This window comes from Dasypus novemcinctus, chromosome 21 (genome assembly GCF_030445035.2).
Source record: "Dasypus novemcinctus isolate mDasNov1 chromosome 21, mDasNov1.1.hap2, whole genome shotgun sequence".
Lineage (NCBI taxonomy): Eukaryota > Metazoa > Chordata > Mammalia > Cingulata > Dasypodidae > Dasypus > Dasypus novemcinctus.
In genome coordinates this window covers 58,247,527-58,462,564 of record NC_080693.1, presented here as the reverse complement: position 1 = coordinate 58,462,564, position 215,038 = coordinate 58,247,527, and the positions used below count along the sequence as shown (strand labels likewise).

General features: G+C 46.0%; 7 protein-coding genes, 2 long non-coding RNA genes, 6 other non-coding genes and 1 pseudogene across 15 annotated transcripts; 11 read left to right on the top strand and 5 right to left on the bottom strand.

Annotated features, from left to right (window-relative positions):
- The first annotated feature begins 2,862 nt into the window (after positions 1 to 2,862).
- On the top strand, positions 2,863 to 25,657 carry FBXO47 (F-box protein 47). Its single transcript, XM_004454939.2, has 10 exons — positions 2,863 to 3,051; positions 3,489 to 3,659; positions 6,433 to 6,509; positions 9,737 to 9,814; positions 11,608 to 11,716; positions 15,427 to 15,603; positions 16,603 to 16,749; positions 17,412 to 17,554; positions 24,457 to 24,616; positions 25,385 to 25,657. Exons 1-10 carry the CDS (start codon positions 2,871 to 2,873, stop codon positions 25,495 to 25,497), a joined length of 1,356 nt encoding a protein of 451 aa, XP_004454996.1. The 5' UTR covers positions 2,863 to 2,870; the 3' UTR covers positions 25,498 to 25,657.
- A 4,641-nt stretch (positions 25,658 to 30,298) lies between these two features.
- Positions 30,299 to 30,405, top strand: LOC111763302 (U11 spliceosomal RNA; annotated as a pseudogene).
- A 1,164-nt stretch (positions 30,406 to 31,569) lies between these two features.
- Positions 31,570 to 34,463, bottom strand: LOC139437162 (uncharacterized). Its single transcript, XR_011646868.1, has 2 exons — positions 34,148 to 34,463; positions 31,570 to 33,578 (listed from the first exon to the last, which is right to left on the bottom strand). It is a non-coding gene; the product is annotated as an uncharacterized lncRNA (long non-coding RNA).
- Positions 34,464 to 36,890: 2,427 nt separating this feature from the next.
- LASP1 (LIM and SH3 protein 1) lies at positions 36,891 to 78,611 on the bottom strand. The gene is made up of 7 exons (XM_004454971.5): positions 77,635 to 78,611; positions 70,907 to 71,001; positions 62,188 to 62,272; positions 55,058 to 55,165; positions 43,010 to 43,166; positions 42,489 to 42,589; positions 36,891 to 39,924 (listed from the first exon to the last, which is right to left on the bottom strand). Exons 1-7 carry the CDS (start codon positions 77,701 to 77,703, stop codon positions 39,751 to 39,753), a joined length of 789 nt encoding a protein of 262 aa, XP_004455028.2. The 5' UTR covers positions 77,704 to 78,611; the 3' UTR covers positions 36,891 to 39,750.
- Positions 78,584 to 78,655, top strand: TRNAC-GCA (transfer RNA cysteine (anticodon GCA)). Its single transcript has one exon. It is a non-coding gene; the product is annotated as a tRNA-Cys (tRNA).
- A 2,185-nt stretch (positions 78,656 to 80,840) lies between these two features.
- On the bottom strand, positions 80,841 to 80,912 carry TRNAC-GCA (transfer RNA cysteine (anticodon GCA)). Its single transcript has one exon. It is a non-coding gene; the product is annotated as a tRNA-Cys (tRNA).
- Positions 80,913 to 84,822: 3,910 nt separating this feature from the next.
- On the top strand, positions 84,823 to 84,894 carry TRNAC-GCA (transfer RNA cysteine (anticodon GCA)). Its single transcript has one exon. It is a non-coding gene; the product is annotated as a tRNA-Cys (tRNA).
- A 5,268-nt stretch (positions 84,895 to 90,162) lies between these two features.
- RPL23 (ribosomal protein L23) lies at positions 90,163 to 95,829 on the top strand. Its single transcript, XM_004454938.4, has 5 exons — positions 90,163 to 90,255; positions 90,717 to 90,800; positions 91,121 to 91,249; positions 95,465 to 95,578; positions 95,694 to 95,829. The coding sequence occupies exons 1-5, from the start codon at positions 90,243 to 90,245 to the stop codon at positions 95,774 to 95,776; spliced, it is 423 nt and encodes a 140-aa protein (XP_004454995.1). The 5' UTR covers positions 90,163 to 90,242; the 3' UTR covers positions 95,777 to 95,829.
- Positions 90,831 to 90,966, top strand: LOC111763301 (small nucleolar RNA SNORA21). The gene has a single exon (XR_002796193.1). It is a non-coding gene; the product is annotated as a small nucleolar RNA SNORA21 (small nucleolar RNA).
- A 4,387-nt stretch (positions 95,830 to 100,216) lies between the features above and the next one.
- Positions 100,217 to 102,906, top strand: SPMAP1 (sperm microtubule associated protein 1). Its single transcript, XM_004454936.2, has 3 exons — positions 100,217 to 100,423; positions 101,700 to 101,799; positions 102,654 to 102,906. Exons 1-3 carry the CDS (start codon positions 100,217 to 100,219, stop codon positions 102,809 to 102,811), a joined length of 465 nt encoding a protein of 154 aa, XP_004454993.1. The 3' UTR covers positions 102,812 to 102,906.
- Positions 102,907 to 103,848: 942 nt separating this feature from the next.
- Positions 103,849 to 144,425, bottom strand: LOC131275041 (uncharacterized). The gene is made up of 3 exons (XR_009182450.2): positions 144,331 to 144,425; positions 118,595 to 118,667; positions 103,849 to 103,947 (listed from the first exon to the last, which is right to left on the bottom strand). It is a non-coding gene; the product is annotated as an uncharacterized lncRNA (long non-coding RNA).
- TRNAC-GCA (transfer RNA cysteine (anticodon GCA)) lies at positions 106,022 to 106,093 on the top strand. The gene has a single exon. It is a non-coding gene; the product is annotated as a tRNA-Cys (tRNA).
- Positions 143,937 to 170,165, top strand: CWC25 (CWC25 spliceosome associated protein homolog). Its single transcript, XM_004454935.5, has 10 exons — positions 143,937 to 144,599; positions 147,553 to 147,725; positions 155,191 to 155,427; positions 156,353 to 156,422; positions 157,095 to 157,222; positions 157,902 to 157,965; positions 159,511 to 159,725; positions 160,123 to 160,221; positions 168,473 to 168,634; positions 169,140 to 170,165. Exons 1-10 carry the CDS (start codon positions 144,582 to 144,584, stop codon positions 169,252 to 169,254), a joined length of 1,281 nt encoding a protein of 426 aa, XP_004454992.1. The 5' UTR covers positions 143,937 to 144,581; the 3' UTR covers positions 169,255 to 170,165.
- Positions 170,166 to 171,737: 1,572 nt separating this feature from the next.
- PIP4K2B (phosphatidylinositol-5-phosphate 4-kinase type 2 beta) lies at positions 171,738 to 200,674 on the top strand. The gene is made up of 10 exons (XM_004454932.2): positions 171,738 to 172,082; positions 185,832 to 185,929; positions 188,024 to 188,120; positions 190,532 to 190,684; positions 192,048 to 192,194; positions 193,300 to 193,338; positions 193,828 to 193,941; positions 195,093 to 195,351; positions 195,817 to 195,920; positions 196,577 to 200,674. The coding sequence occupies exons 1-10, from the start codon at positions 171,924 to 171,926 to the stop codon at positions 196,655 to 196,657; spliced, it is 1,251 nt and encodes a 416-aa protein (XP_004454989.2). The 5' UTR covers positions 171,738 to 171,923; the 3' UTR covers positions 196,658 to 200,674.
- Positions 200,675 to 202,114: 1,440 nt separating this feature from the next.
- PSMB3 (proteasome 20S subunit beta 3) lies at positions 202,115 to 210,543 on the bottom strand. Its single transcript, XM_004454931.4, has 6 exons — positions 210,329 to 210,543; positions 209,815 to 209,999; positions 207,542 to 207,649; positions 204,909 to 205,086; positions 203,210 to 203,304; positions 202,115 to 202,229 (listed from the first exon to the last, which is right to left on the bottom strand). Exons 1-6 carry the CDS (start codon positions 210,452 to 210,454, stop codon positions 202,181 to 202,183), a joined length of 741 nt encoding a protein of 246 aa, XP_004454988.1. The 5' UTR covers positions 210,455 to 210,543; the 3' UTR covers positions 202,115 to 202,180.
- A 745-nt stretch (positions 210,544 to 211,288) lies between these two features.
- TRNAN-GUU (transfer RNA asparagine (anticodon GUU)) lies at positions 211,289 to 211,362 on the top strand. Its single transcript has one exon. It is a non-coding gene; the product is annotated as a tRNA-Asn (tRNA).
- The last annotated feature ends 3,676 nt before the right edge of the window (positions 211,363 to 215,038 follow it).

The window sequence follows — 215,038 nt, the reverse complement described above, 5'->3', positions numbered from 1 at the left end:
GCGGTGCGCCAGGTTTGCACCCTCTTCATTTTCACCGTCTCTTCGCCGTTACCGTAACGGCAACTTCCGGTCTTCAGATTGGCTCAAACTGCGGCTTCTGGTTTCGGGCTCTTAGAACCTCACACTCGTTCATTATTCACGCGGAAGGAGGGCACTACCGGAGCCACGCGCACTGGCCATTCGGGGGGCGGGGCCTCCTTCGCTGGGGCTCCTGGGAGGGTTCCGAGAAATTTGGGACGGCGGCGGGCACTACGGGAGCCGGGATCCCGGGCTCCTCTGAGGGGCGGGGCCTCCTTCCCGCTGGGGCTCCTGGGAGGGTTCTAAAACAGTCCAGAGGCCGCCGGGGCGCCTGCGGGGCTGGAACGCTGCAGGAACGCTGCCCCGGGCTGGGTCTGAGCCGCTTTCTCTTTCTTACCGAAGAGAAAGACTTGAGGAGTTTTGTTTTGTTTTGTTTTGTTTTTTTTCATTTAAAAAAATTAAGAAATTTGAGAGCAAAACTACTAACTTTCATTTTTCCTGTGAATCTTTAGCCGGAAAACTATCAAAATCTGTGGTAAAAAGATATTTTTCCCCCCCAATATTTTCTTGAGGAGATAGTTTCATCCTTTTATGGACTGGAGGGAGTTGACCAGTGCATCACAATGTAGTTTGATTCTTATATTGGCCAATTTTTCTTTTATGGTCTCCCTAATTTACCACTTGGAGATGGGGTGGGTTCCTTCAGAGGATTTTCTTTTGCTAAACCCAGAGGAATCACAGTGAATTGCTGTTTGATTATTTTCCCTGAAGGAGAAAAAAGAAAAGTTCAGAAGTTCATGCTGTAGGGCCCCAAAACCTTTCACTAGTAGTCAAAATTTAGTGGAATGGAACAGGAGCATTGAAACATCGTTTTATTATGATAAAGTTTTGGGTTGTGAGTCTCCTTCTTTAGAAGGGTGATGAGAAAACCAGAAATAATTATGGATGATTTGGAATTACGCTTTGGGATTTTCAGAAAAAAATCTGCTGTGTCCACCAAAACTTACAGTCTGAGTGAGGAAAATAAAAAAAATATAAAAGATGCTTTGGGTTTAAAGAATTTGGGCCCATTATTTTTTTTAACAATCTCATATATGTACTTATATACATAGTGGCTGAGACACTGAATTCACCGTGCACCAAGTGTCAGGAAGTCTTTGAAGAACCCAAAGGGTCTACCCAAACCCTGCTTTACAGGGTTTCTCAAAAACACAGGACAAATCCTAGGCCAGATTTATATTTTATTATAATGAAAATGCTTTTCAAGGCCTACTGTGAAAAATTGAGTACAACTTTATGAATTAAGTTAGGATTCTTTAATTTGATGGAATTATATATAGTCATTTATATGTATATATAAATATATACACATACCTCTTGTAGAAGTATATTTATTAACATGGAAAAAAATTGCAGCGTAGAACTAAGTGAAATAAAGCACTTTGCAAAGTAATATGGATAGTGTAACCCCCTTTTCTATTAAAGAGAAATATTTAAATATATATATATGTAATTCTGGAAGGACATAAAGTGTTTATAAGGGAAATTAATTTTTTTTTTAGCTGTACTGTATAAACTTTGTCACAGTGAACATACATTACTTGTGTAATTTTAATGACTACATTAAAATATCTACTAATTTAAATGTTCCTTAAATACTGAAGCAGTGTTCGTGGTATGGTTTTAAAGGAGGTTAAGAATATGCTTTCCACTAAGCACTAAATTTCTTTGTCATGTTTTCAAATATATAATTAACTTTAAATTGATATAAGTTTATGTAACCTTTTGAAGATAATAAGTAACAATGTGATTTCAGCTAGTTCCTACCCAAAGAAGAAAATGAATTTTGGTTAGATATATTTGTAACTCTTTGATGAAATGCCTTAGTTGGTACTTCAGAAACAAGGAGACTTAGATTTGTACTAATGTGTATGTACATATACATTCATATACAAAAACAATATTCTCTGAATTAGAGCAATAAAGTGACACAAAGTCACTGTGTGATGCATAATGTACTTTTAAAACAATTATTGTTTAGTGTAAGTAATCAGTGATTTTAATAAGTCCTTTAGAAAATGTTCATCCTTGAAATCAAGTTGTGCAGGCCTTTCCTAAGATTTATTGGTGACTATTATCAACAAAAAGTGGAATTAAGAGAAGAGTTAATGTTTTTCATTTATTTATTCTAGACTTATTTTACAAGGTTTCAAATTCACTGCTTATTTGTGTTTTATATAACACATTGTTGTTAATAATAATACCGGTTACTTAATCTGTTACAACCAGTAGATTTAAATAGTCCTAAACTTAAAGTCTCTATTTCTTTATTCCTTTGTTTTTATTGTTTCTAATAAAAGAACATAGCAGTAGTCAGTTTTAAAGAAATAGAAATAATATTACTAAAAATTTTTTAAGGTACATTAATTAATATGTTGAATTTTTTTAGAAGATAAATGTTGTAAAAGCAACATACTATTTGATAGGTTAGGAATGTGTTTTATAGTGTTTTGATTTTTTTAATCTCATTTTTTCTATTTTGCATATTTTGCAACATATGTCTTATCCAAATACACACATCTTATTTTGTACTAAAATTCTTACTCTATCAAAAGTATTTGGCCACGTAATAAAGGATTTTTAAATATTTGAAATAATGCTGAGATTAATAAATGCAATCTATTGGGCATGATATTACAACTTTTATAAATATTAAGAAACAGCTATGGCCCATCCCAGGTATCAACTTCTTCAGTAACAACAACAGCTCTTCAAGACTTTAACTATCTTTCTTCTTTGTCTCTTGTATTTTATTTTTCTAACCAGGAAAAATTTATGAAATAAGAAAAAAGATGGCATCCAGAATAAACAACAGCTTTACTTTGATCCCCAACCAGAAATATAGACGTAGCAACCGTCGATCCAGCTATTTTTCTAACACCCTTGACTCAGATTTTCAACCCTTATCAACACTTGGGAATTTTAAAGCCTTGCCATTGGAAATATTCCAAATAATCTTAAAATATTTGTCAGGTGAGGTGTGGGGACTATGATAGTTACAAAAGACATTAGTATATTTTAATTTTTCCCAAAATCAAGTTTGTCATCTAAGGCCCTGCTAAAATTTTAATGGAACTCACTTTAAGTTTATTTTCTAAGGTTCCAGCATTATTAGCTAAGAGTGTATAATGAGAAAGTAGGACACTCAAACTCTTTAAAGCTTGCCTCTAATTATAATGATATGGTACTTGATTGTTACATTCCAATATGTTTCTAAGTCATGAGGAACTGGATTTAAAACAATTAAAAATTTTTCCCTTTTTTCCCAACACTGGGTTTATTATTACTATTATTTTTATTAATGGTTAACTCATAGGCTAATAGACTGTACTAATAGTGACATTCTTGTATTTAGCTCATTCATACATATATACATATACATATATATATATATATATTTCTTTTGGTAGTGAAGGATATCAGCATGCTAAGCATGGTGTCTAAAACAGTCAGCCAGCACATTATCAATTATATCTCAACCTCATCAGGAACCAAAAGACTCTTACTGCAGGATTTTCATAACCTTGAGCTGTCTGGCAGGAGACAAGACTCTGCTATACTGGATCACTACAGATCTCTAGGTAATTTGTGTAATGAGAATTACAACTAGAACTATGCTTAATCAAGGGGATTTTATTATACAATGTTGTAATGGCCAGCAGGAAATGGAATATTTCCTAAAATGTGCCTATTTCTATGATGCTTTTATTCTTCAGTGTGAGGACTTTCTCTTAACAGTCCCTTGCATTTATCTTTTAAAGAGGAGAGGATGCAATTAAATGTAAAGTGTCATTTCATGTGGATACAATGCCACTATGCTTATTGTCTTAGGTAGCTTACCAGTTTAGGAAATTGATGTATTCTCTCTACTTCTCTTCCTGTGTATCTAATGAGTTTTATCTCTATTCCTCTTTTCTTTTTCAACCTTAATCTGGTCCTTAAAAATAGAAAAGAAATTTAAACATTGTTATGGAAGATCACTTATTCTCTTATCAGAAACTATGGCCTCCTTTTTTTAAAGTACTTTACATAATTTTTAATAAATTATGCTATAATTAAATTGACCTTGTCAAAGAAAGTGCTATTATAATCTTTCTTCCCTTGATTTGTAGTCATTTATGTCTTTCACCCCATTCATTGATTTCATTCTCCCTGAGAGTGCTATTATTAAATTTTAATTTTGACTTGAGTAATGGTACCAACTTAGTTATGAAACCACCTATGATCAACCCAAGCCTGGCAGTAAAACCAAATATCAAGGTGATGTTAGGATTTAAATAAAGGTATAATAGTAAGTAAGTGAATATCGCCTTTTAATAGCCCAAGGATGCCAGCATTAAGATAATAAAATAAGACTATAGAGATATATAAATACAGTGAAACATATATAACAAGTATATTTAATAATGCGATGAAAGATATAAAATCAAATTACAACATTGTTGGTGTCGTATTTATGATTAGGCTTAGTAAAGGCTGTAACAGAATATGACAATCACTTTTTGCTACTTCTTATAAATATCTTTGTTTCAAACATCATTAGTTTCAAGGGAAGTGGTATTTGGGTAATAGAGTTTATCCTTTGGTTTTGATCTGGAGGAACAAACTGGTGAATTCTTCTATGTGACCAAGACAATTGCTTAAACAAAAGAAAATATTAAAACAATTATATGGAAATATTAAAATATGGAAAATAGTAAAACAATTATATGCAATAAAAATGCAAATATGTGTTTACCTTAATAGCTAGATTTTTAAGTGGTTTATTCATATAATGACTTCAACTTTCCATTTAAGTTTTTTTGTTTGTTTTGTTTTTTGTTGTTTTCCATTTAAGTTTGATGTGGATACCTGGCTTATGACTGTCTCTTCAAGTAAATGTTTGATGTACCTACCTTTCTTATATTGCCATTCCTATCTGAACTGTTCTTATTTTCAGATAATAAAATAACATTTTCAGAATCCTGTGCTATGAAGATTATAAATTTTAATTTAGTTCTTCATACAAAACAGAGCAGATGGTCAGGGTGAAGAGAACGTTACGTCTGAATCTATTTTTGTAGGCAAAAAAATTAAAGAAGTTGGTCTCTAAAGAGTATAGCAGAGCACGTGTGTTAAAAAATAAATAAATAAATCAGCTAGTACTAGTTTTTTGTGACAAGTTGCAACCCTTAAAAATAGAAGTTTTATGTTTTTAGAAAAGGCAATCAGCAAACAATTATTCCCTGGCTATGATGTGCCATGGGACTAGATGCCAAAGTATAAAAGGAAAATAACTTAGCCTAAAAACCAAACACTGAAAATGTCTTTTTACATATAAAAACAAGGGGGATTTTATTTTTAAAACTCAATTCTGATAAAAAGAAAGATTAAAAAAAAAACACTCAAAAGCTCAATTCTGGCTGTGTGTTAACCAAACATTGCCGATTCTAAAAGTAAATTAGATTCCATAGATTCTACAGAATTATATAAAGTAGTTACGTTAAAAATAAAATGCAAAGAAAATGAAAACTGAATAAAGTCATGGTATTCAGTGATATTCAGATATATATTTTTAGTTTGAGAACATTTGCCCTTATAGGAATGTTAACCATGTATTGCCATTTTAGGAAAACAGACTGCTTACAGTCAAAAGAAACAAATCATACACTTCCTATCACTGTAGTTGAAGTTAAACATCTCACTGGGAAATTGACGCTTTGTTTTTTTTTTCTTCTTTTTAAAACATTTGAACACAAAACCCTGATTTTACTTAGCATGGAAATCCCATAAAGGGATGTCTTCGAAGGAAGAGATAGATAATCCTATCTGGATATTTCCTATGAGCAAAAATTATTTCTAACTTCTGAAATTTTAAGTGATTTTATGACTTTAAGTTTTTGTATTTGGGGAAAGGAATATAAAATCTCTTTTTTCCATTCTTGTCATGTTTTACAGAAACAACTCTTAAACTTAACATTTGCCTTTGTAGACATGATGTTAATTTCAAGCGCTATTACAATCAATTTTCTATGGAATAAAGATAAAATCAAGTTTCCCTAGAGTATTTTTAGATTTTATTATAGTATTTTTAAAAATCTAAATAATTTTCCATGTCTGTCCCATAGGTTTCACAATTTTTTGCAGGATTTATGTCAGTGCTTCTTAGATGGACGTTAGAGTCACTTTGTAAAATCATATAAGTGCTTTGCCCCCTTTCTTCAAAACTCTCTCTTAAAAACCATATCAACTCACAGTCCACTGTGATGTACCATATTTGACTTTCAGGAAAGGTGATACATTGCTTTACTGACATTCTTAAATTAGTTGCATTGTTACTGTTGTTTTATCATGTGTGTCTCTATACTTTTGCAGGTCTACTATTTAAAAGATGCACATTGCTGTTACCCACAAAAGAAAGGCTAAAGTATATTCACAAGATTCTCTCAGAAGTAAGGTCGTACCTCTGAATAAGTTCACAAACTTGATTTCCAGTTAAGATATTTTATTAATATCTTATACTATTTTTATTTATTTTTTTGTCTTTTTTTTTAATGTTACATTCAAAAAATATGAGGTCCCCATATACTCCCCACCCCCCTCCTCCCACTCCTCCCCCCCATAACAACAACCTCCAGCATCATCATGAGACATTCATTGCACTTGGTGAATACATCTCTGAGCACTGCTCTCTTATACTATTTTTAAATCTATCTTTAGTAGGATTTCAAAAATTAGTACTAAAGGTTAATTGATGATCTAATACAGGGGTTCTTAATTCTTAACCTTTTTTGTTCTGCGGACCCCTTTGCAGTCAGGCGAAAACCACGGACCCCTTCTCAGAATGTAGCAGCAGATAGTTTTCTGTCATTCGACATCGGAGGTCAGAGAAAATAAAGATAATAAGTTGATTTTGTTCAATTCAAGCTCACAGACCCCCTGAAATTGTTGGGTCTTTTTTTTTTAAGATTTATTTAATTTATTTCTCTCCCCTTCCCCCACCCGCCCCAGTTGTCTGTTCTCTGTGCCTATTTGCTGCGTATTCTTCTTTGTCCCCTTCTGTTAGTGTCAGCAGCACAGGAATCTGTGTTTCTTTTTATTGCGTCATCTTGCTGTGTCAGCTCTCCGTGCATGTGGCACCATTCTTAGGCAGGCTGCACTTTCTTTTGCACTGGGTGGTTCTCCTTACAGGGCGCACTCCTTGTGCGTGGGGCTCCCCTACATGGTAGATACCCCTGTGTTGCAGGGCACTCCTTGCGCGCATCAGCACTGCGCATGGGCCAGCTCCACATGGGTCATGGAGGCCGGGGGTTTGAACTGCAGACCTCCCACGTGGTAGACGGACACCCTAACCACTGGGCCAAGTCCGCTTCCCTCTTTGGGTCTTTGGACCCCTGGTTAAGAACCCCTGGTCTAATATTTTACCAATTACTCAGATTATAAAACACCAAAATATAATATAGTAGTTTTTTAACTTATGATACCATTTTTATATAAAAAAGTATGTAATTCAAATTTATTAGGTTTTTTTTTTTTGTCTTACATTCTTTTATTCATTATAGTATATATACGCAGATCTGTTTTATGTACAATAATTGGTTCTATCAAATAATCATACCAAGGCATCCTGGTAGCCTTTCCCAAATCAGAATTGGGTAAAATTAGATATTTATGCACTTCAAAGGCTACCGAACACTTGAGACTTCATTACTGATTTCAGTTCTGAGGCCATACACAATTCAGAATATACAATAAATGGGTTAAGGCGAGATAAGTGGGCTGAAAGAAACCACAGGATTCAGAACAATTAAACTGTGTATTTCACTTGCTAATTAGAGCCATAACGTGAACAGCGAATACTGTACTCATCTCATAGCTCTTTTTTTGTAACATGAGGGGCTACTGGACATTTAAGGTGACTGTACCACGGGTGGGGAAACAGCCGGTGTGGTCGGCTGGAGGCTTCGCCAAGGGCTCACTGCTTCTCTGTCTCTTCTTTCTTGGGTTCTTGTTTCAGTTTGTAATCAGCCAGCGCAGCCTTGATTGCATCTTCAGCCAGCATTGAGCAGTGCAGTTTCACAGGAGGAAGGCAGAGTTCCTTGGCGATATCTGTGTTTTTGATGGTCAAGGCTTCTTCAACTGTTTTCCCTTTCACCCATTCAGTGGCTAATGAGCTGGAGGCAATAGCAGAACCACAGCCAAATGTTTTAAACCTAACATCCACAATCTTCCCTTTTTCATCCACTTGAATCTGTAATTTCATTACATCACCACAAGCTGGAGCCCCCACCAATCCAGTTCCAACATTTTTAGATGTCTTGTCAAGGGACCCCACATTTCTAGGGTTTTCGTAATGATCAACAACCAGTCATTACGTAAAGGGAAGACCCTTTTCGGAAATGGATTTTTCTCATGAATGGTGCTATCGATCCTTCCCTGAGGACTTGGAGTTTTCTCTGCCTTTCGGGCTCAGTTGTTCGGGAGACTGAACCACGCGCCGGATCAGGCTAGGCAGTGGGGTTCGTTCCAAGAAATCACTTTGACCTTCTAAACATGGCTCCAAATCCTAATCATAAATTTATTAGGTTTTTCAGAGTATAAAAGTATTTTTACCCCACATGGAAATCCTGAGGATGTTTTGAAGTGGTGATTTAGATATTTTATTAAAGTGAAATAATTTCTGGATGTTAAAATCTTATTGTTTAAATGTATAAAAATATAGGAAGGTATTTTTAATATATAAAATTATTAACTGTTTATGCTAAAAGACTTGAAAATATATTATCAGTGTGTTTGGGCATAGACTCCAGATAAGGCTTTCAGTTTTACTCTACAAACTCAGACATCTGACTCTGATGGTTCAATTCTGCAAGCAATATATGCCAACTGTTTCTGATGCAGTGACTTTTTTCACATCAGTATTTGCATGAATTCAGATCTATATTATTGCAACAGTTTCCCAGCTGATCTTCCTGTCATCCATTTCTTCCCTGTCTAATCCATTCTATACACTAAATCAAGGTTACTATTCCGAAAGCATCACTTTTGTCAGGTTAACTTTCTGGCTTAAAAATCTTTTAGTGACTACTTAATTTTAGCAAAATAAGGTCCAGACTCCATAGCTGGCATTTAAGGTTCTCCCTACTAATGCATCCTTGCTCTGAGTCTAATTAAGCTGGTCGTATCTTTCTTGCCTGAATAAATCTTGTTTATTTCTACTTTGATATGATTTGTCCTTATTGTTTCCCTCACCAGTCCTTTGTATTTGTTATATATGAATACTAATACTTTAAGACGCTTATCTCACATCCTTCATAAGCTTTCCTGATCAGTCCCAAATTTATCTTTTCCCTGTTTTCATATAGTACCTGAAATCGTGTTTTAGTCTTTTTAGCATTTATACATATTCTAACCTGAATTATAATAATTTCATGTGTATATCTTATTTTCCTAAATAAATTTTTGTGTTTTTAAAAGATTTTTGTTATGTTTCCAAAATATATTTTGAGTTCCTTTGGGACAGAGACTTGTTTTATATTTCTTTTGTAATCCCCACCTGTGTAACATAATGCTAATCAGAATATCTATTGGAAAATTCCTTCTTATTTCCATTAAAGTTGAATGTCAAATCATGGAGAGTTCCACTGAAAAGGAAGAATTAACAGTTTTCTCTTTACAGGTTTCATGTTTTAAGTTCAATGGCTGTGCAGTTCCTATGCAGTGTTCAGGATTACCATGTTACGGCATGTTTTTACAGGTACTGTTTTTAATTAAAGAAGGAAAGGAATGCTTTTAGAACTGTTAATTAGTAAAGTATGTAAATCTATCTTTTCATAGGTTAGTGGAAGTTATAATATTTTTAGAGAGTAAAATAAAATTATAAAGATTTGAGAATGTATTAATCTAATACTGTGTTTGTTACCTCAGATTTTCTTCTTGAATTTCTTACTGATGAGAAATGTTTAATATTTATTTACTCTATACTAATGTCCTCAAAGTTTCCAGTCTGTTGTAAAGACTAGAAATATTATGGGTTTACATATATATACATAAAATGAGTTTAAAGACTTGAGCTAGTTATTTAAGCTGTGATTTTAGAATCAGCTGTATGATTTTTTCAATGTTCTTTTTCAACTGTATGGTTTTAAGAACATTACTAATCTGTTATTATAAACAAAGAAGGTAATAATAACTAGCATTTAATGAGCCCTTTCTCTATGCCACACACTTTTCAAAGCAGTTTACATGTATTAACTAATTTAAAACTTATGAGGCAGAAGAGGAAACCAAGACACAAAGAGGTAAAGTAATTTGCCTAAGGCTAAACAGCTAATAAGTAGGTGGTGGAACTCTGAACCAACCCTTTTAAGCACTACTTTACTGCTTCTTGAAGTAAAAACTACATAAATAAAGGGAGTGTAGTTAAGGACATATAATTTAAAAGTTGCTTCCAAATTAGAAGAAAATTATACATTTGTGAGGGCTTCCCCCTGAATTCTCAGATTCTTAGGGATGCTGTGGGACTATAGCTTTCTGTCCCTGCTGTTCTGTGAAGAAAACCCTCCACTGGCCTGCCTTCCTCTTCTTCTTGGTCTTTTGAGGACCTGGGGTGTCTTTGTATCTTTCATCTCATCAATTGTTTGGCACCTGGGAGAATGTGATTTTATATCTCAGCTTGCCAGCCACCATCTGCTAGAAGCCGAAATTCTAAAGGCTTAGGCCCTCTTTCTAGCCCTTTTTCAAGTCAAATTTTTTAAAAATTTGTTTTTGTTTCATTGGAATGTATAATAAATACACATGTACTCATGTAAAATTCACAAGGTACAAAATGGTATAAAATGAAGAGTCTCCCTCCCAGGCCTGTCCCTCATCCACTGAGTTCCTGTCACCAAAAGTAACCACTGTTAACAGTTTCTTTTATCCTTCCAGAGAGAATAAGATTAATTTTTAAACTGTTGCACTCCAGGCAACTGTTTCAGAAGTTAATTATGTTGGTATACCATTTGAATCTCCTTTCCATGTATATTTGTCCATTCTAGTAAAGATAATGCTTCAATTTTGTTCTAATCATTTCATCCAAATGTCATAAATAAATTCCATTTGTCACATTAAAATAACATTTTCACTTGTAAACAATATCATAAATGATACCTAGAGGTGATCAAAGGCATTCTACTATGATCACTGGAACTTCACTTTAAAACCGAGACACATTGTGGTTGTGAGCCAGATATCTATAGCTGTTTTCTAGAGCTTTGGCCTTACATTGTTATTTTCCTCATACTTTCAGAGCTCAGGATTCAGTTCCATTTAGAAGTCTTCTAAAAAATATACTCTCTTTCCCAACCAAAAATAAACTGAATTTTGGAGCATTTCTAGGTCTTGATTATGAAATATTTTTTACTAATTCATACAGTTCTATGTTAGATAAAAATTACACATCACCTTGATCATGTTTGACAACAATTATACTCATAAAACAATAGTGACTAACATTTTGATTTGATGTTATAAACATTTACAATGTTTCCTTTATTTTATTATCTTCAGACCTTAACAGCAGGTTGGGATGAACTCGAGTGCCATCGTGTTTATAACTTCTTATGTGAGCTAACTAATCTTTCTCGTAAGATGCAGACTGTTGTCTTCAATAAACCAGGTAACAAACTACAAGTCATAGAAAACATTGTGCAGAGTTCAAATATTAAAAATGCAGAGTTCAAACATGTATGTAAAAACAAATTATGGCAGACATAGGTAGTAAGAAGACAAAGAAATTTAAGGGGATTGATAAACACTGAATTCTATAGTAGGGCAAAAGGGGCATATAACTGGAGACAGAGAAGTACTCAGAGGGCTTCAACAGTATTGTTCAGGCTTTATTCCTTAAACTGGGTGGTGTGTACAAACATGTTCATTATAGTACTATTTAACCTCTCTATATACCTGCAGAATTTCATGTTTTTAAAATTATGGTACCCCACAATGAGTGCAAGAAGACAGGTACAAGAATGATCATTGCAGCCTTCTTGTAACCATGAAAAGGTGCAGACAACCTAAACACCCAATGTCAGGGTGATGGATAAATGAATTATGGTATATTCATGCAATTAAAACCATCAATATTTAAAATTAATTAACTAGAGCCATGTGTATTGATAGAAGTAAATCTCAAAACATAAAATTGAGAAAAAAACAATTGTTGAAGAATACTTTCAGCATGATACCATTTATATACATATTGAAATGCAAAACAAGACTATATATTCCTTATAGTTACATACATATGTTAAAAAGTATAAAAACATGGTTGGGAATATTATAAACCCAAATATGGGTTGGTGATAGCCTCTGGGGTAGGAGAGGAATGGGATCGGGGAATGATCTGGGGAAGGAGAGGAATAGGTTTGGGGAATGATATACAAAATCTGTAATTTTTAATTTCTTTTTAAAAATCTGAAGCATAGATAGCAACAAGTAAAGCTTTGACAAAGTAGGTGACTGGTACCTAGTATTTGTTATAGTATCTCTGCTATTCTGTCAGTTTGAAATATTTTGTTATTTAACAAATTGTGGCTCAAAAAGGCAGATTGAGAAACCCAATGAAACATTTATCATTCCCCTCTCTTTATGAAAATTTTTATTAGCTCCCTGCTGTCTTCAAAATAAAGTCCAAACTATTTATACTGACCTTCGCATTCTGGTCCCAGCCTACTCTTTTGAATTTATTGCCCACTACTCTCTGTAACAATAGAACATAGTTATATTGCTCTATTTGCTGTATCTCAGACACCTCTTACATTTTTCTACTCAGGACCTTTTTTATTCTATCTCTGTTTTCTTGAAATACCATCTCTCTGACCCAATTTGCTTGATAGCCTCTGTAAAGCCTTTCCTGATCTCCCCAGCCCTACAGTAATCTCTCCTCTAAACTTCTGTATCACTTGGCTTAACACACCAGGGGGTACTGATATATGGCCTTAGATCATTAGTAGGCTTTTCATTTATACTTGTCTTATCTACTTAACAAAATTGTACATTTCTAGAGGAAAAGGACTTTGATTTACACTTTTTCGAGCCTCATATTTGTTGATTAATTGAAAAGGAAATAGAAGTTTAGTAATCTATTCTTCTGAATAGTGCCTGGCACACTGCTTGTTCAAAGAAGGATTTCCTGAGATCTGCCACACATAAGGCTCTGTAAACAAGACAGACCTAGAGCCTTTCTTCTTGGAGCTTGCATTTTAGTTGGAAGAAAGACAATAAACAAAATAAGTGCAGATTGTAGAAAGTGTTATGGAAGAAACAGTGCTTGCTACATAAAAAACAGGGATATGATATGTGAATATATCTCAATAAGACTGCTTAATAAATAAATAATTGTGCAAGAATAGCCAGAAGTAGCAGCTATGTACAGCAGGGGAAACAGATTGAGAGGTGAAGAATTTTCTTGTTCATGTCTCTGTTTTTTGCTTATTACTATTATTATTGAAATAATGAAAATGGTTTAATGATGATTAAAGTGATAAATGCACAAATGTGTGATTATATCAAATACCATTAATTGAACACTTTGGATGAATAGTTTACTTTATTAATATGTATCAATAAAATTGATTTGTTTAAAAAAAGAAAAAAGCAACCAAGAAAAAAAAACAGGGAGAAGAAGTTCCAACTTTAACTAGGGTTGCTAGGGAAGATCTGTCTGAGGAGGTAAAATTTAATCTGATCCCTGAGGATTAAGAAAGAACCACCCATGGTAAGGACCCAAGTAGAAGAATCCAGGCATAAAGTACATGGAATACAAAGTTCTGAGGCACAAAAGAGTTTGATGTGCTTTAGGAACTTTCAGAAGAACAAGGTGACCAGAGTAAGGGAGGTGGACAGTGGTGAGATATGAGAGACTAGATTACCAAAGTCTTGTGACCATGGTTTAGATTTTATTCTAATTCAGAAAAGCAAGATGGATCCAAACTTACATTTTAAAAGACCATTTCAGGGGAGTGAATGTGGCTCAAGCAGTTGAACGTTTGCTTCCCAGGTTCAGTTCCTGGTGCCTCCTAAAGACAAAAAACCCACAAACAACAAGCAAACAAATGAGAAAATGAACTCAAGGGAACCGATGTGGCTCAGTGGTTGAGTGCTGGCTTCCCACTCACAAGGTCCCTGAGTTCATTCCCTGGCCCAAGTACCTCAAAAAAAAGACCACTTATTTCAGCTGTTGAGTGCTAAATGGGTAGGAGAGGCACAAGAATGGATGCATATAGACCAATGAGAAAGGCCCATAATTGTGATTAATAATCCAAAATTTTTATGGAGGAAAATGAATACAAAACTTATTGAAGATATATGTCTTTGACCTTTCTCTGCATTTATTTCTTTTGAAATCCAAAATTTTATAAGATTCTGGTAAACATAAGCATGTCTCTTTTTTTTTTTTTGAGATTTTTTTTTAAGTTATTTCTACCTCTCCCCCCATTGTCTGCTCTTTGTGTCCATTCACTTTGTGTTCTTCTGTATCCACTTGTAAGCTTATCGGCAGCACTGGGAATCTGTATCTCTTTTTGTTGCATCATCTTGCTGCATCAGCTCTCTGTGTGTGCGGCACCACTCCTGAGCAGGCTGAACTTTCTTTCACGCTGGACAGCTCTCCTTACAGGGTGCGCTCCTTGTGTGAGGGATTCCCCTACATGAGGGACACCCCTTCGTGGCACGGCTGTCCTTGCACGCATCAGCACTGCAGATAGGCCAGCTCATCACATGGGTCAGGAGGCCCTGGGTTTGAACCCGGACCTCCCATGTGGTAGGTGGACGCTCTATCCTTTGAGCCAAGTCCACTTTCCCCTAGCATGTCTTTTGTTTGTTTTTTTAAGATTTATTTATTTAATTTCCCCCCTCCCCTGGTTGTCTGTTCTCTGTGTCTATTTGCTGCGTCTTGTTTCTTTGTCCGCTTCTGTTGTCGTCAGCGGCACGGGAAGTGTGGGCTGCGCCATTCCTGGGCAGGCTGCTCTTTCTTTTCACGCTGGGTGGCTTTCCTCACGGGGCGCACTCCTTGCGCGTGGGGCTCCCCGACGCGGGGGACACCCTTGCGTGGCACGGCACTCCTTGCGCGCATCAGCACCCTAGCATGTCTTTTGATTGACTCATTATTCAAGGTATTAAATATAAAACAGGAAGGTTAGGGCCAGTAGATAGTCAAAGCCATGAAGTTAGAGCAGTTTAAGAACAGATAATCTCTTGGTTACTTTCTATTTAGAAACCCAATTTCAGGTCACTATTTAACCACAACGGTTAATTTTTTGCTTTGATTGTTCTCTAATATGCACATCAACCTTTTAGAAAGATAGGTTTACAATTCTGTCTTCATAGGCAGTGCCCGGAAACTGGAGTTAAGGATCAGGCTGTACTGTAGAAATGTCCTACTTGATCACTGGACACATCGAAGTGACTCTGCTTTTTGGTTGACTCGTATATTAAAACCATGGCCAATGGTGAATCAGGCAAGATTACTATTTATCATCTTCGGGCCAGTATCTCCTCATGATGGTGAGCACCCATTTTTTCAGGGATGTATGTAATATACCTGGTTAATTAGGAAGCATATCTCTTTATAATCTGGACAATTTCATTACTCATAATGACTAAACTGTGTTTTCATGATTGATGTATACTACTTAATTTGTGCATAACTGAAGCTTCTAGTGTATCTACACTACCTAAAATAGATGCTTTTTATTTTTAAATATCATCTTAACTCGAGATTCTATTTGTTACTGGTGGAGACTAATGGTCAAACAAAGCAGCCATCAAAATTGCTGTTTAATTTTGTATATGTAGTTTGGTTTTTGCAATTTTTTTTGCCTTTCTAGTCAAGTTTTACATTTCTTTTGTTTACATTGACTGTGTCAGTTCAGTAGTCTGCCAGCTTAAAGTATGTTGACTAGCAGCAGGAAATAAAAATGGGATTAAAAATTTGTTGTGTCTAATCAACAAAGAAAATTGGTCATAGGGGAGCGGGTATAGCTCAGTGGTTGAATGCCTCCTTCCCATGTATGAGGTCCTAGGTTCAATCCCTAGTAACTACTTCAAAAAAAAATTGGTCGTAGGTGAATAATCAAAAGTTGATTAATTCCTTTCTTCTGATATAAATGATTGAAAGAGTCTCAAATATAGCATGCTTTTTTGCGGGAAGGATATCAATACATTTTAATTTATTTTAGATAAGATTACATCAGTTATTTATTACAGTTTCTGTTATGGGGGTAACATTATCTGTGAACTAGAAGCACTATTCTGCTTGATGAAACTACCTCTTCCTTCCTTCATTTAGCTTTTGTTACTATACTTTATGACATCAGAGATATTAAAATTTATACACTGTAATCAGAATTAATCTTCCATTACAAAAGTTAAAATGAAAGTAGTGTATATAAGCAATGGGATTTCATTTTCGAATCCAATTTGATATTTAGTTAATCCATGAAGTTTTTATTACAAAGCCCACTATCCTATCATAGCCTAATTTTTGTTTCAATTATCATTCAGGACAGGTGGTTTGGCAGAAAATGATAGAAGGACCTACAGATGAATCCAGTCTGAAAGGTTTGGCTGATGCCATTAAATTACTATATGACACAGCCACTAAAGAGTGGACAGCAGATGATGTCATCAGTCTTGTAGATGAACTGTCAGGTAAAAATATATATTTATCAATATAGAATAATAGAAGTTTATTATTAGAATGCAATTATAAAATTTTAGGAGTAACTCCAAATGAATTGTCTGTTGGAAATCAATAAAGGCCCTAAAATATTTTTAGCGTTTGGCTTTGTGTTTGAAGAGAATGCTTATAATCAACTTACTTTCTTTCAATTATCAATTTTTATATGTACAAATATTATTTTTATTTGAAAGTTTCACAATTTAATTAGCTCAATTATTTCCATTTTGCAAATTCTCAGAAACATCCTTGTAGGTTATGTAAGAAGGAGTAGTTCTTTCTATTTGGTACAAGAGAAATGAAACCGTTTTTTCCATTCCTGCATAATTCTTTAGATTTTGTAGTTTTCAAAGCTTCTTTCCTTATATACGATTAAACCATCTTGCCTTCTGGTCTGTTGGAGGGAAAATTGCTTTTACTATATTGCTAGTACATGTAAGAGCCACATGACATGGCAACAATCTCTATCTCTGATTGAATACTGTAAATGAAAAACTAAAGCATTTTTCCTGAGGTTTTCCCTTAGCACTAATTGTATTTCCAATAAAGTGATACACTGTTGGATATGTTTAATGATATTTACTATGCTATTGTGTAACTTCTCATTAAGTAACTCTTCTTGCTCTACTAAAAGTGGTTCCCCGTGAGTGGCTTCTGGAGAATAATGCACGTCTCCTAATCCTAAGTGGGAATAACATCTGTTTCACTTTCATGGCTAGTAAAGCTGTGAATGGACGGGCCATTGAATTGGCAAGGCTGATAGTCTTCTTGGCTTTGGTAAGTTTTTTCTTCTAGAACATTGTTTAACATTAAAGTTAACTTATTGAGGAGCTACCCTGAAGAAACTGAAATGTGCACAAAACATTTTGAAAGAACATGTATTTAAGTATATATTTTTAATGTTCCTTTTTAAAACTATTAAAATATATGCAATAAGTAATTGTATTTGAAAACATATCTCTCCCCATATCACATCTAGATTGTCATTACACAGCTCTGCCAAGTTACATTCCTTTTTTAAAAATTCCATTTAAAAAGAAAAAGCATCCCTTTTGATTTTGGTGGGGGTAAGGAGAATGTAGAAATAAATGGGGGCACAGCTGAAACAAGATTGGTCATTGTTAGAACTAAAACTTTCACTATTTGTTGATGATATGATCATATATCTAGAAAATCCTAAAAAAAAAAACAGAACAAAGCTACAAAAACTAATAGATGAGTTCAGCAAAGTGGCAGGATACAAGATTAATACACAAAAATTAGTAGCATTTCTATACACTACTGATGAACAATCTAAGGAGGAAATCGGGGGAGGGGGGGAATCCATTTAAATAGGCACTAAAAGAATCAAATATTGGGAAACGGACTTGGCCCAGTGGTTAGGGCGTCCGTCTACCACATGGGAGGTCCACGGTTCAAACCCCAGGCCTCCTTGACCCGTGTGGAGCTGGCCCATGCGCAGTGCTGATGTGTGCAAGGAGTGCTGCCCCACGCAAGGGTGTCCCCCGCGTAGGGGAGCCCCACGCTCAAGTAGTGCACCCGTAAGGAGAGCCGCCCAGCGCGAAAGAAAGTGCAGCCTGCCCAGGAATGGTGCCGCCCACACTACCCGTGCCGCTGACGACAACAGAAGCAGAGAAAGAAACAAGATGCAGCAAATAGACACAGAGAACAGACAACGGGGGGGGGGGGGGGGGGGGATTAAATAAATAAATAAATCTTTTAAAAAAAAAGAATCAAATATTTAGGAATAAACTTAAAGACATAAAGTGCCTGTATTCGGAGAACTAGAAAACATTGCTAAAAGAAACCAAAGAAACCTTAAATTAATGGAAGGACAGGATAGTTAGAAGACTGACTATCGTTAAGATGTCAGTTCTACCCACACTTATTTACAGATTTAATGCAATTCTAATAAAAATCCCAGAAAGCCTTTTTGCAGAAATGGAAAAGCCAATTATCGAATTTGTTTAGAAAGGTAAGGGACCCTGAATAGCCAAAAATGAAGTCGGAGGACTATTACTTAGCTACAGTGGTAAAAATAACATGGTACTAGGGAAGCAGATTTGGCTCAACTGATAGAGCGTCTGCCTGCCATATGGGAGGCCAGGGTTCAAACTCAGAGCCTCCTGACCCATGTGGTGAGCTGGCCCACGCGCAGCGCTGCTGCGCGCAAGGAGTGCTGTGCCACACAGGGGTGTCCCCCCTGCGCAAGGAGTATGCCCCTCAAGGAGAGCTGCCCCACGCGAAAAATGCACAGCCTGCCCAAGAGTGGCACCGCACACACAGAGAGCTGACGCAGCAAGATGACACAACAAAAAGAAACACAGATTCCCGGTGCAGCTGACAAGAATGCAAGTGGACAAAGAAGAACACACAGTGAATGGACACAGAGAGAAGACTACAGGACGGGGGTGGGGGGGGAGGGGAGGAAGGGGAGAGAAATAAATAAATTTTTTTAAAAAATTGCAATGAGATACCACTCATACCTTATAGAATGGCCATTATTAAAAAAAAAAAAAAACAAGTGTTGGAAAGGATGTGGAGAAACAGGAACACTCCTTCACTGTTGGTGGGAATGTAGAATGGTGCAACCTCTGTAGAAGACATTTTGACAGAACCTCAAGAAGCTGATTATAGAACTGCCATATGATCCTGCAATACCATTACTAGAAATAATATTTAGGAGAACTGAAAGCAAGGACACAAACTGAAATCTGCACACCAATGTTCATAGCAGCATTATTCACAGTTGCTGAAATACGGAAACAGCCCAAGTGTCCATCAACTGATAAACAACATGTGGTATGCACATACAATGGAATACTACTGAGCTGTAAGAAGAAAGAAATCAGGGTTCATGTGACAACATGAATGAACCTAGAGGATATTATGTTGAGTGAAATCAGCCAGACACAAAAGGACAAATATTGTATGGTCTCACTAATATGAACTAAATACCATGAGTAAATTCACAGAGGTAAACTCTAGAGTGTAGGTTACTAGTAAATAGAATGTGGGTTGAGAGTGGGAGCTGATGCTTAATGTATACAATGTTAGTAAAAAGGTTAATTGTAAAAGTGTGGGGTTGAATAGAGTTGATAGTAACACATTATAGTGACTATAACTAACACTGATGATTTATAAATATGATTGTGACTGAGAGAGGTAGTTGTAGATACAAATGTCATTTGAAAGGAAACTAGATAATCTAGAGAATGTATAACAGTGATTTCGGTCATGGATGAAGATTGTGGTTAATAGTATAAATAGAATAAAAAATTTAAAAATTTAAAAAATTTTAAAAATTAAAAAGGAATGCTCTAATTTTATAAAGTGCTAAGAAATCTGGTAATACACAGGAAAATTACAACTAATGTAATTTATGGACATAATTAACAGTAATATTGTAATATTTTGCAGCAATGGCAGGAAGATATTATTTCAATATTAAGGGATAACAATGGGGTATGGGATTTTTCCTTTTGGAGTAATGAAAACATTCTAAAATTGACTGAGGTAATGACAGCACAACTCTGGGATGAAAATGAGAGCCACTGAGTATACCTTTTAATGGATTGTACAAAGAATGGGACTTTATAACATAGGGAATCCAGTGGTGGATAATGGACTGTGGTTAACAGGACAAATATGAGCATGTTCTCTCATGAACAATAACAAATATATAACACTAATATAGGGTGTTAATAATTGGGTGGGTTGGGGGGAAAATACACCAAATGTAAGATATGGGCTATAGTTGGTAGTAATATTTTGACAATGCTCTTTCATAGTTTGTAACAAGTGTTTCACAGCAATGCAAGCTATTGGTGGCAGGAAGACGTATGGAAGCATTGTATAATGTTCATGTTTGTTTTGTAAATTCACAAATTTTACTATTATTGTTTATGTTCATGTATGAAAGATATACTTCAATAAAATTTTATTTTAAAAAAAGATTGGTCATTGCTGAAGCTAGGATATGAATACTAGGGTTTCATTATATGATTCTCTACTTTTGCATATTTAAAATGCTTTAAAAAATTTTTAATTGTAAAACATATTTAATATTCAGTCACTTAATATAAATGCATTGAATGCTTACTGTGGGCCATAAATTTTATGGAATTCTAGGACTATGGAAATTAATAGGACACCACCTCTGACCCCAAGCTGCTTACCATTTTTTAGGAGATATCAAATATATATAAATAAATTGCAATTCAGTAAGTTAAGTGTAAAAATGTCTGTACAAAGGAGGATCACTAGAAGATGGTGAAGTAAGTAGGATGCTCCAAAAATCAGTTCCTCCACCAAAACAACTATTGAACTGCAAGAACCTGTCTGAATCAACTATTTTGAAACTCTGGTCTCTAGTGAAACACTGTGCAGTATCCAGGGAAGTACTGGAGGAAGAGGCAGGTAAATTGCTGTAAACATCAGTGAATTTCCACCCACTGTGCAGTGGCTGTCATTCCATATGCCCCAACCACATACCAGGTAGCAATGGGGACTGCAAACCTGGCTTCTGGTGCAACTTGCTGCTGCCAGAGTGGCTATAAGAACCTAGTCCTCCAAAGTCCAGGGATGTGTGGTCTGATCATTGATCACTGCTTTGGATCAGCTACTTCAGATTTCTGGGGGGTAGTCTCCAATTATGGCCATTGTTCCAAACTCCCTCTGGCAAATGTGATAGAGTCTTAAAGTTAGCAGTCTTTCTTTTCTCTTTCCATTCCCTGTTTGGAAACAAAAATAGTTCAGAAATGTCAAAAGTGATGGCTCCAGCCCTTAACAACAACAGCAACAAAATTGACAGAGGAGTGGGAGAACTAAATTTCCAGAGTTTTAACAACATAATACTCAGAAAGTCCAGTTCTTAACAAAGTAGTACAAAACATATAAGAAACAGGAAAATATGGCCCATCGCAGGAAAGAGACTTTGCCATTCATGGGAAGGCTCAAACCATTGGTAAGGAAGTTGAAACATTGAAACTATTAGTCAAATACTTTAAATCAACTGTCTTAAATACGTTCAATAAGCTAAAGGAATTGATATACAAAAAACTAAAGGAAATTAGGGAAATTCTGTCTAAACAAAATAAAGAGTTGGAAATTATAAGAGGGAACCAAACAAAATTTTGGAGCTACAAAGTATAGTGATTGAAGTGAAAAACTCATTAGATGGATTCAACAGCAGATTTGAACAGGCATATGAAAGGATCAGCAAACTTGAAGATGACAATTTAAATTATCCAACATGAACAGAAAGAAAAAATGAAGAAAAATGAGTAGAACCTGAGGGACCTCTGGGATACCATCAAGCATACAAGCATACATATCATATATGAAATAATTAGAATAAGCAAATTCATAGACAGAAAACATAATAGTAGTTATTAAGGGGGGGAGTGGGAAATGGGGAGTTATTGCTAAATGAGTATGGATTTTGGTTTGGGATGATGAAAATTTTCTGGAAATAGTGAAAATTACACAGTATTGTCATGGTACTTAATGTCAAAGAATTGTCCACTCAAAATCGTTAAAATGAATTTTATATTATGTATATTTCACCACAATTAAAAATTAATTATAATAGAAATATATGTACAAAAAGGCCCACATAGACATAGCAGAGAGGAGGGAATACCTGAGGTGGGAGTAGAGCATAGAAAAGTATTCCCAATCCTGATAGATATGGGTTTTAAAAAATGAATAGGAGGAATTTGTCAGGCAGATAGAGGAGAGCAAATTATTTAAGGAATCAGAAACAATATGTGCAAAAGAAAGTGGAAAAGCATAGCCATTTTCAGGGGACTCTAAGAAGTTCAGTATTATTTCTAAAGAATAAAATGCAGAAAAGAAGTAAGAGGAGATTAGGTTATATTGGAAGGGAGAAAGGGAGAGACTTGATAAGGTTTTGTGTTTTGGGACGGTCACTTTAGCAGTGCTATAGCAAATGGAGAGGAAGGGGTAGAGAAACCTCTAGAAAACCTCTAACATCTCAATTCTGATCATTAATTTTCTCTCATTTGCCTCAGAGTTATCATCTTTTTTCTTTTTTTTTTTAAAGATTTTTAATTTATTTCTCTCCCCTTCCCACCCCCCACCCCAGTTGTCTGTTCTCTGTGTCCATTTGCTGTGTGTTCTTCTTTGTCCTCATCTGTTGTTGTCAGCGGCACGAGAATCTGTGTCTCTTTTTGTTGCGTCATCTTGCTGCATCAGCTCTCCGTGTGTGCAGCACCATTCTTGGGCAGGCTGAACTTTCTTTTGCGCTGGGTGGCTCTCTTTGCACGTGGGGCTCTCCTACATGGGGGACACCCCTTTGTGGCAGGGAACTCCTTACGCGCATCAGCACTGCACATGGGCCAGCTCCACATGGGTCAAGGAGGCGCGGGGTTTGAACAGCAGACCTCCCATGTGATAGGTGGATGCCCTATCCATTGGGCCAAGTCTGCTTCCCAGAGTTATCTTCTTTTCATCTTCATTTACTAATAATGTTCTTAAATCATCATATGTATGGGGTAAGTTATCTCCCAAAACAGATTGCAAGCTCTTTGAAATCCAGGACTGTATCATTTATTTCTTTCATAGTACCTGGTACAGTGCTTTACACATAGTAGGCACTCAATAAATCTTTCCTATCAGATTGATATTATTTAATTATACTACTATATAGTATATTTTCATGCTGTACTTTCTTTTTTTTTTGGTCCCAATATACCCCCCACCCCCCTCACCCCACTCCTCCCCCCATAACAACCTCCTCCATCATCATGAGACATTCATTGCACTTGGTGAATACATCTCTGAGCACCGCTGCACCTCATGGTCAATGGTCCACATCATGGCCCACACTCTCCCACAGTCCACCCAGTGGGCCATGGGAGGACATACAATGTCTGGTAACTGTCCCCTCAGCACCACCCAGGACAACTCCAAGTCCCGAAAATGCCCCCACATCACATCTCTTCCTCCCACTCCCTACCCCGAGCAGCCACCATGGCCACTTTCTCCACACCAATGCCACATTTTCTTCAATTATTAATCATCATGCTGTACTTTCATTTCTGCAAGTTAAGATGGCCATTTAGAGTGTTAGTAAATATACCTTTTACCTTTCAGTCAGTTTTATCTATGGACATATAATCTTTACTTTAAATAGTTACCTTTTAAATAATGGAGAAACAAATATTCCCTAAAACTTTCATGATAAAAAGTTGATAATATGTAGAATTCTCTTGCTTACTGAAATTGCCTATTTGTCTATCACCCTCATTGGGTTCCTTGAGAACAGGGGCTGTGTCTTTATAGTTCAGCTCATCACTGTATTGCCAACTCCTAACAGGTGCTCAGTAAATATTTATATATGAGTAAAGGAATGTTATATTATTGCATTATTTTCAGTAATTGTTTTCAATATTAGTTCTTGCATTAATAAATAATAGTCTGTGATATTCTTGAACCAGGCTTTTATTTATGCCACATATTTTCCCTCTAAAGCTCATCACTTGAAAGCAAAGAATTATTAGATATAAGAGCTTTTCCCATGTATAGAGTCAATATAGTATATTTGTGATAGTTATTTAATCTTGTCGTAAAAATCATTGACAATACCTTATTTTCAAATTCTAGAGTTTTCTTCACATGCGGGTCTACTTTAATGCTATGTATTTCTAAATCAGGTGTGTGAGAAAGAACTATACTGCATGGACTGGGCAGTTAAAATGATGCAAAAAGTCTGTAAAGTTTTTAGCACTCCAGTGGAAAGAAATAACTTCCTTCAAAATGTGGCAAGTGCATTTGCATGTGTTATAATGGAAATGCTGCAGTCAGTTATGTCTGGTGAGTACTCATGTAGATGATGCACAGGTATGAGTAAAAATACGTTCTAGTTTCCACTTAAGACTAGTGTAGATATTTTATTGATTGATTGATTGATTGATTGATTAGGAGGCACCTAGGGTTGAGTCTGAGGCTTCGTACATGGGAAGCAGGTGCTACATCTGTTTCCTAGACATCTATTTTTGAACTAACAATAGAAGGAGTAGATATATCTTTGTTGTTTTTCCAAGGAGATATATTTATTACCTGGTTTTTGTCACTTTCAAAATCTGGTATTGGTTTTAATGAAAAATATAAAGTTGAAGAGTCTACTCTGTAGGAAGTGATTTCAGTTTTGCATGGGATAAATTTTTTTAATTATCACCATAATACCTTATATCTGGGCAGTTTTCAATACCAAAAACACTTACCTTTGCAGTTGCCTTTCTTTGACAAAAAGAAAATAATATTTACAAATATAATTTTATAATTTTATTAGTTAGCCAATATACTAATTATCCCTATTTTACAGATGAGAGAACTAAGGCTTAGAGAGATTGCCTAATTTATCCAAGGTGTTAGAATTAGAAGCAATAGATGGGCATCCTGTTCTAATTCCAGTGTTCTTATGTAATTCCATGATTTCAATGGTTAACATTGAAAAAGTCACTAGTTATTCTTCTAAAATATTTCTAGGGGAAATTGGAACACCTTATGTTTCAAATAGATCATATATTTAAAAATGTGTCATTTTCTCTTCCCTTCTCTATTCCTACATATGGCATATAGGAGACCATGATGAAGACGACAGAAGCTTTTTGAATTTGTTCCATCTTGTGCATGCACAGGCTAACTTTCATAAGGAGGTCCTGTATTTGACTATGAATACTCTCTCTACCTAAATATTCAAAAAGCCTTGCCTTTAGATAATACCTCTCTGAACTAACAATTAGAAGAGTACTGCTTTTTCACACCCAAAGAATAGCATCTATGGGACTTTTTTTTTTATCATCTAAGTAACCTAAGAATTAAAAAGATGCATAGAATTTGAGAAGCAACTGTCTATACCGTTATTAATATGAAAATAACAGGTAAACCCAAGAATGGATTGAAATTCCTGGAAAACAATCTGTGCTTCTTAGGATTTGGATAAGCCTGACACCAAACCGAAATGAAACAGTAGCTAACCAAGAATCTGGGACCAGCCCAACCTGTATGTGTGAATGGTTGAAGCAAGAGAAAATTCAGTTTTATATTTAGAGAATACCCAAAGTCACTAAATAGTATGTATCTGTTCATTTGCTTAGGTTGTGTGGACATAGCCTAGAATGTTTTCTGAAGATTTGTAATACGATGTTTTGGAATGTGTAGAATGTAAATCACATTCTTTGCCATTTTCTTGGGATACAATTACAAAGAACATTATAATTGTCTTTTGTTCATGTTTTGCATGAACTATCATAAAAAAACAGTATGTGTGCATACATATACATACATATATGTATATGTTTATGTGTATATGTATAAATATATATATATGTATATAAATTTCCTTTAAGATGAATAATATAAAAGGTCTATAAATAGAGAAAGGTATATGTTGTCTCAATACAATCAAATCATCTTTTATACTTTCCTGGGGAATAGAGTACAGCGTTGCCAATGAGGGAAAATAACAAAGTAGAAGAAAAAGTCTATTATGCTGCCAGAACAATCTTCACAAGAAATGTGTGCTTCTTTTTAAAGGTTTTCTCCTCATCTCAAGAAATGGAGCAGAGGTTTCTCTTCATTCAAGGAAATGGGTTCCAAAAAGCTTTAGGACTATTTCAGTCTGACTAGCATCTGCCACCTCCACTTTTACTATTAAAGTGAAAAACAATGACTGCTAACGAGGCTGAAATAATGCCAGAGGCCTCCTGGATCCCCCGTTTTCTTCTCCTTAGGCTTGATCACTTTGCTTCTGCTAAGGACACACTTCCCCAACTGTAAAACTCAGAGGCTGGCTTTCTTTTCCCAAACTCTTGTTTTAACTCAACTCTGGAGCTGATGAAGGGAGACACACTAGAAGACATGGAAATTACTAGTGCAAGTGGAGTGAAAATTGGGGGAAATTCTCAAGTATTTGGCAAGAGGGGCTCAATATATTAAAATGAGAGCTATAATAGGTCGAAGAGTGAAAATTGCAGAGAAAATATAAAATGTGAAAACAGGATTTTACTGTATTTCAATAACAAAACACCTCCGTTTTAGGAGGGTCAGCAATTAACATTTAAATTTTGATGAAAAGTCTGTGAAAATATCTCAAAGCATTTCAGGGAGGTAAAAAAAAGATTGTCCAACTAAAATTTCATTGATGGCAGAAAAAAAATTTTTTTCCCAGAATTTAGCATTTGCAATTTATGAAGAACCAAAGTTCTTGCTTTTATACTGGTTTCTTTTTTCTCTTCTCAATTTAAGAATTCACCCTCGACTGTTACAATGATAAAAGTTGGTGGACACCAGAATATAAAATTACACCTTTATTAGCCTTTTCTTCTCTTTCTTCCTCTATTTCTGTCATCTTTCCCTCTCTTTTCTATGCATGGTTTGGAAAGCCTAATAGATTTATTTATCAAAAACAATAGTGATTCCAAATTGAGAATATACCTATGTGATTATTTGGGGGAAAAGGAATAATTTTTAAAAAGTAAAATATTTAAATAGTGACTATTTAAAATATTTTACTAAATAGACGTAAATTTTACTCTCTTAGAGAAAGAAATTTGGTACTGTGAGATTTCCTTGAATTACCATTTAAGATTATCCAGGTCTACACAGTGGTTATTTTCAGTAAATTTACAAAAACAGCATGGTTTAATTTTAAGAGTTGTTTTTTTGCGTGCATTTGTTTTTAGGCGGTACTGGGGATCAAACCCAGGTTTGATTTTAAACAAGATCTGGCACTTGAATTTTAAATTTGAATTTTAGACATTTTTGATTTGGAATTTGAATCTCATTGCACACCTGGATTGACATAACTGCTGTTGTAAAATTTTAAACTCACATTATTTCATCATTCTCAGTGATTGTGAGGTTATTATTTCACCCTCCCAGAAATCTGGAACATAAAAAATTATATTCATTCTTTAGCTCCAGAGTAAATAAATAGTATCATTTTGCTACCAATAGAAAGTAAACTGACAAATTATTTTTTCTGTTATTAATAAATAAAAATAACATTTGAAGTCAAAATTTCAGGTTCCTCAATTCAGTATCCAGTTTTATGCTGAGTACATTTGTCATCAAGACTAGGTATGGGGAAAACGGACTTGGCCCAGTGGTTAGGGCGTCCATCTACCACATGGGAGGTCCGCGGTTCAGACCCTGGGCCTCCTTGACCCGTGTGGAGCTGGCCCATGCGCAGTGCCGATGCGCGCAAGGAGTGCCCTGCCACGCAGGGGTGTCCCCCGCGTAGGGGAGCCCCGCGCGCAACGAGTGCACCCATAAGGAGAGCCGCCCAGCGCGAAAGAAAGTGCAGCCTGCCCAGGAATGGCGCCGCCCACACTTCCCGTGCCACTGACGACAACAGAAGCAGAAACACGATGCAGCAAATAGACACAGAGAACAGACAACCGGGGGAGGGGAGGAATTAAAAATAAATAAATCTTTAAAAAAAAAAAAAACTAGGTGTGATATCGAATTTTATAGTGGAAGATTAACTTGGAAAAGCATAAATTAATATCAATAGGAGCGATATTTAAGCGATGGCCTAGGCCTTAATATACCACAAAAAAAGGAGCACTTGCAAAATAAATAGTCTGAAAACAATAGGAGAAAATTTCTAACTAACTCTAGAACAGCCATAATAATATACAATAATAAACTACGGACCAGTCAGATAATTAGATAATTTAGCCTGTACTTTTTTCCTAAATCTGAAGGTTGAAGAAAGCGGACTTAGCCCAACGGTTAGGGCATCCACCTACCACATGGGAGGTCCAAGGTTCAAACCCAGGGGCTCCTGATCCGTGTCCCACGCGCAGTGTTGATGCACTCAAGGAGTGCCCTGCCACACAGGGGTGTCCCCCGCATAGGGGGGCCCCACGTGTAAGGAGAGCTGCCCAGCGCGGAAAAAAGTGCAGCCTGCCCGGGAATGGCACTGTGCACACACGGCGCGCTGACGCAGCAAGATTACACAACAAAAAGAGAAACAGATTCCCACAGAAGAACACACAGCGAATGGACACAGAGAGCAGACAACAGGGGGCGGGGCGGGAATAAATAAGTAAAAAATAAATCTTAAAAAAAAAAAATGGTGATCTGATCTGGGTTTCCAACTCTTTTTTTTCCTTTTGATAGTGATTTTCTCAGTTTCCTTTGATTTCTGTTTATACGATGATTTTTGCTTTCACTAGAAGGCAGGCCTAACAACAATTCATTATATTTATCACTATTATTGTTTCTACACATACATAGCACACCATAATAGTACTAATAACAAACTAATGATGTGACTTTTCTTAGAAACGAATTTGAAGTTCCTATCTTGTGAGAAATACTCTGTACCTTATGAAACTGTAGAACATCTATCACTAAAAATTTTTGGGATGACTCCTCATTCTTTCTGTCCCCAAACTTTATTATATTCACAAAGCAGGCAGTAATTACTGTACTTGGGAATTAACCAAGCTAGTTTTTATCAGGCTGCTTTCGATAGCATGAACAATAGACGTCTTTCTCCCATGCTATTTTTATCTATTAATAGAATAAAGAATTTGTCAGTTTACTTTTTATTGGTAACAAATGAAACACACTTTTCCTGTTCTACGATAACTTAGTTCATGATTGCAGTTCTTCTGTTAATAACAAAGATTTTATTGCTAGGATTATTATTCACCTTTGAGACTAGAGCAATTTATGAGGTACCCAGCAGAAGGTGCAGCTGGAAGAATCATCTTAGGTGAAGAGAAAAATAAAAATTAACCTCTTCATGTGACAATTACTTGAGTTAACCTTTTTATTTGAATAGTACTTAATTGTATGATTACATATTTTTGTCAAGAAATGTTGCAAAGGATGAAAACAAAACTGCTACAAAAGCCTCATTGGTTATTGGATAGCTTACTAACAATGTGACTTCTTTAGCAATTTCACTTGCAAGTAGCTATGGAACCTGTAAGAAATCGGTATATGGATATATACTACTTGATTATTGAGAAATCACTAAGAGAGAAAAGATGACCTGAAAGATAGTTGCATTGGATATTCTTCTCCAGGTTAAAAAAAAATGTGCCAAAGGTCTAGTTAGGAACACTTTTTCTTTTCATCAAGAAAGAAATATTACTCAGGGAAATGTTTCAAGTAACTGGAGACTTTTAAAACAGTTTAGCCCTTGAAAGTCTCTTGAATTAAAAAAAATACTTGTAGATGTCCTAAAGGTGTATAAAACTGAAAAATGTGCATTGTCATTTGAAAATATCGTATTTATAGTAAAATGTGTTTGACACCTAAATATTTAATAGTTGCTATTTTACTTAATTTGTTATTTATTCATATTAATAAAATAAAATTAAAATTTGAAACATTTCCAACTTCTTCAGCTTGTCCTTATGAAAATCATTAAGTGACTTTGAAGTATGTATTTGAAGTATGTATTTGTTCAAGAATTTATGTCTACATAAGCTATAATTATAGCTCTACCATGATCAAAAATTGAAATGTAAAAAAAAGGGCTTCTGTCTTGAGTGGCAAATGTAAGGCACCTCGCTTGCTCTTCACACGGAATCGATATTAAGAGATTTCAGAAATAATTTTTGCTGCTTGGGCAGCTAAAAAAAATGTTTTAATATAAAATAATGTTGCAGATAGCTCTATATTTATATATGTATACCTATGCTTAATATTATGCTGTGAAAAATTAAAATTTACTAGCAACAACTCATAAAATGAACAGAATCTCTACTGTTATGCTATTAGTTCAGAGATCAAATCCTCAAACAATTAATATTCAGTTGCTTCTAAACTAGATATGCTACCGTCATCTTAGTTTAACACCAGTTTCAACAACCAAAATGTGTAACTAAGTATTGTGGAATACTTTCAATTTCCCATGACTACAAGATCTTGCAGTGTTTTTCTAAAAAAAAAAAAAGGTTCTTAAGTACTTCTAAATTGGTCTGCCTTAGCATGTTTGATTTTATAATAGAACTTGTGTCAATGATTTCTTCTGTTTCCCCTTTTATACATGACTTTAATCTTATTTTTATTTAAAATAGAGAGGAGCAAACCTGACTTACAAGAGGCCATTCCAGGCTTAGCAAATATTTGGAGTTTGATAAAGCTTTAATATGTAAGCTTTAACATTTTCCACTTCAACTATACTTAAGTACTTTATTAAGGAAAATTAATTCCCATTATTTTTGAGTAATTTAAAACTAAAATATTTTAAGGACTTTTGAAGTCTAAATAACTCTAAGACTTTTAAAGGGGAGTGGGTATAGCTTAGTTGGTTGAGTGCCTGCTTCCCTTGTACGAGGTCCCAGATTAAATCCCTGGTGCCTCCTAAGAAAAACAGAAAAAGACTCTTAAAATGCAAATTTTCTGAAACTCAATAAATTATATCATGCCAAGTTTCAAACTCAGAGAGTTTGAGCTGGATTCCATATACCAGAACATTGAGTCTCAGGTGGTTCTAATTTAGTAATATTTACCTTTCCATTTAACTAGTTCCCAAAATATATCCTCTTAGTAATACTTTCTCCTGAAATAAAATATATCACTTTTCCACATCAACCCCCTATTTTCATTAAGAAAGCATGTATTATTGTAACAATTCTTAGCATTATGTCACAATAATTTTTCCCTAAACAAATTACAATCATTTAGATGTTTTTACTACACCAATAAGAGGCAAGTACAATCTTCATTTCATAAGATCTGATTGCCTATGACACCAATATATAAAATTTATACAAAATTTTATATTACAGGAGTTACTTTTTGGTGTTTTATTATATTTTAGGGTGCTAATATACAGATAGTTGAAATGTGAAATTTTAAAAAAGTTAATGAAATAACACAGTAAAACCCCATTATACACTGGCATATTATAGCATCGATATAGATACAAAGCCAAACAATTTCTTCCAAAATGTAATTATTTTTTAAAGTCATGATATTTCATAATTAACTGAAAAGATGAGAAATCTTTCTGTCCTTATGTCCAATATCAGTAGTATATATAACTGGTGTATAACTGAAATTAGATGCTTTTTTCCCCACTGAATTGACTAGTTGTTTCAACTTTGTTTGGATAAGGACTAAAGAGAATTGACCTCATAAAAGACTTCAGAAAAACTTGGTTACTTAGAGACTATATCATGAAGATCTACACCACCATGATTAAATGTGTAATTTAGACCACTCCAAAATACTGTCAGTTGCCCAAATCACCTAGGTTAGGAATTTACCTTGGGAAAATTTTAAGCTGAAACACAGGGTTATGCCAAAGAGTCCGAGGATCCTTCCTAAATGTTTCTTTTCAGAGCCATGCTTCTTGAATTAGTGTATTTGTCAGATGATCTATTTTTTTGTCATATATGCCATATAGTATATGGTTAATATTCCCTAAACAGCTTGGGCAAATTATCACTGATATATATTTGGGGCAAATGTTTCCATATTTTCTTCACAATTTGTTGATGCTAGAAGTGATTTTGCTATTGAACTTTTATTATTGTGCTAGGAAGGGTGAGTAGAAAAGGGGACTACTGGTAAACCATTCAGAGTTTGTTCCATAGGAACTCTGTTTTCAAAGATATAGTTTCTAAAGACAATGCATCCTAGAATTTTGAAATGGAAAAGGACATTAACAATTTTCTAGACCAACCCTTTCATTTGACAGAATAAACTGAAGCCCTAAAGGTTAAATGACTTATTAAAGGTAATATAATCTGTTTGCTGCAGAGACAAAACATCCAGAACTACGATTTTTTTTTTTTTTTGGTCAATTTTAAAACGCAAACTTTCCATTTTATTTGTGACATATATTATAATGCCTCACCTTTATTTCTTTTTAAAACATGGAAATTGAACAAAATGTTATTGACAGTAAAAATATTAATTCAATACTTATTTTCATTTAAGCTTAAGCAAAAAGGGAAAAGCAAGGGTAGAATATTTCTGATGGACTTGTCAAAGGAACAGATACCACAGATATGGAGGCCAATTCTACTCTGGACCCCAGATCATGTTTATAGTCTTTTCAACCCCAATTGGACAGAGAAATATGTTGAAATGTTTTTTCCAGAAAAGGAACATTTGCAATATAAAAACATTCATTTTGGTGTAATACAGATTTTCCCCAAATAATAAGTGTAGCCATCTTATTTCAATAATTTATAATTTAGGCACAAAGAATGAGGACTATATAACAGTTTCTCTCTGTAAATGAGAAGCTGGGGCACATGTGGTATGAGATAGGGAAGAAAGTATAAGTCTTAAAATCTCAAATGACAAGTTCCTTTTGGCTAGAGGGTGAGACAAGAGAAACCACAGAACCCCAGATTGTGCAATCTGAAAAGACAGGGATAAAGTGACTGTTTCATAGATGGGGATAGACAATGTGCTCTTGAACTTACAAGGCTGTTGGAACAACCTCTGCATGTGAGAAGGGAAAAGGAAAGAACTTATTTTAGCATAATATGCAGACCTAAGGAAAGACTACTAAAACAAATTTTTTAGCAGTTCTCCACGGTAATTTTAATAAACCTACATTTCAACTCTCTGTTCTCAATGCCCTTTATGTACAGCTCAAACACATGCAACTTCTGCCAGTCATGTCCATGAATTCCTGATGTCCCAGCCAAGCACCTCTGCCTCTGAGCTCAAAAAACTCCTTGCTTGCCGGGGGTTAACCATATCCGCAAGGTTCTGGAAGAGATCTGCTGGGCAACACTGCTGCTGCTGTTGACAAGAGGCCTCTTGTTGGACTGGAGACCAGGAACTGTGGAAAACCCAAAAACAAAAAGGCTCAGATGGGAATAGCAGCAAAGATATCAGCTCCCGAGTACTGGTCATGAACTAGAAAAAGATTTAGGAATTCCTCCCACCTCCCTGCCAAACCCACAGTTGGGAAAGAATGGGCATTCCTCCCCCAAACCACTGCCACCCCCAAGTAAATTTCATTTGCTTTCTCATCCTCAAGTGAAAAGGAGTTACTAATAAATGGAAGCACACTTGTAAACCACTCTGCTGACACAGAAAGATATTTAACCTTTAAATATTAGGAGAAAAGAAACAACTTGTAGTGTGAGCATCTAACTTGAAGACACGAGGTCCTTCCCGGCCATACACACCTTGCCCAACCAATCCTACTTAAAACCCTTTGCATTGTGGGTTTTATTTTTAATTTTAAACATCATATTTTAAATTAGGTTCCACAAAAAAAAATTGGCATTTCTTATTCTTTTCAGGATGGTCTGAGAAATACTACATCAATGCATCTGAAAGAAAAATAAGTTCTCTTCTATTTTCTTTTTGAATCAATACCAGAAACAATGACCAGAAGCACACATTCACCGGCCGTCAGCAAGCAGGAGTCTCCGTGGTGCGGCTTCATCCTTTCGCTCTGGGCTGTTGCCCTGCAGGCTCCCAGCTGCCGGCTCCCTGCCGCAGGCTCCAGGCCACTACAGCAGGTAGATAATGTAGGACAGAATGACCAGGCCTATGATGGCAAAGAACATCAGGATGAAGATATCCAGCATTGTGGAGTCCTTGACCAACGAGGCCCCTGGATTCCGGGGAAAACGTGGGCTGTGAGCACGGAGGGCGCAGTCATGAAGAGAAATGGCTCCTGCCACTGCTCACCCCGGTTCCTTTCCCCTCCCCCTCCCGAGCCTGAGACTAAGGGATGCTGCAGCTCCATCAGCTGCTTACTTCCCTTCCATCCCCCGCTCCCCCTAATCACAGTCAACCAATCACAAAGCCCGGAGGTGGGTAGCAGGGAACTGCTAGATTTAGACCAAGCAGAACCGAAGAGGCTCAATTTCCCCCACGAACCCAATCCCACCTGTTTGTATCTAAATGGAGTTTATATGATATGGGTATAGGAGGGGATATGAGCTCTACCGGGATCCTAGGAATGAATCCTCCTGACTTGCCCCTCTTCTGCCTTCTCATACCACTCTCCCAAATTGTGACCTCAGAATAGTAATAGTTGGGAGTTGGGTGGGCCATTGGCCAATTATAAAGATCACTTTATAATTTATAATGCACAAAGGTCCCATGTGAGTCTCAGCTGGCATCTCTGGGGATGGCATTAACATTCATGGGATTCCTATGCTGCGCCAGATCTTGCTGGCACAGTGTAATTGCAACCTCCCAACAACCCTTCCACAGCTGAGCTCAGGCTTGGAAACGGCAAAGACCAAGGTTCAAACCTGGGCTCGCCTGACTGCACAGTCTGTACTCTCCCAACTCATGGGCTCATCCCATCTGACTAAAAGGCCCCTCAGCCCTACCTGCCCAGCTCGGTTTGAGATTCATTTTCCTTCCATAGGATCAGCCTGGAGGCCTACCCATCTATTTCTTCATTTCTCCATGATCATCACCCACAGTCTTGTGTGCTTTTGTATCCTTTCCAGAGAGCTCAGGACAGTGTTAGACACATTGAGGACACCGAAGAATTTCCCAGTGAGGCCTACGTCTGGGTAAAAAGAGTATCGAGAAGTGTTTCCTCTAGGGAGGAAAGGAAATGGGTTGATGATTTGCTTTTTAAGCTGAGAGCAATGGGTACTCAGTTATGTCATGTTGGTTTATGCCTTTTTATAAGCCTCAGTAATTGCCTATGAAATTTTTTAAATTCCCAGTGACATCTCTGAGGCCTTGTCTCCTTGGCCCCACCCCTAAATGATTCATTTGAAGGGCTACTTCTAGAAGGAGGTCCAGAAATTCCCCCTCGTGCCCCCCCCCCCACCCCAGAAGGCAGAGCACAGTCTTCTGTGAGCAGGGAGCAGAGATTGATGCCTGTGCGAATGAAGCCTCCTGGGGAGGGGGGGGGGCGCTGCAGCTCGCAGACGAAAGGGGGAAGGCGGACGGGGAGGCATGATTTGCCAACTAATTCCCTTTTATTGGGAAAATATTAGGCAGCCAGCGCCTGCAGAGGGGGAGCAGGTGTCAGTATTGTCTTTAATTATACCACCCAGCGAAGCCTCCGGCGCTCCCTACACTCCTCCAGCTCTAGACTCGGCCACGTCATTCTCCGGATTGCAATCGCTGTTTGGGGAAAACCCTTCTTCTCTCCACCCTGCTGCCATACTTAAGCCAGAGAACTCCCCAAGTGGGAAAAACCCTTTCTCTATAAAGCAGTGGGACAGGAGGCCAACTGCTGGCACTGGGCTTGGGGTGGAAGGGACTGGATTGCCTGCTCTACCTCTCTCCTGTTCCCAACCTCGCACAGTAAGAGGGGAGGTCACATGGCCTGGCCGGAAGTCCCTGACCTTGGCACCTGGAGTGAAGGATGGGAGGGGGCGATATGAATGAGAGCTGTGAAGGGCCTGGGTACAGCCCCCCGTGGCACAGCAGCATGGCATGAGATTAGGAGCACCATGCTGGGAGTCCCAAGATCTAAGGCTCTGCCACTAGCCATGCGACCTCCACCAAGCCAGTTCCTCACTGGCCTCAGCGGGCCCCATCTGTAAGAGGACTTTGCAGTAGTTACTTCCCTCAGAGGGTTGTTAATAAGGTCAATGTTTAAAGATCACATTCATAAGGCACTGTGAGTCCAGTTTTAGCTACAGATGGGCTCAGTCTTATCCCACTGTAACCTGTCCCTGTTGTCTCTCATTCATCACACGTGAAGAGCTCCTCGGGTGTGCCAGGCCAGGGCAGTGAGCTCTGCTCATTCATTCATTCCGTATATATTAAGCAGCCATGTGCCTGTCCCTGGGTAGGAACTAAGGATTTATAGATGAGCACACTGGCTAGTGTGGAGACCCATAACCGAGGGAATCAAAACAGTAATAGAAGATGGGAGCTCAGGGGAGCTTCTGGGATTGTCACCCAGCTGGGTACAGAGGGATAAATGGGCACTTGCCAGGAGCAGGCTGTTGGGAAGAAGAGGCTTATGGCAGGAAGTGGGTACCAAGGCCCCAGTCGGAGAGCAGGCAAGCTGCTACTCCCTCCGCCCGGGCTGGTGGCTTCCCAGCTAGCAAGTCTCTTCCCAAAAGGCAGCAGAGCTCTCGGGAGGGCTATGGCCAATGCCCCAAGGACAGGACACGGGCAGCAACACCTCAGAGCAAGAGAGGAAACCAAGTCAGCAGGTAAAAATTAGACTTTTATTTGAATCATCAGGAGAAAGATTCACTGTGGTTCAAGTCAAATGTTCAGAATCCTAACAGGCTGGAAAGATTTGATCCCGAGCACAAGCCCACCAGAGAGGGAACCAAACAGACCACAAAAGACAACAGCCCCGTATAAAAAGATGAATGGACGGCTTCACACACACAGATGAAATGTTTGGACAGAGGCAAATTTCACACGGTCATTTGTTTCTTTTTAAATACAGGTTTGTGGGGTGGTATTTTTTTTTTTCCAGCTATTAAAAAAGACCCAAAAGTGCATATGTGAGGGGAAAAAGGCAGAACTGAAGCAATACTTTTTCCTGGAGGGACATGAGGGAGAAAAGAGGAAGCAGTGTTGGGAGAATTCACTTTTCTCACCATTGGTCTCCTTGCATTTTATTGTACTATTGGTCCACTAAAGTTATATTCACATTTTAGCTTTGATGCATCTTCTTTCCAGGGACTAACCCGGCTGAAAGACCTCTGTGAACTGTAAGGAAGGACCAGGGACTCAGCCCAGCCCCCCAGGTCCTGTGGTCCTCCGAGATGGATGGTTCTGGTAAGGAGCAAGGACTAGTGTGACAGGCCCACCTCAAGGAGCAACTTCTCTCTGGGGACGTGTAAGGAAATGTCCCCTATTTTTAGGATGGGAGGAGCAGGGGGGCAGGCAGCAGGATTCCGACGGCTGGCCTGCCTTGTTTTGGAAGGAAAATTAAGCTGAGTGAAAACAGGTGACTCTTGCTCCTCCAGGACCCCTCCCCCCACTCACCACCCTGCCAACCGCAGGTCCTAGACAGGGTTTGTCCCTGATCCTTGGTCCCAGGGTCCACATTGTGCTTTGAGATCAAGAGGAAATGGAATGGACAGCACCTCCCCCATGGCCCCCAACACTGCTTCCCCACAGATTGCTCCCTCCCCGCTCTCCTCACCCCTAAATTGCCCAAAACAAGACATTCCTCCTGCCTCACCTCACATCCACATCTCACCTCAGCCGGGACTAAAAAGCAAAAGGGATTGGTTAGGCAGGGGTGCCCCCACCAGGAGTCATTTCCTCAACCCTCCCACGTGGGGAAATATTCCCAAATCAAAGAAGCGCTGACAAAACACCTGGGATGACCTGACGGTTGACTATGCCCCCAATATCTTCAGGTCCCCTCCTTCGCCAAAGGCCCCGCGGGGCATGAGCATGTAAAGGGACAAGATGCCAGCTGTGGGGCTGGGTTGGACTGAAGGTGAAAATGGGAGGTGTCCAGAGGGGTGACAGGAAAACCCAGAGATGAGTAAAGCCAGGCAAGGGGTGTCACAGCCACCAATGGGTGGAGAGAAGGAACTGGAATATAGCACCATCTTTCCTTCCTCATCCTGGAGTCTGTGCTTCCAGTTATCTAGCCCTGGGTTCCCCCCTACGCTCCCACAGGGCTAAGGAAGGGAGGGGGAGATCTGGAAGGAGTGAGCCACGTGCAGTGCCCAGCGTAGGTGGCACAGGGTCCACTGGCACCCTCCTCTACAGCCCCAGGACAGAGATGGGGGCAGAGAATATGCCTGGAGCCATGAAGCTTCTGCCCCAGCAAGCTGCATGCCCCACACCACACCCAACTCCACAGCCATCCCCTTACTGCTGCCCAGGATGATGAGAGGGGGATGGACGGGTGGGCTTCCTCTATCTGGGGATAGAAGGAAAGGAGGAATTGTTGACCCAAAGGAAACATCAAGAGTTTCACTCCCCCAGAGAGCTCCCTTCTCACTGTGGGGTTTGAGGCAAATATCAGAAGAGAGCTCCACAAACACTTACATGCACCACCTGCACAAAACCCCAGAGATACACGTGCCCTGCCCCTTTCTCGCACACTCCCGCACTTGCCCTTCACAGACAGCTACGGCTCCTTCCCCTGCACCCTAAGCCCTGGAGATTGTGCGGGCTTTGCACAGCTCCAAGTCCATTTGGCACTGGGCTGGGGAGCAGAGGCTATGGAAGGCTGGGGAGCAGGGAGAAGCAGCCCGCCTAACCCAGCTCACAGGGGGCTGGGGGCCTCCTTGCCTCACCCGTCAGGGCTGTGGGCTGCCAGCCAGGAAGCAAACGAGGGTCTCTGGAGACTGGGTGTGGGAGTGGGGAGAAAGCGCTGCAGGAGAACCCCCTCCCCCTCCCTCTTTGCAGCTGTCCCTAAAATCAAGAAAGGCAAGAGCACGACCCAAGCTGTGCTTCCCCGAGAGCTCTTTGCCCACAGCGGGCATGCGTGGGCAAGGGAGGGCAAAAATCACAGTGTGAGCGGGGACACATGTGGAGAGGGCCTGACTTATCCCACAGCAGGGACTTTCCCCGCCGCCTTGAGGCGAGAGGGAGGCGGGGTGGGAGATCTCTGGAGGGCGGGTAGCCCCAGCTCTGCAAGGCAGGGGTAAAGCCCATCGCACTGGTCCCTCGGCCTGGGGCAAGGGGGGATCCCAGTCTCCAGGACGAACCCCTCTCTGGGGGTCCTGGAGTCGGGGCTCCCCCCAGCCCTGGAATGTTTGGGTGTGTGAGAAGCAGAAAAGAAAGCAGCCCGAGGCTGGAGCTGCCCAGTCTCCGGCTCCAGACCAGCGGGGCTGCACCCCTCCCAGGAAGACTCACACCTGTGCCACCTGGAGAGAAAACCAAGAAGTCGGTCAGGGGGACCTGCCGGAGGAAGGAGCCCGGAAAGGGGCAGAACAAGGCTTCAGTTGGCAAAGGAAGCTGGGGGAGGGGGCGGGAACAAACAAGCTGTGGCAGAGTGAAGGAAACAGAGACTACTGCGGGCGGCCAGGTGCCACCTCGGGGCCACGGGATGCTGTGGAAGGCAGGGAAGATGTGGCGGCGGGCGCTCAGATGGCCTCCACGTAGTTGGCCGGCAGCATCCCCGTGTCGCCGGTGCGCTCCACGGTCCCGTACATCCAGCCGTCGTCGATCTGCTGCACGTTGACGATGGTGTCCCCATCCTGGAAGGAGACTTCGTCCTCGTCAGCGGCGCTGTAGTCGTACACGGCACGGTACCGCTTCTGCAGGGGACGCCCAGTCAGCCAGTGCCCTGGAGCCAGGCTCCCTGCGTGGGCCTGAGCCTCGCCCCCCGTCGCCTGTCTCTGTCTCTCTTTGTTTCTGTCCCTCTCTGTCTCTGCCTCTCTCCATCTCTGTCTCTCCATCTCTCTCCATCTCTGTCTCTCTCTCTCCTTCTGTCTCTCTCTCTCTCTGTCTCTCTGTCTCTCTCGGACCCCAGAGGAGAGTCCTGGGTGAGCTCTGAACCATGTGGCCTGGGCAAGTTACCTACTCTGTCTTCCCTTTCTGAGAGCGACCATGCTTTGAATGAGGCCCAGTGGGAATGCCCAGGGGGTCACTGGACACGACACAGAGAAGTGTTTAAAAAACACAACAGGGGACGGATGTGGCTCAAGCAGTTAAGTGCCTGCTTCCCACATGGGAGGTCCCGGGGTAGATCCCAGTGCCTCCTGAAAACAAAGCAAACAACAAGCAAACAAATGAAACAGCCAACTCAGGGGAACCCATGTGGCTCAGCGGTTGAGCACCACTTCCTGCATAAGAAGGCCTGGGTTCAATCCCTGGCCCCAGTGCCACAAAAAAAATTTAAAAAATTTAAAAAACCAAGCTTATCAGCAGCTGTCACTTTGATTACTATAAGCACCAGTGCTTTCTATTTGAAACTGATGAGTCTGGCTTCACTCCAAATTGAGGACAAAGACCTCTTTGGGGAAAAAACCTCCAGGTGAGACAATAGGTGTCTAACAGGTTCTACCTTCCACATCTCGCCAGAAGTCGGATGGGATAGCTCTAGGAAAGGTCCAGGAAATGCGCCTGGAATCTGCTGGTGGTCCTGGAGGTCGGTGTGATCTAACAACCCCAGACCCTCCCTGCCCTTGACAATGACTTAATGAATGAGCTCAGCTTCTCCAGGTCAGGCCCTGGGATCTAGGTGGGGCAGGGCAGGGCCCAGGGTGCTGGCCAGTCCAGAGCTGGGCAAGGAGCCGCCCTCATAGACCCCCACCTCCCCACCGCACAGCCAGGACCATTGCTTCCCACCCCCGCTCAGTCCACTCAGCTTAGGTGGAACTTTCTGTGAGTCAAACCTGATCGTGTCACTCCCCACCTTTAAATCCTTCAGATGGCCCCCTAGCCCAACCTTTTAGCACTCAACTTCAAGCTGCAGAAACCAGTTCTGACAGCCCCAGAGGTGGCTTTACCAAACCCCAGGGCCCTGGAGGATAGGCGTCCTGCCACTCAGCCTTGATCGCCTCTTCTCACCAACTCAGCCTCTGTCCTGCGTCACGGCAACAACCCCCTAACTGGTCTCCTGCTCCCACCCTGGCCCTTGTACCGCCTCTTCTCGACACAGCGCCCAGAGAAACCGGAGTCAAATCCTGTTGCTCCGCCCAGCCCGCAGACAAAGGTCCCCTGCTCTCTGACCTGCTCTGCTCTGCAGTGGCCCCAGCCTTCCTGCTGCCTCTGAACTTGAAAGGGACTCTGCCGCCCTCTATCCCCTCCCCCTGCTATCTTTTTTTAAACTTTCTGATAGCAAGTGCCATTATCTGACCTTATGTATCGAACTAGTTGTTGTTTCTTGTTTTTCTCCCTGACTTGGACTGTAAGCTCCCAGAAGGTAGGAAGTGGTCTTTTATTCAGTGCCTGGCACATGGCCGGGGCTGCCCGCGTTTGTTGAGGACGGGCTGAGCTATCAGGAACCGACCTCTCAGGCCTGCCGGGAGCCCAGAGAGCACTGACACTCCCTCCTCTCGGAGTGTAGAGCACGAGGCCACTTTTATTTCTGCATGTATCTAGCTAGTCTCTCCCACTCCTACATGAGCTCCTTTGAATTCCTAGGTACCCGGCACAGGGAGCCGGGCCTGTCTAGGAACTTGGTTAAGGGCAGCTCAGCTGTACCCATGGTGGGATGAGTAGCAGAACTTACAAGTGGGGACTTCAACTCTACCCCACCCCACTTCCTCCTTGTATGCATTCATCTACGCAGCAGAAGTGGACTGAGTGCCCACTCTGTGTCCGGTGACCCAAAGGGACACTGTTCCTGCCCACATGGAGCTTCAGGTCCAGAGGGGAACAGGCGGAGAAGCTGAAAGCAGACCACTATTCCAGCTTAGCCAACAGGGTAGGGCGTCAGGGGAGACCCATTTTACATGGGGTGGCCTGGGAGGACCCTCAGGCAGGGCCAGCTGAGAGCTGAAGGACGCAGGGGACCATCCACATGGGGAGTGGGACCCCGCGTCCCAGAGTCAGGGACCCCGGGAGGGGCGGGGCAGAGCGTGTCTGAGGCCGAAGCCCTCGTCTCACGGGCGAGAAGCAGAAGGGACTTGCCCGAGGTCTACCCAGGGCTGGAACTCAGGGCCCGCAGCCCAGGCTCTGCCCACGGCACCCCCGTGGCGCTCAAGAGGCTGGGACGCCTAGGAGGACAGACAGCAGGGGCTGGGGCCACAGGTCAGGAGGGGCCGAGTGGCCAGGGCGGGGTCCTAAGGCTGTGACCGGGTCTCTCCTGCGGTCCACCCGCCTCCCCCTCCACCGCCTCCCCCTCCACCATCTCCCCCGGGGCTGGGCTACTCACCCCGCCCCCGCCTGGGGCGCTGCGCTGTATGGACACTGGGGCTGCAGGCTCCTTGTAGCCATAGGACTGCGCCGCCGGCTGCTGCTGGGGCTGCTGGTAAACTGCGAGGTGGGAGGACAGGGCATTGCCGACCAGCCCCTCCGTCCCCGCCCAGCCCACCGCAGGCATCTCCATCCCCCTGGGGCAGCTATCCCCTGCCAGCCTCATCCCGCACCGCCCCCACTCCCTGCTCACCCCCACTTCTTGAGGCTAAGGTCCACGGGTGCACGTTCGCGTGTGGTGTGTACTCCACAGCGGGGGCCTCCCCACGAGGGGCTGGACCCCCAACCCTTGGGGGTCTGCCCTTCCGATGCCCTGGGCCCAGCACAGCTGACCCTGGCGTTCTTGCCCTTGACCAGGGGCCAGGGGATACGGGCAGCAGTGGTCTGCCTGTGTCCACACGGCTTCTCTCCGACTGCCCCCTCCCCAGCAGCTGGCCCGGCCTCAGGCCCTCTGCCCCTCTGCCCCGAGCCTGCCCTCACCCGGGGTGCTGGCTGGGATGTGGTGAGGCTGCGGCGGCAGCTGCTCCTGGGGCCGCCGGTAGCTGCTGCTGTCCTGGGAATCTCGGCGATCGGGCTCGAAGCCCTCGCCCCCGCTGGGGCCCATGCGGCTCTTCTCAAACTCCTCGTGGTATTTTATCTGCAAGGGCAGGAAGCACTGGGTGAAGGACCCCAGAATGAACCAGCATGTTGCCGCTCAGAGTCCTGGCATGGCAGAGAATCCTGAGGGCTCCAGGCAACCAGCTGTGCCCCCGCAGACAAGCTGCCCAGCCTGCTGAGCTTGGCCTCTACCTCTGGACACTGGGGTCCACCCCAGCGGTGGTGAAGGATGCTATGAGATGACAGATCTAAACGTGCTAGGCAAAAGGACAATGTCATACCAAATACCATTGATTGTGCACTTTGAGTGAACTGTATGCTTTATTAATACATATCAATAAAATTAATTGGTAAAAAAAAAAAGTGCGTTGTCATTTGTATATGCCTGAGGCAGGCCCAGGGTGCCCTGCCTCCACCCAGGATGGAAGTAACAAAAGCAGCAGCTCACTCACTCGAGCGCTGGCCCTGTGCTAGCTGTTTCACATCCTGGACTCGTTTTACCTTGTCAGCGCCTGTGAGGGGGTATAGTACAGCCCCTGCTTAACACACAAGGAGGAAACCAAGGCACCGGTTAGCAGAGTGAGTTGCCCGAGATGACTCAGATGCTGCCTCTTGTGGGCATGACGTCACAGAGGCCAGAGCGCCGAGACGCTCTGCCAAGGTCCCCAGCCTGCGGCGACAGGAAATGCCAGGCCCTCCCCGAGGGTGGATGTTGTCGTGGAGATGGGCTCCTCCTCTCACTGGGTGCCCATAGATGGGCAAAGGCAGGCCCCACTGGGTGGACACGTGGGGCCCCAACCCCTCAAGTTAGTCTCCTGTTTCCCCAGTCCACTGCTGGCTGCAGACATACCCCCCACCCAGGACTCTCAAAGGCCAAGAGCTTCAGACACCAAGGTCACGAGAGCAGGGGTGAGCCAGGGGTCCTGGTGCAAGATGGGGGGAGAGGAGGGATGCTGCCCTCTCGGCCCAGGCCCCTTGGGTGCTCTGATGGAGGCCTGGCCGACCTGGGGGGCCTACAGCCCCTGCTGCCTGGAGCACCTGCCCCACCCACTAGAGAGGGACCCCAAGATCAATGGGTCTGCATCCCCCATCCCAAGCCTCCTGGCCGCTGAGTTGTAGATAAACACTCCCTCACTGCCCTTCTTCTTGTTCTTCAAGTCTGGTCCCGCCATGGGGCCAAAGCGCAGACCTTGAGGCATCTAGTTTTCCTGGTGAGATTCAGACCCCACAGGCCCCAGACCTACTCCACTTCCTGTCCCCTGTGGCAACCTTCTCTGGGGGCCAGCGTTTTCCTCCTCACACTTCTGAAATCTGCCTGGATGGCCGCCTGGGACTGTGCCAGGCTCCTGCAGGAGGTCTGCGAAGGGCCCAGCCCGAGGGCCAAACTGGAAAACCACCCACAGCTCCCCTCCTCTAGCTGCCCACGGCGGAGCCCGGGGCCTGGGGGGCCAGCCCCCCTCAGCAGCAGCCCCTCCCCACCCCTGCCTGTCCAGGCCCAGGCTGGACCTCAGACAGGCTCAGGGCCACCCCCTGCCCAGGGTGAGGGCTGGAGGGAAGGCCAGCTGGGCACGTTCTCCTCCTCTCTGGACACCTGCCGTGCGCCCTGGGCACCACGTTCTGTGGACATGATCTCATTTCCTCCTTGCCACAGCCCTGCCAAGGAGGTCTTCTTGTCTCTAGCAGCAGAAGAAATGAGGCTCACAGCATTTAACTGAACTAGTTCACATCACCAGGCTTGAACCCAAGCCTGCATCTTCCTGAAAATGGCACTAGTCCCAGGACATTAAGCTGGCTCTTGACTAAGGCTTAAGACTTAAGCTCCTTAGATCAACCCTGGGCCCCAGCTACCTGAACCATAAACTACCACTGCCCAGCCCCTGCTTCTGCCAAGGGTGTGCTTCATTGTCCAGAAAGACCTGGAACTTGGCCGTGCTGCCGGCAAACCATGTGACCCTGGGCAAAGCATCCAGCCTCACCAAGCCTTAATTTCAGCTGTACAGGGGGATACCGCCCACTCTCACCTACCTTGCCACAAAGACTGAACACAATGACAGGTGTTTTTAAGAGGACTTTATAAAAGACCACACAAATGCTAGGTGCTTAATGGAAAAACCCCAATGAGAGGAGATAGCCAGAAGCAGGGTCTCCTTCCCATCTACCTTCAGGACTTCCTGCTGAAAATGTTCCCCTAACACCCCCACCCCACCCCCAGAGCTCTGCTGAGACCTCAGTGCACCTGGAAGGAGGAACCAGAGACCCTCCCCCGTCCCAACCCTGCCCTGTGGCTGGTTTAGGGGGCAGGTAGGTCCCAAGGCATTATGGGGCCTGTGTCCCAGGCCCAGGTACCAGGTTAACCCACGCTGCCAGCAGGATGGACAGCTGTGTAGCACAAGGTGATGCCCCGTGCCTTCCAGCCTCACCCTGCAGCCCAGCTCCTCTAGCCCTCACCCACAGCCAGCCCAGGCCGTGATCTGGGTCCCTCTGGCCCACACCCAGCACCTGGAACCCCCCTCTAAGATGGACTGGGAGACGCACACTGGGTGCACCTGTGGCACTTTGCCCCACAAGGAATGCAGGTGATAACTCGGGTCACCCACCGCGCATGGCCAGCGCAGGCCACAGCACACGGGTGTGGAGTCTCTGCTCCTGGGCCTACCACGTTAGGTCCACTCCTTCCCGCGACAGTCAGCGGCCAGGGAAAGCTGCTTCCGTCCGCCTGGCATATTCCCTGGACCACAGGCAGCCCTGCTATGTCCTCTGCCTGTCCTGCCTTCCACGTTCAGGGGACCCACTCTGTGCCAAGACCTGGCCATCTAGAGGGCTGTGAGGATGAACAAGGAGGAAAGTGGGTCCCGCCTTCAAGGTGTTCATCCTGTTGGGTAGAAGACTCTCACACAGGCCAGTGCCCCACAGAGTGCAAAGGAATGAGTGCTGAAGCCGCGCGGACGGAAGCGGGTGCTGCCCTCTGGAGAGCCCCAGGAAGGCCTCCTGGAGGAGGTGGCCTTTGAGGTAAGCGTTCGAAGGCCAAGGTGTAATTGAAGGTGCAAAGGAAAGGACAGCACAGGTTGGGCATTCCAGGTGTTCAAGTGTGTGGATGTTTGAGGGGGAGACTGGGGGGTCTTCAGGGTAGTCAGAGCTGAGGGAGGGGAGGGAGGGGAGGAGAGAGAGGTTGACACCAGAGGGTGCAGGCACAGACCTGGCCAGAGGAGCAGGCTGGGCCTAGGCAGCCTTCCAAGGAAGCACCTGGAGAACGCAGGTGCGGAGCTACCGGAGGCCTCCGCCCCAGCTCAGGGAGAAAGCCCCGTGACGAACAAAGCCCAGCGAGAGAGGCGCGTCCGGAACAAGATGCCCGGAACTTCCAGTCACAGGAGCCGAGGGGCCTCACAGGTCTGAGCACTCACTGCACACCAGCCCTGGTCTACCGCCCGCCGAGTCACTCAGTCCTCCCGGCGAGCCTTCCAGGCAGCCCCACTGTATCCCTGATTTCCAACCTGGACGAAGGCTGAGGGGGAAGAGAAGGGAAGGGAAGACCGGAGGCAGCCACGCCCCCACGCCCCACCCTCCCCGCTCCAGGGTGTCCAGCCTTCTCTCACCCTTCAAGGCCCATCCCAGCGCCTCACTCTCGGGACCCTGACTCTGGTCCCCAGGCTGAACTCAGGGCCCCCCGTGGTCCCCACAGCACACAGGACAGGGCTGTGCTGTCTGTGACCAGGTCCCCACGGGACAGGAGCCTAGAAGGTGGCAAAGCAGTGTGTCATTCTGATCCCCAGGCCCTGCACCCCACAAGCATTTGGCAAGAGCTGGCTGAATTGAACAGACCAGCGCTCCGGAGACCCTGGAGACCCTGCAGACGCCGCATTTCTCCAGCTCTGGGCTCCGGGCCAACTCCTTCCAAACCACCTGGGTTGCTTATTAGCCTCATGGGCAACTGGCTGGGATTCTGGAATATGTGATTTATTTTTTCCTTTTCTTTTCTTTTTTTTTCTTTTTGGAATATGCAATTTAAAAAAGCTTCCTGGGTAGTCTGAAGCAGGCTCAAGTTTGGAATCAGGGGTCTATCTAGTGCAGGCGTCGACCAACTATATTTCACAGGCCAAATCCAACCTACCACCTGTGCACCCACCAACCTGGGAGCTGAGAATGGCTTCTACATTTTTAAATGTTTAGGAGGGAGGCTGAGAAAAAAGAACATGACATTAAATTTCTACAAAATTCAAATGTCAGTGTCTATCAGTCAGGCTTTACTGGAATACAGCCACACCCCTTCATTTACCTATTACCTATGGCTGCTTTCGTGCCATAGCAGCAGAGTGAATAGCTGTGACAGGAACCATGTCTCAGAAAGCCTAAAATATTTACTATCTGGGCCTTTACAGAAAAAATTTGCCAATCCTCCTTTGCTTAAATACTTTGCATACTCCTCTTGGTAAACCTTTTTGAGCACAGTCCCCTACTACATATATTTTGTAAATTTTATCTTACGTATTGCATATATAGTATATATTTTATAAATTACATACCTGTATCACTTTACAAATATGGAATGTTGTAAACTTGAAAAAAAAAAAAATAGACACCAGAACCGGAGTTCTAGGGCTTTCTCCCTGCAGCCTCAGTGGGCCATGTTGCGGACGCCTCACTTAAGATCCCTAGTGGGAGCTGTTCTCCTCATTTTTCAGAGCAGAAGCTGGTGGTGAGGGCTCTGGGTGCGCTTGCTGGGCTGGCCCTGGGGGCTTGGGGAGGCCATGGGACTGAGGGTGACAGGCTGAATGGCTCCCCCTCCCACCTGCCCAGGAGAAACTCAAAAAGCAGGACACGGCAAGAAACTGAGACATCTGTGCCATCCCACGCAGGCCCAGGCTCTGAATTCCCGCAGGCCTCAGACCACCTGACTGGACGCTCAGTTCTCACATCCTGGTCACCAGGATCCTGTCCTGTGACTCTACTGATGGAAAACGGGGTGGGGGTAGGGGTGGACTCGGACGGGGGAGGGACGAAGCCTGCTCTGTTTCCTGGAGAAGAAGGAAGCAGTGGCCCTGTGCCCTGGAAGGCTCTGGCAGGGCCTGACCGGTGCCGACCTGGCTAGGGCTGGCCCCCTTGGCTGTCCACACCCACTTTTGCTCTGCCGCCTTCACCGTGCCAGGAGGGCAAGACTGAACACGGGCCAGGCAGGGCTCTGGGGTCTGGGCCAGGACCTGCCTGCTCCTTCCCTTCATGGTCAAGCAGGGACCACCCCAAGTGGTGAAAGACCTGCCGCAGCTGAGCCTGCTCCTAAGGGGAGGCAGCCAGTGTGGCCAGGCGGATAACCCCGGGGAGCCCCAGCTCCCACTCACAAGGGCACCCGGGGGTCCTGCACTCAGACCCTGAGACAAAGGCAAAGGGGAATTTCCCCAGCCCACCACGTAGCATCCCCCTGTCCACAGCAGGTGGGGGGGGAGGCCCGGGGTGGGGAAACCCCTCCTACTGGTTTCCGTGGCACCTCTCCCCAGGCTCAGAAGGCAACCTGCCCTTCCGACTTTGGTCCTGGGGGTGGCAAACGTCAACTTCCTGCATTTATTTTCTGATAATGAAAAGAGGCCTGACCCCAGGGACTTGTGACAAGGGTGAGAAGGTGGATAGAGCCTGCACGGAGCCCAAGGTTCCAGGAAGTGGGCTGGAGGCACAGGTGTCCCTGCTGCTGGGGGCCCAGCCCCTTTCCAGGGTGGGGGTCTGCATTAGTGAGGCGCTGGCAGAAGCCCTGGGATGAGGGTACATCTGGGGCCCAGCTCCTCTTCCTCCAAGGAGCAGTGTCCTAGAGTGTCCCACAGACGCAGCCCTTCGTCACGGGCAGCACCCTCCCCCACCTGTCTCATCCCCGGGGGGTCAGGAGCCCTTCGCCCCACTCGTGTGGCCTGGATGAGTCCCTTCCCCCCACGCCAGGTCTCAGGTCCCTCACCTGTAAATGAGGCAGCTGTGACCACCTGGATGGTCTCAAGGACCCCGACCTAAGCAAACTCTAGAGTTGAGAGCAAGTGTGAACAAGCATGTATTTCCACAAGTGCCTGGTGGAATCAACCAGTCATTTTTAAGTGACTTCTTAATTAGGGCCAGCTGACCCAGGTGGACCAAACTAGTGGCAGCCTGACCACAAAAGACACCCACCCCCACCGACGCACACACCACCGGCTGCTATTAATATTAATAACCCATTGCATTTGCATAGCTCTTCATGGTAAGCTCACAAAGGGCCCCCTGGGCACCGACCATAGTTACCCTGGAAAGTAAGTTGGACATGTATAATTTAATTCCCATTTCACAGAGGAGGAAAACAAGCCTCAGCAGTTAAATGACTTCCCAAGGCCAAGCCTTCGTTACCGAGTAACAGCTGAGGCCAGAAGCACAAGGACGGTCGCAGCTAGACGAGCCCGTTCCTGAGAGCTTGGGCCCTGGTCTGAGGTCTGTTGCTCCGGCATGTATATTAACAGCAGCCCTCTCCACACTCACCGGGAATGCTAACCACAAGTTCACCCTAACTTGGAGAGAGCAGGACCTCAGGCCTGAGAACCCAGAGAGGCAGCACAGAGGGGACCCGTGGACTGAGAAACACGAGTCTGCAGGGCCCATCTGCCTGGGCCCACCTGGCTCAACTTCCAGTACTCTCAACTTTCCTATCCTCTTCTTCCCAGCAAATGAGGAAACTGTGCTCTTGCTTTGCTGGTCAACCTGCTGGTCTGTTAAGCAAACAGGCACATTAGGGGGTGTTTTAGCACATCCAAAAGGTCAGGAAACATTTCCCACACTCCAAGGGCCTGGCTGATCCCTTCTCCAAGCTCAGCAAAGTGCTAATCTCCTAAGAGCCCTGAACGAGGGTCACCATCAGCCCAGAAATGTCAGCAGAGCCCTGGGCCTCTGAAGAAGGACAGCACCATCTAACTGTGCCCTTGAGGTTCCCAGGTTCGGGGGCCACAGAGGACAGGAGCAGGCCAAGGACCCTCCTCACCCAGCCAGGCGCCTGCTGCCTGGGGCTCCGCAGGATGACCTGCAGGCAGCTGTTCTGGCTTTCAGAACCCACTGCTCCCCCAGTTGTAGTGGAAATGAAAATGTGACTCTTCACAGTTCTGCCCGCATGTGATTCTGCATCACCGCTACTGGGGGGACATCGGGCTGTTACTGGAATAATCAGCTCACTAGCTAGGATCTGGTTTCATGCATTGCTCGTTGTCCAGATGCAACACAGCATTATCTCCCCCACTTGACAGACGGGGAAGCCAAGGCTTGAGGGGTAGGTAAGTGTAAGTCAGAACCCAGTCCAAATGCCAGATCCTTCATCCCCAACCACCAGGCAATACTGCTCCTCAACAACAGTTTATTTTTAAAACAAATTTAAAGCCATACTCAACTTCATTAGTAATCAGAGGAGTGCAAGTTAAAACCACACTGAGATACCACTACACATGTTCAAAACGGCTAAAATTAACCAGTCTGAGGATGTGAAGCAATGGAAACTCTCATCACTGCTGATCTGGAAAACAGTTGCGCATTAGCCGGTGAAGCTGAAGGAACGTGCACTCTAAGATCCAGCAATTCCACTCCACAGAGGCACCAGGAGAAATGTACCAGGATGTCCACAGCAGTGGGAAACAATCCAAATGTCCACTCACAGCAGAATCAACCTAATATGGTACAATGATACAATGGGCTACTACACAGCAAGAAAAAAGGATGAACTACAGCGAGGTGCAAAAATATAGACAATTCTTACCAAGGTTGTGCAAAAGAAGCCAGACACAAAAGAATTCAGATTCCATGTTCAAAATCAGGAAAAACAAAAAACTATAGTGTGTTAGGGGTATACGCTTCAATATTAAAACTATAAAGAAGTGAAAGAACACACTTTGAAAGTCGAACTAGAGGGCTGTCTACCAAGCCTCCCTCCAGGCCACTGACTCAGGCAGCACTTCCTTTGACATGACTGATTACTACTGAGGGGCCCAGTCTACAGACAAATAAAAGAGGCTGATCACATTATTTTTGACTGATAGAGATGCAAATGACTGCTGCCAGTGGAAAAGGTATCTCCAAAGCATGTGGTTTTATTGCCCTGTAGGCCAGGAACCAATTCAGTGTCTAAACGCTGGACCTTAACCAGCTCCGTATCTAACTGGACCCAGCGCTTCCTTCCTGATGAGGCATCTCCCTCAGCCTCTCAGTCTCCAGCTTTGCCTTCCACAGCTGCTGCCCTCAGGATTAAGTTAAGTAAATACACACCAGGTGCTCACTGCACAAGAGTTGTGTCTTTAACTCTTCAAAAACAATATTTTGACAGGAGTATGGCAATGTCCTACTTCTTGACCTGTGTGGTGAGTAGCCGGGAGCTTACTGCATGTGTGCTACATTCCAAAACAAAGAGAACACGTGAAACACACATACAAAATTGTGTTAAAAAAACCAACGTGGGGAAGCGGACTTGGCCCAGTGGTTAGGGCGTCTGTCTACCACATGGGAGGTCCGCGGTTCAAACCCCGGGCCTCCCTGACCCGTGTGCAGCTGGCCCATGCACAGTGCTGATGTACGCAAGGAGTGCCCTGCCACGCAGGGGTGTCCCCCGCATAGGGGAGCCCCATGCGCAAGGAGTGCGCCCCGTAAGGAGAGCCGCCCAGCGCGAAAGAAAGTGCAGCCTGCCCAGGAATGGCGCAGCACACACAGAGAGCTGACATAACAAGATGACACAACAAAAAGAAACACAGATTCCTGCGCCGCTGACAACAACAGAAGCGGACAAAGAAGAAGATGCAGCAAATAGACACAGAGAAGGGACAACTGGGGCAGGGGTGGGGTGGGGGATAAATAAATCTTAAAAAATATATACATAAGGTATACTTAAAAAAAAAAAAAACCAACGTGGGCAAAAAACAACAGAGCTGCTCTGCTTGAAGGGGGTGCTGCCCTCCCACGAGGGGATCCCTGAAAGAGGCTCTAGCAACTCTAGATGCCCACCCTTAAAGCCATCAGGGCCCACGGCCACGGACCAGGACTCTGAGTGTGCGAAATGGGCCTCCCACAGCAGGGACCCAGCCTCTCAACCCCTTAGATGCCTTTGTTGAAGACTTGATTCCTGACTCCTCAAAACTGTCCACATGTTCTCAGTACTGGACAAGCACGAGACTTTTCAGCCAATTTTTACTTCGTTAGCCATGTCCCCTCTTTAATCAGGAAGCCTTAAAGATCACTGACATTTATCACATGCCGAGCACCTGACATCTTCCTTTCAAAATAGGGCCTCTTATCCCCACTTTTACAGATGAGGAAACTGAGGCACAGAGAGGCCTGCCCAGCTGTTGAGTAACAGAAGCTGGGACTCTGCCCTCACTGGCCCTTCCCCCCTCACCTTCTCACCTCTTAGCAGGACTGACACCAGATTGCACACATCCAAAGCAAACACCACCTGGGGAGACCAGGCCCTTGTTTTTAAAATGTTCTCACTAGTAAAACTTCAAGTCTACAGTACCTTCCTCTAGGGAAGCGAACTCGTCATCATGTTGCAAGATGACCTGACCTTTGGCAATAGCGAGGAGTCATTTGGTGCCAATCTGGGAAGCAAATGGCAAGCTTTGTACGGAAACACTACTTTGGATTAAAAAAGGTGTGGTTCTAAACACCATCTTTCCAAAACTCTTCTGGAGGGCTGGGACAATTTAGCAATGGTTCCATGTGTGGTTTAAAATTCCTTAGGGATTCTGGGACATGGCGGGGTCTGGTGCTCTCTGAAGCTTTTTCAGATTTTTAGGTGATGGATCTCTAACTTCAGTGAGCATCACAGTAACCAGGGGGTGTGTTTAAAATGCTAGTTCCTGGGCCCCACTCCCAGAGGAGCTGATTCGGGCTGCCTGGGGGAGGGGCCCTGAGAGTCTTCAATGAAACTCCCAGGTGACTCTGACACAAATGTTTGGAAGCCCACATTTGGGAGACTCCACTTGGATGCACTAAAATCAGGAGTTTTCCAGCCTTGTGGGCATACCTCACAGGTCCCAGCTAAAGCTGCAAAGACAGCTCCTGGGTCAAGTTCAAGTCACCTCCAAGTGAGCAGAGGACAATAAGCTAATTGCAGCTCTGTGGCTAATGATAAGATCATTATCTTCGGTGTGGATGTCTCCACCGCTGAGTTTTGGTAGCAGGGTTCCCGGATATTAACACCTATAACAACCAGGGTGGGGGCGGGCTGGGCTTGCGGAAGCAAGAAGAGCAGGTGGAATAGGCTGAGCGCGGAGTTTTCTGGAAGGCTTCCAGAAACAGAGGCAGGGATGATTAGGCTTCCTTTGCTTATTCTTGACCCCAACCTCAAAGTGGGACGCATAAGGGAGTTCGCTGAGGGGCTGGGGGTTTGCCCTCAAGGCTTTCCTGTTACCTGCCCCCCCACACTGGGCCATTCCCCGGCCCTCAAGCCCCTTCCACTTAAGACACACCCTTCCATCTTCCTCTACCCTTCAGAAGCTCTAGGGCGGGAGGCCAGGCCCTGGCTTATCAAGAGGCAACTGTGACGGGCTTTTTGGGGGGCTGAGAGGAATTAGAGCCCTCCAAGGTATGCCCTGCTACCCAAAGGAAGTGCTCCACTTCCTCAGGCCACTTATTTCAAACTGCAGGTCAACAATTGCGTTGCGAAACCCTTTGAGTGGGTCTGCAACCAGCATCTTTAAAAGACAAGAGAACGGATAAGATTGGTACTCTTTCATGAAACTCTGGATTTGGTTTTCTCTCTCAGTGAATGCATGTCTGTTTGGAGGGCTGTGATACAAAATTATTCCTTGCAGTAAAATAAAGTTTGAATGCCATGGTCTCAGGCCTGGCCGGCGTGGCTGCGCTGTGCTTCTGAGCCCACCTGCCTCACTGCTGGATGCCCACTCTAAGCAGAGGCACAAGGACCACCCTCCCGGGGAGGCCCGGCAGAGGGATGGAAAGGACATGAGCCTGGGGGTGGACGCTGGGGGCAGCCACCTGGAGCCCAAGGCCCTCCCCAGCCTCCATTTCCAGCCCCCCAGTCCAGAGCGACACTGGGCAACTTGCCAGTTCCTTCCCCTCTAGGCACAAAGACAACCGTTTGCCTGCCCCTTCATTCTGTAAACCTCCTCACCCAGGCTGAGCACGCCCCAAGACCTGGGCAGGGGCCACTGCCCCTGTTCTGGGTTCGTGTCACCCAGCAGCACCCTGCCCCCACATGCCCAGGGCCCCAGAGGCAGCTCCCCCCACAGGCCCAGAGCCACACAGGCTGCTGGTCTGCGGCTCTGACAAGCAGGAAACTGAGGCCCACTCCTTGGCCACAGGTACCGTGGAGGGTACATGATGCCGGGGATCATGATCCGCCACCCCCACCCCCACCCACCCCTGCAGAAGCCAAGCCCTGCTGACCACCTCAGACCCAGGATGGCCCGGGCCAGGGTGTGGGGGGCCAGTGGGCCATGCAGCCTGGGGTTTTTACACAGGAAGGAAGAACAAGCCGAGGTGGGGGAGGCGGCCACGGGAGGGCGGAAATGACTGCAATGTTAGCACCCAGCGGCAGACGAGGGGGGGCTGGCCCCTCCCAGGCCCCACCACCCAGGTCTGACCTTTGTGCTCAGAGGAAACATCCAGGCTGCACCCTGACACTCACCAGACCCAGAAAAAAAGAGATCCCAGCTTCAGAGGGAGCGGGGGGATTTAGCATGTAGCCCCCTGCAAATGCCCACAAAGGTACAGTTCCTTCAAGGCAGAAATGCTGGCTGTGTGGGCACAGGCTGAGGGAGAGTCTGGGGGTACCCAGGGAAGAGGCGTCTGGGAACCCCAAGCCCTTCCCTGCTCCACCAGCCACCACCACCTGCGACGGCAGAGGCAGTGGAGAGAAGTGGGCTCGTTCCCGCCTGCCTTGCTGGCGGGAGGGCAGCTGGGAGCGTGGGCGCAGCGGGGGCCAGGGGCGCTTACGTTACTGATCTGGTCCTGGGTCTTCTTGATTCTCTGGAGCTCGGGGGTGTCTGCCACCACGCTGAAGCCTTTGCCCTTGTTCTTCTCAAACTCCTCCTTGTAGCGCACCTGGAGGACCCGGGGGGGAAGGGAGAGGGGTCAGAGCCAGGCCGGGGGAGCAGCCAGGAGAAGGGCTCTGACCAGAAACCCCTGCTGCAGTGGCCCCCAACCCCCACCTCAAAGCAGGGGGCTTTCACCAAAAAGCAGTGGATTAATCCTAATAACCCACTAATATTTACTGAGAGCATTCTGAGTGGCAGGCACAGTGCCAAGTGCCTGCCACGAATGCTTTCATTTAAGGCTTACTACATGCCCTGATCAGTCCCATTTTAGACAAGGAAACCGAGGCCCAGAGAGGCAAAGTCCCCTGCCCGACGTCGCAGAGTTAAGCAGCAAATGTCCAGAGCCACCAGGAGGCAAGGCCACCTCGGCCTGATTCCTGACCCTTCGTCACTTGTCCAACCTGCCGGAAAGCAGGAAGGCTCTCTCCCGAGCTCCCAGCACGGCCAGCGCTCGGCCAGCCCTCACCCCAGCCAGGAGGCGGCCCTGGCCACTGGGAGCTGGGGACGTTTTTAAGCAGCCAGCTGAGGGAGGGCTCTGCCAAGGGACAAAATTGGCATCCAGAAAGGAGGGCGGTGAGACAGCCACAGGGAAGGCTCAATCAATGAGCCTTTGACAGGCCTCCACGGCTTGCTGGAGGCTGCCAGGCCGCTTCCGAGGTCACGGCCACGGGAGAGAAACCTGGTGGGGGGCAGACAGCTCTCCAAACAGGATGCCCCGCTCCAGGGAAGAACCTACCAGCTCAAGTCAGACATCAGAAAGAACTTCCCTGATACTAAAGGAATTGAAACATGAAGAAGGGCTTGTGCTCCCCTGGCAGTTCAGGAGAACAGAATGGAGGCCAGGAAATGCCCCTGAGACAGGGAACTGTTTATTGGCTTCCGGAGCCTTCACTGTCCACCCCTGCAGCCAGCTGTTCCAGAGCCCACCAGCTGCCTGGGCAGGTCAGCCCAGGACATGAGGCCCAGGACCAGGGGAGTTTCCAGGATGACGAGCACGGGCGGCTCCCAGGCCTGGAGTCATCGGCCGCGGTGTCTGACCTGACGGACAGCACACGGGGACGCAGCCAGGGCCACACCTGTCACTTCCTTTGCGCCTCCCCAGGGGCCAGGGGTCCTTGCTTGTCCCCTGGAGCCCCAGCTCACCCACCTGCAGGGTTCTTCTTCCTAAAAGTTTCCAGAAGGGGTTGGGGGGAGGGCTGGGGGACCCCTCCTTCGTTTTTAAAAAGAAAGACCCGGATGTGATAGCCCCCACCAGACCTGAAGTTAACACAGTGGACACAGACACCAACCCACCTCAAGAGCCAAGAACCAGCCCAGCCAGGCCGCCCTGGGCCAGCACGGGGCGGGGGGGCGCAGTGGTAAGGGGGCATCACGGGCGGGAAGGCACTCAGCGTCAGGCAAGCAGCACTCCAGATGCAGGAGCCCTGAATCCTGGGCCTCAGCCAGAAAAAGGTTGTCAGAGCAACCAATTAAAATACGGAGCAGGTCTCCTGTCACCACGTATGAGCACGGAGCCAGGCAGAGCCGGTCCCAACCCAGGCTCAGTCTGCCCCTGGCTGAGCGATCTCGGGCAGGTGACTTAACCTCTCGAGGCTCAGTTTCCACCTCTGTCAAATGGGGCTCATGAGCCAACCATTCCAAATGCAGGTGCAGACTACAGACAGCGGCTCAGCCCATACTCAGGGTGAGTGTGCAAGGCTGAGCAAACGCCCGTCCCCGCTCCTTCCTCAAGGTCAGGCCCCTAATCCAAGAGAACAATCGCCATGGCGACGCTGCAATGATGTCAGCCAGTTCCCAGGCTCAGAACGGTCACCCCTCCCTGCTGTGGAAGGATAATTCATTTCACTCCTGGCCCAGGAGGCCTGGAGGGGTGGGGCTGGGGCCAAGTGGGGACTGAGAAAGGAGGAGGCCTGGGCTCTCAGCACCACTTTGCTGTGTGTCCCTGGGCAGGGGGGTTTCCCTCTCTGTGTCTCCTGAGGGGAGGCTGCCTAGTTGCCCTCTAAAACCCTTCCCAGCTCTCCAGTCTGTGACCATTTAAAGCACCTTCAGGCCCTGACAAGGGAGAATCAAGGTGGAGAAGATTCTGAAAGGCCTGAGTGCTGGGGGGTGGCAGGGTTAAGGAGTGGGAGGCCAGGACCCTGCCACGTGCCCCATCAGGGCTCCATGGTCGCCCAAGCCAGGAGTTTGCCCTGGTTGTCCCGCCATGGGATCCCCGCGGAGATGGACCTGCCCAAGTTCACTCGCCCAGTCACAGCTGGCCCTGCCCAACACCTGCGCTCCCGGCGCCCTGCCCGCTGCTCTCTGCTGCCCAAGAAACTGCTTTTTCACGCGCAAGCTCGTGTAGTGAGCCTCCCTATCTATCCCAGCACACCCTAGGGACGAATAAGCGATTGTCGACTGGCAGTGAAGGCAGACAATCGCCAAGCAAACAAGGCGGCGTGTTGGGAAAATAATTGCCTTGCTGACCAACATAAGAGGAAAGGTCACGACTGAAAAATATTTACTGAACAAAATGCAAGACTATCCATTTCTACTTACTAGCGCCTACTATGTGCTGGGGCCACATAATACATAACCCACCTCTTCTAACAAAAAAGAAATCTGTTTTTAAACTAGACACACACAGATGTGGAGGAGCGCTCACGAAAAAAGCCAGAGCTGGAAGCAAAAGGTCACTGCGTGCGCTCCCAGCTTCATCACACGCGAGTTCCATTTCCTCGCCTTTCCAGAAAAACAGCAACCGCAGGCATTTAGTGAGGACTGACTCTGTGCCAGAAACGGTTCTAAATGCTTAGCACAGTTTAACATCCTCACCAACACCCTTTTGAGAGAGATAATGAACCTTATTATCCCCATTTTCTGGATGAAGGCTCTGAGGCTAAGAAGTTAAATAACTTGCCCAAGGCCACACGGCTAGTGGTGGTAGATTTGAGCGCTACTATCCTGGAGATGGGGGGGGCACGGAAACTGCCAGCACGGGGCTCTCACCACACTCCCCCTCCCCTTCCCCTCTGGGCATTTCTCATACAGTGATGGGGTAGTATTTTGAAGGCAGGACAAATGAGAAACAACAGGAGACGCTCTCCTTGCACTTTTGCCTGGGCTTAGGGGACCACACAGACCCTTCCCCAGCTCCGTCCCCTCCCCCAAGCTGCCTCCTCTCCTTAGCTTGGGGGTGGGGTAGGGAGGGCAGGAGAGGATGGGGAAGGCTGGAGCTCAGCTGTCAGCTCCCTGCCACCAGGCATGAGCAGGACCACCCAGAGGGTCATTTCTGGGCAGCTCTGTGGTTACGTCCCCTGCAGAGAAGGCTCCAGGTGTCCCAGACACCCAACATGCCACTTTGCAGACCAATATAGAGACCGGAAAACAAATAAGGTTGAAATAGCACAAGCAACTTTCCAGAGACAGAGAAAGTAGGCCCAGGAAGGGGGCCCTGGAAGGAGCCCAGCAGCCGACACTGGTGGGTGGGGCAGCGGAGGCGCCCACTTCCCTTCCTGCCAGTCACAGGCAGCGACTCTAGGCAACCCTGCCCCCACAGCGGCCACAGGAACCAGGGCTTGTCACCACCCACAGCCAGGCCAGCTCGAGCATCAGGCCAGCCCCCAGGCTCTAGGAAACTGGGGCCTGCTGTCCTCATTTTACAGGTGAGGAAAATAATCTATGGCCCAGAGACAGCAGTGGCCACCCTCAGAGCACACTGCTAGGAGGCGGCGGAAGGGAGACAGCCAGACCTGCACAGAGGCCAGGGACCTCTCCCCTCCACCTTCTGCACCGCCCCCCCAGTCCCCAACCAGCCCCTGGTCCCTACCACCTGTCCCCAGCCTGTGAGAAGCAGAAGCTCAGTGCATTAGAGCCTGGGCCCAAAAGTCCTGATGAGGATCACCAGGGAGTATGTCAAGTGCAGATGATCCCTGGGCGTCTCCCGGAGCAGCCAACCAGCAGCCCTTCGGGTGGGCCCAGGACACCTGCATTCTAACAAGCTCCCATCACCCACAGGTGACAGGAGCATCCGGCGGGTTGAGAATAGGGCTCTGGATGATACAAGCAACGGCAAATCCGTCAAGAGCAAGACTGGGCATGAAATCCGCCTCTGCCACTGGACTCTGGCAAGCGGCATGGGCCCCTAAACCTCAGTTTTCCCATCTGCGCAATGGGATGATAAGAGCCCCTCCTCTACCGGGCGGCTGTGAGGATTAAATGAGGTCAGGGCGTTGCGCAGGGCCTGGTCCTCGGTGAGTACCTAACAGAGTGGCTGCCATTTCGTGATTTCCCCAGCCTGCTTGAGGGACAGAGCGCAGGAGCTGGGGGGGCGAGCAGCAGGCCGGGCCCCTGGGAGCGACGAGCACAGGGGTCTTTGGAGCCTGTGTGCGGGCCTGCTCTCCTGGCCTGCTCCCTGCTCCTCACCACTAGGCAGGGAGCATGGTAGGGGGTGCCCCCCCTACAGCCCTGCCCCTGGAGGATTGGGTTCCAGGGGGAAAAGAGCCGCAGCCGTGCTTTTGTGGCACTGACAAAGGCCAAGGGAATTAAGATCTCTGCTGCCAGCAGGTTTGAATTTCTCCTCCTGAGACTAGTACGTGTCTCTCCCTCGCCTGGGTGTGTGCACACACTCAATCACCTCTGGACCCAGCCTTTTCCGAACCTCCGCATCCCCCCGTACCTGCCCCCCAGGGCCCTCTGATGTGGCCCCTCTCAGGCTGCTCTGGCCTGCCCATCCTGCCAGCCCCCCTCTGTCTCTGGCCCCAGTGGGCCTCTCACAGGATGGGGACTGTAGGGTGGCGGACAGGGCTTGGCCAGGGTCTGGCCAGAATCGTCCCTGCGCAGACCAGGCCCCAGGCCCCTCTCCCTGCCAGCTGGGCCATCCCCCTGCAAAGACCTGGCATCCACACCTGCTCCCCCTGGTGGGGGGGGGCTGGCAGATGTGGGCTGCCTCTGCAGGAGAAGCCAACTCCCCACTTCCTCCCCACACCATGGAACACACAATGGAGACCTGAGCCTCAGGCTCCACCAGGTCTCAGCACGGTCAAGGTCACCACGCTTGGAGAGAAGACTGGAGCCCAAATCCTCAAACCAGTACTCACTGTGCATGTCAGCGGGTAAAGCCCGATGCCTCCCTCAGCCTCCATTCCCTCGTGTAAAATGGGGATAACAGGTCATCTGCCTCCCTGCAGAGCAGGGTCAAGGATAAAGGGGGGAAGTGGATTTGGCTCAACTGATAGAGCATCCACCTACCATATAGGAGGTGCAGGGTTCAAACCCAGGACCTCCTGACCTGTGTGGTGAGCTGGCCCATGTGTAATGCTGATGCGTGCCTGCCATGCAGGGGTGTTCCCTGTATAGGGGAGCCCAACGCGGACTGAGTGTGCCCCATAAGGAGAGCCGCCCCGCGTGAAAATAGCGCGGCCTGCCCAGGAGTGGCGCCACACACACAGAGAGCTGGTGCAGCAAGATGACGCAACAAAAAGAAACATGATTCCCAGGGCATAGATAAAATAAATCTTAAAAAAAAACACAAAAAACAAATTTGTACATGAATGCTCATAGCTGCATTATTAAAAAAAAAAAAAAAGGATAAAGGGAACCAAAAGCACGTGCTAAGGGAAGCAGATGTGGCTCAAGCAGCTGAGCACCTGGCTTCCCACATGGGAGGTCCCAGGTTTGGTTCCCAGTGCCTCCTTACAAACAAACAACAAGCAAACAAAAATGTCCACTCAGGGGAGCTGATCTGGCTCAGTGGGTGAGCACCCAGCTCCCACATAAGAGGTCCCAGGTTCAATCCCAGGCCCCAGTACCTCAAAAAAAAGCGTGAGCTAAACCACTAAAGTACAGAAGATCTCACCAGCATAAGGGCCTATAGTCTTATTATTAAGGTAGAGACAGATCCCCTTAAGTAGTAGAAACGGGGAAAGAGCGCAAGCCTCAGAGGAGGCTGCAGGCAAAGCCAGCTCTGCTGTGCGCCTGTTTCCTCAGCCGTAACGTGGGGATGACACTGGGCTGTCGTGAGGGATAAATGACACGTGCAGAGCAGCAGGCACGCGACGCGGTCTGGCAGCTGTTGCTATCGTTACTACTCCCTACACGATCTTCGCAAGTCCCTTAACGGCCCTGAGCCTCGGCCTCCTCATCTGTGCAGAGGGAGTAAAGCACCTTCCTGGCGCGCTGACCGTGAGGATGAAACGAGAGAATGTGCTCGAGACCCCCGGCAGCGCGGGGCCGATTCCACCAGCGCGGTCAGCTGGGAGACAGGGACCCGGGGAAGTGTGTCAAGATCAGGCAGCAGGAGCCCCAGGATCGGGAGGGACCACCCTCCTGTGGCCCAGGTGGATCCCCCGCAGCATTTTCCCACCCGGGGCCCACCCTCTCGGCTAAGTTCCCCGCCCCACCCCTCCCACCAGGCTTGCCCCAGAAGCCCCCTGACGCCAGGCAGGGCTAGGTGTGTAGTCTCAGGGCTACCTAGGCTGCTTCCTCAGTGTCCCCGAGTCCGAGTTCTCCCTGGGGCTGGAAGCCCCCCTCCCTACCTCTCCCCACGCAGCAGGCGCTCAGGAAAATCAGGCCCCCGGGAGCAAAGGCAGGTCAGCCTGTGCACGGCGCTGGCCGCCCTGCCCCCCCAGGGGGAGGACCTTGAGGACGTGGCCGAGAGGGCCGCTGCGTAACGTCAGACCGCAGGAGCTGGAGAGGGAGCCGCCTCTCTTCCCCGGGCCCGGCCTTGGCGGGTGGGTGTGAGTGGCGGGGGACTGCTTCCTGGAGGAGGCAGGCGTTAGGGGGCCCACATCAATTCTCCCAGAGCAGAGGGAATCAAAAAGACATCTGCACCTCCCAAAGTCCTCCCCCACGCCACTTGAGGGGACACGCTAGCCCCAACTCCTTTGGTAAGGTCAGGAAATGTGGCGCAACTGGGGGTGGGGAGACCAGGCCAGCGCTGGGATTTCCGCACCCCGGCCCTGCTGAGCGGCCCCGGGGGAAGGAGCCATTGCCAAACCCGGGGGTTACAACAGCTGCCCCGGCAGGCCGCAGCCCCGCCTCGCCCCTCACCTGACTCTGGAGCTCGCTCTGTTGCTTGAGGCGGAGGTTTTCCGGGGTGTCAGCCACCATGGTGAAGGACTGCTTAGGGTAGTGTCTGCAGGACAGAAAAACAGTGGAGGTCACTCGGTGGAAGGCGCAGGAACTACTGGGCTCTCACAGGCCGCCAGCTCTCTCCTGACAGCTTCCTCTCACCCTTGGGTAGCCCCTGCTCTCCACAGCAGGACCATGGCATCCACTGCCCATGGCCGGGGGTGGGGGGCAAGAGCTGCTCTGCCTCAGTTGGGCCCAGCTGAACTGGGAAGATGCCCGAGGCCTAAGGGGCTGGCCAAGGAACACTGCCCTGAGCTAATGGGAGGCCAGCACGAGACTCCCTGAGAGGTTCTGACAAGGCTTTCAGGGATAATCCACATCTTAGAGTCTATCATGAAGAGAGAGAGAGAGGAGCCACCAGGAGGGTCCAGCCAGCTTGGCGAGAAGATGGTGGCAGGACAAAGCTTTCGGCAAAGACCAGAAATAGAAACCAAGAAACAGAGGAAGGGCAAGAGAGACAGGGAGACAGAAGTCAACGGGAAAGGGACACAAATACCCAGGGGGCCTTCCTGGAGGAAGAGGTGAGTGAGAGCATCCACGCCCAAAGCACAGAGCTAACAAGGACCAACCCAACTGAAGCGTTGGTGGGAAGACCAGCTTGGAGCTAGAAAGGAGGTCACTGGTGGATGACAGATAACAAAAATGACAACGGTTCACGCATGCTCTGTGCTAAGGGCTTACTACATGCCTTCACTCATCAAATTCTCATACCTGCCCTATGTGCCCTGTACAGCCATTTGTCCCCTTTAACAGCTAGGAGAACTGAGGCCCGGAGGGGGTAAACAACGTGGCCAAGGCAAGCAGCCAGTAAGTGGTAGGATCCGGATTTGCACCCAGACAATCTGTCTAGAGCCCGCCCCCTCAACTAAACCCTTCAATTTGCAGGCACGGGACAGACCAGGGTCCTGTCCCCCAGAAAAGAGGATGGCTTGGGGGAGGGCAACAAAAGCTAGGGCAGCCAGCACCCAGAGTCAAACTGCAGGAACCTCCCGTCCACCCTCCTCATTCCACAGTGGGGGAAAGAGCACGCTGGCACCAGGCACTTACCACCGAATGGACTTCACAATTAACTCATTCAGCACATCAATTTTTGTCTTCTCTATGACTTCTCCATGAAGGGAGGGGCTTTTTGGTCTCTTTTGTTCACTGATTTATACCAAGCTCCTAGAACAGTATCTGATGCTCAGTAAATATGTGTTGAATAAACAAATGTCACAACAGGTGTTAAAGCTGCACTGGGACTAGAAAACTCAGATTTTCTATATCCCCTGGGCTGCACATCCATACAAACATGCTGGTATGTGACATGGCAGGAATCCGCATGGGCCCCCACTATCTCAGGAACTGGTGGTGGATGCTCTCTGAGCCATCCGTGGTGCAAGGGGACCATGTCCCACCACAGCTGTGCTGCCCACAGATCCCCAACTCACAGGCTACCCCAGGGAACAGAAGGATCACTTCCTGGGACATCCTTCAAGGTGTGTCCCTCCCCTTGGGTGAGTGCCCTGAGCCAGGCGGGAGCTGCCCACCCGCCCTGTGCGCTCACCCACCTTCTCCAGCCACCTGATCACCCTGAGCCAGAGCTCCCGGCTGCGCATATGACTTCCTTCTGGGCCACTGCTGGGGCAGGGCAGGACTTTGGGCTGAGGGGGTGTGGCTAGAAAGGGCACAGCCCTGGTCCAGCCTTGCCGCTGGCTTGCCGCTGACCTTGGCAAATCCTTTTCGCCTCTGGGCTAGTTTCACTGTCTAGGACCTAGGTGCTCCTAGCACTCTCACCTGAACCCCCACTGCCCTACCTTGACCCTGGTCTCCCAGGTCAGCTCAGGCAAGCTGCGCCCCCCGCAGAGGGAAGGAGGAGGAAACAGAACAACAGGTGCCTGCAGCTGGCAACAACACTGGCCTAGGGTGAAGGTGGGGCTAAGGCTTGGGTCCAGTCCCCGGGCTCAGCCCCACTCCACACTGTCAGGAGCACCCAGGACAGAGGAGAATACTTCTAGGACAACGTGGGCATAGACCTTGAAGGGTCAATTCTGAGAAAGTGGCCCTGGGTAGGAAGAGTGGAGGCAGGCTGGGGAGCAGGGGCAGGGCAGCCGGCTGGCTCGGCAGGCGAGCACGTCTGTGGCGCCAGCCAGCAAATCCCAGGGTTTCCCGTTTGCCAAAATACGTAGGGTGAGCATGGAATGCCAGCCCCGGTGGCCCAAGGACAGCCAGCCCCGCACCCGACGTGCCCCACCCACTCTGCAGTTCTGCAGCTCCTACACACATTGCATTCTTCCCTCATTCGCGATGAACATACAGATAAACCCTCTGCCGCAGGTCCAGACCCAGCAGCGTGCGTTACAGGCCACACTCAAACACTTCGCGCAGCCCCTGCTGTGTCCCTGGCTTGGGTACCCACCCCCCCACACACACCTGAAGGGTCTTTTTAAATGGGTCCCAGGAGACCCTCCAACGTGCAGTACCGGCCTCTGGATGGGGTTGATGAGTATTGTGTCCAGTAAGGAAACCACTATGACCCCCAGATCTCGACCCCAGAGTGGGATCACTAATCCCATAAGAAGTGATGGGAGGAGGGAGGGGGATAGCCCAGATGTTGTCTCAGTTTAATCCAGGGTAGGGACTTTAATCTTGCATCAGATCAACTAGATTAAAGAGGGGCTCCAGGAGAGCCTCCAAAATCCCACCTCTGCCCGCTAGGCCCTAACCCAGGCCATGAGAAGGGGGTGGGCAGAGTTCACGTACTGTGCTCCTCCTGCTGGGTCAACCCTGTCCCCCCAGCCCCCAGGCCTAGCGAGACAGCCCCGCCTCCCCCTTCCCCTTCCCCTGCTCACTGCGCTTCTGGTTCCCATGGCAACCTCATCCTCAGCTCCAGGCAGGAGAGCAGTGCAGAGCAGACAGCGAGAGAAAGAGAAAGATTCTGTCGTCGTGGGGGCAGAGCCACACACAGCAAGGCTGTCCTCGACTGTGGAGGAGCCCACGAGGGCAAAACCAGGAGGCTGTGGACAGTTTCGGCGGGGGAGACAGGTGCCGTGGAAGGTTTCGGGGAGGGAAGGCTGAAGAAGAGCGGTGCTGCGCCCCTCCCCCACCGACAGGCCTGGCTTGGGAGGAGGCTCCAACTGGTCTCACCTCCCTGCAGAAACAATGGCTGGGAACGCTATCGTCCCCTCCCTCTCCGTCCTCCGGCTGAAGCCCCCCCCAGTCCACTACCCTCAGGTCCCAGTGACCAATGTGTACACCGAGGTAGGTGCTGAGACAGGAGGGGCCACCACCCCAGCTACTGACCCCACGGAAACCCCATCCCCACAGACTGGGCCACGAGGAGGGACCCGGGGCAGGGTGGGGAGATCAGGGCGCACCAGCCCTGCCTGGAGCTGGGGCCAGAGCTCATTCCAAGAGGCAGGCATGGGAGAGAGCCCCCAGGGGCTGGAAGACTGGGGCACAGGAGAGGTCCCCAAGGGGACAAAACCAGGAAAAAGCTTCTCCAGGTGAAGAACAAAAGGGAGAACAGGGACGGGACAGGGCGACCAGGCAACTGCTAGCAGCAGCCTCGGCTTCCGGGACAACTTAAGGGCGCCCAAAGCAATGCCTTGACATGTGGTGTCCGGTGCACAATCTCCCCTGAAACCTGCCGTGAGGCTGTGGGCTAGAAGAAGTAGGCATTATCATTGTGCCCATTTTACAGGGGTAGAAACTGAGGCCCAGTGTCCAGGATCAGACTCTGCACTCTCACCTCCACCACAACTGCCCAGCAGCCAAGGGCAAGCGGACATCTCTCTACCAGGTGGACCCATGTCTACTCCAAGCCCTCAGCACTCTAACAGGGAGGGAGGAGAACAATGTACTTCATCCTTCAAACCTCTGTCTCCAAGCTTGCCCATTAGGAGAACCTCGGTCATCCCTAGTCAGAAGCCACCTACTTCTTAGGAATTTTCAAAAGCAGGTGTCCCAAGAGGCCCACCACCTGTGGGGATGCAGGAGAGGGGGTTGTCCCGGAGGCCTCTGAGACACCTTCCTGCCTGGAGGGACGACCACGGCAGGGAGGACGCTGAGCAGCTGCACGTCTCCGGCTGGTGGCTGGCGGGGACAGCTGGCAGGGTACCAGCCCCACTCCCCCGTCCTGCTCTACTCCAGGGGCAGAACCAGAACAGACCAGGGGCCCCGAGAGCCCAGCCCCCTTCCTACACGCAACCATGCCCTCCCCAGCAGCCCTGGACCTCTTCAAAAACCTCCGCTTTTTGTTCAAGGAGGAACAAAAATACATCAACGAAAGCAACAAGGAGCCTTTGGTTTTACCAAAAGGAAAAAAAAAACAAAACAGCCCCTACATCCTGCCTCTGGAAGGAGCAGCAGATTCCAAAAGCCCCTGCTGGGAACACTGCCGAGGGGCGGGGAAAGCTCCCTCCTAACCCAGTTTCTCACCCAGCCCTGGGCCTAAGGGGCTGAAGTGATGGGGATGGAAAGCAACAAGGAAGCATTGTTTGACCAGAGAGGGAAAAAAAATGAGCAGCCAAAAAACCAAGGCTAGACATGAGGAAGAACTTACCAGTCCTTAGGGTTTAGAGACAGAACGAAAATGAAAAAAGAAAAAAAAAACACAAAAACGTATACTTGCGCCTGATGGGAATACATAAGGATAAATGACTGTGCCAAATTAGTTAAGGCAATGAAGCCCTGGGCCTCAGTGTCCTTGTCTATAAAATGGGAATATTAGAGACAAAATGATCCCTGAAGCTCGAGGCCCTGACATCCCCGAGTATAAGGATTCGGGGAAGAGTGAAGGTGGGGAAAAGCGTTGCCCAGAGGTGACATTTGGCTACCCCCGCCCCCCACATACACTATACGCTGCTCCCACTCCTGGTGCTACCTCCAGCTAGAGGCAGAGAACTTCCGGATTGTCCACCACTGCACCCACTCCTAAAGCAGAGGGATGAGGCAGCTTCCTGGAGTCCAGGGACACTAGAGCACCCAGCCCCACCCAGCACGGGCCCGTCCCCCTCCACCTGAGGCTGCGAAAGGGGCAGGACCACAGTCCCTTGCTCCTCCCTCTTACCAGGAACACCTCCACCTTCCTCAGCCCTTCACCCCACAACTCAGGGGAGAACTGAAGGATGAACCCGGAAATCTGCACCAGTAAAGAAAAGACAGGTATGATGGGGGCCCCCTTTCCTTCTCCACCTGACACCCTAAAAGCTGGCTCCCCTGGCCTGCAACCCCACCTCCTGTCTGCAGCCCTCACTGATTCCAGGCCCCCGAAGAGGAACAAATTGACACATTTCTCCCCATTCCCACCCTGAACCTGGCTTCTAAAGCTCCCAGACCATTTGAAAGGAGACAAAGAAGCAGGTTTGTACCAAGCCCAGTGTGTGGACCCATCTGTCCCATGTTCAGTGAATCCCGTTTACAAAACAAATCATGAAGGGCAAAAATATTTCTCTAACAAACAGAGCTGCCTCACCCCACTCACCTAGAAGCTTCAAGAAAGACTCCTTCCACAGCTAGCTTCAGTGCAAAGCAGCATGCACAGCCCTACCTCGTCTCAGTGCTGTGCCTGGTGGCCGCAGTCCTGGGACGTGAGCACAGCCTCTTCCGCGTGCTCCTAGGCACTGCTCCCAGCAGGCCCAGCCCGGGCCGGGGAGACTAGGCACATGTGCAGGTTGGTGCACGTACAGGGGGGTCCGCCACCGCCAGGCAGGCCTGCCTCAAACTCTGGCCTGTGTTCTCTCTCCTGCTTCACCCCAAAACAAATCTGATGCAAAGAGAGAAACAGAAGAGGCCTTTTCCCAGCTTGGAGTCACTTTCCAGAACTTAAAGCCTGGTTCTGAGAAGTTAGAGGGAAAAAAATTCTTCTTTCTTGTCCTCCCACCTGCAGGACCCTGGCTCCTCCCTGGGCTCAAGGACTGGGGTAGGCAGAACGTAGGTGCCCCCTGCACATCAGGCTCACCCACCCTTGGGTGGACCCCAACTCCCTGTCCCCTGGGGTTCTGTACTGGGCTAAGCTCAGCCTGGAGCAGGTGGTGCCGCAGAGAAGGAAGCCAGGCCTGTGGTCCACAAGGCAAGGCTGGGACGGAATCGGGGGGAAGCTACCTCCTGGAGACCCCAGGATTCAGGACCCTGGATATCACTGAGGGAGGGGGCCAGCAGGCAGGAAGAAAACAAAAGGAATGAGAGTAAACACTTGGGACGGTGTCTGGAACATAGCAGGTGACCCTGGGAGGGAAGTTTTACCCCCATCTTCTACCTGGGAAAACCAAGGCTCAGGCAGGTCCCGAGGACGCCCCTTGCCGCTGGGATCCCCCTGTCTGAAATGACTGAAGCTGGCTAGAGGGTCCCCCCCTCTAGACCGAGCTCAGCCTTGTGTATGTGGACTACGGGATGGTAACCACTCCACCCTCCTGTTTAATATCCATTTGGAAAACCTGGTGACTGACCTCTGCCCAGCAATTCCCTCTCTCAGAACCTTGATCTCTGATAATGATTGTAACTTTGAACTTTCCCTGGTTTGGGGTCTACCCCCAGCTTATTCAATCCCTTAATGTTTATTCATGGAGGAACCTGTGTCCAGCTCCACCCCAATTATTCATCAGCACCCTGATGTTATAGAATATTAGAATTTCTGCAGATCAGGGAAGCAGTTTTGGGCCAGAAGGCCAGTGTGCTCCATTGCTCTTGCGACCAATAAAACTCTTCCTTTCTTTGAAACCTCAGTGTCTCAGGAATTGGCTTTAAAGACACACCAGGAAAAAAGAACCCATTTTTAATGGGCATCAACTACAGCTGGAGTGAAACAGCTGCTCACAAATCCTGCAGGCCCCTTATCCAGGGTCCCTCCCAGGTAACATCCAGCAGGGTCAAAAGACAACTGGGTACAACAGAGGCAAGCGCTGTAAGGCAGGAGAGGAAGAGGGGAGGGTAAACCTGCTTCTCTGGCAGGGGCTAGGACAGGGTGAAAGGTTCTGCCTCCCCCAGCCCCTGCAGGGGACCCGCCACCCCCAGTCCCACTCGCTGCAGTCTCCCCAGCAGAGGGTAAGAAAAGTAAGCTGGGACTCTGGCACTAGGCTGAGAAAACGCAGAGAAAACAAGGGCAAGCCTCGGGTTTCTTCCTCCAACTCCCAGTGCTCACTGAATTCTAGGCTACTAGTCTCTAGAAGAGACTTGAGAAAGCATGACTCCCTGCCACCCATCAAGCTCCGGAGCACAGCAGACTTCTTCCTGGGGACTGAGGCTCAGAGGCTGCCCCCAGAGGAGGCTCAGTCTCCAGAATCCAGCCCGAAGTAGTCCAGCAATCAAAGGGTTAACCGCCCCAGCTTCTCTGAACCGCACCCCACTCTCCCAGGCTGGGAGGAAGCAGCCTAGAATCAGAGCTGGGTGAGCCCTTAAGAATTCAAAGAATGTCCCATTTCCCTTGGGGAGTGGAAGGGGTTGGTAGGGGAAGAGGAACAGGGGAAGCTAATGGAAGAGAAAGGGTGGCTGGAGGAGGAGCTGGGACAGAGCTGACCCTTCTTTCACCAGTGACAACCTTCCCAGTGTCCCAGTCCCTTCCAGAAGGCACCACGTTCATCTTGCTTCTTAGGCTTGAGATTTTATCATAAATGTTTTCCCAGCACCTGGCACAGGTTGGACACAGAGCAGCAGATGGGCAATAAACAAATGACAAATGACCAAGGCTCCAAGGAGATGGGGCAGCGGTAAGAGCAGGAGAGTGGGGCTGGGGTAAGGGAGAGACAGCTGTTCAGAGGGTCCTGTGCCCCGAACTCCTTTTAGGCAAATCCCAAACTTCCCCTCCTGGGTGGACTCCAGCAGCAATGAGCCTCTGGACAGAGAATTTAAAAACAAACAAACAAAAACAACCCAGTCAGATCCTAAATTTGAATTCTCATCTGGCCGGCTACAAGTGACGTGAGCTTCGGAGCCTCAGCCGCAGAGCTGGAGCACAGCACCCACCTTGTGAGGCTCGGCGTGGGCCACCTACAGGCACAGTGTCTGGGCTGGCTGAGAACAAGGTCAACTGGAAGACGGAAGGGGCTGAACTCTGAAACTGGAAGGAAGGACTCTACGTGGAATGGGATGGAGGCGTCCCTCTAAGACAGGGGACCCCACGTCTCTCAGGGAGACCTGCCCCCTGCTACACCACCTGTTCCTGCCACCCCCCTTCTCAAGCAATGAACCCTAGGAGGGGCTGGAGCCAAGGTCCCAGAGTATCCTTTCACTGAAGGAGAGAGCCCCCAAAGCAAGTGCCTGTCTGCTCTGATGCGGAGAAGGCGAAGGAAGGAGACGGCCATTTGCTGTGAGGGGAAGAGAAGTGGGAGCGGGGAAAGGAGAACTGAGCCCCCACCACAAACACAACAGGCTGACAGCAGGGCGGGTCAGGTCACTCAGCCTTGAGAGACCACGCTGGAGCCCAATCCCCCTCCTGCAGCAGGCGCAGTGGCAAGAACGGGCTTGCTTTACAGCCCGGAGACTGGGTTTGTACTAGCTTCTCACCAGCGGCGTGATCCTGCGAAAGTCCCTGCCCTTCAGCGAAGATTAAATGTGATCAGGGCTCAGCATGTAGGGGGTGGAAGAGCTGGACAAGGGCACCTGGTGGTTATCAGGAGAGGAGCGCGGCGCCCGCCCAGCCCCTGCCCAGGGCAGGACTCACGCGTTGCAGTAGGGCTTCTTCTCATAGCCCTTGTAGTTCTTCATGTTGAGTGTCATCTTGCAGGTCTCACAGTGGAAGCATGCTTTATGCCAGAACTGGGGACAGAGGCAGAGGGAGGACAAGAGTCAGGCACGAGACTTCAGGACGGGGGCCTCAGAGCCAGGGCTCGGGTCCTAGGAGGGGGCACCTGCAAGGGCTCCATGCCAGGGTCTGACCCAGGCCCACAGAGGTGGGGGGGACACCTCAGGTCACATGCTCTGGCAGCTGATGACACGCCCCTCCCCTTTTTCATCCTGGCAGCAGTCAGCCATTTGGGCTGTCAGGAGAGGAGAGGGGCAGACATGGGAAAAGCCCCATGAGAGTGGCAGCAAGCAGCCCCCAAAAGGTCAGTCCACCCCCTTCCCCGGGCCACTCCTCCATCCCCAGAGCTGGAGAGGCCTAATTGCTTATGCAAAGCTGCACTGGGGTTGCTAAGACGCAGATGCTGAACACAGAGGGGCAGCCTTGGCGAGGCCGGAGAGACAAGGTGGGCCCAGCCCCACGCACACAGGCCGAGGCCCCAGGCACACCCAGCTCCCACCCCAAGCCTCACTGCACACACAAGCACCCCCAAGCCCGGGTGCTGCTCCAGCTGTGGAACCCCTGAGCAGAGGAGGGAGTGCGTACCCTAGCCCCCTCTGCCCTTCTGCCATCCTTCCCCCTCCCCTGAGCAGCCTGCCCCCCCACCCCGGGGTGGGCTGGACTTAGAAGCCTTGGGATCAGACCCGGGTGGTGGTGGACATCTAAGTTCCACTGCACCTAGCCGTGTGACCTTGGGAAGGCTCCTGCACCCCGAGCCTGTTTCAGGTCTATAGAAGGGCTATGCTGAACCTGCTGTGAGGAGTAAATGAGAAGTCAGCTGCAGAGCCCTCAGCCCGGCGCCCCGCACCTCTCATGTTAGGAAGTAGGCACGGCAGGTGCACACCTCAGCCGAGGGGACTCACTGGAGGGCCTGTGGGTGCTGGGGTGCAGTTGGGGCTCAGCAGCTACAATGAGTACATGTGAGAGTGAGAGAGGGGAAGACTCCAGCAAAGCCCAGGGACCTGGCGCCACCTAACCAGGACCAACTCAGGGTGGCCGAGGGAGGGGACGGAGCAGAAGGCGATGGGGGAGGAAAAAGGATGCAAGAGGGACCCAATCCCTGAGAAATATGGCTGCTCAGGCAATGGAGTCCACATTTGTTCATGCAAATAAGATCTAAATCTCCTGCTGGCACCCCAGGACCCGAGTTCAAGCTGCCCGGGTGACCTGGCTGGCCTGACCCCAACCCATTTCCCAGCAGTCAAGGGGATACTCCTGAGCCCCCACCCCCCAAGCCCTTCAAAGAAGCCCAGAATCCAGGGAAGGCACCTAGCCATGGGCTGGTTCCTAGCTATCTCCCAAGGAATTTCCTTCAAGGCAGTACTTTCCAAAATGTTATTTCCCAAATGAAGAGTCGCTTTTGGGACACTTTGGAGGAGGGGGCAGAAAAAAGGAAGCAGAAGTTGGGATCCTGGCCCACCTCACCCAGGTAGCTTCAACCAGCGCGCATGGGGGTAATTACTGGGTGGGTAATTGCCTTCTATCAAGGGTGCCCAAAGGAATCTCTTATTGTGGAATATTAAACATTGTGATGAGAGAACTCTCTTGGGAAGAAGGCCAGCCGGAAGTCTACAAGCAACAGGATGGCTGGAACGGGATGGCTGGTCTAGGCAGTGCAAGTGCCCTGCTGAAGTGTTCACAGTGCCCCACCCAACCCGCGCTTCCCAGGCCCCACCCAGGCCCCAGCCCCCACCCCCTCACTCGGCAAGGGACTTCTCCAGACTCCTCCTGGGACAGGTATCGATGCACACACCCTCTGGAAAATGAAAACAGGGTAGTCCCCGCCCCCACGGGCCCCTCAAATGACTGCCCCTCTCCCTCCCCCAAGAACTGAGAGGCGCTGGCAGAGTGCCCCAGCTCTGTCACCACCCAGTTTGCTGGCCCCTGCCTGCCTGGCCGCACATGCCCTGCCTGGGCCCCTGCCTCCCCCCACCCCCCGCAGGGGCCTGCCAGGAAAAACATTCTCCAGAATCCAGACCATGACCCACTTTCACACACACATATGCAGGAATACGCACTGTCCTTGGACTGGGGACCTCTGAAGGCCGCCTCCTGATTGGCTTGGGGGAGACAACAGGAGCAAGACAGACATCCCCTGCCCCAGCAGTCGGCCAAGTCCTGGGACAGAGCAGACTGACCGGCTGGGAGTCCAGGCAGACGCCCACCCAGCGGATCCCCGAGACCCGTCCGGGCTGCCCTCTGGGGGAAGGGGAGCCGCTCAGCAAAGGGATGGCACCCTCTTGAATCGGTAGCTCGGTCACTCTCGCCTAGACACACTAGAGGCCAGGGAGGGGGGCGGTCACCTGCACCCTGGCAGGCGGCTCGGGGAGGCAGAGGAAACAAAACAACTCAGCGTGAGGACCTCCAGTTGACTGAAGTTCAGGCCTCGGGCTCCTGAGGTGCTAGCTGAGCTCAGGTGCTCCTGAACCCAGTCTCACATCTGCTCAGGGGAGCACAGGGGCCGGCAGGAGCAAGGGCAGAAGGGCAGAAGGCGGCTTCATGCCTCCTAAGGCCCGGTCCTCCGCCTGCTCCGTGCCACCTCCCTTCCCTCTCTGGAAGGCCCCAGGGTTAACGAAAACCCAGCAGCTTCTGCCACTGCGTCCTCTTTAGTGTAGAAGAGCAGTGGGGACAGGAGGCAGAATATGGTGAGTCACTTAAGAGTCCCTGTGGGACCCCGTCCCCATCGCAGAGACGAGGGGGTCTGGTGAAGGACACAATCAGGAAAATAAGTCACTATGAAAACCCGGTGACCCTCAGTCTGCCTCCTTCCCCTGCCCCAGGGACCCAGTCGTGTTCCAGAGCAAGAGGCCCCAGGGAAGGAGATTTCAGAGAAGCGTTCCTGGGACTCCAGACTGCAGGAGCAAAGTACACCTTCGGGCACCCAACTCTAAGCCATCCTGCTGCCCAGGATCCCCCTCACTGGCGCCAGGCTTGGGCTAGCTCGCCTCCTTCCAGAATCATCTTTTGGGGGTGTGGAAGAGCAGCCCCTGTGTTGCTGCTTCTGCCCCCCCACCTGGCCCTCTACACCTGGCTGAGGCAGACCGCCATGACGCCGGGGGGGGGGGGTGTTAATAGGCCTTCTGGTCCCTTCTGTGGCCCAGGGTTACAGTGTCTCTCTCCTCCAGAGGCAACACCAGCCCACCCTGGCCGGGTCACCAGCCCAGTTCCAGTGGCCACCTGGGCACTGGCTTAAAGGCAGGGACCACGTCCCAGGGGGAGACCATGATTATTCCTAGCACCCTAGATCCCCGTAAGGCCCAGAGCATTCCCTAGGCCAGGGTCAGGAAGGGGTAGTCCCACACTAACGAGGGGAGTGTAAATAAAAGTACTTTCTGCAAACACACTGGTCCAAGTGCTGAGCAGAAAGAAGTCTGGATTGGAATTCCAACTCTGGCTACAAAGAAAGCCTCAGCTTAGGAAATTCACAATAACGCCTACTGTGTGCGGCTGCTGTGAAGACTGAGCCTGGTACATGGCAATGAGCACTAGCTGTTAGGAATGGACGGTCACAGGGTGACCATGCGGAACCCTAAGCTTCAGCTAGGAAAATGGGGCACCACAGAGCAAAGACTTGTCTCCTCTTGTGTTTGAACCCAGGCATCCCATTGTCCAGCCAGTCTCCTTCTACCTTGCTGCCCCCTGTTCGGGGGCTCAGACAACCAGAAGCAGAGAGCCCCACCTGGGTGGGAGATTCCAGAGGAATTATCTGCAGACTGATGCTCCACCCTTCCCAGAAACCCGGGAAAAGGAACACAACAAGATTCTTGACATCACAGGTCCCCAGATAAAGATGCTGCCCAACAGAGCCTAGGATAGAACTTTCCACCTTTCAAAATGTAAAGAACTTGGCAGACAGGAAAAAATAGTAATAATAAAGACAAAACCTCTCTCTCCCTCCCCAAATGCCCCATGGCAGCCCTTCAGAGTGCCTGGCACAAAGTAGATGCTCAATAAATATTTGTTGAATGAATGAGCAAATGAGGTCATCCTGCTTCGCCCTCAACCCTAATCCCAGAAGTCCTCTAGAGAAGCAAATCTCAATCTCCCTCCTCAAACATGGTCATCAGCAAAACATATTTATCCTGGGTGCTGAGCACACTGGGCACTGCAGGTTGGGAGCAGGGTGGCCATCTGAGGTGAACGGCCTCTACCAACCTATACCTTTGGGAGATAAATCTCAGGGAGTAGAAAAGGCTAACATTAGCTTATGCTCTGGCCACATTGTGGGTTAAGCAATTAGCTTATGCTTTAGCCACGTTGTGGGTTAAGCGCTGTAGGGAAGGAGTCTAGAATGACTGTCTCTTCTGGCACTGGCTCCCAGTCCAGGTGCCTGTCCTCACCGCCTGGAGGAGGTGGGGGGGAAGAGGTCTGATAACCTGGATATTCCCCGCCTCCTGCTCAGCACAGGGGGAGGGAGTGCCTTCCCTGGGCCACCTCATATAGGGAGTGTTCTAAAAAGAGTCAGGTGTATCACCAACTCCCCCTTCTTAGGGGGATCCCCACCTTCATGTCTTCATCTGGCTAAGGCAAGAGAACAGCTCGGGAGGGCACCTTGAAGAATCCCTGCCCCCTTCCCCACCCATGCACAGCCGGAAGGTCTTCACAAGGGGAGCCAAGGGTGGGACTTGCCAGAGGAAAGGTAGGGAGGGCAAAACCTACACCACACCCCTTCCAGGCACTCTGACAGGTACTTTCCAAGTGCCCGGTCCACCTCCAAGGAAATGATATTATCAAGCCCATCTGACAGACAATGAAAACTGAGGCACAGGGCCACCAGTAAAGCTGGTGGGTTCAGACCTGGAACTAGATCCAAATCTCCAACTCCCAGTCTAGCAATCCCTCCATCATATATTGCTTCTGCCTTATTTCGGTGAAAGGAAGTGCCCACAGCCGGTTCCCAATTCATGACTGTGGAGAAAAAGGGTGCCCAGGGAACTCGGGGGCCAGAGGCCAAAATCCCTACCACAAGGAAAGAGAAAAAAACCCAGCATGCAAGGACAGATAAATTCTGTCTTCTGCTTATCCCAGAAGTGCCTCCAAGTTCAAGTCCCGCCCTCCAGAAGCTGAAATGGCCACTGGGAAGGTCAGCACCTTCCCCTTCTGCCCGTAACATGTCCCTTCCTCTCCTCCTGCCCAGCCAGGCCTAGGAGGGACAGTGAAACAGCAACTGCTCCAAGGTCCCCTCTCCCCAGGAACAAGTTTGAACATATTTCAGAACGGTGGAACGCCACCCCCTCACCCTGACTCAGAGGCCAAAGGTCACTGAGGAAGCACCAACCCCACCCTCCAGGGGAGAGACAAAAGTATCCAATGAGCTATCCTTTCCCAAACAAAACCCCTCCTCGTCAGCAATGAACTTGGTTTCAGGACTCTGCACCCCTCTTCCATCCCCTACCCTACCCCTGCCAGTTCTGATGGAAAGGAGAGAATATATGGATTTGGAGCCAGCTTTGGGATGTCAGAAGACACGATGGGGAGAGGGGCAAAATTCCAGGGGCTCTTCTGCGGGATGCCAAGGGGGGACAGATTTTGCTTAGGATCTTAGGGACCTTCCAAGAGATCGGGATCCCACCCCCATATTGTGCTGGAAACACCCAGTTCTACTCTCCGCCCCCCCCTCCAAAAAGCATAATGGCAACCAGATGAACAAGTCCTGCTTGGAGGGGTGGGGGCGCACTTAAGGGCCCCCAGGGGACAGTGAATTTCCAGAAGGCCACTCTTCCCTCCCCCGAAACACCTCCCCCTTTCATCGGCCTTCCCTGAATTCGGCCAACCCACCCTCCATTAGGGAAACCTGCTTTGAAAAGTTAGCTCTTTGTTCTACAAGCCGGTATCCAGGCTCAGAGCATAATTTCAGGAGATCTCTGCGAAGCACCCCCCACCCACCCCACTCCAACACCAGACCCCACCCGGCTCTGACTGGGCTGCCTAGCACTCGGAATTAGCTCTAAATGTGAGGTGGAGGTTGGGAGGCGAAGACAGGTCAGCTAGACCCTTACTCATTGAACCACCAAGGGGGCTGCAGGTCGACCAAAGAGGGGGTCCCGTGGTGCGGCGCAGGCTCCGAATCCAAGCCCTCCTCACCAGATGCAACCCTTGCCTGCATGGCCCCCGCCCCTCAGTCTCCCGGCCAGGAAGCCTGGCCATCCGCCGCCTGAGGGGACGGTTTCGCAGGGGCCCCCAACCTCTGCCCCGCCCCCCCCCCGCCGCCCCCCCCCCCGCAGCGCCCGGCGCTTCCGCCTACTTGGCGCTCCGCGCGGCGGCGAGAGGGAGCGGCCGTCGCCTCTCACTCTCCCGGCCCTAGGGGGCGGGACTGCACCCCTAATCTATCCTCCTCCCCCGGCCTGGCTTCTCCGCTCCATTCCCGTCCTCCCAGCCCCGGGGCACAGAACCCACTCTTCTCCATAGTGGCTACCCGCCACGCGTGGACTCCTCGCCTCGCCCTAGATCTCCCGGATTCCAGACTGGGGTCTGCCCATGACACCGCCCTCCTTCGTACCTACGGGGATCGCAGCGATGGGAAGGCAGAGACCCGGCCCCTTTCTCCTCCCCCAACCCGTAGCACTGTTCGAGGATGCAAAGACGCAGGTCCGGGTCCCGGAGCTCACCTTATCCAGACAGTTCACCTTCTCCGTAGGGTACACGATCTTGCCGCACCGGGCGCAGTTGGGGTTCATGGCTCCGGGAAAGGCTGGGGCGGGGACGCCCGAGCTCGCGCGCGTTCCCTTTTCCCGGGACTGGCTGGCGCGAGGCTGCCGCGGCTCGGGCTAGACTGGCGGCGGCGGCGGCGGCTGAAGCTGGGGAACTGGCCTCCGCCTCCGCCCTCCTTCCCCTAATAAACACGGCGGGGAGGAGGGGCTGCACCGGGGCGGGGACGCGCCGCGGGCGCGGGCAGGGGCGCGCGCGGCGAGGCGCGCTCCCCGGGCAACGTGGGGCTGCGCTGGGGCGGGTTCCGAAGAGGGCTGGGTGGCTGGAGGTAGGCACCCAGCCGCCGCAGCAACCCGCTCCCAGGCGGACTGTGCCTTGGAGAGGCGCAACGCGGGCGGACGGCTTTGCGCAGTGCCCTTCCCGCCCCGGGGCGGCGCGGAGCGGACCTGGGCGCAAGTCTGGGACGCCCAGGCTAAAGGCGGCGGGCGGATCCCGCGCACCCGCCGCGGTGGGCTTGGAAACCTCCTGAACACCCGACTAGAGTCCCTGTGAGGGCTTTATTCGGGGACGTCACTTTCTACCCGTCGGTACCTGGAGTGAACCTGCGGACCGAGCGGGAACCCCTTCAGTTAGTCCCCATCCCCCCATTATTCCCCTACCCACATTTGTAGGGCGGAACCCGTCCCTCCCGCCGGCACTTGGCGCAGGGAAGAACCAGCGGCTGGCTCTTTCCTCCCCGCGCTCTGTCAGGCATTTTTCCTCCGGGCTGCCTGGATCGGGCACCCTCTGCTTTCCGCTTCGTTCGCTTTTCTCCTTTCCTTTCTCCTCACTCCCATTCATGGCCAGTAGAACAGCTACAATAGTCCTTTAACACTCAAAAGAGCCATTATCGAGGTTCAGAGCCGGCAAGGGGGTATAGCTCAGTGGTAGAGCATTTGACTGCAGATCAAGAGGTCCCTGGTTCAAATCCGGGTGCCCCCTCTCCGTGAGGTCTTTTCTGCAACTCTTATAGTTCCTTTTCTTGTGTATGTGAAATGCAATCAAGTTATTTAAAATTATATTGGACATAAATTATAAATCCTCACTTCGGCCACTCAGCTAGACCTTTTCCGGAATCCTTTTCTTCCTGTTTCCTACAAACAACGCGAAGCTGCTGCATTTTGAAGATTACAGCTGACAAACACCTGTTTGTTGGTCTTCCCGGCTAAGGGCTGGCCCAGGCCTGTGGACGCTAGGTCGGAAGGGTCTCTAAGAAGGGAGGTGGACGCTGGCTCCCCATGGCACCGCGAGGTTTGCGGCCCGCACCGCAGGAAGAGCGAGTCGTCAGCGCTTCCTGGGAAGTGGGCGAGCTGCGCCCACTCACAGCCGCGCGCTGAAGTTGTGCAGGGACGCGACCCAGCCCGCCAGCACCCGCGACCCCGGCCTGCCACCGGCCGCCAGGCTCCCATTTTTAATTCTTTCTTAGCTCCTGTTTAAACATAGGGTCCAACGTTAAAAGAAAACAGAAAAAAGGAAAAGAAAAAAGGCCCTTCCTCATTTCCAACCTTAGCGGACAGCTTTCGGTTTTGCTTTATGCCAGTGAGAGGAGGAGGAAGCGGCGGGTACAGGCACAAATCAAGTACAAATGCTGTGGGTCTCCAGTCCTGGCACCAGAGGTGTAGGGATTTCTGTGGCCACCATTGGCAGCCCCAGATTGTGCGGCAGATTGAGGCGCCACGTTCAAAGGACTGGATGATTCCCCTAAATGGGCATTCTGTTCCCATAGGGGTGAGGGTGGGTGGGTGCGTTAAGACGGAAATCCCCACAGAGACAGCCGTCCTCCAACTTCAACTTCCTTTTTTTAACGGGGACGTAGAAGTGCCCTGATCATCCTTCCCTATTGCTTGCGACGGTGAAAGCACTTCGAGAACGTTAAAATGGTCCATGCACATCCCTAAGACCATTTTAAATGACCAAAATGAAGTTATATCCTGATGCAACCTGATATAATCTAATATAGTGATTCACAAACTTGAGCGTGCTTCAGAATCACCTGGGGGCTTTGTAAAAAACACCGCCAATTTCTGATTCTGTAGGTCTGGATGGGGCCCCGAGAATCTGCTTTTCTAACAAGTTCCAAGTGATACCACACTTTGAGAACCACCAAAGTAATAGTAATACAAGGTCACCGAGTTTCAAAACCTGAAGATGGGGACAGATGTCTGCCGGTTCAGTGAGTGACAATATCACTTCTACAACTCCCGAGCCGGAGGAAAAGAGAAGTTTCAAGGGAGAAGCAAGAGTGTCCTGCTTGTGTGGGTTTTGCCCCAAAAAAGGAAAAATTAGGGAGAAAGGGAAAAGCATGCTGTGTGGGTCAAGGGGCAGCTGCGATATTTTAAATCTGGAATTCGGTTGTGTCATCCCTTCGGATCGTGGGGGAATACGCAGATACATTCTTTGTCCACAGTTTGCATTGCTATAAACTGCGCGATTGAGCTGGACATGGAGAGAGCAGAGCTGTCGCGTGCAAAGACCAGACCCAAGAAGTAACCAAACTTTTCAACCCTTTCCCCCAAATTCAGGCCTCAAATTTACAATTTACAAGTTTTCGAACAAAAGCCACGATTTTCAACCAACAAAAGGAAAGGAAACATACTTCACTTTTTACTGTCTTGTATCTGTCCAGCGTTTTGTTAAACTTGGTGAGTGTATAAACTTTCAGAATCTGGATCTATTCTCCTAGTCTTCTGGGTCAGGATACTACTGAGGCAAAATAACACTTTCCTACCACGCCCTGCCCGCCCACGCCTTTTTACCCGGGAACGGATTACAATTAACTTTAAACCACGTGATATCCAATTGCTCTGGAGCTGCCTCCGAGATTGGAATAGTTCGGCGCCATTAATCTTTAGAACTGAAAGCACACGTGGGCTTCTCGCGGAAAAATCTTGGCATACGGATCAGAACCATTATTAAAGTCATACTTCTGCGGCTTTTGGGTTGTTGCTCTCCACTCTCAGGTTGTCAGAATATTTCAAGGGAAAACAAAGCAAGTGAAAACCACTGTCTTGGGTGAAAGTCGTGCAATTTACAGGGAGTTTTGAAATTGGAAGCCGCAAACCAGTAGGTTATTTTTATTTTGGGCTTAGTGCCTGAACAGCAAATGAAAAACTTAGTTTTCCACACGAGGGGGCACCCGGATTTGAACCGGGGACCTCTTGATCTGCAGTCAAATGCTCTACCACTGAGCTATACCCCCTCTGGTGGCAATAGCCTGCCAAATGGCTTTTACATCAACTTCCAAGTTTTCAAACCAAAATTATTATCTTCTTGTTAAAAGATACTGAATTTATTAATGAAAAGGCACAAGTTCAGACGCCAAATTGAGGACGTGGCAGTTTGAAATCATCTGAATTTATGTACCAATCTAGCAGTCTGCTAGATTTTTATATAATCCCACTCTTTTCCCCTAACAAGTTGAAGAACAACCCCTTGCAAAACTGGATATGGAAACTTTTCCCCTGGTCTTTCCAAAAAAGAATATAAACACCAACGGAAAAGATATCTCCACTGAGAGTCCTTCCCTGGCCTTACTCTCTAGAGGTTGTCCCCCGGCCCCCCTCCCCTTTTGTTCTAGCACTTTTTTCTGCCAGTCACACTCTAAATGCAGGAGATACTTTCCATAGCAAGACCGCAAGGTTCTTGCTCTTGCTAAGTTTACAGTCTAGTGGTGGAGACAGACTAGAAACAGATGCACAAACAAACAAGGAAATTCCCAGTACTGATAAAAGAATTTTTAAACTAAAACACAAGATGTGTTAGGAAGGTGCTGGACGGCGATTTCAGGTTGGATAACCATGGAAGGATTTTCTGCGTTATGACCTGAAGGAGACTAAGGAGATGGCCATCTGGCCATCTGAGGGGGGCGCGGGCCATTCCATGGGAAGGGAACGGCTACTGCAAAGGCCCTAAGGCCAGCTGGCAAGGGAAAAGCAATTGAAGGGAGCTGGAGAAGTAGTCAGGCCTGGGGAGAGCCTTGGAGACCAAGGTAAGGCGTTTAGATTTTACTCCAAATGGATGGAAAGCTATTGGATTTAAGCAGAGGGATTTTAAATCATCACCAGAGAGTTGTCGGGATATTTATAGAAGTAAAGAGTGGACACAAACATACACATGCAAAAAGACTGAGCATAAAGAGACCAGGTAGGAGTCTATTGCAATAGCTAGGTAAGAGATGGAGTGATGTCTTAGACTATATTGGCATATTAGTTTCCTATCACTGCTGTAATAAATTACCACACAATTATTTGATTAAAACAATGCAAATTTATTATCTTTCCATTCCAGAGGTCAGAATTCTGAAATCAGTTTGTGGGTTAAAATCAAGGTGTTAGCAGGTCTGTGTTCTTCTGGAGACTAGAGAGGGAGAGAAATAGTTTCCTTGCCTTTTCCACCTTCTAGAGGCCTCCTTCATTCCTTGGCTGGTGGCCTCATCTTCCATCTTCAAAGCCAGCAGCATAGCATCTTTCCTCCCTTTAACCTCTGCTTCCATCTTTACATCTCTCATTCTTTGACTCTGATCCTCCTGCTTCCCTCTTATAAGGACTGGTGATCACATTCGGCCCACCAGGATAATCCAGGATAATCTCCCCATCTCTAGAGGCTTAATTTAATCTAATCAGCTAAATCCCTTCTACTGTGTAAGGTAACAAATTCTGGGGATTAGGCCATGGACAATCTTGGGGGGCTGTAGCAGTTTGACATAATTATGAATTCCAAAAATAGATATGGATTATGTTTGTAAACTGTTCTGTACCTGGCATGATTAAATTATGATTAGGGATTTGAAGGGGCCACATCAGTAAGGTGTTGAGTCTCTAAGGGGTGGGGACTCACTGGTAAAAGTCATGGCAAAGGAGAGAGTAGAAGGGTTTTTGATGCTGGAGTTTTGATGTTGGAGTTTGATGCTGAAGCCTTAAACTGGAGCCTTGAGAAGTAAGCTAGTTCACAGAGGAAAGAGAAGCCAGCCCAAGGAAGAGAGGAACCCTGAATCTAGAGAGAAGCAAGACATTGGAAGGGAGGAACCCAGGAAGCCTGAACCCTCACAGATGTCGGCAGCTATCTTGCTCCAACATGTAAAAATAGACTTTGGTAAAGGAAGTAACTTATGCTTTATGGCCTGGTATCTGTAAGCTTCTACCCCAAATAAATACCCTTTATAAAGGCCAGCAGATTTCTGGTATTTTGCATCAGCACCCCTTTGGCTGACTAATACAAGGGCGCTATTATTTAGCCTACCACAACTGGGAATAGCAGAGATGGAGAAAAATGGGAGCATCCAGATGTTCCATGGCAGGGAAGCCAGTACTTGCTGTAGGTTGGATGGCTTAGGGAAGAAAAGAATCAAGAATGACAAATTCTAGCAGAATGTGTATAGTTCAGTGGTTGAGTACCTACCTTGTATGGATGAGGGTCTTAATTCAATTCCTGGTATGCTCTGACAAGAAATAGGAAAAAAAAAACAAGGAGCACTCTTTTCTTCTTTTTCTTTTTTCTTCCTTCCTTTCTTCATCATCTGGATGGATGGTGGTGTGATTTCCTGAGACAGAGAACACTGAGAAAGGAGTAGGTTCAGGGGGAAAAAAATCAAGAGTTTTTGAAACTCTTATATAGAAAATAAAGTACATTCCCATATCCTCATGGACTTCACATTCTAGTATCAGGTCAATATGTTAAGTTTGAGGTGCCTACTAGACATTTAAGAGAGGTCTCGGCTGGAAATAGAATTTTAGGAGCTGTCATTGTACAGATGGTAATTGGCAAAGGTTGGTGCAGCTGGCATCCCAGGAGTGAGCTGGATTTGGCTCGTTCTAGCTGTGAAAATTGATGGTTAAATTTTTAGGAATTTTTTAAGCCAGTTGACTTCACACTGGTAGCTTGAAATCAACAGGTAGAAATATTTGCATCATGGAAAATGACAAATGCTACAAATCAGCTCCCGCCAAACTGTTAAACATTTACCAGCAGATACCATTGCAACTGTCTGATTCTATTTTCTCCAAAAAAAAAAAAAAAAGGAGAGGCAAGCTTTTTAGCTGAGAGAGCTAAAAAGAGAGATTAAGGTGTGGAAGGTTTGCTATAGAAGAAAATGTGGTATAATCATTTATGATATAACAGAAGAGTGAGAGAGAATGAACATATTCGGTAAGTGGTGGAGGAATTTGGTACAGAGAGTCTGTTTGAGATTGGTGGAGGGACACAAACTTGTGAACTTTTCTCCAACAAACCTCAGCTCCTTGGGTGCAGGCATGGTGTCATCTGATAGTTTAGTTTAATTAGGATTGTGGTTTTGCTGGCCTAAACAACCTAAGGCTTTGTGCCAAATACTGTGGGGAAATACAAAAAGGAATGCATCATGGCTCCTGCCCTCAAGGAGTTTATAGTCTAGTTGGAGAAATAAGATGTAGACTCAAAAGGAAAAAAGAATTGCTACATCAGGAACAAATGCAGAATTGCAGAGACAGGAAAGTAATGATAAGAGAAATGAAGTCACAGACTTTCATAAAATTTGTCATTGAGAAAGAAAAAGGGGGCGGTGGCAGGTAATCACAGTTTAGAGAAGGATTTTCCCATCTAAGAGAGAACTATTTATATTAGAAGGAGCCAGGTTAGAGGAAGTAACTGAAGATGCAGAAGAGAACAGAGACAATGAGGACAAGTCTACGTGGGAACAGAGAGAGAAGGTCTTGCAAAGGACAAGGGAAGCGTTGTTTCCTCTCTTGTTCAACACTGGGCTGGGGATTTAACGCAACTCAGGTGGCCGGCAAGGAGGGTAGAAATTAGACCTGAAGAATTTCCAGATGCCAGAGGTTGAAAAGACTATCATGAAGGAGGAGAGGAATCCTATCCCACGCACCCACAGGGCATTTAAGCCTAGGTCAGAGTAGACTTCTGCCTCCACTTATGCCCTTGGGTTTGGATCGCTTAGTGACATGGGTTTAACAGCCTCAGTAATTTTTCTTGTTTTTTCAGTTTCATCCACGTCATTCACTTTTTTTCTCTGACCTTGGGAAACCTGAAGGAAATTGTCACACACACTAAATTATTGTCACACCAGCGGCTAAGTAGAGAACACTACAATTACGTTGTAATCTTCTTTCCTCTAGCAGGGGGGTATAGCTCAGGGGTAGAGCATTTGACTGCAGATCAAGAGGTCCCCGGTTCAAATCCGGGTGCCCCCTAAACAATAGGCTTTTAAAACCAAACTTGCCTTCCAAGGTAGAAGGTAAAAAACAAGAAACAACAACTTATGACTTTAACACCAGACCATTAAAGAAAAAATTATACACTTCTCTGTGCTTGGGAAGATTGTCGTTCTTTACATTACAACATTTGCGTACTGAAAATTAGCCCCGCGCCCCACCACTCACCATTTAAGAAGTCCTACATGTTCAGTGGGGCCTGGCGTACTATTCCTGGGAGGAATTGCACATTTATTTAAGTAAAATAAACTGTGCAGGTATCCCATACTATATGTTCATTGCATATGCTGGGAATATCCTCATCGGACTGCATACTCGAGTACCAGGATCAACATGCAAACAAGTAAATTATAGTAAAGTGTGATGTCTGCAATATTTGAAGCATCCTCTAAGTTCTCAAAATGTGATCTGCTGACCCTGGGTTCCCTGAGACTCTTTTAGGAGATAGTGAGAAAAAGGAACTATTTTCACAATAATACTAACATAGTCTTCGCCTGTTTCACTCTTATTTTGTCATGAGTGTCCAGAAGTTACATAACTATGATATTGCAATGGATTAAATGTTGTTTTTTAAGGAGGCACCAGGGATTGAACCTGAGACCTTGTACATGGGAAGCAGCGACTCAACCACTGAGCTACACTTACTCCCCAAAAATGAAAAGAAATGCCATTCTTCTCACTTTTGTTTAGGAAGATACAGTCATTTTTCATTTAGAAATGTTACGGTAAAATGTAGTGGGTTTATTATCGGTATCTTAAATTAATATTTAAACATTTCTTGATTTTAATTTCTAATCCAGTAAATGTCACTATATATATATATAAAACCCATGTAAACAAGAACTCTTTGGGGTCCTCAATAATTCAAGAGTGTAAAGGGGTCTTAAGATGGAAATATTTGGAATTGCTGCTCTAAGGTGGGCAAGAAGGCTGGGGTTGCGAGATGGGAAGGGGTGACTTTTGAGCAGAGTTTGGAAGAACACCTAGTGAATTAAGCAGGAGACAGCATGTACAAATACAAGGAGGTGTGAAACTGAAGGATGTGTCCAGAAATCATAAGCAGCTTGGGAGTGCTAGTATGTGAACTGTGAGAGTCAGGGGTCAGGGTGACAGGAGAGGAGGCAAGGAAAGGTATCGGTAAATCCATGAAGACACTCCAATACTCTGCTAAGGAGCAGGAGCTTGGACTCTTTCCTATAAACCCAGCAAAGGGTAGATTATGGTCAGGCTTTTTTTTTTAAGGCAAGATGCCCAATTTATTATTTTTCTTATTTTCTTAATGTTATGTCTTTTTTATATACTCCCCATTTATTTGTTGTTTGTCTTTTTTTTTTAGGATTGATTTATTTACATCTAGCCTGTTTGAGCCTGCTGTCTCCTCTCTGCATCCGCTCGTTGTGTGCTCATCTTCTTTTTAGAAGACACTGGGAACCCCATCCCAGTCCTTTCATGTGGGAGGGAGGTGCCCAATGGTTTGTTTGTTTTGTCTCTCATTGTGTTTCTTCATTGTGTCATCTGGCTGTACCAGCCCATCATGTCAGATCACTGTCTTGTCTTCTTTAGGAAGCACCAGAACCAAACCTGAGACCTCCCATGTGGGAGGCAGGTGCTCAATTTCTTGAGCCACTTCCACTTCCTATGGCCAGGCCTTTTAAAGACTGTTGCGGGAAGCGGAAGTGGCTCGAGCAGTTGGGTGCCCACCTGCCACATGAGAAGTCCTGGATTAGGTTTTGGTGCCTCCTAAAGAAGACGAGCAATACAGTAAGTTGATGCGATGGGCTGGACTGTGAATTGACACAACAAGATGACACTACAAGTAGACACAGCGAGGAAACATAATGAGAGACACAACAAGTAGGGAGTGGAGGTGGCTCAAGCAATTAGGCACCTCCTGCCCACATAGGAGGTCCTGGGTTTGGTTCCTAGTGCCTCCTGAAAAAAAGATGAGCAGACACAGAGAGCACAAAACAAACTGACACAGAGAGCAGACAGAGAGTACAAACAACAAATAAATAAATATTTTAAAAAATGAATAAATAAAGGCTGCTGCAATCATTCATGTGTGGATTAAACCAAGGGTAGATCTTGGGAGATATGGACAGAAAAGTTTAAGAAGACGAGTCGAGACAACCATCTTGGTGACTACTTCTGGAGGTGTGGAGAAAGAGGAGAATCAGTAACAGCAACCAAGGAAAGTAGTAAAGGCAAAGAGCTGCTCTTTGGGGAAAATGATGATTTTTGTTTTAGATATGTTGGGTCTGAAGTGCCTATGGGATGGAAAAGTCCCAATCAATAGTTGGATACATGTGTCTAGAGCTAAGCAGAGATGTCTGAGCAGATGTAGACTGGGAGTCATCAGCATGTGGGTGGCAATTGAAGCCATTGGATGGTTGTGGCCACCCAAGAAAATGCAATGAGAAGAAATCATCGGAGAGGAAAGTAGTGCAGTATAGCCTAGTGGTCTAGAGCAGGGGTTCTTAACCTTTTTTTGTTCCACAGTCCCCTTTCCCCTCAGGTGAAAACCATGGACCCCTTACTAAGTCCACACTTAAACTGTGTATTATTTAATAAATACATCACACCCGCAGCAACACGTCCCATTTGGCAGTCTAATACACATCTAATGCAAAATGTCCAAAGTTGAACTCCTAATCTTATGCCAGAACCTGTTCTTCCATGGTGTTCCCCACCTCACTTGATGGCAATGCCACTTCCACTTGCTCAGGCCTAAGTCTTGGAGACAATTTGGCTCTGCTTTTTATTTCATACCCCAAATTTTATTGGCTCTACTTCCAAAACATGTTCAGAATCTGACCACATCCCCTTATCTCTACTGCTACCACCCTAGTTCAGATCACCATCGTTTCCCCCTTGCGTTACTGCAATAGTTTCCCACAATAGAACTCCTGGCTTATATTCGTGTATTCCCTCCTGCAGTCTAGTCTCAACAGATCAACCAGAGTGATCTTTCTGATACATTAGTCAGTTCATGTACCTCCTCTGCTTTAAAACCGAGCAATGGCTCCCAATTTCATTCAGTAAGATGACAAAGTCCATACTGTAGTAGACAAGCCCCTATATGATCTGATTCCATTACTTCTTATTTTTTTAAGATTTATTTTTATTTATTTCTCTCCCCTTCCCCCCTCCCGTCCCCCACCCCAGTTGTCTGTTCCCAGTTGTCTGTTCTCTGTGTTCATTTGCTGCATATTCTTTTGTTCACTTCTGTTGTTGTCAGCAGCACGGGAATCTGTGTTTCTTTTTGTTGCATCATCTTGTGTCAGCTTTCCGTGTGTGCGGTGCCATTCCTGGGCAGGCTGAACTTTCGCACTGGGCGGCTCTCCTTACAGGGCACACTCCTTGTGTGTGGGGCTCCCCTACGCAGAGGACACCCCTGTGTGGCATGGCACTCCTTGCGCGCATCAGCGCTGCATGTAGGCCAGCTCCACACGGGTCAAGGAGGCCCGGGGTTTGAACTGCGGACCTCCCATGTTGTAGATGGACGCCCTAACCACTGGGCCAAGTCCACTTCCCTGGTTCCATTACTTCTGGCCTCATCTCTTGCTACTCTTACCTCACACTATCCTGTCACATTTGGCGTCCTTGCTGGTTTTTATGTGATACTGACACACTTCCACCTTAAAGCCCAGATATTCATATTGATAATGTCCTTACCTGTTTGAAGTCTGCTCTAATGTCACTTTCAGAACTGACCATTCTGTTTTAAATCATAATCTGCCCCTCCACCTCTTGATCCCTTACCCTGCTCTACTTTTACTTTTACATTAGACTTATCATTTAGCATACTATATGTGGCAATTATTTATATCTATTGTTTAGTGTCTAATCCTTGCCCCCATCTCCACCCAAGCAGAATGTAAACTCCATAAGGGCAAGAATTTCATCTACCTACCCAGGTCAGCTGACAGGGAGCTGAGAATAGACAACCACCACAGTAAGGAACCGAGAGTCTACAGCTGCGGGCACGAGAGACCCAGGCACAAACCGTGTGGGAACGAAGCCCCTCTCAGTTGAGAGGTGGAGTGGGCATCACCACCCCAGGGTCCTCAGGATGAAGGATTAGAGCGGACTTACTGGTGTTCTACTATAGAATCATTGTGACTCTAGCAATGGAAGAAATTATCGTTGATGTGGAGACGTGGCCACTGGAGTTGCTAAAGGCAGGGAGAGGGAAAAGGAGGTGTGATATGGGGGCATTTTTGGGTCTTGGAGTTTTCTTGAATGATATTGCAGGGACGGATGCAGGGCATTATGTATCTTGCCATAACTCACTGAATAGACTGGGAGAGAGTGTAAACTGCAATGTAAACTATAATCCATGCTGTGTGGCAATGCTCCAAAATGTATTCATCAATTGCAATGAATGTACCACACTAATGAAAGAAGTTGTTGATGTGGGAAAAGTGGGGAGTGTGAGGAGCAGGGCATATGGGAACCTACTGTATTTTTTAATTTACCATTTTGCGTGATCTATGTTTTTTAAAAAAAAATAGACTTGGAACCTTAAAAAAGAAAAAAAAAAAAAAGAATTTTCATCTGTTTTGTCCCCTGAAGTGGTCTGAACACCTAGTACAGTATCTGGCATAAAGAAGGCACTCAATAAATATTTGAATGAATGTATGGAGGGAAGGAAAGAAGCCAGAAAGGGGGAGGGGAGGTTTGAAGCTGTAAATGTGGTAATTAGTAAAGCAAAATAGAGAAGCTACAGAGGGAATGGGGGCGAGCACACAAATGAAATGAACTGTAGCACTACCGTAAGATTTCTTAATTTCATGACATCCTAATGAAATCTGTTTAAAGTTTGCTGTCTTCCCCACCCTATGCCCTCTGTTGGGGGTGCAGGGGGAGGCGGCACACAGGACAGACCATGTTTTCATCTTAACTTTATTAGAGAAGATGTATAGGTTTACAGAAAAATCATGCAGAAAGTAGAGTTCCCACATAACCCCGCTCCTCTCACGCAGGCGCACACACAGCAGACCCTGTTCTCTGAATCTCTAGTGTTCAGAGAAGTGGCTGATACATCCTAAGCGTTCAAAAGAGGTTGTTGGGTAAATTAATTCAAAATGTTTCTGTGTCCACAACTATTTTCGAGCTCGAGCTGGGTCTCAGTAGCTTCGGCAGCCTTCGAGGCCCCTACGGCCCACGACCCGCCAGCCAGGATTTTCTAGGTACTGAGGCAGCGCCCTGGAGGAAGAGGCGGGTCTAAGAGCTCCGGTCACGTGACGAGCAGTGGGCAGGACTGGGAGCTCATATCCCACAGTGCTTTGTGCCGACTTCCTTTCTGTCCTTTTCCGGCGTTCAAGATGTCGAAGCGAGGTGAGAGTTTGGCTCTGGAGGATCGTCCGCCATCTGTCGCGCGGTGGTTGTTGACCCCGCCGCGGGCGGCGGCCCTGAGCAGCTGGGATGCCTGGTTCTGCTCAGGGCCGGAGAGGGAGAGGCAGGGCCCCCGCGAGGGCCCTGGGGAGGGCTCCGAAAGTGGCGGGGGAGGGCCGTGGGGAGGTGAGCTGGCAGGCTCCAGACAGGGCTCTGGAAGAACCCGGTGGGGCTGGAATTGGGGCTTCCTGTGCGGTCTCCCACCTCGCGTGGCGGGACGGCTGTCTGCCGTGAGAACCGGATGGCGTATGGGGAGCGGGTAAGTGGAGTCGTAGGGAGAGCTGACCTGTAGCGGACGGTCTTCCAAATACCTGCGCGTTTGGATTTACAGCTTGCGAGGGTGAGGGGAATTCCGAACCGTGTCTTCATAGAGACCTTTCTCCTGTTTTCCTTCCCATGCACAGGACGTGGTGGGTCCTCCGGTGCAAAATTCCGGATTTCCCTGGGTCTCCCGGTAGGAGCCGTGATCAACTGTGCTGACAACACAGGTGAGGCCGTGGCCCTGCTCTGCCGCACTTCCCCTTTTAAAAGCACTCAGTGGGCCTTTTCCAGATGACCCACTGAGCCGTCAAGAAAGGGCAGAATAAACACATCGCTTTTGGGTGAAGCGGCAGCATCTTGTGTTGTTTTGCTTCAATCGGTGGTGTGACAAGGTGTTCCACCTTGGGTGGGGGCAAGCATTTGCTAGGGGTTTGTGAGCATGAGAGACTTTAGACTGGGTGTTAATACTGGAAGTGTTAACGAAGGTGGGGTTATCTAATAGGTTTTCAAAAACGGATTTTGTTTACATCTTTTTGTTTTTTTGTAGGCGCCAAAAATCTGTATATTATCTCTGTAAAGGGGATCAAGGGACGGCTGAATAGACTTCCTGCAGCTGGTGTGGGTGACATGGTGATGGCCACAGTCAAGAAGGGCAAACCAGAACTCAGAAAGAAGGGTGAGTAAAGAGACCAAGTCTTTATCTCCTGATGAACATTAGAAAGGCTTCTCCCCTTTATTGGGAAAAGGAAGAGTAATTTTACAGTTTTGAGGCCTTTGAACAGCCTTTCTTTGAGAAGCAGTGTGAGATGTTTATAATTGAAGCTTTGCTTCCACTGTCTTAAATAGCCATTTTCTCTTCTATCTGGTCATATGCATCCTAACTGGATTTGCCACATTGCAGCCAGGGCCCATCTTTAATAAATGCAAATCTTGTCCTTCTCTACATATTCTTAATTGGCTTCCAGTGAAAGCTGAAGGCCCTGCATATTTACCCTGGCACTTCTGCAGCTCAGTTCATCAGATACTTACTAGATCACTTCCTATACCCATAAAAGCAAAAGCCCTCCCTCCTGGAATTTATAGTGTATCCATATCTGCTCTGTGCCTCCCTCAGCTTTCTTCTCCTTTCAGTTTTGTACACCCAGTCCACTTAAACTCCTTCAGCCTCAGGTCCTTTTGTACTTGCTGTACCTCATTTTTATCTTTAAGATCTTACATTTCCTTTATGACACCTGACACCCCCACCCCCCCATCCTTAATCCCAGTGGTAATTACTGTGGTGTGTTTTTGGTTTTGTTTTTTTGTGTGACATTTGGAGTTGTCTCTTACTTCCATGAGAGCTGGTAAGTGTCTACTTCGTTGATGATTCCTTGGCAACAAATACTGCCTAACACACGGTGGGTGTCTAGTACATTTTTATGTTTAATTGGTAGAAACCTTAGAGCCAGAACTGGTGAGAACACAGCTTGAGATTGTCACCACAGGCAAGGTTTCTTCTCTGGAATTACTAATTTGCAAGGGAATAATGCTTAAAAAATTTTTTTTTTTTTAGTTTCTCAAGCGGTTGTGAAATTCACAGCTTGCTTTTAGAGCATCTGTCCTGTTAATCTAGCAGTTCCTTTTTGTAGATCAGATTAACTCAAGATTGTAACTTGTTGAAAGTTTGGCATGGTTGGTTCTAAATCTCTTGATAGGAAATAAAACTGAGCTGCTCACCCAGTTGGTTATGGACTACCTCCAAAAAAGTTTTCCTATTGGCAATTTGAATTAAAAGGGGAGGCCTAGGAGCACACCCTATCTCTGCCCTGGTTGTAATACCTTGATTTTTTTATTTTTTTAAAATTTATTATTTATTTTTTCTCCCCTTCCTCCCCACCCCCAGTTGTCTGTTGTGCATTCACTGTGTGCTCTTCTGTGTCTGCTTGTATTCTTGTCAGCGGCACCCAGAATCTGTGTCTCTTTTTGTTGTGTCATCTTGGTGCGTCAGCACATGTGAAAGCCCTGGATATGAACCCTTTTTTTTTTTTTTCACGCAGCACGGCTCTCCTTATAGGGCGCACTACTTGCGCGTGGGGCTCCACTACGCGGGGGACAACCCTGCTTGGCAGGGCACTCCTTGCGCGCATCAGCACTGCGCATGGCCAGCTCCACACGGGTCAAGGAGGTTCGGGGTTTGAACCGCAGACCTCCCATGTGGTAGGCAGATGTCCTAACCACTGGACCAAGTCCACTTCCGGGGTATGAACCCTTGACCTCCCATTTGGTAGGCGGATGCTCTATCAGTTAAGCCAAATCCGCTTCCCAATATCTTGATTTTCTAGAGAAGTACTGTCTCTTGACAGTACAGATGTGACTAGGCATAGCTCCTATGTCTATGCATGCAACCTCCCCCCACATGGTTTTTTTTTTTAATGTGAGATAGGGAGGGGGCGCGGTATATGGGGATCCCCTATATATATATATATATATATATTTTTTTTTAAAGATTTATTATTTATTTCTCTCCCCTTCCCCCACCCCGTTGTCTGCTCTGTGTCTATTCGCTGTGTGTTCCTCTGTGATGGCTTCTATCCTTATCAGTGGCACCGGGAATCTGTGTTTCTTTTTGTTGCATCATCTTGTGTCAGCTCTCCATGTATGCAGCGCCATTCTTGGGCAGACTGCACTACTTTCACGCTGGGCAGCTCTCCTTACAGGGCGCACTCCTTGCACAAGGGGTTCCCCTACGCGGGGGACACCCCTGCGTGGTACTCCTTGGCATCAGCACTGCGAATGGGCCAGCTCCACGTGGGTCAAGGAGGCCCGGGGTTTGAACCGTGGACCTCCCGTGTGGTAGGCGAACGCCGTATCCACTGGGCCAAGTCTGCTTCCCCCACATGAGATTTTTAGCCCTTTGGCCAGAAATCTTGTGTTCACCTTTCGTATCCTGTTAGAGGCTTGGTATACAAGGAATGGTAGCATTGAAAGAAGCAATGTGTTGGTTGGGTGAGAGTGCAAATAAACAGGCTTTTTCCTCTTAGAACACTTGATAGGTCTGAAGGGTGGCCTAGGAAGCTGTCAAGGAAGGACAAAGCAAGTGGCCATCATTTTGTAGGAGAGGTGGCAGTACGATATACTGTTGGTCTCAATCAGTGATGGCACAGATGAGAGAACACATCATAGTTTTAAAAAATGGTCATGAATTTCCAGTTCTGTTTGTCTTCTTTGGTCCTTGTTTCTGCTAAATAAATCCTTCCCCCTTGGATTTACATATAATAGTTAGAGGTATGGAAAGGAAAGAAAGATATAAGTACAGAGACCTGGAGTTGTGACTTTATCTATTTGAATAGTGTTGGTTTGTAAGAATTAAATGGATTATAACTAGAGGAGTCCAAAAGAGGAGGCTTTCAATTTAGCTGTTTGTCTTGCTTGCCTCAAGGAAGTCATGATCCCTGAACTCATAAAAAATCCTGTATTTCCAGTGTCTGATCTTGAATATGAAAATGTAATTATTACCCCTATTTTTCAAGAGAAAACTTAAACCCTGTAATATTAAGCAATTTGCTCAAGGTCTCCAAGCTAATCAGAATTTGACCCCAGGTGTGTGGCTTTAAAAATGTTCTTTTCAAATGCTATATTCTACTGAGTAGTATTTGCTTCATTTAAGAAGTCTTTGTAAATCAGGGGTTCTTAACAAGGAGTCTGTGAGCTTGAATTGAAATTCAAAAAATATTCTTTTGGGGACGCATTGGTACATTTGTGATATATTTATTAAATAATACACAGTATAGTGTGGACTTAGTAAGAGGTCCATCATTTCACCTGACTGGCAAAGGGGTCTGTAGAACAAAAAAGATTAAGAACCCTTGTTGTAAATAATTTAGTGACCTATGCAAGATTTTCTTGTAAATTTTCTTTTTTTTTTTTTTCTTTTTTTAAAGATTATTTAATTCCCCCCCCTTCCCCCGGTTGTCTGTTCTCTGTGTCTTTTTGCTGTGTCTTGTTTCTTTGTCGGCTCCTTTGTCATCAGCGGCACGGGAAGTGTGGGTGGCGCCATTCCTGGGCAGGTTGCACTTTCTTTCGTGCTGGACGGCTCTCCATACGGGGTGCACTCCTTGCTCGTGGGGCTCCCCTACACAGGGGACACCCCTGCGTGGGGCGGCACTCCTTGCGTGCATCGGCGCTGCGCATGGGCCAGCTCCACACGGGTCAAGGAGGCCCGGGATTTGAACTGCAGACCTCCCATGTGGTAGACGGATGCCCTAACCACTGGGCCAAGTCCGTTTCCCATCTTGGGAATTTTCTTGTTTAATTACACAAGATATGCAAGTTGAATTTCAACTACCCAACGCTTAGATCTCTAAGAGATGATGATGGTATTTTGTTGTGTGTCCTTTCCTGACTTGCTATGCAAAAAAAAATTGCCTCTGTGTAAATGGGACCATTAACATCCTATAACCTACTCATTTCAGAATTGAAATGATTTTTCTACATATTAAAAATACATGTAATCATTTTGAATGGTTCCATAAGATTCCATTTTATACATGTGTCATGGGATTTTGCTTACAAGCTTTTCTACTGCTAAAACAACATAATTATCCTTACACATTCATCCTAGAAGCAGTAAATTTTAGATCAAGGTCTATATATACTTGGTATTTGGATACTGGGATGAAATATTATCTAACACTTTAAAGAAAATGCAGGCAGTTTTGACTTGAAGTGTAGGGTCTTAAGGAGTGGTTGGTGTTTGCACCCACTCTAGGAGATGAAAAAGCTCGTGTGTATACATTCTGTCCAAACAAAGGGATATTAGGGAGCTAGATGAGGGGTATAAACTACTTTTGTTGGTAGCACTGGCACTTGAACTTAACAGATTAATGACTGTTGGCCTTTTTTTCCCCCTTAGTCCATCCAGCAGTGGTCATTCGACAAAGAAAGTCATATCGGAGAAAAGATGGTGTGTTCCTTTATTTCGAAGATAATGCAGGGGTCATAGTAAACAATAAAGGAGAGATGAAAGGTAAGAAAGCAGTCCACCTCAATCCTTGGGCCCCTCTGAGATTGGTTAACTTTTTGGTCTATGCTTACAGGCAAAGGACCCTGTTTTACTTGCCCCCTCCCCCTCCCCCATGCAGGTTCTGCTATCACAGGACCAGTTGCAAAGGAGTGTGCAGACTTGTGGCCCAGGATTGCATCCAATGCTGGTAGCATTGCATGATTGTCCAGTATATTTGTGTAAAATAAAATAAAATTTTTAAAATTTAAAAATTATTTGCTCCCGTACTGTCCTTCTTGTTTATTTCTATATGTTTAGGTTCTTGACAACCTAAAACTATTGTAAAATGAAGCTACTTGGAGCAAGTCCTTGTGGGGAACAGATGCAGATGCTCATGGGGTTGAGTGCTTGCTTCCCACATGGGAGGTCCAGGGTTTGGTTCCTGGTGCCTCCTCAAGACAAAACAGACAATAAGCAAACAAGCTGAGCACTGGCTTCCCACATACGAGGTCCTTAGGTTCACTCCCCAGCCCTGATACCTTAAAAAAAAAAAAAAAAAAAAAGAGAGCCCTTTTCTACGCTTATAATTTTTGGGGCTTTCCAATTTCTGTAAAAGATTGAGGTGTTTGAGTATCAAATCCCTAAAATTGCACATAGAAATTCCTTGGTGACAGATTACCGCAAGTAACTCTAACTTTTAGTTGGGCATTTGAGACCCAGCAATCATTGAAAGCCAGGTCATAGCAACAACCAAAAGGTGGAAGCAACCGGAATGTCCATCAGCAAGTAAATGGATAAAGAATGTGTATACAGTGTGCAATGGGATATTACTCAGCCATGAGAAAGAATGGCTAATACATGCTACTACATGGGTGAACCTTGAAGACATGTTGAGTAATGTCAGACACAAAGAGACAGATCTTGTATGATGTCCACTTAACGTGAAATAGAATATGCAATTTCAGTGCACAGACAGTAGAGGTTAGCAGGGGAGGGAGGGGTTGTTAAATGATGATGGGTGTAGTGTTTGGGGTGATGGGAAAGTTCTGATAATAGATTGTGAAACATTACTGTAAATGTCATCCCACTGAATTGTAGGATTGGGAGTGGTTGAGAAGGGAAAGTCCATGTTTATATGTTTTCACAATTAAAAGACAACACCTAAATGCAACACGTAGTCCTCAACTGAAGTTCATGAAGAAAATGCCCGAAAGGACTTACTTGAGACTTAGGAAGAAAATAGAATGTAGACTAAGCTTTTAATATTAAAATTTGTTCACAACTACTCGAGGTGGTTTACATAAGAGATTATTCCTTGTGCCAAACTCAGCCATCCACCTCCAGAGGAGCAGCTTTACCGCGTGGTACGGGGCAGTAGCATAACTGCCTGCCACCAGGAACAATCCTAGGGTGTCGGCCTACTCCATGGTTTCAGGGGTCACCAGCATAGATGAGACAGCAAGGTCAAGTTCAAGAGTGCCTGTTAAACCAACATGGCCAGTGAGTCTCCTGGCAGATGTCCTGTGTACCCCCTCTGCTAGGAACAGATAAGCAGTGGGGTGGGCTAAGTGCCATAAAACTTGCATACTCAGGCTGGGAATGTTTATAAATGTGCTCAGGGCAAAAGGGAAAGGAGTACATGGGCATCCCACCTGCTGTGGGATATATCCAAGAATGGAGTCAGCCCATATGTATACTGTCCTTGAAACCCAGGCAACACATCTAGTCCTGAGTACAGGGCCTAATTGTGGGTTCCAGGGAAAGGCGGCAGGCCGCACCTGGCTTCCACACTTATTCTTGTGATTAGGGTCACAGAGCATGATGTGTGCAATCTCACAAATGTTTAGAAAATAGTTGAGAGGTGGGAAGATAAAAATTGGTGAATCTGGGTGGGGCTATATGGGATTTCTTTAACTGGGTTTTCTGTGATTTTTGCATGTGTCCTATAAGTTATTTAAAAAACAATTGGGGGGTGGGGGTGGTGGGGTTGAATGGGACTTCATATTTTTTGAATGTAATATTTTTTAAAAAATGAATAAATATAAAAATTACAAAAAGGTATTTGAGATAAGGTTAAGTGGTCAGATCAGGGACATAGTCATGAAATTCAAGGAGTGACGTGGGTAGGAGCTAGATGTGTATACATGCTAGCAGTTACAGGTTTTCATTGGGTAAAGTGGTGTATAAATGAGTTTAATATTTGTAAAACTTAGTACATGGGGATTGCTATGTAAATTTGCTTTCATGCAATATGATTAAATTGCCAGTAGTGGGAAATGGATGTGGCTCAGGTGACTGGGCTCCTGCCTGCTACATGGGAGGTCGCTGGTTCAGATCCTGGTGCCTCCTAAAGAAGACTGAGCTGGCAGGAGGGTCAAGCACGGCAAGGTGACTCAAGAAGAAAAGACGTAATAAGAGACAGGAAAAAGCAGGGTGCAGAGGTTCCTGGTGTCTCCTAAAGAAAGAAGTCAGTGAGCTGACCTGCGACAAGATTATACAACCAGACACAGCAAGTGACAAGGGGGTGGGGAGAAATAAAATAAATCTAAAAAAATTTTACTGTAATAGGAGCAGAGACTCAAAAGGACATAAGAACATTAAAAAAATTGGGATATATAAAGTAAGCTTTATATCATTAAGTCTCTAGAACTTCATAACCACTTAAGGTAAATGTCTTTGTTTGTCAGAAATATATGTGGAAGTATGTTCACGGGTATGATGTGTACAACCAGCTCTCAAATGATCAGAAGATGATTGATGTATGTATGTATCTGGGGTATGAGCCTATGTTGGAGTTCTCTGGGGTTTGTTTTATTCTTGCAACTATCCTGTAAGTTGGAAATTATTTCAAAATAAAAGGTTAATTTTTCATCTTGGTGTACAGGTGTGTGTGTAATGCCCATTGGGAGCTTGCCTGCCATAGTGTAGAAAGAGATTAAATATTCTGAGTAGTGAATTGCCAAGATTAGTGAGTTTGTGTATAGGTATAATGTAACCTTTCCCTAATTAAAAAGCATTGCAGGAGGGAATGGATGTAGCTCAGATTGTTGAGCATCTTCCTACATACACGGTTCCAGGTTCAATTTCCCAGTACCACCCTGAAAAATACAGTAACGTGTGTACCGCCATACCATAGCACTTCATGAGGTCTGTGTAAGGTATAAGGAGCTTCGATATATATAAAGCATCTACATAGAAGGGTTTATTATTACTTGGGAAATTTGAGGGGAATAAAAAGTATAAAGAAATAAAGATGAACTGTATGAGTGTACTGTGGGCTTCAGAGCCCTCCCACCACCGTCCCCCTAGACGCTCAGGACTGAGTGACAGATCAGCACCTCAGCACTCCCCACCTTGTCCAGACCCCCAGATGGCCTCCACTGGGCCCTGTGGTTCCCAGAGTTCCCAGCCACCAGGAAAATACCACACCAGCTCTTTTGCGGTCCTGAATTCTAGGAGGGTGCAGGAAGGGCTGGACATTTGGACCCCTGATGCAAATGTGGGGAGGCCCTGAAGTGGGGCCCAGTTGCCACAGACATGCCAGGACAAGGTAGAGCCTGGAAAGGAGGGTAGTTGAAGGGGAAGGGGTGGTGGTACCAGGGAGTGCACACTAATAAAGAATGGACTCTGGGGAAAAAACACCAACTGTGGTCATGACTAGAGACAACCGTTCACATTTTGCTGCATCCTATACATATAATTCTCCAGAAGAAAAGTGTCAACCTATTGTTTTTGTTTTAAAGATTAATTTTCAATCTTCCTCCCCCATTATCTGCTCCCTGTGTGTTCTTCTGTCTGCTTGCATTCTTGTCAGTGGCACTGGTAACCTGTCTTTTTTTGTTAGGTCAGCTCTCCCTGTGTGCACTGCAGCCCACTCCTGGGCGGGCTGCGATTTCACTCCTTGAGCGCATCAGCTCTCCGCGTGGGCCAGCGCACCACGCGGTCAGGAGGCCCTGGGTTTGAACCCTGGACCTCCCATGTGGTAGGCAGAGGCTCTGGAAGTTGAGCAAAATTCGTTTCCCTGTTTCGTTGGTTTTTACTTTTATTTTTTTTACACGAGAGGAAGAATACTAGTTGATGAAAAGAATTTAGCTGGAGCAGGTTGGGAGAAATGCGCTAAGAAAAATTACCCGACTGGAAGTCAGGAGACCTGAACTCTAGCTCTGGTTCTGCCACTGACTTGGATTTGGGGGGGTCTTGGAACTTTTCTGAACTTCAACTTTCCCCTCTGTAAAATGGAGAGGTAGATGAAGATGCTATCTGAACACTTTCTGGTTTTCAAGAATTGGGGGAAAAAAGAATACCGTGGGAGAAGAGAACACCGACCTTGCTCCTCTTGAAGGAAAACTTGCAGAGCTGGAGCCGACTGCATGCAAACTGCCCACAGGAAGTTCCTTCCTCCTCTCCCACTCAACCTGACTCCTCTGGCATAGTCATCTCACCTGGCATGGTCATAGTTCACCTCAGAGCCACGCCAGCCACTTCCCCCACCGCCCTAGGGCTTCCCACTGCCGACCCAGGGTGGAGCGGGACCCTAGGATTTGTGTCGCCAGTGGCCTTGGTACCACGTAACAATGTAACAGTGCGCGCGGGCTCGAAGGGAGGCCCCGCCCGGGGTCTCCTCCGTTCACAGTAAGGCCCTGCGCGGGCTGCGGGGTCGGGATGGCACACCTGTGCGACTGTCCTCTGCGGCTGGAGAAGGGCTTCATCCTGGATGGGGTGGCCGTGAGCACCGTGGCCCGCACCTACGCAGGCCTGAGGCCCAAGCTCTGGTCCGCGATCCCGCCCTACAACGCGCAGCAGGACTGCCACGCCCGCCGCTACTTCCAGAGTCGCGTGGTGCCGCCCGTTTTGCGAAGGACCGACCAGGTATAGGCGCGCCTGGGGAGCCCGCGGTCCCCGCCCTGCCAGCGCCGCAGCGCGCGCAGCGCCAGGGGGCGCCCGCAGCCCCACCCGCTCAGCTGCCCGAACGCACCCCGGGAGCCGAGGGGCGGGGCGACAGGTGGTGCGGCTTCCACTCCCGATTTCGAGATAAATTTCCTTTGGGTTTTTGAGAAGCTAGGCTGAAATTCCGCCTCTCCTAGACCAATCGGTCCCATGGTCCTTTGTGACGTCAGAGGCCGTCCCTCTGGCGCGACCTGCCCCCGCAGAGCTCCTAAAAACGCGAAAGTCCGTGTGACGTCTGTGAGAGAGACCAGGAAGGCTGACGGGGTCGACGGGGTCGGCGCGGCCGGCGTGCTGCGCGCGTGGCGGCGCAGGGGCCCGCGCTGCGGCTCTCCGCGGCCTCTGCGCGCCGCCGCCTGCCCCGGGCGTCCCCTCGCGGCGCCGGGCGCTCCCCCAGCCCGTATTTCCACCGGATCCGAGACTGCGGCCATTCGCTGGTGGTTCCACCCCCCCAGCGTTTGTGCCTCCATTATTTACCTGTTCATATGTGTCAGCGCTGTGGGGAGCGAGGAGGCCTTAAGTAAACTGTGGGCAGCTCCTGGGTATTTTGTGTCTGTGTGCGCGTCTGTGCGCACTAAAGGTACATGGACACACATCTGCGTGTGCCATCCTTGAGTGAGAACCTACTGACTACTCATGCAACTTTTGCGTCAGAAGAAGCCAGAATCGGGGGTCAGGGGAGGGAGGAGGGAGGAAATTGGGTATTTAAAAACTGTAAAATAATGTGGTGTACACACTTTTGGGACTTATGTTTCAATTATAAGCATTCGATTAAATGTCCCAACCACCATTTGTGATAGATATTACTTTCATTTAAGTAAAGATAATGTTTATTGAAACTTTACTATGCCAGGTCCTTTACCTGAACTATCTCATTTAAATCTCACAGCCTGCTTTATTTTATTGATGAGGAAACTGAGGTCCAGAAAATCTGTGTTATTAGCACAAGGTCATGCAGTTTGTTAGTGGCAAAGCTGAAACTGGTTCCCAGGCTGTGGGCAACAGAGACTGTATCCTTAACCGCCAAGCTACGCTGCTTTTCCCTGAGTAAGACAGGTCAAAAATATACTTAATCTGTCTCACCCAGTATCCCCTGGCCCTCCCCCCCTCCCTCCTCTCCCCAGCAAGCCTAGGGGTTTCTGTACTGCGCGCCTCTCCACACCACGCTGCCAGTCTTTTGTGTTTTCTCCCTCACCCTCAGGATCATGGCGGTACAGGAAGGGATGGCTGGATAGTAGATTACTTCCACATCTTCGGTCCAGGACAGAGATACCTCAACAGGAGAAACTGGGCAGGGGCAGGCAAGTGTCACCTGGCTTTCCAGCCTCACCCTGGTCCCCCCTAGGTGTGAGTTTCAGAGTTCAGAGAGAGAAACAGCATAGAGAGTTCTGGCTGGGGGAAGAGGCCCAGGGACAGCATCCTCCAGCTTTCTCCTTCTCACATGAGTAGACGGTGCTACAGTGCTTCCTAACAGCATGCACCTACCACAGGTCAGCTGCTTTTTACCCTCCCTTTACCCTCGTGTAGGACAGCTGGGAAAACAGAGTCAGGGAGTGAAAACAATTTGTTAAGAAGCTGAGCTGGGATTCCAGTTCCATTCCTTCTACCTCCAAAACCTGTGCTCCTTCCACCACTCCCAGAGTACGAGAGTAGGTTGTGTCCTGCTCATTTTCCAGGACTGATTTAGCAGCAATGGGAAAGGGGGAGTTGAGAGATGTTCTTTTGGCAGGAGGATCCTTCGTCCCAACCCAACCCTACCGACCTGCGGCTAGAACACTAGTCACATGCTCCTTTACCCCATTTGGCCAATTTCACCTCATCCATTTTCTCCAATGGGTCAGAGGCAAGGATGAGGTTTTCTCAATTCTCCTAGTGCCAGACAATTTCAGCCAAGCCGAGAAGATCCTGGCTCCTATCTCAGTACATAGCATTCACCCTCCTCTTGGAACTGTTTTCAGAACAAGATTTGGTTTCTAGGAAAGTCTTCTGTCTCCTCAACTTCACCAGGCTTTCGTTTTCCATTCAAGAGGCTTGGGACATTTGAGGATTGAGAGCTCAGCTCTGGACATGAAGTCGCATTCCAGCACTGTGGGAGGGTAGGGGGAGGAAGGAGGGAGCTGAGTGCAGGCTCAGGCCTCTGTCCCTGCCCCCCAAGGGCATTCTCTCCAGCAGGTGACCGGGCATGACCACTACAATGCAGATCTGAAACCCATCAACGGGTACAGCGGTCGGTTTGGCTACCGCCGGAACACCCCAGCCCTCCGTCAGCGCCCGTCTGTCTTTGGAGAAGTCACCCAATTTCCTCTCTTCTAACAACGTCTCTTCCTGTCAAGACCCTCAATCCAGATTTTCTAAGACAGAAATTTAGATGACCTCTCAATGTTATGTTTTATTAATATAATTTTTTTAAAAAAGTTGTGTCTCCCAAATGTGCTGTTTTTTCCCTGTGGTGGGGGGGATGGTGGTCAGGCTGGTTTTTCCATCCCCAGCTTCTTCACTTAATGGAGGTGATGTGAGAGAGAAAGGGCTTCTCCCGCCTCCACTGTTAATACTCCATGCCAGGGAACTCCAGGCTTGAAAGGAGAGGCCTCAGGTCTCCCCTGAGGTGATAAGAAGGAACCGCACTACATAGTAGTGCTCAACACAGCACTTACCCAGTCATCAACATGGCCCCAGGTCAGGAGCTGGCTACGGTTCCCACCAAGAAAAGTAGGCCTTCGCCACAGGGCTTCTCGTTCAGTGACCCAAGAAAGATTTTTGGATTTTCCTGATAGATTCACTAAAATAACTGGCATCTTCCTTTTTCTTTCCACCCTCAATTCATCATAAGGCAGTGGGTAAACAAGATGGCATCTGGGGGTGCTTTTTTTAGCCCAAGGATTCTGACATAGTGATACTGAGCTTGTAGACAGCTAGGGACTATGGAACGTAATTTCTCTGCTTCTGCTTATGGCAGTTTCCTTTTTTTTTTTTTTTTAAAAGGAGGTACCAGGGAATCGAACCCAGGACCTCACGCATGTGACGCAGGCACTCAACACAAAACTATATGCATTCCCTGTTTTTGTTTTTTTTTTGTTAAAGATTTATTTATTTATTTATTTATTTAATTCCCCTCCCCTCCCCTGGTTGTCTGTTTTCTGTGTCTTTTTGCTGCGTCTTGATTCTTTGTCTGCTTCTGTTGTTGTCAGCGGGACGGGAAGTGTGGGCAGCGCCATTCCTCGACAGGCTGCACTTTCTTTTGCGCTGGGCGGCTCTCCTTACGGGTGCACTCCTTGAACGTGGGGCTCCCCTACGTGGGGGACACCACTGCGTGGCAGGGCACTCCTTGCGTGCATCAGCACTGCGCATGGGCCAGCTCCACACGGGTCAAGGAGGCCCAGGGTTTGAACCGCGGACCTCCCATGTGGTAGACGGACGCCCTAACCACTGGGCCAAAGTCTGTTTCCCGCCTGTTTTTAAAAGCAATTAAAAAAAATTTTTTTTTAATTAGAAAATGTGTGTGTTTACTGACCAATCATGCATAAAATATAGAATACCCATATACCACTCCACCACCAACACCTTTCCCTAGTATGGAACATTCTTACGATTGATAGCATTTTTTTGTAATTGTACTGAATTTTTTTTCCTTCTTTATTTTCTTTTAAATGTTACATTGAAAAAATATGTTCCCACAGTCTATTTTTTATAATTGATTTTTTTAAATCTAACCAGGCCTTGTACTCTCCCTTAAAATTTGTAGTTACTTTCTATTTATTTTTCTATTTATTTTACAGTTTTACAATAAAGGACTTTTTAACAGCTAAAAAAAAGTCATTGATTAGACACTTTGATCATATGGTATGTGAATATATCTTAATAAAACTGTTTAATAAACAAATAATTGTGCAAGAATAGCCGCATATAGCAGCTATGTACAGTAGGGGAAACAGAGAGATTAAGAAGTGAGGAATTTTTTGTCTGTTTTTATTCTTTATTATGATTATTGAAATAATGAAAATGTTTTAACAATGATTGAAGTGATGAACACACAATAATGTGATTATACAAAATGACATTGCTTGTGCACTTTGGGTAAATTGTATGCTTTATAATATGTGTCAATAAAATTGATTTGTTTAAAAAAAAAAAAGAAAAAGAAAAAATATGAGGTCCCCATATACCCCCCACCCTAAAGCAATTTATTTATTTTTCTCCCCTCTCCCCCCTTGTCTGCTCTCTGTGTCCATTTGCTGTATGTTCTTCTGTGACCCCTTCTATTCTTATCAGTGGCACAGGGAATCTGTGTTTCTTTTTTGTTGTTGCATCATTTTGTGTCAGCTCTCTGTGTGTGCCGCGCCATTCTTGGGCAGCTCTCCTTATGGGGCGCATTCCTTGTGTGTGGGGCTCCCCTACGCAGGGGACACCCCTGCGTGGCATGGCACTCCTTGCACGCATCAGCACTGCGCATGGGCCAGCTCCACACGGGTCAAGGAGGCCCGGGGTTTGAACTGCGGACCTCCCATGCAGTAGGCGGATGCCCTACTGATTGGGGCGAGTCCACTTCCCTCAATGACTTTTAATCACAGTACTGTGCGTTCATCACCACAAAAAGATTTTCCAACAGTTTCATTACTCCAAAAAAGAAAAACTCCATACCCCTTAGCAGTCACCTCTCAATCCCTCCATTCTTCTCCAGCCCTACATAACCACTAATCTAATTCCATCTTTATAAATTTATATATGTTTACGTTTTATATAAATGGAATCATACAATATGTTATACTTTGTGTCTGGTTTCTTTCACTTAGCATCAAGTTTTTTTTGTTCTTGTTTTGCCTGAGAGTAGTATCTTGTAACATTCACATACATAACGTTTGTTCCATTTCAAAGAAAAGCAGACTTATATATGAAATATTATTGATATTCATATTTCACATGAGGTTTTATTATGCTATACTGTTCCATGTTACGTTTTTTAGCTTTCCTTTTAGTAATATACATGACCTTAGTCTTTCCCTTTCAACCACTGTCATACCCATATAATAGACTGCTAGTTACAAACAAGTTGTGCTTTCACCTTTTCTATTCATTGCCAAAGATTAACATCTTTTTATCAATTCTGTACAAGTTAACTCTCAGCTGTCCATTCTCTAACCTCATTATATTTTCTGGTGACCCATATTCTAGTTTTTAACTCCATGAGTTTACACAATATATTTAGTTCATGGTAGCACAATCATATGGTATTTGTTCTTTTGTGCCTGCCTTGCTTTACTCAACATAACGTCCTCCAGGTTCATTCATATTGTCATATGCTTCACGACTACAATGGCAGTTTCCTTTTCAGCTAGTTTCCAGGATGTCATTTTCCAAGTGCCCCCACCCAGTTTACTGGTGGCCAGGAGAAAAACCAAAGCAGATGATGGATACAAAAGAAGGTGGGGCTTTGGAACACAAAGCTTACTAGAGTTCTGTTGTGGGTGGAACTTGATTATATTGAGTCATCAGAAGTAGACAAGAAAGAGAGGTGAAGCAAGTTCTGGGGGTATAGCTCAGGGGTAGAGCATTTGACTGCAGATCAAGAGGTCCCCGGTTCAAATCCGGGTGCCCCCTGTGAACTTCCATTCTTTTCCCTGAAAGTTGGAATAAATCCCTCTTCAGCCCCAGTCACAGCTCCAGAGTCCCTAAAAAAGGCAAGGAATTTTCAACTCATTCTTGGCCTAAAATAATAATTCCTCCCGCATTCCAAGGGACCACTTGGGACAGGCCCCTATAGGATTTCCCTGGGCTTCAGTTAAGACAAAGCCCCTGAGGAAATTCTCAATCTAAGATTAGGTCTGAGAGTTCTGAACACAGTTTGGCAATCTGATTTGTGGCAAAGTAAAAATATATACGTTCTTTTAAAATGTATTCTTGAGAGCTTAGTACATGCAAGTTTGCCAGACATCAAAAGACAAAGAGGAGGGCCCCTCTCCTCTAGGAGCTTTCAGGGTAGTGGAATTGACATATTCACATACAGCTGTAAGAAAATCCAGAGGAAGAGCATTTATTCTTGGCCCAAAGACATATCTTTAAAAAATATTCATGATATAAAATTTCAGCTAATCCTAAAATTCAAAGGGCTGTTTCTATCTGATCTGAAGAGTGTTATGAACCTGTCGCTGGCTTTCCCATGTAATCAATCCCCTCTCTATGGGTTAAGGACACTTTTTTCTTGGTTGGTTGTTGCGCAGTTCAGAATTCTTGGAATGGAACAGATACCCACTCTGGCCATTTTAAACAGTAAAGGAATCTACTGCAAGCATAGTGGGAGCTCACAGAGTTGATGGGAAGATTGGAGGACATAACTCAGAAAGCAGGAACAATAGGTGGCCACACAGGGAAATCCCATCCAGGTCTTGTCACTGGAAGTGTCCATAGCTGGTTCTGCTAATCCGGGGCACTCATCACTGGGCCATGGATATTGTCCTACAAGCACCTGATCTTCAGGACAATTCCTCCAGTTTCAAACTGCTAACGGGAGCATTTGGTTGGCTGAGCCGTGGTATGTTGCATATGCTGTTTTCTGCCAGGGAAGGGGAAGACTGGGTGGGATGGGGGGGGGGGATGGTAGTATTGCTTCACTAAGTTTCCCAGCTCGAGGAATTCTCCCAGAATTGGAGGGGTATTTGGGTGCAAAAACAGACATATGGCCTTGTTAGTCAGGGTTCTCTAGAGATAATCAACCAGAGATATCTGTCAATAGTATACAATTCTATAAGAGTCTCTCATGCAGCTGTGGGGATGCACAAGTCCAGGTTCTGCAGGCAGGCCACAACCAGGGGCTACAGTGAAAGTCCAGTGATGAGGAGTTCCGGGAGATGATGGCTTTCCAAAGACGAGCTGGGAAGTTCTCTCTCATCTAGCATTTTGCTATAAGCTGCAAGCAGAAGCCACGCTGCATTCTCCAGGTTTACTTTGGAAATTTCTTCATCTAAATGCCCAGGCTTGCTATTTTCAAATTCTGCCTGCCATAAAACACCAGAAGTTAATCTTATTAAGTTCTCTGTAACTTTATTTTTTTTTAAAGATTTGAAGATTTATTTATTTATTTAAAGATTTATTTATTTATTTAACCCCCCCCCCCCCAGTTGTCTGCTGTGTGTTCTTCTGTGACTGCTTCTATCCTTAGCAGCACCGGGAATCTGTTTCTTTTTGTTGCATCGCCATCTTGTTGTGTCAGCTCTCCGTGTGTACGGCGCCATTCTTGGTAGGCTGCACTTTCTTTCGCGCTGGGTGGCTCTCCTTCCGGGGTGCACTCCTTGCGCACGGGGCTCCCCTACACGGGGGACAACCCTGCATGGCAGGGCACTCCTTACGCGCATCAGCACTGCACATGGGCCAGCTCCACACAGGTCAAGGAGGCCCGGGGTTTGAACCGCAGACCTCTCATATAGTAGGTGGACGCCCTATTCATTGGGCCAAGTCTGCTTCCCATTTCTCTGTAACTTTAAAACACAGCTCGCCTTTCCTCCGGTTTCAATAATACTTTCATCATTTACTTCTAAGGCATCATAAAAAGTCTCTTTAGCATCTATTTTGTTATCAATAGTCTCTTCAAAGTGATCTAGGCTTTTTCCATCAAGCATCTCACGATTCCTCCAAAAAATACCCCTTACCCATTTATAAAACCATTCCAGCATTTTGGTAATTGCAAACGCACTACCCCACTCCCAGTACCAAATTCTGTATTAGTCAGCCAAAGGTGCGCTGGTGCAAAATACCAGAAAATGGTTGGTTTTTATAAAGGGTATTTTATAAAGGGTATTTATTTGGGGTAGGAACTTACAGACACCAGGCCATAAAGCATAAGTTACTTCCCTCACCAAAGTCTATTTTCACGTATTGGAGCAAGATGGCTGCTAAAGTCTGATAGGGTTCAGGCTTCCTGAGTTCCTCTGGGCTCAGCTCCTATTTTCTTCACAAGGACAGCTGTAGACTATGAGGCTCTCTAGGCTTTGCCTCTCTCCACAAGATCACATGTTGACTATCAGGTGAACAGCTCTGTCTCGTTCCCCAGGGCTCCAGCTTAAGACTTCAGCATCTAATTTCAACATCAAAATTCCAACATTAAGAACCCTCAACTCTGTCCTTTGCCATGCCTTTTATCCCCACTAAGGGGTGGGGACTCAATGCCCAAATGACATGACCCAATCAAAGCCGTAGTCGTAATTTAATCATGCCCAGGTACAGACCAGATTACAAACATAATCCAATATCTATTTTTGGAATTCATAACCATATCAAACTGCTACATGGCCACAGCACATTTTTTCTTCCCAAGTAACCATTGTAGGAAGAAGGCATGATCATTTATCTCCTGGTTTCCAGTTCTGACAGTCAAGGATTTGTCCCTTCACCCCTTTCTCACTTCCCATTTGCTAAAACCAGAATATTTTGTTTTAAAATAATCATGTTCACTTTATCATGATTGTGTAAATACTGTTCACTGTTGAGTCAATCCGTAACCACCATAGTACCATTTCTTTCATATATGGCCTTTCTTTTTGCCCCCAAAGATAATTGCCACATTTTTCATTTCTTATTTTCCTTTGTACCTCTTGGCAATTATTTCCAAACCCTTCAACAGACTATCAGAACAATCATTAATTTGGTCCAAACCTATCAGTTTAATTTTTCAAGGCAGACTTCCTCCTGACATCCTCCGTCCCACGAGGCTGTCTGTACCTGCTGCCCAACTGGTGGCAGAGGATCTCCTCTCCCCTCTTCCCTATGTTTCCTGGACCAAGTCTTCCTTTTTCTTGGTTTACTCCTTTACATTAATGGAGAATAACTCCCAGTTGTTTTCTGAGAAAAAACATATATATAGGAGTTAAAATGTTTGAATTTTTGCTTGTCTTAAAATTTCTTTATTTTACCCACATACTTCATAGTTTGTCTGGGAATAGAATTCTTGGTGGAAAAAAAAAATTCTCTCAGAAATGTGAAAATCTCCTTTGTCTTTTAGCTTTTTTTGAGAAGTTTGAATTCATTCTTATTCTTGTATGTGAATTGTTTCTCTCCACTAGCCATTGGGAATCTTTGTTCTTGATGTTCTGAAACTTTACAATGATATATTTGATGAACGCTTTCAAATTATAAACTCAAGTCCTACCTTAAGAAGCTGCTGTTGGGAAGCAGATTTGGCCCAATGGATAGGGTGTCAGCCTACCGCACGGGAGGTCCAAGGTTCGTTAAACCCACGGTCTCCTGACCTGTGTGATGAGCTGGCCCATGCGCAGCGCTGATGCACGCAAGGAGTGCCCTGCCACGCAGGGTTGTCCCCTGTGTAGGGGAGCCCCACGCACAAGGAGTGCACCCCATAAGGAGTGGCCTGCCCAGGAAAGGTGCCGCACACACAGAGCTGACACAGCAAGATGACGCAACAAAAAGAGACACAGATTTCCACAGAAGAACGCTCAGCGAATGGACCCAGACAACTGGGGGGGGGGGCGGGGGAGAAGAGATAAATAAATAAAAATAAATAAATCTTAAAAAAAAAAAGAAGCTACTATTGGGAAATGGATGTGGCTCAAGCAAGTAGGCTCCCGTCCTCCATATAGGAGGTCCAGGGTTCGATACCCAGGGCCTCCTGGTGATGGCAAGTTGCCCCACGCAGGAGTGCTGGCCCACACAGAGAGCTGGCACAGCAAGATAATGCAACAAGAAGTGACAGAGAGGAGAGGCAATAAGAGACACAACAGACCAGGGAGCTGAGGTGGTGCAAGAAAATGATCACCTCTCTCTTGCCCTGGAAGATCCCAGGATCAGCTCCCAGAGCCATCCAGTGAGAATATAAGCAGATACAGAAGAACACACAGTGAATGGTCACATATAGTAGACAATGGAGGGATGGGGGAGAAATAAATAAATCTTTAAAAAAAGCTATTACTAAAAAGTTTTATTTTATTTTATTATTTCTTAATTTCTTTCCCATCATTTGTTCATTTAAAGACTTTTCTCGAGGACTTCCGGCAAGATGGTGGCTGAGTGAGCTTGCCTTGCCGTCTCTCCTGGGAAGAGGCAGCTGGGCACCGCTGGAGGTTCTCCAGGACCAGGCTTTTTCAGGATTTTTTCAGGGCAGGAAGTGTCTGGACATCGATTTGGTGGGAAGGTAACGGAAAGGACTGGTCTATAAGATACAATTTGGGACTCTTCAGGAGGGGGAGGCAAGATGGCGGCTGAGTGAACTTCCCGGTTACTAGCTCCTGGGGGGAATCGGCTGGGAGGCGTCGGAGACTCTTTGGGACCGGCTGTTTCGGGATTTTTCCTGGTCCGGAGGTGTCTGGACATCGATTTGGAGGGAAGGTAACAGAGAGGATCCATCTGTGAAATATACACGGAGATCCCAGCTACGTGTGGAGGACTCCCTCCTTGGGTAGGCGGAGCCTAGGCAGCTAGCACCGGGGCGGGCGGCGGGCGGTGGGCGGGGAAGCCGAGTCCGGCCGAGCCCAGCTGAGCTCGGCCGAGCCAAGCCGCGCCGCGCCGGGCGGCGAGCGGGAGAGCCGAGCTGCACTGCGCCACGCCGGGCGGCGGGCGGGAAAGCCGAGCCCAGCCGAGCCCAGCCGAGCCGCGGCAGGAGGGGAAGCCGAGCCCAGCCGAGCCGCGGCGGGCGGCAGGCGGGGGACCCGAGCCCGGCCAAGCATAGCCGAGCCCAGCCGAGCCCAGCCGAGCCGCGGCGGGCGGCGGGCGGGGGACCGGAGCCCAGCTGAGCCCAGCCGAGCCTGGCGGTGGGGTTTCTGTTCTTTGGTTTTTTTTTTATTTTTTTAATTTTCTGTTGTTGTTGTTGTTCTTGTTGTTCTTTTTTTTTTTTTTTCAATCCTCTCTTTCTTGTCCCCAATATTCTTCTTATACTATTTTACCTTAACAATACAATAGGTCCTACAGGAAATACCTCACATTTGCTGGGTTTCCTCACCCTCCACTGCCTCATTTCTCTGTGAATAGATTTAGCCTATCTACACTATCCCCTTTCCCCTACAACTTGATATCCTCCACCATCTGCTATCTCTCCTATATTCCATCTCCCTTTCTTTGATCCACAAAGTGTCTAACTCTTAATTTCTAATACCTTTGTTTAGTTTTCCATCTGGTATTCGTCCCTGAAACTATTACCTTTCTTTTCTCTTTCCCTCTCTCACGAAAACAATAGCCTCTTAGTACGTACCACATTCCTCCCATATTCAGTCGTCTACCTCATTATAGGTACTTTCCTACTACTATAACTCTACACAATTTACATGATCTAACCTCCATCCTCCCAGAACTCATATTGTTGCTTTGTAAACATATATCACCAATACTACTTCACACTTTTTCCTTCCTTACACAATTGACTTTCCCCAGCACTAATACTTTCCTTTAAAGTGAGCTTAACTAGCAATAAGAAATTGGAATAAGAAGAACAAAGTGACAAAGAGAAGATATAACACTTACGCAAAAACAACAGCTAATTAATCCCTAAGACTAGACAAAGAAGCTAAGGAACTGATTAAACCCGCCAAGAAAAAATGTTGACAAGACAGCAACAAAAATCTACAAACCAAACCAGTAATCAGGAAAACATGGCTGAATCCAATCAACAAACTGAAAATCAGGAAGGGGGGCAGGACTTCGCACAAGCAATGAAAGATCTCAGAACATTTATCACCGACAAATTTGATGAAGTAATGAAAGAGGTTAACAGCGTGAAGACAACACTTGGAGGGGAAATTGCAGACATGCGCAAAAAAATAACAGATATGATGGAAATGAACACCACAATTCAAGAAATCAAAAATACACTTGCAGCAAATATCAGCAGACTAGAAGAGGCAGAGCAGAGAATTAGTGATGTGGAAGACAGTGCATTGGAAATCAAACAGATAGTAGAAGTGGTCAATAAAAAGGTAGAAAAAATCCAGATAGGACTTAGGGACCTGAATGATAACGCAAAACGCTCAAACATACGTATTATAGGCATTCCAGAAGGAGAAGAGAAGGGAAAGGGGTCAGAAGGAGTGTTGCAGGAAATAATGAATGAAAACTTCCCAAATCTACTGAAAGAGACAGATGTACATATCCAAGAAGCACAGCGCACTCCACTGGTCATAAACCCCAACAGGCCCACCCCAAGACATATACTTGTCAAATTATCCAATGCTCAAGACAAAGAAAAAATTCTAAAAGCAGCAAGAGAAAAGAAAACCATCACATACAAGGGAAACTCCATAAGATTAAGTGCTGATTTCTCATCTGAAACCATGGAGGCAAGAAGGCAGTGGTATGATATAGTCAAGGTACTAAAGGAAAAAAATCTCCAACCAAGAATACTCTATCCAGCTAAACTAGCATTCAAAAATGATGGAGAGTTCAAAATATTCACAGATAAACAGAAACTGAAAGAGTATATCAACAAGAAACCTCCCCTTCAAGAAATTCTTAAGGGAATTCTGCAGGAAGAAAGGAAAAAAAGGACAGTCAGAGATGGAGGAGAGTGTAAAAGCAACAAGAAAGACAAAAATAGAAGGGGAAAATAAAATAATACAAACAAAACTAAATATAAGAGCCAAGACCATAAAGACCTTAGAAAGCAGTGTAGGGAAACATCTACAGGACCTTGTAATAGGAAATGGCTTCATGAATATCACACCAAAAGCATGAGCAGCAAAAGAACAAATAGATAAATGGGACTACCTCAAAATTAAAGCCTTCTGCACCTCAAAGGAGTTTGTCAAGAAAGTAAAAAGGGAACCCACACAATGGGAGAAAATATTTGGCAACCATATATCTGATAAGAGACTTATAACTTGCATATATAAAGAACTCATAGATCTCGAAAACAAAAAGATAAACAACCCATTTAAAAAATGGGAAAAAGATTTAAACAGACACTTCTCCAAAGAAGAAATACAAATGGCTAAAAAGCACATGAAAAAATGCTCCAAATCCCTAGCTATCAGGGAAATGCAAATCAAAACTACAATGAGATACCATCTTACTCCCATAAGATTGGCAGCCATGAAAAAAACAGTAGAATACAAATGCTGGAGAGGATGTGAAGAAAGGGGAACACTCATCCATTGCTGGTGGGAATGCAGAAGGATCCAACCATTCTGGAGGACAGTTTGGCAGTTTCTCAAAAAATTATCCATAGATTTGCCATATGACCCAGCAATACCACTGCTGGGTATATACCCATCAGATCTGAAAACAAGGACACAAACCGATATATGTACACCAATGTTCATAGCAGCATTGTTCACCATCGCCAAAAGTTGGAATCAATCCAAAAGTCCATCAACAGATGAGTGGATCAATAAAATGTGGTATATACACACAATGGAATACTACTCAGCTGTAAGAACCAATACACTACAATCACACGTGATAACATGGATGAACCTTGAGAATCTTATGTTGAGTGAAGCAACCCAGGCATTGAAGGACAAATACTATATGACCTCAATGATATGAAATAAGTTAACTGCCTCAGAGAGCTAGAGTCTGGAAAAGTGGCTTACTGGAAATCGGGGGGTGGAGGAAGGATGTGAGTTAATGTCTGTAGGGGTGGAATCTGTGATGAGCTGGGGGTAAGTATGAGCACAAAGAAGGGACAAAATGGGGGCAAGGGGTTACCTTCGGGTGGGGTTTTCTGGGTTTGAGGGGGGCTGGGGATGGGAAGAGGGGTAATATGGTCCAAGAAATAGGTGGGAGGGAGGGGCAACATACAAACATGGGAGAGTGCCAGAAGTTCGTTGAGAACTAAATGTTGAGTAAAACGTATCAAAGTATAAGTAGGAGGGTCACCTGGTTAGGACGCTCAGGGGGTATGGTCTGATGCGGGACGGACTCCGGAGGGAATAGCTGAAGGCTCATTTTGCCAAGGTGGGTTCTACCATTGGGTGGGGTGGACCCATATCCTGGGGAAGACTAATGCCGTCGAATAGAGAGAACTGTATCTCTCGTGAGAAAGGACGGCTCCCAGGGCATTAGATTGGCAGGCGTTGTGGGCCCTAAGGGGAGGGGAAAATGGACGTGCAATGGATAGAACAAAGGTAAATAAGGGGGCAAAAGAGGAGTTATGTGAGAGTACACGAGGATGAATATAAAACAGCTAATATTACACCAAAAACATATAGGGGACGACAGACTAATAATGAAAACCATAAGAAAAAACATAGGATAACTAAAAAATTTAGAAAACTGTACAACCTAAAGTATGGACCACATAGTAAGCACAAATGTTACCTTGTTTGAAAACTATAGTTTCGGAATCTGTACATCAGTTTCAGGAAATATGATATGAATAAGTTAAAAGATTATTGCTGTGGAAGGGAAAAGGTTTTATGGTGGATCTGGGGAAATACTGTATATTGTATATATGAATTTTGGTGATCTAAGACTTCTGAAGCTGACATTATGTTGGGATTCACTTTACGGGAAGTTTTGGATCACAGAGTGGTTCAACAATGGCAGCGGAGGAATACTGATATGGGATGTTATTGACAGGATATATATGGTTGACAGGGAGTTATACAGGGCATATGCCCAGGGTATATGGTAATGTCTATATATACCCATAGTGGAAACAATTAAAAACAACAGCTGGGGGGGTACTGGGCTCCTGGCCGGGGGGTCACTGTTGTGGGCCCTGGGAGAGCAGCGGCAATCCTCCAGGTGCAACGGCAAGAACCAGGAAGGAAGGAGGGCCCAACAGTGGGCTCTTGATACTAATGGCTACACTTTTGAGCCTATGCACCTGCAATAAGAACAAGGCCTAGAGTAGCATTGTGCCTGGGGGTTTCCTCCTGACAGCCTTCATGTTACTCAAATGTGGCCACTCTCACAGCCAAACTCAGCATGTAGATGTGATGCATTCCCCCCCAGCGTGGGACACGACACCCGGGGATGAGCCTCCCTGGCACCGAGGGATCACTACCACATACCAGCTGAAGAAGCAACTAGAAAATGACCTTGAATTAAAGATTCAATGCGGAACAGCAGAATATACCTGTCTACATATAATAACATGACTTCGGGAAGCGGTTTGACCTAATGTAAGGGGGAAATGGAAAGAAGAAATGAGATTATAAGGCTGTGAGTCTCCAAAAAAGAGTCTGGAGGTTGTCGGAAGGAATACCCCTATGTACAACTGAACAGAGTCTAAGAGACAGATAAGGTAGATACAACCCCAGGTATTGGTTCTTTTGAGGGATAAAGAGACCCACGGGTTCTATGGTCATGGCAGAAGGGGTTCACTGCCATGACAGATGGCCCTTCTTTGGAGCTGGTGTTTCTGCATGATGGAAATGGACTCAGAGGGGATCTCTTTTCACAAGACTTGCATGCTACTTTATTGAAATTGTAGTTGGTGCTGAGTTTAAGATATATGTAGGGGATTTGAATCTCTGGACTGATAATATGACACCCAGGCCCAAAGCCTCAACAGACTTCAGCTCCTACACTTTGACTTATTGGACTTACTCCACTCAGCTAACATGGAGTTGAAGAAGGTCAACCACCACAACATGGAGCCTAGAGTGTCTAAAACTAGAAGTGGGAAGAGTGCATCCAGTACCCATGTGGAATCTAAGCCCTCACTTGACATAGGTGTGCAATGGACACAACCAATCCAATGTCCACAGAGAAAATGTGGAATGGGTGTGGGAACGGTAGCCATGGGGGCTGCTGGGTGTGGGGAACGGGAGGAAGAGATGAGATGTGGAGGCGTTTTCGGGACGTGGAGTTGTCCTGGATAGTGCTTCACGGACAATTACGGGACACTGTAGATCCCCCCAGGGCCCACTGGATGGAACGTGAGAGAGTCTGGGCTATGATGTAGACCATTGACTATGGGGTGCAGTGATGCTCAGAGATGAACTTACCAGGTGCAATGGATGTATCATGATGATGGGAGAGTGTGTTGCTGTAGGGGGAGTGGGGGGCGGGGGCGGTGGGGTTGAATGGGACCTCATATATTTTTTTTAATGTAATTAAAAAATAATAATAATAAATAAATATTAAAAAAAAAAAAAGGATGAAAAAAAAAAAAAAAAGACTTTTCTCTTGGGAAACGGACTTTGGCCCAGTGGTTAGGGCGTCCGTCTACCATATGGGAGGTCCGCGGTTCAAACCCCGGGCCTCCTTGACCCGTGTGGAGCTGGCCATGCGCAGCGCTGATGCGCGCAAGGAGTGCCGTGCCACGCAAGGGTGTCCCCCGCGTGGGGGAGCCCCACGCGCAAGGAGTGCGCCCGTGAGGAAAGCCGCCCAGCGTGAAAAGAAAGAGCAGCCTGCCCAAGAATGGCACCGCCCACACTTCCAGTGCCGCTGATGACAACAGAAGCAGACAAAGAAACAAGACGCAGCAAATAGATACCAAGAACAGACAACCAGGGGAGGGGGGGGGAATTAAATAAATAAATAAATCTTAAAAAAAAATAAAATAAAATAAAGACTTTTCTCTAATTTTACCTTTTTATCTTTTAAAAAAGCAAATCAATTTTATCAATACATATTAATAAAGCATACAATTCATCCAAAGTGTACAATCAGTAGTATTTTACAATCACATAGTTGTGCATTCATCACTGTTGCTGCCTCCCTTCACCCCTCCTCCTAGCCTTTGTTATCTCCCTTTTCCAGCCGTTGCTATCCTTCACCGCCTACCTCATAGCTGCCTGCACACCACTATCCACTATCCACTACCGCCCCGTAGTTCATCCGCCCCCGTTCCTACCCCTCCCTTGACCCGACCTTATATAATCAAGTGTATTTCCGCAATAAAGTGGACTAGCTCACTCTCACAGGCTGTCTCCGTGGTTTTTACCGCGCGTCCCCCACACCTGGAGAACCTAGGCCTACGCGCTGGCCTAGGGGCTCACCGCCGAGCCGTGGAAGCCCGCCCGGTCCTCGTGGGTTGCTAACTCAAAGTAGCAAGCTCAAAATAGCAAGCCCACACATCACCTCAACCATTATTAGAGCATTTTCATTATTTTTTTGTTTTAAGATTTATTTTTTATTTATTTTTCTCCCCTTCCCTCCCCCATCCCCATTGTCTGCTCTCTGTGTCCATTCACTTTGTGTTCTTCTGTGTCCGCTTGCATTCTTGTTAGCGGCACCGGGAACCTGTGTCTCTTTTGCTGCGTTAGCTCTCCTGTGTGTGGCACCACTCCTTGGCAGGCTGTGCTTTTTTTGTGTGGGGTGACTCTCCTTGCAGGGGTGTACTCCTTGTGCGTGGGGCTCCCCTACATGGGGGACAGCCCTATGTGGCACAGCACTCTTTGCGTGCATCACCGCTGCATGTGGGCCAGCTCACCACATGGGTCAGGAGGCCCTAGGTTTGAACCCTGGACCTCCCATATGGTAGGCAAATGCTCTATCAATTGAGCCAAATCTGCTTCCCCATTATTTCAATAATAATAATAAACAAAAAAATAGACAAACAAGGAGATTGCTCATCTCTTGATCTTTCTATGCTTCCCCTGATGTACATAGCTGCTATTTCTGGCTTTTCTTGCACTATTATTCATTTATTAAGCAGTTTTCTTGAGATATATTCATGTACCATATACTCTATCCAAAGTGTATAATTAATGCTTTTAGTATAAACACAATGGTATGCATTCATCACCACAAAAAATTTTTAGAACAATTTTATTACTCCAAAAAGTTAATTTACTTTCTAGAAGACTTCCTCAACACTATCTTCTAACTTTTTTTTTGGCTGTTTAATTTCAGTTGTCATGTTTTCTGATTGTTCCTTTGTAAACACATCCTGTTCTTGTTTCATAGATATAATTTTTCTTCTCTTCTTTCTCTAAGATTATGGGTGTTTCTGATGTATTCTTCTCCCAGTACTGTCTCTGGTTCCTCAATATCTTTTCTGCTGTTATTTGCTATGCTCCTAGGCTCTTATATTGAGGACATATACCAAATTAAAAGACAGTACACAGCATAAACACCATTTGAAGCTCTGAGTGCTCTGGCAGGACTTGTAGACTGGTGGACTTTCTTGTGGACAGCCCAACAGTGAGTCAACCTTTTCATTTGGGACCTTCCAAATGTCTGTATCTTTGGGTCATGCTCTTTTCCTACCTGAGCCATTTAGTTTCTCCAAGGGAAAATCCTGAGATCTTCAGCCACGGGTATATTCCTTGGTGCTAATATTCTGTGAGTGGGAAAAGGAGGAGGAAAGGAATTGGTGATCCAGTTTGTCAATAAGAAGACTTTCATATAATCTTCATGTTGCAGTTTGATATTATTGATGAATTCCAAAAAGAAATATTTGGATTATGTTTGTAAACTGATCTTTTCCTCTAAGCATATTAGATTATATTGGATTCGTAGGTTTACTTGATTAATTATGTAAACCTTTTGTGCCAGTAGGGCACAGATAAAAGGCATGGCAAAGGACAGAGTTGGAGGGCTTTTAATGTTGGAGTTTTGATGCTGGAGTTTGATGCTGAAGCTGGCGCCACAGGGAGAGAGACAGAGCCATTTGCCTGATAGTCTACAGCTGACCTTGTGGAGAAACCAGAGGAGCTGTGCCCAGAGGAACCCAGGAAGCCTGAACCCTTGCAGACATAGGCAGCCATCTTGCTCCAACACATGGAAATAGGCTTTGGTGAGGGAAGTAACTTATGCTTTATGGCCTGGTTCCTACCCCAAATAAATACCTTTATAAAAACCAACCAATTTCTGGTATTTTGCATCAGCAACCCTTTGGCTGACTAATACACTCCACTGCAGTTCTGAGAGTCTGTGGCCATGTGGAAGTGGGGCAAGAAGTAGATTCAGTTTCTTCAACAAATAAATCTATGTTTATTTATGGGAGTTAGGTTCTTATCTGCTGCTTTTACTTTCACCAAAGTTCTCTATTTGCAGCCCAGTTCCTCAACCCTTCCTGGTAATGAGAACTTCTTAGCTTTCCCAGGGTTCCTCAGGCATTAATCCGTGGACTTCTCTGTCCCTCTCCACAGTGCTCATTCTTGGCTACATGTTAGAATCACCTGCAGAGATTTTTTTAAACTAATAATGCCTAGTAGGATCCAGGCGTCAGAATCAATTTATCTCCCCAGGTAATTCTCATGTTCACTCAAGATTGAGAACCACTGCCAGTGTGCACGTAGGTTTCAGCATCCTTTTCTTTTCTAAGTCATCACCCACACACACCACTATACATCTCCAAAGTCTTTTGACATAGCTCTTTGACAGTTGTACCCTTGGAGGATTATATACTTCTATCATTTTGGTTGAGTTTTGGGAGGGAGTGGAGATAAACACACATGTGCCATTAACCTTCTATAAATCATTCTCCATGACAATTATTTATATGTGAATTTTAAGCCTATCCCTTGGGGTTGGAATTCCTTAGGACCAACCACTTTGGTGTGCTTGCTCTCTCTTTACAGTGCCTAGGAAAGAATTTTTGTGTATTCTTGCAATCGTTCATTCACTCAGTGATTCATAGTAGTCATAATACAAAATACCTACTACATGCTAGGTACACACTGGATGTGCCCCACAGGATGGCAGTTGTTGGCTGAACAGGAGACATAACTCCACCAACACTCTCATTCAGTCAAATGAAAGCTGTCTTGATTTTCCTGCCTTGTTTCTGGCGTCCCTGTATTGACAGACACCTGCCAGGACAATATGTGAAGTTGCTTTCAACACACCTAGACACTTCCCCACTTTTACCTTGGTAATTAAAAGGCCACCCTTCTAATTAAGTGTTGCAACACTTAGTACAATCTGGATAAAATTGCAGCAGGAGTAGAACCTTTCACCACACAGCAGGAATCCAGTTCTCCCTGGTGTTGCTAAAAAAAAACCAAGGTCTTGAGAAAGGTAAGCCAGAACTCTTGCAAGTAATTTAGTACAAATTAATCAATGACGTGTAGAAGAGGAGACTTGCTGTTCCAGTTTCTGTCAATCCATTTTCTGAACACTTTGAGTGTACATTGTATAAATCATACTCCTTGAATATTTAATATGTCAAGTATATTTCCTAAGAAAAAGGATATTCACTTATATAATCATCTTTTTTTTTTAATTGACTTTGTAATAATATTACATTAAAAATATATATGTGAGGTCCCATTCAACCCCCACCCCCCCACCCCCCCTCTCCCCCCCCCAACAACACTCGTTCCCATCATCATGACACATCCATTGGATTTGGTAAGTACATCTTTGGGCACCTCTGCACCTCATAGACAATGGTTCACATCATGGCCCATATATAATCATCTTAAGTGCAGTTTTCAAGTTCAAGATATTAAACATTGATATAAAGCTTGCAGTCTATATTCCAATTTTTCAAATGTCCCAGTAATGTCCCTTTGTGCCTTTTCTCCTCTTCTGCCTTGCTAGATTCCATCCGGTCATGTACTGCATTTAATTGTCATTGTCTCTTTAGTTGCTCTTTCTTTTTTTACTTTGTAGTTACATGGGGCTTACATTTAACATCTTAAATCTATAACAATAGCATTTGCTTTGATACCAGGTAACTTGCATAGTATATGCAAACTATGTTTCTATCTCCTCTGTCTTCCTACTTTTATGTAGTTCTTATCACAAATTACATGTTTATCATTACATTGATTTATCATTATATGTATGCATTTGTCTTTTACATTCTGCAGGAAATAAAAACTGGAGCTACAAACTAAAATTACAATAGAATTTATATTTACCCATGTCATTACCCTCACCAGAGATCTTTATTTTACCCTCACCAGAGATCTTTATTTCTTCATGCAGCTTCTCATCTATTGTCTAATTGTCCTTTTTTTAAATTTGTTATTTATTTCTCTCTCCTTCCCCCACCCCCAGTTGTCTACTCTCTTGTGTCCATTTGCTGTGAGTTCTTCTGTGACCACTTCTATCCTTATCAGCGGCACCGGGAATCTCTTTCTGTTGTTTCATCTTGTTGTGTCAACTTTCCGTGTGTGCGGTGCCATTCTTGGGCAGCCTGCACTTTCTTTCACGCTGGGTGGCTCTCCTTACAGGGTGCACTCCTTGCGCGTGGGGTTCCCTTACTCGGGGGACACCCCTGTGTGGCAGGGCACTCCTTGCACGCACCAGCACTGCACATGGGCCAGCTCCACATGGGTCAGGGAGGCCCAGGGTTTGAACCGCAGACCTCCCATGTGGTAGGCGGACGCCCTATCAATTGGGCCAAGTCTGCTTCCCTAATTGTCCTTTCCTTCAACCTGAAGAACTCTCTTTAGCATCTCTTGGAAGTCTAGTGGTGACATGCTCCCTGTATTAGTCGGACAAAGGGGTGCTGATGCAAAATACCAGAAATCTGTTGGCTTTTATAAAGAGTACTTATTGGGGGTAGAAGCTTACAGTTATCAGCCATAAAGCATAAGTTACTTCCCTCACCAAAGTCTGTTGGCATGTGTTGGAGCAAGATGGCTGCTGACCTCTGCAAGGGTTCAACCTCCTTCTTCCTCTTAAGGATCCGTGGTCTCAGCATCTTCCAAAATCAGCTGTAGTCTGGAATAAGTCTTGTCTGTCTCCCAGGACTCATTCCTCTCCAGGGTCGGCTGTGCTATTCTCTCCACAAAGTCAGCTGCAGACTATCAGGCTCTCTCTCTTCCTGAGGCCTGTCATGTCTATGGAGTCGCCTCTATTTCTCTGTGTTCTTCTCCTGTATATTTTCTTCATGGTCTCCAGCTTAAAACCCCAACTGACTCCTCTGCCTTGTTGTTTTTCTCTGTGAGTCCTCTCCCCCTTGGTGGGGGGACTCAATGTCCTACTGATGTGGCCCAATCAAAGCCTTAATCATCATTATTATTATTAATCTGGTTGCATCATCATCTTTTTGTTGTGTTGCTTCACCGCACAGGGGCCTTGCACCTCTCCACACCGGTCTGGGATGACTTTTTTCTCTTTTTACCAGGAGGTCCTGGGGATTGGACCCGGGGTCCTCCATATGGTAAACAGAAGCTCAGTTGCTTGAGCCATAGCCGCTTCCCACCTTAATTATTATTTAATCAAGTAAAAGTGAAATCTCTAAATCCAATACAATCTAATATGCCCAGAGGGGCAGACCAGTTTACAAACATAATTCAATATCTATTTCTGGAATTCATAAATAATGCCAAACTGCTATACTCCCTCAGCCTTTGTTTATATGGGGTGTCTTAATTTCTCCCTAATTTTTGAAAGGCAGTTTTGGAATTTTTTTTTCCCTTTTAGACAATTAGTTTAGAGAATACTTCTAGGCCAAAGCACAGGAGTTGCCCTGGTTCTTTTTGCATATGCATCTTGTCTTGGGCATGCACATGTGGACCTAGAAATTAAGTTATGAATGTTAACTCTTCTCTAGGAAACAATTTCCTCAAGGTCCTGGGCACTGCACTGTGCATACGACAGAGAGCAGTCCCTTGCCCCAGGCAGCATGACTTGGCTGCTCTTTCTCAGAGAGTAGGAGAGCTCTATCAGCCACCTTCTACATGCACAGCAAGTTCCAGGACAGTGAGTACCTCCGGCCACCTAGATTGGACCAGACATACATGCTCCCAGTATGTACACAAAGGTTCCTCTGATCCCTCTGGGCTCTTTCCATGCCTAGATAGTGAGGGGTAGGGGAGGGGCCAGTCAGGGCACCACAAGATCCTACCACTTTTGTGTAGTTTTTTTCTTGATTTGGTGCTCGTTCTGTTCATCTTTGAGAAAGGTGCTTCTGCCAGGTCTTGCTGGCTGTTCAATGCCTCCACAGGGGAATGGAGCCCTGGAGCATTTCCCTCCACCATCTTGAATGGTGCAAGGTTTTGTGGTTTTGATTTGCATTTCCCTAAGGGCTAATGATATGGAGCACTTTTTTTTCTCCGTGTCCATTCACTGCACATTTTTTCCGTGTCTGCTTGTCTCCCTTTGTTGCCTCATCTTGTTGCTTTCCTTCACAAGGAGGCCCTGGGACACGAGAGTCCAACTAAGCCACAGCCGCTTCCCCAAAATTGAGCACTTTTTCATGTCCCTATTGACCATTGTATATCTTCTGTGGAGAAATGTCTGTTCAAGTCTTTTGCCCATTTTTAAAAATTGGGTTGTTTGTCTGCTTCTTGTTGAGTTGTGGGAGTTATTTATATATTCTGGATGTTAAACCAATCCCATCAGATATTTTATTTGCAAATATTTTTTCCCATTGTCTAGGTTGCTTTTCGCTTTCTTCATAATTATCTTTGATGGACAAAAATTTTTAATTTTTATGAAGTTCAATGTTTCCATTTCTTCTTTCATTATGCTCTTGGTGTAAAGTCCATTGCCTAGTACAAGGTCCAAGGTTCCCATCTTTGTTTTCTTCTAAGCGTTTTATTGTTTTAGCTTTTGTATTTAGGTCATTGATCCCGTTTAAGTTAATTTTGTATGTGGGACAAAGTAGGGGTCTAAATTCATTCTCTTGTATATGGATTTCCAGTTATTCCAGTACCATTTATTGTAGGAATTATTCTTTCCCTGTTGAATGGGCTTTGTAGCTTTGTTGAAAATGAATTTGCCATAGAGTGTGGGTTTATTTCTGTTCTCTCAATTCTATTCCACTGGTCTATTTATCTATCCTTAAGCCAGTACTACATTTTTAAGTATCGTAGCTTTGCAGCAAGATTTTTTTTTTTTTTTAAGATTTATTTGATTTATTTATTTCTCTCCCCTTTCCCCCCCTTCCAGTTGTCTTCTCTCTGTGTCTATTCGCTGTGTGTTCTTCTGTGACCGCTTCTATCCTTATCAGCAGCACCGGGAATCTGTGTTTCTTTTTTTTTTTTTTTTAAGATTTATTTATTTATTTAATTCCCCCCCTCCCCCGGTTGTCTGTTTTCTGTGTCTATTTGCTGCGTCTTGTTTCTTTTGTCCGCTTCTGTGGTCATCAGCGGCACGGGAAGTGTGGGCGGCGCCATTCCTGGGCAGGCTGCTCTTTCTTTCGCGCTGGGCGGCTCTCCTTACGGGTGCACTCCTTGCGCATGGGGCTCCCCTACACGAGGGACACCCCTGCGTGGTGCGGCACTCCTTGCGCGCATCAGCACTGTGCATGGGCCAGCTCCACACGGGTCAAGGAGGCCCAGGGTTTGAACCGCGGACCTCCCATGTGGTAGACGGACGCCCTAACCACTGGGCAAAGTCCGTTTCCCTGTGTTTCTTTTTGGTGCGTCATCTTGTTGCATCAGCTCTCCATGTGTGTGGCACCATCTTTGGGCGGGCTGCACTTTCGTTCGCGCTGGGCGGCTCTCCTTATGGGGCGCACTCATTGAGCGTGGGGCTCCCCAATGGGGGGACACCCCTGCATGGCAGGGCACTCCCTATGCGCATCAGCACTGCACATGGGCCAGCTCCATACAGGTCAAGGAGGCCCGGGGTTTGAACCGCGGACCTCCCGTGTGGCAGGAGGATGCCCTATCCATTGGGCCAAGTCCACTTCCCTGCAACAAGTTTTGATATCAGGAAATGTGAGTCCTCTAACTTGCTCTTCTTTTTTCAAGATTGTTTTGGCTATTTGGGGCCCCTTGCAATTCCATATGAATTTGAGGATCTGCATTTCCATTTCTGAAAAAAATAAAAAGGTTATCAGGATTTTCATAGGGATCGAGTGTAATCTGTAGACCAGTTTGGTAATATTCACATCTTAAAAAAAAATTTTTTTTTTAAAGATTTCTCTCCTCTTCCCCCTGTTGTCTGCTCTCTGTGTGGTCTTCAGCATCTGTTTGCATCATCCCACAACACTGGGAAACTGTATCTCCTTTTTTTTGTCGCCTCATCTGGCTGCATTGGTTCTCCGTGTGTGCAGTGCCACTCCGGGGGCTGCGCTCTTTTTCACATGGTATGGCTCCTTATGGGGTGCACTCCTTGCATGTGGGGCACCCCCATGCAGCACAACACGCCTTGCACAGCATGGCACTCCTTGTGTGTGCAGCACTGCATGTGAGCCAGCTTACCACATGGGTCAGGCAGCCCTGGGGACCCTGGACCCTTGTAGACAGATATGGTAGACGGATGCTCTATCAGCTGAGCCATGTCTGCTTCCCTATTTGCATCTTAACAATATAAGTCTTCCAGTTCATGAGCATAAGCTGTCTTTCTTTTTATAGTGTTTTGTAGTTTTCAATATGGTTGTCTTTCAAGCTCCTTGGTTTATATTCTGAGATGCTATTGTAAATAGACTTGTTTTCTTCATTTCCTTTTCATTATTGTTATATAGATATTTACATTTGATTTACACAAAAGCACCAGACAATCCAGTTGTGACGATTTTTTCAATAGTTGGTGCTAGAACAACTGAATATCCATATGCAAAGACATGAATCTCATACCATATGCAAAAATTAATTTGAGAAAGATCATAGACCATAAACATAGAGAAAAACAGGAGTATATCTTTCTGATGGGGTAGGCAAAGATTTCTTAGAGAGGGCACAGAAAGCAATATGCATCAAGGAAAAGCATGATTAATTAGACCTCACCAAAATTTAAAACTTCTGCTCATCAAAAGACACCATTAGGAATATGAATAGGCAAACTACAATCTAGGAGAAACTATTTGCAAAATCTATCTTAGAACTCTAACAAATCTAAAATAGAGACTGTAAATAACTCAGTTAAAATGTGGGGAAAATATTTGAAGTGATTGTTCACAAAAGAAGACATACAAATTGCCAATAAGCCCATGAAAATGTGCATCAGTGTAATACATCATCAGAGAAATGCAAATTAAAAACCACAGCAAGAATCCAAACACTCATCAGAATGACTAAAATTAAAAAGACTAGAGCACCAAATGCTGGCATGGTTGCAAAGAAACTGGAACTCTCAATCATCCTGGTGGGAATGTAAGATGATATAACCACTGTATTAGTCAGCCAAACTGGTGCTGATACAAAGTACCAGAAATATGTTAGCTTTTATAAAGGGTATTTATTTGGAGTAGAAGATTACAGTTAAAGGCCCTAAAGAGTCTAACTCATGTTGCTTTCTTACCAAAGTCAGTTGCCACGTGTTTAAGCAAGATGGCAGGTGATCTCTGCCTGGTCTCACAGGGCTTCCTCTATCAGTCTCTGGCATAGAGCTCATTTCTAATATTTTCCTTTTTTTTATTAATTTATTTCTCTCCCCTTACCCGCCTCCCCCCCCCAGTTGTCTGCTCTCTATGTCTATTCGCTGTGTGTTTTTTTAATGTGTGTCTGCTTGTAGTCTTGTCAGCAGCACCTGGAATCTATGTCTCTTTTTTGTTGCATCATCTTGCTGCATCAGCTCTCCATGTGTGCCACACAATTCCTGGGCAAGCTGCACTATTTTTCCTTATGGAGCACACTCCTTACGCATGGGGCTCCCCTATGCAGGGGACACCCCTGTCTGGCACGGCACTCCTTGTGTGCATCAGCACTGCGCATGGGCCAGCTCATCACACAGGTCAGGAAGCCCTGGGTTTGAACCTTGGACCTCCCATGTGGTAGGCAGACGCCCTATCCATTGGGCCAAATTCGCTTCCTGAGTTCTGGTACTTTGCATCAGCACTCCTCTGGCTCACTAATACACGGGCCTTCCCAGCTGCTCAGCTACGTTGTTCTCTTCAGCTGCAAACTAACATATGAATAGCTCATCTCTCTCCAGGCTTTAGCTGTTTGAGCCTTCTTCTTCTCTAGCAGATGCTCCAGATGCCTCAACGAGAACATGCTTCAACTAGCAGATTTCACAACCAGCAGGGAATGCAAGTGGCTCAAGTAGTTGGGCATGAGGTCCCGGGTTGGGTTCCCAGTGCCTCCTAAAGAAGATAAGCAGACAGAGGAAGGAGCAATGGGGGGTGGGATGGAGAGGGTAATAAAAAAAATAAACTAAAATATGCTGACCCAATTATCTAGAAATCCCACTCCTAGGATTTTACCCAAGATCAATAAAAATATATTCAGGCACAAAAAATGTGTACAAGAATGTTCATAGTGACTTTATTCATAATAGCTATATTAGACAGTCAAAGGGTGCTGATGCAAAATACCAGAAATTGGTTGGTTTCCATAAAGGGTATTTATCTGGGGTAGAAGCCCACAGTTACCAGGCCATAAAGTACAAGTTACCTCCATCACCAAAGTTTATTGTTTGAGCAAGATGGCATCTGTAAGGGTTCAGGTTTCCTAGGTTCCTCTCTTCCTAGGGCTTGCCTCTCTCTGTGCTCAGCTGCTCTGTTATCTCCACAAGGCTGGCTATAGACTATCAGACGAATGGCTTGTTTCTCTTCCCGGGGCCTTCTCTCTTTCCTCATGATCAAACTCCTCTGTGTGCTTACTTTCTGAAGCTCCAGCTCAAGAGTCCAACATCAAAACTCCAACTAACTCCTCTTGTTTGCCCGTGTAGTCCCCGCCCATGGAGGCAGGGACTCAACATCCTACTGATGTTGCCCAATCAAAGCCCTAATCATAATTTATTTTATTATAATAAAATGTTGGGAATAATTCTTAAGGATGAGTATATTTAAATAGAAGTCAGACCAAGAATGGCGCTGCACACATGGAGAGTTGATGCAGCAAGATGATGCAACAAAAAGAGACATAGATTCCTGTGCTGCTGACAAGAGAAGTGGACAAAAACAAGAACACACAGCACATGGACACAGAAAACAGACAACTGGGGCGGGGGGAAGGGAAGGGAGAGAAATTTTAAAAAAATAGAGAAGTCAGAGGTGCAGATGTAGCTCAGTTGGTTGAGTACCTGTCTCCCATGCATGGGGTCCTGGGTTCAAACCCACATACCTCCTTAAAAAAGGAGATTGTTGCCAAATGGCTATGGCAAAAGTTTTGAAAATGGTCCTTAAATGACGGAAGCTTGGGAAACAGAATTGCTTCACTTATTCCACTCTGGAAACAGAGAAGCTGGTTTTAAAGTTCACCACTCTAAGGTAGGTGAAGTAGATTCTAATAGATCATCATCTATCTTGGGGAGACTGAGACTTAGAAAGATCAACTGACTTGCAGTGGGATGTGACAAGATCCCAGCTGAGGTTTTTGTCTCTAGAGCTCACTATGCTTCACTTCTTGCACAAAAATAATTTATTTCTCTATGTTAGTAATGGTTTTGCATAGTTCTCCATTACAGTTTTGTTACACAATAGTGATGCCAGTGTCGAGGTATCTGTCCATGAGCCCCTTGAGGACAGGGACAATTTCCATCTTTGAAGCCTCCATACTTAGCACTGTGCTTGGAATGGTGCTAACTAGTACAGAATAATCTCTTCCTTAAGGTGCTGAATGGAGGAAGGGGTGGAGAGAGGAAGGGAAAGAGGAAGGGAAGAAGGCTTCCTAACTTGGATGATACTTTGGCCTTAACCTATCTCAACAGCTCTGTATCCCATCACTTTCTGCAAGGATTCATGCTAAACCAGATTATTTGCTGCCCTGTGAACAGGGCATAGCTTTGTTAATCTGTATCAGCAAGGGTCATTTAAGGCTGACTGTTATAAGTCCAAAAAGAGCATAACCTGGATAGCATCCCTCTCTGGAGTGGTTGAGGAGGATTTATGTTGGAGACACCTGACTCTACACTGGGAAGAGCATTTATCAGCTTGCTGATCATGGCTATGGTACAATTTGCACAGAGCCTGACATTTATGGAATGAATGAATGAAAGAATGAATAGCTGTGATGAAAAGGCGACATAAGTCAGCCATGGAGAATAATTCCTAGATTCACCTGTGACATCTCTCCTCTCCTCACTGGCAAAATAGTTCTTCTTATGTTGTTTGTAAACAACCTTTATGCTTTCTGGTTTCAGACAAGGGCACTTCATCTTTTTTTTTACCATGCAAGAAGTATTTTAAAGCAGTAATTTTCAAACTAGTGTGCATATGAATCACCTGAAGAACTTGTTAAAGTCTGGGGATCCTACCCCCAGAAAGTCTGATTTAGTGAGTCAGGAGTAGGACCCAGGAATCAGTAGTGTTAAGAAGCCCCTCTGGGGAAGCGGACTTGGCCCAGTGGTTAGGGAGTCCGTCTACCACATGGGAGGTCGGCGGTTCAAACCCCGGGCCTCCTTGACCCGTGTGGAGCTGGCCCATGCGCAGTGCTGATGCACGCAAGGAGTGCCCTGCCATGCAGGGGTGTTCCCTGCATAGGGGAGCCCCACATGCAAGGAGTGCGCCCCGTAAGGAGAGCCGCCCAGCGCAAAAGAAAGTGCAGCTTCCCCAGGAATGGCGCCGCACACATGGAGAGTGGACGTAGCAAGATGACGCAACAAAAAGAAACAGACTCCCATGCCACTGACAACAACAGAAACAGACAAAGAAGAACACACAGCAAAATAGACACAGAGAACAGACAACTGGCGGGGGAGGGGAAGGGGAGAGAAAAAAAAGATTCATCAAAAAAAAAAGAAGCCCCTAAGGGGAAGTAGACTTGGCCCAATGGATAGGGTGTCTGCCTACCTCTAAAAAAAAAAAAAAAAGAAGGCCCTCAGGGGATTCTGTTATAAGTAGTTCTCAGGTCACACTTTAAGAAACATTGGTGAAAAGAAATTAATTAGTGTACTTCGTACAATTTCAGTTCTCTCTACTCCTATCCTCAAAAATAGTACAGATCTGCCTTCAAATATTTTCCACCACTGACTTTTGGAACCATCCTAATGTTTGGTCTCAATCAGGAAGGAGTCCTGGAGGAGAAGTTACTGTGGATGTTAGCGATGTTGTAGGTAGAATTGTTAGCATTTATTGAGCACTTACTATCTGCCAGGCACGATGGTCAGTACTTTACAAACATTTCATCTAATTTCCACAACAACCCTGTATGGTGGCTGGTGTTGTGCTATGCTGATTTTCAGAAGAAAAAAAGTCCTCAGAGAAGTTAATACCTTTATCCAAGGTCACATAATTAATACATGACAGAATTGGGACTCAAACTCAAGTCAAACCCATTGCCTTTTGAAGTATACAATCTTCTTTATTATATATTATTATTAATAATATTAATAATTAGTGTTATTTCTAGGAGGTCATGTGCCAAGAAAACAGCTTGATCAACTTTTAACTCCAGGTGGCGGACTTGGCCCAGTGGTTAGGGCGTCCGTCTACCACATGGGAAGTCTGCAGTTCAAACCCTGGGCCTCCTTGACCCGTGTGCAGCTGGCCCACGGGCTGTGCTGATGCACGCAAGGAGTGCCCTGCCACGCAGGGGTGTCCCCTGCCCTACCCGCAAGGAGTGCGCCCTGTAAGGAGAGCCGCTGAGCGCGAAAGAAAGTGCAGCCTGCCTAAGAATGGCACCTCCCACACGGAGAAAAGACATAAGATGACCGCAGCAAAAAGAAACACAGATTCAGCAAATAGACACAGAGAACAGACAACCGGGGTGGGGGGGAAGGGGAGAGAAATAAATAAAAATAAATAAGAATAAAAAAAACAAACAAACTTTTAATTCCAGGACACATGTCCTTTAAGGACTCATTTATCCATCCATCCATTCATTTAAGAACACCTTATTTAGCAACTACTATGTGCCAGAAATTGTAGCAGGCATAGGAGACACAAAGGTGAACAAAGGTCTCTACCATTATGGAAATTACAGCATTCAGACAATTGAACAGGTAATTATCATAGAGTAGAAAGTGCTGTAACATAATTCTCCCTAATTAACCTATAAATTTAATATGTCTTTCAGTAAAAGCACAAGCAGCATTGTTTCTGGAACTAGGGAAGCTGGTTTTAAAGTTCATTTGGAAAAATAAAAGTTCAAGAAGAGCCAGGAAATTCGAGAAAAAGTAATGAGTGATAAATAGTCCTATTTAGGGAAACGGACTTTGGCCCAGTGGTTAGGGCGTCCGTCTACCATATGGGAGGTCCGCGGTTCAAACCCTGGGCCTCCTCGACCCGTGTGGAGCTGGCCATGCGCAGTGCTGATGCGCGCAAGGAGTGCCGTGCCATGCAGGGGTGTCCCCCGCGTGGGGGAGCCCCCACGCGCAAGGAAGTGCGCCCATAAGGAGAGCCGCCCAGCGTGAAAAGAAAGTGCAGCCTGCCCAGGAATGGCGCCGCCCACACTTCCTGTGCCGCTGACAACAACAGAAGCGGACAAAGAAACAAAATCAGACAAAGAAACAAGACGCAACAAATAGACACCAAGAACAGACAACCAGGGGAGGGGGGAAATTAAAATAAATAAATAAATCTTTAAAAAAAATAGTCCTATTTAATAGCAGTCATTAAAACAAAGCTATACTAACTAGGGTAGTTTGGTTCTAGCACATGAATAGATGGATTAATAGAATGGAGTAGAGAATCCAGAAATAGACCCTAATATAAGGGGGAATATAATCTATGAGAAAGGGATATTTCATACCAATGGGGAAAAAAAAAGAGTAATCTGTAAAGGTGTTGAGGCAAATGTATAGCCAAAGGAAAAGAAAATACACCAAAATAAATTGTAGATAAATCAAAGGCTTAAATATCAAGTATTTAATATAAAGTTAAAAGATACTTAAAGGAAGCATGGGATAAATGAACTCTCAGTGAAGAAGGTATAAAGATGGCAGTGAATCATTTTTACTGCATAGCCTCTTTTTTTTTTTTTTTTTTTTGAGGTACCAGGGTTGGCGATTGAAGGGAACCTTGTAAGTGGGAAGCTGGCGCTCAATCACTGAGCCCCATCAGCTTTCCTGAGTTAGTTTTTTCGTTTGTTTGTTTGTTTGTTTTTAAAGATTTATTTAATTAATTTCCCCCCCTCCCCTGGTTGTCTGTTCTTGGTGTCTATTTGCTGCGTCTTGTTTCTTTGTCCGCTTCTGTTGTCGTCAGCGGCACGGGAAGTGTGGGCGGCGCCATTCCTGGACAGGCTGCTCTTTCTTTTCACGCTGGGCGGCTCTCCTCACGGGCGCACTCCTTGCGCGTGGGGCTCCCCTACGCGGGGGACACCCTTGCGTGGCACGGCACTCCTTGCGCGCATCAGCGCTGCGCATGGCCAGCTCCACACGGGTCAAGGAGGCCCGGGGTTTGAACCGCGGACCTCCCATATGGTAGACGGATGCCCTAACCACTGGGCCAAAGTCCGTTTCCCTCGTTTGTTTGTTTTTTGTTTTCAGGAGGCACCGGAACTGAACCTGGGACCTCCCATTTGGGAAGCAGGTGTACAGCTGCTTGAGCCACATCTGTTCCCTGCATAGCCTTTTATAGCTTTTAAAAAATATTTACAATTTGTTACCTGTTTTAAGAATGTTTTTGTTAAGAGTGTTTAACCAGGAAAACTAAAGTGTGGCTCCAGCACAGAGAATGGGGGGCAGGTAGTGTTATTAAGTTGGAGAGATAAGAAGGGTCAAGTCATGAAGGGCCTTGACTGCCTCCTTAAAACACCACCTTTAGCAGAGAGGGTGTAGCTCAATGGTTGAGCACCTGCTTTGCATGTACAAGGTCCTGGATTCAAGTCCCAGTACCTCCTAACCATTAAAAAAAAGTAGGCTTTGTCGTGTGGATAAGAGGGAAAAGGGTGCTTTGAAAGGCTAGGGAGTGAGCCGATCAGATTCATATTTTAGAATGCCAGTCACTCCCAGCTATAAAGTAGTGAATAGATCAGTAAGGGATAAAACTGAAAGGGAAACGAGACTTCTACCAGGTGAGAGATTATGGTTGCCTGAACAGGCTGGTGGTGAATGGTGATGGAGAAGTGGGTAGATCAAAGAAATGTTTAGAAGTTAGAATCTTGTCGATTGATTGTTGGAGGTGACGGAGAGGTTTAGAATGATACTTAGATAAAAAAGTCGTGGAGAAAAGAGCTGGACCAAAGGAGTAGGAGTAGGGGAAGTAATGAGTTCAGGTTGAGTACCTTCCCATGGGTGTCTAATTGAAAATGCCTGATAGATCCGTGTAAAACCTTGGAGCTTCAAAGAGGGATATGGCTGGAGATGATGGACTTGAGATTTGGCAGCATATAGATGGTAACTAAAGCCCTGAGAGTAGATGAGATCACCTAGGGAGAGCATAGAGAGTGAGAAGACCTAAAATAGAACCTAAGAGACAGGATGAAGAAGGGAACCTGAAGAAAGGTCCAGAGAAGTAAAAGGAAATGCTGGAGAGTGATGCGGAGATGTCAAGAGAGAAGTGTTTCAATGAGGGAGTGGTTGCAAATATTAAAGGCTAAGGGGTGGTCAAGATTAGGATTAAATGTGTCCATTTGATTTAAATACAAGGGGATTACTAAAGGTCATGGTTAGAATAGCTGACTGGAAGGATAAGGTTAAGTGAAAGACGAAGTGGACGCAGGCCCTGATTGGAGACAACTTGTTTCTAGTTTGGTTAACAAGGAGAGGGCAGAAGCTGGTGGGAATACATGGGATTTTAAAACAAAGAATCAATTGGTCATGGTTAAAATGCTAAAATTAATAGCCAATATGGGAGGAGACTGATATAGGAGAGAAGGAATCGAGGATGAAGGTGTCCCAGACAATTTGGGTTCTATTGCCTGGAGGTGAGACCTGCACATGGGTTGCTCCCTCCTTGGGGGTGGGTGGAGCCGCGGAACCCGCACTGCGGCCGCCCTTTTTGGTGGCTCTGCGGTGTTGGGGAATTCGCAAGTCCTGGGCGGGCTGTTGGGGGGTTGACGGGATGGGACGCCTTTGCGGATCGATTTGGGGAGACAGATGGTGTTTTGTTGTGAAGCAGAGGGAATTTTTGATTGCGGACAAAAATAATAGCGCTTCCGCCTGGAGCCCTGCCCCCACAGGCCCGGCTGCCGATCTGCAACGGAATCAGAGTGTTGGCAATAAAGGGACATAATTGGGAGGTTGCTACAGGGTGCGGTGAGGGAGGGGGACACGTCTGGAAGCCGACTGGGGAATATTTTGCGAAGCTTGGGAATTCCGGTTGTGGAATCTGTTTTCGGTGTTTCCAACTGGAGCCCAACCCACGGGCCGGGCTCCGGTGCTGCGTCATTAAATTGGCTGCGGTGTAGAGGCGCCCCCAGGTGGCCGTTTTGTGGGATCATAGGGTGGGAGCGGTCCAAAAGATGAATTGACGAAATATCCACAAAAATAAACCCTAGTGAGTAAGTGAATTGCAGGGTTCAGACATAATATAGAGTTTGTGGATCTGACTTCCCCCATAGGGCTGGCACCCAGCTGCGGGGATCCCTGAGGGCTGTGGTACACTGCGGGGCTCCTAGGCTTCCTGTTGACCAGATTAGAGGTTGCCAGGTCTGAATCCCCTAAACTCTGGTGGCCCACACCCCAGAGACTCACACCTCTTGAGTCTTCAATATCTCAGACTTTCCACCCCTGAATCCATCATGCCCTGAGGTCCATCTGAGGTCCTTGAATGCCCTAGCCTTCAACGTTTGCATTTTTTCTTTACTGTTTCATTTTGTTTTGTTTTTATTTTCATTTTATCTTATTTTTTACTTTTTTTAAATGTCCTGATTGCTAATATTGTATTATCCCCTAGTCTTTTCTCCCAGCGTATCCCCCAAAGTCTTTTTTTTTTTATTCAGTTATTTAGGGTTTTTTGTTCTTGTTGTTGTAGTTGGTGTTGCAATTGTGGTTCGCGTATATCTGTTTTTTTTCTTACCCCTACCTGTTCCCCACCCTTTGCCCACCCCCCTTTTTCTTTTTTCCTTTCTTCTCTTCTTTCTTTTTTTTTTTTCATTTTTTCTTTTTTCTTTTTCTGTTTTTGCTCTCCCTCTTGTCCCTCATTTTCTACTTATTTTATTTTAACTCAATTATACAATAGGTGCTGCAGGGAACACCTCACATTTGCTGGGTTCTCTCATGCTCCACTGCCACTTTCTAAGTGAACTGATTTAGGCTACCTACACTATCCCCTTTCACCTACATCTTGATATCCGCCATCATCAACTGTCTCTCCTATATTCCACCTCCCATCTCCCTTTCTTTGATCCACAAAGTATCTAACTCTTAATTCCTAATACCCTTGTTTTGTTTTCTGTCTGTTATCCACTCTTGAAACTATTACCTTTCTTTTCTCTTTCCCTCTCTCACGAAAACAATAGCTTTTTAGCTCATACCATATTCCTCCCATATTCAGTCAGCTACCTCATAATAGGTACTCTACCTACTGCTATAACTCTACACAATTTTACATGAATCTAACCTCCATCCTCCCAGATCTCATATTCTTGCTTTGTTAACATATATCACCAATACTACCTTACACTTTATCCTTGCTTACACAATTACCTTTCCCCGGCACTAATACTTTCCTTTAAAGTGAACGTAACCAGCAACAAGAAATTAGAATAAGAAGAACAAAGTGACAAAGAGAAGATATAACACTTACGCAAAAACAACAGCTAATTAATCCCTAAGAGTAGACAAAGAAGCTAAGGAACTGATTAAACCCATCAAGATAAAATGATGACCAGACAGCAACAAAAACCTACAAACCAAACCAGTAATCAGGAAAACATGGCTGAATCCAATCAACAAACTAAAAATCAGGAAGGGGAACAGAACTTCGCTCAAGCAATGAAAGATTTCAGAACATTTATCACCGACAAATTTGATGAAGTAATGAAAGAGGTTAACAACATGAAGACAACACTAGGAGGGGAAATTGCATACATACGCAAAAAGATAACAGATATGATGGAAATGAACACCACAGTTCAAGAAATCAAAAATACACTTGCAGCAAATATCAGCAGACTAGAAGAGGCAGAGCAGAGAATTAGTGATGTGGAAGACAGTACATCAGAAATCAAACAGATAGTAGAAGGGGTTGATAAAAAGATAGAAAAAATCCAGCTAGGACTTAGGGACCTGAATGACAATGCAAAACGCTCAAACATACGTATGATAGGCATTCCAGAAGGAGAAGAGAAGGGAAAGGGGTCAGAAGGAGCACTGCAGGAAATAATGGCTGAAAACTTCCCAAATCTACTGAAAGAGACAGATGTACATAACCAAGAAGCACAGCGCACTCCACTAGTCATAAACCCCAACAGGCCCACCCAAGACACATACTTGTCAAATTATCCAATGCTCAAGACAAAGAGAAAATCCTAAAAGCAGCAAGAGAAAAGAAAACCATCACATACAAGGGAAGCTCCATAAGATTAAGTGCTGATTTCTCATCTGAAACCATGGAGGCAAGAAGGCAGTGGTATGATATAATCAAAGCACTAAAGGAAAAAAATTTCCAACCAAGAATACTCTATCCAGCTAAACTAGCATTCAAACATGATGGAGAGTTCAAAATATTCACAGATAAACAGAAACTGAAAGAGTATAACAACAAGAAACCTCCCCTTCAAGAAATTCTAAAGGGAGTTCTGCAGGAAGAAAGGAAAAAACAGGACAGGCAGAGTTGGAGGAGAATATAAGAGCAACAAAAAAAGACAAAAATAGAAGGGAAAAAAAAATACAAACAAAATAAGACAAACACAAATCCAATCAAAATATGGCTAACACAAATAATTCCTTGAAAGTAATAACACTGAATGTCAACGGATTAAACTCATTTATCAAAAGATTCAGACTGGGACATTGGATAAGGAAATATGACCCATCTGTATGCTGTCTACAAGAGACACATCTTAGACCCAGAGACGCATGGAGATTGAAAGTGAATGGCTGGAAAACAATCATACAAGCAAACAATAACCAAAAAAAGGCAGGAGTAGCTATATTAATATCAGACGAAATAGACTTTAAAGGTGAAACAATTGTGAGAGACAAAGAAGGATACTACATTTTAGTGAAAGGGAAAATCTGTCAAGAAGATCGAACAATCATAAATATATATGCTCCTAACAAGGGTGCCTCTAAATATGTGAGGCAAACGCTGGAAAAACTAAGTGAAACAATAGATGCATCTACAATTATAGTGGGGGACTTTAATACACCACTATCTACCTTGGACAGAACATCTCAAAAGAGAATCACTAAAGAAACAAAACACTTGAACAGTACATTAGAGGAGCTGGATCTAATAGACATATATAGATCATTACACCCAAACACAGCAGGATATACATTTTTCTCAAGCGCACATGGATCATTCTCCAAGATAGACCATATGCTAGGCAACAAAGAAAGGCTTAATGAATTCAGAAAGATTGAAATCATACAAAACAATATCTCTGACCACAGTGGAGTCAAGGTGGAAATTTGCAAGGGACAGAGGCCCAGGTTTCACACCACTATTTGGAAATTAAACAGCACAATCTTAGAAAAACAGTGGGTCAAAGAGGAAATATCAAAAGAAATCAATGACTACCTTGAAACAAATGATAATGATAACACAACATACCAAAATTTATGGGATGCAGCAAAAGCAGTACTGAGAGGGAAATTTATAGCCATAAATTCATATATCAAAAAAGAAGAAAGAGCAAAAATTGAAGAACTAACTGCACATTTGAAGGAATTAGAAAAACAACAACAAAGTAACCCAACAGGAAGAAGAAGGAAGGAAATAACAAAGATAAGAGCAGAACTAAATGAAATAGAAAATAAGAAAGCACTTGAAAAGATAAACAAGACCAAGAGCTGGTTTTTTAAGAAGGTCAACAAAATTGACAAACCTTTAGTGAGACTAACAAAGAAAAAAAGAGAGAAGATGCAAATACACAAAATAAGAAATGAGAAAGGCGATATCACCACTGACCCCACAGAAATAAAGACTATCATAAGAGGATACTTTGAAAAACTATATTCCAGGAAAAATGACAATTTAGAGGAAATGGACAAATTCCTAGAAACACATAAGCAGCCCATATTGACGAAAGAAGAAATTGATGATCTTAACAAACCAATCACAAGCAGAGAGATAGAATCAGTCATTAAAAATCTCCCAACTTAGAAGAGCCCAGGGCCAGACGGCTTCACAGGTGAATTCTACAAAACATTCTGGAAAGAACTAACACCAATCCTGCTGAAACTATTCCAAAAAATCAAAACAGAAGGAACATTGCCGAACTCCTTCTATGATACCAACATTACCCTAGTACCAAAGCCAAACAAAGATACCACAAGAAAGGAAAATTACAGACCAATTTCTCTAATGAACCTAGACGCAAAAATACTTAACAAAATACTTGCTAATCATATCCAACAACACATTTAATGAATTATACACCACGACCAAGTGGGATTTATTCCAGGTATGCAAGGATGGTTCAACATAAGAAAATCAATCAACGTAATACACCATATAAACAGATTGAAGGAAAAAAATCACATGATTATATCTACAGATGCAGAAAAAGCATTTGACAAAATACAGCACCCTTTCTTGATAAAAACACTCCAAAAGATTGGAATACAAGGAAATTTTTTGAACATGATAAAGAGTATATACGAAAAACCTAAAGCCAACATTGTTTACAATGGAGAAATCCTAAAATCCTTCCCTCTAAACTCAGGAACAAGACAAGGATGCCCATTGTCTCCGCTCCTATTTAACATTGTCTTAGAAGTACTTGCTCGAGCACTGAGGCAAGAACCAGATATAAAAGGCATTCAAATCGGAAAGGAAGAAGTCAAAATTTCACTATTTGCAGATGACATGATCCTATACATAGAAAACCCTGAGACATCTATAACAAAGCTTCTAGAACTCATAAATGAGTTTAGTAAAGTCGCAGGTTATAAGATCAATGCGCAAAAATCAGTAGCATTTCTGTACACCAATAATGAGCAAGATCAGGAGAAAATCAAGAAACAAATACCATTCACAATAGTAAATAAAAAAATCAAATACTTAGGAATAAATTTAACTAAAGAGGTAAAAAACTTATACACCGAGAACTATACAAGACTGTTCAAGGAAATCAAAGAAGACCTAAATAAATGGAAGAACATTCCTTGTTCATGGATAGGAAGACTGAATATTATTAAGATGTCTAGCCTACCAAAACTGATCTACACATTCAATGCAATCCCAATAAAAATCAACACAGGCTTCTTTAAGGAACTAGAAAAATTAACTACGAAATTTATTTGGAAAGGAAAGAGACCCCGAATAGCCAAAGACATACTGAAAAAGAAAAACGAAATTGGAGGAATCACACTACCTGACTTCAAAACATACTACAGGGAAACGGACTTTGGCCCAGTGGTTAGGGCGTCCGTCTACCATATGGGAGGTCCGCGGTTCAAACCCCGGGCCTCCTTGACCCGTGTGGAGCTGGCCATGCGCAGTGCTGATGCGCGCAAGGAGTGCCTTGCCACGCAAGGGTGTCCCCCGCGTAGGGGAGCCCCACGCGCAAGGAGTGCACCCATAAGGAGAGCCGCCCAGCGTGAAAAGAAAGAGCAGCCTGCCCAGGAATGGCGCCGCCCACACTTCCCGTGCCGCTGACGACAACAGAAGCGGACAAAGAAACAAGACGCAGCAAATAGACACCAAGAACAGACAACCGGGGGAGGGGGGGAAATTAAATAAATAAATAAATCTTTTAAAAAAAAAAAAACATACTACAAAGCTACAGTAGTGAAAACAACATGGTATTGGCATAAGGAGAGACACACAGACCAACGGAATCGAATTGAAAGCTCAGATATAGAACCTCACATATATAGCCATATAGTATTCGATAAAGCCATCAAACCCTCTCAACTGGGAGAGAGTGGCCTATTCAACAAATGGTGCCTGGAGAACTGGATAGCCATATGTAGAAGAATGAAAGAGTATTACCATCTCACACCTTATACAAAGATCAACTCAAGATGGATCAAAGACCTAAATATAAGAGCCAAGACCATAAAAACCTTGGAAAGCAGTGTAGGGAAACATCTACAGGACTTTGTAATAGGAAATGGATTCATGAATATCACACCAAAAGCATGAGCAGCAAAAGAACTAATAGATAAATGGGACTTCCTCAAAATTAAATCCTTCTGCACCTCAAAGGAGTTTGTCAAGAAAGTAAAAAGGGAGCCAACACAGTGGGAGAAAATATTTGGCAACCATATATCTGATAAGAAACTTATAACTTGCATATATAAAGAACTCCTATATCTTGAAAATAAAAAGATAAACAACCCATTTAAAAAATGGGAAAAAGATTTAAACAGACACTTCTCCAAAGAAGAAATACAAATGGCTAAAAAGCACATGAAAAAATGCTCCAAATCCCTAGCTATCAGGGAAATGCAAATCAAAACTACAATGAGATACCATCTTACTCCCATAAGATTGGCAGCTATAAAAAAAACAGAGGAATACAAATGATGGAGAGGATGTGAAGAAAGGGGAACACTCATCCACTGCTGGTGGGAATGCAGAAGGATCCAACCATTCTGGAGGACAGTTTGGCGGTTTCTCAAAACACTAACCATAGATTTGCCATATGACCCAGCAATACCACTGCTGGGTATATACCCAGCGGAACTGAAAACAAGGACACAAACTGATATATGTACACCAATGTTCATAGCAGCATTGTTCACTATCGCCAAAAGTTGGAATCAACCCAAATGCCCATCAACAGATGAGTGGATCAATAAAATGTGGTATATACACACAATGGAATACTACTCGCCTGTAAGAACAAATACACCACAAACACACGTGATAACATGGATGAATCTTGAGAACCTTATGTTGAGTGAAGCAACCCAGGCATTGAAGGACAAATACTACATGAACTCAATGATATGAAATAAGAAAACTGCCTCAGAGAGCTAGAGACTGAACGATAGGCTTACAGGAAATCGGGGGGTGGAGGAAGGATGTGAGCCGACGTCTGCAGGGTTGGAATTTCTGATGAGCTGGCGGTAAGTATGAACACAAAGAAGAGATAAAGTGGGGGTAAGGGGTTGCCCTTGGGTGGGGCTTGCGTGTTTGAGGGGGGCTGGGGATGGGCGGACGGGTAATATTGCCCAAAAGTGGGGGGAGGGAGGGGTAGCATACGAACATAGGAGAGTGTCAGGTATTGGTCGAGAGTAAAATGCTGAGAAAATTGTATCAAAATATAATTAAGAGGGTTGCCTGTTTAGGATGCTCGGAGGGGATGGTCGGATGTAAGACGGGCTCCTGGGGAATGTCTGAATGCTCATTTTGCCAGAGTGGGTGGTACCATTGGGTAGAGACCCAAGTAATGAGAGTGGGGGTGGACCCACATCCTGGGGAGGACTAATGCCATCAGACAGAGGGAACTGTATCTCTCGAGAGAAAGGGTGGCTCCCAGGGCATTGGGGTAGTTGTGCAAGTTAGGCCCTGAACACTGTTGCAAGTATCTCTGGACGGGGCTCCTCGGGAAATGGAGGTTGGCTGTCGCTGTGGGCACCAAGGGGATGGGAAAATGGATGTTAAATGTGTGGAACCAAAGTAAATGTGGGGTAAGGGAGGAGTTTCACGAGAGTACACCAGGATGGATATAAAACATGTAATATTACACCATAAACATATACAGGATGACAGACTAATAAAGTAAACCACAATGTAAAACATAGGATAACTAAAAATTTAGAAAACTGTATATCCTAAAGTATGGAACACAATGTAAGCATGGATGTCACCTTGTTTGAAAGCTATTGTCTCAGAGTCTGTACATCACTTTAAGTAAATATGATATGAATAAGTTATAAGAATATTGCTATGGAAGGGAAAAGGTTTAATGGTAGATGTGGGGGAGTACTGTATATTGTATATATGAATTACTGTGGACTAGGGCCCTTGTGAAGAGAAGTTCAATAATTAGGGAAAAAAGAAAAAAGAAAAAGATAGGATGTAGAATTTTTCCAAGTCAACACGTATTCTATATCTAACCTTTAAACCCATCGCTATATGCCATCTTACTAGTAAGGGATCCTGACATTATATTGGGCTTCAATTTTCAGGAAGTTTTGGATCACAGAGTGGTTCAACAATGGCAGCGGAGGAATACTGGTATAGGATACTATCGACAGGTGATATATGGCTGACAGGGAGCTGTACAGGGCATATGTCCAGGGTGCATGGTAATGTTTGGATATACTCATAGTGGCAACAATTAAAAACTCAGCTGGTGGGGTACTGAGTTCCTGGCTGGAGTTGCTCTGTCGTGGTCCCTAGGGGAACAGCGGCAATCCCCCAGGTGCAACGGTAAGGACCAGGAAGGAATGAGGATCCAACAGGGAGAGCATGATACTAATGACTATGCTTGTGAGCCTATATGCCTGAAATAAGAACAAGGCCTAGAGCAGCACTGTGTCTGGGAATTTCCTCCTGACAGCCTTCATGTTACTCAAATGTGGCCAGTCTCGAAGCCAAACTCAGCATGTAGATGCAGTGCATTCCCCCCAGTGTGGGACATGACACCCGGGGATGAGCCTCCCTGGCACCGAGGGATCACTACCAAATCCCAGCTGAAGATGGAACTAGAAAATGACCTTGAATTAAAGGTTCAATGCGGATCAGCAGAATATCTCTGTCTACATATAATAACATGACTTTAAAATGCTGTTTGACCTAATGTAAGGGGGAAATGGAAAGCAGAAATGAGTTTATATGGCTGCGAGTCTCTAAAAAAGAGTCTGGAGGCTGTCAGAAGGATTGCTCCTGTGCACAGCTGAGCAGAGTCTGGGAGAGAGTTGGAGTGGATGCAATCCCCAGGTGCTGGTTCCTTTGAGGGCTAAAGAGACCCACGGGTTCTATGGTCATGGCAGATGGGGTTCACTGCCATGTCAGATGGCCCTTCTTTGGAGCTGGTGTTTCTGCATGATGGAACTGGACTCAGATAGGATCTCCTTTCATAAGACTTTCATCCTACTTTACTGGAATTGTAGTTGGTGTTGGGGTTTAAGATATATTTAGGGGATTTGAATCTCTGGACTGACAATAGGATAGCCAGGCCCTGAGCGTCAACAGACTCCAGCTCCTACAATCTGATTTATTGGACTCACCTCACTCAGCTAAGATAGAGTTGAAGAAGGACAACCACCACACCATGGAGCCTAGAGTGCCTACAACTGAAAGCAGGAAGATTGCATCCAGTATCCATGTGGAATCTGAGCCTCCTCCTGACATAGAGGTGCAACAGACACAACCAATCCAAGGCCCACAGAGAAAAGGTGGCATTGGAATGGGAAAAGTGGACATGGTGGCTGATGGATATGGGGAATGGCAAGAAGAGATGAGATGTGGAGGCGCCTTTGGGACTTGGAGTTGCCCTGGATGGTGCTTCAGGGGCAATCACCGGACATTGTAAATCCTCACAGGGCCCACTGGATGGAATGTGGGAGAGTAAGGGCCATGATGTGGACCATTGACCATGAGGTGCAGAGATGCCCAGAGATGTACTTACCAAATGCAATGGATGTGTCATGATGAACGGAGTGAGTGTTGCTGGGGGGGGGGGGGGGGGAGTGGTGGGGTGGGGGTGGTGGGGTTGAATGGGACCTCATATATATATATATTTTTTAATGTACTATTTTTACAAAATCAATTAAAAAAAAAAAAAAAAGTGTCCCAGATGTTAGAGTGGAACTCACAGTGCAGTAAGCCGCTGGGCCTTAAGAGGCATGTCTCATTGTAACCGAAGGGAAAGATTCTGCTGGTTTGGTCCAGACAAGCTGATGGAATTTCGGTCTGATGACTTCTATTTATCTCCGTAATGCAGACCTGGAGCATGGGTTTTAGTTTGTAAAGCCGCTTTGGATAACCGCTGTGTGGAGATGTGGCAGTGTGCGCGTGGGCGCGGGGAGAAGCCTGGGTTGGTCCACACGGGGGTCCAGCCCAGGAGATGCTGGGTCGAGCTTTGACAAAGATGCCATAGTGCGCCATGGCAACAGAACCGCGGAAGAGGCTCATGACAAACCGCAGCTGAACAGAACTGTGGCATTTTAACGTCAGATCAGGCAAAGTGACACCACGCAAAGTACCGACCTGAACCGGCCAAAATAAGACTACAGAAACAACCGGATCAGGGCCTCACCTTTTGCGGAAAGAGCTCATGCTGTCACGTCACACGGCGCGACAGAGATATCGTAAGTCATCGTTCCGCGACGACGACGCGGCACTGTGACGCTTTCCCGGAAGTGGTCTCTAGATCCGGCTGTGAAAGTAGCGGCTGTAGGTTCTCCGGGACTAAACCCCGGAAGGTCGCACATGAACTATTTCTCTACGTTTTCTCTTGGTTCTTCCTGATTCTTCCTGTTCACGTTGTGAGGAAACGTCTCCGCTATCATGGGGGGCGGAGACCTGGTAAGTGAAGGAGAACGCCTGGGCGGGGGAGGATTGAGGCCAGTGATCTACTGGGGTTTGGGACGAAAATTGGCCGAGGTGGGTAACCATGGTAACGGCGACTTGCTCTCAGGCGGAGAGGGCCTCAGCCCTCGAGACGTGGACCGTGAGCTAGGGCAGCAGAAGGACCGGGTTGAAACTTGGGGAGGAGTGTGAGCTGTGTCACGATCAGTGGCTGGTGGTGTTCGTGTGTTGACGGCTGGAAATTCTGGGAGGGTCGGAGAGAGGGACGGTTAGAACCATTGCTAGGAAAGGAGGCAGATATCGAGGATGTATACGCAGGCGTGGCTTTGTATGTCTTCTGGGACACTTCTCCCTTCCTCAGCGAGGGTTTCAGAGTCGTGTCCTGGACTTAGCAGGGACATTTTGTGTCTCATTCTCCCCGCCCCGGAGTTATGCGTTGGGTTCACTTTAAGCTTGAAGGGATTGTCTTTATGTCCACTTTTCTGACTTCCACGCGTCCTTTAATGGTGCATTTTAATCTGTAGAGACAGAGCTTTCCTCTAAATTCATAGCCCTTAATACAAGTTACATGGCAATTTCACTTAAACTTTGTAGTTAATTTGTGGGTTCTAAGGCCCCCAAATAGGGTAAAGATATCTGCAAGAGAGTGGTGCAAGATCAGGAAAAAGCTAACCTCCTGAAAGTGGAGCTAATTGAATCAGCAAATAGATCAGTTTAACCACCTGTACAGTAATCTGCTCTATTAGACTTTGTCACATTATTGAGTAGCATGAGTTCCAAGACTCCATCAAGATTAGTTTAATTTAGTGTATTCTTCAAATAACTGCATTCCTGGGTTAGGAAAACTCTAACCCAGGGTTTCTCAGCCTTAGCATTATTGACGTTTTGGCTGGCTAATTCTTCGGTGTATGTATGTGTGGTGGGGGGAGGATTTCCTTAGCATTGTAGGATGTTTAGTAGAATCCCAGGCCTCTAGCCACTAAATGCCAATAGCATCTCTCCCCCTAGCTGTGACAACCAAAGCCATGGGGCCCATATTGCCCATGGTTGAGAAGCACTGCTCTAATCAAATCAACGATGACATGACCCAAGTTAAGAATGTGTTAACCTGAGCACAGAGTTGCCAGATTTAGAAATAAGTAAAGAGAGAGGGAAGAGGAGGGAGGAGAATGAAGGGAGGTATGGGGAAGGAGGGAAGGAAGGGAGGGAGGGAGAGAGGGCTGGTGGAGAAGGGGAAAGGAAAGGACAAGGCAAGGCAGGAGAGAGTAAAGAGAAATAAGGGAACTCTCATTGACTGAGTGCCTTCCACATGCCAAGAACCTTGTGTACTTTATCTCATTTAGACTTCTTAAGTGGTCTGCTGGTTTCCAGTCTTGGCCCTCTCTAATCCATTCTTCACATGATCCCTCTCATGCTACTCACCTGCATATGACTCTTTACTGTCAATAGGATAAAGCCACCCTGTTAACATGGCTTGTAAGGCCTTTAATCTGTTCCTTAGTTGGTTTCATCTTGTGCCCTCTCCCTGTCATCTTGCACTTCATATCCACACTGAATTATTTGTGCTATGTTCTTTCTCACTACTGGGCCTGCAGTGGGTTTGCTATTACTTCTGTTTGGAAGTTTACTCCCTACTCTCCCCTTTCCATTTTACCAGGCTAATTTATAACAGTCCTTTTAAAAAAATATTTATTTCCTCCTGTGCCCCCCCACCCCATTGTTTTGTGCTTGCTATCTGCTTTCTGTGTCCATTTGCTATGTGTTCTTCTGTGTCTGCTTGTCTTTTCTTTAGGTGGCACCAGGAACTGATCATGGGATCTTCTGGAGTAGGAGAGAGGCACTCAGTCTCTTGTGCCACTTCAGCTCCCTGGTCTGCTGCATCTCTTATTGTCTCTCTGTGTCTCTTTTTGTTGTGTCATCCTGCTGCGCCAGCTTTCTGCAAGGGCCAGCCCTCCACTGCAGGCCAGCACTCCACCACAGGGCCAGCACTTCTCCGTGGGTCAGCACTCTGCACGGGCCAGCTCTTCTTCTCCAGGAGGCCCCAGGAATCGAACTCTGGACCTTCTATATGGTAGATGGGAGCCCAATTACTTGAGCCACATCTGCTTTCCTATAATAGTCCTTAAATGTTATGTCCTTCGGGAATCTTTTGTTTGGGACCTGAACCAAAGCAGTGATTGAAGGGAAGAAGAGAGAGGAGAAGCATTCCTTGAGAGTGAGGGGGAGATCAGAACAAAGGGGGAGATTCCTGGGAAGGGAAGAGAGGAGAAACTGCACATCTAAGGCTGAAAGAGGTACTAGGTGGGGTTGTAAACTGTACAAGTTGAGGGCAGGTTAAGTGGACTTAAATAAAAGAAGGTTGTGTTGAGAAGAGTGAACATCCAGTGCCCAAGAGTCCTGTTGCCTTTCAGAGTATGTTCCTTCTCACCTACCTTCCCCATTCCTTCTGGATTGTCATCACCATCCCCCACTTCGAGCATGGCTAGTGGGAGGGAAACTCCTAGGCCTTTAAGGTTAAAACTTTTTAAAGGGAATCCAGGAAAGACCTGCTCTATCCTGAAGCCTTATGTACTTGAATAAAAACTTCCCATGAGCAGAGGTGGCTCAAGTGATTAGGCACTTCCCTCCCGCATCAGACGTTCTGGGTTCGGCTCCTGGTGGCTCCTAAAGAAACATGGAAGATGAACAGACACAGCAAGTGCAAACAACAAGGAGGGTGGGGAGAAATACATAAATAAAATAGATCTTTAAAAAAAATATGTTAAAAAAACCCTTCCCAAATGTGTGGAGATTATTGGGTGCGAACCTCGCCATTTTTAAAGACTTCTTGCTCTTTTCCTTGTATGCCTTGACATGAATGAGATAGAGAGGGGTGGGTGAGGTAGGCCCAGCTATACACAGCACCCACCCACTCCCCAAATTGTTTTTTTCTTCCTTTCATTTACCACAGAATCTGAAGAAGAGCTGGCACCCACAGACCCTTCGCAATGTGGAGAAAGTGTGGAAGGCCGAGCAGAAGCATGAAGCCGAGCGAAAGAAGATCGAGGAGCTCCAGCGGGAGCTGCGAGAGGAGAGGGCCCGGGAAGAGATGCAGCGCTACGCGGAGGATGTGGGGGCTGTCAAGTGAGCAAGGAGCTGAGGGTGCAGTGGGACATTTGGTCCAGGGAGGTCCCTGTGTGTAGTGAGTTGCAGGACCGGTCTGCAGGTTTATCACAATGTTTGTGGCTTTGTGGCTTAGTTGTTACAAGCATGAGTTTTGGAGTCAAGGTTCTCCCTGGCTATGTACCTATGAGCTTTGTAACTTAGAGCAAATCTGGGAGCCTTGGTTACCTCCGTAGAACCAAGGGGTTTTAATAGCCAATGCTGTAGGGTTTGTCGAGGATCCAGTGAAATGACATGTAAAGGCCTTAGGGTAGCCAAGCCAGGTAGGCGATAGAGGATGGTTTAAACCCCAGGCTTCCTCTCCTCTCCTCTCTGTATGTGTCAGCACTTTACCATCCTGCTTTGTGTTTGTTTATGTATTGCAGGCACATTTTAGGGGATCAGTGAGGGCCCTTGGAAAGAGGTGGGAGCTAGAAGTAAGATAGAGATTCGGATGGTGTGTCTGTCAGTAAATGATGTGTGGCTGTGGACAAGCCCACTCGGTTTTACCCTTTACCCTGCTTCCTCTTATGTAATACAGGCAATAATCACCTTACCCAGCTTGTGAAAGGAGGTGGAAGGAAATGCATTCTGAGCAGATACAAAGCATCAAATATGCAATGTACTCCTAAATCAGAATTAAGCAAAAGCTGCAGATAGAATAAAAGGACATAATCTGTATTTTCATTCCCCTTGGTAATGCCCTTGAGGGCAAATCTTTGCGGTGGTGTGTAGATTACTCCCCCACTGTAAATGCAAGGCTTTTCCTTAATAATTTCATGGCAGGAGGATTTGTGACATTTAAGTGTTTTGTTTTGTTTTGTGTGAGATTTAGTTTCAGTTCATGGAAATGGCATTTTGGAACTTCAGGAGGAAGGAAAAAATCATGTTCTTGCAGGGAAATGAATTGGGGAGAAGGTATAAAATTGGGAATGTTTTACAATTGGGAATGTTTAAAATTTTAAATTGAACGTGGAGCCTAAATTGGATAAACTAGTGCCTGGGCCCCATTTCCTGAGTCTGATGACTATTGGCGAGCAGCGTCTGTGCCTCCTTTCCTAAAAACCCTGCAGTGGTGACAACAGCCGGCGCCCAGGGTGTCTGTGCGTGGAGGCCAAATGTAGTACAAAATTAATAGCTGGTGAATCTCAGTCAAGTGAATTGTGATTGAGAATTCATTTTATACTCTTGGAATTTTTGTAACTTTCAAAGTGTTTCAAATTTTTTAAAATTATTTTTAATAAATCACTCAATGTGAAGGAAAAAAACAAAACACAAAGGTCAGCATGTAGGTCCTTCCCCTTGCCCCCATCTGTCTTTACTGCAGAAGTATTTGGATGATCTGCTTTAAGAAGACAGAGACTTGTCCATCTGGCTGATTTGTATAGTTCTTTGCATGATGTCATACTTTTTGAATACTTTATCAAACAAAACACCAATTAAAAGCCCTTTTTTATTTATTAGTTCTGTGGTTCAGCACATCCTTTTTATGTTTGCAGTGCTTTTCTCTTGGAACTAATACAAACCTTTAATACATACTTTAGTCCAGTTCTCCAAATTCCTCTTTGCAATAGAGTGCTGCTCTAGTAGTAAGACTTGTTAGAAAATTGTGTTTCCTAGACACTGGTCTATATAGGTGTTTATCAACCCTTGCACTTTAGAAGGTACTTGTAACTTTAAAAAAAAAAAAGAAGATAGCAGCGGTTCCCACACCAAGCCAATTCCCTCAGGGGTGTGCAGGGCAAGAACATCTGTATGTCTTAAGGCCTCCTGGGTGATTCTCATGTGTAGCCTGCACTGAGAACCTAGTTTATATCCTTAATGATAGGATAGTGGTGATAAATCTCTGTAGCTCACTTTGCTTTTACATGGCTTTCCCCCCAAATATGTTCTCACTTAAAACTAAGAGAAACAATGAGAGACAGCAGTTATTAGCTCCATTTTAGGAGATGAGGATACACAAGTGAGTAGAACTAACTTGCTGAGAGTTACCCACTTGGTTACTGGTGGAACCAGAAGCCAAGTCCTGTCGCCCTGAATCTCACCTGTACAATCTGTTCTCTTACTAGGGGCCTGAATAGGTCGAATATTAGTTGAGTTCCTTTAAGATAGATAGACCTATGCAAATACTACTCTATGGAAGTATCTGTCTTCATTTATCTCATTCTTTCTTCTCTATCTGACCCCGTTGACCTTACTCTAGAAACTTTCTCCTCCTTTGCCTGCAGGTTCCTGGACCTCCTACCTGTTCATGTTACCTCTTCTCTGTCCTTCACTTACTTAGCTTCTGTGTTATTCAGCCAAAGGGGTGCTAATGCAAAATACCAGAAATTGGTTGGTTTTTATAAAGGATATTTATTTGGGGTAGGAGCTTACAGATATCAGGCCATAAAGCATAAGTTACTTCCCTCACCAAGGTCTATTTGGAGCAAGATGGCTCCCGACATCTGCAAGGGTTCAGGCTTCCTGGGTTCCTATGTTCCTGAGGCTTGCTTTGTCTCTGGCTTCAAGGTTCCTTCGTTCCTGGGGCTGGCTTCTCTTTCCTCTGTGTGTTGACTTCCCAGGGCTCCAGTTTAAGTCTTCAGCATCAAACTTCAAAATCAAAACTCCAACAGTAAAAGCCCTCAACTCTGTTCTTTGCCATGCCTTTTATTGGACTCAACGTCCTAATCATAACTCAGTCATGCCCAGGTACAGATCACATTACAAGCATAATCCAATATTTCTTTTTGGAATTCATCAATAATATTGAACTGCTACAGCTTCCTTCCTCTAATCCCTTAATTGTGAATGCTCACTAAATTTCGTTAATCTTCTGCCTTTATTCTCTCTCGGAGTTCCTTTGTCCCGCTAGCACCACTTATTTATTTCATGCTTCTGGCTCTGTCCTCACAAATTGCAGTGTCTCGATATTCAGCTACCTACCAGACTGTTCTACTTTGGGTGTCTCAGAGTCACCTCAACTCAGTACATACTTAGCTTTCATTAGCTCCATTTTGTGATTTGTTCCCAGAGGCTTCATCTGGTAATCTACAAACAACTCAGCTGCCTGAATCTTTTTTTTCTCCTATTTTTCATTAGAGCAGTTATAGGTTTACAGAAAAATTATCCAGAAAGTAGAGTTACCATATATCCCCCCTCACACACAGAGTTTTCCCAATTAACATTTTGCATTAGCATGGTGCCTTTGCTTCAATTGATGAAACAATATAAAATATTACTATAATACACAATTAACTGTAGTCTATAGTTTACATTAGGGTTCACTCTGAGTTGTACAATTCTATGGTTTTTGTTTAATTCTGGTAACATATATACAACCAAGTCAGTATTTTTTTTTTTAAGATTTATTTATTTACTTCTCTCCCCGCCCCCCAGTTGTCTGCTCTCTGTGTCCATTTGCAGTATGTTCTTCTGTATCTGCTTCCGTTCTTGTCAGTGGCCCGGGAATCTGTGTCTCTTTTTGTTGTGTCATCTTGCTGCATCAGCTCTCCGTGTGTGCGGTGCCACTCCTGGGCAGGCTGCACTTTTTTTGTGCTGGGCGGCTCTCCTTATGGGGTGCACTGGGGACACCCCTGCATGGCAGGGCACTCCTTGCGTGCATCAGCACTGCACATGGGCCAGCTCTATATGGGTCAAGGAAGTCCTGGTTTTGAACCGCGGACCTCCCATGTGTCCCCCCTGGACACTCTATCCGGTGAGCCAAGTCCGCTTCCCTCAGTATTCTTTTAATGAATTAGAATAGTCAATGTCAAAATGTACAGCAAACAGTAAAGATAAATATTGTTTCATGAAGCTTTTATTTTCAGTTATAAAAATAATTGTGTTAAGGTCAAATAAGTTTGGAAAACTTAAAACATGTAATCATTTAAACATAAGGTGAAAGAACATAAAGGAAACTGCATGCTACAAAGAATACATTATAGGCATGCCTGCAAGTTAATGTGAACCACGTCAAAATGCATATGCAGAGTAGATGAAGAGAAAAAAAACAACAGCCTCACATTTGCATGTGATTGCACAAACATGGAAAAGACAGCGTGGAGCTGAATTGTTAGAACAGCTTTTATTCTTCCTATCCCCCACCTGTGCTATATCTTTGGTCTTGGTCTTGGCTCATGCTCTCCTTTCTGATCTGCAGAATACTGGCGTCTTCCTTCAGAGGGCTAACTGCTCCTCATCAAACTCAAGAGAGTAACTCTTTTGAGTTAGTTTCCCTGAATGGGGGCCTTCTGTCCCAATGCTCTAACCCAGCACTTAACTGTCTCCCCTCCTGGTACTTCCACGGTGGACCCATGGCTTTATTCGTAAGTCCCTGTTTAGGTATTGGGTCGGGCTCCACAGTGGACCTAGGGAAGGCAGGTAAATGACTGCAGGAGAGAGGAGGCACGAATGAAGGCAGCCAGGCCCAGTATCCTAGGCATGGAGGTGAAGAGGTGAGGCTGAATCTTTTTCAACCTTCTGGCTTTACTCATATGCTTCACTTAGAGGAAGGGTACTGATGAAATGGTTACAACTGAATAAGCAAATATTCATTTCCAACTTCGCCATGCCTTTTAGCATTAGGCACATGTAGGCCTGGCCCCTTGAGTCATCTTTGACCAGTCCTTTTAATATCACCCCCAACCCAATCACTGAGACCTGTTTTTCTTTAAAAAAAAATACTGCCCAGCTCAGGATCCATTGCCCATGAAATGTCAATAGGCATTGAACACATTTTCTTTAATCAACTATATAAGATTCATAGGTGAGTAAACTGTGACCCCAGTTGTCTAGGAGTTTAAAATCTGGTGAGAGAACACACACGTACATAAATAATAAAAAGCACAGCTAACATTTATTTAATACTTACTTTGTACCAGACTCTCTTCTGAATACCTTAAAAATCCATTACAAAAAAATTCCATTAACTTACTTAATCCTCCAACAGCCCTCTGAGGTAGATACTATTTTAGCTTTATTTTACAAGTTACTAGGCTTTATAGCCAGAATTCAGATCCATGTTGCCTGATGCCAGAACTTATGCTCTTCTTTTTAGCTTCTACAATTTTTATTAAATCATAGTCTAATTAAACAATATCTGATTTTATGGGTGTCATCCCATGGTGAACATATTTAATAAGTGAAAGCAAATCAGGCATCAAAGCCATTATTTTCTGCAGACTAAATAATAAAGTAACACCTACATGGAAGACTACACGCTTGCTGAGAGTTTTCATTACCAAACTATATCTCCTAATATTTAATGCCATAGAATTAGTGATTGTAGTTCCCATGTAACATTTTAATTACAAGTGCTTTACTAAGATAACTAACATTCTGACAGTTTGGGTGATATTTCTGAATTAGCATAATATTCAAGTAACAAGTAAAAACAGCATGAAAAGTTATTAAAGTTGACTGAAGTGAAGATAAAAGGGAAAGTAAAATATAATTGGGGTGAAAAATTCAAACAAATCTAGGCATTTGGTTGGAAGAGAAAATCAATTATGTATTCCACAAATCAAGAGTTTATAAATTCAATGCTATGCAAATCCTTCATAAGGTAAAAGCTAAGTTGAAACTAAAAGGTCTATAGCTGTAATTTTTGACCTTAGACAGTATTAATGCTTCTGATCAAAAAAGACCACAACTGTTAAGATGGTATTACTTGATTTTATTTTTACTAGGTAGCGGGCATGAAGCAATTTCCTTAATAAAGTTGACAACTTCATTCAGAACATTTTTAATAATGCATGCTTTTAAAAAAGTATTCACCTACAAATTGTTCTGCAACCCAAATATATAATAGCTTTTAGAAAACATAAACCAATGTATAAAGACAGATTAAAACAACTATAACAGCGCAGGTATTTTATGGCTCTGATTTTACAGTTGTTTTACTGCATCATCAGTGTCAGAAATCTGTTCTTTCAGCTGGCTCCATTGCTAAGGGTATAAAGAAATGCTATTTCTTCCTGGCTTCATTTCACTGTCTGGATCTATCCAATATTCTCATCAGTTAGGACTTACCCTTTAAAGTCCCCCGTTTTTCCAACCTGAAACATGTTATCCTCTCTGCTGCTACTGCTGTGCTTGGAAGATTACCAGGTTCTTGAGGTGTCACCAGTCTTTTGCTCTTTACTGGTTTTTTTGGACTTATTTGCCTTAACCTCTTTTTTTTGTTGACTTCACTATCAGAATCCCTGCCAGATGAGCTTGAAGAAGTAAGTTCCTTTGATTTAGGCATTGCTTCGCTCCTGCAGCAGAACAGCTTCAGCTCACTCACCACTGAAGAGCTTGTGCTCTTAACCATCACATTACACTCCTCTCAGGAAAATGAGCTTTCCAGAATCTTCTGGTCACCACTGATCTTCCTACACACACCTCCTTAAGATCTTATGTAGCCTGCCTTTCACAATCAGTTCTTACCTATAGACTATAATGTTTTTCAAACCAATTCTTTTAATAGGAAAATAAAATTAAGGGTCATGGGTCCTCTAATGGTGGTTTAAACTATTTTTATTAAAAATGCCCAGGGAGCAGATGTAACTCAAATGGTTGAGTGCCTGCTTTCCATGTACAAGGTCCTGGGTTTGATCCCCAGTACCTCCTAGAAACAAAAAGAAACAAATGAAAACATCTCCTCTCACTGGGGAGTAGATGTAGCTCAAGTGGTTGAGGGTCTGCTTCTACTGTCAATCCCTGATACCTCCTAAAAAAAAAAGTCCGAACACACATCTGGGAAGACATTCTTTGTGCTTGTAGTTGTTACCTACCTTAAAACAAAAGCAAACAAGGTAATATTTGAAAACATTAAATTGAATGTTATGGATAATACTGTTCTGCTGAAACTAGATTGCTGCTTACAGTGTGAGTGTGATATTGTCTGCTTCAACACATGCTCTTAGGAATTCAGTATGTCATACTGTCTGTTGTGTGAGGATTCAACTTTCTCACCACTTCTTTCTCTCAGAACCACAGGAAAATATTATTTATCATGGTTCTGTGACATGGTTTGGCCCTCCTTTTTTTGGCTCCAAAGCATCATTTACTTATAAGGTTCTCTCTTGTCCTTTCTCATTATCCCCTCCAAATGCAGCATTACCACTGGCTGCAGTGTGACAATAAAGCACCAAAACACAGTAAACACAGCTGCATATGTGGTGACAGAAATTGTTCTTGGTGATAAGATGATTCAGAATATCTGTGTCACAGGTTGGGGAATACTGTTTTTCCTAATAAATCACTTTATACGCATGAGCGTTATCTCCATGCTAAATTGTAAGCTCCATGTGGGTAAGCACCATTTCTTCATGTGTATCATGTGGAGTACGGCGGTTAATCCATAGTATGTGCCTAGAAACTAAGTCCTGCTCTGACTAGCTCTGGCTATCTATCTGCATTGTAGGTTTACAGGGACATACATTTCCTTTAATTGTATTTGGGTTTTTTTTTCTTGAACCAGGAAAAAAGAAGAAAAACTGGACTGGATGTACCAGGGTCCTGGTGGGATGGTAAACCGTGATGAGTACCTGCTAGGGCGTCCCATTGACAAGTATGTTTTTGAAAAGATGGACGAGAAGGAGGCAGGCTGTTCTTCCGAGACAGGACTTCTCCCAGGCTCTATCTTTGCCCCATCGGGTGCCAATTCCCTTCTTGACATGGCCAGCAAAATTCGAGAGGACCCTCTCTTCATTATCAGGTATGATGAGGGGCTAGGAAAAGGGTTTTGTTACAGAGATGCTTTGAGACTGCTAAGGCCATTGATTCTCTTGCATTACAATTGGTTTCCCTGGGCTTTTATCTGCCATGCAAAATAGTTTGTCCCCACTTGGGATTCCTGATGTTGGGAGGAAAGGAGGCTCTGTTAAGGGCGTCTCATCTAGGTTGTATGGGAAGATATTGGCAAAGATATCCCAGTCCAAATTTGCTCATTTACCTTTGTCCCTTTAAACAATAACAGGGAGAGCAGATGTGGCCCAAGTGGTTGAGCACCTGCCTCCCACATGGGCTTGGTTCCTAGTGCCTCCTGAAAAAAAGAAAACAAAAAACCAACAAGCAGGGAAGTGGACTTGGCCCAGTGGTTAGGGCGTCCACCTACCACATGGGAGGTCTGCAGTTCAAACCCCGGGCCTCCTTGACCCGTGTGGAGCTGGCCCATGTGCAGCGCAGATGTGCACAAGGAGTGCCCTGCCACACAGGTGTGTCCCCCGCGTAGGGGAGCCCCATGCACAAGGAGTGCACCCCGTAAGGAGAGCTGCCCAGTGCGAAAGAAAATGTATCCTGCCCAAGAATGGCACTGCACACAAGGAGAGCTGACACAAGATGACGCAACAAAGAGACACAGTGAGGAAACACAATGAGAGATACAACAAGTGGGAGCGGAGGTTGGCTCAAGCTATTGGGCACCTCCCTCCCACATGGGAGGCTTCAGTTTCTGGTGCCTCCTAAAAGGAAGATAAGCTCACAATGAATGGATACAGAGAATAGACACAGTGTAAACAATGGGGGAGGGAGAAATAAAACCTTTTTTTAAAAAAGATAGCTACTCAGATTTGTGGAGATTAGTATGCCCTAATCCGCTTTGCAAAAGAAATGGTCATGATTGTTATAATTTCCTCTCTTAGGAAAAAAGAGGAGGAGAAAAAAAGAGAGGTATTAAATAATCCTGTGAAAATGAAGAAAATCAAAGAATTGGTAAGTAGTGCATCAAATTAAGCACCAAGAATAACTGTCAGCTACTTCATCTAAAAACTTCTCTCCATTTACTCTTACCTTTCAAGAGGTAAACAGAATGGCTTTTTTGGATCTTTGTCTTTTAGAGATGATCTGGTGATTTTATGCAATCTTAATTAGGCTCGAGTCCCTCTTTTATGTCTTTTGGTTTATAAAAGTACCATTTGATAACTTTTTTCAGAAGAAGAGGTGAATGGGATATGCCTGTTTGGAAAACATGCTCATATAATATATTGAATATATTGTGACATGTCCTTGGTTGTGGTCCCCCTCACCATTCATGTGACATTTAGAGGTTGTTTCTTGGATCATTTGGTAAGGAGAATTTAAAGATTGACCCTGCAGTCCTCAATTCAACGGAATTGGTATTCTTTTGACATAGAATGGAAATTCTTTGGCAGTGGTTCATGGGATGGTTTAAATACCCAAATTCCTAGCCCCACCCTCCACAGAGTCTTTTCAGTAGTCTAGAATGGGTTTGTGCACAACCAGGGTTGAGGACTTTGGGAGTGTCTGATAATATCCTGGACCCCAGTAGACCCAGAGGCATGTAGCCAGGCAGTTTGTGCATGACCCAGTCCCCTCAGAGGGGATCTCAAGAATCTTGATGGGTATGTTCTGGGTACTTTCTAGTTGCAAATGAGTCTGGAAAAAAAGGAGAAGAAGAAAAAAAAGGAGAAGAAAAAGAAGCACAAGAAGCACAAGCACCGAAGTTCGAGCAGTGAGCGTTCCAGCAGTGAGGATGAGCGTGGCCGGGGGAGGTGAGCATGTGGAGGTGGGCCTCCCTCGTCACTGATTCACTTGCTCATTCACTCATTCACTCCACAGATGTTAACTGGAAGCTGCCCAGGCACTGGGGTTTCCGTGGTGAACACTCACAAGTGGTGCTGTGCCCACAGAGCTGACCGCCTGGCTCTAGAGTTTCTCGGAGATGTTTAAATGTGGATGGGTTTCTTGACATGCTATTGGAGACGTTCTAATGAGACCCTAATAAAGCTGACTTTGGCTGTGTAGGTCTTAGGTTAGACATCTTGGGCGTGACTCTGTTTCATCTCAGCTTATGATTCCTCCAAGACTGAAGTGGGTAAAAAAAAATGGCTTAATGGGTCCATTTGGGCCCATTCTGTGTGTCTTCACTGCGGGAGCAGTCAGCATCACTACTGACTCATTATTTGTCCCCTGAATAGCAGCAGCGTGAAGTAAGAGGAGAATGTATTTGGGAATTGGGGCTGTGAAGCTAGTCCCACGTTTTTCACAGGAAAAACATGACTGCTGGTGCATCTTCCAGCAGAGACAGTCCAAGTAGAGAAATGCATTCCCAAGTAATAGCTGGGAGGTGGGAAAGGCCGCCTTTGGAGCAGGGAGCATGTTTCAGCACAACGGATTTCAACTAAACCTTTATGCAACTTTTTTTTTAATGAGTGTGTTTTAATCTCTTAGATCTCAAAAGAGAATGGCAAATTCTTCTTCTGTTTTGTCCAAAGTCCCTGGATATGGCTTACAGGTAGGAATGTATGCTTCCCAAAGGGAGAGACCATGGGACTGTGCAGTATGCCAGCTTGACAACCTTTTTGATTTTAACCAACCAGGCATCACACAGATGGCAGGGAGTTTGGGCATGAAGATTTGAGGTTGCTGGGGAATAGGCTCATTCCTTAGCCTTCAGTGTTTTGTGTTTTGTTTTTTTTTATAAAGATTTATTTAATTTATTTCTCTTCCTCCCTCCCCTCTTTTTTCACACTTACTGTCTGCTTTCTGTGTCCGTTCTCTGTGTGTTCTTCTCTGTCTGCTTGTCTTCTCTTTAGGCGGCACCAGGAACTGATCCTGGGACCTTCTGGAGTGGGAGAGAGGTGATTACTCTCTTACACCTCCTCAGTTCCCTGGTCTGCTGCACCTCTTACTGTCATTCTTCTGTGTCTTTTTGTTGCATCATTGTGCTGTGCCAGCTCTCCGTGGGGGCCAGCTCTCCATACCGGCCAGCACTCCTGCACAGGCCAGTATGCCACATGGGCCAGTAGTCTACGGGGGCCATCTCTCCGCTTGGGCCACCTCGCCATGTGGGCCAGCTTGCCTACACCAGGAGGCCCCGGGAATCAAATCCTGGACCTCCCCTATGATAGATGGGAGCCCAGTCATTTGAGCCAAATCCACTTCCCTAGCCCTCAGTGTTTTACCATGACTGAGAGCCCTCCTGGCTGAGAAACTAAACCACCGCTGGAATATTCAGGTTCTGTGGCAGGCATTCTGCCTATCCCTCCACAAATAACTTCTATAAAATGCTCAGATAATTTCTGTAAAATGCTCACATTTTAAATGTATAGCTTTGACAAATGTATACTTTCTAATTTTTTTTTTTTTCCCACTCAATTTTTGGGCCTATTCTCCACACTTGTCTCTCTTGTTCCTCTTTAGGCTGTAGTGGAGTGTCAAGCTATGAAACCAATGTAGGTGGATGGGTGGGTACATTCTTTTAGGGGATTCTGAAGATAACATCGTTAAGTTTGTGTGATTCTCTGTGAGACTCCATGTAATGAGATTGGTGTGCCTATGTTTGGCTTCTTACAGAGCCTCAGCTTTCATTCATTTCCTTGTTTCTCTGAATTCTCTCCTGAACTGCTGGGTTTTCTTATGAATAGATCTTCTTTCTCTTCTTTTTTTTTTTTTAAAGATTTATTTTATGTTATTTATTTAATTCCCCCCTCCCCCGGTTGTCTGTTCTCTGTGTCTATTTGCTGCGTCTTGTTTCTTTGTCCACTTCTGTTGTCAGCGGCACAGGAAGTGTGGGCGGCGCCATTCCTGGGCAGGCTGCACTTTCTTTTGCGCTGGGCGGCTCTCCTTACGGGGCGCACTCCTTGCGCGTGGGCTCCTCTACGCGGGGGACACCCCTGCGTGGCACAGCACTCCTTGCATGCATCAGCACTGCGCGTGGGCCAGCTGCACATGGGTCAAGGAGGCCCGGGGTTTGAACCGCGGACCTCCCATGTGGTAGACGGACGCCCTAACCACTGGGCCAAGTCTGTTTCCCTTCTTTCTCTTCTTAATGATATAGGTCAGGGACTCGGATCATAGCAAAGGACTGCAAGGTTCTCTGATGGCTGCGCAAAAGGGAGTGCACAGGTTGAAGAACTGTTCCAGGTCCAGAAGCTCCTCCCACTCACCCCCCAGACATGCTGCAAGCAAGAAAAGCACCAGGGAAGCAGGGTCCCGGGACAGAAGATCCCGCTCCCCAGGCAGAAGGTCACGGTCCCCAAGGCCCAGCAAACCGTGAGTGTAGGAGTTCCCTGGGAAACAACCTGTGACTGTGGGGGCCTGGTCACAGCAGGCATATACTTCTGGCGATGTCCATTTATCAGCTTTTCCAAATGTCTTTGATCTGTTATTTCTTTTATATCACTTTTTTTTCCCCTCACCTCAAGGTAATGCTCAGGTCCCTAAAACCACATATTTGTAGCTGTAGATTGTGCTAATAGAATTTCTCAGGTCAGTTTTATATCAAATCTTATGGATCCCTATGCCTTTGTTTTTCTTCTACTTCTTCCTTCTACTCTTTTCACTTTGTATTAAAGTTTTAAGACTATTACCTCTTTGTAGTGTTTGAGGAACGTGATATATCTCCTGTATTGGAAAGGCTTTTCTTCCCTTTGCCCTCTGTCCGTTACAGGCACAACTCTAAGTTAAACAGGGGAGAGAAAGGACAAACTAAGAGCCCATCACCTAAAAAAGAGGTCTACCAAAGGCGACATGCTCCTGGATACACAAGGTAAGTCAAAAGCATACTAGCACAGTACTGATACATGGTGTTAGTAATAGGGGGATGTATGGGGAAAATATAACCAATGTAAGCTATGGACCATAGTTAATAGTAACTATTAACTATAGTGTTTTGATGATATTCTTTCATAATCAATAACAAATGTTCCACAACAATGCAGGGTGTTGGTGGAGGGGTGATGTATGGGAATTCTCCATGTTATGCATGATTGTTTTGTAAGCTCACAACTTTTCTAATAAAAATTATATATATATATAATAAATTTTTTTAAAAAATTAAAAAAACCCCACTAGATTAACTTCAGACTGTAGGCCTGCCTCTAGGAGTCGCTTGAAACAAGGCAAGTGGATAATCTATATCGCCTTTTTGCCAAACCAACTTTTATTCATCTTGTCAACATTTTTTTAAAAATAAATTTTATTTACACATATGCCATATCCACCAAACATACACACCCCCTTTCCCTGTCCTCCTATTCCTTGGTAACCTGTAATCTCTTTCTTTCTCTGCAATTTCCTATTTCTAGAGATCCTGTATAAGTGATAATATACAATATTTGTCCTTTCATATCTGGCTTATTTCACTGAACATGTTTTCAAAGTTCTTTCATGTTACAGCATGTCTCAGGACTTTATTCTTTCTTATGGTTTAATATTCCCTGTATGTTTACACTACATTTTGTTTTTCCATTCATTTGTTGAGGGACACTAGGGTTGTTTCCACCTTTTGGCTATTGGGAATAACATCTTGTCAACTTTTAATGGTCTGGTTCCAGCATTGTGCCAAACACATGGCAAGCACAAAATAAATAGTTTTGACTTAACAATTGATCAAATGACTGTCTCTCAACATCTGTAAACATGTTAATTCTCAGAGAGATTTCTGCAGAGAAGCTTTTCCTAAGAAAGTGTTTGTTTTTTTGACACATCATATGAACGGAAAGCAGAATTTTCTCCTCTAGGGTAAACATCCAAAGCAGACTTCGCTTGGGTTGGGTGTCGAGCAAATCATAAAGTACTGGGATATGCAGCCCTGGGCCCTGAGGAGACTTGGCTGTGCCCACGAGAGGCTGTCCTGAGGGGCTAGGTTATCCTTAGCAGAACTTTAGATGAAGTGGGCAACTTTGGTGAACTTCCTTTTACTGCCCCCTGGCATGGTATATACCAGTGTTTTCCAACAAATTGACTGCTCTAAGTAAGAGTCACCTGGGGAGCTTAAAAAAAAAAAATTCTGTTACTTAGGTATCCTGGGACAATTACATCAGCATCTTTGGGGGTGGACCCAGGCTTCAGTATTTTTTAAGCTCCGCAGCGATTCCAGTGTGCAGCCGATGTTGAAAACCATTGATTGTCTACATCAACCTCTTTTTTATTCATTATGTTGTTAGAAGTGGACCCCTAATGTCTGTTTTAACTCAGAACTGTCCTAGTCCCTAAGTTCCTGCGAACAGAAACTTTTTTAAAGGGTTTAATTGTTTTGATTGGTAACTTTCCAAAATATATTACATATTTTCCAGCCTTCCCAGACAGAGTATATTGAGCATAATTTAACCTTTTATTGGTGACTTGGAGTCAGTTCTTCAGCTGTGCTGTAATTCATGCTGCCCTTAAGAGATGTGTTTTTTTTACATTTATATGTTAAGGCTTTTTGTCAGTTTGTCACTGTGCCTTTTTGGATCCTGCTTTATGTTTGTGGTTTTTCTGTTTCTCTTGCCATTTGCTATCACTTGATTTTGTCTTCCTTTGTCAGCTTCCTTATTTCCCTTAGATTTTTTTGTTGAATTTTGTGGTTTAAAATGCCTTCCCAGAAGTTAAAGCACAGGAACTTATAATGCATAGATTTTGGGATATTTCTTTATCTGTTGAGAGGTTGATTTTGGTTTGTTGTTCCAGGTAGTTCAAGTTGTTTTATATAACTAAGATGTTGTTAAATAAAGGCAAAAAGAGAAAAATTATGTAAAACCTTTCTTAACAGTCCAGCACTATTTAATCAGCATTTCTCAGATTGAGAGTCACTGGATGTTTCCTCAAGGGACTCAGAGTTCTGGGAGAATATAAAATTTTTGTGTTTTCTTTTCATTGCTCAGCTAAAACAGTTTTCTTACCAGTTGAAAAATAAAGTTTCTTTCTTGCTGTGAGGTCTCAATTTAAAGCTTTTTCTCTCTTAAAAATTTTTTTTAAAAAGATTTATTTACTTATTTCTCCCCCAATCTTGTTATTTGTGCTCGCTGTTTGCTCGTCTTCTCTTTTAGGAGGCACTGGGAATCAAACCTGGGACCTCTCATGTGGGAGAGAGGCCTCAATCACTTGAACCACCTCCACTCTCTGCTTTGCTGGGTCTCTTACTGTTTCTCCTTGTTGTGGTATCTTGTTGCGTCAGCTCGCTGTGCCACCCTGTCATGGCATCCTGTTGTGCCAGCTTGCTATCTTGCTCGTCTTTTCTAGGAGGCACCGGGAACTGAACTCGGGACCGCCCATGTAATAGGCCGGCACCCAAATGTTTGAGCCACATCTGATCCACTTCCCTCTTAAAAGTTTTTTGATCAAATAATACATTTGCTTTTTTTTAAGAAATTTTTTTAAATTGTAAAGCTTCATTGCTTTAGATTACATAAATGTTACATTGAAAATATAGACTCCCATATACCCCTCCACACACTTTTTCCCATTACCAACATCTTTCATTAGTATAGTACATTTGTTACAACTGATGAGCACATATTGAAACATTGCTACTAACCATGGTCTATAGTTTACATTATGGTTTACACTTTGCACTGTACAATTTGATAGGTTTTGACAAAATGTATATGGGCTGTGTTCATCATTGCAGTGTCATGCAGAACAATTCCAAAGTCCCAGAAATCCCCATGTTATACCTATCCTTCCCTCTCCCTCCCCTCAGAACTTCTGGTGAACACTGCCTTTATATCAGTTACAAGTTCTTCCATTACTGGAATAATAAGAAGTCTACTTTAGTCCATAGTTGCATTCCCCCCTTATGTTTGTTCATTCCTTAATCTTGAGGATTTTGGGTTGGCGATGCCCACTTGCTTCTGACTGACAGAAGGGTTAGATCCCCTGTGGCAGATGGGTGGAACTGTCTTGCCTGCAGTTGTAGATACTGTTTTTTTTTGAGATGGGTGTTATCCATCATCATCCTTTTGTTAGTTGTCCTGGGTAAGTCTGATGAACTGGAGAGTAGGTGTTGGCTGCAACCCTGCTGAGATTCAGGGCTCCACTGGCATATGAACAGCCAGAAGATTTAAATCTCTGAGACACATATTTAATGGGTATAGTGTGAATTATAGGTTCAAATAAAAGGGGCATAAGAGCCATATGTAGGAAAATTATAAATGAGTCTAACTCCAATACATTGGGGGAATAGGTTATCATATATTCCAAGGTAAGGCCCACTGACAGGGTGCCAAATTCCTGGGATTGTCTGCCCTGCCTATAGTGTTTAGATGTCTCTAGAGCCCTCAGGAAACCCCTTCTTGAAGTACTGTTTACTGTGGCTGTCAGTGAGATCCTCCTGAGATGTTCGTAAGCATAACTTTTGAAATGACCTCTGATGCACTTTGAAATATCTTATTCTTAAAAACTCATTTGTGGGAATTGGATGTGGCTCAAGCATTTGAGCTCCCATCTACCATATAGGAGGTCCAGGGTTCAATACCCAGGGCCTCTTGGTGAAGGCAAGCTGGCCTGTGTGGTGAGCTGGCTCATGCAGAGTGCTGGCCCATGCAGGAGTGCTGCCCCACGTAGGAGTGCCGGCCCATGTGGAGAGCTGGCACGGCAAGATGATGCAACAAAAAGAGACACAGAGGAGATGACAATAAGAGACACAGCAGACCAGGGAGCTGAGGTGGCGCAAGAGAATGATCGCCTCTCTCCGCCCTGAAGGGTAAGGAGGGTCCCAGGATTGGTATCCAGAGCCGCCTAATGAGAATACAAGCAGACACAGAAGAACACACAGCAAATGGATACAGAACAGACAGGGGAGGGGGATGGTGGAGGAGGAGACATAAGTAAAGAAATTATAAAACAAACAAAACTCATTTGTATTTAATAGTTTCCCCTTTTGGTCATGGTCTTTTTCCAAATGTATCACTAGTTAGCTCTTGGTAATAATTTTTCGGTGTCAGGGCCAAAAACAGATTTTTGAGCTGCTTCTTTTGGTATCTATTTATAAAAATAAGCATATGTTGCTGTTTCTTAATTTATCAGTTTTAGATAGTAGATCTTTTCTTACTGTTATAGTGAGGTCTTCGAATAAATGAGCTCTTATATATATATATTTTTTAAGACTTATTTTTCATTTCTCTCCCCTTCCCCTACCACCCCCCAGTTGTCTGCTCTCTGTATCCATTCGCTGTGTATTCTTCTGTGACTGTTTCTATCCTTATCAGTGGCACCAGGAATCTGTGTTTCTTTTCGTTGTGTCATCTTGTTGTGTCAGCTCTCTGTGTGTGCAGCGCCATTCTTGGGCAGGCTGCGCTTTCTTTTGCGCTGGGCAGCTTTCCTTACACCCATTTCTTGCACGTGGGGCTCCCCTACGCAGGGGACACCCCTGCGTGGCACAGCACTCCTTGCGTGCATCAGCACTGTGCATGGGCCAGCTCCACAAGGGTCAAGAAGGCCCGGGGTTTGAACCGTGGACCTCCCATGTAGTAGGTAGATGTCCTATCCATTGGGCCAAGTCCACTTCCCTTATATATTTCTTGTTCCTAGCTGCTTCTCTCCCCATCTTACATTATGATTATATAACAACTTTTGGTTTAATCAGTATGTGGATTCATGTTATTATGGCTATGTAAATATTGTTCACTGATACTGTTCACTACTAAACCAAGTAAAATACTGACATTATGGTTCCTTTCTTATATAATTTAAAAAATTTTCTCTAGGGTCAGTATTTACCTCTTCCAATCAGACCCATGTCTTTAAAAAAAAATTTTTTTTTTAAAGATTTATTTAGGGAAACGGACTTGGCCCAGTGGTTAGGGCATCCGTCTACCACATGGGAGGTCCGCGGTTCAAACCCTGGGCCTCCTTGACCCGTGTGGAGCTGGCCCATGCGCAGTGCTGATGCGCACAAGGAGTGCCATGCCCCGCAGGGGTGTCCCCCGCATAGGGGAGCCCCACGTGCAAGGAGTGCGCCCGTAAGTAGAGCCGCCCAGCGTGAAAGAAAGTGCAGCCTGCCCCGGAATGGCGCTGCCCACACTTCCCGTGCCGCTGATGACAACAGAAGCGGACAAAGAAACAAGATGCAGCAAATAGACACAGAGAACAGACAACCGGGGGAGGGGGGGAATTAAAAAAAAAAAAAGATTCATTTATTTATTTATTTATTTATTTAATTTCTCTTCCCCCACCCCAGTTGTCTGTTCTCTGTATCTGTCTGCTGTGTGTTCTTCTTTGTCCGCTTCTGTTGTTGTCAGCGGCATGGGAATCTGTGTTTCTTTTTGTTGTGTCATCTTGCAGTGTCAGCTCTCCGTGTGTGGTGCCATTCCTGGGCAGGCTGCACTTTCTTTCGCGCTGGGCGGCTCTCCTTACGTGGCACACTCCTTGCACATGGGGCTCCCCCACGTAGGGACACCCCTGCGTGGCATGGCACTCCTTGCGCGCATCAGCACTGTGCGTGGGCCAGCTCCACACGTGACCTATGTCTTTTAGTTCTGGTAAATTTTCTTGTATTATTTCTTTGATAATTTCTTTGTTCTCCCCAATTTCCAAGAGCTCTTTCATAGTATCCAGTTTTTCCTTTTTAAAGCCTCCTATTCTTATTTAATTGATACAATAGATCTCATTTGTTATTTCTGAGTAAAGATTTTTAATTAAGGTTTTTTAAAAGTTTTGTCTTGTACCTTGTCTGAAAGCTTTAAGTTCCCTTTTCTGTTTATTTTAGACTATCTTTCATGTTGGGAGTTTTCTCAAAATGTCTGCTGACATTTCACTGTCTATTCATATTTAAGAGTAAGGCACTAAAAAGCTGAATGCATTGTATATAAGGTCAGGGCATTGGTAAATGGGTGGGAACTGGCTTTTTAGATGGGAGACACTCAGATGCCAATGTCTTTAGTTCTTTTGTCAGGGGCCATTCAGTTTCTCCAGAGAAAAATCCTTTGGTTGCTTGATCAAGGGCTATAAGCCTGGCTGTTGCCATTCTGGGAGGCAAGACAGATCCCAATGGGGGATTAGTCTTAGTATTTAATATGTGGACTTCTACTTCATCCTGTCTGCAGTGTGTCTCTTCTGCCGGCTCCCTTTGCTGTGCCTGATGTCTCTGCATCCTCTGATCTCCTGTCTGGTTTGGTTTCTCCAAGGGTAAACTTATGTCTTCCGTAGATGTTGGGGAGAGTAGTCAATCTGGCTTCCCCAAATTGGGCATAAGGCCTAGGGGTATCTTACTTGCAACTTATACAGACTTTAAAGTAGTCTCATTGTCCTCAGCCCTGTATCTTACCCTCATCCTCTGTAATACTCGAGCGCCTCCAGTCGCTAAGCCTTTCCTAGATTTTGCAATGTTAATCTGTTTTTGTCTTATCAGTATTGGGCACTTAGGATTCAGTTTCCTCTAAACTCTTTAAGGTAGTTACCACTTTTCATCCACTTCCATATTCCAACAATTTGTTGACATCTCATCCATTGTCGACCCTTTTTCCATTCTCTTTGTGGTTTTATATCTTTTATTTAGTGGGGTTTTTGAAAAGGCTTAAGGTTATTTTACTATGGATGCTAGACATTTAGTGTCTTAAGTTTGTTTCTCAAAATGGAACTCCCAGTCCCTTATGGGACTCTAATACTTATGCTTCTTTTTTAAAGGGGGATCTCTACAATGTATTTGAGAAACAATGGATTTGGATGTCTGTCAACCTCTCTTCTTAGTTTCCTAGCCCTGCCATAATAAAATACTACAAACTAGATGGCTTAAACAACAGAAATGTATTGTCTCAGTTCTAGAGTACAGTAGTTGGAAATTAAGAGCCATTCTCCGTCTGACGTCTGTCAGGGAGAATCCTTCCTTGCCTCTTCTAGATTCTGGTGTTTGCCAGCAGTGCTTAATGTTCCTTGGCTTGTAGATGTATCCATGGCCTTCTCCCCACTATCAGTCTGTGTCCACGTTTCCTCCTCTTATTAGGGTCATAATGGATTAGGACCCATCCTAATCCAGTTTGGCCTCATCTTAACTAATCATATCTTCAAAGACCCTATTTCCAAATAAGGTCACATTCATGGGTCTGGGTGTTTTAACTCGAACTTATCTTTTGGGGGGAGACAATTCAACCCACAACAATGTCTGATGTTGTTAAATAGCGATTGAGCTGGTTCATTTTCTCTTTGTTCTTTTTTTAAAATTTATCCTCTCCCTCCCTCCCCCCCCCCCCCCGTTGTCTGCTCTGTGTCCATTCACTGTGTGTTCCTCTGGGTCAGCTTGGATTCTTGTCAGCGGCACCCAGAATCTGTGTCTCGTTTTTTTGCATCATCTAGCTGCGTCAGCTCTCTGTGTGTGCAGTGCCATTCCTGGGCAGGCTGCACTTTCTTCGCGTTGGGTGCCTCTCCTTATGGGTACACTCCTTGCGTGTGAGGCTCCCCTACGCGGGGGACACCCTGCATGGCATGGCACTCCTTGCGCGCATCAGCACTGCGCTTGGGCCAGTTTATCACACGGTCTGGAGGCCCTGTGTTTGAACTTTGGACCTCCCATGTGGTAGGCAGATGCTCTATCCGTTGGGCCAAATCCGCTTCCCATCTTCTTCTCTTTGTGGTCTAACTTTATCAGGAGTGAGTGCCAGGGCGGAAGACCTAGCTATCACTTTCATACATTCTGACTTTGCCTTAGTCCTAAAGTGGAAGTGCTTTATGCAAGGACCTGTGTCTTCTGTAAGTTGTTGAGCAAGCAGTTGGAATTTAATTGCTAGAGATTTAGGCTCCTGATTAGTTCTCTTTATTTCATATTAAATGTTTCAGAATAAGCATTCCAGAGATTACTAAGTGAGATTATGGGTTCTTCCACTAAAAGTCTTTAAAATTTGGATGAAACCACCTGGCCAAAATGTTAGGAAGGCAGGAAACTCATGCTGTGGCCCTGGGCTGGGCATTTCTTTAGAAAGAAGATAGTGAGCTGGAGAACCAGGAATTCTACCTGATTTCTGTTCTCCCTGTACTATTCTTTTCCTTTAACTTTTCTTCTGGGAGAGAAGTAGACCTGATAGGATGGTTCTTGTGTTCAACAGAAAACTCACAGCAGAGGAACTGGAGCGAAAACGGCAAGAGATGATGGAAAATGCCAAGTGGCGTGAGGAGGAGAGGTTGAACATCCTCAAGAAGCATGCTAAGGATGATGAACGGGAGCAGAGGCTGGAGAAGCTGGACTCCCGGGATGGGAAGTTTATCCAGTGAGTGCCTCTTCCTCCTGTCCAGTGGCTTTCACGGGCCCCATCTCAAGGAGGCATTTTGGCAGCTGATACGTTGTTCTGGGCTTTTTGGTATCTGTGCAGAGAGACCACTCCCCTCAGCACTGAGCTCAGTCTCCAGACAGCCTTTGCGTCTACTCCCAGCTTCCACCCAGACACAGGGACGTTTTTGATTTGCAAGCAGAAGTGAATTGGGATTTTCTAAATCAATGAAACACTTTGGCCTTCCTTTAAATTAATACTAAATGGCTCAGGGAGTCCTTTTCCAACAAGGCTTTGGTTTATTTTCCAAAACAGATGCATGTTCCCTTACATATGTGTGTTAAAAAAATTCCAAGTGACTCAAAAGTTACCTACATGGGCTTAAAAGATATTTTGTTTCTACAGCTGCTTTATGGCTAGCCAACTCTTTCTTAGAATTTTGTAAGGTAGCTGACCAATTGAAAAGAAATGTTTTAACCTACATGCACCTTTCTTGTCTTCCTAGCCGCATGAAACTAGAGAGTGCATCTACTTCCTCCCTGGAGGACCGGGTAAAGCGGAATATCTACTCTCTGCAGAGAACCTCAGTAGCTCTGGAGAAGAACTTTATGAAAAGATGAAAGTCATCCCCTTTCTTGCTGGTTTTCCTGAGTTTTCCAGGGACACAGCTGACACCTTAAAAATTCTCTTTATAAGAGTTCAGATGACTTCTTCCAAAGATGTCAAACCACCACTGTTCAAAGTGACCCTCCTCCATTGATTCCTGAAACAATTCACTCACTCCCTTTGAGAACCAGTGTGATTTGCTTTGCTTTGCTGGGTGTAGAGGGGTTTTTGACCAAGTTTTTTGATGGGTGGGCACTGGACCATCTTGGCGTAAGTACTCATCCTGTTCAGGAAGGCTGCTTCCTGTGGTGTTGATGCTTGTCATGCCCCTCCCCTCCCACCTGTGTGTGTGGACCCATTCCACCACCTCAGTATAGACTGGACCTTTCAAAAACCTCTCTCTTCAGAGTCACCCAGATGGCTTGCCCTTACTGGGGTGAATGAATATTTCCTTGATTTAGTAAATAATGTTAAGAGACTGATGTCAGGTTAGTAAACAACCAAGAGAGTGAAAAAGAATCTGGAAGGGAAAACAATTTGTTAAACTCAACTATTTGTTATGCCTTTTGACCTGTAAATGTGCGGTGTGTATATCTACAAAAGTATAGTTTTTACATGCTTTTTAACAAACAATTAGTGTGAAAATATCTTGTTTAGTAAGTGACTTTACTAGGTAATGGAACCACATTGAACCTTGTTAGAAAGCAATGCAGTAAGGTAGGTCAGCAGTTTTTTTCTCTCTGAATTCGGCTGGCTTTGGAAGGGCCCAGGTTTATCTGTACGATCTAGGAGATCTCTTTACACATTACTTCTTAGAGTCTCCCATGCCGTCAATGCAGTAGTGAAGTCAAAGGATTTAGGAGTCAGGACCAAATCGCCAATATGTTCCCTGCCTCTTAAAAGAAAATAAAATAGAAGCTGTTTATTTCATGGCTTCCCTTTTTTATGTAGTAACCTTATTACAGTTCTCGCTTTGCACAAGTTGTGTGCTACTATTTTTTAGTCAGGTATTAAAAACACCACATACAAAACAGAACAAAACAAAACAAAAAACCCAAGGGATTAATCTATTTTTACTCCTGTCCTCTTCTTTATTCTTACTGTAATCTAACCGTGCTGTAATCTAACCATGAACTAGTAGGTATTTTATTTATTTTTATTTTTTTAAGTTTATTTTTTTGAGGTATTGGAGGCTGAGGATTGAACCCTGGACCTCGTATGTGGGAAGCTGGCCATAGACCACTGAGCCACATTGGCTTCCCTGAGTTGGTTTTTTCATTCGTGTAGCTTGTTCGGTTTTTTTTTTTTTTTCAGGAGGCACCGGAACCGACAGGGGACCTCCCATGTGAGAGGTGGGAGCTCAACTGTACAAGCCACTGGTGTATCTGCTCCCTAGTAGGCACTCTTGACCCACTCATTAACTGGGTTATTTGCTTAGTCTACCAATTACTAATTTTTCTGGATTCATATTTTTAAACACTTATCATACCAGGTAATTCTTAGAGTTTCCCCAGAGAGAATGGAACATTCTCTTGTTATTCATTTAATTACTTTACCCTGCTTCCCTATAGTAGGGTTACTTATGTTTTATTTTATTACTTGGTAATAAATGCTACATTTATTTTTGTAACCGTTTAAAGAGCGACCCTGCCGGTTCTGTGCGTAGTACCGAGTTTAGAATTCCCGGAAAGAACAATATTGACCCCTACTTTGTGTGGAATTCATGGAGTTCCTTCACCCGAGATGAATTATGTAACAAAGCGTGGGCAGTTTACTCAACGATTTCACGAAGTGAGCCAGATAACAAAACGATTATAATTCTCCGTTGTAGAACTGGCGTCTTAAGGTGCTGGCGGTCTCTTAACTTGACCCTGCGGCAGGAGGCGGCCGGGCAGCAGGTGGGTGGGTGCAGGGCTCATTCATAAAACCCAGGTTTCGCGGCCTGCTCCTCTTATTGGCCCTGGGGGAAAGGGGCGTGCCCAGCGGGTGGAGCGCGCCCTAGGCCCAGGGGAGTGGGAAAATCCACGCTTGGGTGGAGCGAGGGGGCTTTCCTTGCTTTCCCAGGGTGGACTTCCTTTTCTCCGAGCTGTGACCGTCCTGTCTCCCCCGGGGTGGGGATGGTACATCCCACCCTCCTCACATTCCCGCCCCTCCTCCCCGGTGGGAGTCACGGCACTGCCGCCATCTTGGCACGTCAGGTTGAGGGAAAAAGCCAAACCCTGGCTTTGGGGACCCCGAATAGGGCGACTCTCTCGTGGTAGACAGCGAGACCTACCCACACCTCCTCCCCTCCTCTTCCTGCTCCGGCGGGGAGCTTTGAGGCGTGAGGAGGCCTGCTCGGTCCCTGGCAGGCCCGGGGAGGAGGGGCAGGCCGGGGGCGACCGCAGCCTCCCTGAGACGGGCGGTACCACCCGGGCGGGGAGGCCAGGACCGCCTGGGGGCGGGGTGCGGAGCGGGACGGCCTGCTCCCTGGGGCGGGGCGGGGCGGCGGGGAGGCGGGGCGTGGGGCGGACGGAACCACCGGGGCGGGGTGGGGAGGTAACGGGACGGGCGCGACCATGGCGCGGTGAGGGAGCGGGGGTGGGGATCGGTCCCGGGGAGGCCTGGGGCCGCTGGGTTGTGCGCGGTCTCTGCCGCCCCCACTTTCGCCGCCGCCGCCGCCGCCGCCGCCGCCGCCCCGGGCATGTCGTCCAACTGCACCAGCACCACGGCGGTGGCGGTGGCGCCGCTCAGCGCCAGCAAGACCAAGACCAAGAAAAAGCATTTCGTGTGCCAGAAAGTGAAGCTATTCCGGGCCAGCGAACCGATCCTCAGCGTCCTGATGTGGGGGGTGAACCACACGGTAACCTGCTCCCCCACGCGTGCCCCTCCGGGCGCGGCCCCGCGTGCTCCCACGTCCCCGGCCGCCCCCGGCCGTCGCCGCGCGGGCCCGGCCAGTGACGCCTGCATCCCCTCGCCAAGCCACTTGCACGCCCACCCCACCCTTGCGCGCCGTCCGCGCCGGTCGTGCACTCGCTGCGCGCCACGCGAGGCCTGGTGGCTCGTGGTATGCCGTCGTCCCCACCCCCTCCCTTCAGTTCTTCTAGCTTCTGCGCCGCGGTATCCAGGCTCTGGGCAGCCCCCTGGAGCTCAGAGGGAAGGCCTGGGTGCGGTGGAATTGGATTCATCTCCTCGCCCTCCTTTCTCACCTCGCCCCGCCTGCCGCATGTGTTTCCCCTTGTTCTTTACGACTGCCTGCCAGCGCACTGTCCTGTCGACGGGGCTATATGGCACTGGTCTGCCGGAATCTTTCCCGTTCTGGCCGTTTGGTTGGCGCGGCTGCTCTAAGTTTCTCGTCTTTCAGGCCTTCTTGCCCCTGACTGGAAACCGTCCCTGGGTTTCCTTTTTTCCTTCTGAAATAAGGTAGTGGTATTAACTGGAGAAGCACAGTCTTCCTGGAATTCCTCCGCCCGACCACCGACACTTTACCAGGGTCTTCCTGGGTGTGGAAGAAGAGAGAATGGCACCTTTACAGAGGGCTGATTCTAAGGAGGACTACTCATAGTAGAGATGATGTGTCCTCTGGTATTCTGCTATGGTGTTCATGTCAGAGACGGTGACTTCTCATTTATTGAACTTTGTTTTCTGATCCTGAAGGGGGTGAATGGATGGGATTAGGATGAGAGAGAGGACTCCGGGATCTTTGGGATGCTTTGGTATTGTCCAGTAGCCCCTGACAGAAAGTTGGATTCCAGCGCAGCGTTTGAGCTGGATGCCTTTGTTTATATGCTATTTGTTTTGGCTTTTCTTCTTTCCCTTCCAAACATTCGCTCCTTGTCGTCTGACCATTTCATAGTCTGCGTCCCTACCCAGCGATGAGCAGAGGAAGTAAAAGCCCCTGAAACACCAACTGCACCAGCTAAAAGTTTGGAGGGAGAAAGATGAAGCTAATGGTTTTGAATGACTTGGGCTTTCTGCAAAGTTTAATTCTTAGCCTCCTCTGACTTTTCTGAGCACTTGAAATTGTCCACAAGATATTTTGCTCTGCCTTGGTAGAAGAGCCTTTGGCTGGAGATGGATGAATATAGCCTGAGCCAAGGCTTTAGGTCTTTACATCTGGTATGGAAAAGCATGTGTGTATGGTGTATTGTTGTTTCTTGGTCTTGGGCAGCTTATTGTTTTCATTGTCATCATTGGGGTTAGTGAAGGACCTAGCCAGGGTAGGGAGTACTGCTGGTGCAATGCCCAGACCTCCAGGATTTGCTTCCGGCCAGTAGTCCAGCAGGGTTTGTTCCTCCTGCTTTCTGCTGCCTCAGAGGTCATCAGACAACATTGCAAGGGAAGCTGGGTCATCAGAATGTGAACTCTGTGTCCCTGCCTGAAAGTCAATCCTTGATTTTGTTCTGCAGACTGCTTTTCACTAAAAAGTATATCCTGTTTGTGTAGAGAACTAGTAGCGGTCTGAGAGTCAGGAATATGACAGCTAGCCAGAAGGGATATTGGGTCTCTTATTTTACACATGAAAAAATGGAGACCCCAGGTGGAGGACTAGCTTGCCTGTGGTCATGGCCGAAGATGTAGCTTGTTGTCCAGCACCGTAGGGCTGTGCTGGCCAGTGGTGGTGTTTGAGTGGCAGGTCTTGTTATTTTTTGGTTTTCTTTCCCTGTCTGATCTCAGCCTAGTCCCAGGATAGATGGAAATTACGGTCTTGCAAGAGAATCTGAATGTGTGCTGGGGTTGTATGTGCTTGTGCTTGTCAGTTTCTGGGAGTGTGTGTGGAGCTTGCTTTTCTGATAGGCAGGCAATGAGACTGCCCAGATATGAACATCAGGTGGAAAGCCTCTGAATGGCAGATGGAAAGGTGTCTGATTCCAACTGTCTTGCCATGACCTGTTGGACAAAGCTGTCTCTTTCTTTCTTTGCTAACTTTAAGAATGCTCATTTGAGGGCTCACTAATAGGCATTCACTTTAAGCATGACCCATGCTTGTGGACATCATGAGCATGCACCTCAGGAGAAATGCACTGAGCCACAGCTGCCCTCCACAGGCTGAGCTTCTGAGGTCAGTTAGTCCTGAATTTTATTGCTTCTTCTTGGCCTGCAATAAGATCTAGTACTTAAGTGTTCTGATCTGGGAAATGCAGATACCTCCCCAGAAGAAGAGTGTAAAATCTCTCTAGGGCAGGGGTTCTTAACAAGGGGTCCACGAGCTTGAATTGAAATTTAAAAATTTAAAAAAATCCTTGTGGGGACATGTTGGTGTGGGTGTGTTATATTTAGTAAATAATACACAGTGAATGTGGACTTAGTAAGGGGTCCATGGTTTTCCACTTGACTGGCAAATGGGTCCATGGAATAAAAAAGGTCTATGGGATCAGGGCTACACTGTTTCTTGGGAGCTTACCTTCCTTCACAAGACCACTGTTGCAACTTTTTGAAATCGAATAAGACTTCAGATAACTACCTTTTCTTTGACTCTTTAGGTTCACACCCAATCGGGCAGTTTGGCCATGATGGTCCATAGCTAATGATGTATGAGATATGAAGGATGGATATGTCTTTATGTCTTTATCTACAGCAAAGGCCAGTTACTCTGTCATGAGGTGGTTGTTTTACTTGTGGGTGGAAAAAGAGGCCATTGAGCTTCTCTCCAGGATAATAGATGCAGCCTGTAGACTTTGTGGAGGAAGAGTATAGGAAATGAGAGAAATCAGAAGACTTTGGACCTGTCAGGGGAAAACTGTAAAGAGAGAAAACCAGGGTGTTAGTGGATGAGATACAGTTCAGGGGGTCTAGAGTTAGAGAAGAGATGACCTCAGAGAAGAGAATGGAGAACAGGAGAGACAGACCTGGCTTGATACCTGTTGGCCACTTTAGAAGCCAGGTATGTATGAAACCTCATCCAGGTGATCAGAAGGAGTAGGAGCAGTTGATGTCAACTCCATGTTGAACAGTCCCGTTAAACAGACTGTTTTCCAAAGCAGCTCTGCCATTTTATGTTCCTACCAGCAGTGTATGAGGGTTCCAATTTCTCCACTACCTCACCAACATTTGTTATTGTCTATCATTTTTTTATTATAGCCATCCTAGTGGGTGTGAGTTGGTATCTCATGATTTTGATTTGCATTTCTCTGATAGATGATGATGTGGAACATCTTTTCATGTGCTTATTGGCCATTTGTATGTTTTCTTTGGAGAAATATCTATTCAGATCCTTTGCCTGTGTTTTAATTGGGTTATTTTGTTTTTATTATTGAGTTGTAAGAGTTCTTTATACCTTCTAGATGTAAGTCCCTTGTAAGATGTATGATTAGTAAATACTTTATCCCATTCTGTGACTTTTTTACTTTCTCAGTGGACTCTATTGAAGTACAGACATTTTAATTTTCATGAAGTCCAATTTGTTTTTTGTGCTTTTGGTATCATATCTAACCCAGGGTCACAAAGGTTTACTCCTTTATTTTCTTCCAATAATTTTTATAATTTTAGCTCTTACCTTTAGCTTTTTGGTCCATTTTAAGTTAATTTTTGTATATAGTGTGAGGAACAGATTTTTTCTGAAGTCTGCTTACTTCTTCTCCTACATTCATTCCCCATGCTGTCCAGGCATTTTCTTTGCTTGCTGCAGACCTAGCACCTCCTTACCTACCTCTTCTCTATTCCTGTTGCTTTAAAAATTGTCAGTAAGTATTTCTGCTCTATTGAGGCCTTTGGGTGAATTTGTCCTTCAGCAGGTCCTCACACCTCATAGTGGAACTCAAGAAGAGAAGGAAAACCCAGATGTAAAAGGGAGGAATAAACGTAGGGGTGGATTTATTGGCATCTGTGGCTCTCTGTTCTCTTTTCTTCTCTGGAAGTCTTGCTTGGATCTTTTTAGTCTTGGGAGTGTGTTTCCCAGCACATCATGTGTTCTAATGGTGGCGCGTAACAAATGATCTCTAGTCCTGTTCAGCCCCTTGCTGAGCTGCGCTGCCAGGGGAAACCTGGGGCGTGTCAGGAAGCTTGCATGCCCAGCCCATACCTCTTGAATAACAGTTCCTAGAAAGGTCATACGGAAGTGGAGGCTTCTAGAATCAGAAGTTCACCAGGCTAGCTCTAGAGACTGAATTTTCTTCTCCAATAGGATAAGCATAGAATGAGCTCTGATCATGTCTCTTCTCTGCTCAGTTGATAGTACACACCATTAATAGTGGGAAATCCAAAAACCATTTACATGGCTGAGACATAACAGACTTTCCATCTGTTATCTTGCATTTAGCCTGATCCTCCAATGAGTTCACATTCCACAAGGGCACTCCTGTTGAAGGTGAGAGAAATTGGCCCAGAAATGGGCTAGATAGTAAAGGAAAGGCAAATCTTCTTAAAGCATTGTTTTTGCTTTTTTTCTTCTTTATTTTTTAAAAAATGTTACATTAAAAATATATGAAGTCCCCGTATACCCCCCACCCCCCTCACCCCACTCCTCCCACATCAACAACCTCTTTCATCATCATGGCACATTCATTTCATTTGGTCAATACATTTTGGAACACTGCTGCACCACATGGACAGTGGTTTACATTGTAGTTGACACTCTCCCCCAGTCCACCCATTGGGCCATGACAGGACGTACAATGTCCAGCATCTGTCCCTGCAGTACCACCCAGGACAACTCCAAGTCCTGAAAATGCCCCCACATCATATCTCTTCTTCCCTCTCCCTTCCCTCAGCAGCTACTGTGGCCACTTTCTCCACATCAGTGCTACAGTTTCTTCTATTACTAATCACAGTAGTTCCATAGTAGAATATCAGTAAGTCCACTCTAATCCATACTTTATTCCTCCAGCCTGTGGACTGGACTGTCCATGTGACAGCCAGGCCCTGAGCCTCAGCAGACTTGCAACTCCTACCTTCTCGTTTATTGGACTTACCCTGGCCAGCTAACAGGGAGGTGAAGAAGGTCATCCACCACACCAGGGAGCCAAGAGTGCCTACAACTGCAAGCAGGAGAATTGCATCCATCATCCATGTGGAATCTAAGCCCCCTCTTGATATAGAGGTGGAATGGACATAACCATCCCAGGGTCTACAGGCTGGAGGAATAGAATATGGATTAAAACATTGTTTTAGTCATGACCTTTCATGCTTCAAACTTTTAGTTGCACCCCCTTGTCTACCAAATAAGTACATTCTTCCCTCCCTGGCCTTTCAGACTTTGTAGTCTGGTCAGAACCTCGATAGCTAACTTAAATCTTTTCCACTCCTCCAGATTGTGAGCCTTTGGCATGGTCACCCCAGCTTTGTTGCCTTTGTCCTTCTAGTATTCACCATCCTGCAGTCCCTAGCTCCCTCCTTTTTCCATCATCCTTTCCTCCATCTAACATTTATTGAGCAATTACTATGGGCTAGTCATTGTCCTAGGGACATAAAAATGGGTAAGGTAGAGTCTCTTCCTTCTAGGGGCTCATAGCCTACTGGAGAGATCAGACATGTAAACAAATAATTATCCATATTTAGGATGTAAAGATGTACAGAGGAATATGTTCTTAATTCAACCTAGGAGTGACAGGAGTTCTTAGAGAAGAAGTACCATCAGCCAGATCTTGAATGATTCTCTCAGGCTTAGTAGGATAGAGACAAGGAATGGAAATGCAACCTCAGTCAGGGTAGCTATTCATAGGAAGGATTGTACGATACAATATAGAGCCCAAGTTTGACACTAAGTTTCTGCACATGCTATGTGGCTTTCAGCATCTCTGAACCTCTTTTGCCAAATCAAATTAATTACACTTTACATGACTATTGTAAGTATTAGAAGTAATAGCATAAAATAGGCATATGTGATATCTATACTAATATAGTATAAAGTACTGGCCACTTACAGGCATTCAATAAATGGAAGCAGCTGTTGTCCATTAATAAATAATAAATAATAAAGGCCATTCACCTGCCTTTCTGGTATAATCTCCCTCCACTATTTATTACCTCTGTACTACCCTGCTGTCTTCCTGCATCCTCCCCACTCGTTTCCCCCCACCCATTCCTAAAATGGACAATGTAATCACAAGTCTGAGGCTTGGTTCTGACTGTTCCCATGGCCTAGAATTCCCTTCCTCTCATCTGCTTGGAGAACTACCATCCTAGGCCTTACTCAAATGTAGTTCTCAGTAGCTGCTTCTGGCTTCTTACTCCCACTCCTAGGCAGACTCAATCATTTTTTTTTTTTTAAGATTTATTTTTATTTATTTCTCCCCCTTCCCCCCTGTTCTCTGCTCCATGTTCATTTGCTGTGTATTCATCTGTGTCCACTTGCAGTGTCAGGTGGCACTGGGAAACTGCGTCTCTTTTTGTTGCATCATCTTGCTGTGTCAACTCTCCATGAGTGTGGTGCCACACCTGGGCAGGCTGTGCTTTTCTTTCACGTGGGGCGGCTCTCCTTGCAGGGCACCCACCTTGCCCGTGGGGCACCCCTGTGTAGGGGTGCCCCTGCATGGCACAGCATTCCTTGTGCACAGCAGTACTGTGTGTGGGCCAGCTCACCACACAGGTCAGGAGGCCCTGGGGATCGAACCCTGGACCCTCCATATGGTAGGTGGACACTCTATCAGTTGAGCCACATCTGCTTCCATCATTCATTTCTTAATCTGTTTTTCCATCCCCCTTTATATGTAACCAATATAGCACTCATCACATTGTATTAGAGCGATTTGTCATCTGTCTTCCCAGCTAAATGGAGACCAGATCTTTTCAGTAGTCCCAGCCTCTAGCACAATACTGGCATATAGTAAGGCTCTCAATACATTGAGAAGTTTGGCAGAATCTGAGCCTGAACAGGAAGGGCCTTGAATGTTAGGCTAAGGAGTTAAAACTTTACTGTGAGGTTGATGAGGAGTCATGGAAGAATTTTAAGCTGGGGTGTAACATGATCTTGTAGATTCTTCTAGTAGTCCAGTGCTGTTGGCAGGTGCTCAGAGAAGCATTAGGTGCCCTGTCTATAGCCTGGTGTATAAGGGCTGTGGGAGTCTGGCTCTGATCATGCCCTACTCTCCTCTGAAACTCTGAACGTGCTCTGGATGCCTATCCTTGTATTTACACTTAACTGAAAACTGCTTTGATTTCAAATTTCACTGTGTCATGGGTTTGTCTCAGCAACCCGTTAGGTAGGTAAGTGATAGATCTCCTATTTCCTTTGTGTGTACAACCCTTTCTCCCCTCTCCTCCTACACAGAATGAAACATGCAATAGGTATTTCAATAAGTGCTTGTTCAATTGAAATTGCATAGAACTCTGGGGATATAAAACTTAGCACAACTAAAAAAATATATTTAGAGAGAGTGAACCATTTATATGTGGCCCAGTGGAAATGAGAGGTGAATGCCTAAGAGTCTCTCATTCAGATACATGAATTATTCAACATATTATCCAAGTTAGAAGTTGCTGATATTCAGTTGCATAATCAAGAATAGAGATGACATGATTACTGAAAGCTGAACAACTTACAACCATTCACACTGCGCTGCACCAAGGATTATAGAGAACAAATAAATAGAGCATTCCTGAATAGCTCCTGTTGGAATAACTCATTCTGCCAAAGGGCAGTTGGACCCTCTCAAGCATGTGTTTTAGTCTTTTCTAGCTTACCCAGTATCAAGCCCTGGCCTTAGCACCAAGCCTGGATTTTGGACTAGCCCAGAATCAATTTATAGCATATATATCTGGGTATAAAACTATATCTTTGAGCCCTGAACCTCTTTGTCCCTATTTCCCCTTTAATTTTCAGAGCCAGGCTTGATATGTCTGGAAAAAGGAAGTGGGATGGCCACCATGAATTGTTTCTGTTGGCAGAAAAACAAGGAAGTGGAATTATTTCCTCTGTAGGCGCAGATTTAACAATCAGATTCTCTTGTGAGCACCCCTGGTATGGAAACTGGCATGTTGGCTGTTTTTTTCTCTGTTTTCTTTTGTTTTCTTTTTTTCCAGCTGTGCAGAGGGTTAGCCAATGGAGGGCATCACAGACTTGGATGCTGGGAGCCTTTTAAATTTTTCTTTTTTTTTAAGATTTATTTTTTATTTATTTCTCTTCCCTCCCGCCTCCCCCCCAATTGTCTGCTTTCTGTGTCCATTCACTGTGTGTTCTTCTGTGTCCCCTTGTATTCTTGTCAGCGGCACCCAGAATCTGTTTCTCATTTTTGTTGCATCATCTTGCTGTGTCAGATCTCTGTGTGTGTGGCGCCATTCCTGGGCAGGCTGCACTTTTTTCGCACTGGGCGGCTCTCCTTATAGGGTGCACTCCTTGCGCGTGGGGCTCCCCTACGCGGGGGACACCCCTGGGTGGCACGGCACTCCTGCACGCATCAGCACTGCGTGTGGGCCAGCTCATCACATGGGTCAGGAGGCCCTGGGTTTGAACTTTGGACCTCCCATGTGGTTGGTGGATGCCCTATCCGTTGGGCCAAATCCACTTCCTGCAGCCTTTTAAAACAACTTTATTGAGAAATAAGTTACTTAAAATGCACACATTTTAGGTGTGCAGTTTGATGAAATCCAATAAATGTATATACTCCATCACTCCAGGCAACAAAGAGAACATTTCTACCACCTTGAAAAGTTCTCTCGTGTTCCTGTAGTTATCTCCCCAACCCAACCCAGGCAGCCTCTTGTCTGGTTTCTTCCACTACAGATTCCTGTTCTAAACTTTCATATAAATGGAATCATAAAGTATATACTCTTGAGTCTGTGCCAGTTGGTTTTCTAACTTTTTATTTTTTGAAAAGAAAAAGTAAAACAATCTATATTTGCAGTAGACTTGATTTTTCTATGTATAAAATCACAATGAATTTACCAAAAGTCATCTTGAACAAATAAATGAGTTTAACAAGGTCACAGTATATAAAGTAAATACACAAAAACATCTGTTTTATTTCCATATACTAACAATGAACATTTGGGAATTAAAATGTTTGAAGTAAAAGTGACAGAAGAGGCATGTGTAGAAAGGTCACATCTGAGTCCAACTCCATCACATTCAGGAACACAAACTCCAAAGAGGGCCAACTGACATGGCACTGAACTCCAGAGCCATCTGCCATGACCATAGAACCTGTGGGTCTCTGTAACACTCAGAAGAACCAGTATCTGGGTGGCATCTCCTTTGGCTGTGCGCGTAAGCACGACCCCTCTGATGACCTCCCGACTCTTTTTTGTAGACTCATAGTCATATAAACTCATTTGTCCTTTCCATTTCCCCCTTTTATTCAAGGTCAAAAAGCAGTTTTTTTAACACCTGATATTACATAAAGGCTGAGATACTCTGCTGGTCTGAGATGACCCTTTTATTCAAGGTCTTTTTCTAGTTACATCATCGGCTGGTGCTTGGTATTGATCCCTCTGCGCCAGGGAGGCTCATCCCTGGGAGTCATGTCCCACACTGGGGGAAGGTAATGCAGTTACATGCTGAGTTTGGCTTAGAGAGTAGCCACATTTGAGCAACATCGAGGCTCTCAGAAGGTAACTCTTAGCTACCCTGCAGCTCTAGGCCTAGTTCATATTGCAGGTGCACAGGCTCATAAGCATAGTCATCAATATCAAGGGCTCATTGTTGGACCATCCTTCTTTATTGGTCTTTGCCATTGCACTTGGGGGATTGTTGCTGTTCCATTGGGGAATGCGATAGAGCTTCCCTGGCTAGGAACTCAGCACTCCCTCAGTTGTTGTTTTTTAATTGTAGCCACTATGAAAATATCCAAACATTTTTATGTACCCTATATACATGCCCTGGAGAACTCCCTCCCAACCATGTGTCCCCCACTTTTACTGGACCTGTGGTTGGTGCTGGGGTTGGTGTATACTCAGGAGACCTGAATCTCTGGACTGTCCGTGTGACAGCCAGGCCCTGAGCCTCAGCAGTCTTACAACTCCTACCCTCTGGTTTATTGGACTTACCCAGGGCAGTGAACAGGGAGGTAAGGAAGGTCAACCACCACACCAGGAAGCCAAGAGTGCCTACAACTGCAAGCAGGAGAATTGCACCCATCATCCATGTGGAATCTAAGCCCCCTCTCGATATAGAGGTGGAGTGGACATAACCATCCCAGGGTCCACAGGCTGGAGGAATAGAGTATGGATTAGAGTGGATTTACTGATATTCTACTATGGAACTATAGTGATTAGTAATGGAAGAAACTGTAGCACTGATGTGGAGAAAGTGGCCACAGTAGCTGCTGAGGGTAGGGAGAGGGAAGAAGAGATATGATGTGGGGGCATTTTCAGGACTTGGAGTTGTCCTGGGTGGTACTGCAGGGACAGATGCTGGACAATGTACGTCCTGTCATGGCCCACTGGGTGGACTGGGGGAGAGTGTAAACTACAATGTAAAGCATTATCCATGTGGTACAGCAGTGCTCTAAAATGTATACACCAAATGCATGAATGTCCCATGATGATGAAAGAGGTTGTTGATTTGGGAGGAGTGGGTGGGGGGGTATGTAGAGACCTCTTATATTTTTAAAATGTAATATTTTAAAAAATAGAAAAACAAAATAAACAAAATACAAAAAACAAAAAAGAAAAAAATTCCAAATGAAAAAAAAGTGTTTGAAGTAACATGATGGCAGTTTTAAAAACATGAATTATTTAGACTTAAATCTACCCGAATATGTGTGAGGTCTGCATGCTGAAAACCCTAAAACAGATGAAATAAATCAAAAAGGCTTATATATGTGGGGAGATACGTGATGATCATAGACTGGGAGATTCAATATTGTAATGTCACTTCTCTTCCAAATAACCTACAGATTCAACACAGTTCCAATCAAAATCCTGAAGAATTTTTTTTCCTAGAAATCAACAAGCTTATTTTTAAAAATTATGTGAAATGACAAAGAAACTAGAACAGCCAAATAATTTTTTTAAACTTTTTGTTTTGAAATATTTCAAACTTACAGAAGTTATAAAAATAATACAAACCTCACTCAGAGAACCTGTACCCTCCCAGATACCCAGATCCACTAATTTTAACATTTTGCCATGCTTGCTGTATCATCCATCCATCTCTCCATCTCTCTGTCTGGCTATCCATCCATCCCTCTATCTTATCCGTCTATTCATTTTCTGAACACTTGAGTGTAGGCTGTATACATCTTGCTCCTTAAACATTTAATACTGCCATGTACATTTCTTAAGACCAAGAACATTCACTTATGTAACTACCTTAAGTACAATAAGTTCAAGAAATTTAACTGTGATACAAAGCCCACAGTCTGTTCCAGTTTTTTCATGTGCCCCAATAATGTCCATTTGAGCCTTTTCTCTTCCTTTGTTAAATTCTGTCCAAGATCTTGTATTGCTTCTAAATGTCATTTTCTCTTTAGTGGCGCTTTTTTTTTAAAATGTGGGAACACATATTCAAGGTAAGCTTTCAGATCTCAGCCCCTCCCAAGCATACCATTCCATGGGATTAATCACATTCACAGTGTTGCTGTACCCTCACCACCTTCCATAACTCAGACTCCATCTCCCAAATAAAAACCCTGTACCCATAATGTATGCCAGTCAGTTTTTGCCAGCAGTTTATTGAGTCTCTGTCCCACTGCATCCTTCCCCCCAAACTCCCATGCCTTCCTTGATTTCCCCATGAGTAAATTGGATCTTTCACCGACTCTGGGAAAATGTGGTTTCCTAGGCTCAGTTATTGCATTAACTTGAACTTCCTCTACCCTCTGGCATTTCTAAAGAAGAAAATTTGAAACATAAAAGGGGCAGCAAATTAAATGCCATTTTCCCCATTTATACTCCTGAAGGAGTCCTAATGACTCTAGGTTATTCCCTCACTGCCACATGGGGCCTCATTGAGATAATAGGATTTTGGAAGGAAAGTATCTGGGAGACACAAGGTTGTGCCCCGACCCCTCCCCCCATCCATTAAGTCAGGACTAAGGTTTCCTCTGTAAATCCTGAATGCATTAGCGGCAACTGGGTTGAGGGTCAAATGTCAAATACTCTGCTGTGATGGGAGAGGACATCTGTGGCTAATCAGACCACTAATTGACTAAGCTGGGGGTGGGGAAGGGTAAGGTCTGCCCTCTCAGCTCCACACCAGTGGGAACCCAGCTCCCTGTCCAGGGTCCAGCTCCCTGAAGAGGGATGAAAGGCAGCGAGGGTTGTTTGCAGTAGGGATGAGGCGTGCTGCCCCATCTTCCCAGGGTCAGCTGAAGGCAGGGTCTGAGCTTGAGGAACTGGTCCTGCTTCCATCAGGAGGGTCAGAGAGAACCAGTGGCCAGATTGCTACCTCTTTTGCTCACTTCAAAGTTAATCCTTTGGGAAGCGGATGTGGCTCAAGCAATTGGGCTCCTGGCTACCATATGGGAGGTCCAGGGTTCAACTCTCGGGGTCTCCTGGTGAAGGCAAGCTGGCCCGCACAGAGTGCTGGCACGAGTGGAGTGCTGACCTGTGCAGAGAGCTGGCACAGCAAAATGATGCAGCAAAAAGAGACAAGACACAGAGGAGAGACAATAAGAGACACAGCAGACCAGGGAGCTGAGGTGGTGCAAGAGACTGAGCACCTCTCTCCCACTCCAGCAGGCCCCAGGATCAGTTCCTGGTGCCGCCTACAGAGAAGACAAGCAGACAACAGAAGGACGCACAGCAAATGGACACACAAAGCAGACAGCGAGTGCAAAAAACAATGAGGGGGCAGAGAGAAATAAATAAATGAATCTTTTTTTAAAAAGTTAATTCTTTATGCAGAGTGGGTATAGCTCAGTGGTTGAGTGCCTGCTTCACATATATGAGGTCCCAGGTTTAATCCCCAGTACTTCCTAAAAAAAAAGTTAATCCTTTACTTTGGGGATAAGAGTTACATACCCACATAAATCCAAGCCAGCTTTTGTCCTGCTCAAAGTTGATTCCTTAAGTCACTTGCAATTTGTAGGAAGATGTTCAAAGGTTTCAGTTATACTGACTTAGATTGGGTGTTATTTATTCATCCATCCATTTATTATTGCATTTGATAAATGTGCCAAGCACTATGGAACTCCCCAAGTCAGATAATATTTGCCTTAAAAGGATCAATAAGATAGTCTTGCCTAGTTTGTAGTCCTGAAAGTTCTCCAGGGGTGTAAGGTTAAGCATTAGCTGCATTGTGAGGGAGGCTGTGAGGTTGCCAAAAGGTGGTTACAAATAATGCTTTAGGAGTTCCAAGATGGGGAAGAGCACTTATGGTCTAGAGAATCATGGAAGGCTTCATGGAGGAGGTGCCTTTTGAGCTGGACCTTATCAGGTGTGGAGAATATAAATAGGTACATACCAGGTGCAATGGATGTATCACGATGATGGGAGAGAGTGTTGCTGTGGGGGGAGTGGGGGGCAGGGGCGGTGGGGTTGAATGGGACCTCATATATTTTTTTTAATGTAATTTAAAAAAATAATAATAAATAAATATTTAAAAAAAATAAATAAATAGGTACAAATGCAGTTGGGGACTTAATTGAGCAGAATAGAAGAAATAAAGACAAGGGAAGAAACTACAGACATATTTGTGGCAAGATGGTGGTGTCCATATTGTAGGCCTTTTCAAAGCTTCTCCCTGAGGCAGGTGTTCTCCTGGCTGAGAACCTCACTTCCCTTTGCTTTGCAGATCAATGAGCTGAGCAATGTCCCTGTCCCTGTCATGCTAATGCCAGATGACTTCAAAGCCTACAGCAAGATCAAAGTGGACAATCATCTCTTCAATAAGTAAGTTGCCTGCTGAGTGGGCTCAGGCTTTGTGGGCAGTCCTTTTCCTCAAGTCAGCAAGTGTCTGAAGCCCTGTACATGGCAGGGGCCATGCCAGTACTTGGTAGGGCATGAAAGTGACACCTGGATCACAGAGCTGACAAACTGGGAAAATGCATGCATTGTGTGCCTCTGCACTTTGCATTGTCTTGTCATCTCACTCCTTTATTTATCGGCCTACCTCCAGTGTCCCTTGGGAAGTATGGCTGGGCCCAGGGCGATTCATCTAGGGCCAAGTCGGGTAGAGAAGAGCTGCCCAGGAGCTGTGCTGTCTAGTAGGAGGCTGACTGCAGTGGCCCTATCTCAATCTTGTCCAAGGCAGGAGGCTGCTAGGTTATGGCCTTAACTTGGGATGCAGCCAGGCTGCTCCTTTCTCCAGCCTGTGTGAAAAACACGCTGCACACGGTGCCCACGAGCGCTACCCAGGCTGACTGTTCCAGCTTTTGTTGTTGTATCTTCTTGTATTAACACCGGTGCCTGAAGGTTGTGTCAGACTTTGTTGGAGGCACTGGAGCAGCCATCTCATCTGGCACAGTTTGGGAGCCTGCTCTAGACCTTTTGGAGGCCTTGCTTTTTTATTCTGCTATGGGTCACCCAGGAAACATTTGCGGCACTCACCCTCCTCCTTTCTGCTTTTGAATTCTGGCTTTACTCTCCATTGTCCCACCGTCCCCACCACCTCACCAACCGCAGTACCCCTCACCTCAGCTGAGCTCTGTCACCCCTCCATTCCCATTCCAGCCTGGAGGGGAAACTTGGTTTGAGAACATCTCTTAGTGGCCGTCCTCTGCCATAGTAAATGATAACAACATCTTGTTCTAGAAGCTGCTGCCTCCTGACTGGCCGCCTGAGGAAGGAAAGGCAGCCCTTGACTCTGAGGCAGGAAAGGAGGTGGTTCTGCCCCAAAGGTCAGGGCTCAGGAAGTGGGCATTATGCTACTGTCCATTTCAAGGTCTGTGGCCTTTGGTGAATTCACCACCTTAACATCTTGACCTAAAGTAGAACACCCAACCTTCTGTTTTCTTTTATCTTTCTTTATCTCTTTGTCGTTTCAACAGGTGTTTATGTGCTATTTATTAGACTGCAGTGCTATTTATGATTAATAGAAGGGAGGGGTAAATAAATCATATTAGGCCTCTACCCTCATGAGAAACCATTCCTTTTCATTTCCTTGGGGCCACAGGGACATTTGGCTGAAAGGGAGTCCCAGAGCAGAGTGGCTATTGTAACAGTGGAGGGTTTGGAGGAGCCATCACTTCCAGCTGATTCTCTTTTCTCCTGGGAGTCTATAGATTGACTAAAGAGGGGGAAAAGTGGAGATTGGTGCCAGCAGCTTGCAAACAAGGTTTTGTGAAAAGATGGGATCCCAGTCACTTGACTCGAGGACCTCTTTAATCTACAGCCCCCTTTTCCTACATCCCAGTGGAAGCTGAAGGCAGGGCTTCTGGGACATAACCATCCTCAGGATGTTTCATCTTGAAGGAACATCCTCAGAGGAGAGGGGCATTTTGATGAGAAGCGTTCTTTCCCTCTAGCAAGCAGACTAATGTGAGCAGATGGGCATATCCTGCCACCCACCTATAGCAAGTGAGGTGGCGGTCTGCGCTCATTCTCACTTCCCAGCGGTAAGGTTTTTTTCCTCTTTAGTGTAAATTTTACTGAAGGATAATGTACATATAGAAAAGGACACATATCATAAGTATACAGGTAGGTTACATTTTTTTTTTTGGAGGTACCGGGGATTCAACCCGGGACCTCTTACATGGGAAGCAGGCACTCAACCACTGAGCTATACCCGCTCCCTTAGATTAATTTTAAAAAGTGAATACAAGGGGTGTGAAGTTTTTAAACTTTGACATGCTTTCAGAATTATCTGAAGTGTTTATTATTATTTCTAGACCCACTGCCAGCATTTCTGGGACCTGGAAACCTATATTTTAAGCACTGCAGATTTTTTAGATCTAGGTGATCTGTGGACCACAGTTTGAGAAGTTCTGCTGTTAAAAATTAGGATGAGCAAGAAGTTCACAAAGACATTGCTCTGCTTTTCCCTAGGGAGAACCTCCCCAGCCGCTTTAAGTTTAAGGAGTACTGCCCCATGGTGTTCCGAAATCTCCGGGAGAGGTTTGGGATTGATGATCAGGATTACCAGGTATGAGGGGTCTTTCCAAAATCGCAGGAGTGTGGGATCGGGAAGCCATGGACAAGTGGAGTGGGGTGGGGTCAGGATGCCACAGGACAAGTGGAGGAAAAAAGCGCCTGCTGTTCTTGGGCTGTGTCTTCCTGTCATGTTTAGCTCCAGCCCAGGTCATCTTTCCCCCGGGACGTGATAGGCTCTCAGAGGGGCAAAGGCTTAGAAGTGCTGACGATGCCTCACAGGCTCAGGCTTCGCAGAGAGCAAGGCCCCAACTCTCTCCCTGGGAGGGGGAGCAGCGGGAGGGAGAGGGGTCTGCGGAAGCTGCTTCATTTTAGTCTGACATTCCCAGTCTAGGCTGAAGAACCCTTCTTCGTAGTTTGACTTAAAAGAGAGAATTGTTGCCAGCAAGAGATGAGGCCTCTTAAAGCAGATAAGACAGATTAGAAAAGGAAGACTTCAAGGGTAGTGTAACCTGTTGCCAGGTATGAGTGTCACCTCCTGAACTTGTCCCCTATCTTGGTGGAGGGAGGGGGGATAGGCACGGCAGAGCACCTGCCCCCTACAGTATGTGGTGATGTCATAGGACTATGGGGTGAGAGGGTCAGACACCCTTGGCCTATTGGGAAGAATCAGTCCCAATATCAGGAAGATTATAGGCTGAGGCATGCTCCATGATTTCCATATACTCCTCCACCAAGCATCTCTCCTCGGACCTTCTTTCCCTGGCAGACAGCCTGGTGTTGAAAGTGGGAGAATTTTCCACTTCACCTTTATAGCAGCAGGAAATATATCTGACTTTTGATTGTCTGTAGCAGGGCACAGCCTAGTGAAATCTAAAATTGATGCCCAAATCTTTTTAATACTGTAATTCCTCCCACCCCTCTCCCAGTAAGCTGCTCACAGAGTGGTTCACAAGAAGCAGAGTCGACCTTGGGGTGAGACTCCCCCCGCCCCACTCTGGAAGGACTACATGAAAAGATGTGTGGCCTGGAGGGGAGGAGCGGGGCAGGGGAAGAGGAGGTGCCATGGGTTTGAACACTGAGGAAGGCTCATGTCAGTGGGGGGTCCCTCCAGCCCCCTCTGTTAAGAACAAACCCTAAACTAAGTCATGACCTGATTGGAGCCTGAGGTTTCCTGAAAACCTCTGCCATTGTTACAGCCCCAGGTTGCTTGGACATCTCCTGTTTGTTATGGGTCCTTTCCCCTCCCCTTGCTTGTCAAACCACATCCTCTCAGTGTCTGCACTTTGCCTCTAATAGCCTTGTGGGCAAATGACTGTGCTCCAGGGGGCAGGGAGGATGATCAGGGAGGGACCCTCCTCTTTAGTTACCAGTGATTGGAAATGAGACAGGGATAGACCTACACCTCCCAGCTGTGGCATGTAAGTCTTCCTGCGGAAGGCCTGGCTGGTAGAGGCCCACAGTCACAAAGCCTGCTCAGCATGCTGGACGGGGGACACTGTGTGCAGGGAGGGCAAGTTGCTCCTTTAACTTAGCACCTTTGCCGAAGAACTTTCAGAGCTTAACTCCCCCCCTGAAGGAGGTGTGCCCTCCTTTGCCAGTTTTCTGAGGCATTAGGTGAAGGATTCAGAAAGAGCAGGTTCCTTACTAAGCAGGAGGTGAAGAAGGGGCTCAAGGAGGAGGTACTTCTGTGAGCCGATCCCCGTCTGGGCTTTCTGAGGAACGGGGATGTCTGGGACCTCCACTTTGCTTTGCCCCCCAAAGCTCTTCTGCTGGCATCTGCTTGTGCTGACTCACAATGCCCCCCCTCACTCACTAATCCTAATGGGAATGGGCCCTTGAGGAAGAGCAGGGACAGAAAGAACCAGATAAGCTCCTCAGGACTCCCTCATATCCCTGCACACATGAGCAGAGAGATGAGAACCAACCTCCCTCTTTGGGAAGAGTTGTCCAGCGTCAGGGCTATGCAGGGCAAAGAAACGACTATGTCTATTGCTTCTTTTATGCTAGACCTCTTGAATATTTCCTAAGCTTCGTCTTCATCGGCCTAAGAGGCTGGGGAAATCAGCTTGGTCTGCCTTCCTGTGTTCCAGGGGTAGAGACGTTAATGAGTCACCTAAAGTCATATTGCATGTGAGGGCTGGGATTAGAATCGGCCCCAAGCCCCGAACCTCTTGGGCAGGGTTTTAGTTTGTAGGGCAGCCCTCTGGGATCAGGGTGAAGAGGAGTTGTTTGTCAGCTCCATCCCAGGCTAGGATTAGGAGCGGGTGGTAAGGAACAGCTCTTGCCATTCTTGAGGAAGACTTTGGGGAGTGATGTGAACTTCCTGAGGAAAGCAGTGGAAAAAGTCCCTCTGCCCAGTACTGTCAGCTTTAGATCAATCTGGTCCTTAAGAAAAGACTCAGATTAAGAATCTAACCCTTGTTACCCTCCCAAGACCAGCTTGCTTTTGTCTTGGTCCATCAGAATTCAGTGACACGCAGCGCCCCTATCAACAGTGACAGCCAGGGTCGATGTGGCACGCGTTTCCTTACCACCTATGACCGGCGCTTTGTCATCAAGACAGTGTCAAGTGAGGACGTGGCTGAGATGCACAACATCCTAAAGAAATACCACCAGGTATGGTGAGTCCCAAGCCCGGGCAGTAGAGAGGTGGGTTGCAAGGGAGAGAAGAGAGCCCCGGCAGAGCTTTGTAGGGAGGGATTTGTCCTTTCTGGTAACAGCAGGCACTCCTTATGACCAGCAGTTGGTCTTCCCTTGGCACCTTGTTTCTGTGAGGTGAGATGCTTATTAAAAAAAAGGAAAAAGGAGAAATGAAAGCACATTGTTGGGAGGCAGATTTGGCTCAACTGATAGAGCATCTGCCTACCACATAGGAGGTCCAGGGTTCAAACCCAGGGCCTCCTGACCCATGTGGTGAGCTGGCCCACAGGCAGTGCTGATGCGCATAAGGAGTGCCCTACCACGCAGGGGTGTCCCCTGTGTAAGGGAGCCCCATGTGCAAGGAGAGCTGTCCCGCACGAAAAAAATCGCAGCCTGCCCAGGAGTGGCCCCACATACATGAAGAGCTGTCACAGCAAGATGATGCAACAAAAAGAGACACAGATTCCTGGTGCCACTGACAAGAATGCAAGTGGACACAGAAGAACACACAGTGAATGGACACAGAAAGCAGACAACTGGGAGGGGGGAGGAGGAAGGGGGAAGGGGAGAGAAATAAATAAAAAAATCTTTAAAAAAAAGAAAGCACATTGTTGACTTCCCAACAACTGTTTCTTGTCAGAGTTGGGACATTTTCACACTCTGGCACCTGCCTCATTCCGATTAAAAGAGGTCCATCAGCTCAGTAGGTTTGCTTCTCTTCCCATTCCGTCTTTCCACTCATCTGGAAACTGCCCATGAATAAAGCAGGCAGTGGTGTGGCACCATCTGCCTCCCTGTCCTGAGCCTGCTCTGGGTCTTCAGGGAAGGCTGGCTCATTTCTGGGGCACCTGAGAAGTGGTGTAGGGAACTTCTGGTCTCATGGGAGTTACAGTGGAAAATGTAGGGCCTGGCATGAGTAAGAGCTTTGTGCATGGAGCCTTTCTTCCCCTAAGCAGCTGGATCACAGCTCAGCCCTCACAAACCCTCTCTGCCCTTTGACGTGCCCATGTCCTGCCACAGAGGAGGGCCAAGGCCTGGATCAGTGATATTCCTGCAGTGGAATCCTCTTTTAAACAAAATCTTAGGTGCAGTCAGTCCCAATAATGTGAAACCAGAGGGGCCTGCTCAACTTGCCTCTCACATTTCCATTCCAACTAGGATGGGGTTGGGGGTGTAGTTGCCGGTTATATCTCTGAGGAACCCCTATTGCTTCACAAAAGCCAGCTTGCAAACCACTAATCTAGGGAGCTGGGGAGCATCTCAGCCTGGGGAGGGCTCCCCATCCTGCGCACCATTGTGTGTCTCTTAGCCACCTCTCTTGAACTCCCTTCCGTTCTAGTTCATAGTGGAGTGTCACGGCAATACCCTCTTGCCACAGTTCCTGGGCATGTACCGCCTGACCGTGGACGGTGTGGAGACCTACATGGTGGTGACGAGGAACGTGTTCAGCCATCGGCTCACTGTACACCGCAAGTATGACCTCAAGGTAAAGGGCTCTGGGAGTCCCAGCTCTGTGACTACCCCCCACTCCACCCCCAGCCTGGAGGGGCCACTACTTCTACATGATTGGTAGAGCCGTAGCATATGTCTTGGTGTGGATGTGTGACTCTGCAGTTGATATGCCTTACTCCTATGGATCAGAGGCCGTGTAAAGTCCAGGTGACAGTGAGGCTATTTCAGCCCTAAATGTACCATATTTATGTAACAGTTGATTTTCTTCAGCTCCTAACAGTGGGACATGCACGCCGAGGGCAGTAGTATGGGGACAGGCCCTGCTGACGCATACACTCTGGCTGCGGTCCAGGCCCTGGGGACTGGCAGCACAAGTGTGTTTCTGGACATGGAGAAGGCCACACTTGTGACTACGAACCGTGGCCTTCTGTTGCTCTTGAACTAAAGACCTGGCTTTCTAACTTCTTTCACCTCAAACACTCTCCTCTCTCTGCTGCAGCCCCACTTGTTTCCTTTCTGCGCCTGAGGTGCTGTGCTCCCCCCACCCCCGCCATGATTTCCATATGCTGTTTTCTCTGCTGGGACTATTTTCTCTCTCAGCCCTGCCTGTGTGTGCCCCACCCCCACCCCCACCCCACCCTGTCCCCTTCCCCAAACTACCTTCCTTCACCTAATTACTTCCTACTTAGCCTTCTGAGCTCAGCTTAAACATTCCTCCTTCCAGGAAGTAATCCCTGGCTACTGCCCCTCCATAGGCTAGGCCAGGCTTCCATGTTATATGCTCTCCAAATATCCTGTCTTCCCCCTGCACTGCTCAGCACCATCTTAATGAACTGTTTAATTGTGTGGGTGCTGCTTAATGTCTGTCTTCCCTGTTGAAAGGAAGGTTCCCTAAGGGCAGGGAGGGGCTGCAACTCTCTGATTTCCTGAGCGTCTAAATACATGTGTCTTATACATAGGGCTTTAGAAATGCTTCTTAACAGAGTTAGTGAGCAAGTAACTCCCTCCTGGCCCCTCTAGGACTCTACCCAGCCTACTCCAGTTTACCACTGGCTCTCCCCAAAGATTGGTGCATGTTTTTTTCATGCAACAGAATTTGCCTCAACTGTGCTGCTCCTGATGGATCTTATTACTTTCAGGGTTCTACTGTTGCCAGAGAAGCGAGTGACAAAGAGAAGGTATGCTGGAACCTGTGCTGATCAAGTCTGGAATTTGTTGGCCATCCTTTCCTTCCTCCACTGCAGGCCCTAGCCCAGCTCCCTCAGACATACGATCTGTCACATGAAATGTGTCACCAAGCACTTGGTCTGTCCTCATCCTAAGCCTTGGCCTCTAGCCCTTTACCTCTGCCCACCCTTCTGAAGACCCTGGCTGGGTTCTTCATAGTCCTGCAGGGATGGCAATTTCCATCTCATGGTCCAGACTGAATCAGTTAGTGGCTGCCTGAGTCCTGAGTTAGTCCAGGCTTAGCAGGAAAGAGGGCTTTGAGCAGTCTACATCCAGTCTTCCCAGAGCCTGGGACTCAAGCCTCCTGCACTGAGCTGTTGATTTGGCAGTTTGAGCATCTTTGCCCTAAAGCTCCTTCCCCTTGCAGAACCATGCGCCAGCAGAGGACTCTCTGAAGAAGGAACCCAGCCTACCAGCCTAACACTGTATTGCTTTCCCAGGCCAAGGACTTGCCGACCTTCAAAGACAATGACTTCCTCAACGAAGGGCAGAAGCTGCATGTGGGAGAAGAAAGTAAAAAGAACTTCCTGGAGAAACTGAAACGGGATGTCGAGGTACTTACAAGCCTCGTTTTCACTTTGGCAGGGCCCCCTCTTGTTGCACAGCAAGAGACTCTTTAACCTTAAGAAAAATTAAATTCACTGCTTCCCAGCAATGTGGAAAAAGGAAGGCCCTAAGAGGAAGGCTCTGGGCAAGATGGGTACTACCTGCACCTGAAGCTAATGCAAATGAATATTCCCTTTTCGTGGATGCAGTTTGTGCCAGTAGACCTTTTGTAACTCAGTTGTGAGTGCATTCACCTCAACTCTTCACTGCAGATTTGGATCAGTGGCTCTAGTCTCATTATTAGCTAAGATGAAAAGCAGGTTGTCCAGTTTAATCCCATATCATTCCCACCCTCTTTATTCTTTTCCAAGTTATGGAATCCTCAAGGATGCGACCCTAGTCACCATCTGCACAGAGCACTCGTTATAGGGATGGGAAGACTGTGGCTTGGCTGCAGGAAGCCCAGGGTCCCGGGGCTGGGCCCCGAGCCACACAGCCTCCTCTGACCTTCAGGGAAGGAGCTGAGAATGTTGTTGATGCTAGTTGCCATTTTTGTATACATGTTACCTTTGAACGCAACACACACACACACATAGATATAACTGAAACACTCCCCTTACTTCATGTGATGTGCTCTGATATTGTATGTAGCATTTAAAAACAAATAAACAAGCAGAACCCTAGTCCCAGCCCACTTAAATGGGGTTTAGGACTCATACTGGGTTGGGAGGCGTGGTTGGAAAGACACTGCAATGTTGCATCCATCCCTCCAGCCTCTTCAATGGTGTAACACTCCAGTGTTTTTTTCCTCAAACTCGCCATGGCCTCTGTTGATCCCAGGCTGCTGTGGACCCTTCCCTCTTCCTGTAGTGCTCTTTCTACTTTTACCCCCACAGCCTTGGCCCAGCTGACTCCTCCTCAGCCCCAGCTCCTCTGCTCAGGGAGCTCCTCTCTTCCCCTCTTGCAGAGTCCCGCAGCAGCTGGCCCTTCCACCTGTAACGCTCACCAGTCTTGCTGAACGACTGGCTTCTGCATCAGACGCCGAGCTCATTGAGCTCCTGGTGTCTTACTAGGAATTGCCCTTTCCCCCTTTCCATTTGCCACTGGGATGTCTGTCCCATGTCACCTCTTCCATCTTTCCTTCCCTCACTTCCTCTAGTTCCTGGCCCAGCTGAAGATCATGGACTACAGCCTCCTGGTGGGCATCCATGATGTGGACCGGGCAGAGCAGGAGGAGATGGAGGTGGAAGAGCGGGCAGAGGATGAGGAGTGTGAGAACGATGGGGTGGGCGGCAACCTGCTCTGCTCCTACGGCACGCCTCCAGACAGCCCTGGCAACCTCCTCAGCTTCCCCCGGTTCTTTGGCCCTGGGGAATTTGACCCCTCTGTTGATGTCTATGCTATGAAGAGCCATGAAAGTAAGTAGGAGCCTGGGTCACAGCCCTGATCCTGCCCACTTCAGGCCCATTGCTAGGAAGGGTGCATTGGGGTGCCTGGGCCTCCATCACCTAAATCTCTGGCTGTGGCCTCTTTCTGCCTCCAGGTTCCCTCACCAGGTCCCTGCCAGTAACTTTCTGGGGCCCTGGGGGGTTCTTCTCTGTCAGGCCTTCCTTCAGTTCTCTGCCTGTTTTGGCTGACAGAGGCGGGGTACTGCTCTGGTACTTGGGATAGCAAACCCTCATACATAGATGCTGTCGTGTCACCCCCACAGGGTGGCTTTGAAGATCAGATAAGAGCTGTGAAAGCTTCTGAGAAGGGCCCAGTAGGTCATCCCTTTTCCCAGATCCAGAATGACAGGGAGGGGGTCTGGATCTCATACCTGTGGGCTGCCTTCTGCTCTTCTCCCTGGCACCCCTTCCTCCTCTCCTTCTCCCCACCTTTAGGTGCCCCCAAGAAGGAGGTCTATTTCATGGCCATCATCGATATCCTCACGCCATACGATGCTAAGAAGAAAGCTGCACATGCTGCCAAAACAGTGAAACATGGGGTGAGTACTCTTTGTCCTTTTCCAGGGCCCAGCCTGGTGGAAGGTGCAGAATGAGCAGCCACGCTCACCCTCAGACCCTCAGGAAGGGTGGTCCCAGGGCTCCTGCTCCCTGGAAAATCATGTCCCCCCTCCTCCCCAGCAGAGAACAGGCAAAACACCTGCCTGTGCTGCTTTATGTTCTCTGCCATCTCAGCCCACCCTCCATGCCAGCCTGGGTGGTATGCTCTGCTTGTTTTTCCCCCAGATCTCTGGCCCTTGGGGCCCTGAGCCCGCCAGCTCCTTTCCCCTGGGGCTGCCAGGCATGTTGTGCATCTTGTTGAGCCACCAGTAATAGTTCTGTTTACATGCCCACGCTGCTCCCCAGAGGCCTGTTTCCCCAGGGCTTCAGTCTACTGTTCTCCAAACAGAAGCCTCCACCGTTTCACCACCCCCTTTCTGCTACTTTAGGGGCTTGCAGGCCTGGGCTTGTGAATCAGAGGAGTGGGGCCAGAGCAATTCTGAGATGTGTGAACCGCTTCCCGAAGTGGCTTGCCCAGTCTGGGAGCTAGTATTCAGCTCTTACCCTGATACCGAGTGGCAAATACTCAGGCTTCTAGGTACATCCTCCTGATTAGAGCCAAGGAACTAGACCCAAATCTGTCTCTTGCATGTTACAGGCGGGGGCCGAGATCTCAACTGTGAACCCTGAGCAGTACTCCAAACGCTTCAACGAGTTCATGTCCAACATCCTGACATAGTTACCTTCTACTTTCAGCCAGAGCCAGCGAGCTGGATGTGGGGTCAGGGATGGGAGAGGGAGAGGGTATATTTGGGCTAGAGAAGAGGGTGGGGAGCCAAAGTGGGGGGAAGGGAGGTGGGTTTTAGCAACGGGACTGCAGCCTGTGACACTGATACACTCTAGCTGAGGGGGAGGGGAATGTGCTGTGTGCACATGCTCACAGGATGTGACCTTGCCTGCTGCTCACCCTTGATTTTTTCCCCCCCATTTGACCCAGGTTAAAAAGGGGTTCCCTTTTTGTTACTAAGATCCAAGAGATGGTTTTATGGGTTTATTTGGGTTATGTTTCTGAAATTTCATTGCTCCAGATTTGCGTGTCATCACCCTATCCACCTTTCTTCCCCATCCCTGCCCAGCTCTCAGTTCCCTTCAGTTAAAGGACATCCCCTAGATCCAGCGCCAAGGGTCCTCTCAGAGCAAAGCTCTCTGAAGCCAGAGAGGAGAGGTCTGACACCTTGGCCCTGCTGCATTTGATCTTGTCTGGACTAACTTTTTTTAATTGTATGGAGTATTATGCACAACTTCCTCTACCTTTCCACCCTGGATACAAGTGAAATGTTACATTATTCCTCCGTCTAAATGCTCTCACCCCGAAGGAACGCTCCAGGTGAACACCAGGCATCTTGGATCAGAATCAAAGGTCTCAGAAGGGAGTGAGCTCATCATGGGACACCAAGGACTGGGTTGCCACTGGGCTCTTGGACAGCTGGTCTTAGCGAGCCCAGTGATCATCGTCTTAGTCCATGGACCCTCAGCCCCTGGAGTTCAAGTGTCTTCTCTGTAAAGCCTGCCTCCCACAGGGTCAAGAGCAACTAGAAAGCACCTATGAACATAACAGGACCCTTGAGTTTCACAGTGGTTATTTCCCCTTGGGAAAGCCCCAGGCTGATGACTATCAAGGGAGGTCTTGCCAACATTTACTTCTTTCTCACCTCCTCCCAGGAAAGCCCTCTTGTAGCCGAGCTCTTAGCTGGGGGCAGATCTCTGAGCACCTGGGATGCTGTTTGCAGAGATACCTCTTCATGCCCCAGGGCTACCAGGTACATAATCTGACTCCCTGTGCCTGTGGTTTGTCACCTGGACAGCTGTCGAATCTCTGAACTCCTAAGGTCAGCCAGCAAGAAGTGGTGCCTCCTCACCTTAGGGAAGTGTGGTGGCCAAGCCTGAAGTTGCTTCCAAGTCCCTTGAGGACGTCACCCAGGAAGTCCACTTTGGAGGCTCGTGGGGTTTGACCTGGCCCCTGTGTCAGGGCTTTCTTTACTTCATGGCCCCCTCTAGACTTGCAGCAAGTCTGCTACCCACTGCTTCCTCAGCAGAAGGCATCCTGCAGCTTCCTTCATGGTTTCCACCCACCTTCAGAGCTTCCCACCTAGGCCCTCAGAATTGAGCGACGAGTGCCCTGTGATGCCATTAGAGCAATCTGGCCTGGATAGGAAAGAAAAAGGCCCTATGGCTGTGAGAGATACGGTAAAACTTGTAGATATCCCCAAAGATGCAAAGATGGTTTGTAGAACCATTTTGAATCAATGGATCGGTTTCCTATGGGTCCCTCCGTACCTGGCCAAGCTCACTTCTGGAGCAGGAATCAGCACTGGCTCTGGTGCCCTCTCTTTGGGGACCTTCTCACAGCATTTAGGTCAGGAAAGAATGGAGACAACATTCTTGGACTCTGCTGGGGCTGTCAGATGCTGGGATCCCTTCTGAAAGGGGCAGACCTGGGTCAAAACCACTGCCCCAGGTAGGGGCCTTAGGAACTCTGAACATCTCAGCACGACCACAAAGTGGCTTGGGGAGGAACTTGGAACCAAGTGGCTCATGAAGAAAACAAAGTCAACTTAGGAAAGGGATTGCGTAGGAATAATCTTTGGACTCGATTCCCCCCATTTCATAATCAAGAATGAAAATTCGGGTCTGCTCCTAGTCAGGCCCAGCATCTCCAAAGCTTGAATGCTGCCGTCCAGCAGCCTCCCGAGCTTTGGACGTGCACCCGGTTCTCTGCACTTGGTCTGCTAATCATGTTGCCGTAATGTGTATGAAAAGTGTAACCTGATCTTATCATCTAAAGATGAACTACCAGGTATCTAACTTCTTTAACATTGAGTTTTTGTTTTTGTGGGTTTTTTTTTTTTCCTGGGGAGGGGGGTATATTGTTTACATTTTGAGAGGTAGCATTCTGTTTCAAATGCTCTTTTGTTTTTCTGACAGTATTGTTTGGTTTGCTGCATCTGAGCTGTGGTTTGGTGGATTTTAGATTTTTAAGAGGTCATTCATCTTTTCTCCCTATGCTATTTTCAAAACCCTGGGTCTGTCCCTCTAATTCCTTTGGCACTCAAATGTTTAAAAGCTGATTTATCTTGGTTTATACAAATTTTTCTCCTTCCTTTTCTTTTTGTAATGATAAAGAGGTTCTATCTGGTTTGCAGTCTAAATGTAGAGAAAGTGAACTGATCCCCCAAGGTTTTGCCTGCTTCCACTCTTTTCTCCTCGTGTTCCACCTTTCACTTTCTGTAAAAGGCGTCACTCCTTGGGGCCATGACAGGAAGCTAAACAATCTTATGGCATCCCAGAATAATTTTGGGGCCCCCAAGAACACAGGCATGAGAATAGGACCTTGCTGGTTGGATGAAGCCTGGATGGAGTAAGGCCAGGACTCACCATCCTACCTAAGGACTAGCATTCAGTCGTGACCTCCCCCACCCCTCCCCCACTCCTTCCAAAAGTCTACGCTGAGAGTATCTCCTAGGTCTGCTGCCACAGTGAGGACTGCTGAGAACTCCACTGGGAAAACCACTAGATGAAGGCCTCTGGCCCTTCTTCCTGTTGATTAACCACTGAGTCTTTGTGTTCCCCAGCACAAGCTCATCTGTGCCCTGCAGTTTGAGGGTCACATGGCAGGCCAGGAGCCCTAGGAGTGCACACTGAAGCAGTGCTCAATCTCTTCTTGTCTAGCTCAGGGGCTACTGGCCTGTGACAGGTGCCACGAGTCACCCCTGTGGCTGTTCTCTGTGGCGCTCACAAAGATCCCACCACAGGCAGCTCTTCCTCCCCTCCTCCTCTTCTTACTGTACTTTTCTCTCTTGCCTGTGCTTTAGGACTCAGACAGATCCCCTGATAGAGTGCAAAGTAGTGCCTCAGATGCCTGCCCTATGACTTCCCCTCTTCAGTCAGCCAGGGCCTGCCTGGGGAGGTGGACCAGAGACCCAGGACTTCTCTCAGTAGCCAATCCCACTCCCCAGTTATCTTTTGACCATTTCAAGTTGGGAAGGAGAAAAAACTTCAGCACCCCTCTAGCACTCAAGCAACTCAGATATTGGGGACTGGAAGGGGCAAGGTATTTGAGCAATCCTTGGATCTCTGGCCTGAGACCTGTGGCTCCCCCCAGGTCTAGAGACCTCTTTCTGGCAGTAACGTGGGAGCTGACCTAGCCAGAGCATGGGATCAAAGGGAAAACAACATTCAAACCTGCTGGCCATTCTGCATTCTGCAGGGTGCAGTGACATGGCTCTAGCCCTCCTCTGTGATGTACCACTTGTGAAGAGTGCTCCTGAGGGTAAGGGGAGACTTAGCCATCCCTCCATGGGCTATGCCAAGATCCCAGGAAGGAGGCGTGGGATGAAATTTCCAGAGGAGTCCTTTTCCCTTGCTCAGAGCCATTTTGTGAGGTGGTGGGAGCCAAGCACTGGGTGGGCGCCAGGGCTGCTCACACACCCAGCAGCAGGTGGAACGCTGCAGTCAAAAAATGTGAAGTTTAGATTCAACTTTTAGGGGAGCAGGATAAACTACCACTCAACCATGTGTGTGTGACTTCTTGATTTCCCACTACAGTTTCCATTTTTTAATTAGGAATTTTCAACCTTCTGTGCTTGTCTAATGTCTGCTCAGAACAGTTCGAGACCCTGTTACTGTTTAAAAATGCATGCATGTTAAGATGAATCTCCAACTCGAGGGAAAAATAAAACTCAAAAAGCTTTGTGTATATCTGTTATGAGTCCTTTGAAAATGAGCCTTTAGTTTTTTCAGAATGAAAAGATTTTGGTCCCAGTTTGCAGAGGCAGCTTAGGATAAATCAGTGTATGGCTGAATTTGGAGAAAGACTGGCTGAACTCCTGCTCTCAGATGCAATGTGGATCGAGCGGGGATGAGCTGAGCACAGGTCTGTTACTGACTGCCACACACACTGTGGGATGGTCAGACCACCCTCTCCCTCACTTTTCTAGCTGTGTAGAATGAACGCTGGGGAGGAGCCAGATGCCTGACTTTGAGTCCCAGCATTCCCACTGACTAGCTGTGTAGCCTACTTCAAACAAGTCACCTGTGTGTACTTCAGGTACATCTGTGCTCCTTCATACTCTTGTAGCTTAAAATCTACATTTGAGAACGTAGCCATTCTCAAAGCATGGTCCTAGACCAGCAGTATAGCAGCACTGGGCATCAGTTAGAAATGCAAATGTTCAGATCCCACCCTTAAGTTGCCAAATCAAAAGTTGTCTTAATTAAGCCCTCTAGGTGATCCTACTGGAGGCTAAAGATTAAGAATCTCTGTGCTATGCAGATTTTCTACAGTTGCACATTAGAATCATTTGGGGAACTTTCAGAAAAGACAGGTGCCAATTAAATCAGGATCTCAAGGGCTAGGACCAAGAGGCATCAGTATGTTTCAGAAGCTCCCCAGGTGGTTCTCTTGTTCAGCCAAGATTAACCAACACTGACCTACAAGGAATTTACTTGTGGGTACTTGGTCAAATTTTCACTTGAACAACAAAAAGCTTTAAGAGTGTTCCAGGGAAGCAGATGTGGCTGAAGCAACTGGGCTCTTGCCTACCACACGGGAGGTTCCCGGCCCTCCTAAAGAAGACAGAGAGTTGGTGTGACAGGCAGGCATGGAGAGCTGACACAATATGATGACTCAACAGGAGACACAAGGAAAACATGAGATACAAAGCAGGGAAGGAGGTAGCTCAAGCGATTAAGCACCTCCCTCCCACATCAGAGGTCCCTGGTTTGGTTCCTGGTGCCTCCCAAGGAAACAAAACTAACACAGCAAGTGCAAATGAGTGGGTGGGAATAAAAATTTTTTTTCTAAAGTTTTCCAGGAGAGTTTAGTGGAAAGGCTTCTAGGTTTTGGAGTCAAATGGAACATGGGTTAATCTAGCTCTATGGCCTGGGTAAGTTCTTTTAAGTGCTGAGCCTCAGTTTTCCATTTGTAAAGGAGGATAAGGTCTCTGCCTTGACTCGTAACTTAATCCTAGTAGGTGTCAAGCTCTTGGTACAGCCACTCAATAAGCAGTGTACCAGTGGGTGAAGCTGCAAGGTATGAACACCTGAGTGCTGAGCTGTACCCTGAGCAGATGTTTTTTAAGTGCCCAGCTGGGGAAGGAGTTCTGCAGTAAAACCACCAAAAACAAAGACACAGGAGTGAAAGAAAAACTATTTTATTTAAAAAAAGAAGGAGGGGGGAGTCTGGGAGTGCAGAGGGAAAATGTTAGTCCATTCGGGCCTTCAGTGTCCTGGTGGTGATTTTGTCCTTCTCACTGCAGAGGGAGAAAGTCACAAGAAAACATCTACACCCATCTAAGTGGCCTCCCTCCCAGCCTTGGCGCCAATCTTGCTTGTCTCTCACTTGTTCCAATGGCTTTCCTGCTCCTCTAACTATTTTGGTCAGCCGTGTTGAGTAAGGGAGGAGGGAGAAGGGGAAGGAAAAGGAAAACTGGGAAGACTAGTGAATAGTGAAGGCTCTCCATAGGTGAAACCCCTAGGGGAGGCTTTCCCACAGTAGCCTCATCTACCATGCAGAGTAGACGATTCAGGCCTGGGTTGAGGAGCCTTCAACAGAAGGGAAGGAAGACAGTGAGAACAAAACAATGAGGGGGTAGGAGGGTAAATAAACCTTAAAAAAAAAAGCGGGGGAGGGGGAGGAGCTACCCTAGGCCTAGAGAAGATGTAACTTAGGAAGGAATGATGTGGTTCACGCCAATGAACATAAAACATCCTTGGAGTAGTAAATTCTCCGTGTCAGCACCAAGCTGTTTTTCATGGTAATTAAGCAGACTCTTCCAGAACAGTAAAGGCTTTATTCCGAGATGTACCCAAGGAAAGCAGGTGTGAGGACACTTTCTACTCCACCCAATTAGGTTTCTGGTCTCCAAACAAAGGGGAAATTGGCTGGGGGTTGGACAAATTTCCAGAGCTCAGGGCATCATACAGTTCTGGATTCCAGAATGGTGGGAATGGGGGAGGGGGATCACCTAGGATTTCAACCAATTCCAGTAACTATGGCTCATCCCTACATATATCCATAGGACCATGGGACACTGTTAAGGATGGAAAGAAAAGTCTACTGTGAGGCCAGGGTCAAGCCTCACCTGGCAAAAGGGAACCTGGCCCATCAGAGAAAGCCTGGATCTTAGCTATCCCACACCTGACCAGGGGCAGGGAAGACTGGGTGTGTGTTTGTGGGGAAGTGGGAGGACATGACTGCAAAGCTTCCAGACTTCTCCCAGCTCATACTCACATGATGTGGACAATGACTCCCATCCCTGACACTGCATCCCGGTCCACAGCATTCAGCATGGCTTGGGAGATGGTTTCAAACAGGTGTTCCGGATCCTTCCAACAGAGTAGTGTTCTTTTAAACCCCTGATCCTTGGGACCCTAACGGCATCCAGCTCTGTAACTCTTTTTTTCCTAGGTCTAGGACCCCCGGTTCTGGCACCTTCTGTGCCTGAAGTGACAGATGATTCCCTGGGTGTGGGAAAGCTCCTCAGCTCCTTCCTTGAAAGGAGGCAGGGTTATCTGAGGAAAAGTGGAAGAGGCTAGAGTACTTCAAGACCCCAATTTCCTCCACTAACCAGCAGCATGACCTTAGGCAAGTCACGTGCCCCTCTAAGCAGCCACAATTCCTCTTCTGTAAAATGGGAATTAGAATTTTATTTGGCTCCCATTAGCTGCCTTATAATCTCCCCCTAGAGGTTCCACAGGTAACTTAAACTCAAGCTGTCCAAACATGAACACATCTAAGGAACCCCAAATTAGTTCCTCCTCCTCCATTCTCTTAGATCAGCTGGAAAACTCAGCTATCCCTAATAACTCCATGCTCTCCCCCGTCTTGGTTTTGTTTTTGTTTTTTTTCCCTATCTGGTTATGTCATCTTTTCAGTGCGTTGCTTCGTCACGCAGGGGCCCGCGCCTCTTCCGCTCCAGTCTGGGACAGCTTTTTTCTTAACAGGAGGTCCCAGAGATTGAACCCAGGTCCTCCATATGGTAAACCAGAGCTCAACTGCTTGAGCCACAGCCGCTTCCTCCCTCCGGGTTTTAAGTGACCAAGTCCTTTTGGTTCTGGCTGTTCCCTCCTGCCCATTTGTACTGCCACCTCTTTGCTCAGGACCTCAGTGCCTCCTGCAGGTGACTCAGCAGCCTGTCTCATCTACCTGCAGGTCTGCAGCTCCTCTGGTTCCTTACTGCTTTTGGCACCATGCCTGAGGAAAAAGTCCAAACTCCTCAGCATGGCCTTCAAGGCCCTTTAAAGTCTCACCCCAAACTCTGCCTACACTCCAGCCATGCAGAGCTCTCTCGAGTCACTAAACACACCACGCCCCTCCTGTGCCTTTGCACATGTTCCTAGTGCCAGGAAGGCTTTCCTCCCTGCAAACTACCTTTGAACAGGTATTTGGGTGTCTGCCTGCTTCAGCAGACTGTACTGTGTTCCCTAGAGACAGAGACCACAACTGGGTTTCTCCAGTGTGTGGTACAGCTGGCAGTCAATAATAATAGCCAACCTTCACTGTCAGGCCCTGTTGTTCTAATCTTTCTGTGTTTTCCCGCACGACAACAGTTTTAAATGGGTTCTATTATTATCCCCATTTTACAGTCATGGTAACTGAGTTAGACAGACATAAAGCAACTTACCTAAGAACATAACTTACTAAGGGGTGGATCCAGATTTCCGACCCAGACAACCTAGCTCCAGGGCCCACTATGTTGTGCTGCCTCCAACCCTACTACACCTTACTAAATGTTTGTTCAATGAATGGGGGTGAGAACCCTGTAAACCCTGTAAGGTACTATATGTTGTAGTACACTCTGCTGAGGATCAACAGTTGTAGCTTTCTCTCCTACCCACACCAGTCTCCCCATCACCTGCCAGCACATTTTTTCTGATGGCCAAGAGGTGGGTACCCCAGAGCCCAGCCCTACTCCATGCCCCTAACTCACCATGTTGGGCTCCCAGAGGGACTCACACATCCCGTACATTTGTTCAGTGCACGTGCCACTGACCACAAAGTCCTCGGTCACCATGGGGCAGCCAATGAGGTCCAGAGAGCAAATGAAGGGCTTAAAGGTCTTTGGGTCCAACCCAGCGACGACTGGCTCAGCGTAGTAGGGGCCAAATCTGTGGGGACCAGGACCAGAGATGGACACCAGAGCTCAAGAATGTTCGCCTTCTTGTTCAGGCCCAATCAGACCAGACCCTGGCCCAGACCAGGGAGGAAAATAAGGACCTGCTTAGAAGATCACCCTTCCCTGTGGCCAGCTATGTTTAGTTCTTCCTTCCTCTTCCGGCAATGCTCTAAGAATTTTCCCTGACACTTACCTTCATATCCTGTCCCCCTCTTCCTCCTCTCTTTGGGAACTCTGCTTTCTTCTAATCCTTCCTAATCTAATGTCCTACCATCATGCAAGCCTCTACTTGTATTTTTATACCCCTGATCCTTTCAAAAAAGCATTTTGGGTAGTTCAGTGGGAAAACACAGCAAAATAAGACTAAACATATAAGACAGAATACAAGACACATAGAATGAACACAAAAGTTTTATACTGAGTCTCCTAGTTGGCCAGAAGAGGGATAGCCAATGGACTGAGTTACTCTCATTGTCTGTTCATTAGAAACTTGTTTTGGACCCTGAGCTTTGAGAAGTAATCTTAGTGATCATAACTCATGGCCAGTATCTTCAATAGAAACAGAAAGGAAAGAGGCATTACCCATATGCTTTATATTATACCAGCTCTAAGTAATTTCTAAGGGCATGATCTTAAGTTATAGCTCTGTAAGAAACAATTCTGAAAAACCAAACACCAAACCAAACCACAGTTCCAAGGTGGGAGAAAGGACGGGGGGTGGGGAGCCTTGATCCACTGTTTCTCTAACGGATTCCGGGATGCCAATTTCTATAAAAAATTTAAAATTTTGTATTTTCCTCTCCAACAAAAAAACATTTATATAAATATCTTGAATTATCCAGGTAACAACCATAAAACCAAGTACTATAACACAGTTCAGGGCCTCCTTTTGTACTTCCAATCATGCTGATGCCAAGATATCAGTGTTCCAAATACTGAAGGTCAGCATTTTACTTTTATTTCACAGAGGGGCCAGGATGGAGTCGCTGGGGTTCATGAGAAGTTTAAAAAAAAAAGGGTCTATACGTTGCTTGAGTTTGCAAATCACTGCCTCAGCCTGTTCTGCTGGAAAACCAATTATCTCAGTTGGGTTTGTAGAAGAATGGCTGCATAACTGGCTGCAGCAATTATAAATCCAGAATTTTCCAAGTCAATTTCAGTGTCCTATACTTTTATTCTTTTCAATAAACATATATATAACTAAGTGTGAGTTGATCCATACAATTTTATAAGACTTTTTTTCATACAAATTAATTTTAAAAATCCATTAAGGGGAAGCAGATGTGGCTCAAGCAATTGGGCTCCAGTCTACCACATGGAAGTCCTGGGTTCATTTCCCGGGGCCTCCTGGTGAAGGCAACTGGCGCATGTGGCAAGCTGGTGCAACAACAAGAAACAAAGAGGAGAGATGAGAGACAAAACCAACCAGGGGGCTGAGGTGGCTCAAGCGATTGGGTGCCTCTTTCCCACATCAGAGGTCCCAGGATTGGTTCCTGGTGCCTCCTAAAGAAAAGATGAGATGAGAAGACAAGCAGACACAGACAGCACACAGCAAATGGACAAAGGGAGCAGACAGCAAGCGGAAACAAGTTGGGGGGGGAATAAAATAAAATAAATCTAAAAAAAAAATCGATTTGGGATTTTGATAAACTTGGTTCCACATTTGTGAATATGGCAGATAGTTCACAGCTGAGAATATTAACCAATACTTAAAGGACAGGTGATACTTTTGTTGTTTTGTTTTGTTTTGACCTTTTTAATACTAAAAAGACAATAATATTGCTCTAGGTATAGCGATGGCAAGACTTAGTTTTGAGAGCTAAAGAGTATTTTTCCAACTCTTGTAAGTATAAAATTGTTCAAAGTAAAAAGTTAAAGAAAAAAAAAAGAAAAGAACGAAGGGAGGAAGAGAGGGAGGAAGAAAGGATGGGTTGAAGAAAGAAGGGGAAGAAGAGCTGGATTTCTTGCCACGTAGGACTTCTTACCACTGAGTTTTGCCACAGAGTTCTCCCATCAATTCCATCCCATCCTCTGCTCCGAATTCTAGTTAGATGCCTTTTTTTCTTAAAGGCCTCAAGGCGAACTAGCGAAAATGCCCATATCTAATACCAGAGAATCTAAGGTTGAAAAAATAGCTCTGGCAGAAGGGTGGCTCCTGGCTGGGAGACTCCAGGGCAATGGTAGGTGGGGGTTAATTCTGTTGCCAAGAAGCAAGTTCATCTGCTATTTGCATTCCCTGCCCTCTTCTGAATTAAGTCCTTTCTTTCTGTTTGGTTATCAGGCCATAGGCCTAGAGAAATTAGACCCATAAAATAAGGATATCACCCTGCAAATAAGAAATGGGAGAACAAGGGGGAGTCCCCTCCCTCCAGACTAAGACTACATGCCTACTTTGCCTCACTCAAAGATTTCCGGATTGCCTGAGTCCTTGGCCCTGCTTCACTCACCGCTTCTCATACAAGAGGTTGGCCACCATGCTCATGAGTGTGTAAGGCTTGATCTGCCGCCCCTCCTTCAGCTCGTACAGGTTCAGCCGGAACTTGAGACGCTGGGCACTGTGTGGGGGGGAGAAAAGCAAATTAGTACGTTCTTGCTGAACGTCCCCTGGTGTCCACCCTGTGCAGGTTACGGGGAAAGGAGAGAGACACAATTTCAATCCCTTCCCAGACTCTTCTATTCCCCTCCCTGATTTTTTCTCACCAGAAGTCCAGCCTCACTTCCAAGTTTAGGACTTCTTGTCCCAACACTTATCATCTGGAAACATGCCACTCTGTTAACCTTTCTTTCCATGCTTTTCTTTGGGGGGGGTAAGGAGAGTGAGTATGAAATGGAGTTCTTCCCCTCTTTTTTGAGGTACTAATTTGTATACAATAAAATGCATAGCTCTTTCCATACTTTAGGAGGAGGGAGTCTGTCTGTACACATAAAATCATGAAACCTTACAGTAGAAAGAGCCATCAACAGTGAAAGAGCAGACCTGGGCTAAACCTTTATCCTCCCACTTAAGTCTTTCCATCCATAAAATAGGGACAAAATTAATTACCTGGCAGTGTGATCACAGACGGGTGGATGACAAGTCCTACGCATGTTACTAAGCATAAACTGCTGTGCTAATGGCCTGGAAGGCACATAAGGAGAAGGGCCATACTTTCTCCCTCTTCCAGTGCTGTCCCTGAGTCCCAGGAGAGGGCCTTGCACAGGGCAGACTAATTCCTTACCTGTCAGGGACAAAGCAATGAGCCATAGGACACCAGACCTGGAAAGTGCCATAGACGCAACCTTATCTTCATTTTACAGGTGAAGAAACTGAGGCCTAGTGACATTAGTAATTACTGCTCACACGTAAGAAAACTCATTGAGAAAAGCCTCCCAAAGAAAAGGAAATGGTGTGAGCAGAAGCATGGCAGTGACTGGAAAGAGGAAGGTGATGGAGTCTTCACATTGACGGGGAACTATAAACTGACATATCTCTGATTCCACCCAGGACAGGAAAAAAGGATAGGTTGGGTTAGAGCTCAAGAAGTACTTCCAAATTATATGTTCTAGAGACTTAGGAAACTTTAAGGGAATGAGAGAGAAAATATTCAGTAAAGCTTCTACTTACATTAGTGAGCTAGTTTCTTGATCTTCTAGAAAATAAGTCAACAGACTGCTGGTCCATAGGCCAACAGCTTCCCACCACACCTGACACCTGTGAGCACATCTTTCCTCTTGAAGCCCTATCTGATTCTTTTCCTTTCATCTCTTCTGGCTTCTCTTCTTGCTCCACTACTCAATGTAAGATTTAGCTTATTTTTCCCCTCTACATAGTCTGTCTTGGATCTGTTCCCACAGCTTTAACAAATTAGTGCCTCTCCAGCCCTAGATGTAATCAAAACCCCAACTGCTTGCAAGATGTTTCTACTTGGCTTACCTTCTTATCTCAAAATTGGTGTCAAAATCAAAGTCACACACTTACCCCCAAAGCTACTCCTCCCTATTTGTATATTTCACACAATCTTTGAAATCATCTTTGAAACATTTCTCGATTGCTTATATGCAGAGTACTATTCTACACCACAGGAATAAAAAACATAGAACCTGTCCTCAATGATGCTTTCTTTGGCCCTACAATATCCAGGTAGCCACTAAAGCTTGTCAGCCACAAAGCTCAGAAATCACTTCCCTTCCTTTCCTACCACTATCACCCCATTAGGACCATAACCCTCACTCTTGGACATCACAATAGCTACCTGGTTCATCTCCAGCACATAAGCATTATGAACTAGATAACTAATGTGGCAGTTAATAAGCACCAGTTCATCCTGGGTTAGTTATCTTTCCATATGTCTGCCTTGCCTCCCAACTAGACCAGAAGTTCTTTAAGGACTGAGCTGGTTTTAGCCTTAGGGAGACCAGTGTTTGGATCCTGGCCCTGACACTAGTTAGCTTGCCTGTTCTGAAGCCCTCAGTTTCCTCATCTGCAAAATGAGGCAGCAACAGGTAAAGTTGTTAAGAGGATTAAATGGGCCTATGGATGTGAGGTACTTTCCACAAAGCTGGAGCACAGAGTCAATTGGTAAAAGTTGGTTAGTATACATCTCTGGATCTCCGTGGTGTCGGCAAAGTCTCAGGCTCACTGGAGGTGTTTAGGAGATGACTGACACCCAGGCCATTCAATCCGCCAAGCAAGGCTGGCCTAGAAGAGGCCTGGGTGCGGGCAGGAACCCTGTACACTTACACGGTCTGGACGTCGGTGGCGAGCCCGGCCAGGCCGAGGTACAGCCGGTCGCCCATGGGAAAGATCTTCTGGAAGTCCGTGGTCACCATCTGGGCCTGGATCCCGAAGCGCCTGTCAGCTGCGATGGCCACACAGTTCTTCCCCTTCATGGCCATGACGGCCCCTCCGTTATAGGACATAATAGACTGGGGCAGACAGAGGTGGAGGAGCTCAGCGCGAGGGGCCAGATGCCACCATAGCCCACGACCCAGCCCCTGCTCCGGAGCCTCCTGGAAGCCCTGTGCTGCACTCTGGAGGCGCTCAGACTCTCCGAATTCCAGCTCTGGGATTAGCTCTGTGTGGATGCCAGAGGTCGCACTCACTCCCTGATCCTCACTGCCGTCCGCTACCCTTCTAACTGCAGCCACTTCCTTCCATCGACCACCAAGCCCTCTCCGCCTCCCAAATCACCCCAGGGCCCCTCCCGCTTCCTCAATTCCTACCCCCCGTCCCCTCTCCTTGCGCCCCATCTCACCATGATTGCGGTATACTGAGACCCCAATCTCCGCCGCAATTCCAGTAAACCCGCTCTGGCCCTCACTGCGCAACCATCCTCGCTGCTCTTTGTCCATTGGCTGAAAGGCCGACTCTTCCGGGTCATTTCGGCTTTCGGTTGGCTGTACTTCCCTGTCAGTCACCCGTAAAGGGTAGTTTAGATGAGAAGCCAAAACGGAGGTAGAGGGAAAGCTGAAAGTGAAAAGTCACCGTGAATGCGGAAGAGCCTTGCGTTGGGGTGCATGCTGGGATCGCGGCGGACCGGGACTCTGGAGGCTCTAGACGGGGCGGGACCAGCGCGCACGTGTGCTGGTGAAGCCCGGAAGCCTTAGGGATGGGGTGGAGAGGTTTATGGGTCCCGCGGAAGAGCCACCTTAGCGTTTATCAACGCTCTTTGGGTCGGACGTATTATGCATATCATTTACCCATTATAGAAGTCCTTACTGACCACCTCTTGTATGACGAACTATGTTAGGCTCTGGATATGCATTGGACTAGAACAGTGCCTAGCACTTAAGTGGCGCCCATTAAGTGGATTTTTAATGACGCGGTAGTGGGGCGAAGGGGGAAGAGAGGCACCGGAGAGTTTTCCGCGACTGCCAAAAGAAGGTTTGGAGGCCAGGGGTTGTTCTGCTTTTCGGGGCAGCCAGGAGGCTGGCTTCACGTGTCCGCAAGTCTCAGGTCACCCTAAAGAGGGACTTTTCCGCGACTCCGCACATCCAGGGTAGATCCCAGGGGTAGTAGGCGTCGATCCCTCCCAGACGCGCACAACCCGCTTTCTCCCCGCTCACGGCCCCGGCAACCTCTTCTCGCGATCAGGATCCCTCTCTTCTTTGAGATCCGGTTCTTTCCTCCTGTTACCTGATTTGAATTCTGGGTCCTGCATTGTCTTGAGTCACGCCTATTGACTCTACTCACCGCCACCCTAGTAGTCGCCGGAGTCTCTGTGGCGCAATCGGTTAGCGCGTTCGGCTGTTAACCGAAAGGTTGGTGGTTCGAGCCCACCCAGGGACGTTAGGTTTTTGCTTTTTCTCCTCGCCTTTCAGGAAAATATTCGTCCCTTTCCACCAAAAAGGAAAACCTTTTAAGCTTTTTGTTCCCAACAGCTGAAAATACAGATTTTGTAGTGATACGACAGAGGCAGCACTTTTTCGATAGCAAATTAGAGGATCATTACCATTGAAAATTCGTTGTTTACATAATGATAGGATAATTTCTCCGCTGCTTCCCTGAACAGCCACCTCCCCCCGCCCCCCTCCCCGCCGGGGCTGGGTTGCTGGAAAGGCAAAGACAGATTTTTGTCTCCTTGTGCAATACGTTTCAGGTTGCACTTTTCGTAGGATTAAGAATAAATTTGTACTGGAGGCTGAACGGTTTCCATTGTTTGTTTCAATCGATGTTACAGCCTAGAAGTACTGTGTTTGGAAGAGAAGAAGCTAACGAAAGAGAATGGCAAAAGGAAACGGAGGGATGATTAGAAATAAAGGTGAGAAAGGAAGAACATAGCTGTGAGAAAGGGAGAGAGAGAGGGAGGGAGAGAAGAGAAGGACATGACAGAGAAATGGAGGGAAGATCTGGAGAGCGTGGTGAGAGGGGAAAGATAAGCATTTAAAATGAGGAGCATCAGAAAAGGAAAACAATGAAATAATCATTTTTTTCCTCCAGAAATACAGCACACAGCAGTGGGGAGGAGGAGAACGGGGGAAAAGAGAAAATACCAAAAAGGCATTGTTTGGGAGAGAGAAGGGGTAAACAAAGGACAGAGAGCTAAAGACTGTCATAAAAAAACACAAGAAGCCTCCCTCTCCTACCTTATCACCATCTTTATGGGGAGAATTTAAGGGTATGTGCTGCAAATAATTGCCCAGATTTCCTGAGTTCCTGCCTTCTGGGAGCTTCTACTCGGTGACAGACACGACTCTTTTCATGAGTGATTGTCAGTGAGAGGACAGTATGAGAGACTACAACTAACACAAATCAAGGGGAAACATTGGTACTTAATGTCTGCCAGAGGCACATCGCAAGGCACGAGGGTGGGACCACTGACTTTTTTTTTTCTTTTCTTTTCCTTGTTCTACTTTTACTCCAATGTTTATAGCAATATTGTTCACAATAGCCAAAAAGTGGAAACAACACAATTTGTCCTTCGATTACTGAATGAATACCACAAGATGTGGTATATCCAACAGCCGTGAAAAGGAAAGACGTTCTTATACAAACTATAACATGGATGAAACTTGAAAACTTTATGCTGTGTGAACTAAGCCAGATGCAAAAGGACAAATATTATATGATTCCACTTGATATGAAATATGTAGAATAAGCAACTTCATTAGTTATCAGGGGCTAGAGGAAAGGGGGAATGGGGAATTATTATTTAATGAGTAAAGTGCTTCTGTTTGGGATGATGAAAAAGTTTTAATAAATGTTAAGATAGTGATGGTCACACAACACTGTAATGTAAAAGCAAGGAACTGAATACTTGAAAATGACTAAAATGGTAAATTTTATGTTATATATGTCTTACCACAGTAAAAAAGTTTAAGCTTAAAGAAAGACCAAACCCTTTTATCCCCAAACTTTAAAGTGTAAAAAAATGCCTACAGTTAGACAATAAAACTTAAATCTCTCAGTTTAGAAAAAAAAAATTTTCTTGTACAGCATATTTTAAAATAGTTTTGTTTTCTATTTAGGGAATGTGGAAAACGTCTATTTATAAGGTCTTTGGAAGCATACCCTGTTTGCAATCTGTGGTCTCTCATTATTTTGGGCTACAGATGTTCAGAGGTATTCCATGCTATTTGCATTTCCTATAAATCACTGTTGTCTGGCAGGGCCTTCTGTTATTCAACTTTCTGGCATCTTATCTAAAAATTGGTAGAGGAGCTTAAACATTATGTCTAATTCACTCACCTGCTTAAGTACTCATCTAAAACTTCCATAAAATTAGGAATTCATAAATAGCCTTGTTGTCTCAGTGTCATTAAATCCAACCACAATGAAGAGAGCTGCATATTGACAAGGTATCAGCTTAAAATCCTTATATTCAATGAAAGAGCATTGTTCACCGGATCCAGACAGCTCTTTATAACGTCTCTTTCCCGAAGTGTCTGCTTATTCATCTCCACGTGTTCATAGTACGTAGAAAGTGGGGTCTGTCCTTATTGATTCACTATGAGGGAAAATTTTATCTTTTTTTTTTTTCTTCTGGTCATATATAGCTCAAAATTTATGGCAAGAGTGGTTGTAAATGGAACCTGTGCGGCTCCTGGGGCAGCGGTCCTGGCGGCAGCTCTTCCTGGGGTCCTCCTCCCGCTTTCCCGCTCCCCATCCCTCGTTAGCTGCACCGTGCCGGCCTCCTGGGGGCAGCCATTTTGGCTTTCAGGAGGAGCACCGGCTTTTGTGGGGGGAGAATTCAGCAAAGGGCCGGCTCAAGCAGTTCCCCCAGAAGCATTCCCTCCCACACATGGTCTCTCCTCAAAATGCAGCTCAAAGGAGGCCTTGCCTGGAAGCCCTCCCCACTGCCCACCCATCTTCAGCTGCAGTGCGGGTCGTCCGGCCACGGCCTGCAGCCCTGCCTGTCCGCTGAGCTCCCAGGGTTCTGTGTATCCCTCAGGGTTTGCCCCCACCGGGCTGTGCGCGCCCAGAGCCAGGGTCATCTGCCTTCCGTCCCCTGCGCCGAGCGCAGTGTTTGACATGGGCACAACAGGTGTTTCTATATGGGTTAATGGAATAAAGACTGGGGGAAAAAAACCAGAAAACTTCAGGGAAGGGTCAGGACAGAAGTTTCTCTTGATAAATCAGAAAAGCCGGGGATGTGGGAACTGGTCGTCCAGGATGGAAAAATGATGAAAATGAGTCCGAAGGTAGAGGAGGTCTTCGGCATGCGCCTTCTCTCTAGTGGCTGGCTCCTGATAACTGGGCACTAAATAACTGTGGAGTAAATGAATGGACCCCCAGTGGGCAAGGTGGCCTCCTCCGGCAGCCCTCCAAGATTGGTGGACGTCCGTGGGGATGCAGAAGGACGTCAACCTCCCTCCCAGGAGCTGATACTCCCTTGAGGAGCAGCCCCTGGGTGCACGTCTGGCTCCGGGATGGGGCCGAGATAACCGGGATGGGGCCGAGATATCCGCAAAGCCCCTACAGGTTTCTCTTGCCTGTAGGAGTTTCCTTCCAGCCCCAAAGTCCTTGCTGCGCTCTACCCAGAGCGACTGGGGGACAGAGGAGGATGCGGGAGTCTTCCCCGACAGAGTCCAGGGTGTGGGTAACACACTAGCCCTGGGGACAGTGGGCGCCAAGAGACCTTTTCCGTGGGTGTCGGTAAACTCGCGGTGCCCCAGCTCAGGGACAGGGGAGCAAGGGACCAGATCCTCCTGGAGCCCTCCTCCCGCCGGTTGCCCGACCACCACATCTGGGCGGAAATCTCTCCCGCCCTTCCTCTTCCTCCCCGCCCCCATTCAGCCGGTGTGGGCAGAAGGCTGAAGCTGGGGTCACTTGGCGGCCAGTGTCCGCAGGTCTCCTGGTCGCCGGCCAGAGGGTGCAAACAGGCAGCTCGAGGCCCCGGAGGCCCTGCCCCCAGCTCCGGGTCCGCTTGAGCTGCGAGCCAGGAGGGAGAAGCAGGAGGCAGGAGCTCCGGCGCCGGCCGGAGACTCGTTTGCTAATTTCCTAACTCGAGCCACTCACTCCCAGC

Bases quoted from the DNA above. Each gene is read 5' to 3' on its own strand.
- FBXO47 (XM_004454939.2), top strand. From the start codon at position 2,871: ATGGCATCCAGAATAAACAACAGCTTTACTTTGATCCCCAACCAGAAA. The intron at 6,510-9,736 runs GTAAGGTCGTAC...TTCTCTTTACAG, and splicing joins TTCACAAGATTCTCTCAGAA to GTTTCATGTTTTAAGTTCAA. The intron at 16,750-17,411 runs GTAAAAATATAT...CTCTACTAAAAG, and splicing joins TCTTGTAGATGAACTGTCAG to TGGTTCCCCGTGAGTGGCTT.
- LASP1 (XM_004454971.5), bottom strand. From the start codon at position 77,703: ATGAACCCCAACTGCGCCCGGTGCGGCAAGATCGTGTACCCTACGGAG. The intron at 71,002-77,634 runs GTGAGCTCCGGG...CTCTGTCCCCAG, and splicing joins AGGTGAACTGTCTGGATAAG to TTCTGGCATAAAGCATGCTT. The intron at 43,167-55,057 runs GTAAGCGCCCCT...CTGCCCTTGCAG, and splicing joins CCCAGGACCAGATCAGTAAC to ATAAAATACCACGAGGAGTT.
- RPL23 (XM_004454938.4), top strand. The intron at 90,801-91,120 runs GTGAGGCCGTGG...GTTTTTTTGTAG, and splicing joins CAACTGTGCTGACAACACAG to GCGCCAAAAATCTGTATATT. The intron at 95,579-95,693 runs GTAAGAAAGCAG...TCCCCCATGCAG, and splicing joins CAATAAAGGAGAGATGAAAG to GTTCTGCTATCACAGGACCA.
- SPMAP1 (XM_004454936.2), top strand. From the start codon at position 100,217: ATGGCACACCTGTGCGACTGTCCTCTGCGGCTGGAGAAGGGCTTCATC. The intron at 100,424-101,699 runs GTATAGGCGCGC...CCTCACCCTCAG, and splicing joins TTTTGCGAAGGACCGACCAG to GATCATGGCGGTACAGGAAG. The intron at 101,800-102,653 runs GCAAGTGTCACC...CTGCCCCCCAAG, and splicing joins GAGAAACTGGGCAGGGGCAG to GGCATTCTCTCCAGCAGGTG.
- CWC25 (XM_004454935.5), top strand. The intron at 157,966-159,510 runs GTAGGAATGTAT...TTAATGATATAG, and splicing joins TCCCTGGATATGGCTTACAG to GTCAGGGACTCGGATCATAG. The intron at 159,726-160,122 runs GTGAGTGTAGGA...TGTCCGTTACAG, and splicing joins TCCCCAAGGCCCAGCAAACC to GCACAACTCTAAGTTAAACA.
- PIP4K2B (XM_004454932.2), top strand. From the start codon at position 171,924: ATGTCGTCCAACTGCACCAGCACCACGGCGGTGGCGGTGGCGCCGCTC. The intron at 185,930-188,023 runs GTAAGTTGCCTG...GCTTTTCCCTAG, and splicing joins GACAATCATCTCTTCAATAA to GGAGAACCTCCCCAGCCGCT. The intron at 193,339-193,827 runs GTATGCTGGAAC...TTGCTTTCCCAG, and splicing joins AAGCGAGTGACAAAGAGAAG to GCCAAGGACTTGCCGACCTT.
- PSMB3 (XM_004454931.4), bottom strand. From the start codon at position 210,454: ATGACCCGGAAGAGTCGGCCTTTCAGCCAATGGACAAAGAGCAGCGAG. The intron at 203,305-204,908 runs GTGAGTTAGGGG...CTCTGTTGGAAG, and splicing joins CCCTCTGGGAGCCCAACATG to GATCCGGAACACCTGTTTGA. The intron at 202,230-203,209 runs GTGAGTATGAGC...CTCCCTCTGCAG, and splicing joins GGAGTCATTGTCCACATCAT to TGAGAAGGACAAAATCACCA.